The sequence below is a fragment of the Cnephaeus nilssonii genome, assembly GCF_951640355.1.
Source record: "Cnephaeus nilssonii genome assembly, chromosome: 8".
Classification (NCBI taxonomy): Eukaryota; Metazoa; Chordata; class Mammalia; order Chiroptera; family Vespertilionidae; genus Cnephaeus; species Cnephaeus nilssonii.
In genome coordinates, this window is record NC_137079.1 from 26,554,357 (window position 1) to 26,811,519 (window position 257,163).

The 257,163-nt window shown below is 41.6% G+C and overlaps 6 protein-coding genes across 22 annotated transcripts; 2 read left to right on the forward strand and 4 right to left on the reverse strand.

Moving 5' to 3' along the window:
* Positions 1–1,386: 1,386 nt before the first annotated feature.
* DKK4 (dickkopf WNT signaling pathway inhibitor 4) lies at positions 1,387–3,499 on the reverse strand (the record flags this gene model as incomplete). The annotated part of the gene is given in 7 exon segments (XM_079779385.1): positions 1,387–1,520; positions 1,926–2,069; positions 2,561–2,578; positions 2,581–2,609; positions 2,611–2,654; positions 2,658–2,699; positions 3,482–3,499. Coding segments are annotated over 7 exon segments (429 nt in total).
* A 1,652-nt stretch (positions 3,500–5,151) lies between these two features.
* LOC307104399 (protein-lysine methyltransferase METTL21C-like) lies at positions 5,152–13,822 on the reverse strand (the record flags this gene model as incomplete). Its single annotated transcript, XM_079779337.1, has 4 exons — positions 5,152–5,546; positions 6,654–6,771; positions 9,650–9,801; positions 13,696–13,822. 4 exons carry the CDS (start codon positions 13,820–13,822, stop codon positions 5,152–5,154), a joined length of 792 nt encoding a protein of 263 aa, XP_079635463.1.
* A 17,349-nt stretch (positions 13,823–31,171) lies between these two features.
* On the reverse strand, positions 31,172–42,364 carry CCDC168 (coiled-coil domain containing 168; the record flags this gene model as incomplete). Its single annotated transcript, XM_079779386.1, is given in 4 exon segments — positions 31,172–31,206; positions 31,209–32,955; positions 32,957–35,317; positions 35,429–42,364. Coding segments are annotated over 4 exon segments (11,079 nt in total).
* Positions 42,365–57,063: 14,699 nt separating this feature from the next.
* Positions 57,064–72,881, forward strand: VDAC3 (voltage dependent anion channel 3). 2 transcript variants are annotated; one of them, XM_079779054.1, is made up of 9 exons: positions 57,064–57,329; positions 59,973–60,041; positions 61,061–61,110; positions 63,899–64,051; positions 66,016–66,068; positions 67,463–67,690; positions 68,932–69,082; positions 69,910–69,971; positions 70,422–72,881. In XM_079779054.1, exons 2-9 carry the CDS (start codon positions 59,975–59,977, stop codon positions 70,498–70,500), a joined length of 843 nt encoding a protein of 280 aa, XP_079635180.1. In that variant the 5' UTR covers positions 57,064–57,329; positions 59,973–59,974; the 3' UTR covers positions 70,501–72,881. The 2 variants fall into 2 exon arrangements, with proteins under 2 accessions (XP_079635180.1, XP_079635179.1); XM_079779053.1 differs by having other exon boundaries at positions 57,080–57,329; positions 69,910–69,967; positions 70,422–72,876.
* Positions 72,882–82,010: 9,129 nt separating this feature from the next.
* On the reverse strand, positions 82,011–178,825 carry SLC20A2 (solute carrier family 20 member 2). Of its 16 annotated transcripts, none has more exons than XM_079778579.1 (13): positions 177,806–178,825; positions 171,345–171,446; positions 146,962–147,027; positions 122,855–123,407; positions 117,434–117,574; positions 116,044–116,129; positions 113,290–113,386; positions 102,926–103,042; positions 100,562–100,765; positions 98,934–99,525; positions 93,906–94,091; positions 92,740–92,824; positions 82,011–85,158 (listed from the first exon to the last, which is right to left on the reverse strand). In XM_079778579.1, the coding sequence occupies exons 4-13, from the start codon at positions 123,141–123,143 to the stop codon at positions 84,994–84,996; spliced, it is 1,962 nt and encodes a 653-aa protein (XP_079634705.1). In that variant the 5' UTR covers positions 123,144–123,407; positions 146,962–147,027; positions 171,345–171,446; positions 177,806–178,825; the 3' UTR covers positions 82,011–84,993. The 16 variants fall into 16 exon arrangements, with proteins under 16 accessions (XP_079634705.1, XP_079634718.1, XP_079634711.1 ...); XM_079778592.1 differs by having other exon boundaries at positions 177,802–178,825; XM_079778585.1 differs by lacking the exons at positions 146,962–147,027; positions 177,806–178,825 and adding exons at positions 172,771–172,913; positions 177,459–177,579.
* SMIM19 (small integral membrane protein 19) lies at positions 177,495–189,721 on the forward strand. The gene is made up of 4 exons (XM_079778597.1): positions 177,495–177,625; positions 182,433–182,570; positions 184,623–184,747; positions 188,070–189,721. The coding sequence occupies exons 1-4, from the start codon at positions 177,501–177,503 to the stop codon at positions 188,132–188,134; spliced, it is 453 nt and encodes a 150-aa protein (XP_079634723.1). The 5' UTR covers positions 177,495–177,500; the 3' UTR covers positions 188,135–189,721.
* Positions 189,722–257,163: the final 67,442 nt, after the last annotated feature.

Genomic DNA, 257,163 nt, shown 5'->3' on the forward strand with positions numbered 1-257,163 from the left:
CCTCTTGAGGATGGTTCAGTAGTTTTCCAAAACTAGTGCCTTCATAAATTTAATTTTTTTCTTTGGCCCATATTCGATTTTGTAATATATACTTAAAACTTAAATAGAAGAACAGTTGTGTGGTTTATCTCTTTTTTTTTTTTAATTTTACAGAGAGGAAGGGAGAGAGATAGAGAGTTAGAAATATCGATGAGAGAGAATCATCTATCAGCTGCCTCCTGCACGCCCCCTACTGGGGATGTGCCCGCAACCAACGCATGTGCCCTTGACCGGAATCGAACCTGGGACCCTTCAGTCTGCAGGCCGACGCTCTATCCACTGAGCCAAACCGGCTTCGGCTGGTTTATCTCTTAAATAAAATCTGTAGCAACTGGCTGTAATCCATCAGAAAGCGCTTCCCTAAGCAAAACCACTTCCAATTGTACCCATATGTACTCTCAAACTTCAAACAAAAATTTCACTTTTTGCCCTAGTTTTCCTTCAAGGTAATATTTAAGTTTAAATGGTAAAATTATATAACTAAAAACACTTATTGAAAGCCCTAGTTTTACAATATAAAAATTATGTAAATATAAAATGTAAAAAGTTATCAAATGATAAGCTACTGAAAACAAAGTATGTAGAAATGCTTTGTAACTTGCAAAGAACTATACAAACATAAGATGATACTACTTTTTAAATCTTATTTCTACATTAACTACAAATTATTTTGTAGTGAAATGGTATTTCCCTTCCAAGAAATCAAAGAAAATAAAAAATAGGGTTTTTAATGAAAAATAATATTTGCTGTAGTAATTTTCACTGGTAAGATATAAAAGTTCACTGAACCACAGATACCACCACTTCTCCCCCTGCCCAAGTTACTGTCAGTTACCAGAACTTCACCAAAAATCATTTAAGATTTATTTCAACTAATTGAATCACTAGATCCAAATTAATTTTTTGTTGTTAATCCTCACCAGAGGATATTTTCCCATTGCTTTTTAAAGAGTGTGGAAGGGAGGGGGAGAAACAGAGAGAGAGAAACATGGATGTGAGAGAGACACATTGATTGATTACCTCCCACATGTAACCGAGCCTGCAACTGAGATACGTGCCCTTGACCAGAATCAAACCTGGGAGCCTTCAGTCTGTGGGCCAATGCTCTATCCACTGAGCCAAACCTGCTAGGGCAAAATTAATTATTTTGTTATAGAACCATCACTTTTCTGCAGAAATAGACAAAAGCCAAAGCTAGCTTCCATTCATCACAGTTCTCTAGCCCAGTCTATTTCAATTGCTACAAGATTTGATTTTAAGATGCATTTGTATGGGAAGATTTAAAAATTGATGTCTGTGATTTCTGCTTGAATACAATGATTCATCTTTATTTCAAAATACAGCTTTTTAAAATTTTTGGCATACTCTTAACGGTGCATGTTCTTGATTGCCACTCACTTCATGTCGACATAACAGTTCAGGGCCATAATCACAATGCTGGAAGATTTCTGGAGCTAACAGGACATGCTCCCTATGTGTTTCTGGGGTAGAGAGGAGTAAGTTAGTTTTAACCTATCCTTACGATGTTTTTCTTGCCCGCTGACATGGCTCAGTGGTTGAGCATCGACCTATGAACCAGGAGGTCACAGTTTGATTCCCGTTCAGGGTGGGCTCGATTATGGGAGGCAACTGATCAATGATTCTTACCATTGATGTTTCTATAGATGCTTTAAAAAAGGTATTTTTAAAAATTGATTTCAGAGAGGAAGGCAGAGGGAGAGAGATAGAAACATCAATGATGAGAGGAAATCATTGATTGGCCATCTCCTGCATGTCCCACACTGGGGATTGAGCCCTCAGCCCGGGCATATGCCCTGACCAGGAATGGAACTGTGACCTCGTTAATGGGTCGATGTTCAACCACAGAGCCACAGTGACTGAGCTGCCTTGTGATTTCTTAATAGTTGGCTTCCTTTTGGGTTTGTTTTCCTGAATCAGTTGCTCAGTTGTTCCTTTTGTATCTATGTCGTCATGGTCATCAATCTGCCTTTCCAATACTGGGGTTGCATCTTCCATTGTAGCACAAACATCCAAGAGACAACCATGTGTAGGAGGAGTTATTAACTTCAAAATTAGAACCACAGACATGCTAGTCATCATACTATTACATAGTTTGGCAGTACCTCTGCCTTCAGTTTATATGTAACTTTCTAGATTTCTGGGACCTGTGCACTAAATATTTATATGCTTACATATGACAAAGAAGGTAGTTAAGTATTAATTCCTTAGTTAAGTATTAAATCCAAGTGGAAACAGAAGAATTTCAGATTCCAACTTGTACCTTCCTTTAAAATCATCTCCAAGTTGCTAGCAATAGTTCTTACAGGAAATAAACTATTTTACTGCATCAAGAAAAGGTAGCTGCGTGAATTTACGGCAAGCATGAATCCAGGAAGCCTTTAGAGACTGCCTCTCTTCGAATATTCTAGTCTATGAGATTGAGATGCTGTCTTCAGTTTAAAAGTCACTGGAGCAGAGCTCACTGGAGCAAAGCTGTCCTGCAGGGTTCATGATAGCTTACTATTCATGCAGAGCGTTCTGGGCAGCATGTGGCACGACGTTGGCACCTCTAACAACCCACGACGTGTGGCGCCCCATGGCTTCTCTTCTAGGGGCTAGCGGCAGAGTTTTCTGGTATTGCAGTCATCGCCAGACAAGCACTGTGAAGAGAGCCCTGTAAAGAGGAACTGTTGTCCCAGGTCGAGGGACTCCAACAAGATGTAAGATGACGTTTTATTCAAGGTAGGGGGTGGAGGAAGCCAAATCACGGTGGCACTTTGTTGTTATTTTGTTTTTAAAATATTTTTTATTGATTTCAGAGAGGAAGGGAGTGGAAGAGAGCGATAGAAACATCAATGATGAGAGAGAAGCACCAATCAGCTGCCTCCTGCACGCCCCAAACTGGGAACTGAGCCCACAACCCAGGCATATGCCCTGACCGGGAATCAAACCATGACCTCTTGGTTCATAGGTCGACGCTTAACCACTTAGCCATGCTGGCCAGGCCATAGTGGCACTTTGAATGCTGCGACAGACCTTAGGCAGCATCTTAACTTTTTAGTACTCGCATATTGTTTTTCTCCCACAAAGGGGACCAGTACATTTTTCTTGTTTGCTATCAAGCTCTAACCAGATTTCTTATATTTTAAATCTTACTCTTAAGTTCTCCCTGGAGCCTTATTTCCCCTTCACTTTTGTCACTAATCACAAATATACATAGGAATCTCCCGAGGAGTCGTTTCTGAATACATTATTTCAAGTGGAGGATGGAAGTGAAACCAGCTATTGCCCTGCTACCCAGTACTATGAATCATTCAGTATTTGCCTTCAGTCCTATTGTAGTTTTCCCCACATATGTTCAATTTTGTATCTAGCATTTCCCCACACTTGTCCTGGCCTCATGACTACTTCCCAACACTAAAACCCAACTCAGCTATACTACCTGGAATGGCTGTATCATATTCCACCAATGGTGGGTGGTGCCAGAAGTTACTTAACCACGCAGTTGAACAATATTTTGCAATTATAAATACTTTGGGAATAGAGCTAAGCTTTTATAGTTTGAGAATGTACCCTGAATCATGCTAATTCAGACTTCCTTATTTATAGCCACTGCTTTAGTTCTGTTTTTTTATATAAACCATATTTTGCAAATATTTTCACACAATAATAATATAGTTCTTGAAATGTGGGATGATATTTTATGTTCAAAGGAATTCTCTCAGGAGAATTCTCTCTTTCAAGTGAAGTCATTAATGACGCAGTGTGGAAGCATAATGCAGCTTATGTTTCAAATGTTGGAAACAATGGCCCATGCCTTTCAACAGTTGGTTGTCCAGGTGGCACTACATCAAGCGTAATAGGTTAGTTTCCTGTTTTAGGAATGGACTTGATTATGCCCAGCTGACATAGCTCAGTGGTTGAGCATTGACCTATGAACCAGGAGGTCATAGTTCAATTCCTGGTCAGGGCACATGCCCGGGTTGCAGGCTCGATCCCCAGTATGAGGCCTGCAGGAGGCAGCCAATCAATTATTCTCTCTCATCATTGATGTTTCTATCTCTCTCTCATTTCCTCTCTGAAATCAATAAAAATACTTTTAAAAAAATGAACGTAAAAATCAGCAAACAAATGTTAATTGGATCTCTACTGTATGCAGGACACCATAAGCCCTAAATACACTCTCAGTAAACTGATATCTAGTCAGGGCCTGCTGACTCTGAAGTAGACTGGAGTACGTAGAATGGAAGCACAGTTACAGTGCTGTGAGATACACAAGTGCAGCCACCTTTGATTTGAGAATTGAGGTCAGGCTTTCTGGAAGACTGTGGGAATGAGGATTAAGTTGATAGAAAAGATCAAGGACAGGGCTTTCCAGACTAAGTGAACAACATAAATAAAGACACTTGCTTTACTTTTTATTTGTAGTGTACAACTACTTACTCATAGTATGGTATCCTCCTTTCATTTATCTTGGGACCTGCAGAGAGAACCAGATGTAGAGGAAGGGAGCTCTATTAGTGAGAAACGCAGTCAAAGCATATTTGTTCCGTGAATGTGTCTTCTTCCACTAGTTCTTTAGATGTGCTGCAGTGCTGTCAGTTTCGCTGTAACCCAATGGAAAAAAATGCCCATCAACAAGAGCTACAGGAAATCAAAATTAGTTGCAGTCATAGTAGGAGAATAATAAAGTTGGCTTACATTATAGTACAGTAGCTGCCAACTTCTGTAGAAAAAGCCGGAAAATATAAAACCCACCTCTTGGTTTATATGAGGAGAATGAATTGAGACAAACAAGTATGTAGTAAATTATACTAAAACTTGCTTATTAATTTATTCATGTAAAATTTCCTGAACATTTAGTTGAGACTTCTGGAAGCCAGCAAAGCTATTTTTATATTTTCACATTATTCTTTACAGATGTTTAGATTAACCAGATAATCTTAAATAGGTGATTTTAGATAGCTGCTGTAATATTAAGTTCTGCTTGTTTTGTGTGTACAAGATTTTTTTATACACTACCTTCTCAATCTTATAAGTGTTTTATTGACAATACAATTTCTAACACTGCTCAAAACACACACTAAGTTTTTGAATGGCAATTTGTTTCATTTAGTCCCATTTTAGTGTTCCTTTAAAAATTTTAACTGACGACTCTGGAAATTCAGCCAAGAACGTTGTATCAAAAACTTGCTTGAATTTATCTAGAAATTCATAGTCAGTGCTGAACCTGAACTTGTTTGCCCAAAGCAGCACAGTCCCTGGCTGGCAGAGGTGCGCCATGGTGGAGAGCAGCTTGTCCAGGCAGTAGTGGTGGTAGACCACGTCGGAGGCCAGAACGTAGTCATAATAGAAAGTCGACTTGGGGAAGTTCTGTTCCAGGCCTTCTCCCCACACCAGTTCTTTCACTTCAGGCAGATGTGCTGTGTGTGCTAGTGTATTCTTTAAAAGGTTGTGTTGAAGGTTTCCTAGGACATCAGGCAAATCCGTGGCCGTGACTTGAGCTCCTAAGAGAGAAAGAGGAAAAATGTAATAATTACCTGGAATCATTTGGGCATCAGAGTGGACATATACTCTCAGGGAGAAAGAAGAGAACTAGAACTGGGCTTCTCAACCTTGGCCCTATTGACATATGGGCGGGACATATTTGACATAATTCCACTGGATAATTCTTTTGGGGGCAGGGCTGGGGGGGGGGGCTGCCCTGTGCTTTGTAAGATGTTTGGGAGTGTCTCTGTTACCGATCCAACAGATGACAGTAGCACCTCCCCACCCATCTCCAGGTTGTGACAATCAACAATGTCTTCCGACACAGCCAAATGTCCTTCGTGGGACAAAAATCACCTTTGGTTGAGAACCATCTTTTAAGAAACTTTAAGTTAAGCAATGGTGCAATGTTAAGAGATTTCAGGACAATTAGCTAAACATATTATGGTTTTCAGCAGCTGCTTATAGTAATTCATAATTTTCCCTCTAAAAATACATCTATCTGATGATTTTCTTTTTCTCTTACATGAAGTATTCAGCACCCAATTTTCTTTCCACAAAAGATAATCTATTTTATCTGATTCTCGCCCTTATCTAAATTAATTCTTAGGCATTTTAAAGCTAGTGACGATGGTTCACAAAATAGATCACTATATTTCCAGATTAGTTTTTAAGAAAGAACTATAATAATGCAGGCAGAAGTAGCCAGATTAGTACCACCTCTTGCCCAGTGCCCAGGAACTCAGAACCTGCATTTTGGGTATAAATCTGTCTTCACCTTGGATTAACTCACTTTTTAATTTCCTTCAAAATGTTAGTGATAATATTTGCAACAAAGAGCAGGAAACAACATAGTTGTTCACAACAGAGGATTTGAAAGTCATACCTCCAAATTTTCATCTTCATCACATGGTAATCGGTGGACTGGGAAAATTACTGAACTTCTCTTCTCTAAAACACAATAATCTTATCTCTGGGGATAACAGTAGTAATTCTAGCTTGTGACATTTGGGGGAGATTCAATGAGTGAAATCATGGCCGAGCACCTAAACCACAGATACTCCTTATCATTGTTGTCACAATAAAGGTCTTTTGAAACAAGGTCAGGAATAAGTAAATAAACAAACCTAAAAAACTGGCCACGATGGAAACAAGGCCTGGTCCAGCACCAATCTCAAGTATTTTAGCATCTTGAAAATTCAATTCCTCTGTATGTTCCTCCAAATATTGACACAAAGCCATAGCCTAAAAAAGATTTACAGTTGTCACTTGGGCATTGCAACATTGGAAACCAGTAGCCACCTCAATCCCCACCCCAAATTAAATACTATAAGACATGTCATTAATCGTTTATTGAAAGGTTCATCAGAATCAAAATATACATTTAATGATGTATTTAGACCTCTGGAATATGAAAATTATAACCTACATCAGAGGAACTAGAGGAACAGGTTTGTGAATCGCCTATATCAGAAGACTCTTGCTCGACCTCCAGGAACTGGAAGATCAGCTCATCTCCTGCAAACCCGGGCGGTGAGGCCTGCAGAGCAGCAACTTCCTCCCCTGGTTTAGTCATGCCAGGCCTCCACCTGCTTTAAGAATGTTGGATAAACTTCCTCAAGACCTCTCTCCCAGCCTCTATCAAAATTCAGGTGGGCCAGGGCTTCGTCTTCTATGCTGGACAACTGGGCAGTTTTGTTTTGTTTTAAATGGTTTCTCGAAGAATCAGACTGTCAGAACAATACTTCCCACACTTTAGTGTGCACGCAGATCACCTGGGGCCTGGTTAAGATGCACGTCTGTGTGCAGTGAGCTCTGGTTGGGGTGCTCAGGACTACGCTTCCCACAAGCTACCAGGTGATGCCAGGGCTTCTGGTCTGTGGACCACACTCTGAGTAGCAAGGAGACGTTAAAACACATATGCAAATAAATTGAGATAGCTTTCATACAGACAATCAAACATCCCTTGACAAAAGAGGATAATTATTTGTGATGTAGGGGTTTCAATATTAGGAAGACAGTATCATCTATGGAGAGGACACATGCTTTGAGGTGTTTTCTGAAGAGATAGCCCTGCCCTGTGAGAGGCTGGCCCCTCTGGGGTGCTATCTGGAAACAATGCTTTTCTCAGGAACAGCTACATCTTTTGACATTACAAACACTCCCCCACCCTTCTTAGCCCTGTTAGCGAAATCTGGAAAATGATCTCTTTCACGGAGAGCTGCACTGGACTGACTACACACAAGACAAGCGTGTTACATGAATCCTTCTGTTGCAATTTTCAGGAGTTTGAGGTCCCAAGAGAGGCCAGGGTTTGTGCATGAAAGGCTGAGGCCTTGATGAGCATAAAACAGCCCAGTGGACAAATCTAATCTCTGATACCCCTGCTATTGTTGTCTATTTGCCAAATATCTATATATATAAAAGCCTAAATGACTGGTCGACTAGATGACCGGATGACCGACTGGTAGCTATGATGCACACTGACCACCAGGGAGCAGACGCTCAATGCAGGAGCTGCCTCCTGGTGGTCAGGGTGCTCCCACAGCAGGCGCAGCAGGGCTGGGATGAGTGGGAGCGGCACCCGAGCCACCTGCCGCTTCGCACACTACTACATCCCTCACCTGTGGGGATCGGGCTGAAACCAGCAACCCGACATCCCCCGAGGGGTCCCGGATTGCGAGAGAGCACAGGCCAGGCCGAGGGGGACCTCTAGTAAAAATATATTTAAAAAAAAAAGAAAGCAAAAACTCACAGACAGAGACAACAGTATGGTGATTGCTAGAGGGAAATGGGAGTAGCCGGTATAGGGGGATAAATGGTGGTGGAAGGAGACTTGACTTGGGGTGCTGAACATACAATACAATATACAGATGACGTATTGTAGAACTGTACACCTGAAACCTATATAATTTTATTAACCATTGTCACCCCAATAAATTCAATTAAAAAAAGAGAAGAAAAACCTTTGTTTGAAGGAAATCATACTCATGTATAAGAGATAAAAATGGACTGTCCCTGGGCGGGGAGGGGGGAGGAGAGGGGGGAGCTCTAAGAGCGTGGGGACCCCTGGCTGTCCATTCCTCCTCCTGCCCCTTCTCACTTGCCACCAGCACCCCAGATCGCCCTGAGGGCTCTCCATGGAACCTCTAATCATGACTACTCATTGCATGTGCAGTGCCTGGACCAGCAGGTCTGTATCACCTGGGAGCCTGGGAGAAATGCAGAGCACAGTGCCCCCCCTCCCCAAATTAGGATCTGCATTTTAAGGAGACCCCCATATGATTCCCATCCATGCTAGGGGTTGAGCTGTTGCTCTGGAGCCTCTCTAAGCCCTGGCTGAAAACCTCTGCGGGGGAAAGAACGGCAGTGCTGCCCTGAGGCCGCGGTCCCAGCCTGGCTGTGCACGGCGCCCCCCTGCAATGGCTTTACCCAGTCAGGAGCTTTTTCTCATCAGTTTAGTAACTCATTAATATTAATCCTACTGCATCAACAATGACGGTCTAACATGAGCTTAGGTGTATCACTTCACTGAACCCTCACAACCATCTCGGAACTGGACATGAACACTGCCCCACGCTTTAAAGATGGAAATGAAGGCAAACAGGCGAAGTGACCATCCCTGACCACACAGCCAGGAAACAGCAGGTTTGCTGGCTCTCGAGTCAGAGCGTTTCCCCCATTCCGGCGCCACCCTCCCGGGGCCGTTGCCGGGAGAACATGAGATGCAGCCATGGTTCTCGAACATTCCTGCTGGAGTATCCACAATGCAAACATAACGTAAACCCGAGGGTGTGTGGGAGTGGCCCAAAGGTACATGATGCAAAGCCAAAACTCTGAGATGTGACTTTTTCCCTTAACAATTCATGTGAATTTTTTCATCCTACTTCCTGATGTATTCAAGCTTATATTAATGTAATGGAACATCGCCTAGAGGAAAATCAAAGCTTATGGGAGAGATGCGATGTATCTGTGGAGCCCAAGCACACTCCCCACACCCCTGGTTGTGGGTTTCAGTTGGAGAAACCCAAAATGTTAAAGTCCTTGGCAAATTGTCCAAGGCCACGCAAATGTACAAAAGTGTTATTATCGTCCTGCCATCCCAGTGTAACAGTTCTCTCACCCCTGGCCACACCACTGCTCCGTAACTCTCTATTGATTCTTGAACGACAATCTTCTTGCCTGCAAACAGATAATTCTCCTGAGTGTAGCTGGCATAATTTGTAGGAACGAATTTCTGGAGGCTGTGAAGAGATGGTTCTATGTTGTTAAAATCTGTGGGGCAGAAAATAAAATAGGTTTCATGATTTGTTGGTTCAGTGCAAATATACACTTAGTACAATTGGTAGGATGGGAACAGAGGGGTGAGGCTACCAATGACAAAGGCTGCAAACTAGCACAAAGCAGTGATATGGAGTGACAGGGACATAACATTCAGATGTGACATCTTTATCATATGACGAAATGCCAAAGGATATTCCCTCTATTTAGAAGAGGACGGAAGAAGTGTGGCTCCATTCCCACACTCTTGACGACAGGAGAAAGCTAAATGGCACCAGGAACATGGCACAAGTGAGCTGTCTGTGTAAGGAAGACCCGGGCAAACATGGACCTGACTATTTTTAGGTCTTGAAGTAACATTCCCAATGTTGGCTGGAGTGTGTTCCTTAAATCCTTCTTACATCAGCTCCTCAAAAGGTATAGGTCACCCAAAGATGAGCCAGCCCCACAGTCCAGGGGGAGGTTGTCAGATGAGCTCTGACTATCAAGTTGCTGCTGTGTTAAATGCTTCTTTGCTCTCATGACCACTCCAGCCGCTCTCAAATATCATATAAGATGAGAGGAAAAGAGCACATGCTCAGAGGAGGGGGTTCTTTGAAGAAACCTACTCAGGAGTCCACCCCTGGGAGGCAGGTAGGACAGGCTATTTCTGGTATCACTGCTTTCCAGGGGCACTACAACAGCTCTAGGCCACTGGTCTGCGACCCATTTGTACCAGGTGTCCAGAAAGAACAGTACAGAAACTTGGAGTAAGCCTTTCGAATTTCCACAACGGGATCATGTCTGTTGCATCTAATTACATGCTTATATTTTGCATGTCTGTGTGTATGTATTTCCATTTTGTCTTCCTAGCAATTCGTTTTTGTTGTGTTTTACCAAAAAAAAAAAAAAAAGAGTGTCAGTATGCAGCAGATTGGGAAATGGCCTTTGACCACAGTGTGAGCGAAGGGACTGGTTTGTAAACCAGCATAACGATGTCCGCGGCTCCTCGGAGGGCTGCTCTTGGCCGCAGGTTCTGACTTAGCGTGTTCCGCCCCTGGAAGGAGAATTCTCCGCCCTGAACAAAAAGGCGAGCTTCCGGAGACCAGGGGCTGCATCGAACTTGCCAGAACCTGCTGGTAAAGAGTGGCCAAGTCAGTCCTGAGGGGTCCTTTCCTGTCACGTGCCCCGGTCAGGGTTGTGGGGAGGCAGTAGGGGAGGGAAGGAGACTTAGGGTCCTCGCCTACCTCTTATGGGAAGCTACTGACATACAACACCAACCCAATATTTATGAATGACTAAGGTAAGGTGACCAGATTTTAACATTGGTAAAGCGGGACACCATTGACCCGGGGTGGGGGGGGGGGGGTTCCTTGATTAAAAATTTGGTCTATATGGAGCAACAAAAATTTTCATAGAACGCAAAAATATATTGTAATATATTTTTTTAAATTTCAACATAAGTACAATTTACAAATATAATAAATAAAAAATTATGTATAGTATTATTTTATTCTTTGGCATATTTCTCATTTGAGTGAATTTTTTTAGTAGATTGCTGTCGTTGTTTAAAAGGTCATGAATTTGCCGTAACGTAAGTCGTAAGTGTCACTTTCAAGGCTGGCGCTAGACTTTTTGCCGCCACTATAAAATATAAATAATACGAGTACTGTCTGCTAAATTCAAGAAAATTTATGCATTTATGAAATAAATAAATAAATTACTTACCTAAATTATCTGAATAGCTGATTTGTAATGACATCACTTGTTCAACTAGCTTACTAGCACGCAGTACGATGTGTATCGTCTGAGAGACAGTTACAAAATGTTTTCGTCGTTGCCAATCCCAAAAAATGCCATTGTTCATTAAGTCCAAACAATGGTGGTCGAATTCTAACAACTGATCAACAATGCGAACTTTGATAAGCAGTTCTCGATAATCAGTTCTCAACAATTATTTGTTATCATTAAAGTTTAACATTATAAAATTAACAAAAATAACATAAAACTCATATCCTGGCTAAATAGTTCCCGTTCTCCCGCCGTTCCCTAGCTTGTCGTGCATTCTTTCCAGAAATTGGGACTTTTTTAAAACGCCGCGGGACGCGGGACGAATTGTTAAAAATCGGGACTGTCCCGCCAAAAGCGGGACGTCTGGTCACCTTAGACTAAGGAGGCCCTAGGTTCTACCACTGATTTGTAGGGTTTGACAGTGACCGTGTTGTAAACAACCCGGTGATAAAATGTCCCTGGGGAAAGATGTGCAGCATACACCATAATGGAGTACTTCTACCGTCCAGATACAATGGACATCAGTAGCCTCAAGAACATAGCTAGCCCTAACCGGTTTGGCTCAGTGGATAGAGTGTCGGCTTGCGGACTCAGGGGTCCCAGGTTCGATTCCGGTCAGGGGCATGTACCTTGGTTGCGGGCACATCCCCAGTGGGGGGTGTGCAGGAGGCAGCTGATCGATGTTTCTCTCTCATCGATGTTTCTAACTCTCTATCCCTCTCCCTTTCTCTCTGTAAAAAAATCAATAAAATATATATATATATATAAAAACATAGCTAATCATCAAATGCACTAAAATAATTCATGTCTGGTCCAGAGTATTTATTATCTAGGTGTTTTTTTTTCATATAACCTTGCCTTTTATATAATCCATTTCATTGTAATTTATGTAACTCAAGTTTCAATAACGGCCATGTTTAATAACCAGCTCACCAAATTCCTGAAATTCAGGAGCTGGCACAGGCCAGCTGGTACAAGGAGTCGGTACAGGGCTGTGCTCTTTTCCTCAAAGGCTTTCATCAGTGGAGTGTCTACCAGGAGCAGCCTGACCATCGGGTACTCCTGCCAGCTCCTGCCGGCTTCCTTCCCCCAGCCACCCCCGTGATGCCCCAGACCATTCATTCTTTCCTTCCTCCCACAAATCGCCAACCAGGGACTCTCAAGACTGGGGGGGAGGGGGGAAATCAATGGGCTGATTTTGAATGGTTCATTATTTTACAGGTTAATAAGCTAATGTTTATGCTTCCCCAATCAGCAGGGTAAAGAAGCGTGGGCATATAAATATACTCCCATTAGAACCTTATATAGTCTACATAAATATAGAAATTTATGTTTACTGCACACTAAATATTTTCATTTATTGTACCCATGCTAGACTGGTAGTTTTAGAGGAACCAGATTTGAGAGACAGGTAGAGTTGCATTTTTATGTAAACAGTTTAGTAAAAATAAATAATATCCTGGTTTAGTAGAGTTGGAACATCATTGTACCACATTAAATGATTGCAAATGTTATAAATGCTGTATCTTGGCTCTCATGACATTATTTGTTATGTCCATCATTTATTAACTACTAAGTCCCTGTCCAGAAATGCAACCCTCATGGTTGCATTGTCCTGGTGGGAAAATGCACTTTGCTCTACACGGATCCGTGTATGACAGAGCTGCCAGGAATACATTTTGATGAAAAGCAGAAACTAACCTAGATTGCATTTCTTTTTAAATGTTCTTGTTACAAAAATATACAGTCTTAGATTTATACACAAGATAAAATACATTTGTGGATTTTGATAAGTATGTAATGAAAAATAAGTATTACTTGTAACGCTATGCTTATGCTTGCATAAAGGCATTTTTCTACTTAGCTTCGTTATACGAGCAATCTAGAAGGATGTTAACTAGACTTATTGTAGTGATCATTTCGCAAAATACCCAAATATCAAATCATTTGTCATACCCCTGAAACTAATGTAACGTTACATGTCAATTATATCTCAATAACAATCATTTAAAAATCTAGAGTTGAAAGGAAATGGAAATTCTTGTCACAGAAGTTAACTGGAAAATGCCATCAGCAGGAAAACAACTGGGAAGGTGTTGAGGTCGTGAAGGGGGATACCTCCTGTGGGTCCACTGGTGCCACCTTTCTGGACAGTCTCTTCCTCTGCCTCTAGCCAGCCACCTGGGGAGCCTGGTCCTTCCCCCAGGCGCCCAGGCTGCTGCTCGGAGCTCAGACACCCGTCCATAGCCGGAGCCGGAGCTGGAGAGGAGGAAATTGGACAAGATCCGAGTTGCTCAGCCCAGGGTGTCTGAGTCTCTCAGGAGGCTCTAAAAAGTGCAGCTTATCGCCTTTGCATCTGCTGAGTGGAAAAGAACACCAGCTTTTCAGCTTAGTTCCCTGGGTGAGCAAGGCAGCCACTCAAGGAGTTGCCAAAGTGGAGGGAGACCATTAAATTACACCGAACCTATTTGTACACGAAGAAAGGCAAAAACAGAGCGAGTGGAGCCGGGCCACAGTCTGAAGTTGCCAGGGTCCAAAATGTATTTCTGATAACTTTGGGAACCGAATCTTAAAGAAAATCTGGTCTAGCAATATGACCAGTGGGAGTACCTTGTAGATTGATATGATATCATGCATGAGAAGCCAGGGTTTGGAGCAAACCCTGGGCTGCTCCCTTTTCATCTGAGGCTTTCTTGCAAGATAGTAGAAAGTGCTGGGGGCTGAGAGCCAGGAGCCTGCTTTGGCTCCCCATTCTAACACTTCGCAACTCATTTAATCCGCTCCTCACTGTTGTCTCATCGGCAAGAAGGGGATAATAATATCTGCCTGCCTGTGAGGGCTGTGATGAGAAAGAGAGAGCAAAGTGATTAGTACAGCACAGGTAAGCAAAGGAGAATTATTTTCAAATGCCAGGTGGTGCTTTTCCTTGAGAAATGAAATGATTCCCTCCCCCATCGTTATAGGTGACTTGAGAAATAAATTCTTTCCCAAAGATAGCTGTGCATTGAAAAACAATCTCGAACGCAACTACAGTGATCTGTCTAGGGTTCATTATTAGTTTGGCACATACGATGATACATAACATATATTAGTATTTCATAAAGAATTGGGAAATTTTTTTAATGACCCCCTTGTTAGTACCCTCAAAAGAATTTTGAACTGTTAGTTTAAATATATCTTTACCTTATGTAGCAGAAGAGATTTGAGATTTCTGTGTGCCCTTTAATCCCCAATGTTTTATATAGATCTGCACCTAAAAGGATTAGCATTTTATGAACAAAAGCCAGCCAGTGGAAGTCCAAGTTATTTAGGGTAGCATTACCCACCAGTGCGCCGACACATTTCTTTGCTAGAATTTCCTCTCTCTTTCTCAACCTCTCTTTCTTGCGCTCATTCTCACTCTGTCTCTCTTGCTCTCTCTCTTTCAATATATCTCCTTCTCTCTTGAATTTTCTCCCATACACACACACACACACACACACACACACACACACACACACTCCTTGCAACATGAAATATAATCACTCTTGAAAGATCCAGAGGCTGCCCTTCATGGTATCCAGTTGCTGTGATGGAGTTTGAATGTGGACTTATATTTCCCTTTAAAAAAAAGGGGAGGGGGGAGTTGGGTTGCTGGGGGTTTTATGGGCATGTCAGCTTTGTGTGCATCAGCAAACTCCTGTGGCTGAAGAAAGGGGCCTGCCTGCTGTGGACTCTGTCCTGAACCCTGATTCCTGCACCCAGAAACAACACAAGACTCTACCAAGAGGAAGGGAAAATATTTGCGAGGAAGGCGTGAGAACGGTCTCTACATAAGAAGGGACATGAGTCAAAGGCTTAAAGTCACATAAGGAGTATTTAGTTGGGGCAGCAGTGAGTAGGAAATCAGAAAACTGCTTCAAAATAAAAAGCAATCTGTTGTAATTTATTTAATAGAAATAAGGGCAGTTAAGATGGAAAGAGGAAGAGCATTTGCTCATTTTGGAAGCTTAGAAACCCTTAAAATAGAATATAGGGTATGTAATTTAAAGCCTCGGGCAAATAGGGATTAAATAATCATTTACTTTATGAGGGACTATATTTAACCATTGAGCCAAATGAATGGTTATTTAGCTTGAGTAGATATAAGAGCCTATTTTTTAAATTTTTTTTTAAATTTTTTTGCCTATTTTTATTTTTATCCAACATTGCTACTTTCTTCTCTCTGTCACACTTTTTTTTTTCAATGTCCGTTTCTTTTAACTCTGGATCTTTGTGTGGATACACTGTGCTCCCATGACTGTTAGGTCTTCTTTCTCACTCCCTTAAATGATGGCAGGTGGTCTGGAGTCTTTTTCAAATCCATCATTGCAATGCTTTTATTTTTCCCCAAATTGTTCAGATCTATGATTGTGCCCTGCACTTCTGTAACTTACTTCCAGCAATGTCATCATCCCTACATGAAACAGCAGAAGATGGTCATCATTACAACTTTTATAATAACTTTTAAAAATAGATTGCAATGCCTGAGAATATGTGGATGTACATTCACACACACATTCATCCTACGAGCTTTGAAAATGAAGACAAGGACAAAGAAGAAATTTTTAAATATCTCCTTTAAGCCCACTCTCTGGAGAAGTAAGCCTGACTAACATTTTCTGGTGTCAACCTTTGGGACTTTTTTTGGTATAAACTTCATATAAAGCTATTTTACTCAAAATGAAAACTAGATAGGAACATGCCTCTTTGACCTAGTATGAAATATCCTATTATTTTAAGAGTTCCTTTGCAATGCATCTTCAGATACCATCTTTTAGGTACCTGCTTTAAGAAACAAATCAGAACACTGTTGCCTGGGCTGGAATAAATTAGGTCTGAGGTTCCTAAATATTGGACTGTGATGGGCCACATTAGAATTACCTGGAAGCTTTAACATGCATAGACTCCAGCCCCTGGAAATTCCTGTTCAAAGGTCTAAAAAGAGCTTAGAAGTTTGAACTCGCGGTCCGCCAGCTGTTCCCTGTGTGTCTGCAGCCCTTGGCATGCAGTCCACGTCCATCTGTAGGGCAGAGACACGGGAGTGGTGTTCAGATAGCTGAAGTGCCATCCATGAAGAGGGATTAGGCCTCTGCATGGCCCTGGAGGGCACACTGATGAAGTAAGTGCCCAGGACGCAGAATTGGAAAGAACTTTCCTCAACAGGAAAGAACTTTATCACAAGCAGAGCGACGGAACAGTTGATCTCAGGGAGGCTAGCCTAATGGAAAGTGGGCCAGGTTTGAAGTCAGAAGATAAAAGGTTGGATCAAGGCTTTATACAAGGTCAATAAATAAGCTACGTGTGTGTCTCTTTCTCTGCCTTTCTCCATGGGTCTGGACCTCTGACCTATCAATCACTGACTCTCTTGGCCAATGGTCCTCAACATGGAGGAATTGTCCCCTCCTCCCAGAGCCATTTGGTAATTTGGAGACGTTTTTGCTGGTCACAACTGGGGTTGTGTGCTACTGGCATCTAGTGCATAGCGCCCAGGGATGCTGCTGAACATTATACAGAGGACTGTCTGACCCTAAGTGTCAATAGTGCCGATGATGAGAAACCCTAGTCTGGGCAGTAAATCCAAGTTGTCATGCAGAGTAAATTCTACTTGCCATGCTGCATATTCCACCTACTAGCCAGGCGGTCCTTGCCTCCTCTGTCTCGACGTCCTCATCTATAGAAAGGGGTGAGTTAGTAGTTCCAGAGTGTATAATGCAGGCCAGATTCTGAGCCACATCTTTCCATAGATCCAGCATGGCAACCGGGCTTCGTCTGCTTCCTCCCAGGAGAAGACCCAGAAACAAGGATTTGAGAGAAATGGTTTATTTGGGGGAGTGAGAAAGGGGAAATAATCAAGGGTAAGTGTGCAAGTCAGCAAAGAGTGTCCTCTGAGGCCAGGGGGAGATAAAAGCTTAAAACTAGGAGGAAAGGCTGGAAAATGAGGCAAAACACACACCTCAGAATTATTACACTCCAGAGGGTTTCTGGGCTATTTCTGCACCACCATCTCAGCACAGGTGCTGAGACTAGCACTGGAGCACTCAGATGTGTCTGAGAGATGTAAGTGAGGTTGTGACAGCATCTGCTATGGTCCATAAAATGTTGCTACTCCTTACACAACGGTAGGAGGCAAATGAAATGTTATTTATCAGAAAGAATTAGTCTGGTGCCGAGAAGGTCATCGTCCTTGGTAAATAAGTGTCTTGTATTAAATTGCATGTCATTCAAGTAGAAGGCTGAACAAGCAGTGTTCTTTGAAGAGATTCTGGGTCACTCACTGAATCAAAGGGAAACGCTGAGTATTGGGGCTTGGTAAAGAAAGGACTCAGGGCTGTGCTGGTCCCAGAGATCTCAGCGGCTGGAGTTCGTGGGCTTTCTCGTTCAACAGTGCTGTTGGAAGCCTCAGTTGCAGTCACCTTCCAGCCCCGTGTAACTGAGGCCAGGATTTAAAATGTGGGGGGAAATATTCGGATTGGTCTAACTTGGTCATAAGCTCAGCCTGATGGTCAGGGTTGGGTGGTGGGAAAAGCATCCTGCCAAATCATGAGGAGTCGGGCTGGCAACTTAAAGGAGGGATGTTGTGCCCATGAAAAGCAAGAGTTAGGTATGGCCCTCCTCCTCTTCCTGGCCACCCTGTGCACACACATTTTCTTATTTCCATAAATACAGTTCCAAAACGCAGAGCCACCCTCTCTAGAATGGATGGTCACCTAAAATCTCATTGGCTGAAGCACCTAGACAGAATGGAGTTGTTCTTCTCCAATTCCACACCTCCAGATGGTGTCCTTTCTTCACTAGTTCCAATCGCTTCTCCCTCCATAGGCATGTGATCCAGGTCACCATGGACGATAGCTCGATTAGCTGTTCCATCACTGCAAACCATGGACTCCTATTCCCATCCCAGAACGTGAGTGAGAGGCTCATTGCTTTTCACATGATCTTCCCCAAAAGTTCCACAAGGAAGAGTTGCCGATCAGATAAATACTATCAGAGATGTCCACCATTCTTATTTACAGGGGAGACTGTGGTGGGAATTCACTTCCAGAGAGGTGGGGCTTCATTGAACTGAATGTTCTTAGTAACCCCAGGAATCACTAACATTAAAAAATGTGAGATTTTCAATATGTTATACAGAAACTATTTGGTAGTGAAATCCAGTTCCGTAATTTCTGGTCTGCTGGAGGCTAATTCCAGCATGTCATAATAAATGCAAGAAGTCCTCAAAAGGTTGATGGGCTTCTATATTCAGCAGGGCTGAATACATGTTATTGCCTGCTGGAATGGCCGAAAGCATTTCCCCAAACCTGAAGATCTGCATATATTATTGCCTGTTACCAGACAGCTGAGGGCATTTTAATATACCTGTTTTTGCCTCCTGCTGGCCAAATAGTTGAACAGCCTAAGGCATTTCCTCCAACCTGACAATGCCTACTATATACCAAACTTACCTTTGATATGTATTATCTGCTTTGCTTTAGGGAAATTTGTGTTAATAAAGAGCACTGGGTCCGGAGATAGAGAGAATTTAGCTACTATAACTAAGCTTCCTCTGGCTCCCCCATGGATTACAAATTTATATTATATTTCTAGTCTCTTTATTAATTTACTCCAGATTCCTGAACGTTCTAGATGCTGGATATCACCCTGGCACTGGTCCCTTTATTATCTGGTAACACAGTGGCTCAGAGTTCATAATCCTCTCTGTGCAATGATGTAGGGCTGCTATAATATCCCTCACTAACCAGACTTTGGGGAAGCCCCTGAGAGTGCCAGAGGAAAGGGCTCACTGAAGCTGCTATAGGAAGGGGGTATAAAGATTTAGATCACTTAGCATTGTAGAAGCATCAGACACCAGCAGAATCATAAAATGGGACTCTTCTCATCTTGGCTTGGGCTGGTGCATGAAGACAATGGATTCCTTATTATGCTAATGAGAGACCATCTTCAGAAATTTTAAAGTAGGTGTTCAGAAAAACCATTCAAGCAACACATAAACTTTTTTAAAAAATGTATTTTATTGATTTTCCACAGAGAGGAAGGGAGAGGGATAGAGAGTCAGAAACATCGATCAGCTGCCTCCTGCACACCCCCCATTGAGGATGTGCCTGCAACCAAGGTACATGCCCCCGACCGGAATCGAACCTGGGACCCTTCAGTCTGCAAGCCGACGCTCTATCCACTGAGCCAAACCGGTTAGGGCGCAACACATAAACTTTGTCAGACTGTGGTCATAGAAGAATTTACTTCTGTTTCATTTGAAGCATCCTTTATACAATGACATATGGTACCAGTGAAGAAGGAAGGAAGAATATGAGCGAAATAATCCAATACATTTGGAAAGAAAAAGTGAAGTTATAGTCATTTCATTTTAAAAATAGCACATACCTGTTTCTAAGCATTTGAGTGTGCCCTTAACCACATGGAAAGGCATGGCTTGCTATAGTTTTCTACCTTATAAAGTGGCTCTGACAAGAAACCAATGAGTAGCCTCTATGGACTATATGCATTTGGGAGAAGAGGTGTACTTAGTTGTTTGTTTCTACTTATATTTCCCCCAACCCCGTCTAGTTCTTAAAATAAATTACCACTCAAAGAAATTTTATTGTTATTTTAGAAAAATATTTAACTGCAGTTGTTGAAGATTCATAATTGTCAGGGTTCATGTAATCAAAATAGCCAAGAATGATTTGGAGCTGAGCTATAAGCCTGCATTATTAACTACATGAAACAAAGTCATGCTTGGGAAACAGGTTTAGGTAAAACAAACAAACAAACAAAAACACAAAAAACCTTCTGGTCAAATTCTGATCAGAAGAGTTAGTTTGCTAATAACCTTCTTCCTAAGTTAAAATTTAATAAATGATAGCTTTCAGAAATTCACCTTAATCTTAAAATAGATGGAACCAAATGGGTCTCTAAGAATGGAAAAAAAAAATCCCTTCCCAGTAATTCAATGTTGCGGAATGATCCCTGGGTTCCAGTTCTATGGTCAGACCTGAAGCAGAAATAACTATGACAACCCTCACAACTCTCGGCCAGAAACAGATTCTTGCAATGTCATCTGTTCTTTCCATATTGTCATCGGCTGCCTGGAAATGGCACTTTTTAGAGGGGCTTAGTGGTAACTAGTCATGCTCCCGTTTTAGCAGCAGCAGTTGACCTGTTTTCAGAAAGATAATTTTTTCCCAAAAGATTTCTATTAGGAAAGAAAGTTCATCTGATGGGGTTATTCTGGGTTGTACCACAAGGGAGAATTCCTCTCATTATTTCTTCTCATTCTGGGACAGACTCAACTTGAAAAACATATGTTCTTTATTTGAGGCTCTCCTGTCATGGATTTGGAGAAATATACTAGTACTGTGTTATTTCAGTATAAATCCAGGTGGAAAGGAGTGAGAGAGGCCCTGGCCAATGTTCTAAGTGGTTAGAGCATCTGCCCATGCACCAAAGGGTTGAAGGTTCGAGTCCCGATCAAGGGCACATATCTAGATTGCAGGTTTGGTCTCTGCCCTGGTGGGGGTGTGTGCGGGAGCAACCAATCTATGTGTCTCTCTCACATCAACGTCTCTTCTCTCTCTCTCTTCTGCCCTCTCTCTCTCCCTCCCTCCTACTCTCTCTAAAAAATCAATGGAAAAAATATCCTCAGGTGAGGATTAAAAAAAGGGGGGGGGCATGCAGGAGGCAGCTGATCAATGTTTCTATCTCTCTCTCCCTCTTCCTTTCTCTTTCTGAAATATATACACTGAGTGGCCAGATTATTATGATCTCTGAACGCATAATAATCTGGCCACTCAATGTGTGTGTGTGTGTGTGTGTGTGTGTGTGTGTGTGTGTGTGTGTGTGTATTAGAGGCCTGGTGCATGAATTCGTGCATGGGTGGGGTCCGGCCTGCCTGCTGGTTGAACTCCTGGTCGAGGGGACAATTTGCATATTAGCCTTTTATTATATAGAATATACACTGAGTGGCCATATTATTATGCATTCAGAGATCATAATAATCTGGCCACTCAGTATATATATATATTTTTTATTATATTGCAAATGGCATATATATATGCCATTTGCAATATAATAAAAATTGTAAGGTTCCAAGGAAAAAATCTACTGAAAGGTAATATGAGAAATTGTCTTTTTCAAGATTTTTTCTCTCTAGTTGGTGAAAAGGCATCTCTAAATAATTACTCCAATTACAGGGACAGAGGTAATATGAGCAATCATAAGCCACCTCGTTATGACATTTGCCAATAATGACACCTTCCTTTCTATAATTGGTGGCTAGATCTTAGGCAATAAAACTCAGAAACTTTTGGAGCTTCATATATTACCTTTTCCCTCTTCCTCCTCCTCCCCCTCCCCCTGCTTCACCACTTCCTCCTCCTTCTCTTCCTCTTCCTCCTGCTCCTCCTTCTTCTTCTCTCTTTGTTTCCTTTTTGTAGTCTTCAATTATTGAGTTAAAGTTCACTATAGTTTTATTTAGTTATATCAAAACTGGAGGCCATCGGGGGTGGGCCAGCTGGAGCAAGGGGCAGCAGGTGTCCCAGTTGTTCTGCTGTTTGGTCGATTTGCATATTACCCTTTTATTATCTATACTAATGCAAATTGGTCACAATGCCCTCACAGTAACAACTGAGCAGCAGGCTGCGTGGGGTGACCAGGCCGGCAGGGGAGTTAGCAAGGGACGACCAAATGACCAGTCTGGCAGGGGGGGGGGGGGCAGTGAGGGGTGACCAGGCCAGCAGGGGGGGGCAGTTGGGGGCGACCAGGCCAGCAGTGGGGGCAGTGATGGGCAACCAGGCTAGCAGAGGGGGCAGTTGGGGGCAACCAGACCAGCGGGGGGGGGGGGGGGGGGCACTAAGAGGCCAACAGGCTGGCAAGGCGGGGGCAGTTAGGGGCAACTAGGACAGCAGAGGGGGGAAGTTGGGGGCAACCAAGCCAGCAGGGGGGGCACTAAGGGGCAACCAGGCCAGCGGGGGGGGGCAGTTAGGGGTGATCAGGCTGGCAGGCAGATGAGGTTAGGGGTGATCAGGCTGGCAGGGGGGGCAATTAGGGGCTATGAGGCAGGCAGGCAGGTGAGCAGTTAGGAGCCAGCAGTCCCGGATTGTGAGAGGGATGTCCGACTGCCGGTTTCGGCCTGATCCCAGGGAGTCGGACATCCCCCGAGGGGTCCCGGATTGGAGATGGTCCAGGCTGGGCTGAGGGGACCCCCCAACCCCCACACAAATTTCATGCACCGGGCCTGTAGTATAGAATAAATGGAAAGAAAAACTTAAAGCAAGATATGAATGTAAACATAGGAAATCTTGCAAAATCACAATAATTCTTGGTGCTTCCAGAGATAGAAAGCACGGAATTGGTCACGCGCTCGCCCTAAAATAGTGAAAAGGCTATCTACTATAGAATTCCAACTGTATGGCATTCTGGAAAAAGCAACACTATGGAGACATAAAAAGATCAGGTTGCCAGGGGTGAGAGGGAAGGGAGGGATGAAGAGGGGGAGCACAGAGGATTTTTAGGGGAGTGAAACTACCCTGTGTGACACTATAATGGTGGATACATGTCATTGTACATTTGTCAAAACCCATAGATGTACACCAAGAATGAACCTTCGTGGAAACCATGGGCTTGGGCTGACAATGATGTGTCAGGGTAGGTTCACCGATTATAACAAAGGTATCACTGTGGTGGGGATGCGATGGTGGAGGAGCTGTGCATCTGAGAGACAGGGGGCACGTGGGAACTCTCTGTACTTGCCGGTTAAATGTGCTGTGAACCTAAAACTTCTTTAAAAATAAAATTATTAAATAAAAGTAAGCGATCCGTTTCAGTTTTCTGAGAGAAATTTTTTTTTTTTTTAAGAAGTCGGCTGTTTGCTGATCCCTTCTGACACTGTTAGTAGAAAACCCCAAGTGGAAATCAGAATGCGATTGCGTAGTCAGTGCAAGGTGAAACCCTGGATCGCAGGATAGCTTAAATGCTTTACACATGTGTCAAAGGTCAGCTGACTTAGTTACAGTGTTGGTTCTCTGCCCAGCACAGCAATAGGGTGGCATTTTCAGTGGCACCAATATGGGGTTATCTTTTCATTCCAGACACATGAATCACTCTAGGTATTGGAATAACACGGGGACCTCTTCCTGAGGGAAGGATTGCAGCATGCCTCCACACGTAGACAATGAGATCGGAAATACTCAATTATACGCGAGTGGAAAGCAGCGATCTTATCTTACAGTAGCTCTTCCAGAAGCCTGGGATAAGCAGGAGACAACATGCAAATGTCACACTACTTTCACTTGGGAGAAGATAAATGTGATAAAATGGACATTTCATAAGACAATCTGTGCCCCCTGTCCCAAAATGTGTTGATTCTAGTCTGAAATGCATGCTGTTATCCCAACCCTTTAAAACCTCCCTCTCCCCTCCCCTCCCCTCCCCTCCCCTCCCCTCCCCTCCCCTCCTTTTCCCTCCCCTCCCCTCCCCGCCTCTCCTTTCTCCTCCTCTCCCTCTCTCCTGGCAAAATGAGAACTATAGAATCATAGGTCATTTATAGATGCTTTAACTTCATCAAACATTAATCATTTTATTTAGACTATAGCTCCTTCTTATAGACATCTCTTAGATATAACTTTTCCCCATTCTCTTGGTTTAATTGTTTTAAAGGTGAAAATTGAGCTAGACTTTAAATTTTTTCAGACAACTGTTGTCTGTGTAAAATTCTTCCTGCCTCACTTACTCAGAAAACTATTATTTCCTTCAGCACCGCTCCGCCAGCATTGCACCGGGTGGGTTTCTAGGACCCCTCTGAGTACATACGCCCCCTTTCATTCTTCTCAGTCATGGCTCAACTTAACTACCCGAGAGTTTGTCTCTTGCCAGCTGGACTGTGAGGAACTTGAAGGTTGAGACCTAATATCGTTACTGGCATGAGTGAATGAATGTATGGATGAATAATGGGAACAACTTTCTTATTGAACAGAATTCAGACCATGCAAGTTTAAAAAGTTGGTATAGATCAGTTTCTTTATATGTAGAAAGCTTGAACTACCTGTTCAAGGTTTCTCAGGCTTCTGTAATATATCAATCACTATTTCTCACCAAGATTTTTTCTTTGCTAAGTTAAAGTATATGGACAGTTACAAAACTAATATAGCAAACACCCAAAGTCCCACCAACAATAAATTAGCATAACCTTTCATCACGTTCTCTTTAAGATATAGATACAAGTAAATGCTCTTTTCATTAGATAGGGACATTTCATGGGCCAATCATGAGCTTCCTGCCTCTCAGCTCCATTTGTCACCCTTTTCCCCCAGCTCTGTGAAAATGGATGTGGGTCCTTTAAATATTTCCCCCTTGCCAGCTGGAACAGTACTAAACCTTGTCAGGAGAGGGTGCCAGAGGCAGGGTTCTGCCTCCCAGACCAGGTGTGCTCCTGCAGCCCAGTGGATGCCCCCAGGGCCCAGCACCCTCAGAGCTGGCAGCTTTTCCAGGGCTCTGCACGGAAAGCAGGGCAGCAGCAGCACCCATGCCAGCAGCCTTCCCTGCACCCCCAGAACATGTGGGGAATTTTGTAGCTCAGCCCTTCCCCATGAACAGCTTTCCCTGGCACCCTCTAGGGCAGATTTCCAACAGATGTGACCAGAGCAACGCCACATCAACCTCCCTCTCTCCCATCCAGCAAACCCCAGCCTTGCCCTCTCAACAAGATCTGGGCCTCAAACCTGTTAGTGGTGGTGGGGTGGGGATAGGGGTCGGGGAGGGAACGGGGTGGGGCACAGAGTTCCATCTCAGCTAAGAGCAGTGGCTGCTCCCTATAATTTGCTTTTTCTACATTCTTTTAAAAATATTTTTCTTTTTTAATAAATCTTTATTGTTCAGATTATTACAATTGTTCCTCTTTTTTTCCCCCCATAGCTCCCCTCCACCCGGTTCCCACCCCACTCTCTGCCCTTACCCCCTGACACTGTCCTCATCCATAGGTGTACGATTTTTATCCAGTCTCTTCCCGCACCCCCCACACACCTTCCCCCCCCCCCAGAATTGTCAGTCCACTCCCTTTCTATGCCCCTGATTCTATTATATTCACCAGTTTATTCTGTTCATCAGATTTTTTATTCACTTGATTTTTAGATTCACTTGTTGATAGATACGTATTTGTTGTTCATAATTTTTATCTTTACCTTTTTCTTCTTTTTCCTCTTCTTAAAGAATACCTTTCAGCATTTCATATAATACTGGTTTGGCAGTGATGAACTCCTTTAGCTTTTTCTTACTGTGAAGCTCTTTATCTGACCTTCAATTCTGAATGATAGCTTTGCTGGGTAGAGTAATCTTGGTTGTAGGTTCTTGCTATTCATCCCTTTGAATATTTCTTGCCACTCCCGTCTGGCCTGCATAGTTTCTGTTGAGAAATAAGCTGACAATCGTATGGGTGCTCCCTTGTAGGTAACTGTTTTTCTCTCGCTGCTTTTAATATTCTCTCTTTGTCTTTTGCTTTTGGCATTTTAATTATGATGTGTCTTGGTGTGGTCCTCTTTGGATTCCTTTTGTTTGGGGTTCTCTGCGCTTCCTGGACTTGTAAGTCTATTTCTTTCACCAGGTGGGGGAAGTTTTCAGTCATTATTTCTTCAAATAGGTTTTCAGTATCTTGCTCTCTCCTTCTGGCACCCCCATAATTCAGATGTTGGTACGCTTGAAGTTGTCCCAGAGGCTCCTTACACTATCTTCATATTTTTGTATTCTTTTTTCTTTTTGCTTTTCCGGTTGGGTGTTTTTTGCTTCTTGGTATTTCAAATCTTTGACTTGATTCTTGTGATCCTTTAGTCTGCTGTTAGGTCTCTGAATAATATTTTTTATTTCAGTCAGTGTATGCTTAATTTCTAGTTGGTCCTTTTTCATATCCTTGAGGGTCTCGCTAAATTTATCGGCCTTTTCTAGAAAATTCTTGAAAAACCTTATAACTGTGGTTTTGAACTCTATATCCAGTCGTTTGCTTTCTTCCATTTCTTTCATTTGTGACCTGTTTCTTTGTCTCCGCATTTTGGCTGATTTCCTGAGTTGATAGAGTGGCTTTGTGTGGTGTCCTATGGAGCCCAGTGGCTCAGCCTCCCCAGTTACCTGAGGTGGACACTCTTGGTGCACCCCTTTGTGGGCTGTGTGCACAGTCTTGTTGTAGTTAAGCCTTTGTTGTTGTTGGTATCACTGGGAGGAATTGACCTCCAGGACAATTGGCTGTGACAATCAGCTGTGTCTACGATGGGAGAACTTCTGTGCTGGAGATACTCTTATGAGGCAAGACTTGCTTCAGTGGGGCTTTGGAGCTCACTGAGTCTGCCCCCTGAGTGTGTCCCTTATGGATCTGAGGAGTTGTAATCTGGATGGTCCCACTCTGACCCCTGGGTACACTGGCTCTTGGATCTCCAAGGAGGTGCTAATTTAGCCTCTGCCTGAGGCCACCCAGCAGGAGCTACAGAGAGATCTGCAGATTCCTCTTCTTTGTTTTGGTTTTGGAGGTGCCCATATGAGGCCCAGCTGTGAAGTAATGCAAGCTGCTGTGGGGCCTTGGGCCTTCTTTTGGATGTTCTGGGTCTCACTGGCTCAGCTGCAGTTTGTTAGGTAAGTTTAGAATTCAAAGGACCCGGCCATTCATATGCAAAAGCCTCTGTGCTCAGCTTGGATGGGGCAGAGTCTCAGGATGGAGCAACCAGCAATGGCTTCCTGTCAGCCCTGCCCTATGAGGCCCCTGGGTCTCAGTGTCCCGCGGTAATCACTGCAAGCACCTCTGAGAGAAAGCTGCCCTCGAGTTTCACCCGCTGCCAGACAGTCCAGTTTCTCCCCATATGAGTCTGGGTCCCCAGAGTCTCACCTGGAACTGGAGTTCAGAGAGGTTGGGAGCTTTTGTCTTCCTCCCGATTGAGAAAGCCAACTGCGTACTCAGTTGCCAGCCCTCTCCGTGCGTGCACGCACACCTCCGTACCTCTGCCTTCCGCAGCTCCTGTGAGTCTCAGTGTGCTTTTCTCTTTCCTTCTAGTTGTAAAATTTCCACTTAGCTAGCCTTCTTGTGGTTCTGGATGATGTCCGTTTTGTCTTTTAGTTGTAGTTTTGAAATTGTGAGAGGCAGCAGTTTAGGTATTTACCTATGCCGCCATCTTGGTTTCTCTCTGCTTTTTCTACATTCTTTAGGGTTCTCTTCTTAATAGCCAATGCCTCATGATTTTAATCTCACTTTATAATTATTAATTTTTTATATTCAACTTTCCCCATTAAATTACTAAGTGGTTTCTTTCTCCTGATTGGACTCAAGCATAAGCAGAGGCCAGCACATCATGGTGTGGTGCATGCCTGTGCTTCCAGTGCTGTGAGTACCAGAGGGGCTGATTCTGATGGGGAAGAGCAGCCTGCAGAGAAGCGCTGTGCCCTTTGGGACTCACCCTTCCGACTCCTCTGAGCTATAAGTCGCTGTGACTAATGATTTGCCAACTGGGGGGAGGGGGTAAACTCAGACTTAATAGCTAACAAGGTGAAAAGGGCTCAGTAAGTCTGGCTTGACAAATGGAGTTCAGCCAGCTTGGCCCCAGTAGCATCTCTGCGTTCCATAAAAAAGAGGCCACTAGATCTCTGAGGGAAATGTTAGCTCCCATTCACCACTGAAGCCAGGCTGCTGGCTCTGTGGGACCTTGAGCTCCCAAAGAAGCTCAGTGGGGCTATTAAGAAAAAAAAAAATCCATTCCCTCATATTCAATTGACTATGAGGGAAAAGAGAGAGAGAGAGAGAGACCCAGCTCATTAGACATTATTGGAAATACCAGAGGCCCAATTTGTTACTCTGAAACTAGCGATTAAGAGAATGAAATACTTATCTTGTCTTCAAGATAATCAAATATATCTAACTGAAGAGTAATTTCCAATTTACAGAGGAATGCCAGCCAGTGAATGTGTAAGGAACGTTAGCATCAGAAAATTATCACCTCGCCACCTCTGCTGAAGTAATTGAGTCACACAACAGTCATCAAGGGATAGCATCACTTGACAATGGTGAGCAGCTACAGTGCAGGGACCAGCTGTCACCGCCCTCACCCTTTGATCAGTCTTAGCCCACTAAAAATAGAAGCCAGACAGTAGGTGCCTCCTGATGTAACGCAATAGGAAAAACACAGCACCAACTGTGACATAGTCTTGCCAAAAGGAACAAGAAAGAAAGAAAAGGTTAAACCTGAATCTAATCAAGTCTCTACCTCAAACTAGAGGAAATAAAGGAATTAAAGAAGGAAGTTAAATAGAACCACAACTAGATGAAAAGGAAACAAATCAGAATGTGGGACATTCCATGGGACAATGGATCTCTGGCTTATGGAACAAGCCAGTGGCAGAGAAAAGTGGGAGAGGGAGGACACAGTTTGATGAAAGGAGATTTAAAAAGCAAAACAATGTAACGAGTGGACCTTGATTTCATCTTAATTTGAATAAACAATCTGTTCAAGTATTTTTGAGACAATCAGGAGAATTTGATTATGGCCTGATTATAAAATAATTCTGAAGAATTACTGTTAATTTTATTAGGTGTGATAATAACATTGTGTGTAAGGAAGAAAATGTGTTTTTTATTTTAGGGACTAAACTATGCTGGAGGAAAATGACACGTCGTCTAGGATTTTCTTGGAAATACTTTAACAAAGAAAAAGAAAAGAAATGAATAGATGAAACAAATGTGGAAAATCTTCCTAATGGGTGAATCTGGGAGACTGATATCTAGGAATTCACTGTACTATTCCCTGCAATTTTGTGCATGTCTGGTAACCAAATAATTCAAAGCCTTTTAGACAATAGATTTAATAATATAAGAAATTGAAACCATTATGAGCAACACAGAAACTAAATATCAAAATGTTTAGGGATATGGAAAAATATTCACAGGAACACTTATAGCCTTAAATGTATTAATTATGAAAAATAAGCACTTAAATTAAAAACTTAAGAAAAGGCACACTTTGGCATCTAAGGTGGAGTGGATTTACCTCTTGCCTGAAACAACAAAAAATAGACAGCATGTGGGAAATAGTAGTTCCCAGTATACTAAATATCAGGCAATTTAAAAAAAAAAAAGTGATCCCAGAGAGACAGGTAACAAAAGAGGTGAGCCCCATGGTTCACTCAACTTCCTTCCTGCATTCAGCAGAAAGAGGAGGGAGGGAGAACCCAGGAGGAGCTCAGCAGGCTACAGGAGTTGGGGAGATGGTATGCCCAGGAGGCAGAAAGACACCAACTTTGAAAGACAGAGTGACAGTGGAGAGATAGCTGCAGAGAGACCTCTGGGTCTGTGCCCTGACTGGGACTTGAACCACCACCTTTTGGTGCACGGGATGACACTCCAACCAACTGAGCCCTGCCCGCCAGGGCTATAATTTATTGTATTAAGCGTGTAAGTAGTCCAAGCATAGCAAACACATGTTTGTAAAAGATCAAGTAGCATTTATAATAGAGGAAATGTAAGGTGGTATGAACAACTTTCATCCGTCTTGTCATTGTAATAATAAAACAACTAACATTATAGAATTTTTATGAGCCAAAATATTTTTTCCCAAAGAAGACAAATACTTTATTAACACGCTAAGAATCAGTCAGTATAAAATACATTTTTAAAAAAATTCACTTGGTGCTAAGAATCCCTCTGCCTGCACCCTCATCCCCAACCCCACACTTCGATGATGTTCTCCTGACAGCGGGCAGCAGAGGGTCATCAGCCCTGAGGGCAAAGGTGAGGTGCTCTGCCGTAGGGTTCCAGACCACACTCCAGGTTCACAATCACCTGCCAACAGGTGAGCCTGCTCCATGCTGAGCCATGAGCCTCCAAGCCCAGGGCGGTGAAGTACACGTGCAGGTAGGTGGTAACAGGGCAGGTAGCGAAGGAACATTAGGAAGAGTCTCTTGGCAACCCTGCAGGATGGCTTCCTGCCCGTCTTGGAAGCTGTGCTGAGCAGTGGCAGGTGCTCTGGAGTGAGGTCCCAAAGCCACCTGATGTCCTGGTGATTGCATGTGGCAATCGGGTACAGGTCATCCAGCTCTTGTGGGTTCCCATTCAGGTCAGGGACGAGGACAAAGCCATCTGAGGGATCTGGGTTCTCAAGACCAGTATTTACCCCGGCACTTTGTGGCATTTGACATTGTTGAACCTTCCATGCTATTTAAAACTCTCCCTCTAGTCTCTACCCTCTCCTAACTTTCTGGTCATTCTCTCTCAATCTCATTTATAGGGTACATTCCCTCATATTCACCTTTCAGTCATTGATGTGGGCTGGGAAGAGGGTTTCCATGTCTGGGTCTTCTCCCCTGGGGATTATGAGGAGGCAGGAGAAACTAAAGGGAGATCTCGTGCTTGGTAGGACCAAACCCAAAGTCATCTGCTTTCCCATCCTAGCCTCCTGGGACAACTGTGCAAATCTACTGCAGAAATAAAATAGATCAGTTTAGACAATAATGTATGAAGAAACCATTTGATTTTTATATGATTTTATTTTTCACAGAATAGCACAATTACAGCCAGATTTCTACTTCAGATGAATCGAGATATGGCAATATCAATTTAAACTGGGTCGAAGGACTCTAAGAGTGACGCCCCAACTTTTTGGAGAAACTCCACATATGGAAAGAACTTGAAATCTTTGCCACTAGGGGAACTCTGAAGTTTCTCTTCCTTAACGTTTCTTGGGGGATCGTCCAGCGAATGGTTTGGGGTATAATCTCCAGTGAGTCTGCTGGTACACAGGCATAAAAAAATGGCTGTTTTTGTTTTCCTTCATAATGGAAATGGAAATCTTCTGGATGAGGTTTTGATGCTGACTTACGTTTGCTCAGAAAATAACCTGCTCTTTCTGGTTCACAATCACGCACTTTCTTCTCCCTTTTGCGTTTTGCTTTACTCTGTGGATAATTGGGATAGCAGTCCCAATGAACATTGTTTCTATATGAATCAAAGTTTGACTTCTTTCTTTCTAGATGTCTGTGAGGTTTGTCTTGGCTTTTTGCAAGATGTAATTTAAGATTTGATTCTGTTAAGGGAGATAAAGAGTTTTCTGTAATCCACAAGAGCTTCTCTTCACTCAATTTAGTAGGCGATGCAAATGGAACCTCCACAGTATTTAGTGAACTGTGATACAACCAGTCAGGAGACTGCACTTTGGGGGAAGACCTATATTTTCTGGTGCTGTGGGATTCGTAGGAAGGCATTGTCACAACTGAGGAAGGTTTTCTACAGCCTTTAACATGATGAGACACTGAATTATCACTGTAAAGTGGTTTCAAATCAGTTTGGATTTGTTTCATCTTGTAAAGATTTTCCAAAGGAATGCTTTTCTGTAATTCATATAGCATATTTTCTGATTCCTGACTCAAATAAGGGTTGGCTTCTAAAAACATACTTTCTTCATTCTCATGTTTTTCAAGAGCTGAGCATTCTTCCAAGTTAGCTGAATTCACAGTATCTGTTTGACAACCAGTAAAATCTGGAAAAGTCTGAATTGAGTGGTAATCAGCTAAGCTAGCTGTTTCTTGAAACCATACGTGATGTTTATCTTTTTCTGGGATCTGAGGAGGTTTTAACACTGAAAGAATCATAGTGTCTTCCTGTGCTGTTCCATGTTGTTCCGGGCCAGAAGCACACACCTGGGTGGGCTCCAGGAATCTCCTGATCAGTGATGAGTTTTTATGGGGACTTTGCTTTTTGAAAGAGATATGTTGTTCTAACAGTTCTGTATCAATGGGAAGACTACCACTTTCTCCACTATTGTCTACTTTTTTACAGGTTGCAGCTGTGTTTAACTTAAGGATATGTTTGGGAAGTGTGTTCGGCTTAGGGATCATAGTTTCTACTGGAAGCCCCAGGAGAAAACTAAGGTATTTACTTTGTAAATCTAGTTCTATTTGATGAAGAGATTTTTCCTCAAAACCTAATGAAATTGTATTTTTTTGTTTTGGTACTTGGACACCAGGATGAATACATTTAGATAAAGGTTTCTTTCTATCCCGAGTATCGGCCATTGAGTAAGATTCTGTTACAATTTTGGGAAAGGCTTTCATTTGAGACTCCAATGTTTTCATAGAAAAGTGTATGAGAAGTTTGTCTTTTTCTTCCTCTGAGTAGTTTTGGAGAATTGGAGACATGGGCATTTTATTAGCAGAAGTCACTGAAGATGTTCCACTTTCTAGCTTACTAATACTCTTCACCTTTGTAATGATCTCCTTGCTCCCACTTGAAACAACAGTCAGTGTTTTTATACAGCTGATCTGAGGGGAGTCTTTTTGGGATTTGTGTTTTAAGTTAAGTTTGATAGTATCAATCCCTTCTAGAGATAAAAAGCTCATTTTTTTTGTGTCTTGGATAGAGCCTCCGACTGTGATCTTCTGAAATAGTCTGTTTTGAATAAAAGTCAAACTTTTGGAAGGATTGTTTTGCCGTCTTGGGTATCAGATTCAGTTTTATCTCGCGTGCTTTTGACTCTAAGATGGGTTTTGGCTGAAATGTAGGATGTGCTGTTCTGGATGTTATATCTGGACCCCGTGAAAAAGGTGTTGACTTCCAGTCATCAGGATAACGAGCTTTTACTTCTTCCAGTTTATCAGTACAAACTTTGTCTTGGATCATATTTTTCATCTGGGCTTCAAAGACATTTTTAATTGCATCATAAAGAGGGAGTAAACTTTCTTTACTTGTACTATCTGCCACTATTTTTATTTCATTACTTTCAACTTGGGGTGGTGTAGGTACAGTTCCTGAAAAAGTGTTTTGTTGCTGGACCTTTTGTGTGGGTGTGTCCTGTAGGGGCTCACTCTGATCCCTACGCTCATGTCCTTCTACTCTTGGAGGGGAAATGTGCATACTTAGGGTACTTTTCATGTGGGTTTTCACATTTTCCTTTGGATCTTCAGACATGCTTGGACACTCTCTTGGTGTCAGAATGGATTTTGATGCCTTTCCTTCATGCTTGATAGTAAGCAAGTCGGGTTCTTTTTTGATCCTTGAGCTATCATGCCCTGAAACAACCCCTCCTTCTGTTTGTGGAGTGACATTTATTTTACTTACTTCACTGCTGAGGTTTTCTTCTGGTTTAACACTAGGAAGTTTTTGCATTTGCTGTTGGTCCATGGAGGGCTGAGAATCTTCTGGAACTGTGCTTGTAAAATTCTGGCCTCCTCTTTTTACAGTGCTGGAGTTGTCCCTCTCAACCATTTCACTAGCCGTTGATGATTTCTCCTGGAATTTAGAAAAACAGATTCTCTTTTTTCGTTCTAGCTTTGCCTCAGATTCGACCATTTCTTCAGTCTGAGATAGATTCATCCCAGAAATAGAAAGACTTCTGATAAGTACTCCCGAGTCATCTTCATCCCATAAAGCTATTTCTTTTGGTTTGTTAAAGCCACACTCTTTACTTTCCTGTGTTTTCTTTTCTTCATGTATGGGGAACATGGGGTTTATCGTCTCCACACCAGCCTCTTCCTTATTCTGTGGCACACATTGCTTCCCCTCTTGTGGACTGATTAAAATATCAGGGATAATTGGCTCTACATATACAACTTCCTCAGAATCTGATGATTCCTGGAAGTGTACGGGGGAAGCGGAGGATCCTGTTAATGGCGAAATGCTCTTTTCCCCGATTCTGATATTCATGTTAAGGTGTACTGGGGGAGAGCTGGAAGTGCAAGTCTTAGTCAGCATCACACCAGTTGGCTCAACTTTCTGAACCTTGACCTTTTGCTCTTTCGTTTTCCTCTGAAGGTCACTTAGATTGTATATAAGTAAAATAGGTGATTTCGTTGTATTCAAATACATACCAATGGGATCCACTATACTATTCATATCCATGGTTTTCTCTCTATCCTTTACTTCCTTCTGTAGCACGAGTTCTTTCAATTCTTTTACATCAGTGGAAAGGTCTCCAACAAGTGCTTCTGCACGTGCTAATACTGCTGCATCTGATGATTCCTTGGACTGTAGTTGTGGGAGAGGCTCTTTTGCAATTGTTATCATGTACCCCTCTCTTTCTGTTGCCTCAAATTTAAGATATGGTAGAGTAACCAAAGAAGTACAGATGTTTTTGATATTCGTAACTAGTTTATTTTTATCTTCCTGTACTTTTCTCTTTTGCTCTTTAATTTCACACCGCAATTCCTTGGTATTAAGCATATGTAGAGGTGGTAATTTCTTTGCCTTCAGATCCATGTAGATTGGGCACACTTTGTCCTCAATATCTCTTTTGAGTCGATCCTTCTTCTTTAACTTATGACCTTCAAATGACTTAGTATGTGCTTTTTTGCCTGAATAAGATGAATGTTTAATATCTAATGGTGGAAAGCAGGGTTGTATTGTTTCTAGTGTGTCTTCCTGTTCACTCATTCTAGTGTCCCATTTCAGGTGAAAAGGAGAAGGTAAGGACGCAGAGGCTTTCCTCAGAACCATTTCTGGCTTACCTATGTCTTTCTGTGCATCTTTCACTTTCTGTTTAATAGTCAAAGGTAGTCTTTTCTTACTGAGTAGATGTGTAAATGGGGATGTCTGTATTCTCAAAGTCATTATTTGGGGGAGTATTCTACCTTTCCCTTCTTCTATTTTTACTCTGTCCATTCTGTCTGTATATGACATATGTTGATTAGCTTCTATTATTGTATTACATGAGCTAATTTCTTCATTGGAATTTGCATATTTGTTGTTCCCTGCATCTGAGGACTCAGAGAGCTGTAATTGTGAAAAAGAAAACCCTGTAATTTCAAGCAAGTCTTGGTCAACTTTGGTTCTGTTTTGTTCTCTGTCCTTTTCTTTCCGTGATAGGTGTTTTTTTTTTCTTACATCACCACCGATCGACTCTGTATCTTCTGTTTTCTCTGCATCTGATAATACTGAAACCATTTGTGGAAATCGAGTGAGTCTTTTAATTCCAAGCTCTTCTTCCTCTACTTGAGTACCTTTATCTAATTTGAGGTCAGTTGGAGGTTTGGATACATGAACTTTACTTACCACTGTACAAGGTGATTTACCTTGACCTTCATGTATCTTCTGTCCTTGACTTCCAAGGTTCATGTACAATTCTGTTCTATGGAGTGTATATGAAGGAGGTGATTTCTTTGACTTCATATTTCTGTCTGCAGCATGTGTCAGACCTCTCATAGCGACTGCTTTTTCTCTGTTCGTCTCTTCTTTCTGAGACCTATGTTGTTTCTTGTTTTGAACATTTTCCATGATATCTCCACCAATTGGCTCAATATATACTATCTCCCCTGCATATGATATTCTCTGCATTTCTTTGTCCAATTTGAGGAGAGAGAGAGATGGTAATGAATTAGAAGTTTGGGTCATAAGCACCCCTGGTTCATCTTTACTTGCTTGCGTTTTCTTTTCTTGATGTTTGGAGAACATGGAGTTTATCGTCTCGACTCCAACCTCTTCCTTGTTCTGTTGCACATTCATTTCCATTGTGTAGCCTGATCTGTTGTTTTGTGTATCAGTGGGATTGGCCTTCTGTGCTTCCCAGTAACATGTTGATTTCTCTAGCTTTAGATAGACAGAGTTCTTGAATCTTACTCTTTGTTGATCCGACTCTGCCTTTAGTGTTCTATACATTTCCATATCTATTTTGCTATCGGTTGAAAAAGGTGTGGGAGATGAAAATGCGTTATCTAGGCTTTTATTTTGTTGCATGTCTTTTATTGTAGATTTTGAGTCGCATTCCTGTTCCTTTCTACAGTACAGGGTGCCATGCTCAGTGACAGTGAGTGTCTGGGAACAAGGAGGCTTCTGTGCCTTCATGGTTACAGTTATGGGACCTGTAACATTTTTTCCTTCTGGAAATTTGAATACTTCTTTCTGCCTTTTAGACTCAGATAAAACAGACGTCGTAGACCTTGTTAGTAAATCTCTTTGCAGATCTTCATATTTCTTGGCAATATGACCACCCACTTTCCTTCTAGAGCTTTCATCACATGGGTCTCCAAGCACTGAGTTCCCTGACTTGGTAGGTGGGATATTTTGATCAACTGTGTGTTTTACTACTTTTTGAGCTTTGATGTCTTTCTTTTCTCTTTTAGAGTGTAGGGAACCTGTCCTGTGAACATCCACCTTCCTTGTAGGGCTCCCACTAGATGACGTACTATACCCTATTCCATCAGCTAAAAGATAATCAAACCTTACTTTGCCGGATTTTGGACATGAAATAATTTCACCTATTCTTTGTAGTATGTATTTTAATGGTGGCATAGTCTTCTGTAGCTTTTCATTTTGGAATGGAATCATCAGGGGAGAAGAAACTGACTTTGATACGCTTTCTGAGACCAGTAGTTGTTGCTGGGCTTCTCGCTTTGCAATAAGCACATTTTGATCTTTTCTACATCCCATACTATTCAGGAATGGGAGACCTGCTTTGGATAAAATGTCATTATCCTGCTTAATCCTTTTATTTTGCCATTTTGATTCTAATATGCTTTTGGAGGTAGTCCATTTATTACAGGAATATGTACACAGTTGTAATTTCTTTGCCTTCCGATCCATGTACATTGGGAGCACTTTGTCCTCAATATCGCTTCTGAGTCTATCCTCCTTTAACATATAACCTTCAAGTGACTTAGTATGTGCTTTTTTGCCTGAATAAGATGAATGCTGAATCTTTAATGGTGGAAAACAGGGTTGTGTTGTTTTTAGTGTGTCTTCCTGTTCACTCATTCTAGTGTCCCATTTCAGGTGAAATGGAGAAGGTAAGGACGCACAGGCTTTCCTCAGAACCATATCTGGTTTACCTTTATCTTTCTGTGCATCTTTCACTTTCTGTTTAATAGTCAAAGGTAGTCTTTTCTTACTGAGTAGATGTGTAAGTGGGGATGTCTGTATTCTCAAAGTTATTATTTGGGGGAGTATTCTACCTTTCCCTTCTTCTATTTTTACTCTGTCCATTCTGTCTGTATATGACTTATGTTGATTAGCTTCTAATATTGTATTATATGAGCTAATTTCTTCATTGGAATTTGCATATTTGTTGTTCCCTGCATCTGAGGACTCAGAGAGCTGTAATTGTGAAAAAGAAAACCCTGTAATTTCAAGCAAGTCTTGGTCAACTTTGGTTCTGTTTTGTTCTCTGTCCTTTTCTTTCCGTGATAGGTGTTTTCTTTTTCTTACATCACCACCGATCGACTCTGTATCTTCTGTTTTCTCTGCATCTGATAATACTGAAACCATTTGTGGAAATAGAGTGGTTCTTTTAATTCCAAGCTCTTCTTCCTCTACTTGAGTACCTTTATCTAATTTGAGGTCAGTTGGAGGTTTGGATACATGAACTTTTCTTAGCACTGTACAAGGTGATTCACCTTGACCTTCATGTATCATCTGTCCTTGACTTCCAAGGTTCATGTACAATTCTGTCCTATGGAGTGTGTATGAAGGAGGTGATTTCTTTGACTTCATATTTCTGTCTGCAGCATGTGTCAGACCTCTCATAGCGACTGCTTTTTCTCTGTTCGTCTCTTCTTTCTGAGACATACGTTGTTTCTTGTTTTGAACATTTTCCATGATGTCCCCACCAATTGGCTCAATATGCACTAACTCCCCTGCATATGATATTCTCTGCATTTCTTTGTCCAATTTGAGGAGAGAGAGAGATGGTAATGAATTAGAAGTTTGGGTCATAAGCACCCCTGGTTCATCTTTACTTGCTTGCGTTTTCTTTTCTTGATGTTTGGAGAACATGGAGTTTATCGTCTCCACTCCAACCTCTTCCTTGTTCTGTTGCACATTCATTTCCATTGTGTAGCCTGATCTGTTGTTTTGTGTATCCGTGGGATTGGCCTTCTGTGCTTCCCAGTAACATGTTGATTTCTCTAGCTTTAGATAGACAGAGTTCTTGAATCTTACTCTTTGTTGATCTGACTCTGCCTTTAGTGTTCTATACATTTCCGTATCTATTTTGCTATCGGTTGAAAAAGGTGTGAGAGATGAAAATGTGTTATCTAGGCTTTTATTTTGTTGCATGTCTTTTATTGTAGATTTTGAGTCGCATTCCTGTTCCTTTCTACAGTACAGGGTGCCATGCTCAGTGACAGTGAGTGTCTGGGAACAAGGAGGCTTCTGTGCCTTCATGGTTACAGTTATGGGACCTGTAACATTTTTCCCTTCTGGAAATTTGAATACTTCTTTCTGCCTTTTAGACTCAGATAAAACAGAGGTCGTAGACCTTGTTAGTAAATCTCTTTGCAGATCTTCATATTTCTTGGCAATATGACCACCCACTTTCCTTCTAGAGCTTTCATCACATGGATCTCCAAGCATTGAGTTCCCTGACTTGGTAGGTGGGATATTTTGATCAACTCTGTGTTTTATTACTTTTTGAGCTTCAATGTCTTTCTTTTCTCCTTTAGAGTGTAGGAAACCTGACCTATGAACATCCAGCTTCTTTGTAGGGCTCCCACCTGATGTTATACTATACTCTGTTCCATCAGCTAAAAGATAATCAAACCTTGCTTTCTCTGATTTTGGACCTAAAATCTTTTCACCTATTCTATGTCGTGTGTCTTTTTGTGGTGGCATAGTCTTCTGTAGCTTTTCAGTTTGGAATGGAATCATCTGTGGGGAACATACTGTCTCTGATGTATTTTCCGAACGCAGTGTTTGTTGTTGTGCTTCTTGCTCTGCAATAAAGATATTTTGATCTTTTCTGTGTTCCACACTACTCAGAAGTGGTAGGCCTGCCTTGGATAAAATTTCATTATCCTGTTTCTTCTTTTCATTTTGCCATATTGATTCTAATATGTTTTTGAAGGTACTCCATTTATTGCAGGAATTTGTAGATAGTCTTTCTCCTTTATCTTGTTTCCCTTCACCTTGTTCCCAACCCCTTGTAATGTTGCTTTTTTTCCTTAATGGGCCTTTCTTTGATTTTTCTTTTTTATGGTTTTTGATGGCAGGTGATACAGGTGTAGATGAAAGAAAGGTATTTAGAAACATACATGACCTACCTAGAGATATCTGTTGGGCCATGTTTTCCAAGATGGGATCCTGTTGCTTTCTGTGGCTAAGGGCATCAGACCTGGTGATATTCATTGTCTTTGAAACCATCTGTGCTTTCCCAGTTCTAGACTTCGGGATTTGTGCAGCATTTCTTTGCCTTTTAAAATCAGATGAAGCTGACGCAGAGAAATAAGAAAACTCTAGGTTTCTGGCTGGTAAATCCTTTTGTAACCGTATCTCTCTCTCTGGAATAGAACTAGCAAGTTCCTTCCTAGGGCTTTTTCCAAATGGGATGCCACTCTGTGCTGTATCCATTAAAGATTCACCAATTGATTTCCCTGGCATTGGAGATAAAACAGTTGGACTCCTTGTATCTTTTAATCCTGTTTGTGTTTGTGTTCTTTTTGGTAGCTTCTCAAATGGAAGTACATTCAAAATAGAGTGAGGAATAGGACGTAAAACACGTTGTGTGAAAAGTGTTTGTTGCTGCAGCTCCTGAGCAGTGGCAAAGGATCCTGGGACTTTTTCCCTTGCTGAGTTCATCCGTTCTCCATCTGGGTACACAAAGAGAGGCTCTGTCATCTTAGGAGCATTAAAGCTGAAGTGTGGAGTGTTCCAACGGGCAGCTTCTCCACCTGGGATTTTTGCTTTCTTCATGCTGTTTGAGGCACTGCCCCTTTTATTGCTGGAACTGGCACAGCAGGCTTGCTCTCCATCTGGTGATTGCTCTTGCTGTGGCAGTTCATGACTGAATCCCATTTTCCACGGCTCGTCTATCTCTACTTTTATTCTATTATTCACATTCATGTCAAATGAAATAGGCATGGCAGAGGAAAAGGCATTTAGGATTATATCCGCCACAGGTATACATTTTCCCATCATGACTTTGAAGTTGCATTCGAATTGCCTCCTATGGCTTGGTGTACCACGTTTTGTGATATTAAATGTCTGGGAAATCAGTGCATTCTTTGCCTTCAAAGTTACACATTTGGAACTCATTTTATTTCTCTTGCCTGAACATTTTAAATATTTTCTCTTTGATGTAGGTACAGCAAGTGCAGATAAACCCAAAGGCTCTGGCATCGTTGCTGGCAATTCTTGTGCTAATCCTTCCTGTCTCTCTGCAGTAAGATCTTCCAGTACCTCAGAATATTTGATATCAACCAAAAAGTCAAAAATCCTTGATTTCAGTGTCTTTGAAGGTACATTTTTTTGACAGCCATTCCCTGGGATATTAAATATCTGTGAAATGGGTGTCTTCCTTGTCTTCATAGTTACACATTTGGAGTTCATTTTACATTTTAAGGTTGTACCCATGAATGTCTTTCTCTGCCTTTTAGATTCAGGTGGGGCAGGCGTGGAGACAGCCAACGACTGCGGAACTGTTGCTTGCTGATTTTTATTAAACTCTGGCCTTTCCTCTTTACCGTGACTATACAGTTCCCCTGGATGGCTCCCATTACTTGGCATACCACCTTCCATTGTATCAATGAAAACTTGACCTCTTCGTGATTCCTCTGAATTTGTAAGAGGAAGCTTTGACTTTGCTGTGCATATTGTGCCATTTTGTGTCTGGTGGCTTTTCTTTGGCTCCTCTACCTGCACTGGATCTGTAGGCTGCATTTGTTGTGGTACAGCTTGTTCTGTAACGAACGGAATCCTCCCACTGCCTTCCTTTTCTGATTTGTGATGGTCAAACTCCTCCTTCTGGCCTGAGCAGACTAGGAAGTATTTGCCCTGCTCTAGAACTCCTTTTAGTAACGTCTCCTGTTCACTTTCTTCTTCCTCTTGAAGACTGGTTTCTTTGGTGTCATCTGAAGTGACGTTCTCTTCGTGTAGTGACAGCGCTTGCTTTACTTGTTTAGAACGGCGTCTTTTTGCTCCTAGCACGTCTTTCTCTCTTTCTGTCTTGCTGCACATATTCACGTCAGGTGTAATAGTCATGAATGAGGACATTTTATCTGCCATTTCTTTACCTTGATCCACCTCTTCCATTTTGGTTGTCCAGTTACATCCCAATTCTTTTCTATGTTTTGGGCCAGCGCCACCCTTGATATTGAGTATGTATGAAATTGATGGTTTCTTTGCTTTTAAAATTCCACACTTAGGTCTCACTAACGTTTTCATGTCTGAATATTGTTTGGAGTTTCTCTTCCTTTTGGATATAGAAAAGGCAGACATGCAGGAACCAAAAGTCACTGTCTTTTTCCTTTCAATACCAGCAGTCAGTTCTCTTTGATGGTTTGCATCAGATGGGACACCACATTCCTTTGCAGAAAATATTGCATCAGTCGTTGCCTCCCCTGGTTTTGGAGGGGAAAACTTAGCATACCTCTCTGGCTTTCCAAATTGAAATTGATCAAATATGGGGCATGAAGCAGAATCCAAAATAGTTTGTGGAAGATGGATTTGTAGTTTTACCTGGATATTAATATTTCCTGGTTGTTCCAGTTCCTCATCTCTTTTAACAAGTTCATGATTCTCCTTCTGATATGCATTGAATATGAAGCCTTGACTATTCTTTGAGGCTAGTAAAGATTCGCATTCCCCTCCCCCCTCTTTCCCATCTTTCCCACTGCTAGATAAGCCACCCACATTAATAGAACAACACACTTTTTGTTCATTTGGTAACTTCTCTTGCATTAGCTGTGAATGACCAAGTCTTGTTTTCCTTTGCATATCTGTCTCCACATTTAATATGCTATTCATTTTGGTGTTGGGCAAAATAGGCAGTTTGGAGTGAATGACATCCCAAAATGCATCTGCTACGTTTTTCTTTTGCTGTGGGTTTTTCATCTTTGTTTTCAAAATGCATCGCAGTTCCTTGCTCTGCCTGTCATTAAGCAGATGTGAAATTGATGCCTTTTTCCCCCTCATAGTTCTATATCTGCAACTCACTGTTGCTTCCTTGCTATTTTTATATGTTTTTCTTTTTTTTTAGATTTAGAAGCAAAGAACTTGACAGAATCAGAAGACTTCAGGGATGTCAGTTGCAAATATTTTTGTAACTTCGAAATTTTTCCTCCATAAAATAATCTAGTTGCTTGAGGAAGAGAGAGAGAGAGAGAGAGAGAGAGAGAGAGAGAGAGAGGAGTTACATATATATATATAGAACACACACACACATGCACACACACAAACACCACACTCTATTGGCTCAGTTTCTCTGGAGCACCCAGACTAATATACCTCCACATTACCTTTAATATTATGTTACCTTTGATTACAAGGTCTGTCCTTACTGCTAAAGCAAAATTTTGAGTTAGAGTAATGATCACAAATGTGGACTCTTCAACATCCATTGTACCTCAAATGATTAGGCTAGGTATAACACAGTAATCTCATTTCCAGTGGATCAGTTTAGGAATTGTCATGAACTAATCCTATATAATAAAAGCCTAATATGCAAATAGACCAAACGGCGGAACAACCAGTTGCTATGACACGCACTAACCACGAGGGGGCAAATGCTCAACGCAGGAGCTGCCCCCTGTGGTCAGTGCATTCCCTCAGAGGGCAGGTCCACAACCGCTCAGCTGAGCGGGATGAGTGGCTGCTCCCACAGCGGGCCGATCCCCACCAGTGCATGAATCCTGTGCACCAGGCCTCTAGTCCTAGGATAAGACTAGTATAAGATAGATTTTTAAGGACTTCTGGAGAAAGTTTCTAAGTTTCTAAGGAAGACACACAAACAAATCACCTCTTATTTCTTCTGGACATTGATGTTCTGATATTGGAACTCTTGTGGATAAAACCAATACCAAGAAAGGCAGATGGAGAGATACAGGACCTTAATGAAGTTGCTGAACCACTGTATCAATGAATTAAGCAGCCTACCTCTTCACATTCATCTCCCACTATTCCCTGTGACTTAACCTTAGCATTCTCATCACTCAGAGACAAACATAATTCATTGGCCATAACTTACTGTTTCCTATCTCCTTGCTTCTGCTCACATCCTGAAATGCCTTTCTTATCCTTCTAACCTGCCATCTTTTTCTGGCCAATTTTCTGTCTTTTAAAATTCAGCTCCATCATAACCTTCCTCACGAAGCCATTCCCAGCACCCCTATACTGGCTTAGTTATTTCCTAAATGTTCTCATCATATTTCTATCCTTGTGTTACCAGACTGCAGGGCAATCATCCTTTATGTACATGTCTTCTTCACAGGCATATAAGCTTCTTGAGAACAGAGACTATTTTATTGTTTGTATCCCATTATCAAACAATGTCCATTGTATATCGAATGATTGTTGGATGGATTTTAATGAAAATTAAAGTATTGATAGCAGCAAGAGTAGTGGTCAGTATTTAATTCCTAGCACTGACATATCTCAATGATGCTGATGAATTCTGATTGTATAAACTCTTTTCAGCACCTAGCTCAGGGTTTGCCTGATTCATAGCAGTCTAAATGAATATTTTCTCAATTGAATTATCAAAACTGGTTATTGTGAAAACTACTTTGTGCATATTGGAGAGGTTGGGGTAGGGAAACAAGTCACTTAACCTCCTTAAGCATATTTTCCTCATTTGTAAAAACAGTAATAATATTACCTATCTGGAAGGATAATTTCAATAGTATATGAAAAGCCATTAACACAGCTTGGAATTGAGCAACCATTTACAATCAACATTAGATTGAATTATGATGATCAGCTGTAGTCCTCTATACATATGAAAAAACCCTTTTCTAAAATTCAGATGTAAATTCTATTTTCAATAGAACAAAACCAACCTGTTTCATTTAATTTCAAAATATAACACTTACCTTTTTTCTGAAGATGAATGAATTGACCAATAATCTAGATATAGATAAATTTTAAAAGTCAGAGCACCAATGGGAGAGCTTGACTGAATAAGTTTTACATATATTAAAATATGAAATTGTATAATATTTTCCAAATTTCATGCTTTTCAGGCAACTGTCTTCATTCTATTTCAAGGGAGACAATAAAATGTTAGAGGAGTAAGCCCAATATCAAAGATCCATAACTTTATGTTACTCTTATGTGTAGTTTTGAAAAATAGGAGAGGAGGACATCAACCATTTTTTCTTACCTTCTGGGCCTCTGAACTCTTCTTTTCTGGAAGTGCAAGCTTTTTCTGAAACCATGTACAAATCTGCATACGCACGATCTCAAAAATAACTCCTAGGAAAATTAAAATAAAGAAGTTTGGCATCCATGCATTTTGAGAAGTCCAGGACTCTATGTGGTCCCATAAAGTAAAAAATGTATTATCTTCCAACCCACCCATTACAGCTTTTTAAAATAAATAAAACCACTTTGACATTTTTATATGATATGTGAAATAGATTGATGTCTCACCCTGAAGTCCTCCTCATCTCATAACCACATGCGATGCTCTGTGTCAGAAAAAAGTTTCCAGGGCTGTCAGTGTCTTAGCAAGGGCAGCGATGATTAAATAAGGTGAGGTGCATGTCATAGTGGGCATTTAACTGCGCTCGTAGCAACTTACTTCAGCAATAATGAAAGTTCATCTGTGAGACATGTGGTGCTATAAGTGGGTTTTTTTAACTTAAAAATTTTAAAATAATCCTTTATTAATTTGGCAAATAGAAACACAGTTCTATAAAGAACCCCTTAGCATAGTTGGGTTGTCAATGCCCTGTAATTCAAATATAGGACAAATTTGAATTGGACATAACCATTTTCTATTACCACCAGGAATAGTCTAGCTTATGTTTCTATGTGATCAAGAAAACATAAATGTAGGGGAGCCAGGTTTAGAAAAAACACACAAACTAAAACAAAACTAGATGCCCCGTTTAATTTAAGTTTCAGAGAAATGCCAAATAATGTTTCAATATAAGTATGCCACATTGTTACCGTGAGACATAATAACTTGTCTCTTCTAAGCTGTGGACTTTTCCCCTTAACCTTAAAATATACACCTAGTATTTAATATTTCCTTTTGCTAGATGAGTCTCTTGGCAAGGTTCATCTTCAGCAATAGCAATCAAGCTATTGGCATGAGTTTCTTTTTGTGGCACTTGATTTAATGCTTTTAGTGAGCAAATCTGTATTAGCAGTTTAAAAATCACTGGCCCTGAGGCATATCTCCTTCAAGCCATTCTTTTCTGTTAATGTACACGTTTTCACTGATGGAGACACTTCCTTCATCCCTTTTGGTAGATTCGCGTGCTGACAATAGTATCCATGGCATGTTTCGCTACCATTTTTCCATCGAGAATTTGTCTTTTGATTGTTGTCTCTTTGCCAAGCCGTTTTTTGGACATGGACCAATGAGCCACCGTCTGATGTTATGATGCGCTTCACTTTCTGGTTGACTGCTGTGGCTTCATTAAACTCCTTCCTCAGCTTGAAGGGGAGCTCAATAGAGACAAGGTAGCTAGGTTGAAGCGAGCCAGGATAATACGGAATATGATACAGAATTCAGTCTCTAAGATGGAATCCTAGCTGCGTGACCTTGAACACTTTACAGCTCTCAAAGCTTGTTTCCTCGTCTGTTAATTGAGATAATAAGACCGCCTTCCTAGAGGATTTTGTAAAACTTAATTTTGGTGTTTCTAGACACAGTATGCACTCAATAAATGGAAGTTACTACTGCTGCTACTAATAATACTAACATTGGTACTTTACACCACGTTGCCTATCCTGTACATTTCCAATTTCTTTCTTAGTGAACTGTACACTGCAGATGTTTCCTAGAATTGGGTAGTCCAACTTGAAAACTATGTGCATGGAAATAGGAATGTGTTCTTAATAGAGATATAGAGATATGTAGGCATATGCGTGTTTTAATGAAAATTAAATTATTGAAGCAGCAAGAGTAGTGGTCAGTATTTAATTCAGTAAACCAGGAACTTTCCTTAAACCTTTTTTTTTTTTTTTTTTTTTTTTGCTTTTGATAGAATTCTCTTTCACTTTATTTTTAAAACTTGAAATCAAGTACAGTTTTGTAGTTTGAGTCCCTGTTCATATACAGAGAATCATTTCCCAAGATACAGAACAAGATCTGAGGACTTGATTACGTTTCTCAGCTTGTTTACATGTTGATGGCCTCTTTTTACAGGAGGGCTGTCCTCCCAGGGATGTGGGTGCTAACTCATCCCTGACTCATCTCTGATATGGGTATACATTGTTAATTGAATGAAAATTTTTTCATTGAATGAGAAACCCCCGCTCCCTTTGGGACTGAAAGTGTTAATAAAATATTTGCATTTTTCAATTAGATGATATTTATGCAGTTTTTGAATGTATACGGGTATGTTGTTTGTGTGTACATGTACATGTGCACACGTTTTGAACAATTTTTTCTTTTCTTTTTCTTTTTTAAAATATATTTTATTGATTTTTTACAGAGAGAAAGGGAGAGGGTTAGAGAGTTAGAAATATTGATGAGAGAGAAACATTGATCAGCTGCCTCCTGCACATACTGGGGATGTGCCTGCAACCAAGGCACATGCCCTTGATCGGAATCGAACCTGGGACCCTTCAGTCCGCAGGCCGACGCTCTATCCACTGAGCCAAACCGGTCAGGGCACAATTTTTTTCTTAAAGTTATGCAGAAAGCATTGATCTCAGTTATTGTAATATAAAAAATGTTCAAGCATATGTTTTAGCAAATTTTGGTACATCCACCACATGGTGTAACATGAGAAAGTCATTCCTAGTGATAAGGCTTGGGTGAGTTTTAGTGTGGGAGATGGGGAGGTCCAGAGGACAACAGAGGAGTCGTTATAAATTCAGAGGGCATTGGGGGCTGTGTGAAAGAAAAGAAGGCTTCAGAGATGACTTCCAGGATGGATACTAGCCATCTGTTTTGGAACCAAAAGTGCTACCTTGTCTTGCAAATATGGAGGAGTTGATGGAATACATTGTACCTTTGACCTCAGTCCTACCTCCCTTTGGGAGGTTACTTGTTTTCTCTTTGCTTAATTTTCCTTATAAATGTTCAGTCTTCTATATCTTGCTATATTGTATGTCTTTTTTTTTTTAGTGTTGTAAATTTTTTTAGCTGCACATTGATATATATATATATATATATATATATATATATATATATATATATACAAACCGACAATTTTTAGAGATGCTCTTTCCAAAATCTTGGTTTGTTCATGGAATATATGCCGTAGTGTTTATAATAAATGGCCTCTATACAATTAACAAGCTAAAGTGGGGAAAGAGCAGATAGGAGGACAGCCACAAAACTATATAGAAAATGCCTTTTTTGTACAAAATAAATGTTTGCCTAAGGTTGTTATAACTGCGGGGTGGAGGCTCGATAATAGCTCTCGCTTCAAGGAGCTTGCATACATAGTTGGGTTCATAGGCCAGTTCTAGAAGAAACAGGAAGACGTAAGGATTAAGCTATGTGTCAAAATCATCCTAAACTATTCTAAAGCTCTAGGCTAAATAAGCTTTGGTCTAATTTCTTAAGTGGCTGTCAGGGTTTCTGCTTGGAGTTTTGTGAAGCTATCTTACCTAATCTTTGCTGATGACTATGAAACAGAGAAATCTCAACCAGGCAAGTTGCTGTGTTTGCTGTGGTAGAAACAGGATAGTAAGCAGATACCCAAGAAACAATATAATGTGATTTTTAGGAAGGTAAGAAAATAGATTTTGTTACCTATTGTATATTCTGAATTTACTGAGCCTGCGTTGATTCAAATGAAGACGGGACTTGAGTAAATCTACTCTATTGAGGAACTACAATGAAGCCCAAGAATATAGCTCTTTTGGCACAGCTGAGAGGTTGAATTACTCCGCTAATATATATGATGATGGAAACCTGCTCTGTATTGTGACCAGTGGAGGTATTCTGTTTCAGATTTGCCAGTTAGAGTTAAATTTATAAAGTGCAAGATGATAAATTCCTATAGCCAAAAGCAGCCTCAGAGAGAATTTAATCTAGAGATTCCAACTGAAGAACTAGGTCTGGAATAATAAATGATGTGATTTGATTTCCTGGCTGGAGTGTGAAAGCTGACACCTGTACCCTCCCCAAGGACAGCTGTCATAGTTCAAGTCAAAGGCGGAGGGTCAGAACCCATGGTTTATACTCAGGAATGGAAATTGTTATTTGTTATGGTTCCTATGTCAAAACCAGTTTGATATCCATACGTTTTACTTTTTTTTTTCTTTTTGGAAATATATTTTTACCAGTATTGATTTCAGAGAGGAAGGGAGAGTGTGATAGAGAAACATCAATGATGAGAGAGAATCATTGATCTGCTGCCTCCTGCACACCCCCTACTGGGGATGGAGCCCGCAACCTGGGCCTGTGCCCTTGACTAGAATCAAACCCGGGACCCTTCAGTCTGCAGGCCAATGCTCTATCCACTGAGCAAAACTGGCTAGGGCTACTTTTCTTAAAAGAAAATAAAAGTAATTAAAACAAGCAAGTCTTTGGCAGTATCTCACAGGAAATGTTCAGTAAAATAAAAGATGAGAAGGGCATATTGATAAGAGCAGTTAATCACAGAATTGATGTGAATGTTAACAAGTAGTTACCTGAGATCAGAAGGTAAAGCAAACCACTTGCAACAGTTAAGGAGTGGAGTTTGTCAGGTGTCTTGCTGTGAAATGTGGGGCCAGCATCTGGAGACAGCATGGGGGGAGCCAGAGAAACTGGGTTCCAGCCTCTTTCGCTGACTGTGTGGCCTTGGAGAGATTATGTCACCTCTCAGCCTCAGTTCCTCATGATCTTGAGGGCCACTTAAAGGCCAGTTTTCTGGGAGGTTACAATGGGGTTGCCCTGGCCATCATGTTGCCCAGTTCCAGGAGGCACCCCTCAGATGGTAGTCTATGTGAATGGCCCCCACTTTGGAGTTGTGTGACATGGTGGTGCTCAGACCTCCCTTTTCTGGCAGAAATAGCCTCAGAGTTCTCCTGACACGACACCAGGCATCTAGCTAGGAATAACACCAGGAATCCCCCAAACTTCCTTCAAGGATATGCTCTGCCTTTTTTTTTTTTTTTGCTTAAAAAAAAATTAGATGATGTTGTATGTGATTTCACAAATCTCGAATGCCTTGTCCATCCTACCCTATTTGGGGCACTCTTCATATTTGCCTTGGTCTGTTTGGGCTGCTATAACAAAAATACCACAGACTGGGTGGCTTATAAACAACAGAATGTATTTCTCACAGTCCCAGATGCTAGAAGTCTGAGATCAGGGTACCCACATGGTCAGGTTCTGGGTCTGGTGAAGACCTGCTTCCTGGTTTATAAACAGCTGTCTTCTTGCTGTCTCCTCACCCGGTGGAAGGGGCAATGGAGGGCTCTGGAGTCCCTTTCATAAGGGCACTAATCCCATTCATGGGGGCTCCACCCTTATGACCTAAGCACGTCCGAAAGGTCCCACCTCCTAAAACCATCACACTGGGAGCTAGGTTTCAACGTATGAATTCAGGAGGACACAAACATTCAGACCATAGCAATTGCTGACATATTCATGTTATATAAAACACAGGGGGTGAGGGTGGGAGTGTGACAACAGATGATGCTATGAAAAGGCAAGAAAGGATTTAAAAAGCAGCAGCCATGTCTCAATACATAATAGCTGGAAAACAGCACTGTCTTCGTTGGTCAGTGAAAGAGCCGGTGAAAAGAGGACATGCGTGTACTTGAGTGGACTTGTGTCAGCACAGTTTTTCGACTGTGATCTCCTTCCACTGATTCCACTGTGTATACAGCTGTATTTCACGGGTCATATATGTAAAATGTTGGTGTTTCTTTTTAAAAATGGAATTATACTTATGTTTCTAGAGTAGTTTACAAATGACTCTTTGAGAGCCTTTGAGCTTTTTGGTTCTATGAAATTCTCTCATATGAAGCAACAACTTGGAAAGTAAGGTATTTTCAGAGTTCACTTTGTTTTATTCTCTTCACTAAGTGTAATTTAATAGTAAATCCAGTGCAGGGAGGTTAAGGGCATTGGAAGGAGGACAGAAACCCATAAAATTGAGTGGAACCTGATCTCCATTCTTCTTTTCCATTAAGTCCATTGTCTTCCTTTTACACCTTTAGTTCCCATATTCTTTTTCATCATGTCTTTCTCTTTCACCTCATTTCTCTTCATTATCTTATTTCCTCCTCTCTTTGCAGACCCTCAGTTAACCCCACCTTTTCTTTCTCATTTTCCTTAATCCAAATGTCCTGTCCAATTTCATGGTGTTCTGGTGGCATTCAGAACCTGAATGGCATGGTGAGCTGATGGTCAGGTTTGTCTCAGTCACCCAGGGGTAAGGTGGGCAGTGACCTCTACCATTGTAGGTTTGTGATCTGAAATGTCTCCAAGAACCAGTCCTGGGCCTTTCTGTATGACTTTGGGGGGGCAGCGAGTGGGCATGAATGGGTGATTCACGTACTCCAGGAAGCCTGTTTCAGGAAAGGAGCGAGCCAAGGGGAATCCTGCTGGCCTACAGCCTCTTCACCAGCACAAAACAAGCTCCACCCTCTTTTGGTCTGAACCCTAAGATACAGACCAAACTGGCCCTGACTCTTTTCCCTCAAGAGTAGAGGGTAAATCCCATGGCATTAGAAGACACCAATGCTGCCTAGAGTCCCAGGTATGAAGAAGCAAAATTTAAAAAATGAATGACCCTGGTGACTATAATTAGCAACACTGTACTGTGTACTTGGGAGTTGCTATGAGAGTGGAGCTTTAATGTTCTCACCATAACAACAAAATGGTAATTATGTGAGGTAAAGGATGTGATAACTAACCTTATTGTGGTAAACATCTTATGATACATAGGCATGTCAAATCTCACAGTGTACACCTTAAATTTGCATAATGTTAGATGTCAATTATCTCTATATATAAAAAGCTAATATGCGAAGTGTCCCCTCTGGAGTTCAACCAGGAGACTGGGAGTTCTATTGCTTGCTATGATGTGCGCTGACCACCGGGGGGCGGTGCAGAATGAAGGAAGGCCCTGGCCAGCAGCTGGAAGGCCCCGATTGGCCCTGATCACTGACCAGGCCTAGGGACCCTACCCGTGCATGAATTTCATGCACCAGGCCTCTAGTATGTCAATAATGCTGGGGGGTGGGAGGGGGGAGAATGAGCTCTGCACACACGAGCTCTGGAATCCCCTACTGAGGGGAGACACTGTTTGCCTTGAATTTCCTTGGAGTATTCCATCAGACTCACTGGGTATGATTGGCCTTTTCTGACCCAGGCTACTGCTCTGGGTATACACTCGTAATGTTCCAAGTTTCCTCAGAACTTTGGCCAAAGTTATGTGTGTATCTTCATTTTTAAAATGAAGACACTGAGGCCAAGAGTTCAAGTAACTTGCCTAAGTCACAAGGCTAGTTGCAGACCTAGAATTTGAACATAACTTTTCTGGTTCCGACGTTTATTTTGTTCCTCTATAGCACACTATTCAGCTCACTAACCAAAGTCCATTACTCAACATATCAAGTTGCTTGAAACATAGCTATATATTCACTGAGAAATAAAATCACAGGGAATACTGCTTGTTGCTATTTTCAAATTTACACACAACTGTAGGAATATCTCACCTTCTTTTTTCTTAAATTATCTTTTATGTAAAAGTGATTATAGAGTTCCACTAGCAAGTGATGAAGATGAAATAATTTGCAGGTTTTGTCAGCCAGGATGTACCCTAGTTTACATGTGGCACACTGACAAAATTGGTTTCCCCATTAAAACAACTTGTAAATATTTCCTACCCTTTTGGCATTCGACATAAAGTCTTTGGTAGGGATTCTCCACCCAGTCTTATAGGATTCAAAACTCTGTTGCAACCTTACAAAAAACTTGGATAAGACTCTAGTGAACAAGGGGAGGCCAGGGGTCAGGGCTGTGACTGGGAATCCCAAGCCCAGTGTCCACCATCAGGGTTAGCCTTTCTTATATCTTGTTTCCTTGCGCCCTCTTGTGGTCAGGAATGAAGTGAGCATTATGAAGGCCCATTGTAAACTCCAGGTACTAGATTCCAGAAGTATTTCCCAAGTTTTGGTGGAAATTCCCCATGGAACAAAAGTCTCCTTTTCATAAATCTTTGTACTTCCCCATCTTATAAAAGTGAGCTTGCCCAGCCAGCGTGGCTCAGTGGTTGAGCGTTGACCTATAAACCAGGATGTCACGGTTCAATTCCCGGTCAGGACACATGACTGGGTTGTGGGCTAGATCCCCAGTAAGGGGTGTGCAGGAGGCAGCCGATCAATGACTCTCTCTCATCATTGATGTTTCTCTCTCTTTCTCCCTCTCCCTTCCTCTCTGAAATCAATAAAAAGTATATTTTAAAAAGTGAGCTTAACTTTCCTAATTATAAGAGAAATACGTATTTCAAAACTTTAGAAACTGAAAAATACAGAAAAGTATGAAGAAAATAAAAATAACAAATACTCTGACCTGGCAGAAGTAATAACTGTCAAATTTTGTTGCATATTCACAATTATTTATATGCAAGTACACACACACACACACACACACACACAGCATTTATTTGTTTAATATACAATATAACTAATCTATCACTAGCTCCTGAACAAGCCATTACTAATGCCTACATCTCTCATGTGCACCTCTGCCCAATCCTTCTGTCTGAGGTAAACACTGGTGTTTATAGTTATAATTCCCTTGCTTCTTCTTAAAAGTAAAATTCATACACACACAGGCGGGATGACACTGTACTTAGAGTTTCCTCCTCCCCCCCCCCCCCCCCCCCCACTGAGCCTTACCCCCAGATCATCAAATATATCAGGATACATGGCTGTAACCAAAACTAAGAATATGGGTGTATTATAGTTTATTTAACAACCCTCTGAATGTTGGCCATGGAAGTTGTTTTAAAATTTTTGCTACTCTAAATCAGTCAAGCTACTCAAGATAAATCTTTGCACAAACCTACGATTATTTCTCTGAGATGCATCCTTAGACGTAGAATTTTGGGCTATGACGTATGAAGTCTTGGATCACTCTGTTCCTCTGCACTGGAAGCCATTGCCCTCCTGTCCACCTGGGTCATTCTGACATCACTTTTCAGAGGAGCCTTCAGTCTCCTCCCTGTGCACAATTCGGTGTCTTCACTGCAGGGTCCCTGTGCTCTGCTGCCTTTTTATAGGAGCACGGGGACATGGCTTATACTTCCTCTTCTTCAAAGATGCCTTTAGCCACTCAGTAACCAGGGGATCCTCACCCCTAGGAATTTTGGAATCCTCAAAAACAAGCAAGTGGGCCCTCTCTCTCTAAAGAAATAGGGAACTAACACCACTGGCTTCAGAATCTTAATTTTTCTTACACCTAGGGTAATTGAGCTACCAGCTCTTTACAGTGGGGCTTCTGTTCTTGTGTTTTCGTTTCTGAAGGTAAAAGTATACTAACCTCCTGAGATTTTCTCTCCAAGAGGCAACATAGCAGATCAGCAGGTTTTCCTGACGAGAGCAGGTGACCTGTATTGGGAGCTTGCTCACTAGGTGACACCATCTTCCTGGGCGTCTGGACCCACACGGCACTGACCTACCGGGGTGTTTCCTCGTACATCAGCGCTGAGCAAGGTGCCTGCACATAATAAGCACTTAGCAAATGTCTCACAAATGAAGGAGTCTAAAGTCCCTTCCCTGCTCTAAAATTCGGATCCTAGAGATTTTATAGGAGAAGAATGCCATGTTATTAGGATTTGGACTGAGAATGTACTGTCTACACTTCCTAAGAGTTTAGATCCCAGTGTAGGTAGGGAAATGAGAACTGGCTGTAGTTTTGAAGTGGCCAAGGCCAGAGATTTGATATGGACATTGAGGGTTAACCTGGGTCTTGTTGACAGGGCCAGGGGGGCAGGAAGCAAAGGAAGGATTCCCTCTGCAGTAGCTCTGTTCCTCAACAGTTTCTTCCATCACCTTCCTGCAGCAGGTGTAGGGGGAGAGAGGAAGTCTCTTTGCACGACCTGGGATGGGTGGTGCCAAGTCCTTTCAGAAGAAAGATCTTTAGACAGCAGAAGCCAAAGGAAGGAATGTTGCCGGATTCCCATGCAAAGTGATCCTTACAGCCTTTAGTGGTTTGCTGTACCTGACAAAAGCCAGGCCTATGCCAAAGTACAGGCTGAAGTCATGGCTCTAATATTCATATATATGAACTAGAGGCCCGGTGCAGGAAATTTGTGCATGGGGGGGGGGTGTTGGGGGCGTTTCCCTCGGCCCAGCCTGCACCCTCTCCAATCTGGGACATCCCTCTCACAATTCAGGACTGCTGGCTCCCAACCGCTTGCCTGCCTGCCTGCCTGATTGCCCCTAACCACTTCTGCCTGCCAGCCTGATCACACCCTAACCACTCCCCTGCCAGCCTGATTGCCCCTAACTGCCCTCCCCTGCTGGCCTGGTCACCCCTAACTGCCCTCCCCTGCAGGCCTGGTCACCCCCAACTGCTTTCCCCTACAGGCCCTGTCACCCCTAACTGCCCTGCCCTGCTGGCCTGATCACCCACAACAGCCCTCCCCTGCAGGCCATCTTGTGGCAGCCATCTTCTGTCCACATGGGGGTGGCCATCTTTGACCACATGGGGGTGGCCATCTTGTGTGTTGGAGTGATGGTCAATTTGCATATTACCTCTTTATTACATAGGATAAATAGGGTTTTGGTTGTATACCTTTTAAACTCTTATTGCATATTAATTTTCATCTGTATTAGTAATTCGTGAACATTTCCATATGCCAGGTAGATTATGTGCTATGAATACATTATTTCATTTAATACCCACCACAATACTCTGAAGTAGATCTTAGTCTATTTCACAGATGTAGAAACTGAGGCATAGAGAGGTTAAGTTGCTTGTCTAATACCACAGAGTTGGCAGATAGGAGATACAAGCCCAGGCTCTTTTGACTCCAAAGCTCATTTTATTTAGCCTACCGAGTCCTACTGCTTTGCTGAGGACATTCATCATATTCTGCCTCATTTTGCAGGCATTTGTCCAAGTTCTGCATTATGAGTCCTTTGGGAGCACTTACCTTACTTCTCTCCTATTAGCCTGAAATAGTGATATTTGCCATTGATTCAAGCAGCGATCTAGTCTGTGAACTGAACATCACAGACTGTGTGTGGGGGTTCTCTTCAACTTATTTTGAAAATTTCAAACTTACAGGGAAGTTTCAAGAATAATGTAATGAACATTCATATATCTTCTACCTAGATTCACCAATGTTAACATTTTGTACATTTGCTTTTTTCTTGACCATTTGAGTTAGTTGCAGATACATGCTATTCCACTCCTAAATACTGTAGCATGTATCTCCTAAAAACAATGCCCTGTCTACATAACCAAGATGCAATTATTTCCTTCAGGAAGTTTTACACGATTGCATTTCTAATATAGTCTACATTCAAATTTTCCCAATTGTCCTAATAATGTTTCTCAATAGCTGCTCTCCACCCCAAGGTCCAATTTGGGATCACATTGCTTTTAGTAAATTTTTTCATCTCCTTTTATTTTTATTGATTTCTAGAGAGGAAGGGAGAGGGATAGAGAGATAGAAACATCCATGGCTGCCTCTTGCTCCCCCTACTGGGCGGGGGGGGGGGGGGGGGATCCAGAGGCAACCCAGGCTTGTACCTCCGCCATCCCCCACCCCCTCCAGGAATCCATCAGGTGTCCTCTTGGTTCACGGGTCAGGCTCAACCACTGAGCCACACCGGCCGGGCTCATCTCCTTTAATCTAGAACAGTTCACTAGCCTTTTGCTTAATCTTTCATGAAATTTACATTTTTAAACGAGACTGGGCAGTTGTTTTGCAGAATGTCCCTCCATTCGAGTTTTGTCTGTTTCCTCACGAATAGAGACAAATCACACACTTTTGGGCAAGAATAATTGTCGTCGGGTCGGTCCTCTGGGCACGATATCAGGGAGCACATGCTGCCAGTCTGACTTCTTTGATGTGAAGGTACCCTTTTCTCTCCAGTAAGCAATCTGTGGGTGACACTTTGAAACATGAATGTCTTCAACCATCCTGCATCCATTGATAACTTGTGCCTGCATCAATTATTGGTGGTTCCCACGTGGTGATTTTCTATTCCTATCATTTCTTCTTCATTTATTAGTTGGCATTCTTCTCTAAAGAGGCTTCCCTCCTCCACCTCTCTTCTTTTGAATCGTCTACCTACCGCTGCCTGTGTCATCTTGAACACTTACACCCCTCGGGGGCCCACGTTTTCTCATCCTTCAGGTGAGATGACCTAAGGGTCACATGCTTGAAATTTCGTCAGTCGGAGATTTTTCCCATAAAGATGGGCAAGGCGTCCGCCAGAGAATGAAATGGCCCGGTTCTGGTGGCGAGCCACCGCAGCCACCAGCCCAGGAGGACCGAGTTTCCTCCGCACGCCGCCCGCGCGGCCCCGCCCATGGCAACAGTAACTGGCAACCACCGGGCGTTCTCGCGAGAGCCAGCCCTCCAGCGACAAAGGTGCGATTCCCCCCAGGCCTTCCCTCCCCCCGCCCGCCCCCCCCCCCCTCGCGTGGACCTCCGCCCTGGCCACCTGCGCGCAGGGCCTGTCGCGCACGCGCACGCGCACACACGGAGCCGGACAGTTGGTGGTGTTGGTTCGCCCCAGCTGTTCCCCTCGGCACGCAGCTCCGCGGCGCGCGACCCCGGAGTGACACCACGGCGCATACGCGGTGCGGGGGGAGGCGGGGGGGCGCGCAGGCGCCGCGGGGGAAGTGAGGCCGCGCAGGCGCGGACGGCGTTGGTTGAAGAAGACCTTCAGCGTTGCCCTGGCTGAGCAGAGACCTGCTCTCTAGGTGGAGGTGAGGGGGGCCGGGGCCGCGGGGCGTGCCGGGGGTGAGGGAGGTGGGTCGCCATGGAGCCGGGGACCCGACGGGAGGCGAGCCTAACGGAGGGCGCGGGAGGGAGAGCGCAGCCGAACGGGGCGCGGGCCCGGCTGGGCCGCGGAGGGCAAGAGGGGACCTTGCTGCCCTGGCCGCCTTGGGTGATGGAGCCGCTGCGCCGGCGGGGGCCGAGCCGCGACCTTCCCGACGCCTGGGGTGCTCGCGGCACTTTGTTTCCAGGCGTCAAGCCAGAAAGGAGGTTGGTTTCTAGGGAAGTTGGGTCCTCGAACCCCGAACCCACCCCCCGCTCCCCAGCTTCCTCTCTGGAATGGTTATCCAGCATCACGGGAGCCCTTCCACTCCCTACCGCCAAAGGGAGGATGCTGTATGTGCAACTTGAAAAGGAGAAACGAGGGACAAAACAGGCTCGTCGCTGACTGTGTAGGTAGTTACGGTGTAAAGCAGCATCACCCCGTTAACGCCCTCTCCTCCCCCGTCTGCATCGATGCTGCCCCGGCACCTTGTGCATGTCTACAGGTAGCAAGTGCATTTTGTAGCGCTGATAGAAATAGGTGATGACAGCTTTCGTTGCTCTCGGGTAACGTGAAGTCTCTTGGCTTCTCGATTTTTTTGCTTGATCATACCAGTCGCACATTTCCCATCAGAAATCGTGGGCCTGAAAAAGTAAGCTTGGCAGAATTGAATCAGTAAACTAAATCAGCTGCACGACTTTTGCAAAGTGTCTGTGCCTGGCAGTGGTTTTGAAAAAGAAGGCAGAATGCTAAAAGGTCGTGATGAGTCCCTAGGTGGATGTTTGTAAACATTCAAGTGCACCTTTTCTTTTGTCAGGAGATGAAAAACCAGACTCCAAAGCCTTAACATTTCTATTTGAATGTATAGTGCCTGTTTTTTCCTGTACTTATCTTTCCAAATTATAGTCTTCTGGCAAAATTTCAACAGATACCAGCATCAGTGGTGATCATAACAAGTAATACCAGGTTGCAATGGCAAGGTGTAAAATGTATAGAATCTATCATTTGAATACAAGGAACTGAATTGTAAAATAATTGCTCTGGAAGTGAACTCTGAAACCCTATGGCTTAGGAAAAAAAAAACTTTTATTATGAATGAGTCAGTACATTTATTATCCTGACCCTTTCATTTTTACTATACTCTTTCCTTGAAACTGTGGCTTAGACCAAAGTTTTATTATGGTCTGAGACAGTACATTTATCCTGACCCTTTCATCTTTACTCTTTCCTCCTAACTTTATGTGTATGTGTGTATTACACTGTTCCCTTAACATATAGTGTCTGTCGTATTTGACAGATTTAGGTTAAGGAACAAATTTTTAATGAATTCACAATTAAGAAGAGTGCATTATAAGTGTATGTCACGTTCAGGTATGATGGCGTAGGCATAAACTTAACAGAAGGCCAGATTAAGACCTGGGCTGAATAAATATTAGTTTGAATGTGTAGGCATAGGAATTGCAAGGGCTAGCTGGTGCTCTGGAATTTTCTGGTTTAGTATTTGGGGCTAACTGGCTTGCTTCGGGTGGCTCTACAGTTGGTTATACACTGTTTTTGAGACTGCTGTAGGAAAAGATTTCCCCATACACAAAGGGCGAAGGAATGGTATGTTCAGCAGTGTTGACAGAACTGAGCATTTCGATGTGAGTCATTGGCAGTAGAAAAGCTGAGTGAATACTAAGTAAGCAAGATAAAAAGTCAAGGCACTTTGGGATTTAACTTTAGAGTACACCAATTTTTGATAAGGAGATTACTGCAGGTAGAATTATTCCTATTTCTGGCTCATGGGTAATATTTTAGCACTTTATATTAAGAAGAGCTTTGAGCCCTAACCAGTTTGGCTCAGTGGATGAGTGTCAGCCTGGGGACTGAAGGGTCTGAGTTTGATTTTGGTCAAGGGCATGTGCCTGGGTTGCGGGCTCCATCCCCAGTAAGGGGGGTGCAGGAGGCAGCCAATCAATGATTCTGTTTTCATTGCTGTTTCTGTCTCTCTCTCCCTCCCTCTCCTTTCCTCTCTGAAATCAATAAAAATATATTAAAAAGAAGAGCTTTGAGAGGGCATATTCTGGATGATTACATTTCAATTAATATGGTAATTCTTATTTTAAGAGCTTAATTTCAGAGTGGCAAAAATGTTAACCCAGAAGATTTTTTAGTGCATCTGTTTAAGCTTACAGTTCCTTAACAAATTTACCTGTCGCCTTATACAGCTTTTTGGCTTTATAAGAACCTAAGAAATATTTTTCTAATGTAAATTTTCCTTTTTTTAAAGTAAAAAGTTAAATTAACACATTTCTCCTTTGGCCTGTGAGAAATTTCTTTTCTTTGAAATGCAATCAGAAGACGACCTCTGACTCTCCTGAAAAAACAAAAAAACAAAAAAAACCTTTATTTTTCAGTGTTCAGGAAAGCTCTTTTTAAAGGATCTGAATGCCTTTTCAGCTTTGCTGGCATTAGGGTGTAAGCATTAATGATGCAAAGGAAGAGAAAATGTGAACCTCTTCTCACAGCACTATATAGTAGACGGACTAAGGGTGAATAAATACTAAATGGTCATTTTTATTCCATTGTCCCCATTTTTCTTTATAAGAGATGTGTAACACACCAACTTACTGTGACCTAGGAAAGGCTGCCAAGGATGTCTTCAACAAAGGATATGGTAAGTATGCAATTGTAAATTTCCAATTTGGGGTAAATGCTAGTATTGAATGCTTATACCATGCTAGTAAAATGAGGTTAATCAACATTAATGTGTCTCACAAGATTTAAGGGGACAACTATTAACACGTTATTAGACTTCATTCTTTAGAGGAGTCACACAAGTTTTAAAAACAATTGTTTAAAAATAAGACCAGACCTAGCCAGTTTGGTTCAGTGGATAGAGCATTGGCCTGTGGACTGAAGGGTCCCAGGTTCGATTCCGGTCCAGGGCATGTACCTCAATTGCAGGCTTCTCCCGGCCCGGGTCCTGGTCGGGGCACATGCAGGAGGCAACCAATCGATGTGTTTCTCTCACAATCGATATTTCTCTGTCTCCCTATCTCTTCCATTCTCCCTAAAAATCAATGGGAAAATATCCTCTGGTGATGATTAACAAAACAAACAAAATAAGACCAAGTAATATAAATCTGTAATATGTATGCTTTCTCTGGCTACAATTAAAGTAGGGGTTACATTTTTCCTTCTCTAAATAATGGCAGTGTTTTTGTAAGAGTGAAGACCCAACTTTTAACGTCTTCGGAGTAACATATATTCTTTGATCCAGTAGACATTTATTTTTAGTTTTTAAAGTTTATTCTTTAAACTTTTAATTTTTTGTGTTGTACACATTTGATTTTTTTTAATTAACTAGTAATGTTAATTATATATATATTAAGCTTGTATATAATATCTGCATAGTATTTTCTAATAATTTTAGTTCTCAGAATAGTACATATTCCATTCATTCATTTGTTCTTTAACTTATAGTTTTAAAATATGTCTTTATTATTTTGAGGGGTTTAAAAATTATGCTTAAGTTAGTTCATTATAATTGTTTCTTGTGGAAGTCTCACCTAACGAGAATACTGTGTATTTTCCAAATGGAAGGGACTATGGACTATTTTCATAATTTCTAAGTTACAAAAACTGGAGTGAATGTCACATTTTGTACATTACTGTGTTTTTGTGTGTGTCTAGGGTTTGGCATGGTCAAAATAGATCTGAGAACCAAGTCATGTAGTGGAGTGGTAAGTACCTAATGTATTTTCAATAAATGTATCCTCATGAACTGAAAGGAACCAGTTTAAAAATTAGTGTTTAGTCTGGTTATGTGAAGCAGCATACTTTTGGCTCTATGCTCTCTTCCTGACAATTTTATTCCACTCTCAGATTTCAGTGAGAATCCTCACTCAGCCACTTAAGCCCAGAAACAATCATGTTGAATTTTGTTTTTTTGTCATAATTAGACTATTCTTAAGTCTTACTCTCAGAAGGTATAGTGTGTGTGTGTATATATTTGACCCATGTCACATTATTTTTTTTTCAATTTTTTTTATTAAGGTATTATATGTGTACATATCTTACCATTGCCCCCCCCCACACACATGTCACATTATTATGAATTTTCATGAGTATGGGCACTGAAAACTTTCCTTTCGTTGTATTGGGTTCATACAAGTTTTGTCATCCTTTTACAAGAATAAATTAATTTTAGCCTCTGCCCCTTCATGATTAATTGAAGCAAATGTAGAAATAAAATGCTTGTAGAAATTAGTTTATAGTTTTTATTGATGTTCATAAAGTCTTTTTTACTGGATGTTAAGAATATACTAAAAGATATATGTGCATATTTTCAAAGCATCATTAACCAGAGCTTTTATTAAGTCTCAGCAACTAGATTACCTTTACATTCACCTCATTCTCTGATATCTCCTAATTGGCCTCATCTTTTTTGGTATTACCTATTCAGACAGATGCAAAGTTTATTTCTAGGTATAGTGATTTAATTAGAAGGGAAGAGGTATGTGGAATTCTTATGATACTTTGTCTCAGACTGTGTATAAACCTGATTTGTCACTGTCTTTCTTTCCCTGGATTTTCTACTGGTGAATAAATACATATGCAACTACACTATTAGGATGGGCACATTGTATATGGTTCTGTTAAAATAGAAATATAATACTCATTCAGAATTTGCTCAAGTTAGGTTTATGTTGCAAAAACCATCAACTAAAAATGTTATCTCCCTTTCATGCTGCTGTGGTGTGGGAATATTCGTTCAGATGGTAAGAAAAACAGCATATGTGTGCTTATTTTTATGGTTGCTTTTGGTCTCTGGTACTGATTCATGATAAATTATATCCATTGCTCCAAATTTCCTAGATTGCATCTTGATATTTTTATCATATGCCCTTTATTTAACAGTAACATTTTAAGATTATTTTGTTGCTTTCTAGCATTTAATGTAGAGCTATGTGCATGTTATAAATGTGTTTTGCACTGTTTGAGCTAATTATGAAATTAGAGAAAAACAAGCAATTATGAGCTTGGAACTAAACTTAGAAAAACACTAGCCTTCTCTTTGAAATTCGTAACTGGTATTTTAGACTTTTGACAAAACTTTAAACTAAGAAATGATAAGAAAGAAAGGTAGACTACTACTCTTTCTTTGAGTATATTTACTATACTTTCAAGTTTATGAAAGGTAAATGTAAAAAATAAAACACTGGGTAGTTGGATCTACTAAAAGACAGTGCTGGCCACATTAAATAATTGTGTGAACTGTTAAACATGACTAGCTTTTTATCATTTTTTACTAAGGCCTTGCCCTAAATATGCAGCATGATATTCTCTGAAAACTTTCTGTGTGGTGTTGATAAACAGATCAGAGTTTCCCAGTTGTTTCATCAGCCTAGAAACAGAGTTAGGGAGCAGGGTATTTGTTGAAAGGAGGATTCATGTTGCAGGCAGTGAAATATAACTGGTCAGGGTTGGCAGTATTTCAGAAATGTTCTTTAAAAACAGGGCCAATCAGAATGGTTTTTTCTTGACAGTTCATAGATTGTCAGTGACAGGTGTTGACTGTTTGCTTCCCCTAGAAGGATATCTATTTCTAATTGCTTATTGTCATATGACTGAAATGATACCTAACTAGGGAGGAGGATCTATTTTAAGGTACTCATAATAGCTATTTGATAGAAAGCACTTTAAAGGTAGACAAGGGGAGAAGGGAGGAAGAGGAATAAATTATAACATTGCATTTTGTTATAACAAATGGGATAGACAGACGCTTTCAAATATTAAAATTGTTTATGTGGAAAGTTTTATAGATAGTTTTGTGGAAAAAAGTAATAAAGTTTTCATAACAGTGTGAATGTACTAAATGCCACTGAACTCTACATTAAAATGTGGTTAAAATTGTAAATATTATATTAAGTTTATTTTATAACAATAAAAATAATTTTTTAAAAATGCGATAGAATTCTGACCTTATTAAAAGGAGGAAGAGAGGCTAGTGCTTCCACTGACTTGTGAATTTTAAGGTCTTTAAACTTAACTAATAGTTTAAATGATGATAGAAAACTGATCATCTTTTTCAGGCCATTAAAGTAAAATGTTTAAGATTCTATAGTTTAGTCATTTTTAGTAAAGGCATTTATTTTCAGTTAAGATACTTTTTTTTTAACCTTTTGCACTCGGATGTCGAGTGTGACTCGACACGGTTAGCATTAGAATAAAGGAATCGATAAAAAAGCAAGCAAGTGCAAAGGATTAAAGGAGAGAATATACGATTTCCATTTAGTAAGAGAATATATGAAATAAGAAATATCAATAAGAGAGATGGAGTAATGGAAAGGTCTAAAACTGGTTAAAATATTTTGAGATTAGAAAGAAGGAAAGCAGGCAGTGAGTTGCTGTAGAGTGGGGCTGTGGTAAATGTTAATTGTACTGGTGTCTACTGCATTGAACACTGCTTTCTGAAATGGTATTTTGCTATTTGATGAGCTCCCTTTAAAGTTATTTTTTATTGCTTAGGAATTTTCTACTTCTGGTCATGCTTATACTGACACAGGGAAAGCATCAGGCAACCTAGAGACAAAATATAAGATCTGTAACTATGGACTTACATTCACCCAAAAATGGAACACAGATAATACTCTTGGAACAGAAATCTCTTGGGAGAATAAGGTAAGAGAAAGCATTAGCAGATATTTGTGTATAAAATTTATCTTGCAGATAAGATGATGAACAAACCCCAAATGTAATCTGAATGAAATCTTACAACCTATCCAGGAGCCATGTTTTTTTCTCTGTTCGTGGCCTTCTTTAGTATGTCTTATGTTTATAGGAAGTAGGGCTTGTTTGCGAGTACATAATTATCACTCTACATCTTTATTCTGAACTGTTCTACTTATTCTGTTACACATCTAAGCCTCTCCTGAGTAGGTCAAACTATTTGCAGTGATTTAGTTTTAATTTTGTTTTGTAATCATTGCAAAATTTGCTCCACAGAAAAATGTTTCTAAAATTCTATAATGTTTTCAAAGATAAATATATCAGATATTTGTCAAGGGCCTGCTATGTACAGGGCACTTTTTTTGAAGTCTATATGTACATTACCCTATAAAAGTAATCTATGTATATATAAAAGCCTGTTACTTGTCACTATGACACGCACTGACCACCAGGGGCCAGACACTCAACGCAGGAGCTGCCCCCTGGTGGTCAGTGCGCTCCCACACAGCAGGAGTGCTGCTCAGCTAACGGATGGGCACCAGACGCCGGATGGGCACCAGACGCCGGGCTCATGGCTGGCGAGTGCAGCTGTGGTGGCGCCTACAGCAGAGCGGCAGCGAGCCTACCGAGCTGTGGTGGCGGCAGGCGCAGCGGGGCCGGGTTGAGCGGGAGTGGCACGGCACCTGGCTGCCTGCCGCTTTGTGCACTACTACATCCCTCGGGGGATATTGGACTGCTGGTTTCGGCCATTCCCTGCAGGTCATGCCGAGGGACCCCATTTGTGCACCGGGCCTCTAGTATACATACATATATATATAAATAAAATAATAAAAACATAATATTCAAATCGACCGAAAAGCTGAACAGCAGAACGACCATTTGGACGAACACACTATGACACACACTGGCGCCAGGCACCAAGGCAGGAGCGATGTGATTGGTGGGGGGGCCCCGCCATCGCCCCACAATTGCCCCGCAGAGGGAGGCCCAGGCCACCGGCCAGCAGGACAATCAATCGGGGGTGGCGGCAGACATGGGCAGCACCAGGCTAAGGTGGGTGTGGGCGGGGGGTGGGGCCAGCTGCCAGCAGCCAGAGGGAAGTCCAGGTGCCGGCAGCCGGCGAAGGAAGGCCTACCCTTGCAGTATATATATACTAGAGGCCCGGTGCACGAAATTCGTACACTCGGAGTGGGGAGTCCCTCAGCCCGGATTGCGAGAGGGTGCAGGCCAGGCCGAGGTACCCCACTGGTGCATGATGGGGGCTGGGGAGGGACGTGGGAGGTTGGCTAGCTAGGGAGGGACCGCAGGAGGGCTCCAGGGCATTTCTGGCCTGTCTCGCTCAGTTCTGATCAGCCAGACCCCAGCAGCAAGCTAACCTACCTGTCAGAGCATCTGCATCTTGGTGGTCATGCACGTCATAGCGAGCGGTTGAGTGGCTTTAGCATATCATTAGTATATTATGCTTTGATTGGTTGAATGGCCAACTGGAGGACCGGACACTTAGCATATTAGGCTTTTTTTATGTAGGATATATACAATGAAGTACTTAAGTTGGCTTGTTAAATATCAGGCTGTCTTATTACTGTAATTTTAAGAGAGTATTTTGTTGTATTGGGACTTTGTTGTTTTTGTACTATGATCTACATTACTGGCTGGAAGAGAATTTGACCTTTATATTTGAACCTGTTGTTTTGATGAGAGAATCATGATGAAGCCTGGGGTAAGGGGAAAGAGGTAAAGGGACAAAGAAGGATGAAGAGGTAATTTATTAAATAATTTAATATTTGTCTTTCTTTAACAACTTCCTTTTTTGTCGTTGTTAGAGAGGAAGTTAAAGAAAACTTTAGAATTGGTTTCTTGAGTCAAAATAAGAATTGAAAGTTACTAATTATTAATTTTAAATCTTTATTTTTCAGTTGGCTGAAGGGTTGAAACTGACTCTTGATACCACATTTGTACCGAACACAGGGTAATTATCCAAACCCCATTTTCTGAAATGTTTTTTAGCCTGGAGCGTTTTAAGTAGGAAATTGCAATAAAAAGTTTTGATGCTTCGGAGGTTGCTGTTAGGAATATTAGAGACCTTGTGTATGCAGTAAAAAGAAAGAAAGACTCCCTTGAGGCAGGGCAAAATTGTTATTTGAAAATTGAACAGATGAACAAAAATATACATCTGGTCCAAAGAGGCACATCATAGTAGAAAAAGTTTAGGAACTAGAAGGGCCTGACATTAGATATTTCCTAAGCGATTCCAAAGATTCATGGATATGGTATTTTGCTGAGGATTTCTTAAGAAAACAATGTAATCTGGCTGTAGAACACTGTAATGACTAGTTCTGCTATTGACTTGCTTTCTTAGCCTTAATAAATCCTCCCAACTTCTCGGCTTCAATTTCTTTATCTAAAATGGGTTTGTGTTGTTCCCTATCTGCCTATCAAAAGAACAAAGGTGCAGAGTGGCATTTCTTAGCTGTATCGACAGGTGCATCCATCTTTCCTGCCACACACTTTAATCATCTTCAGGACACATAGTCTCATAAGAGGCCTGATTGGAATAGAAAAGGATTATTAAGAACTAATTTCAATATTATCCTTAAAAAATGCACACTTCTCTTCCATCTATCTAACATTGTCTATAGAGAAAACACTGACCCTAAGGAAAATAATTGTGTTTACAAAAGGGCTGTACCCTTTAAGAAAGAAAAAAAAAATACACTTCTCTCCATGATAAGTTAGGTTATTAATTTAGAAGCTAAGTGTGTCAGGTGTTCTTACCTTTTGTAGCATTTGGGCATTTGGAAATATTTAAAGAAATTAGGCTTCTTCTACATATACATATAATTCAGATTATTAATTTGGTTCTGAAATACCTTACTCCTTTCTATACTTTTTAAAGAAAATATATTTTTTATTGGTTTCAGAGAGGAAGGGAGAGGGAGAGATAAAAACATCAATGATGAGAGAGAATCACTGATCAGCTGCCTCCTGCACAACCCTTACTGGGGATTGAGCCTGCAACTCAGGCATGTGCCCTTGACTGGAATTGAATATGGGACCCCTCAGTTCCTGGGCTGACGCTCTATCCACTGAGCCAAACTGGTTAGGGCCTTTTTATACATTTGTTCATGCCTTCAAGAAATCATGAAATAACCTATTATTTGAACTTATATTGAGGAATAGGTAAAAATAGTACATATATGTCTAATACTAACAAAATTAAATTTTTAAAGCTAAGTAATTTGAAACATTTTTGCTGTATGTGTGCCATCTACTGCTGGGGTAGAGAGGATCTTATTGTAAAGATTCCTGAACAGTATTAGAAAGTCTTATTGTTTACATGTGTTGTGTTTGTTTTTTTCACAGAAAGAAGAGTGGGAAATTGAAGGCCTCCTATAAACGGGATTGTTTCAGTCTTGGCAGTAATGTGGATATAGATTTTTCTGGTCCAACCATCTATGGCTGGGCAGTATTAGGCTTTGAAGGTTGGCTTGCTGGCTATCAGATGAGTTTTGACACAGCCAAATCCAAACTGTCACAGAATAATTTTGCCCTGGGTTACAAGGCTGCAGACTTCCAGCTGCACACTCACGTGTGAGTGTTTATAATTTATTCCTCCCTTAGTGCCAGTACAGTCACCCAAAAAGTTGGTGGCCATTAGCATGTTGAGAAGTGATGGTACTTGCATTTAATATGCCTTGGTTGACATTCAGCCTTGCTGCACTGTTTTCATGGTCAGCAAAACATTGCCAAAGGATATGCACTTGGTGCATTGTGCTGTGTTGCTGGCAGTTTCTGGCCTCTCAGCCTGCACCCATACTTTATGAAACTCTAGAATCTGTAGAAGAAGCATTGTGATGGAGAGAGCATAGGACATGGGTCACCTCCTGATACAAGGGATCCTTAGGAGATGGTCCTTCCTCTGCTGCCTACTCAGCCTTGCAGTCTTCTGACACAGGTCTGTTTGGGTCATGAAGAACTGGAGCATTCCAGTAATTTTCTGGAGGTTTTCCGATACCCTTGGTCAGGAGCAGCAGATCCTCAAAGCAATTCTGGATTCAGTTCTGTAGACTGCACCTTACTGGTGAAATGATTTGAACTTTTAAATTGTATTTTATGTCTTGGGCTACTAGGCACTGCTGCTATACCAGAAAGAGAAAGCAAGGATGAACCATGTGTTTTTGAAGTGTTGCATGTTGTTCTCCACTAGATACACTAGATATTCTAATTCACTTATGATGACTAAAATAAAGTCAAGCAGTGGTATAGACAGTGGCATTAAGATTGATGAACAGTGTTTTCAGGAAAACCATGAAAACTCAGGGACTAATTTCTGGGATGCTTTGCAGCAATTTAGGTACCTCTTTGGAGCAGTGCACCTTAGGTATTGTAGGGAGGGTGCTTTCTAACTGTAGGACGCTTTTAAATGAAATCCAGGATTGGCGTTATTCCCATACTTGTACCACTGTATGTATTTTATGTGGAATCTTTGTTGAACTCAACTTTGAAGTTTATAAATTCTATGAACGGCAGAGAAATCTTTAGATCATATTCACCTGAGATGTCTGCCTTCGTATATAACGTGTGACTAAAAAGTTTATATCGTGGAGGAGCCAAGTAAATGAATCAAGTGCTAACTACATTTTAATTAGGTGGTTAAATTACATAACTGGGTTTAGTTCCTTGTTTTGATTGGTAGTCATTTATGCTAGAAGCTTGCTGAAATCTATAGTTGCAAAATGACATCTTTGTTTAGATAGTCTTAGAATTTGTTTCTATATCACAACAATGGTACAAACTAAATACTTTGACGTTTTCTTATACCATGAAAACAGGAATGATGGCACTGAATTTGGAGGGTCTATCTACCAGAAGGTCAATGAGAAGATTGAAACGTCAATAAACCTTGCTTGGACAGCTGGCAGTAACAACACCCGTTTTGGCATCGCTGCTAAATACAAGTTGGATTGTAGAACTTCTCTAGCTGTAAGAATGTGCTACCAGATTGTGTCTGCTCTTATGGTTTCATCTAAGTTATTAATGAAAGTTGTGATATGGTTGTAGTTTGCATGTTCTGTATTAACTTTTCTGAGCTAGTCATTGTGTATTGAAAAGAGGATTACACCTGAAGTCAGGATATTGGGTTCTAGTCCTAGTTCCTCCTATATTTGGCTGTTGTCTGACCTTCTCAAGTCATTTTCTCTCTTTGGCCTCAAAATTTTCTTATCTATAAATTCATGGGGTTTGATTATTCCTATTGGTATTAGTAATTTTTATTAATAATAGCACTAATTGAGCTCTTAAATTTCAGGTACTGTGCTAAGGGCTTTACGTGTATTATCTCATTTAATCCTCACAACTATAGGTGGTGAATAGTATCCTCATGCCGTTTTACAGATGAGGGAACTGAGGCTTAGAGAGGTCAGGTAACTTGCCCAAGGTCACACAATAAGTGGCAGTGCCAAGATTTGAACCAAATCTGTCTCTTACCAGAGTTCATGCTCTAACCAGAGGCTGTAAACTTGCATCTCAAACAATTCAGTACACAGGGATATTTGACTGCATGGTGTTTTAAAAAGATTTGCTTGAGGCCTTTATGCATGCATTTTCAAAGTCCCTGCTGTTGCTTCCAGTTCTCTTAACTTAGAAGGTTTATCTTTTTATTAATTAAATTTTCAGTTTCAGTCATTCTAGATTGACCCTAAGGTGCTTTAGCTTTGGAAATCTGATGCATGAAGTGGTGGTCGTACTGGACTTATATATTATGAAATTGATTGTTTTCTTACTGTTTCTATTTCATCTCCTAATCTTAGGCTAAAGTAAATAACGCCAGCCTGATTGGACTGGGTTATACTCAGACTCTTCGACCAGGTGAGTAAAGAAATTAGTAACAATGGGGTTCAGGTAGAAGGTGATAGAGGAATAATGAAAATAACCTACAAAACAACCTACAATCACTATAGACGAATTCAGACCATTTTGTAACATTTGGTTGTTCATAAAAAGTAAAACAGATCAAGTACTCTTGCTTAAAAAATTTGTGTCTATTTCTAGCTATAACTTGGTCACTCTGGCTTGTGAATTTGGTTGATCACTCATTCTTCTTAACCCTGAACTCCAATTAGAGTTTGCCATGATTATGCTTTTCTCATTCCAGATCAGTTGATTATGGATAACCCTGTGTTGAGTTTAGTAATAGCTGCATGCTTAATGTCTTTTACACCCAGCCGTAACCCATGCCATTGACTCCATCCGTTGTTTCTAGAAAATGCAGATCTGATTGTAATACTTGTCACAAATGATTGTCATGTTTTCTTCTTCCTAGGAGTCAAACTGACCCTATCAGCTTTAATCGACGGAAAGAACTTCAATGCAGGAGGTCACAAGGTTGGGTTGGGATTTGAACTAGAAGCTTAATGCGGTTTTGAATAAAGCATCAGATTTCTCCCTGGAGGTGAAGAGAAATGAACCCACTATGTTTTGGCCTTAAAATTCTTCTCTGAAATTTCAAAAGTGTGAACTTTTTATTCTTCCAAAGAATGGTAATTCTCCCTACACTGAAGTCTAGAAATCGCAAGTCCATCCTAAGGGAGGTGCTTGAAGGCATGCCTGGAAGTTGTCATGTGTGTGCCACATTTCAGTTCAGTTCCGCAGTATTCTTTTAAATGTGTTCCTCAGCGACAATGTAGTGTCATGTTACAAAGGAGATAACCTGACCTCCAGTTTGTACATCACGTCCTGCATGTCCCACACCACTTTTTCATGACCTTTTGATATATTGGTCTCTGTGCTGTAGTGGAATCTTTGGTTTTGCATCAGAGTAAAATAAAATAAACCCATCACATTTAACATAATCATTCATCTGATTTGCTAGTGGTGGTTTTCTTATATTTGGTGTGATTTGCTTTGGAAAATACTATCATAGGTGGGATTTATGCCTAAAGTGGTATGTCTGAAATATCTATGCTGTTGCCTGTCCCTTCCACTTTAGTGTACCTCACTCTACTACTACTCTGCACTCAGGCCAAGGAGTGGAACAGTGAGTTTTGTTCTGCTGGGCAGAAGCAGTTCTGCTGAGACACTGACTTCCTTTAGCAGTGTTACAGAGTAGAGTAGAATCAGACTGGTAGTTTTAAGAAAGAGTGAGGGTGTGAGTGGTCAAAAGACCATCAAAGGAAAGAGGACAGTTGAGGAGGAAGTACTGTAGGGAAGAAAGTGTGGTAGGAGGAGGCCAAAGCTGGAGGCGGAAACATCTGTGCCTCTTCCCAGGCCTCAGGAAAATGTTCTTGATTACTATGTCTAGAAAAATATTAAGCAAAGAATGGAATTTCCGGTTTAGGAAAAAAAATGAGTAGAGTATGATTACAACTTATGGGTAAGTCATCTTTCTTTCTAAAAGTAGAACTCCTTTTGAAAAATATTTTTAAAACATAGGATATATGCTGTTGTAACAAATTCAGTCAGTTTCAACATAAATAAAAGTGAAAATTGCCATCCCTCTCTTCAAACCCTATTTCTTCTACTACTACTAACAGTTTGATATATATCCTTGTAGATATTTTTCAGTGGCTTTAGAGTTACTATATATGTATGATGTGAAAATGCATATTTTGTTTCATAATAACTTTTTAATATAGAGCCCTTTTTTGTTTGTTTATATAGATCTGTCTCATGTTTTTTTATTTTATACTTTAGTATAAATGTGACATTATTATTTATTATTTAACTATTAGAGGCCCGTGGCACGAAGAGATTCGTGCAATAGGCCTTCCTTCCCTTGGCTTCCAGCACTGGTTTTCCTCCGGCACCCAGGACCCAGGCCTTCACTTTGGCCAGAGTCTGCCTTCTTCGTCTTTGCTGCAGACTCAGGCCGGAGTCTGCCATCTTCAGCTTCGCTGCTTCTCTGCAAACTGCCGTCTTTGTCTTTGCTGCAGACTCCAGCTGGAGTCTGCCATCTTCGTCTTCGCTGCAGACTCGGAGTCTGCAGTCTTGTCTTCGCTGCGGCACTCTGCTCCTGTAGATCTCTTTGCCCCCAGCCCTCCCTCTCATAGCAGGCGTCCTGCCCCGCCTGGCCACTCCACACCTGAAGCAGCTGGGTGGCCGCCATCTTTGGCCTTCTAATTTGCATACTCACTCTGATTGGCTGTGGGCGTAGCGGAGGTACGGTCAATTTACATGTTTGTCTATTATTAGGTAAGATTCCTTGTTTGTTGTATTCAGGTTTTTTGCCTTACAAACAGTGCTGCATTGACGATCTCTGTCCATTTATTTTTGCCCGCTTCTCTGAACATTTCCACAGCAGCATCACTGCCCAGTAGAATTTTCTGTGAGGATGAAAATGATCCATGTCTGTGCTGCCCCAGGTGGTGGTCACTAGGCACACATGGCTGTTGAGCACTTGAAATGTAACTAAGCCAGTGGAAGAACTCCATTTAATTCTGTTTCATAATTCTCGGATTTTCCTGTTCGGATTCCTTGCTCAGTTTCCCAGTGAGTCATCTGAAAAACAACTACACCTGGTTGCTTTTTGAAACATTTCAGTGCTACAAGGATTTCCCCCTACCACAAAAGATTACTAGAACCCAAATTCCAGCCACCACTGCCTATGATACCAACCAGATGATACAATTTTTTATTTCCTCACTGTTTTTGTGGGTTGAACCACCATTACAGGAGATAAAATATAACAAGAAAGGAAAAGGGAAAGAGATAAGCAACATTCATTGTCTTGTTGACACCTGCATCTAGTTAACTCTGTCTTACTGGATGAGCTTTATATACAGCGTGAGAGTGGATGGGATGCTGAGATGGGCTGACCGGTGTTCCCCGTGGGATTTCTTTATGGTCTGGAGCAGAGAAATGAGCCACGCGAGTCAGCAGCTAGCTGCTGTGTGTTAGAGGAGTGATGCTATGGGCCATTTCTCTTCGGTCTGGTGTTAAGGATAGGGGCTACAAATGATGAGGTCAGGAGTAGAAAGGAAATAGAAGGAAACACTGATGAGATATACCTCTAATTAATGTTATTTACCTGTTGAAGATAGTATCCCTTTTACATTATTTGTTACTGCAGAGCTACAGAGCCAGATTTTTTTTGCATTGATACAGTAATCCATATATGAACATAGGTAGTTTAAATTCAGTGTTTATTCAGTAGTTTTGTTTAATTATATGGCTGACTAGTCTGTGTCCTGAGTACCCTCATTATTGTGCAAGTCATTAGGTTGTAACAAAAACCCACACATTTCTGGAGCTTGTGTGCCAGGCACTGTGCTGGTCATCCTTTATTTATTTTATTTATTTTATTTTTTTCAGAGGGGAAGGGAGAGTGAGAGAGATAGAAACTTCAGTGATGAGAGTATCATTTATTGGCTGCCTCCTGCATGCCCCCTACTGGGGATTGAGCCCGCAAGCCGAGCATGTGCCCTTGACTGGAATCGAGCCTGGGACCTTCCAGTCCGCAGTCCAATGCTCTATCCACTGAGCCAAACCAGCTAGGGGCTGGTCATCCTTTATAATTCATCTAATCCTCACAACAATGACTGCAGACACCAGGAAAGAGCCATGAGAGGCAGCCTAAGGTGGATCAGTTGCTTATGGTTTCTCATGGAAATTCTCAATAGCTCCCGTCTCTTCCTCCCTAAAATATAGGCAATCACTTCTCCCCTTCTACTACCCAGCTTTCTCCTCCTTATTGTCCCTATTCCCCCTTCCATTTCTCCCCAATTTAGCCTTATAACTCCTGTAGCCACCCATATTTGATTTTAATTTTTAAAATTGATTCATTCAGGATACTGCTAGGATCTTCAGTCTTGCCTTTAGAACCTTACTCAAGCTAATTTAAATGGCCTTCACCACAGCTTTATGAGCTTTGTACCTGGGAGTAGAGGACTAACATTGTAGTACAAGTGTATTTAATGCCAGTGGAGGCTTTGATTCGGCAAGTCCACCCCTAGGAATTTGCCTTAGAGAAATAATCAGAGCTGCACAAAGATGTGTAAGTTTTCTCATAATAGAGAAAAAGTGGTAGCCATTCAAATGTGCAAAAAATATGGGAATGGTTAAATAATGGTATGTGTATTCATTAAGTGGAATATTATTCAACCATTAAAAATCATGTTTTTGAAGAGTAATAATCATTGAGGATTGTTCACAATATGTAAAATAGAAAAAGCAAAGTAAAACACTAATCTCTTTTTTAAAATATATGCAAATACTCCAAATCATTTTTAAAAGAAATTGTTCTGTGTGTGTGTATATATATATATATATATATATATATATATATATATATATATATACATATATATATATATAATATATATCCACTGAGCCAAATCAGCTAGGCAATACTGTAAATTATTAATACTCGTTATCTTAGGGAGGTAGAATCATAAGTAATTTTTATTTTATACTTTACTATTTTCTTCTGGTTTTCTAAAGTGAATTTCTTATCTCTGTCATTAGGGAAAACTCTTCTAATATTATTGTTTGGAAAAGGCCTCGGGCCCCTTTCGTCAGCACAGCAGGCAGTATGCTAATTGGTGGCGAGTGCACTTGCAGCTCTGTATGAGGTTTTTCTTCATTTTGTAATAATAGAGTTCACACATCATATTTTAAATATTAATTACAGCCAGAGACCAGAAAGACGGCACAGTGTATTGCTAATCCATCATCATACTCTGAGCACCGCTGCTCGAGGAATAGAGGGCGATAAATGTCCCAGTTTCATTAAGTTACTAAATGTCTGTCCTTGAAAGCTTGCTGCCAACGTGGCCAAACCTCAGGTTCTAGAAGCTTGGGCAGGAGGAGCGGAAGCCATTTCTGGGCCACTCTACAGAGTTATCTACAGGCACGAGCAAGAAGCCCATCCTTCCCTCTGAGACTGTAGCTCTGCCTGCGCATGCTCCATGTCCTCTTAGTCCCCTCATCCCCTTTTTCATTTGCCCTTACGTGTTGGCATTCAGGTTCTATCCTCTACTCTTTAACTCTACACCTTGGTGTGATATGTTTGTGTAAGGAGCCTTTTCAAATTACCGCTGCTTTTCCTTAGATTCTGAAATGCCTCAGGGGCCTTCTCAAAATTAGGGTAGTCTGATAAGAGTATTCTTACTCTGATTTTACACTGTCAATTAGGACAACTTGTCAGTGGCTAGAGTTTAAAAGCTCCATCTTTACTGCTGAAGGCTTGTTGCTACTCTTGCTCCGGGTGACAGCAGTGTTGGCCAGGGCAGGCCTCCTCTCCTGCCCAGCTTTGGTGGCATGGAGGAGGGGAATTCTTGTGCTCTGAGGTCAGTCTCCCTCCCAAGAGGAAGAGGGGAGGAACTGACTGCAACATGCTCAGTTTATTCTTCCCAAATGTACCAATCAGAGGCATCCTTTTCTCTTGTGGAGGGACTGGAAGAGTAGAGAGCAGCCAAAGTGTGATGCTAAAGGTGGCCCAGTCACATGCAAGGAGATATTTAAGAATGGGGCACAATTTTGACAGTGTGTGACTTAAGCCATAGCCAATTCCTCCCCCCTCCAAGAGATTTGGCTTGTTCACTTAGGAAATATATCCAAACCTTAAAGTTGGGGTGAGTGGATTATGTTCTTAGACACGTCTTCCTGGTGATGCTCATATACCCATTCTGTTCAGCCTTTGAACACCACTACTGTCTTCCTGGACAGCCACCTCCTAAAGCTAGCTATTCCCAAAGCTTACTTCCATCTAAGAAGGCTCTCCTGACCTCCAAACCTTTACTGCCTTCCTGGCGGACACCTCTTTCCATATTCTGCAGGTAACTATGGCTCACCATTAACCAATCTAAATCAGTGCTTTTACTGTGCACTTTGCAGCCAAATTTCTGCCTCTTCTGTGAAAGCTTCCTGACCTTCCTAAGCCACTAAGCGGCCCTCCCCAGCGTTCCTCGCACTCTGTGGAAACATCCTCACTGTGACAGCAATCATACTGTATTGAAATTTTGTTTACTGTCTCACCTCCTGCCTATGAACTCCTAGAGGGGGACTATCTGTCTTCCTACCTCCAGTGGCCAGGCCAGCACTTGACACATGATAGGTAGCCAATGGAAGTTTGCTGCCATCAGGCAGATGGGCCTGTTTGGCTACCAAGTCATACAGATTTCTGCATATGGATTAAGGTTCTCCTTCGGCAAGTAATCATAGTTCCGTGGGGCCATCAAAGAAGCACAGATAATTCCTGGTAACCTTGAATTATGGTATAATTGACATTTCGTGAGGTGACTTCATTACTGTGATTTCAAAAGGTTCTGCAAAGATGGTCATAAGTGCAATTACCCTTGGCCCCACTGGGTGCCGCTATTGTTGCTGCCAATGGAAGATGAGGGCCCTGCTGTGGGGTCCATGCCTTCTGCCCATGAGCTAAGTCTGTCTCCCCTTTGGACTTCTGACTCCCTTCCTCAACACCTGCCTGCTCATAGTTTGGAATCTCTGCATTAGAGTTTGGTTTAACCTCTAAATGTCAAGCCTTGGGGAAAGGCAAGGAGCTTGTTATCCTACTCTGGCCCAAATCCCTTTTGCTCTGTTTTATTCTAGCCAGTGGAGATGGACAACAGTTGACCACCTTTGTTGAGTCTGAAATTCTTCACTTAAAATCAGATTTAATTTCCTTGTAAAAACAATAAACCTCACCCTTTATTCCTAGGCTTCCTTTCCAAGTTCTTAATTACCTCTCAGAGTTCCTGCTCTGAATCCTCCCTCCCAGGCCTACAGCACCATCCTCCTCTTTCTTGAGACCACAGTGTGGACAGTCTGACAGCTGCTGCACAGGGAGACTGAGATAAGGTCAGGAGGCCCAGGGCCTCCTCTGGCCCTGTTACCATTTGGCTGCCTAACCTTCATCTCTTTCTGTGCCTTGGTTTCCCAGTGCCTGGCCAGTTCCAAGGCTTTCAAAAAGGATGGTAGTGGGACAGTGGGGTAGAGGTGACTTCCTTTTTTCAGAATATGCTGTAGGGTTGTTTCATTGTCTTTTCAGTAATAAAGGATGGTGTGCTCTGAAAATATTGAGGAGGGTGACAATCCAAGAACAGGCTACCATTCCCCTCATGAGACTTTACCATATCCTATAGGTCTCTTCACAACCTCCCCCCGCCCCAACATGCAAAGAACCCATTCTCAAGTTTCTTTTAGTCTCTAGCTGTTTTATCTCATTCATCTAATTGGTTTATTTTCTGTTCCTTTTCTTCGTCATTAATTTAATGCTCTCCTTCAAGCAGTTCTCCTGAGGGGAATCATCCATGAAGAGTGAGGTCACGAATAACCAGCCATTCATCCCCATGGGAAGGAAACACACACTTGTTCATGGAGCCCTTTTCTGGGCCAGGCCTGGAGTGGTCCCTTTCACTACCTGTCCCCCAAAATTCCTTAGAACCCCTGGGTGGTCTCACTTATTCCCATTTGAGGAAACTGGAGCCAGTAGGGTTAAGGTTGCTGAAATCTGAGCCCAATTCCTCCAGAATCCTGGAATCACTGCCTCAGGAGCACTTCAAGGCAATGAGCAAATCCGGTCTCCCTCAGGTGGGCAGGTACGACCTCATTTGAGGACTCAACAAAACACCCTGCTTCATGTTGAAGCACCTGTTTTTCTACCTCACTTTGTAATTGAATAAGCTCATTGATGCCATAGATTTCCACGTCACCAATAGCTGAACCATGAAATGTTTTTAAAATTTTATTTTTCAATTACAGTTGACATTCAATATTTTATACTAGAAGCCCGATGCACGAAGATTCGTGCTAGAATGGGCTTTTCTTTCCCTGGTTGCCGGCATCGCCTTTCCACTCTGGCCCAGCCCCTTTCTGCTCAGGCCCCGCCTTCCCACGCTGCCCAGAGGCCCTGAAAGACCGGGGGTGGGGTAGAATGCGTCGTTGCCATGGTGACGATGCAAGCATCCCACCCCCATCACTGGGCGCCTGTGTATGCAAATTAACTGCCGTCTTTGTTGGGTTAATTTGCATATCACTCCTGATTGGCTGGTGGCATAGTAGAGGCATGGTCAGTTTACATGTTTGTCTATTATTAGGTAAGATTAGTTTCAGGTGTGTAGCATAGTGGTTAGAAAATTATACAGGGTGGGGCAAAAGTAGGTTTACAGTTCATATGGAAAATAATATAATAAATAATACAAGAATAAACTGTTTTACGTACTCACAACTGTAAACCTACTTTTGCCCCACCATGTATAATTTATGAAGTGATGCCCTCAGATAATTCAAGTACCTATCTGGCACCATACATCTATATATATAAAACCCTAATATGCAAATAGACTGAATGATGGAACAACCAAGCAACCGGTTGCTATGACATGTGCTGGCCACCAGGGGCTGTGCGTGGAACATGGCGGGTCTCGGCAGCAGGCGGCAGAGCATGGAACATGGCAGGCATCGTCTGAGGCAGGATGGTGGAGCAGGCGAGTGGGGGCGCCAGACCAAGGTGGGGCGCTGGTTGCTGTCATTGGGGGAGCCTCTGGTGGTTACTGAAAATTCTTTGCTCCCACACACCACAGTCCCGCCGGGCACTCGACCTGCTGCCAGCGCAGGCCCTGCTCGCACCCACTACTGGCACCGGAGCTGCTGCTCACACCCGCTGCCGGTGCCTGGCACTGGCCCCAATCACCCCTGAGGGCTTCACCTCACCCTGCTCCCAAGGGGCAATCGGGGCAGCAGCCGCTGCTCACAACTACTGATGGCGCCCAATCGCTCCACGCCGTCAGTGGATGCAAGCGGGGCCACGCCATCAGCACGTGGGAACTTGGCGGTAGCGGGGCTGCTGGCAGACGGGGAATCGGGGGGGGGGGGGGCTGCGGCGGGAGGGGCCAGGCGAGGGTGCAGAGGATGGGCCGAGACCCACCCCTGTGCCTACTGCAGCCTCGTGGCCCACAATTCCTTTCAAGGTGCACGAATTCATGCACTGGGACCCTAGTAGTTCTTATTGACTATATTCTCTATTCTGTACTTTACATCCATGACTATTTTGTAACTACCAATTTAGTACTTCGTAATCCCTTCACCTTTTTCACCCAGCCCCCAAACCCATTCCATTAGTTTGTTCTCTGCATCTATGAGTCTATTCCTGTTTTGTTTGTTCATTTATTTTATATTTTATATTGCACATATAAGTGAAATCATACAGTATTTTTGTCTTTCTCAGTCTGACTTCTTTCACTTAATGTAATAATATCCTCTAGGTCAATCCATGTTGTCACAAATGGAAAGATTTCATACTTTTTTATGGTCAAGTAATTTTCCATTGTATATGTACCACCACTTTTTTATTTGCTCATCTATTGATAGGCACTTGGGTTGCTTCAATATCTTGGCTATTGTAAATAATGCTGCAGTGAATAGGGGTGCATATATCTTTTCAAAGCAGTGCTTTGGGTCCTTTGGATATATACCCAGAAGTGGAATTGCTGGATCATAAGGTAGTTCTATTTTTAATTTTTTTGAGGATCCTCCATACTCTTTTCCATAGTGGCTGCAATCTGTATTCCCACCAGCAATGCATGAGGGTTCTCTTTTCATCACATCTTCACCAACACTTGTTAATTTATTGATGATAGCCATTCTGACAGGTGTGAGGTGATATCTCATTGTGATTTTAATTTGCATTTCTCTGATGATTAGTGACATTGAGCATCTTTTCATATGTCTATTGACCAGCTTTATGTCCCTCTTTGGAGAAGTGCCTATTAAGGTCCTCTGCTCATATTTCAAATTGGATTGTTTGTTGTTGTTTTTTGGTGTTGAGTTGTATGAGTTCTTTACAAATTTTGGATATTAACTACTTATCAGATGCATCATTGGCAAATATCTTCTTAGTAGGTTGTCTTTTTCATTTTGATAGTTTCCTTTTACTGTGCAAAAACTTCTTAGTTTGATGTAGTTCCATTTATTTATTTTTGTTTGCTTTCTTTCCCTTGCCCAGGAAGATATATCAGGGAAAAAATATTGCTAAGAGAAATGTCAGAAAGTTTACTGCCTATGTTTTCTTCTAGGAGTTTTATGGTTTTGAGTCTTACATTTAAGTGTTTTATCCATATTGACTAGTCTAGTTTCATCTTTTTTGTATATATCTGTCCAATTTTCCTAACACCATTTATTGAATAGACTGCCTTTACCCCATTGTATGTTCTTTCCATCGTATATTGATTGACCATACCAGGAGTAGGTTTATTTCTGGGCTCTCTATTTTGTTCCATTGATCTATTTTTGATCTATTTTCTGTTTTTTATGCCAGCAACATGCTGTTTTGATTACTAAAGTCTTGTAGTGCAGTTTGATAACAGGTAGCGTGATACCTTTGTCCTTCTTTCTCAAGATTGTTGTGGCTATTTGGAGTATTTTATGGTTCCATATAAATTTTTGGATTATTCTAGTTGTGTGAAAAAGGCCATTGGTATTTTGATAGGGATTGCATGGTATCTACAGATTGGGTAGTGTGGACATTTTAACGCTGTTAATTCTTCTTATCCGTGAGTACAGTATATGCTTCCATTTATTTATGTCTTTAATTCCTTTAATACCTTATAGCTTTCCAAGTACAGGTCTTTTAGCTCCTTGTTAAAGTTATTCCTAGGGCCCGGCCAGCATGGCTCAATGATTGAGTGTTGACCTATGAACTAGGAGGTCATGGTTCAATTCCCGGTCAGGGCACATGCCCAGGTTGTGTGCTGGTTAGAGACATGCAGGAGGCAGCTGATCAGTGATTCTATCTTATCATTGATATTTCTAGCTCTCCTTCCCTCTCTGAAATCAATAAAAAATATATATCTAAAAATTTATTCCTATGTGTTTCAAATTTTTTTTGGATGCAGTTGTAAATGTGTTTTTTTTAAAATATATATTTTTATTGATTTCAGAGGAAGGGAGAGGGAGAGATAGAAACATCAATGATGAGAGAGAATCATTGATCGGCTGCCTCCTGCATGCCCCCACACTGGGGATCGAGTCCACAGCCCAGGCATGTGCCCTTGACCGGAATCGAACCTGGGACCCTTCAGTCTGCAGGCCGACGCTCTATCCACTGAGCCAAACCAGCCAGGAAAATGGGTTTTCTTAATGTCTCTTTCATAGTTCACTATCTATAATAATAAAAGTGTAATATGCTAGTTAGACCAGACATCCTTCCAGATGACCTTCCGGACAAAGCTGGGGCTGCGAGGGAAGCCCAGGTCCAAGTATCTGCTGGCGGCCGCAGGGAAGCCCGGGTCCTGGGTGCCAGAGGGAAGCCTGTGCTGGCAGCTGGGGGAAGGAAGGCCTACTCTTGCACGAATTCCGTGCATCAGGCCTCTCTATATATAAAAGTCTAAGTGACCATTACGACCAAATGACTGGTTGCTAGGAAAGTGCACTGACCACCAGGGGGCAGATGCTCAACACAGGAGCTGCCCCCTGGTGGTCAGTGGGCTCCCACAGCCAACCTCCTGCGACCAGCCAACCCGCGGTTCCTCCCCGCAGCCAGCTGGTCCCAATCAGCCCCGATTGCTAGCCAGGCCGAGGAACCCCACCTGTGCACTAATTTGTGCACCGGGCCTCTGGTTGGTGTATAAAAATCAACCAATTTCTGAATATTTGTTATCCTGTTACTTTACTCAATTCATTTATCAATTGCAGTTTTTTGATGGAATCTTTAGGGTTCTCTACATATAGTATCATATCATCTGCAAATAATGAGTTTTACTTCTTCCTTTCCAATATGTATGTATGTATGTATGTATGTATGTATGTATGTATCTTATTGCTGTGGCTAGGACTTCCAATATAAGTGGACTTCCTGTCTTGTTCCTGATCTTAAAGAAAATACTTTTAGAGAGGATTATGCTAAGTGAAATAAACCAGTCAGAGAAAGACAAGTATCATATGATCTCATTTATATATGGGGTCTAATGAACAAAATAAACTGATGAACAAAAAAGATCCAGAAACATTGAAGCATGGAATAGACTGACATATTTCAGAGGAAAAGGGTGGGGTTAAGGGGTGTGAAGAGATTAACCAGTGAATTTATATGCATATATGCATAGCCCACAGACAGATAAGTTTGGGGAAGGGTTGGGGAAGGGGAGGGGACTTGGGGGGAGGGGTTAATGGGGCAGGGGAAGGAAACATCTGTAATTCTTTAAATAAGATAAATTGGGGGAAAACACTTTTAGCTTTTCCCCATTGCAAATGATGTTAGCTTTTAGTTTGTTATATATGGCCTTTATTATGTTGAGGTATGTTCCCTCTATTCCCACTTTGCTGAGAGTTTTTATCATAAATGGATGCTGGATTTTGTCAGATGCTTTTTCTGCATCTATTGATATCATGATTTTTATCCTTCATTTTGTTTCATGGAGTGGTTTTAGTTTTTATTCTCTAGCTTATTCTGAGACAGGGAGAACTTATTTTAAAAATTATTGTTGAAAATGAATAAATACGTCTACATACTTGCTCAAAGGACTTGGTCAGTCCTTTTTGAAAAGGTAGAAGATTAAGTAGAAGAACATGGTCTTTGGAGCTCAGGCTCCATCTGACAGTCTGTGCTCCAGGCAAACTTTGCTGCTAGGAGAGGAGCCTCCACAGAGATGCAGGAGTAACTCTTGTCCAGGAATGTTTGCATTTTTAGAGGAAGAGGTTAGAGAAAAGACTCTCAGGTGGCCCAGGCAGGGGCACCCACTACCAGCACCCCCGTCCCTCCAAGGGGACCCATCCTCTGCCTGAGCTCACCTCCCTGCCCTCACAGGGAGGCCCTCTCTCTCAGGTAACAGAGAGGCTGCCAAGGGGCAGTGGGCAAGCCTTCTCTCTGGACATTGCTGGTGACATGTTAGGTGCTTAGTCATTTGAAGACTCGGTGTGGGCGTGACCTTTATCCTACTTTGCATGCTGGGCCTCTGCCTCGGCCACTCTGCTGCTGGGGCTGTGCCAGGCTGAAATGGTAGCCCTCCTCCCAGGACACCGCTTGCAAAAACTGCCACTGGGTCACTGCTGTGCTGTGTGTTTTTTTAATAAATAAATTTAGAAGGGAATTAAACTTATGGATTCTATGCTTTTATCATAAGTGAAGAAATGAAAGGCCTAAAATGCCATTTTAGACATTGGAAAGGGAACATTTCTTTGTGGAGATGAAGAACTTCTAACTTCCGGCCAGTTTGCCCCACCTCTGTTACCTTCCTGGCTCAGGAAGGAGTTTCCTTTTGATGCTCCAAGTGGGTGTGTTTTTGTTTTGTTTTTTGGCTGCTTACGCCAAGAAGAAAGGATGTGCGTGTTCCTGCTAGGACCACAGCCCTGAAATCTGGCCAACGTAGAGTGGCGAACCCTTTCATCAGATGGTACATGACTGAAGGATCATGTTTGTGTTTGTTATCAGTGGGCTTTCTGGATGCCGAGCTGTGTGGGTCATTCTTTCCTTTTCCTAATCATGTATTTTATGCACAAACATGTAATAGTACTAAAATAAGGGGGAAAGGTATTTGAAAAATAGAAGTAACCAAATTTATAGCTTTTATTTTTGTGGAAACTCTGGACGAAAAAACATTACATAGATATTTAGAAAGAAACTTCAGAGGCAAACTTGAGGGGCATTTTTTATTATAAATTTAATATGGTTGATTAATGAAAAATCACAATGAAGTACCGAGAAAATGTCTGTCAATATAAAAATTTTAGCAGCATTTTCAGTTTCAGGCTCTAACATTAGTCATACTTCCTCCCGCTATCAAAAAATAATCCAATGGGATACAGTGAGCATCAAGATGTTCAGCTTAGTGAAGGCCTCAAGGAAATCCTCAAATCCAGTGTATTATCTGATATTTCAACCGCCCCTCTCCCAAATTTCTAGAATGTCAAAGTACTTGCCTCAGTGTTTGAGACAAGATTTCCTTGCGGCTGCAGGGGAGAAAGGAGTGAAAATAAAACTGGACTTGATATGTAGTGCTTGAGTGCATGTCCTCTGTACATTCTCTACACTGACAATGAACGGCCATGGCAGGGCTGACCAATACCTGCATGTGGCAGCAGTGGTGGGGGAGGGTGGGATAGGGAACCGGAAGTGGGATGTGTACACGATGGGGGATGGTGCCTCACCCCACAACTGCTCGGGGCAGGCCAGAGCCTGGCAGTATTGCTACATCCCAAGTTAACGGTAGGATTCATGAGGAGGGGAGACAAACAATATGAAAATATAATACTGGCAAACTATTCCCCTGCTTCTTTGGTACTCTCCAAAAATTCTCTGATCAAAAAAGCTAGGAAGCGCACATCATTAAAAAATTACAGTTTTAAGTATTTACAGAAGCAATTATGATATATTACATAATCAATACACAGTATATGAACAAACTTCAGTGAAAGCACTTGGGAACTCCTGTTCCAGTATTATTCAATATCACTTCAACATACACACACCTCCCAAATTTGTATCATACATCCTGTATCTGTTATCTTACAGTATGTTAAATGGGAACAATAGCATTTTCCAATCTACACTTTCCTTTTAAAAGGTTTTCAAAATTTGCCACTGAAATCACTATGTACAAAAATTTGTTGAATATTGAATTCTAGGCAATTCTCTCCACTCCCATTTTGGATATATTTGCAATAATGCTACCTATTCTATGTATACAATATATATTTAATATATAAGTAACTGCACCATGTTATGTCACCACGATACCAGTTTAATGCACATGATTATGTACAGTAGTTAAGTTAGCTCTGGAGGATGACTACCACCTAGGTGAACTGTGGTCTGGAACCACCTGAAGGGCGTGGAGAAGCTGGCTGGGAGACAGCCCGTGTGTGGGCAGGACGCGTGTGCGTGTGAGAAATGTGGGCACACGCTTCCCACACATCCCCATGCCAGACTCTCCCTCGCTGGCTGGCTGGAAGAAGACAAATCACACATATGGGAGGATCCCGTACACAAGGAGAGCCATGACAGCAGCACTGAACAGCCCGGCCACGGGGACAGTCACAAACCAGGCCACAAAGATGTTGCGGAAGAGGTGCCAGTCCACGGCCTTCCGGGAGCGGATCCAGCCCACAGCCACCACGGAGCCCACCTGAGAGCAGAAACATTTTACAGTTAAAGGAGGCCCACAAACTCAACCAATGTAAACTGGCTCATCTCAAATAAATTACTTTATAAAATTTCCCGTTCTTTTCCCTAACTTTGCTAAAAGCTTCTAAACAGGTTTAGATTTTAGGTATAATTGTCTATGCTTCTGTACCTTATAAACTATGAATGCCCCAGTTTAAATACTCCCCACATAGGCTATTGCTTACTACAGTATGTAAACCGACTTTAATTACATAATGAGATGGCAATGATGTATCTTTCTCTTAGAAAAAGAGCATCATAAAATGTTGGAGCTGGAGAAGACCTTTGAGAGTATGAGATCACACAGAGCCCCGGAGGGCTCAGGGGTGCCAGGAGATACCACAGGTCACGGCAGACTAAGGACTAGAAGTCAGGCCTCTGACGTTAAACTGGTTTCCTCCATTATCTCAAACTGCCTTCAGTCCTTGCACTTCAGCTAATTTTAAAAAATAAATAGAGCATAAATATTGGATCTAATGTCAATCACGCATCACAGAGGCATGACAGAGATCCGTGGAAATTAGAGTATCAATACTGATTCAAATATTTTTCTAAATACTTGCAGTTCATTTTATGGTTTGCTGAAAGTCTAAAAAAGAAAAAGAAAAAAAAAAAGACACTTCAAGTATCCTAAAAATCCTAAGAAAGTACATTCCTTTTACCACCTCACGCCTCCCTCAGGCTCTGGGAAAGCTCAGAGTGTAACTTGTTAGGTGGCTCTTGAAGATATCCATAAAACAGGCTTGTCTGCTGACCCTCCAATACTTCAGAATCAGCAGTGGCCAGTGAGATTCAAGTAGCGAAAAATAAAATCTAACACTTTAAATTGTTTATGGAGGCCAAGCAGAACGCCAAAAACAGTGGCATATTTAAAGGCAGTTATTTAATGTGACATTTTGTCGACTCAAGACATCAAATCCACAAACACTATCTCCTGAGATTAAATTCTTGTTACTCATTGTCTCCCCAGAGTGTGTGCACCTCAGCTGTCCTGGATTACCTTCATAATAAGGACACAGTCACGTTTCTATTTTATCTATGCCCTCTTCCTTTCTTAGAACACATTTTTTTAAACATAAAGGTAATAAAATAATTTTAGAGCAAGTTTATGTAATGAGGGATGGACAATTACTGAGAACCCAACTACTGTCATATTTATATATTCTTTTCTAGTATTTTTATAAATATACCTTTATTAGTAAATAATAGGGTAGGCTACCAATTTTCTTTAAAAAATTAACATTATATTCTAAGCATTTTCCCTTTGTACTCACAGCTTTTATGATTATCATGTAAAATGGTACATACTTTAGGTGGATGTACCTTAATTTATTTAACAATTTCCATTTTGCTTCCAATTTTTCCCTATTAAAAACAGTTCCATGATAAACATATTAACTCATATAGCTTAGGTTTAGACTTTAAAAAATAATATTGCCTGAAATGGATTCTTTATTAAAGGGGATATTTATAAAACACCTTGAAATAATCTGAAACTTAGAGAAAAGCTGCAAGAACTCCCACACACCCTTTACCAAAATCCACCAATTTTTAACATTTTGTCATATTTACAAAGAAACATTTTCATACCATTAAAATATCCTGCTCCTCATCAACCTCCCTCTTCCCTTCTGCTAAAGATTTAGCAATCTGATCTAAATATCAGATAGTTGGTTGCAAAACGGTGATTTACCAAGGCCTTCCCATGCACCCAATGGAATGCTGCTTTGAGGAAGACCTCTTTGTCTCCTACTACATGCTAGGACCTCAGTAACTACTGCCAAAGTATTATAAGCAGATGTGAATATACAAGGTCATCCATAACCTGTGAACTTCACCACACCACAACAATCCTGTAAATTGTTCATTTTTGCTAATCAATCAACAAAAACATGTACTACTGTTGCTATAATTTGTATATCTTTGATTATGATTAAGGCTAAACTTTATCCAATTTTACTCCCTCTAGTCTTTACATATAAAAATTGTCTCTTCATGTATTTTGCCCTTTTACATAATGGAATCTAGATGTAAATTATCCCTTATTTATTTATATGTGAAAATATTAATGCAAATATTTTCCCAACCCAAGTTTTCCCTTCCAAGTTTCTAATTTTATGCAATAACAAGACAAGCAATAACAAGTGTTGAGAGTTGTGAAGAAAAGGGAACCCTCATTCACTGCTGGTGGGAATGTAGACTGGGTAAGCAGACTGGCAATTCCTCAAAAAATTAAGAATAGAGCTACCATACGACCCAGCAATCCCTCTTCTGGGTATCTACCCCAAAACTGGAAAACATGTATTCACAAAGATATATGCACCCCTATGTTCACTGCAGCATTACTCACGGTGGCCAAGACATGGAAACAACCAAAGTGCCCTGCGATAGAGGGCTGGATAAAGAAGATGTGGTCCATATACACAATGGAATACTGCTCAGCCATAAAAGAAAGGATGAAGTAGCGCCATTTGCAATAACATGGATGGACCTTGAGAATAGTATGCTAAGTGAAATAAGTCAGAAAAATCTAAGAACCAAATGATTTCACTCATATGTGGGACGTAAAACTGAAACTCATGAACACAAACAGCAGTGTGGTGGCTGCCAGAGGGAAGAGGAGGGGGAACACAAATACATGGTGATGGGAGAAGATATGACTTTGGGTGGTGGGCACACAGTGCGATATACAGATCTTATATCATAGAAACCCACACCTGAAACCTATGTGATCATATTAACCAATGTCACCCCAATAAATTTAATAAGAAAAGGGGGAAAAAAGAAAAATGCTAAATTCTTCAACTATGAAAAAAAATTATCTCATGCAATAAAATATGCTGCCCTTTTCTCCATAATTTATCCTTAGCTTGAATATTTGATACATATTTAATTCTTTTATTCTAAATTCTCTAAAACAAAGTCATATTTTATTCTACATTTTTAAATATTTAAAAATATTATTTAAGCCATCAGATATATGTTCATATATTTTGAGAGTTGTGGTCTAATATGTTCATATATTTTGAAAGTTGTGGGTCTAATTTTTTTTTTCTAGATTGATAGCCAGCTGTCTAACATCCCTTATTGGTTAAATTTTCTCTTCCTCAAACTATATGCTCATATATAACAGGCTCTCCCTCTTGCCTATCAACTGTTTTTAGATAAGTAAGTATTTTTATTATTGTGGTAAAATATAGTACATAACATAAAATTTATCATTTTAACCATTTAAAAAATATATATGTTTTTATTGGTTTCTGAGAGGAAGGGAGAGGGAGAGAGAGATAGAAACATCAATGATGAGAGATAATCATTGATCTGCTGCCTCCTGCACACCCCCTACTGGGGATTGAGCTAGAAACCCGGGCATGTGCCCTGACTGGGAATCGAACCATGACCTCCTGGTTAATAGGTCTATGCTCAGCCACTAAGCCACACCAGTTGGACCATTTTTAAGTGTACAATTTAGTGGCATAAAGTATATTCACATTGTTTTGCAACCATTATCAACATTCATCTCCAGAACTTTTTCATCATCCCAAACTCTGTCCCCATTAACACAATTCCCTACCCCCTCACTTCCATCTACTTTTAACTCTTATTTCCTTATAATAAACTTTCTACCTGGCAAGGTCAGTCCCTCCTTATCACTTTTCTTTTTAGATAATTTTATATTCTTGCTAATTTAACCTACCAAATGAACTTTAGATTCACTTTGTAAAGTTGTAAGAAAAATTCGGTTGGGGTTTTATTTGAGAACTGACATCTTTACAAAATCTGGTTTTCCCATCCAATAGCAAAGCATATCTCCTACACAGGTGTTCTTTCCTGTGTCCTAGCTTCCCTCTGAGGAAGCTGAGTGCGTTTCCAGCTTACGGTCATCATCAGGCACTCACAGCAATAGAATTATTGAGAAGTGGGGGAACCAGGGAGCAAGAATTGGAAAATTAGATTAGAATTTAAAATCAGTAGTGTTTCCTATAAGCAGTTCCAAATCCAATGGCTAGTTGAGTAATCATCAATAGAGATGAACAATGTGGGTAATTCACACAAAAAAGATAATCCCAAACCACCCCAATATGGAATTAAAACATTCGGGTAACACCACTCTGAATTCCTTTAAAAGCGCCCACAAAGGACTATCTTCATTAAATACTGGGACACTTAGAAGAAACATGAATAAATAAAATCTACCCAGGTAAATTAAAAAAGCTAATTTTACACAATCGTTTCCATATTTTTTCCTGCGAAGTTCCCCACTTTTGCCCACTTTTTAATGGAGGTGGCTGTAAGCAAGAAACCTAACAAGCAGATGGGAGAGGAAGCAGAGAGCTGGACAAATCAAACACAAGGTCTGATCATTCCGGGAAATCTGATGGGATTTTTACGGTTTTATGTGGATGTCAACACCCTTTGAATATTTCCAGATTCACAGCTTCACTCACATAGGGCCTCATTCTTAATGCCATCCCACGTCTCTCATATTTCATCCCACATTTGCCATTTGGGGACTTGCAAGCAGAAAAGAAAATGTGGTGAAACGGAGTAAGTGTTATGGGGCTGGCAACTGTGAACTCTCCTTAGCACGTACGATGTGGACTGCGAGGAGCATCTCTGTCCACACCAGTGAGGTTCCCGAGAGCCAGGACTCTGCCTTCAGCTACTGCAGTACTGTGATCTGGGCTTTGTCCACAGTCCATGATCAGTGACACTGGACAAACGGACTAGAATCCAGTTGAGCTCTGTCTGCCTAGCTGATAGAGGGCCTCACTGTGGTCCCATGTTAAGGAGACGTGTTTTAAGTGCCAACAAGCTATTCTAACACTAACCAACAGCTCTAAGAAAACAACACCTCGCATGTGATTAGTACAGCTTTTCATTCACATACACATTTATTCTCTAAGGTCCTGTACAAACTGGATATAAATCCCTTAGTAGCACTTCCTTATTGTAGTCTAGATATAAATATTGAGGAAATGACATTTAAGAATATAGTTTTTATAGGCATTGTATACTTTTCATATAATTCACACATGTATTAAAGAATTTAGTGTTAAATTAGCAAAATTAGTAGCTTCACTATATATACATCAGCATAGGTTAGCTCAGTGGTCGGCAAACTCATTAGTCAACAGAGCCAAATATCAACAGTACAACGATTGAAATTTCTTTTGAGAGCCAAATTTTTTAAACTTAAACTTCTCCTAACGCCACTTCTTCAAAATAGACTCGCCCAGGCCGTGGTATTTTGTGGAAGAGCCACACTCAAGGGGCCAAAGAGCCGCATGTGGCTCGCGAGCCGCAGTTTGCCGACCACTGGGTTAGCTTACAGATAGAGTTCGGTAAGTAACAATAACAACCTAGAAAAGCCAAACTTGTGTTGTTTTCCAGAGATCTTTCAACTGGTGTGAAAAAAGTTTGCCTTCACTAGGCTTGCTCAAGTGCAGGGTTAATCATTAAAAAGACAGCGTAATGTTTATTTCCAAGCAGCCCAAAAGACTATTTATGCCTACAGAAAAGTTCAAACCTGACTTCCTTGGGAAGGAATATATTTAGTAACATCATTTCCTCTAGGCTCCCACACAGCAGTGAGCTGAAGTTGAGGTGGAGTAAGGGGAAGATGATCCCTTTTCATTCCGTATAGTATTGTTTGCCATATTTCAGTGAACATGTGCTCTTTTCTAATTTTTAAATAACTGAAATGAGAAGAATAATGCTAGGAGAACGGTGGGTGGTCACCCACCACCTTCCTTTTCCTGCCTTCCTCCTCTGGACTTGAGCGGCGAGGGCAGCGTATGGAGGGCAGGCTCTGGGCCACACTGCCCAGGCTGGACCTCAAGGGCCACTCGCTAGTTGTGTCACCCTACTGGACAGTGCGTTAACTTTTCTATGCGTCAGTGTCCTCACTGGTAAAACGGGGTAACACTGGCACTGCCCTCGAAGGTTTGCGGGAAGATGAAACAAGTTAATTATTCACTGTGCACTAAAACAGTGCCCAGCAGAGAGCACTTGCCCCACACACCTTAGTCATGGTTGGTTACCAGGATTCTGATTATCATGATTACGCTTAGGAGGTCCGGAGCATGAGGTGAAGTTCTGAATGGTTCTATCACATGTTAAATATATGATCTTAGGAAAGTGACTTAACTCTGGAAACCTCAGTGTTCTTATATGTAAACTAGAGGCCCGGTACACGAAATTTGTGCACGGGTGGGGTGGGGGTGGGGGAGCCGTGGGCGGTTGGACAGCCGGCCCCACCCCCTGGTCGAGGGGACAATTTGCATTTGAGCCTTTTATTAATAGGATTGGGAACACCAGTGCCAATTTCAAATGATTGCTGTGGGGATTAAATGACGTATTTTGCACATAGTATAGAGCACTAAACACAGTCCCTGGCACTCGATATATGCTCAGTAAGTGGAAATAACTTTTACAATGAAAATGTGTGGAAACTGAAGTTATTTTGTAGCAAAAGGAGGAGGAACAAGAAAACAAACAACCCTCTCCCATAAGGCTGCCCTTCCATGAGGTAGCCCACTCAGAAGACTCCCATAAAAGCTGCCTGGCCTTACCAGTCAAATCACTAAGTCATTTGCATTTGTTTATAAACACAGTGGCTTGTGTATAAATGTAGAAGGCCGGGGTCATTTGCTGGTGCCTAGAACAGTACCTCACACACAGTAGGTATGAATGAGTTTTTCTTGAATGATGCAAGCAAATGAACCTAGAATAAATCTGGAGGTGACTTTGCTTTGTTGAAGTTAGAGAATACTTTGGTCAACAGGAGGCCCATTGAAGATGTTCTGGGAATTTTCCAGACCTGGGTTATCAGACCTGGGTTCTAGTCCTGGCTGCACCCGGCGTGACCTTGGATAACTCCCTGAAACTCACGGAGCCCGTCTCCTCTCCATTAGTCTTTAAGGTTCCTTACAGCTCCAACATTCCAGTCCTAAAGCAAGGAATCCCCTCTTGCACAGCCCTGAGTTTTACAGCATTGGCTGTGAGCAATAGTAAGCATCGCCCTTCCTCTGGAATTTACTCTAAGGCAATACAGTCACTTTGACCATTAGATAAGGAAAAAGAACTGAAACAACTGTGTCTTACAGTTCCATTGAGATGATTTCTGCTTATCTCTAGTTCCACTGTCCACTCCCAGTCCCCTGCAATGGGTTGGCACTGAGTGGCATGCCCCCATTTGAGCCTAGGAATATGGTTAGCGCACACATGACTTCAATGCACAATCACTGTGGAAACAATGAGAGAGACAGGACACATGGAAAGTGTGAAGCACACGTTGAGGAGGGGAGGCTCTCGCCAGGCATGCATTGAAAAGCCAAGTGCACACTGCGAAGCGGGAAAGGTCGAGAGGGAGTCTGAGAAGAGCAATCGCCCCACATCCAACAGTGCACACCCAGCAAACCTGCAGGTGACTTTTCACAAACAACAACATACAAAGCGTCACCAGCTTTTCTCCGATTCACTGGGTGACTATGGACCGATCCCAGCAGCCGGAAGAAAGGGGGCGCTGGCGGGGGCCTACCTTGCAGTGAGTGGTGCTGACAGGAAGCCCCACGTTGGAGGCGATCACCACCGTGAACGCTGAGGCCAGTTCAATGGTGAAGCCGCTGCGGGAGGGAGACAGGAGACACATCACAGGCGCCCTTTGTATGGGCCTCACGGACACCCCAGGGCTGCCAGTCTCACCAGGACATTCTTTGAATTGACTGCCGACTCCTGACTGGGCCAGATGGCATCAATAGAACTAGAAACTGCTGTATAATGGCAATGATTCACACTAAGGCTCTGCTTACACTGTTTACAGCCCCGAATAGCCTTGTTTTTCTGCTAGGTTTTCAAAACTCACACACTGTAGTAACTGGGTCAGAAATTCCTGCTGTGTAAAAAATAGTCACTTGCTCATTTCTAAAGTGGCATACGGAAAACTGTGCTCTCATTTTAAAAAATGTGCACTTATTACCAAAAAAAGTGTATTTTTTCTCTGACTAATTTTTCATGAAGTCAACCTTATAGAAGAATCACTGAAATGAATTTCAAGAAGGAAAAGATTTTTTACAATAGGTAATTCCAAGTTTTAGTTGTATCCTTCTAAAGTTCCCTAATCTAGCTAAAGATGAGTGAAAAGGACAACAGGAAGGACTACAGAGAAAACCATGAATCTCGGACCCCACTTCTGAGGGCAGAGGCTGCGAGGGGAAGGAAGCACAAAGTAACCTCAGGAGGGTGGCAGGTGAGAGCTGCTTCGTCCACTAGGTGGAGCTGGTGTGGCAGAGACTCTTGGGGGAAAGGCAGGCCCTGGGCCATGGGTGTGGTCTGCATCCCAGGCCTCCCCACTCGCTCTTCAGAGCTCATGCTGGGTGAGACCACCAGTGGGAGAAAATGGGGGCTCCTGGGTGGGTTCTGTTTCTCTTCCCTCCTGGTCTGCTTCATCCTCTCCTTCCTTCTGTCTTCCCACCCTCTCGTTTTCTCTCCCTCTTCTCAGTGCCACACGGATGGGGGCCCAAGAGTGTATGAGGGCCCTAGCTGGTTTGGCTCAGTGGATAGAGCGTCGGCCTGTGGACTCAAGGGTCCCGGGTTCGATTTCAGTCAAGGGCATGTACTTTGGTTGCAGGCACGTGCCCAGTGGTGAGTGTGCAGGAGGCAGCCTCAAAGAACCAGCCCTGCGGCTCCAGCCTGCACCTGGCTTACCTGGATGGCGTGATTGGAGTGAGGTCTTTCCCCATGGTCTGGATCACTCTTCTTCCCCAAACCCAGAGCCCCGTACAAATTCCAACTCCTCCATAAAACAGCAGCCAGATGGGAGTAGGAGCTTCCTGCAGGACTCCACCTTGTTCATAAATCAGCCACAAAGCTACCAGAGGACCAATGGCATTACTGGGAGAGAGAAAAACCAATGAATTATACAAACATTGTATGGACAAATGACACCATACACAACATGCAGTGACTTCTCAGTCTTGGGGACAGCCCTGCTTACTGTATTTATGGCTTGCCTATATATAAGCTAGTGGTGATCAAAGTGATTTATCCAATTTTTTTGTTGTGGTAAAAAATTAACAGAAAATTAACAGAAAATAGTACGGCTTTATCTTTTTAATATCCATAGGATCTGTAATGATGTCTCTTCTTTCATTTCTGATATTAGTAACTTGTGTTCTCTCTCTTTTTTTCTCATTTAGCCTGGCTAAAGCTTATCAACTTTATTGATCTTTTCAAAAAAATAGGATTTCATTTCACTGATTTTCTGATTTCAATTTCATTGACTTCTGTTCTAATTCTTACTATTTTTCTCCTTACTTTGGATTTGATTTGCTTTTTTTTTCAAGTTTACTAGGATGAATATTTAGATTATTGATTTTTTTTGTTCTTTCCTAATATATTTATTCAATGCTATACATTTCCCTCTAAGCAGTTTCGCCGTATCCCACAATTATTGATGTGTTTTTCTTTTCGTTTAAAGTATTTAAAAATTTCTCTTGATGTTTTTTCTTTGAGCCATGTGTTATTTAATCGTGTTTTATATAATCTTTACATATTTGGGGATTTTTCAGTTATCTTTCTGTTACTGATTTCTAGCTTAATTTCATTGTGGTCTGAGAGCAGACATTTATTAGTTCTATTCTTTTAAATGTATCAAGGTTTTTAATGGTCCAGAATGTGGCCTATTTACTGAATGCTTCATGTGAGCTTGAGAAGAATGTGAATTCACCTGTCAAAGTCTACAGATATAAATGATATAGAGTTGACTAATGTTATTGTTGAGTTTAACTATGCCCTTACTGATTTTCTGCCTCCTGAATCTGTTCATGTCCGCTCTGTCTGAAATAAATATAAGTTAGCTACTTATGCTTTCTTAGTGCTAGCATGGTATATTTTCCTCCTTCCATTTACTTTTATCCTGTATATGTCTTTATATTTAAAGTGGGTTTCTTATAAACAAAAGATAGTTGGGTCTTGTTTTTTGACCCAGTCTGACAATCTGTGTCTTTTAACTTGGTGCATGTAGACGACTGACGTTCAAAGTGATTTTGACATAGTTGGATTAATATCTATCATATCTGTTACTCTTTTCTATTTGTTACCCTTGTTTTTTGTTCCATTTTGTCTTAAGTGAGCATTTTATATGATTCTATTTTCTCTCCTTTGCTCATGTACTGGTTATACTTTTTTTAACTGTTTCTACCACTAGGTTGGTCCCCCTGGAGTCTTTAACTCTCAGCCTTGTCTCCACTGAGCCTCTAGGGTTCATCATTACAGTTCAGCTTTTCCCACTGGGCACTGGTTCCCACAGCAGCTTCCACTCGTGACGCTGTGTATTTGACTATAGCTGCAATCTTGGGGGCAGTGGTTTGCCCTGTGTCCTCTTCTCTCTTCCAGATCCAAAGAGAGTTGTAGATTTTGTAGTACGTTCAGTTTTTCACTTGTTTTTAGGATAGTATGACAACTTCCAAGTTCCTTACATGTGGAACTACACACAGGCTTTTAACGGCTTCTGTAGCTACAGTCTCCTCCTCCCATCCCAATCTAGACTCTGTAGACAGAGTGTGAGCTGCAAGTCACAAAGAGCCAGCTCTCAAGTCTGCTTCTCGCTAGCTGTGTTATCCTGGGCAAGAAATGTCACGTTTCTGAGATTCTGATTCCCCATCTTTGACTAACATCACCAATGACCTCAAAGGGCTGTTTTGAGGAGGATTAGAACCAATTACAAATGGTTCAGCACAGAGGCGTGGTATGAATTTAATAACCTTTTGGTGAATAAATAGAAGCCCCCTCTTTACTGTCACATTACTATTTCTAGGACACTGCTTTTATCAGACCACTAGAGGCCCGGTGCACGAAATTCGTGCACGGGGTGTGTGTGTGGGGTGTCCCTCAGCCCAGCCTGCACTCGCTCCAATCCAGGACGGCTGGCTCCCAACTGCTCGCCTGCCTGCCTTCCTGATTTCCCCTAACCGCTTCTGCCTGCCAGCCTGATCACCCCCTAACCACTCCCCTGCCAGCCTGATTGATGTCTAACTGCTCCCCTGCCAGCCTGTTTGCCCCCAACTTCCCTCCTTTGCCGGCCTGGTCACCCCTAACTGCCCTCCCCTGCAGGCTTGATCGCCCCCAACTGCCCTCCCTTGCAGGGCTGGTCCCTCCCAACTGCCCGCCCCTGCTGGCCTGATCGCCCACAACTGCCGTCCCTTGCAGGCCTGGTCCCTCCCAACTGCCCTCCCCTGCTGGCCATCTTGTGGTGGCCATCTTGTGTCCACATGGGGGCAGGATCTTTGACCACATGGGGGCAGCCATCTTGTGTGTTGGAGTGATGGTCAATCGCATATTACTCTTTTATTAGATAGGATAGAGGCCTGGTGCATGGGTGGGGGCCAGCTGGTTTGCCCTGAGGGGTGTCCCGGATCAGGGTGGGGGTTCCCTTGGGGTGTGGGGTGGCCTGGGCGAGGGGCCTGTGGTGGTTTGCAGGCCAGCCACGCCCCCCGGCGACCCAAGCAGAGGCCCTGGTATCTGGGATTTATTTATCTTCTACAATTGAAACTTTGTAGCCTGGAGCGGAGCCAAGCCTCCTGCTCACTCCATGGCAGCAGCCATTTCTGTTGGGATTTATTTATCTTCTATAATTGAAACTTTGTAGCCTTAACCAAAGGCCAAGGCAGGCCAGGCATCGCCGGGGGCAACCATAGCCTCCTACTCTCTCCAGCTCCGTGGCTGTCGCCATTTTTGTTGGGATTTATTTATCTTCTATAATTGAAACTTTGTAGCCTTAAGCGGAGGCCTGGGTCGGCCAGGGTGTGTGGAAAGCTTGGCTTCCTCCATTGCCGGGGAAACCCAAGCCTCCCTCCTGCTCTCTCAGTGGCCGCAGCCATCTTGGTTGGGTTAATTTGCATACTCACTCCTGATTGGCTGGTGGGTGTGGCTTGTGGGTGTAGCTGAGTGATAGTTAATTTGCATATTACTCTTTAATTAGATAGGATATCCTTACTCAAAAGCTTCAAAACCAGCCCCAAACTGTAATCAAGTGCTCTAACCTCTGGTTAGCTGTAGCAGTTACTGTTTCAACTCTTCCTTTGGCCCTGAAATACTGTTTTGGGGTGGTTTTTTACTTTCCCATTTGTATGTATTTCTTAGCTCCAGTTTAAACTCCTGAAGGACAGGGACCCAATTCATAACACTTTACCAGTACCAGGTCTTCAATAACAATTCTTGATAAGGAGAAGGAAGTAGGATAGGTTCAGGGAGGGGCAGTCAAAAAATTAAGACAGGACAGAACATGGTGCCTTGATTAAAATAACATGGCAGCACCTATATAATACTGCAAAACACAAGATGTCCAGGCCTCCTGTCTGGTGGAGACTTCTTTAAAAAAGAACCAAAATGCAGTTGTACATGGATAGGCAGTGCATAGAAACCCATGGCTGTAAAGCGGAGAGTCATGTAACTGGGCAATAAAAAAATGCAATAGCCCTAGCAGGTTTAGCTCAATGGATAGAACAACAGCCTATGAACTGAAGGGCCCTGGTTTTGATTCCAGTCAAGGTCATGTACCTCAGTTGCAGGCTCAATCCCTGTCCCCGGTTGGGCACACGTAGGAGGCAATCAATCAATGTGTCTCCCTCACAACACTGATGTTTCTCTCTCTCTCTGTCTCTCCCTTCCATTCTCTCTAAAAAAATAAAAAAAGAGTCAATGGAAAAATATCCTTGGGTGAGGATTAACAACAACAAAAAGCAACACTAGGCCCTGGCCAGGTGACTCGGTTGGTTGGAGCATCGTCCTGTGCACTGAAAAGTTGTGGATTTGATTCCTGGTCAGGGCACATACCCAGGTTGTGGGTTCAATCCCCCCCGTCTGATCATGTATGGTTGGCAACCAATTGATGTTTCTCTCTCACATCAATGTTTTTCTCTCCTCCCTTCTTTCCTCTCTAAAATCAATAAACATATCCTCAGGTGAGGATTACATTTTAAAAAAGGAGCAACAATAGCATGTTTTCCTGATTTGGATAGAAACATTAGCCATGCATAATAGTTAATAATAACAGTAATAGTGACAATGCATAGATACTGGTTACAGGAGGAGCACTGTCCTAAGCACATTATAGAAAGCATCTCATGAAAACCCTATGACAGTTGGTACTAGTTTTACAGCCATTTTACAGGTTGAGATACTGAGGCTTTGGGAAAATCAAGTGACTTGTCACTAGCTACCTAGCTAGTAAAAAGAGAAATAGAGTCTCTCTACATCTTCTTACATATTTCCTACATATTCTGGGACTCCATGATCTGATAACCTTACAGCCTACAATCTCCCTCTTTGCTCCTCCTTACTCTTCCTAGAATACACCGGGCATATTCCTAGCTCAGGCCTTTGCACCTGCTGTTCCCTCTTCCTGAAATGCTCTTCCTGTAGATGCTCACATGGCTGGGTCCCTTCACCCTTTCAGATCTCACTTAGTGAGCCCTTACCTGAGCAGTCTATCCAGCACTGCAATTCCCAGCAGCTCCAATCTCCTTTCCAGTTTACTTTTCCCTTTAACAACACTGTCTAGCCTATTACATTACAAGTGCTACTTCATTTATCTGTTTACTATCTGTGCCCCACCCTCACCAGGACTGGCAGGGATTTTTGTTCCCTGTTCGCTGCTGTATCCTGGCACCCAGAACAGTGCCTGGCACACGCAGCCCCTCAATACATACTTGTTGAATGAATGAGTATCCTTACCTCACATCATTGCCACCATGTGCAAAGGATCCAAAGCAGGCAGTAAGGACTTGCAGAAAGTGGAACAGGAGGTGGACCTCGGATGTGTCTTTCTCATCTTTTTCTTCTTCCACAGGGTCCTCTCGAGGCCGAGCAGGATCTGCCAGCTCAGACGCCAGCTTCATTTCCACACCTCCCTCCTCCGCCTCTATCTCAGCCTCGGCTACCGCATTGCAGTAGCTGGAGTAGCTGTCGTAGCGAAGTCTCTTTTTAGAATAGGACACGGTGTCACCCACCAGCTTTTCACTGTCCTCGGGGGCAGGCGACGGGTCAATAGCTTTGAAGGTCGAGTGGACCGGCATCCCACAGATGGCCGCCGTATAGCACGTGTAGCTGTTGTTCCGCCGCAGGAACCTGTAGTTGTTCTCTGGGGCGGGCTTCTCGTCGGGGCCCCTGTCTGTGTGGATTCTGTGCAGCAAGTCTTTGTAGAGCCCCGAGTCTTTGTGGACCGTGTGGTACACGTGGCCGTCGCTCCTCGTGTGGCCGTCGAAGCCGAACGTGCCATTGGAGATGGGCGATTTTGTGGAGCCGTGAGTCATGGAGAGTGCCCTTCCTGGAAAGGGTTAGACAGAAGTCTCATTTTCTAGCCTTAAGAACAGAAATCACGTCTGGAAGGAAAGACTCCCCACTGTTTCATGATGCTAATCTCTGGAAGGTTGGATTATGGGTGATTTAAATTTTTTCCCACACGCCTTATTTTCTAAATGGACTATAAAGGACATGTAATATGGTTAAAATAAAAAAGGAAACTTGTAAACATACGACAAAAAGATAAAGCTAATAAGGTATTTTTAAAATGACATTACTTTCCTCTTAAAAAGTGTCTTCCAGAAATTACTACAGCATTCTTTACTGTTTCTAGTAACTAATAAAGGGAGGATCCGGTAAGGAACGTACTTTAGAAAACTTCATATATAAGGGGCAAAGCCCAGCTTCCTGGGAGGCGGATATTCTAGGTGCACGTGAAAAGGCCAACGTGACTGTCGAAGGCAGTATCTGTCAGATCTGTGGGCAAAATTAATTTGCTTCCCCTGGGCCAAGTCTGAGGCCGCACCTGGGAGAGCGGGTGCCAGGCCCCCCCTTGAGGGAGGCGGGAAGCTGCCCTGACAGGCCGGGCGGAGGCTGGTGCTCGCCCACCATCTACAAACTTTACGGACAAAGGACACGCCAGGGCAGGCTTGATGTTTTCGGAGGTTTCTGTGATTCTACGGCGGGAGATGGCGCTGGCTCCAATTTTAGCTTTCTCCCTGCGCCTTTACGAGGGAGGCATCCTTACGAAGTTGGATAAGCCAGCTCCTGGCAGTTCGGTAGCTGCACCACCAAACAAGCACGCGCCGCTGAGCGCCCGCGGCACCACTGTGGCGCCTGATGGACTGTAAGTAGTTCCTGGAAGGAAAGCACCGGACAGAGGAATTCTGCTGTGCTGACGGAAGGCCGGTCTCCTGAGGCCTCTTGAGTCTCTGGGTTTTCTCAAAACATAAAATGGGGGGACACTTCTGTGCCCTGAATCCTAGTCACCCACATGCAGGCCCCGCTGCTTACCCTGAGGAATGGCTCGCCGCCACCATAAGGGCTCCTCGTGGTCTTACCATAAGCCACCCGGGGGTGGTTGACCGCGGATGTGCCTTCTGGGGCCACAGCCGTCTCCCCAGCCGACCCCGTGAGAGGGATGGTGCTGTCGTCACTGGCCTTGGCACCAGGGAGCTCTTTAAATACGGGGGATTCCGCTTCCGGAATTTTATTGAGGCTTTCATCAGAGACTCGCGATAAAGCACCTTCTTTTTGTAATTTTCCTAAAGAAAGTACAGTCATAGCTGAAAATTTTAGAATTCTTATTAAAAAATAAATATAAAAAATGTTTATCTTTATACCTTAGTACTTACTTTGGAAATGAAACAAAAAAGTAACAGCTAGACAGAGAAAATGAAGCGGAGAGTTCAATCCATTGGAAAACTTAGGCCAGAAAATTCAGCTACTGAGGAAAAGATGGGGGTGTAGGGCCTGAATTATCTCATCAAAAACCAGCAAAACAGAGAGGGTCAGATCTGATCCCCAGGGTCCCTGTACAGGGTAGCATTCTGTAATTCTATAACCATCTAGGGCTCGCCTTCTATTTTCTTAAACTAACCTCAGAATCAATGAAATGTTTATCCTTTTTGTCTTCATTGATATTGTTATAGTCTGTTTGGTTTTCTTCTGTTCAATAAATTATTGGTCTCAGAATTATTCAGGTCATTAAATCTTAAGAAACAAGTAAATCATTTTTCTCAAAAAACAAAAACAAAAAAACCACCACCAACAACTGAAAGATCCTACTTTGAAAAATCATTTACTTTCTAAACAATAGATTTTTTTAAAAAGCTGTTTTACAGCTCGCTAGCACTCTTCTGAGTCAAATCTGTTCTGTGGCGCTATTGATGTAATGATTTTGCAAAATTCCCTGAGCAAATGTTTAAGCTCTCCCCTACAGCAATGAAATGGAAATGCTCTTCTGGGATTTTCTGCTGAAGACACTCACACATAGTCTCTCTCCCTATCATCTCTCTATCTCTGTATCTACCTAGTCAGACAGATAGATTTTTTTAAACTAAATTCTTCTTACGTACTACAGGGAACAAGAAATGTACATATAGACCTATTGGCCTCAAATTGCTTATAATCTAAATGAGAGAATATTTGCATATCTACATATATAAAAGCCTAAGCAACCGTTATGACCGGTTGACTGAACGATTGGTCGCTATGACGATGCACTGATCACCAGGGGGCAGATGCTCAACACAGGAGCTGCCCCCTGGTGGTCAGTGCACTCCCACAGACAACTTCCAGCAGTCCTCCCCTTCTCCACCGCCCCCCTCCCGCCCCGATTGCTGGCCAGGCCGAAGGACCCTACCCACGCATGATTTCGTGCACCAGGCCTCTAGTTTATAATAATTAAAACAAAAATTGTTAACATAGGAAAATATCTCTGGCAGCTTTCTAAGCCATATTCTTCTTTCTTTAAAAACTGTTTTCACTGAGGTAGAACTTATATACTGTAGAATTCATACATTTTGAATGTCCAGATAGATGTCCTGTGACAACATAGGAGTATACCCTATAACCACTCCTGCATTAAGACAGTACATTTCCCTGTCCCTGCAAAGTTCCCTCCTGCCCCTTTGCAGTCCATCTCCTGCGGCCCCACACTGGCCTCAGCAACCAGTGATGTCTATAGATCAACTTTCCCTGGAATCATACGGTATGGACACTTCTGTGTCTGGCTTCTTTCGCTCAGGGAAAGGTCTGTGAAGTGTGTTCTGTTGTGCCCACGGTGGTAGGCAGTTCATTCCTGTATTACTCAGCAGTCTTCTAATGTACAAATAGACCACAATTTGGTTATCTATTAACCTGTTAATGAGCATTTGGGTTGTTTCCAGTTTGGGGCAATTATAACCAAATGATTTGTATACAAGTGTTTTCATGAACACACATTTTCGTTGCTCTTGGACAAACACCTAGAAGTGGGATAACTGGGTCATAAGCTAAGTGTATACTTTACTTCATAGGAAACTGCTAAACTAATTTCCAAAGTGGCTGCACCACTTTACATTTCACCATAAATAAAGTTACTCCACTTCTTCACCAACACTTGATATTGCTCGTCTTTCTACTTGCGGGTGTGAAGTGGTACCTTAGTGTGGTGTTAACTTGCACTTCCCAGATGACTAAATGTTCTTCATCAGGCTGGCAAAGCTCCGTGGCATAGGCAACTTCCAGTTATCCACGGCAGCGAGGGCCTTGCTGTGTGAGCCAGGACCAGGAGACAAGGCCTGGGCATGTGTCGCAGTGTGTGTTCTAGAGTTACCCATGCTTCCCCTTCCCTCTGTTAGTACGGGTAACTGTGCATCACATTTGAGGTCTTGGAACTCGGGAGCACTTTTGTACCATCGGAAAAATAAAAGAGCGCTTACCTGCTATTTTCCTCCGCATCCACGGACACACAAAGAGCCACACGAAAATGGCGAAGAGCAGCGCTACGCCAAAGGAGATGAGCGCTATCGCCCAGATGGGGAGGACCAGGCCGAGCACTGAGAACAGAAACGACAGCAGTGGTCTCAGTGGCTACTTTCCGAAAGGTCAAGCCTCACAGCAACATACTTTCCATTGCCCTAAGCTAAACCCATCACCTGAATTTTGTGTTTAATAAAACCCACAGCCAAAAACAGGTGCCATGCTTTTCAGGACAGAAAGCTGTGTGTTTAAGACACATTTCACCTTGTGAATATGTGGTTAAATTGGTCAGTAATCTAATTATTAAAATTTTACCAAATTGGCACAAGCAGCATATTAAGTTGGCAATAGAATCATTTAATCTTATCTCAATATCTAAACTCCCAAGTGGACACAAGTGGCTAAGAAAGGAGTCCGCCACCTCGTGTCCTATCACCAGCCCCTCTGGACGCTGCACAGAGCCGCTGACTGCCTGCCTCTGTGGCCTCTCACGGGTCAGCCACCCTGCTTTAAATGGACATGTCACTCTGACCACATACATGAATCTCTTTAAAGATCAGCTTAGGAATAAAGGAGTTTTAAAAGGAGCTTGACCTTCAAACTTAACTCGTCTTTGCAGTATCAACTCATAGAATTACAACAGAAAAACTTTTCATTAGAAATGTGGTAATGCACTACCGTGCAATTACATCAGCCAACAAGAGGGTAGGGTGTACATGGTTTAGGAACATCCTGTCTTCCTGGCACTGTAACATCTCCAGAGCTCGTCACTCTGAATCCTTGTCTTCTGTCACTGGTGGCAACAGGAATCATTCCGCACACACTCACAGGTGTACAACTTAAACATGTGTGCTTACACAGGGTCACACGATAGGCATACAAGAATACCCATGATAGCAATATTTGTAATAGCAAGAATTTGTGAGACAACTAATATATGCATCCTTAGGGAAATGTGAAATAGTAATAGTCTTAAATCATAAAAATGAGGTGGATCTATATGTACTGATAAGAAAAGAGACCCAGGATCTAGTTAAGTAAGAAAGGCTGGGTGGGTAGCAGTATGCACAGCATGACCCAATTTGTGTTTTAAAAAGATAACGACCCCACATTTACTCCTATCGTATGTGTAAATGTATAGCAAAAGTTCTGGAAAACACAATGGTTACTCCTAGGGAGAGATGTGAAATTGGAGGGGGCTTTCAATTCTTACTACATATACATTCGTACTATTAAATTTGAAAATATATAATAAACATATACTTTTGTAAATTGTTAAGAGTTTTTAAAAAGTGTTAGAGGAGTGAACTATTTAAAATATTGCCCTCTGCCCAGCCAGCATGGCTCAGTTGTTGAGCATCAACCTATGAACCAGGAGGTCATGGTTCAATTCCCAGTCAAGGCACATGCCCGGGATGGGGGCTCGATCCCCAGTGAAGGGTGTGCAGGAGGCAGCGGATCATGATTCTCTCTCATCATTGATGTTTCTATCTCTCTTTCCCTCTCCCTTCCACTCTAAAATCAATAGAAATATATTTAAAAAATAAATAAAATGTTGTCATTTGATTAAATGAATCTATAATGATGCAAGCTTGTTACATATTTAACCTTTTGCACTCGGATGTCGAGTGTGACTTGACACGGTTAGCATTAGAATAAAGGAATTGAGAAAAAAGCGAGTGCAAAGGGTTAATGATTTTATACATAGAAACCAACTCAAAGTTATTCAATTAAGGTATTATTTAATACAAGAGGCCTGGTGCATGAAATTAGTGCACTGTGTGTGTGGGGGGCGGGTCCCTCAGCCCGCCCTGTGCCCTCTCGCAGTCTGGGAGCCCTCGGGGGATGTCCAACTGACACATTAGGCCCACTCCCAAGGCTCCCATCACGGCCACTGCACTCACCAGATGTAAGCCTGGCTCAGGGCTTCTGGCTGAGCGGTGCTCCCCTTGTGGGAGCGTACTGACCACCAGGGGGCAGCACCTGCATTGAGTGTCTGCCCCCTGGTGGTCAGTGTGCATCATAGCAACCAGTTGTTCCGCTGTTCAGTTGATTTGCATATTAGCCTTTTATTATAGAGGATATTTACTGGTAATTGTAAGAGGTAGAATAGGTAGTTAATACAATACTAGGAATGAATTAGCATATATAAATGTGAAAAACAAAACACCAGAATCACCTACTTCATCTATAGCTAAGGGCACACTGGTGGGAATATAGACACTTAGGGGCTAGGCTGTTTCTCTTCCAAACTCCTGGGTACCCCAGAAAGTGGGGGACTGGTGTGGGGCCATGCCCCTTCAGCTGGCAGCCAGCTCCAGCCCCGGCTCTGCCCAGAATCTGAAGCTTGGAGCTGCTTATAAAACCAATGGGGCTGACCTCACCAGGCCATGCTGTGGGCCATGGCATCCCGGCTTCTGCTTTCTGTCTCCATGTCAGTGTCTAATACATGTGATAGAGGATCACTCCAAAGCTGTTTCCTGCCAAACTGAATGGTAACTGTTAATTACCCACATCAAACTGACCACCCAACATCAACCCGCATCACTCTTACAGCTTAAAAGTACTTGGTTTTTGAAGAGGTTTCCCCTGTTTCCTTTGGCTCCTGGTTTAGTTGGTGGTAAAATTGTTAACTGTGCTACTTTTGACTTCATTGTGTTAACCTGACCTAAGAGAGGCAAGCCATGGATACTGTGGGGAGAGAGAAACAATTTGAGAGATATTTGTTCCAACCATGCCAAGCAGAGCCCACAACAAAAGCCGAGAAGGGCTGCTTTATGGGCCTTTTCCAAGCCCATCTCCACACTCCCTGCTGGGTTCAAGCGGATTCCAAGGGTGTCAGGGCCAACATGCCCAGGGGTTTCCTGAGGTCAGTTATAAGCTTCTGATCCTTTTCTTAGACAACAAGCCACAATGTCACCTGCTCCTTGAACCTTTACTGTCAGAACTGCCTTTGCCATTGGTCTGGCCTGGGTCATGGCCAGAGGCTCTGAAGTTGCCCTCCCAGTCACAAGGCACTGGATGGGAGGGCAGGGGATATACACGTACCAGAGGGAGGGGGACAGGATTGAGTAAAACATCAAGGAGAGACAGCGTGAAGGAAAATAGGAGAAAGTCATTGATAGTGAGCAAGGTCAGGGGAACAGAAGGGACAGAATTTATTTTTATTTTTGTTAATCCTCACCTGAGGATTTATTTTTTCCATTGCTTTCTAGAGAGTGGAAGGGAGGGGGAGAGACAGAAAAAGAAACATCAATGTGAGAGAAACACATCCATTGGTTGCCTTCCACACCAGCACTAGAGATTGAGCTTGTAACCAAGGTATGTGCCCTTGACTGGAATTGAACCCATGACCCTTCAGTCCACGGGCTGGATACTCTATCCACTAAGCCAAACATTGTAGCCAGAAGGGGCAGAATTTAGATCTTACCAAATCAGTAACATAACTGAGCATCCAAAGAACATGAGGATTTGTTTTAAAGCCTCCAATATGAGAAATGCAAACTGACAGTTATCTATACATATAAAAGCCTAATATGCAAATTGTCCCCTCGGGAGTTCGATTGGGAGTTTGATTGCTCACTATGATGTGCACTGACCACTAGGGGGTGGTGCAGAATGAAGGAAGGCCCCGGCTGGCATCGGAAGGAAGACCCGGGCCAGCAGCCAGAAGGCCCCAATCAGCCCTGATCGCTGGCCAGGTCTAGGGACCCTACCCATGCACGAATTTTGTGCACAAGGCCTCTAGTTTGTAAATAACTCTATATTGTACTAAATACATCAAATCCAATTTCATGGGTAAAACATAATTAAATACAACAAGTCGGCAGAGAAAAGCACTGGAATCAATGTGCATCCGAGGGAGAACTTTTTCTCCTGAAAAAGTTAAGGCTGAGTTATACATAACAAGATTTTTGACAGGAATACTTGGTATTGAATTGTCTTCCCCTGAGGATCTCAAAATGTTTTGCAATAATTACACCTTAGGAGGGCAATAAAGCCCGGCCTGCCCTTCACTCTGCGGACAGGCAAAGTAGGACACGGCTTGAATTGCTCCAGCTGCCGCAGCCCAAAGCGCTGCCAGGAACCAAGGCCGGGAGCTCTGAGCCCGTCCTCCGCTCCAGCCATTCAGGGGCCTTTCATCTCCAGCCCTTTCCCTTCTCTGAACAGCAAAGCTATGATGAATAGTGATTTAGCTCCAACCTCAAGCATCATTACAATCCTGTTCCAAATGCCCCAAAGATCAGAAGATTCAAGTGACTCAAGCAGTAAAGAGAGCGTTTCAGAAACGAGCAGTCTTCCAGAGTCGTTGCTTTGTTACACCTCTTGCTTTTCATCTTTGACAGTCATTATTAGAAACTACAAAATAACTAAAACTGCTATACAACCAATAAGGCTTCAGTCCATATTAACTCCCTTACAGCCCTATGCATCAGCCTCTCCCTACAACTTTCCTTCTTTTCTCTCCCTCCTTTTAGTATAATTTTATAATATATGCTTACTATAAAAATGTCAGCAGTAAAAATTGTACGATGTACAAATATAAAATTCCTCACCACACTCCCCTCTTGAACCCACTCCCCAGAGAAACACTGTTAACTACCTGGTGTGTAGTTTTCCAAGCATCATCTAGATACAAACCACACAGTGTGGAGTGTTAGCCAGAAGTTTGTCCCCCTCTTTTCTTTAACTTAATAGATGTAGAATCTGCCGAAACCGGTTTGGCTCAGTGGATAGAGCGTCGGCCTGCAGACTGAAAGGTCCCGGGTTCGATTCCGGTCAAGGGCATGTACCTTGGTTGCGGGCACATCCCCAGTGGGAGGTGTGCAGGAGGCAGCTGATCGATGTTTCTCTCTCATTGATGTTTCTAACTCTCTATCTCTCTCCCTTCCTCTCTGTGAAAAATCAATAAAATATATTTTAAAAAAAATAGATGTAGAATCTTACTGTATATACTGTTCTGTACTTTTGTTTCTCACATAACAACACACTGTGGACATCTTTCCACAGTAACACACATACACACATTTACCTCACTTGCAGAATCACATTTTACCAGTCCTCTCTTATCGGATAAACTAAGTTAATGGTTTTTGTTTAGTTTGTTTTACACCAACTGTTCAAAGCATTGGAGAGAATAACAGGCATAAAAGATCCTGGAGCAATTTTCTTTAAGAAAATGAAGCATTCTTTTGAAATAAAAAATGCTATTTCCTCTTATAATTGGGATTTCCTCCCTTTTTCAAACCAGGATTCATAATTCTGAAAAGAAAGTGAATTCAAATCACTGCATTGAATCCAGCCTTTGGTGAAAACTGGAGGCTCTGCTCACCCAGGGCTTCCTGACCCGGGGTCAAGAGTCACTGTCGTGGAAACATCTGGTTTCTCTACAGCTCAAAACGTTACAATGGTAGCATGGACTATGGAGACCCTCTGGGAACAAGCTCCTTCTTACAAAGCCAACAGGGGCCTGCAGGGGTACTGATGCTCTCATTTCCCAGGACGGGATCAGAAGAGCTACAACTGGATGAGATGAAGGAGGAGGGGGAGGAGGAGTAAGAAGAGAAAGGAGAGAGGAGGAAGATGGAGGGAGGAGAAGTTGGAGGTGTTGAGAGGAAGGGAAGAAGGAGGAAACAAAGAAGAGGAGAAGGAGAAAGAGGGAGGAGGAGAAGGATGGAGGGGAGGAGAAGCTGGAGGTGTTAGAGGAAGAGGAGGAGGAAGAGGAAGAGGAGGAAGCAGAGCGGAGGGAGAGTGTCAGCTCTGTTTTAGGTACAGGCTGCTCTCAAGAAGCCAGAAACCAAGCCTGGATAAGTTTGAGAACTCATTTGCTGGCAAACAGAGTGAGCAAACGTTGCCAGTGAGAACTTTTGAGTAGTACCTTTTACATCAGAACTGTGATAAGGGAGCAGTGTTTGTGGTAGAATGACTAGAGCAGTGGTTCTCTATGTGTATCATGTACAGGATCACCCAGATTCTGGTACAACACAGACTGTCAGGCTGTAGTGGGTCTGGGGCAGGGCCTGAGAACCTGCATTCTGACAGGTTACCGTGAGAAGCTGGTGCTGTTGGTCTGACTTAGAAGTTTTGCATACCGTATAACTGCTGGAGGCTTAGTTAGGAGAGCTGCCTGCACTACTCAGAGAGGCATGCAATGAATTTCACCATTCATTCTTTGGACACCGAACAAAAACCAGGCCCCATACAACTGAAGACTTTCTCATTAAAAATAGACTTCAGGCTTGTATCCAACCCAAGTGAGCACTTTGTTTCCTAAAGTTATTTTTGCTTCTTGCAAATTATTTTTTAAAGGACAGAAAATGCAAAGGCAATTTTTTAAAGTGCTCCCTTGGTCTTTGAAGTATAAGACTGACGTTTATTTGAGAAAAGTCATGTCAAATGCAAAGTAAAACAAATCAAACTAAGTCAAAGACATAAACAACTTCAACATAACTTACGAATGGAGGAACAGAGGAAATCAAAATAAAACACGGTAACCCAACATCCAGCCGATCCCACGGAATCCATCTCCATGCACAAAAATGCTATTCATCAAAACCCCTTCCAGCTCACACTGGGTAGGATTAATGCCGTCACTCGCTTTTGTTGGAGAGCCTCGTTCTTTCCTTTCATCTCTGAGGCCCCTCTGAAGAGTTCTAGGGAAGAAAGGGGCCCCCGAGGAATAACCCCCAGCGTGGCAGAAAGGCAGACATTACTCTGCAAGGAGCAGACCGACCGAGTCAGTGCTGAAGTGACTCTTGTCTCAGCCTCGTCACCACATATCACACCCTGGCTATTTATGACACAGCTGGCCAGGCAGAGAGGCCCCACGTGCAGAAACAGTACGTAATTCAAGTCTAGTCTGAAGGGCAAAAGTCAACTTTCAATGTTTAAATAAAAATAAGATTTAAACTCACCTACAGGAGATTTTAGAAACACTCCCCACAAACCAAAATATTTGTAAAGCCCTTTTCTGACTTTAGTGGAGGAACAAAATGGTGGGTCCTTCAGTCATGACCCCCTTCTTCCTCCTCCTCTAGGCGAGCCCCCCAAAACGTTAAGAAAGAAGTATGTTACACCAATAAGTGTGGGAAATTAGAAAGACAGGATGACTCAGGATATGTTGGTAACTTAAGGCTGAAAAGATAAGGCTACTTAAGATTGATGTAATAAACTAAGCCCTAACACGTATTAAGAGTTATTATGTGCCAGGCACTGCACTAAGTGTCCTGTTCGCATTATCTCATGAAACACAGCGTCCCTTTCATGGAGTCCTACAAATGTCCTTACTTTATGACGACGGTCAGGGAGGGGAGGAAATAGGATGTTCTTTTTGTTTTTTTGTTAATCCTCACCTAAGGATATTTTTTCCATTGCATTTCAGAGAGAATGGAAGGGAGGGAGAGAAGAAGGGAGAGAGAGAGAAGGTAAGAGAGAAGAGAGATTGATGTGAGAGAGACACATCAATTGACTGGTTGCCTCCCGCACTTGTCCCGACCGGGGAGGGAACCCGCAGGTATATGCCCTTGACTGGGAATTGACCTCATGACCCTTCGGTGCACAGGCCAACGCTCTAATCATTGCCCCATACTGGCCAGGGCGGAAATATGTTCTTAACAGCATCTAACCAGAGAACTTAACATTAACTCTCCCACTCAGAATATTGTTTGTGCTTTCAATTGGATAATGATCTTCAAGATACTTGTACATATTTTTAAAATATTCTTAATTAAAGAGGAAACCACCTTCTTCATACCTCCTCTTTATTAAATATACAAGTTTCAAAATATACTGGAAGCCATTTTTTTTTCTTCAGAGAGGAAGGGAGAGAGAGAGAAACATCAATGATGAGAGAGAATCATTGATCAGCTGCCTCCTGCATACACCCCAGCTGGGGATCAACCCTGTAATTTCCTTGACTAGAATTGAACCCGGGACTCTTCAGTCAGCAGGCCGATGCTCTATCCACTAAGCCAAACCAGCCAGGGCCGGCAGCTATTTTTAAAGAGAGTGATGGGAAGGAAAAGAATGTATTAAGGCTGATGTATTTTGACCGTCCTTCATGGTGACAGTAGGTACCAGGTACTATGCACTAGGTATCTTCCCCAGGCCAGTTACCAATGTCAGAAGTCGAGTGTTTGATTTCTTAAATTTAAATTTGACTTTTCTATACTTAGTCTAGGAATGTCATAATCAAGAGCCCATGGCTCGGGACCAGACTGTCTGCTTCAGATTTTGGTTCTGCACCTCACTAGTTACATGACCTTGAGTACCCAGTATTGCTGTGCCTCAGTTTCCCATCTGTAAAGTGAAGCCAGCAAAGCAATATTACCAATTTTCTAAAGGAGTTTGGACGACTAAAAAGATGAATTCATGTAAAAGTAAGCTCAATATAAGTTAGCATTTATAGTATTTATTTCTCACAACCTCTCTTTGAAGTATTTATATAATCCTTAGTGTCTTATCCATTATGTAGTTTAATTTTCTATAGAATAACTTAGTCTCCCAGTAAGATGATTCTTTTAGCAAAGTTGCAGTAAAGGTGTAGCAGAAGATGAGGAAAAGAAAAAGAAGAGATGGGAAAAATATACAAAGTATAAAAAAGTCAAATTTTAATTTAAAAAATATCATAGAGTTGACTTCTTCTGACATTTGGAAGAACTGGGGAGCAAGAAGAAGAGAGGGTGGGAAAGTAAAACAGGAAAAAAATTTGTCCTTATTTGAACCTATTCCCATTTCCAGGACTGGGCACTACAAAGGCATCCCAGCCTTCACGTGACTCAGTCTTCAGTCACTAGGCCACAGGTGTCTGGCTGTTGACAGTTGCCTAGCTTTTGGTTCAGCTACTTGAGCTCTAAGAGCCTAAACAAAGTTAAGAACGAGGACTCAGGAGCAAGAAGATGGACAATTATCCCTCTGCCACGCTTCACTCCCAACCCGGGCTCCAGGCCTGCCCGGCACTGTTTTTTCTCTGCCTTGGATTCCCTTTTATAGATCAGGAAAACTGCCTGCCAAACACACTCCATAGTCCATGAGTTACAAAACCCGAAGGGCCATCAGGCCGCTGTTATCTGAGGCTAGGGTTTCATCTCTCCAACCGCCATGACCTTCAGCTTTGGGCTTCTCGGTAACTTAAAGCAGCTGCGGGGCCTCCGGCCAGGCTGCCACCCAGAGCCTGAAGTCCTGATCACAAGTGTTCAGACCGTAATGATCAATGTTCCCAATGCTGCGGAGATGCCAAAGCAGCCATCTAACGCTAAGGGATCATTCAGAAAGTGTTTTATTACTGGCACTGATGTGCACAGCATATAATTACAGATGGCTATTTAAATCTGAGTAAAACTACTGTAAGAAAGCCCAAGTTGAGAAATTCATAAGGGTTTCCCCCCATTTTGGAAGAGGGTATTTTTCTACTGTAATCTGACGTGCTGTTTCGAGAAACTGTGTCTTTTGATCAGAGAGGAAGACTTTTGTCAGATATGGCCCATACTCCATCAAGGACATTAACAAGAACAACAACACAAACGAACATATCTACTAACTCCCGATCTCCCCACACAAGGGGCGTATTCAGGACCTGGCTACAGGAGGGCATCTCCCAGAGAAACAGGAGGCATCCTCTCTACCAGAACACGTACGGAAATACTGACTTAGAATGTTACCAGCCCACCCACATTGAAATGTGGGCAAACGTGAATAATGTACATAACTTTTTTTTTTTACCCCTTGAAAATGGAAAAGAACAGGACTTTTAACCCTGCTCTCCCGAACTCCAAACCCTTGTAAAGAAGAACAAAAGCCGTCAGAATCAGAAGAAAAGGAGTAATTTTGAAAAGAAGATCACCATTGGTTTTAGTATCTAAGAAACAACAGTGTAGCCCCTAGTTGCTGGACTCATTGGTCTGACAGTTTCCAGCAAGTTTGATATTTGTGCTCTCGACCACACTGGCGCGTCCCCTGGAGTGTCACCAATGTGTGGACACGCTCACATGTGCTCCCCACCCCTCCCCAGCTCAGGGAGGCGTGAGGAGTTAGATCCCGTTCTGAGACTCAGAAGGTGAAGGAAGCCACTAAGGCAACAGAGCTGGGTAAACGGCAGAATGGGAATTGCAATTTTCTTTTTTTAAACTTGAAAGTCTGTTGCCTTTGCATTTCACTTATCTCTTGAGTATTTAAGACTAGCAAATGCATTTGCTGCTCTTTTTACGGTTCCATAATGACCATGAGTGCTGCTTTCCACTGTCACCCACAATCGTGCCAGCACCCAGCACACCAACCATCAATGGTAACGCCCTGCCTGCTGGATGTAAGCCCAAGGAATTCTTACCTGGTGCTCCTGTGTACATGATGGAAAACACATTTATTGCTATCGTAGCAGCATAGAACACCGGTAGGGCCCGGAGGCCATTGGGAACAGGGTCCTCCTGCGTGATAATGAGACAAAGTGAAAGGTCAGGACTCAAGAAGCATCTGGAGCCAACACAGGCAACTTCAAAACCTGTGACACTCAACACTCTAAGTTCAGGTTTGGTGCTAAAAAAACCTACTTTCAACTAATACTCTGAGGCTCGGCTCCTTGAGGATGTCTGATAAGAGCCAAGTGACTTGAATGCCAAGGCATTGCTATAGATTTTATGTCACTCTATTACACAATGCATTTCAGCTCTATCAAAATGTGGAAAGCAAACACATTGCCATGTGCTGTGATTTTTTAAAACTTCTTATAAGGTACAGTATTTATGCTTCAATTATTAAAAGTTAAAAAATTGGCCCTCGCCGGTTTGGCTCAGTGGATAGACCGTTGGCCTGCAGACTAAAAGGTCCCGGGTTCGATTCTGGTCAAGGGCACATGCCCGGGTTATGGGCTCAATTTCCAGTGGGAGGCGTGCAAGAGGTAGCCAATCAGTGATTCTCTCTGATCATTGATGTTTCCATCTCTCTCTCCCTCTCCCTTCCTCTCCGAAATCAATAATATATTAAAACAAACAAACAGTACACCAAAAACTGTGGGTTCTTTATCTAATAAAACATGCATTTACAATGTTAGGGTTCTGGTACAACACTCCCTAAATCTATTACTTCACAAGAAAGGTACAGCACATGTTTTCGGCTAAATAATATCTCAGAGAATATTAGAAATATAGAGTTTTAAGCAGATCTACAGAGGATTTTGGAACAAAAATGCGGACTGAGAACTCCTCAACACAGCACTGGCACATAGATGTTGCCTGAATAATTTAAAAAATGACTGATTTCTAATAACCATGTAAGATATTCATACATTTATATGAATGTGCTACCTCCCCACAATAAAAGGAGATTAGATCTAAACATTGATGTGAGCTACAGGATGAGAAGTAGAGACCATCTCTAAGATTTCCACTGTCAAATGCAAACGCGTATGGGAATCAGATAGGTTTGTAGAACAGTACACCTCGTCAAGAACCTATTCTGGAATATCCCAAGCAGCCACCAGCATTTGTCGAGAGGCTTGAGTTGACAGTACTGAGGTGTAAGGAACAGTAAGAGCAGGGGTAGGAGGTGATTCAACTGCATGAGAGTCACAGGCAGATCAGGCAGAGCAGGTAAAGAACAGCAAACATGAAGAACCAATGGGCAGGAGCTGGGACGAGAGGCACAGCAGTCTTCTCATCTTAAAGAACCCTGGCTGAACGGAAAACAAACATTGGGATGCTCAAATGCCTACTGCCTCTGTTTTCCAAAATGCTGTTTTCCTGGGGTCAAGGGCTGCTAAAGAAAGATGCCCAACCAATAACTTCTGAAGGTGTGTAAGTCCTGAGTTCATGTTTTTAATTAAATCATGTTGTGTTTTCTCAAATAATCTATTCTTATAACTCAAATGACAACTGTCTCATTGCAACCTGTCTCCTTTCTTCCTCCCTCCCTCTCTCCTTTCTTCCTTCCTTCTTCCCATCCATTCATCCATCCATCTGCTGCCACCCACCCAAACTAAGTGAACGAGACAGTTATGATTCTACTCTCACAGAAATTATAGTAAAATAGCAAACAGACCACTAAGCAAGAAATAAAACACCGTACACCACGAGAGTGCAATGATAGCAGGTGCACAGTGCCGTGGATATAAAAGAGAGGAACCAAGCGGAACTCGGGGTGGGAGAGGGAAGGCTTCCTGGGAAGTGACACCTGGAGGTTGAGTAGGAGCAGGAGTTTGCCAGGAAGGGATGGGTTCCAGGCAAAGGACATACAAAGGGTGAAGGCTAGCAGGCAGGAGGGGTGGCACCTTCCAAGATGTAAACCAATATTAGTGTGGCAGGCACCCAGGAGAAGGAATGGTAAGTTTGTACTTATCCAAGAGAATGAGCACTTCAGCGGACTACCAGACAATGCCAAGGCAACCCAGTGCATCTTTAGGCAAGAGCACAGCTGAAGGAAGGAATGTCCCGATGTGCGCAGCCTGCGTGACCCTATGATCCAGGCCTGCCTTACGGCTGATAAAACACCGCACCAACCTCTTGACAGTCAGATAAAAAATGCAATTCATTTTTTTCTAGAATGCTAATCTCAGTAAGTTTTAATTTTAATCTCATTTTATTTTCGATAAACTACCCTCCCAATAGGTGTATTTCCTTCTTTGTATCCTTTTGAGGAGAGGAAAAAGTCAGTGTCTCAAGCTTGCTTTCTTCATTAAAACAAAGAGAAAGAAAGAAAACACCTTACACTTGGGAAAAGGAATTCTCCAGCTGTTTTAGTAATAGTAAATTTCAAAATCCAACACTATGCCACTCTATTCTGCTTCACATTCAGGAAATAATTACCTTTCCTTTCTGAGGTCCAAACACAATGGCTGGGACTGTCAACTCATGAACACAATCACAGGGCGAGAAACAGTATTTGCAATGCTGGGTTCTGGGGTCCTCCGGGTACTCTACCTTGAATCTTTCCTCCTATTTTATAGTAAAGTCTGATTCTAACTCCCGGGTGCAGTGCCTTAAAAATGTTAAAATACAAGTATTCCTCTGCCCCCTCTCACGATTAATTTCTATTGAGTAGAGCCAAAATTAGTTCTCAAACTTAATTTTTAAAAACCAACCTCACTTACCTTTTTTAAGATGAAAATTCTGATCAGTACAAACAGCACGCCAGACATGAAACCAGACAATAGTGGAGATATAAACCAAGAAGCAACTGAATAATTGAAAAAAAAAATATCATGAATGCTAAAATTCTACGTAATTCAAGTCTTATTTATATAATACAGTTATAACAAATACACAGTACATACATTCATCAATATCCCTGGAATCACTCATCTTAATCCAACCCTAACAAGCCCTGCCCTGGCGGAGCTCACATGCACCCATGCACAGCTCTGCGCAGACACAGGCACGGTCCCACAGAACCCAGCACACAATCCAGCAGGCGACCCTGTGTGCTGGTGCAGAGGATGAACTTGATTCCTAACGAGCCCCTTCTGCCTGCTGTTCTCATCAATCCACATGGAGACCTGGTCCTCGTTCCAACATAAAGTGCTCTGAAAGGTGGGCCACCTTCCATTTCCCTTTCCACCTCCAGCCTGAGACTGGCATCCTGACACGGCCTCTGGCCTAGTAGCTCCCAACTCTGGCTGCACATAAGAAACATCTGGGGAGTTTTCAAAACTAGTTACACTCTGGCTCCACCCCCAGAATTCTGATTTAAAACATCTGGAATGGGACCTGGGCACTGATATTTTAAATCTGCTCCCCCAGATAATTCTAATGTGTAGACAGAGTTGAGAACCATGGTTCTAAAGTGATTTTCCTGGCCATCTGAGTCCCTGCTTGGGGCTCAACCTAGAGCTCCTGAAGTCACTGTGATTCTTAAAAGGACAGCAACCCAGAGGATGGAGATGGGGAGAGAGCATTTCTTACAACAGGCGGGCTGGTGCTTATGGGGCTGAATGGATTTCCCTCTTACAAAGAGCCAGGGCCAGGAAGCAAGCTGCCAGACCTCTTAAAACAGACCTGCTGAGCAGCCTACAGCCCGGAAGGAACCCTCGAGCGCCTCCTCTGTACAGGCAGACTGGGCGATTTCTTGACTCTAGTGAGGTCAGTAACACGGGCTCATTTCAAGGCTTCCCCATGACCATGAACTCTGACTCCTAGACACTAAGGGTACTTTCCTCATTAGGACCTAATTTTTCTCTGACTAGAGACTGATTTCAATGAGATAAATTTCTTTTCTGCTTGGGAACAGCAGATAAATATTGATTTTTCAAAGCTGGATGACAATGTAACATTTCAAGGAGTGTTTGGAGGCAAAAAAAAAAAAAATTCTCTAACACATAACAGTTCACAATACAGAAATTTTAAGGAAAACTATATTACCCACATAGATCTTCTAAACCTTAACATTTGAAGGAAAAATATATTATAATTGCAACTTTTAATAAAACTTACTCTAGAGAATGTAAACTTTCCTTCTTATAGGTAAAAGAAAATGGCAATTACCAATCTTGACCAGCTCCATCCACTGTACACCTTTGGTGCCAATCGCAACAAGTGAGAATCCTATAGTTGCACCAACAATGCAATGAGTTCCTGAGATGGGAAGTCTCAGGAAGGATGCAATCAGTTGCCAAACAGCTGAACCTAGAAGTGGGAAGATTAGAAAAAAGAAAAAAGTCAGGTATAAGGTACAGCAAGCATGTCAAACTCACAGCCCTCGGGCCGCATGCAGCCCACAACAAATATTTTTGCGGCCCAGCCAATATAATGGTATGCAAGAAAACATTAATTTTATCATTGCTCTTGTTCTATTTTATACTATACTTTTTGAAATAAACCTATGTTTCAATGAAAATTGAAGCTTTTGTTTTTTTGAGGCCCACGTAAACTTAAACCTTGTTTATTTGGCCCGTGTTAGCCTTCGAGTTTGACATGCTTGAGTCACAGCACCTCCAACAGCCACAAAGGAAGAAATACAAATTACTGTTCTCCACAGCAACACCCATGGGTTCATTTTCTGTGGGTGGTTCCTTTACAAAGTGCTAATATCCCGATAAAATTACTCAGTTAACTTGAGTCAAAGAAAAAGTCTTCAACCCCGAAGGGAAAAGGATCATTTACTTAAAGAAAAGTCTCTTGATGCCGGTTACTAACTGCCCTTGTCACATTTAGGTAAGGGAGCTGATAATGAACTTGCTCTGATGTGAAGTGTGGCCAAGACCAAGCAAGAGATTGAGGACTTGAATAAACAGAGAAACCAGAAAGGCTGCACATGGGAAAAGATTTCACCACAGTTAGGCCTTGTAGTCACATAATGAGGAGGGTTAAATATCGGCTGTCGTATTAGTCTGTACACGAGAGCGTGTACCACCACGTTGCTTTTTTATTCTTGCCTCTCATGTGAGAAGGAACTATGATATTTAACCCAAAGTTGGGCCTCTCCTCTCAGCCCCTGCCCGGAATGATGGGGCTTTGCCTTACACGTTCTCACGTCTTCTATTTCTTGGGAGTTAAGAGGATCCCTTCGTTGTGGCTTTATGTCCTTTTACCTCAATTTCACCACTCGTTTCCAGGCTTAATGCTTTTCTAGGCTATAGTTCAGATATTTTCATAAGCAGATCAGATTTTGCAGTGAGTATTAAAAGCATCAGCTGGGAGGGATCACTCTCAGACACAATTGTTGAAAAGTTCATATAGAGCTGAAGGGGACAAGGGTTTGGCGGATAAGCAGGCCCGTTATTAATCCCAAATGTTAATTCTGGAAATCTGGTTGCTTGGCAGCAGCAGCACTTTCAAACAGATCCTTGGCATTTTCTTCAAAAATATCTGAGTTAACGGGGATGGCTAAAGGCTGTGCAGTCCGTTTGTGAAGCAAGGCTGACAGCTGCTCCACGAGCGCTGGGCATGCTGACCTTTGAGCTGCCCTGGGCTGTGGCCCCGGGCCTGTCCCTGAAGCGTGTGCTGGAAGGAGCAGGGGCCAGCCCTGTGCTGCCTGCCCGGTAACAAGGGCTCCCTGGCTGCACCCAAGCTTCCCGGTGAATAATTCCTTAAGCCCTCGCAGCTAAGCCCTGAGTTCTGCAGGGACTACATAGTTGTTTTAAAAATAAAGCCAGAGTTTGGAGCATGTTTCACGGCATAGAACCATAACTTAAAAAACAAACTTTATGATTTCTTCACCAAAATTAAAATAATTTAGTGATGTTAAGAGCATGGTATAAAGTCACCCATATGATCGAGACCATGAGATGTTTTTCCTTCCTGAAAGCTGCTATCCTCTCTCTGGCTAACTTTATAATGTATATCCTGGAGCAGGACGGTTTGTAAGGAAAGGTAGGGAGAATGAGCTGCCTGAGAGGGAAGAAGGAAAGACTCAGGAGGCCAGTGGGAAGAGTGAAGGAGCAGCTGAGAGGAGGGAAAAAGGAGGCAGGTGTTTGCAGGGACCTTGCAAAGTGAGAGAGCGTGAGAGGCCTCCCTAACCCCAGGAATTTCTGAAGGCATGTAGGATTACATTCGTGTTAAGAAAAACAGTGAGAAAGAGAAACATATTTTAACCTAGAAAAATATGTGTTAGCCTACAAAAATGAAAGGGGTTAAGTACAGGATGCAGGCATAAGACAAAGCCTAGCAAATGTTGGCGGGGCGGGGGGGGGGGGGGGGGGCGGGGTGCAAACGGGCATCGCTGAGGCAATAGGTTCCTGGGAAGATGAAAGAAGGGCAGAGCCAAGGTTCAGGGTTACCATCGAGGCAAACAGGCAGGCAGGCATGAGTGAGTGCGGGCAGGGGGAAGGCTCAGTGGTTATGGGCAGGGAGGGAGCCTTATGGGAGTGTGCACTTGTTAGTGTGCTTCAAGGAGATGGCTTCTTCAGGCAGGTGTGGGCATTTCTATGGCAAGGTGGTGGGTTTTGGATTCTCAGATTTTTGGAACCATTGATGGTTTCATATTAAGTGGATTGACTACTGCTTTAGTACTAAGCTAGAGTCCCAAAAGATAACTTGTTCAAGAAGTTTAGCTAGCACTAACAATTTCTTCCCCCCAACCAACTACCACCACCACAACTCTGTCAGAGAGCACAGAGACCCGTGGGCTTGGGGAGAACTTTCTAAAAGAAGAAAACAAATAGAACAGAATAAAAGGACAGGGGAAGCGAGAGAGAGAAGAGATGGATGTAGAATTTAAAAGAGGAAGATTGAGAGAATCAGGCATCTGAAGAGAATCAGCTTTGATTTTGGTCAATAATAATTATACCATCATCTTAAATTTACATAGCTCCCATTTGCAAGGAAACCAATTTTGAAAATCTAGGTAACCATAAAAATTCCCAACAAAATGGGCTTTGAGATTCATGTAACCATACAAAGGAGAAGGAAGAGGGGGAGGGGGAGGGAGAGGGAGGAGAAGGACTAGGACAGTGGTTGACAAACCGCAGCTCGAGAGCCACATGCGGCTCTTTGGCCCCTTGAGTTTTTAGCAAAGGCTAGCTTAGGAGTTCCCTAATTAAGTTAATAACAATGTACCTACCTATATAGTTTAAATTTTAAAAATTTGGCTCTCAAAAGAAATTTCAATCGTTGTACTGTTGATATTTGGCTCTGTTGACTAATCAGTTTGCCGACCACTGGACTAGGAGAAAGAGGTGAAGGAGAAGGAGGGGGAGGAGGAGGAGGAGAAAAGGAAGGAAGGAAGAAAGGGAGGGAGAGAAGGAGGGAAGGAGAGAGGAAGGAAGGAAGGAAGGAAGGAAGGAAGGAAGGAAGGAAGGAAGGAAGGAAGGAAGGGAGGGAGGGAGGGAGGGAGGGAGGGAGGGAGGAAGGAGAGAAGAGGAGAGAGAGAGAGAGAGAGAGAGAGAGAGAGAGAGAGAGAGAAGGAAAGAAAGAAGAAAGAAAGCAAACAAAACCCAAGTTATTCAAGCAAAACCCCAAATTGCTCTGGTTAACCTAAATTCTAGTTGGGGTAAGTATTCTTCATTCTTTCAGTAAAGAGCCAAGGCCAGGGGTGGGAAAACTACTGCCCACAGAAAAGCAAGCAAGCAATGGCATGAGCTCCGCTCCCGAGACTTTCTGTCGCTCTGAGGCCTCAGTGTGGCCTCACTAACAAGTCTCTAATAAGCACACAATTCCTCAAGTTTCATCCAGTGAAAGGAGAAATTTCTGTAAATATTTAATTTTATCAGTGTTTTCCTTTATTTCTCCCCTGCTTTCAACATATCTTTCCCACATCATCCCGACTGAAAAAAATCTTAATTTCAGGTCAATATGATTATGTCTTAGACATCTATCACAGCTACAGAAGGTGAATTTTACAAGTAACTGTTATTTTTCTATGAGAAATTTCAATTATATCTGACTTTAATAAAAATATATGCTCACTGAAGTAAGATTCAGTCATTACAAGAGCTGTTGAAATTAAAGCAATCGTGAATCTTACATCTTTAAAACACAAAATGTTCAGTTGAGACATAGGCACTCCTTAGCATAAGTTACCAGCCCACTACGCTTAGTCGTATTTAATTCCTTAGTACATTGGCCTGCTTCAGATCAAATGCCTCAACAACTTCTCAGACTAACTTGCTGTAATAAAAAGATGATGTGTTATCTTAAATTTGGCAAATCACTTCCACATCCTGGGTGCTTAAACAATGCCAGTGACAATAAATAAGGAGGAAGGACCTGTGAAATGTAGCTGCGTTCTTGGTACACCAGCATCTTACCTCCTACTGCAGGACTCTTCCTACAAAAGGATATGCTTGGATGTGGGAGGACTACCACCTGGCCCCCAATATCGCCAAATTAATACATTTTCTAGTCTCTTTTCATTTGTGTGCGGCCTTCTCCAGAACCCGAACCCTGACCAGGAACCCCGAAACACGCGGGATGTGAAAGGGGCTCCCACAGGACAGGTCCAGTTGGAAGCAGAAGGTGGTAGAATTCCTCTCTGCTCCTCCCCTCCCTAACCAAATTACCCGAATCCATCAGCTGTCTGCTGGGCCTTCATCTCTACCTCCAGGCAAGCAAAGAGAATCTTGTTGCCTGCACTTCAGGCACCTCCGCCTGAGTCTCCTTTTCAGCTGTAGCCAGGGCAGTGAGGGAAGCGCCCCGACAGTGCTTGGGTCTACGGTCACCTTGGGCAATGGAGAAATCCCACTCACTGTCAGCCCAATCTCTCATTAACATACTTCACTGCCTTCAGCACTCCTCTCTCAACTAGACAACCTGACACCACCCACAGGTGGCATACAAATGACCCACAGGTGGCATACAAATGACCCACAGGTGGCATACAAATGACCATTTGACTAGAAAACACAACAAACATACCAAATGGAGCACCCAGAGCGGGAATCAGAAAATCAAAACAAAAGCCAACAAGAGGATTACAAATGCTACACTAGTAGAAGACCAGAATTTCTTGAAACACAAACACGATTTACTTGGTAACTGCTCTAAAACGTAAACTGAGAATACAAGTTAAATTAATAAGTATTGTTTTATTGGCGTCCAAGTTTTCAAAAACAACTGCGTCTAATTTATATATATAAAAAACAATCCATGAAAAACAGAAATAAACTTTAAAGGAAATCTCTTAAGTAAATCTTTCAAAGACATTTTCTTAGATATGCTCGCTATTTCTCTAATAAGAGCTGTCCTACAAATATCTTTTTCTGTACTTTATAAAAAGTACTCAGCTGAAATCTATTTTAACAACCAGGTTTGCTAAACATTTCAGAAAATGTGTTTGCTTAATATCTGAACACTAAAAAAACAATCAAATTAAAGTGCAGAAAGCAAAAATAAGACAACAGCAATTATAAAACATCAAACCAGTTTTTGCAAAGTTAAAGAAAAAAACACACTTATGGATATGACAAAAGCACTATAGGAAGGTCAGTGGACACACTTCCCACAGGTATAAAGAATCATGTTACTTACCAACCATTGCACTAACTTCCCCAGCCATTAGTGTTTCTACCGTCTCGTTGTAGAGGTTCACATCAATGATACCTTTTCGAATGGTCTCTCCTACTTTGGCTCCCAATAACACCGAGCCCGTGGTTTCAAATATTGAAGCCAAAATGCACGCCTGCTTCAAGGTCACTACGCCGGAGCCCACAGCAGTACCGAATGAATTGGCAACATCATTTGCACCAACAGAAAATGCCAATATAAAAGCTATGATAAAACCTAAAATGACCATCCACAAATACTCATCCATGGCCATTTTGGAAAGTGGGCTCTGGGTACTTCTCTTTTGCAGAAATATTTTAAATAAACGAAGCTTGAGGTTATAAACGTCGTAAGGCCGAGAGTTCTTGTAAACAGTGAGTTTGCTCTGGAAAGTGCTGGACAATGTTAGAGCCTGAACAAACTGCTAACTGCTGGTTTTCAAACTACTGTCAGTACAGTTCATTTGGTTGTGTTCAGTCAGCGGTAAAACACATTCCATATTTTTCCTCCCAATCTGGGAAAGCTGTGATGTCTCCTCCTGTAACAGAAAGAAAACAAAAGAAATCAATTACCCCAAGCAACCTGTAACAGTTTGTTCTTTCATAAATAAATGTTTTAAGCCTACTAATGGGATCTAACTTTAGCATGTGACAGATCTAACCATAGAGCAACACAAGGAAGATTATAATTAGGTTAACTAACTCTCCCCTCCAAAAAAAAGCTGATTTCTAGAATGTCAGGGGTTGAAGCATGCTTTATAATTACAAAACGGATAGTAAGCCTTAATGGGATAAGTTTTTATACAGTCTGAAAAATATATTTGGTCATTCTTTTCAGAAAAGAAAATTGTCTCAAATGAACAAAAGATAAAGAAATGAGAAATTTATCAGTCCTGGCTGGATAGCTCAGTTGGTTAGAGCATCGTCCTGATATGCCAAGGTTGTGAGTTTGATCCTTGGTCAGGGCATATACAAGAAGCAACCAATGAATGCATAGATGGGTGGAATAGCAAATCAATGTTTCTCTCTCTCTTTTTCTCCCTTCCTCTCTCTAAAATCAGTCAATAATTTTTGAGAAATTCAATTATAAATTTTTTTCAAGTGCGTGAAATATGTAAAATTTTTTGGAAGAGTGATTACCAAATCTGAATCTGTGACACCACAGGGTGTGACCGACTACCTGCCTACACATTTATGCATAAGGAGTGCGGACTTTGCATTGTGGCTGCATCATGCGTGTCTGAAAGGAAGTTTACAGGTTCTGGTACCAAGTGAGTCATCCGGAAGGTGGCACAGAAGGAACAGAGAAAGTTGGTGAACGAAGGCATATTATGAAAGCTCAAGCCAGGGCATGTCACTATTCCACTATTTCCCATTCACTTGGAGAAAAAGCCAGAGGCCTTACCAAGGCCTGGAAGACTCTCTAAAACTCCTCAGGGCTCCACCCCCAGCTCACTGACCTCAGCTCCTGTTCACCCTCTTCCCTCACTGGCTCCTTGCTTTTCCATGCAAACATCCAGCACTCACCTCAGGGCCTTTGTACCTGCTGATCATCTGCCAGGAAAAATCTGACAGCAGCATAGCTCACCCTGCACGCTATTTCGGTCTCTGCTCAAATGTCACCATTCGAGAGCCTTCCTGACCTTGTGAAAGAGCAGCCCCTCCCCCACACCATTAGCCATCTCTCTCACCTAACTTTTTTTCTCTTCTACTCATCTAGTCATTCATGCATGCATTCACTCATTGTCTGTCTTCTCTCACCAGGATGCAGACACTTTGTTGGATTCACTACTGTATCTCCAGTACAGAGAGTAGCGCCTGGCACACAGTAAGCCCTAATAAATTCGTTGAATAAATGAAGAAGTTATTAAACAAATGGAGAAAAGTCTTGCATAGTCTTCATTCTGAAATGAAGAGGTGTCACAAAATCAATATATCTGTGAAGTAAAAATGTCACTAAAAGCTTCAGAATTACAATATTCTATTATTATAGAGTATAATATCTGTGTATTTTCTTTGATGGCAGTAGGCAAATAGGAAGATGACTGGCAAAGTGTAATCCTTCATAAATGCTTGTTGAATAAATTAGGCTCGTAACAATATAATGATCAATGAACATCAAGGTTACGTAGGGGAATAAAAGCAGGACACAAAATGTTATGTACATTGTGATTATGGCAATGTTAAAAATGTATATAAAAAGACCAACAGGTAATATTAAAACAATAGTTGAGTTTGAATGGTAGTGTTATAGATGATTTTTTTCCCTTTTCTCCAAATATAGTTATGTGCTTTTCAAATTAAAATAATATATAATAAACAAAATAAACATAAATTGAGCATCACCTCTGTATGCAATGCTACAGGCAGACAGTGAAATGAAACGTGTGCACTATAGATCTGATTGCTTTCAAAGATCTGTAGCCTCTGCAATTCTGAAGAGTCAGATCTCAAGTCGGACAAACACAGACCACTCTGAAGGCAGAAGACAATATTCCACTGAAAGAGCATTTTATTAATATTATGGGCACAATAAATCTATAAATGAAAATACAAAATGAAAACTATTTTGGACCAACAGTATCTCCCCTAAAACATAAAGAATTCCTGAGGAAATCTCGTTCGCCAAGTTAGGCTGTCAACAAGGCAAATAAGAACCACATTCAACAAAAATTTACTGAGAATCTGTGACAGTCAGTAGGAATATAATGATGAGCAAGAATGGATGTGGTCCTGGCACATATGGGGCTTACAGTCCAGTGAGGGAAACAGACACTAATCATATAAACTCAATGCATGACTAGAAACTGTGCTAAGTACTACAAAGGAAGGAGGCACGTGTCACACAGCATCAGGAGAGCATGCTGGGGGCAGGAAAGGTTCACCTGCAATCTAAGGATTGGGGGGGGGGGCGTTAACGCTGGGACTGCATGGGGCATTCCAGCCACTTCCCAGGTGGGAAGAAGCAGAAAGAGGAAAGGAGTCTGAAGGCAGACCAGCGTGAGGAAAACACGGCGAAAGTTGGGGTGGGCCCTATTGAAGCCTGTGGCCACCATGAGAACAATGGGATGATGCTGAAGGGTTTTTAATCAGAGGGATGATGCCCTAATCAGCCTTTCATTTTTAAAAGATTATTCTGGCTGTGACGTGGAAAATGAATTGGCTAGAAGGTGAGAGTAAATGTGGAGAGACTAATTACGAGGCTACAGCATGGTTCAGGCACAAGGGAGGCCTTCTGGACCCAGGGTGGTGGTGGTGATGAGTGAAGAGGTACTTCAGCAGCTAAAGTCAACAGGACTTGGTGATGGTTTACATATGGCTGTTGCGAGGGGATAGATGGTTATTGACGTGTGGAACTGGCCTGAAAAATAACTGAGTGGGTGTTTTTCCCTTTTGCACTGTTTTTAGGTGTTAGGATGGGGTTGACCACAGGTTCACTTCAGACATGTTACACATAGAGGTAAATCGCAGGCGCACAGAAGAGAAGTGCGGTCACAGTTGAGGCCTACAGCAGGTGTGTCCTCGGTCCAGTTTTGCTTGGGGAAGGTTTTAATCATCTTTATGATTTTTGTGGCACCATTTCAGACCAGGGATCCCCTCTCCTACATAGATAATCTTAAATAACTTATTTCCATATCTATATTCTTCAATTTGGCTTTTCTCCTTCACAGTCATACCCTCAGTAACCAGCTCAAGTCCAAAAAGCACCTGGCTGAAGAAAAAGGCTTGTCACTTTTTTGAGACTTAAGTGATTTCTACCTTGCATTGTATTCAGAAGGCCTGCTTTGTGTTGCAAGTACCAACACCTTGATTTTCTCCCCTTTCCATTATTATCAAACACAAGCAAAAGTAAAACAAAGCGCTTAAATAACTACAAATCTGCTGCATAAAAAAAGACGGCAAGGCTGCCGACACTGAGCTGGCCAGCGGACCACCATTCAGGAGGCCAGGATGGTAATTTGCCAGGACTGTGGACAGCCCACATTCACAGTGGCTGAGGTCTGAGGTCTGACCAGGTGTGGCATCTGACAATGCTGGTTGTTTGAAAGTAGGATTTTGAAGGTGGGTGATCAAATCAGTGGGGAAAGATTAGACTTACTCAAGACATGATGCTGGGATAACTTGCTAACTGCTATCTGAAAGGAATGGGAAAAAGCTAGATCCCTACCTCACACCAAAGCAAATGAAAGATTTAGATGTAAAGACTGAAACCTGAAGAGATTGAAAAAATTGAAAGCTTCCAAACTCTCTCTCCTTCCCCTGATGTGAAAGCCCTACAAGGGTGGGATTCACAGGACTGAAGGTTACAAGTTACTTTTCAATCTTCAAATGCCACCAACCTCTTGCATTTTAGGAAGAGGGACCTTAGAGTGTTTTGAATTATTACAGGAGGCACTGAGGGGTTTCTTAAGTTCTGTCTCCCAAACTTGTAATGTTCATAAGAGCTTCACTTTCTTTTCTCAGGACCCTGATGCCCTCTGAACAAGCTTCTCAACTTTTGGTTCCACCCACCATCGCTTCTGTTCCCTGATCTCTGAACCAACTCTACTTCTCTCACCAGCCTAAGGAGTGCCCTGTCAGGACTCTCAGGTGTTTATGGATTCTTCTCCTATAACTTTCTCTGTGAGCATATGCTTCAACTCTAGCCTCTTATCAACATTAGGAATCTGAATGTTCAGGTGAAAACAAACATTCTCAGAATATTTCTAGACAGATATGTATATGGCTTAAAATGGAATGCTGCTGAGTTATAACACTTAATGGAAATTTATGCCAGAAGAAGTTTGGGTAGGAGAATCTCTTCTCTCGAATGCTGCCAAAGGTAACATCCAAGGTGACCTCTCCAAACAAATGTGCTAAGGAGTTGTCTGTTCAGTTCTCCCATCAGCAGTCCCTCCTCTCTCAGCCTCAGACTCTAATCATCTCCTCAATTGGCGCAACCAGTCCCAGACAACCAGGTCTGTAGTGAATTGTGGCTTAGGTCCCTGGGGGACTTGACATTTTAAAAAACTGGCCCAGCCCTGACCAGGTAGCTCAGTTGGTTATAGCATCATCCCGATATGCAAGGTTGTGGGCTCGATCCCCAGTCAGGGCACATACAAGAATCAACCAATGAATGCATAAATAAGTGTGATAACAAATCGATGTTTTTCTCTCTCCCTTCCCCTCCCCCAAGATCAATTTTTTAACCCTTTGCACTCGCTTGCTTTTTTCTCGATTCCTTTATTCTAATGCTAACCTTGTCGAGTCCCACTCGACATCCGAGTGCAAAAGGTTAAAAAACTTTAAAAAAATAAATAAATAAAGGATTGACCCATGGCCTATGGGGATCTGTTCCCTGAGATTTCATGGACTGCCCCCAGATCAAGCCCCCCTCCAATTCAGGAAGGGAAGGAGCCAGGACCCCTACAGCAGACCTGGTGCTCGGAAATAATTTTCCAATTCCTCTCCCAAAACCCTCTAGCATTATTAAAGGGTGCCTACGCCCACCCTCTAACAATGTAAAATCCACTTTCATGGAAGCTAGGGTTGAACCGAGCATTCTGACACTTAGGCAGAAATATGAAGACACAGATTATCTCTTCAATGGTACAATGTAAAATCTAGTAACTCTGCTACATGTGAGTCAGCCTGATGGCTCAGACATTAAAATTACTAGCTTTTCCTGACAATATTTAAATAAAGTGGAAGATTCAGTTTTGGAATTTTATTATTTATAAAACAGTACAGCAGAAACAACATTTTCTTTCAACATTCAGGTTGTAGATCTTGTTATAAGTAGTATAAATTAACATCATTCTTGAATAGCTCACGAAAACATGTACCTCACACACTTAAATTTTAAGAAAATAACTGGAAAGTCATTGTATGTTTATATAGAGAATACTGAGCTTCATATTTTCACACTAATGGTAAAAAATCAAAACACTACTAAACAGCTCTGAGACTACTTTTAAATGGCAAATTTGTAAATATGCAAAGCAGTCTATGGGAACACAGGAGCCTGGAGGAAGGCCGATGACATTTTGGCTGAGAGAAAAGCAAGAAAGGAAGGGAGGGGCAGAGAGGATGACAAGGGGATAGAAAGAGAGGGTAAGAAGGGGGAAGAAAATGATGTCCAAAGGCAAGACAAGACAATCAAGCCACCTGTGAGCCCGGCTTACAGCATGGCTCACAGAGGCAAAAACCCCCGCAGACAACAGAAGCAGGAAAAAGCAGGTTTACTCACACTGAGGACAACCAGCACGAACATAAAGCCTGATAGTAAAGATATCAAACATCCAAAGTGAATAAGCCGCAGATTTAACTGTAAATTGGAAAAGTGGCAAGGGCAGTTTGCTAATTCACTGTGGCTCCTGCCCAGCACCGAATGTCCTTTCGTCTCTGCTGTTAAAAAAAAGGGAACATTTGTTTCTCCTGAATGGAGAGGGGGAAAAGTAAAGGACCTGCAGTCAGAAGCCCTGGGTCCTTTCCAGTCCAGCCAGCTATTGGCTACACAACCCTGGGCAAGTCACTGAAATGACTCATCTAAGAATGACAATAATGTACGCAGCGTGGCGGTTGTGTAAAGGTGCTAGCACAGTGCCAGAATCACTACGTGATGACTATCATCAGGATTAACAGATAGACCCCTGGGGCTCAATCTCGGCTCTGCTACTAACTAGCAGTGTGACACAGGGTAAGTCATGTACACTCTGAATCCTGTTTCACCATCTGTAAAGTAAGGACAGTAATAACACATGTACTTTACAGGTTTATTGTCAGAATCAAATCTCACATAAGCAAAGCGTTTTCTAAGTTGTGCTTAGCATCAAGCAACCGGAAGCTATTGGTATCGCTGTAGTCACAGGAAGAACTTACTAAGTTTCCAAAATCCTTCTAGTAGTTTGTAGATATATCCAGCCCACCTCCCTCTATGTACAAACTCTAGCCTTGTCTTTGGTTAAAGATTGACATATATTTTAAGGCACAGGAACTTTTTTGAGGGAGACGAAGAGGCAGAGAAAAGAAACTCTATTTTGACCCAGTGATCCCACTTCTAGGAATATATCCCAAGAAACTAGAAACACCAATCAGAAAGGATATATACACCCCTTTGTTTATAGTGGCACAATGTACCATAGCTAAGATTTGGAAATAGCCTAAGTGCCCATCAGCAGATGAGTGGATTAGAAAACTGTGGTACACCTACACAATGGAATACTACGTTGCAGTAAAAAAGAAGGAATTCTTACTATTTGCAACAGCATGGATGGAACTGGAGAGCATTATGCTAAGCGAAATAAGCCAGTCAGAGAAAGATAAATATCACATGATCTCACTCATTTATGGAATATAATAATGAACAATATAAACTGATGAACAAAAACAGATCTAGAGACAGAGAAGCACTGATCAGACCGTCAAACCTCAGAGGGAAGGTAGGGGAGGGTGGGAGTAAGGGGGAGAGATCAACCAAAGGACTTGTATGCATGCATATAAGCCTAACCAATGGACACAGACACCAGGCGGGGTGAAGGCATGAGTGGGAGGTGGGGGTCAATGGGGGGATAAGGACACATATGTAATACCTTAATCAATAAAGAAAAAAAAAAATTAAAAACCTCTAAAAAGTGCTTAAAAATCACACTAAATGGTAAAGCCACTTGGAAAATAGTCTGATAGTGTCCTATAAAGCACATGCTTACACAAGCCAGCAGTCCTATTCCAAGGCATATTTACCCAAAAGAAATGAAAACGTGTCTACCCAGGAAACTTTTTGTTCTGTATCTTGAATATGGTGATGGTTACACTACTTTTCATGTGTGTCAAAACTCATGAACTATACCTGAAATTGCAAGCTTTACTGTACATAAATTATACCTCAGTAAAGTGATTAGAAAGTAACACCTGTATATAAATATGTGAGGGGATGAGTAAGTTAATAGATGGGAGGAAGCCTTTTGCAATATATATGTATATCAAATCATCATGATATTATACACTTTAAATAACTTACAATTTTATCAATTATACATCAATAAAACTGAGGGAAAAAGAAAACAATATTGGTCATAAAAGGTAATATTCACTTTTGATATTTTTCCTTTCCTATACTGCCAGCATTGTCTTCCCCCGGCCTCCAAGTCCCCAGGATAAATTATATTAAAGAGTTAAAAAAAAAAAAAGAAAGAAAGAGCAGTTCCCTTATTCAATGAAAGAATACTGTAACATTCAGATACAGAAAAATCAGCCAGTTCAACCAATAGAGCAAGGGCTTGGGGAAAAGTTGTCACACCATGTTTAAAACAATTGCTCAAGAAGCAAAGAGCAAAAACAGATCAATTAGAGGAGGTGGCTGACTTAGCACTGCAAATAGAAAATTCCTCAGACACACTCTTCCAAGGTCAGAGATGAGAGAGAAAGCCTGCTGCTGGGACAGACTACTGATCTCTCTTCGAACCAGGCACTTAGCACTTCTATAGAGAAAAGGAAAGCTGGGCCTTCCTGGGGAGACAGGTCTTCAACGTTGCCTCTACAGGACCCAAATGGTGGAAACCACTTATTAAGCATCACGTTTAGGGCAAATATGAACACTTCAGCTGGAAATCCACTATGGGGGACCACAGATTAAACCTACTTTACATCTGGACTTGTGGACACTTCATATACTAAAAGCTTCAAGGAGGTTAATTAAAGTAAATGAGAGTATGAGCAAGCGATAATGACACTGTGATCTGAAACTCTGTTGACCAACTCTAAAATCAGTTCTGTAATGTTACCTCCCATAAGTACAGTTAGAAATAATTGAAACAGTTTTAAGTAACAGCATTTATTTTCATATGGGAAAATAAAAACATTATCATCCTATATAATAAAAGGGTAATATGCAAATCGACTGAATGGCGGAACAACCAGTCGCTATGACACGCACTGACCACCAGGGGGCAGACACTCAATGCAGGAGCTGCCCCCTGGTGGTCCGTGCGCTCCCACTGGGGGAGCGCTGCTCAGCCAGAAGCCGGACTCATAGCTGGCGAGCACAGAGGCGGTGGCGGGAGCCTCTCCCACCTCCACGGCAGTGCTAAGGACCCCTTGGGGGATGTTGCCTGCCAGCTTAGGCCCATTCCCTGTGGGGACTAAGCCAGCAGATGGACATCCCCCGAGGGGTCCCAGACTGTGAGAGGGCGCAGGTTGGGCTGAGGGAGCACAAATATCATGCGCTGGGCCTCCAGTATATTATAATCATGAAAAAGAGGAAACTATTTAACTGTCCCCAGACAGGAGATGAACTATTATGTAGTCACTAAAATGGATTAACTCAAGAGTTTTCCTGACATTGAAACATAGTAATACTAAATAAAAATTCAGTACACAAAATGGTATGTGCCATATAATTTCAATTGTGTTTACAAATGTACTGGCAATAAGACTCTACAGAAATATGCCCAAGGTTAAGAGTGGCTCTCTCTAGGTACTCTTTACATTTTTAAATATTATCCAAAATTTCCTACCATGAGCAATTACCACTTTTATCATTAGGAAAAAACCTTCAAAACACTACAAAGAAAAGTATACTTTTTAAAAATTTAGGAATGTACCACCAAAATACGCTTAGTTTTTGCTAATAAACACATGAATCTGTTTGTTTTCAGCCTAAGCCTCTCAGACAATTCTTCAAGCTTACTATCTACAATTTAAGACTGAAAATACATTTTCTATTCTCTTTGTTTTACCTTATTTTTTTACTTTCAAGAATTTCCCTTTGTTCTGGTGTCTGAATACTTGGTCTCGGCATGGTTGTAGAGCCTTCTATCATACCAGAGACCCGGTGCATGAAAATTCATGCGCTGAAGAGGGGGTCCCTCAGCCCGGCTTGCCCCCTCTCACAGTCCGGGAGCCCTCAGGGGCAGGAGGCAACCCGGCGATCAAGGGAAGGCAACGCCCCATCACACCTCTGCTGCTGCCACTGCCAGCAGCGCAAGCCTCAGCCGGCCCTGGTTACCTGAACCTCGGGCGGCCCTGGGTGGCTGGGGGGCTGAGGGGACTAGGGGACTCGGGAAGCGGGAGGGCCGGCCTTGCCCCGCGCCTGCCGCCCTGGCGGGGCTGAGGGGACTGGGCGCCGCCATCTTGTGGCTGTGGGCACCACCATCTTTGAGGGTGGGGCAGTCAATTAGCATATTCCCTTCTTATTGGCTATGGGCACCGCCATCTTTGCGACAGTGTGAGGGTCAATTAGCATATTCCCTCTTTATTAGATAGGCTTTCCATTTGCAGGATTCTATAGGTCCATCCTCAGTCACACTTGGTCTTTCTCTAGGATTCTCCCCTAATCTTTCTTATGCTTCACTTGAGAGGGTTGGCCAACAGGATTGAACTTAACCCAAATAATAAGAAAATGTCCTTATGGAGCCAAGTACTTTGCAGGCCTTTTTTACTAAAACAGTATTTGAGGTTAATGCTTATAAGAAACAACCTATAACTTTCATTTACTCCTACTTTGGTTCACAGAATAAGAGGATCATAGAACATTAGAATTTGAATGGACTTAGAAATCCTCTAGTACAATTTTGGTAATTTTGAAGATGTGACTGTCATAACTGAAAGTATAAGTTAGATAATGATTCCCTAAATGCATTATCTATTTACTACGCAGGAGGTACTTCCACACTAGGAAGTGATGCTCCTGGTAGACATTCATCAGGCCTTCTTAACTAACTCCTATTCTGGGAGTTGAGATTTTTTGGGTGCTGGCCTAAGGTGGGGATGGGGAGGCAGAGACAACAAAGAAAGAGAAAAGGGAGATAAAGAGAATGGATTACTAAGAATGCTGCAGAGCCTTCATCCTCGGAAGTTTTCAAGATTAGATGTTATCTTTAATTCCTTTCCAACTCTATTACTCTACACCAACCAGAGACCACAGGATTAGGAAGAGGCAGTTTAGCCTGGAACAATGAACCACAGGATTGCTCTGTGGGGAGAGGGGGTGGAAATTACTGACCCTTTCTTGAGCAAGTGCAATCAACGGCCTTCATGAATTTATGGAACATGAACAAACTTATTTTGGTCCTCTATCTAAAGTTTCCACTGCAGATCCTGTCGACTCAGCCCTTCAAAACCATTTTTCGTCTCCAGGCCTCATTCCTGTTATAATCACTCGCTCTCCTACATTTTTGACATTCTGGCATTTAAATACTTGTTGGCTCTAAAGCATTTGTGTTATTTAGATGTTTTCCATACAGCCTTTTGCTCTTCTGGAAGGTATTATATGAATCTATTAAGTAAATATATTTTTAAAAGGATGAAAGAAATAAAAAGCAAAAATAACTAAAATGAAACAAAGTTAAGAGAGAATGATTTGGCCTGAAAAAAAGAGAAAATTTAGAATGTCCTACATGAACAATATCTTTTAACAACTGAAAGACTGCCTCAGGAGGCATAGGTGCTATTTCCATGGAGATGTCCAAATAGAATCTTAATGACTGTACGATGAGTTATAGTAAGAAAGTTTTATTTTTTCCCCCATTTTAAATATGCAATTCAATAATTCCACACAAAAAGTTCCTATAAGGAAATACCTATTAGCCATTCTACCTAATTTAAAGATATAGCAAACAGTCTTTCATTATAATGAGAAAGGCCACACTCGGGTAAGAAAAACAGTTGTAACTGAATGGGTTGCTGCACACTGAAATGATCTCCCACTGGCAATGTGGAATTACCTGCAGTAGAGATTTTTGAAATAGATATTATCACCTTGTTCGAGTGTTTTAGGTAAAACATTGCTTGGAAGCAAGGAATAAAACTAGTTGAACTTTATACATTTATTCCCACTCTAAGATAGAAATAGCTGCTACACATTTTCCCTTTCTGTATGCACTATAGATAGATACCCCCTTCCCGAGATAGTCTAGGTAATTTTTTCCTTCTCTCATAACCAAAAATAGATTAGTTTTCATGAGCAAATCACTTAACATCACTTCTATCAAATGGCAAAACTAGGATGACTTGTTCCAATTCTGTGCCCTTAAGTGTTGGACTGTTTGGCTACATTCCAAGAGCTATATTAGGAAAATACTTTCCCTTAAGTCACAGTTTAAAATGGAACTATGTATCTAAACAGATATCTTGGTTCTTACATACATATTTGCCAATTGTTCCAATTACACTAAAAGCTCAATGAAATTATGAATGATACTTATAAAAACATTGATTCTTGATAGTCTATTAATAGAACATTAATCTAAACAGAAGAGTTGATAGATGATTATTATCTTAACTATTTTCCATGCTTAATTTATAATCCCATATTTCTTGTTCTCATTGCAGAGGTTGTTAAGCAATAGTTCTTAGGCAGCAAAAAAAGCACCAGAGGGCAAATAATTATTAAATTGATTTAGTCAGATTTTTCCTTTTTTGCAATGTAGGGAAGTCTGTTCAAGTCTTTGAAGAGCTTCATCTGCAAACCTGATTCAATTCCACCAATAACTTGCCAAATTAAGAGTGTGAACAGTCTAAATAAGCCAATAAGACCACAAAATTTTTCATCGGATGGGTTAAGTCAGGTGAAAATTTAGTTCTTTATATCTCCCACTGAGACTACTGAAATGGAAATCTTTTTACTAAATTAAGAAATCATAAGTATTTGCTTGTTATCACCTTGAAGGAACCATGGAAATAAGTTTTAAAATACTATAAGAAATATAAGCCAGTTTATAAGATTTCTTTGAAAATGATTTCCTACCCCAGCTGGCATGGCTCAGTGGTTGCGCGTCAACCTATGAACCAGGAGGTCACGGTTCGACTCCAGGTGAGGGCACATTGCCGGGTTGTGTGCTGGATCCCCAGTTGGAGACATGCAGGAAGTAGCCCATCAATAGTTCTCTCTCTCTCTCTCCCTGTCCCTTCCTCTCTGAAATCAATAAAAAAATATTTTTTAAAAAAGAAAATTATTTCCTAATTCTGAGGATATTCCTAGCCTTAATTCTAATGTATGTTTAAGATAAACTTTCTTGGGCAAGACAGTAGCTCCCTTTGCCTGTTTTTCCTTTAGAAAACTTAAGAGCTAGGGAGGATGCTTTGATGTGAACTAAAGAACTTTCTTATAATAAGTAGAAAGCAGCCAGACACAAGATGCTCTTTAGTAATGTTTGAAATCAATTAAGAGAAAGAAAAAGAAATATGCAATAATATTGTCTTTTGTCATTACCTACTTAATTACCTTTACTGGCGTTCTTGTGTGTGTATATTTAAATTACCGTCTAGTGTCATTTACTTTCAGCCCAATGAACCTCTTTTTTAGTACTTCTTGTGAGACAGATCTGCTATAGCAATGGATTCTCTGTTTTTATTTACTTTATAATATTTTTATGTCACCTTCACTTGTAAAATACAGCTTTGCAGGATATGGAATTCTTTCAGCCCTTTGGTTTGTCTTCTCACTGGTTCTGGCCTCTACTCTTTTTGATGAGAAGTCAGCTGATAATTTTACTAGGATTACTTCACATGTGTTAAGTCACTTCTCTCTTGCTGCTATCCAGATTTCTGTCATACATAGTCTTTCAATTTTTGACAATGATATGCCTGGGTGTGGATCTCTTTGTGTTTATCCTACTTGGAGTTTAAGTGTTTGGGATACGTACATGAGTGGTTTTCATCAAATTTGGGAAGTTGTCAGCTACTACTTCTTTGAATATTTTTCTGCCCCTTTCTTCTACTTCTGGTATTCTTATTGGCATACTTAATGGAAGCCTATATTTTTCTGAGGTTCTGTTCATTTTTCTTCATTCTTTATTCTTTTTGTTCTTCAGACTGCATAATCTCTAGCACTCTATCTTCAAGTTTGCTGATTCTTTTTTCTGACAACTCAAATCTACTATTGAGCTTCTCTAGTGAGTTTTTCATTTTAGTTATTGTACTTTCCAACTCCAAAATTTCCTTTAAAAAAAAAAAAAGTGTAATTGTGCCCTAGTTGGTTTGGCTCAGTGGATAGAGCGTTGGCCTGCAGACTAAAGGGTCCCAGGTTCAATTCCGGCCAAGGGCACATGCCTGGGTTGCGGGCTCGATCCCCAGTGGGGGGGGGGGGGGGCATGCAGGAGGTAGCCAATCGATGATTCTCTTTCATCATTGATGTTTTATCTCTCTCTCCCTCTCCCTTCCTCTCTGAAACCAATAAAAGAAATATATATATTTTTAAGAAGTGTAATTGTGGTAACGTATACATAAAATGTACCATCTAACAATTTTTAACTGTACTGTTAAGTGGCATTAAGTACATTCACATTGTGCAAACATCATCACCACATCTAGACTCTCATCTTATAAAACAGAAACTCTATACCCATTAAGCAGTAATTTCTCATTCCCCCTCACCTCATCCCCTTACAACCCATTCTACTTTCTATCACCGTGAATATGACCACCCTAAGAATGATGTACTTAAAATCATACAGTATTTGTCTTTTTGTGACTGCCTTATTTCACTTAGCATAATACCTACAAAATTCATCCATGTTATAGCATGAGTTAGAATTTTCTTCCTTTTTTAGGTTGAATAATATTCCACTCTGTGTGTGTGTGTAAATATATATATCACATTTTGTTTATCCATTCATTAGTCGATGGATATTTGGGTTGCTTCTACTTTTTGGCTATTGTGAATATGCTATTAAAACGGGTGTACAAATATCTCTTCAAGTCTCTGCTTTTGATTATTTTGGGTATATACCTATAAGTGGAATTTCTGGGACATATAGTAATTGTTTTTTTATTTTTTTAGGAACTGCCATACTGTTTTGCACAGTGATTGCCCAATTTTACACTCCCACCAACAGTGCACAAAGGTTCCAATTTTTCCACATCCTCCCCAGCATGTTATTTTCTGTTTTATTTTGTAATAGTAGCCATCCTAATGGGTATGAGGTAATATCTCATTGTGGTTTCAATTTGCATTTCTCTAATAAAGTGTTGATGGTGAACATATTTTCATGTGTTTATTGGCCATCTGTATATCTTTTTTGGAGAAATGCCTATTCGTCTTTGCTTATTTTTTAATCAGGTTGTTTGTTTCCTTGCTATCAAATTGTAGTTCTTTATATGTATATTCTGGATACTAACCCCTTAACAGATATATGATTTGCAAATATTTCTTCCCATTATATAGACATATTTTCATTTCATTTATTTTGTCCTTTGATGTACAGCTTTTAATTTTGATGTTCAATTTATCCATTTGCTTGTGCTTTTGATGTCCCATCTGCATTTGGTCCTTTTTAAAAAAAAATCATTTCTATTCCTTTAAAGATAGACTCTATTTGATGAGTCACTGATACTACAGCTTCCTTTAGCTCTTTAAGAATAATTTCTTCCAAGTCTTTGAACATATTTGTAATAGTTGCTTTGAAGTCTTTGTCCTCTATGTTCAATATCTGGGTCCCCTCAAAAGCAGTGTCTATTGTCTGTTTTATTACTGCTGTGTATGCATCACACTTTCCAGTTTATGTCTCAAAAATTTGTGTTAAAAACTGTACATTTTAGAAAATATATTGTAGCAACTCTGTACTGATATTCCCACCCCACCCCACCCCACCCCCCGAGATTTGTTGTTCTTATTTGGTCGTTTATTTGGCTGAACCCAATTTTGTGAAGTCTTTCCCTACAGGGTGCAGCTGTTGATGTCCCTTTTCCCATTTTTTTTCCTTTGTATTTATATTTTAGTCTGGCTTGCTAGGGATCACCCCTGGGACAACAAAAGCCACTTAATGGTCAAAGACTGTACTTAAGCCCCCTTAGCTAGTTCGATTTTCAGCCTTTACCATATGGAGGGCTTAGAGACTACTTTCACAGTTCAGGAATTAAGGGTTGGAGGGAAGGTCTAAGTATAAAGGAGCTAGCTATACAAGGGTACTCTTTGTAGAGTTGGGATTATTATGTATCCTGTCTGTTTGGTAGTAATAAAACCCTGAACATATGTAAAAACTCATAGAGCTGTATACCAGAAAGAGTAGACTTTACTGTAACTTTTTTTTTAAGTGGTCAGGATTTGCCTTTAAAAAAAAAAGATACCTTTATATCCATATTGCTTTTATATAGCTGAATCCAATTTGATCACTGAGTTTTTTGGAAGTTCACTACTTAGTATTTAATGGGGAGATAGAAAACAAAATCTTTCTTATTATAGTCTTACCTACTGGGGTCATTTCCTTTCAAAACACAATAAAGATTAAACTTTTTAAAAGAGGTATCATTCTAATACTTAAAAGCATCTTGATGATAGGCTGAAAGCTTGAACTCCTGTGCCAAACAGCCAAATTGTGAATGGAAAAAACAATTCTTGAAGGCAATTAAAAGTGCTATTTTTAAGGATAAGAACATAAAACAGCCTTTTGACTGACATAGAGGAAGTCTTAGTACTTTGGCGGGATAGATCAAATCAGCCACAACATTTCCTTAAGTCCAAGCCTAATCCAGAGCAAGGCCCTAACTCTTCAATTCTATGAAGGCTTGGAGAAGGTGAGGGAGCTGCAGAAGAGTTTAAAACTAGCAGAGGTTGGTCTTGAGGTTTAAGAAAACAAGATGTTTCCATAACATGAAAGTGTAAGGTGAAGCAGCAAGTACTAATATAAAAATTGCAGCAAGTTATCCAGAAGATCTAGCTAAGATAATTACTGAAGGTGGATACACTAAACAACAGATTTTCAATGTAGATGAAACAGCCTTCTATTGGAAGAAGCCATGTTGGACTTTCATAGCTAAAGTGGAGAAGTCAATGCCTGGCTTCAAAGTTTCAAAGGACTGGCTGACTCTCTTGTTAGGTTCTAGTGTAGCTGGTAACTTTAAGTTGAAGCCAATACTCATTTACCATTCAAAAAATCCAAAGGCGCTTAAAAATTATGCTAAATTTACTGTCTATGCTCTGTAAATGGAACAACAAAGCCTGGACGACAACACATCTCTTTGCAACACGGTTTACTGAACATTTTAAGCCCTCTGTTGAGACCTACGTATTGTTCAGAAAGAAAGATTCCTTTCAAAATATTATTGCTCACTGACATGGACCAAAGACTTCGGATAGAGATGTACAACAAGATTAATGTTGTTTTCCTGCCTGCTCATACAACATCCATTCTTCAGCCCATGGATGAAGGAATAATTTCAACTTTCAGGTCTTATTAAAGAAATACATTTGGTAAGGTTATAGCTGTCATAGATAGTGATTCCTCTGATGGATCTGCTGAAAATCTCTGGAAAGGATTCCATTCTAAATGCTGTTAAGAACACCTGTGATTCATTAGAAGAGGTCAAAATATCAATATTAATAGGAGGTTGAGAGAAGTTGGTTCCGACTTTCGTGGATGACTGAGGAGTTCAAGACTTTGGTGAAGGAATTAATTACAGATGTGGTGGGAATAGCAAGAGAACTAGAATTAGAAATGGAGCCTGAAGAGGTAACTGAATTGCTGCAATCTTATGATAAAATTTTTAATGAATGAGGAGTTTCCTCTTATGGTTGAGCAAAGAAAGTGGTTTCTTGAGATGGAATCTACTCCTGGTGCAAATGCTGTGAGAACTGTTGAAATGATTACAAAGGATTTAGAATATTGTGTAAACTTAGTTGATAAAGCAGTAGCGGGGTTTGAGAGAATTGACTCCAATTTTGAAAGAAGTATGGATAAAATGCTATCAAATAATTGCATGCTACAGAGAAAGAGTTTATGAAAAGAAAAGTCAATCGATGCAGCAGACTTCACTGTCTCGTTTTTAAAAATTGCCACAGCCACCATAAACTTCAGCAACTACCACCTGATCAGTGAGCAGCCATCAATACGGAGGCAAGACTCCCTACCAGCAAAAACATCATGACTCACTAAAGGCTCAGAAAATGGTTAGCATTTTTTAGCAATAAAGTATTTTTAATTAAGGCATGTACATTGTTTTTGTAGACATAATGCTATTGCACACTTAACAGACTGCAGTATAGTAATTATAGTGTAAGCATAACTTTTATATGCACTGAGAAACAAAAAAATTCATGTGACTTGCTTTGTTAGGATATTTGCTTTATTAGTGTGGTCTAGAACTGAATCCACAGTATCTCCGAGGTATTCCTGTACCTGATCAAAAGAAGTTTCTTCTGGATCAGTCTTCAAGTCATTTTTGTTCAAGTAAGCATCTGGATTTATTTAATTGTTACTGACAAGTCCCATGGAGCCTGAAGACACTATGACTCAAAGATCGGGGGGGGGGGGGGGGGGGGGGGAGAATCAAACAAAACTAGAGATGGCAAAAATCAGGCCTGACAGAAAGAGGTGTGTGGCTGGATGCTCTACCCTCCAAATCCCTAAGGATACTTAACTATGCACAGTAGGCTGAAGCAGAAAGTGACAGAACATCACTACAATCCTCTCTTCCTGCTCAAGCCACCACTTCAATTTCAAGTCAAGTCTACAGTAATCATTCTTTAAAAAAACACACACACCCAAAAACCTTTTTTAATAATAGATGGTCCCATCTGTAAATTCCCAATCACCTCACTATATTGAGTACATTCATATTCTCTTACTTTTGCTTTTCGTTGTCAAGTAAAGGCAAAAACAAACAAATTACCAAAAAGCAAGAAAATAAACTCAGTCCAAATCCTAAGCTGAGATGGATTTTCCTCTGGCTCTTACAAAAGTCACCCTTTACCCTGACAAACACCATCCAGTCTTCTTACTTTTTCTAACTTAGTCTATAGTCTCAGGAAATATTATCATCTGCTCTATCCCTTTTAAAAAGATGTTCCTTTTTCCTTTGAGCCACTCAACTTGCTTAACAAACATCTTTAATCAAACGTAACCACCCAGTTATTTCATCTTGAGGCGGCATGTGGCATTTCCTACATCTGTGCTCATCCTGTGCAGTAGAGCTTTGTGACTCACCTAAGTTGAAATCACTTGGCAGCGATGACATGCTGATGTGGCTACCATAATTCTCACTGGGAACAGTATTTGATCCATTGAATATCTGACTATTTGGGTTAAATAGCTCACCCACATCTCTCCCCCACCTCCACCCAGAGAAAATGAAGATAAATCCATGTCGTATGTGTCCTTACTTCTACAAGGAGCCAATAGTGGAGAGAGGAATTAAACAATTATTCCTAAGATATGATTGCAGGAGAAAGAGGCAGGATAATAAAGAAAGGAGAGGATGAAAAGATGAGCACTCTTTGTAAGGAAATTTGAAAAACCAGTTTTCTTAGTTCCAAATATTCCAGACAACACTCTTATATGAGTAACAAAGACTCTGAACCAAGGGTTAGGCCAAAGTATGGTAGGTAGTACATGATAGTAGATTCTATTTGGCTTCCTAAAGCTCTTTGGCTTTAAATAAAGTTTAAGGTATCAGTCCTGCTGAATGTGGATTCAATTCAATCTCAATCTAAACCTCTATGGACAGGTAAACCTGGTGACAGGTTGCACTCATTTAGGCCTAGGCTTAGGCACGCAGTTCAAAGAGAGACCCTTTAAATAACCATCAAAAGTACTTATTCTCACATGTCACCATACTAAATGGGCTGAAAGGGGGGCCTACTGTTTATGCTCAAGATTTTCTTAAATCAATTGCCCCTAATACTAAAACAGTTACTCAAAATAACCTTCAGATTAAGGCCACAAGGTCATCGTAGCAGCACTGGGCAGAAATAATTGAGGGAACCAGCACTCTGTTAAAGTGGTATCACTTTTCGTAAACAATGATGAGATACACTTTGATACTACAAAAATAAGTGCTTTGGAAACACTAGCTAGGAGACTTTTTCTTTCCATCATCCCTCATCACCATCACTCAAAATATTATCTAAGGTCTATGGCATATGGTTCCACCTGTCTTTATATGTAAGATCTAGAATGATAGTCCCTTAAAAAGTTTAAATGGATAAACTTAACCCCAGAAGTATTATTGTAATGGCTTAAAAATATGCTGCATTCCCCAGCTCCCTTCCTTTGCTCTCCAAACAATACAAAACCTGAGATCCTGGACAATTTGAGATCATATTAGAGTTCACTGAACATCCAGAACAGTAAATAGTGAAAGCAGACCCTTGCTGAATACCTTTCACACTGTAGAATTAACAGGATTAATCATTATCAATTAATGGCTACATGTCAGTTTGTATGGGCCTCTTCCCCGGAGCCTAGATCTCAAGTTTCTCTCTTAAAAATAAGTCAGATTTTTTTCATTACAAAAATAATACGCATACATATAAAAATTTGTTAACTACAGAAAAGTAGAAAATAAAGCAAGGAGAAATGCTCCTGGCCTACCATTGCAATATAACCATTGTTTATGTGCACATTTTTGTGAACTAGTTTTATCCATTGGGGTAGGCATTATTCACATAAACCACTGAGAGGCCACTACCAAAATAAATAAAACACAAAAGTTAAAACAAAAATGAATTACATAGTTCTTTTGTGAAAAGAACGTTTTTCATTATTACATTAAGTATTATATGCTCATTGAAGAAAAATATATAAAATAGGTAACTAAAAAGAAAGGGTAGAACATCACACGTCAGCTCATCTACTAGCGATAACTATTGCTTACATTTGGTTCATAGCATTCCTTTTTCATGTGCATAAGTGACACCATTTAAAAAAAGAATGAAAGCCATTAAAAATGCCTCCCATTAAAAAATGGTTCACACATATTTATTTTGTAACCTGCTAGTTTTACTCAAAATAGATCTAGCATCATCATTTTAAGTGGCTGTGTGGTGTTGCATTATATGGCAACACCATATATTATTTAACTAGTTTCCTACTAGGTTGTTTCTGGGGATATTTATTGAATTATTAGGTCAGTAATTCTTGTGTAGTCAAATTTTCCTTCTTTCTCTTCAAGTTTAATTTTCTTGACTGAACAACTATAATGAGGCAAAATTTATCCTAAACCACTAAAACTACTCTTTTTAAAAAATATATACTTTTATTGATTTCAGAGAGGGAGGGGCAGGGAGAGGGAGAGGGAGAGGGAGAGAGAAACATGAAAAATGAGAATCACTGATCAGCTGCTTCCTGCATGCCCCCTACTGGGGATCGAGCCTGCAACCTGGGCATGTACCCTGATCACAATAGAATCATGACCTCCTGGTTCATAGGTCAACGCTCAACCAGTGAGCCACGCTGGCTGGGTACCATTTAACCACTCTTATTTTTAATGACACATGTGGACTAGATATAAGATCGATTTTATTTACTTATACTTTTTAAATATATTTTTTTATTGATTTCAGAGAGGAAGGGAAAGGAAGAGAGATATAGAAACATCAATGATGAGAGAAAATCATTGATCAGCTGCCTCCTGCACGCCCCCTGCTGGGGATCGAGCCTGCAACCCGGCATGAGCCTCCGACTGGAATTGAACCTGGGACCCTTCAGTCCTCAGGCCGACACTCTATCCACTAAGCCAACCAGGCAGGGCAAGATTGATTTTAGAAACAAAATTATTTTTGCCAGAGCTAAATCCTAAAATAAATGACTTGGTAATTTTTCCTTATATAGAAATAATAATCACCATTGCCTGCCATCATTAAGAACCAAATCAACCAACCACTTGGAATTTTCCTACTGGATATAAAGTGATTGAGAGATTACAGGTTTTCAAGAAAATATTTTACATTCGGAGACTAATTTAGGGTATTAAAAATCAGCAACCTCTGCCCTCTGGATTAGTGAGATATATCTTATCAGTGTGCAACCACCACATTCACAGGGCCCCGTATCCTCTGTAAATAGACACAGATGTAGGAAAAAACAGTGCAGGCAGCTTAATGTCTGAGAGGTCAGTTTCTTCAAACATAACAAGGTCCCAAGATTGTATAACAGCGTCGATATACACACTTGCCACCTTTATTCCTCTGTCTCCCATTACAAGGCAAACTAGTTTGAGCCAGAATGTCTTCATTTGTCTTTTCTCACTTCAAGGAATTTTTAATACTCTGCAAATGTGTAATTACAGTTATAAAAGCCAAGGATTCTTCCTATCCTCATTTTTTTAGTGTTAAAACATTAGGGCCACAGGCCCTGGCCGAGGGAGAGCACGTCTACGCTGGAGACAGCAGTGCGTCAGTTGTGGGATACTTTTTGAGCAGCACTGGCAAAACATGTCCTCAGAGAACCCTTTCTTCATTATGATCACAGAGAGCTTTTATTGTACTAAATGCTATACAAAGTGTAACAACTAGGCACACTTTCAGCACTTTGTGTTTTCAACCCAAGACAATTCTGTCAAGCAAAAGCATAAAGGAAAAAATACACAAAGGGCAAAGACATAACTAAATTAAGATACATTTATATCAGGTGCAAATAAAAAGTGGCAGGGGGTGCAAGGTTGGGATAACTAGAGGGACTCTTAGGAATAACTATTTTGTCTGGCAAAGGTAAGAACTGCCAACTGCCTGGCTCTAGATAATTAATTACATGGGAGAGGACATTCAACTGAATAACCACTTATTTGTATGAAGTCCCTAATAATGTGTACCATTGGCTGTTTCCCGCAGATACAAAATGTTAAGATGAAATAGTTCCCTATCCTCCACCTCTAACGTGTCATCCTGTATTTGCATCCTCTTGGGATCCCCCCACTTCGCCCCTCCTTCCTGGGTGCCCAATGAAATTCACCACCGCAGGGGTGAGGAATGCCATTCCTGCAGCTGGTTAAAACTGCTCACCCACCAACTTCCCCTCCTATGGAAATGACAGAATTGGGAAAATGGGGCGAAGTCAAACTTTCCCTACAGCTTACCTTTCTTCTGAAATGGGATTCATGAGGAAACGGACTGATCTAGCCATCGGTCTGCGGGCTAACATCAAGGGGCTCCTTGTGTTGACCTCTGCCCTAGTTTCCCTTCTGATGACTGTGAAAAAGTCACATGGGGAAGAAGGGGTCTATTAAACAACATTGTGATAAGTAGGATACCTGTGGTAACACAACGTTCCTACTATCACATTATCTCATTTGATTCTCATTTGAAATGGGCACTGCCTTAACTACTAAGTTCAGCAAAGTAATTGCAAAATTCTCCTGGTTGATTATTAATCTTCTGCAAGTGCCAGAGGAAATCCAGAGCAAAGTCAGAGCTGGAAGGGACTTTGAGAGGTCACCTATCTCCTGACTTCAGAGAGAATACTGAAAACATTGCCAAGAAATAAAAGCCCATTTTTGGATGATTTCAGGATCCAAACTCTCTATTTTATAATACTCTTTTTCAGATCTCGTCTAGTGATCCTCAGACTTTAATGTGCATCAGAATCATTGGGGGGCAGGGGGGACTTGTTAAAACACAGATTGCTGGGCCCCACTCCCACAGTTCCTGAATCAGTAGCTGGTGGATGGGCCTGAGAGTGTGCATTTTCACAAGTTTCCAGATGGTACTGGCACTGAGGGTACTGGGACCGCATATTAGGACCCCAGTTCTAACCTAACCCTTACTGGACTGAACTCTTATATTTGCAATGGAAATAGATACCAGTTGGTCATTATTCCTTGGCATTGAGGCATTCATATACTTGAATAACAATTCAAGAGTCCCTAGCCATTTTTTTCTGCCAGGCTAAATAAAAGAAGTTCCCTAACATCTTATTATAGGTATCATTTTTCAACCCTTTAATCATTTTTAAAGGTTCTTTGTTGAGCGCTCTCTCCAAGTCTCTTCTAGTTGTAGAGACATGAACTAGACCCAGATCCTTAGTCAGAGGCTGGCTGAGGCTGAGGATAAAGGGGAAAATGACTCACAGATTCATACAGTATACTCCTGTTTCTTAATCTCCAATACCCAAGCTTGCCTTATTAGCTCCCTTCTGATTCATGCTCTTCTGACTCCTTTATGAGCTGCAGTAATGTTTCGTTGACCTTCATAATGCCTTTCTTCTGAGATGCTCAAAGCACTTCTCTAATTTAACAGTTGACTCAACATCCTAAACCAGTACAGAGACAAGTAAATTGTTCTACTGCATAGCAATTCAGGAGGAGAGAAAATCTGGAACCCAAATTCAGAATTCTATCCAAAGATAATTACATGAAGACCCTTCTTACATTTATTGGACTTTGTAAGATACCAAGTTTACCTACTTCACATGACAGTACCAGTTCCAGGTGTAGGTCAAACTACGGAAACTCCTTCCCTTAGTGGGGACACTGTAATAGAGAACAGAAGTTGTGGATAAGGCTTCTGGGGTCAGTCTTCTCACTCGTTTTCATCACTTGCCCAGCTGTTGGAAGAGAGAGTACCGGCACCCCAAGTGGCACTGCAGTCTGTCCTAATCCAATTGGGCAAAAGTCCACATGAACTGAAAGCTAACCCACAAGCTATCCTTCACCCTTCCCACACCATCTTGTTTTCCTTTTCTTCATCTCCATATTCTTTCTGCCAGTGTACTCAGTGTGCATGTCAAGGGCCCAGCCTCTGTGTCCTGCCTAATTTTAGCATGTGAGTTCTTTGAGAGTAGGAACTATGCTTTCTTTGTGTATTGTATGTGCTCTGGGGGTGCTTAATACATGCTAAATAATAACAACAGACCCAGTATTTCCAGGAGAAATCAGCATTCCTGCCCACAGGCAGATCCTACCACTTACTTATATACAAGACAGGCAAAGCGGAAGGCATCCCTCTGCTCACAGTTCTTTCATTTTAGTTAGAACAGTTGAAACTCAATATAGCAAAGCCTGTTCCTACAAAATCTTTTGAAAGAGAACGTTCTAGAGATGTGATCACTGAGCATTTGCATTAGGCTCCAAAACAAAGGGAACCTGTTAGATAACGTAAGTTCCCATATAGCTATGCAGCCAAGTTACCTATTAAACACCTCATGTGGATGAAGGAGACACAGAGAAAAGATTGCTGTTTGCTTCCCTAAAAAGTCCCTCAAAGCTTCAGAAGAGAAGGCTAGTCATTAGGTATAAAGTAACAGCAAATAAATCTACTGCAGTCAGGAACTACTCTGTCAGAGCCTCTTGGTTTGTGACTATTTTGAGAGGTAAAGGAGTAGGAGGAGAGGGCAGGCCACCACTGAAAGTAACTTAAACAGGACTAGAGGACAGATATGCACTAAGTTAATGACCATGACAGCGATGGCGATGGAGGTGCAGGAGTGCATAGCACATGGTTGAGACCACGGGCTCCTGGACATTTGTATAGGCCACAAAGCCGCCTGTGTTTCTCAGCATCTGGATCCGCATTTGTGACTGAGTTGAGCTCATTGTGAACTGTCATGGCCAAGGTCATAACTAGTCAACAGAGCCTCTACTCATGAAGGAACCATAACCAGTATCACTTCATCAGGCACACAGGCTAAGAAGAAGCAGAGTCACAGCACCAGCAAACATGAGAGACACTGACACATAATAAAAATTATCTCCTTTTTCATTCACCTGTATCACTCTCTCACAGCCCATAAATCATTAAAACAAACACTCTGAAAGTGTTTATGAGCCTTTTTAGCGACTCTTAAAAGAACACATGCTTCCGAGTAGTAAAAACAGTGTACCTTTAGAAACACTCCACTGAGATTCTGATGGCGCCTTACTGACAACTAAAAGTAAGAATAAGAACGGTTACTCTCTTTGAATAAAGTATGTATTATGAAGAATATGCTGAACCAAAGTCTTTTTTACTGCTGAAGATATTACAGATGTTTTTGTTATAATTACAATTAATCTGGACTGCAAATCTCTCTTTCCTTCAATAAAATCTTTAAGTTTTAAAAAAAGTTTATTTCCAAAAATAGCCAAGAGCTCAGTTCTTTTTTCCCTTCTTACATTCTTTTCCTACTAAATGTAGCAGTGAAACACTTCCTTTCATTGTTGACACCTCAGGTCATTTGGATTTAAAATCAGACAACACATAATAACAAAGAAGTCATTAAATAAAGCTTTCAAAATGGGAAAATGGCATTTGAGGGCATGCCTCCCTCCTTGTTCATAGCGAAGAGAGAGACTGGGACGCCTGGTAAGCAGCTACTACACAGCCTATTAGAATTGTTCCATTAAAATCAATATTCCTAGAGGGGATATAATTTACACATTAACTGATAAAGAAATTGCTTTACCAAAGGCTCTCTGTTATAAGCAAGTTGTTTTGGCATGGAGTCCGTGTTCTCTGAATTAAAACACTTCAAATTAAACAAGGTGATTCAGGTTTAATTAAAAATATTCATTATTAAAATCTTCAGTTTTCTTCAGTCCAAACTGACGCTGGCAATGACTTGCTAAATTCAGAGCAGTTAAAATTAGAGAACTTCATGGCCCTTGATTAATTTAGATAACTAACTCAAACTTCCAGAGGATGCTTTCAATTACTTTCTAAAGCCTTCATTCTAAAAGTATTTTATTTAAGTGCTTCTCCTTAGGAATATATGGATTTATTATTGAGTAGAAAATCCTCCCTAAAAAGATAAAAACTGTCCATTTACACATTTTACAAAATTACATTTGACTCTCTCATTATTTCTGGACCATAGCTTGTAGCTCAGGATAAGTATAATATAAAAGGAATCCTTTTAACATAATACACACAGAAATTAGGTTACCATAGAAAATAAAGCTCAGTGATACAACCATTTCCATTAATCGAATACTTTAACAGATAAAATAAGTAATAATCTACAGATTGCCTTACAAAGATAAAAATAGTAAGAATCAAATACTTTCTCTTGGGAAAACTGGAATAAAGCAGGTTTCTTGCAGAAAAACCTCTTGCCAGCATTCTTAGAATCCTCTAAAGCACTCACCCCAAAGTTTCTGGTTTTCCTAAGAAATTAAAAATGACTATTATAGTAACATTAAGAAGATTTAAGGAGAAAAGAACAAAGAGAACTCTTAAAAATTCTCCAGTACTTACAAGTACTTTCAAAGGAAATCTGAGCCGCGATTCTTCAGAAGACTGCTCTCCCGCTCGCTCGTGAACACAATCTGAAGTCTAAAATAGATATCCTATCACGCTGGCCGGAGAAGTCACATTTCAGCTTACTAACTTCTACTTGAGTAAACAGTTTTACAACTCATAGAACAAACCCTGGCTAAAATTAACTGCACCCCAGCGGCAGGAACTAGCTGATTCGCATCGTGTGTGCCTGGATTTATTCACTAGGACAACGCTGGTGTCCTCTTAATGGGAAATTTGGCCAAGGGGCGTGCTCTGGTGAACAATACACAGCATCATGATTATGCTAATTACTGAATTCAGTCCAATGATACTAACTTCTTTTAAGTTGTTTTTGCAAGTACTGACAAAGAAAGAGTAAGCTCTCTTTCTCTACAGGCACTCACTTGATTTTTAAAGCACATTCAAATCAGACAAAACTTTGGCAACAAGGTGGCAGTGCTGTATGCACTTCACAAGGAAAAGCCTGGTAAGAGGACATTCTGTCAGATTACTCAGTGTGGCCAGAGTGGTACTATGTGAAGTTAAATAGGCAACAAGCACACATACCACTGAGTCTCTCGATAAGTCGCCTTGAAAGAAAGCCTTTTCCCTTCCTACATAATGAACGTGTTTCATTTGCTTGCTTTTTAGCTTTGTCTTCTGCACCTCACAAGGAATTGCTATGAGGACACAGGTTCACTAATAAATTACAACTGAGAACAAACATCTCAAATATTTGCAAAAGACATTGTCCTTGGCAAGAAGCATTTTGAAGTGTATTTAACTGCCTGGCTGGCTGTACTAGTTAATAGTCCTCCGTAAGTGACAGATCTTCTCTATCTATAAAGCATATTGAAGCTCAGGTTAACAGCTAAAGAACACAAGTATATAGCTAATATTCAAAAGAAAGTTAGAAGTAACATGGAACTTTCTTTAAAAAATATAAACTCCCTTACTAAGTATAACTTATACCAAAGACACAGAACAGAACTGCTTAATATCTATTCAAGATGGTTCAGGCTAGTTTATTTTAGACATTTAAGTTCTGATGACACATTTGGCTCTTACTGAACACTTTTATGAAAAATATCAAACCACGTTACAAATATCAATCAACTTTCCGAACAGCTGTGGGAGATGTCATTTTCCCATTTTTAAAAAACAGATGGTAAACAGTGAAATTCAATCAATGATTGTCCAAGGCTTCTTTCTGAATCAACATTGGATTATCACAACCCCCTCCTAGCCTCTCTCTGACACGTCTTCCTTATTCCATTTAGCTATAATCCGGTAGATCTTTTCAGAGCTGGTTGTTTTCCTCATTTTAAAATGTCATGTCAGTTTAGACTTCAAGAGATTTCTTCAACTCAACTCTCAAATTCCAGGTCTGAGCTTCAGGGGCTCACTTAACTCACAACTGCAGGCAAGTGTCCTGTAACATGGACTTGACCATGTCCTTATAAAGCACTGTCCACCTGTGGCATGCATACCCCAAGTGGCAAACACGGTGCTTGTCATTGGCATGAGCTGGTAACCACCAGCACAATCCCCCTCCTGTCGGTACAAAACTGTAGCTGCTAGTCTGGGATTCCACCCCTTCTGACCCATCTCAGGCAGCTGTAGCCAGCACCCATTCCACCCTCATGAGACGGTGGCTGGTGACACCACCACCCCAACCCAAAGGCACTGGAAGTGGGCATTTCCCACTCTGTGCCAAAGGCGAAAAAAGATGGCTGACCTCCGATTAATATAATTACTCCTCAGTGATCCACAGCAAACTTACTTTGGAATTCTAAAAGCCAAAAGAGGATGTTGGGAGGCTATTTTAAACACAATTACCCTTATCCTATTACATCATCGTTCAGTAGAAAACATTATTTTCTACTGAACTATGAAAGAAAAAGCAAATACACCAAGTTTATTTCTGCATCGAATTTTTCATCAGAGAACAATATGACGGTTCCTATATCGATTATACTGAAGCCAGTTCCTTATGATCATGCTGAGTATGACTCTGCTGTTTCTTTCAACAGTGGCCACACCTGTTCCAAAATGCAAGAACTAATACATTCCAAAGAAAATAGTGTATCCTCCAATTTACATTAGTCACCCTGCTGCTTCCTCTTAGTTAGTGAAAATAATTTAAGAGTCAACTGTACTTTTGTTCCAGGCATACTTATACCAGTAGAGAAAAATCTCTGTGCATCATTAAAAGCAAGATAAATTCTTCCCATTCCTTCTCGTGAACTTTTGGTAGTGGGGAGGAGGGACAGGCAGCACTATGCCAGTGGAGGGTGGTGATCTAAGGGACATTTAGTCCAATAGATCCATGGAATTAAAACAAAAACAAAAGAAAAACAACTATTTTTATGAACTTGCATGAATGAATTAACCTAGATATAGATTCTCTAGAGCAGCTACATATGATTTTAAATTTTCTAACAGTCGCATTAAAAAAGTAAAAATAAAAAGGTGAAACTAATTTTAATAATACATTTTATTTAACTCTATATCCAAGACACTACCATGTCAACATGTAATGAGTATAAAATATGCTAATGAGCCCTGGCTGGTGTGGCTCAATGGATGGAGTATTGCTTCCCCGCCCCCCGCCCGCCCCCCTCAGAAGGGTCGAAAGTTCTGTCCCCAGCTCCATTAGGGGCTTGTGCAAAGGCAACCGATTGATGTGTCTCTCTCACATCGATGTTTCTCTCCGGGCCCCCCGCCCCTCCACCCGCTTCCATTCTCTCAAAAATCAATGGAAAAATATCCTTGGGTGAGGATTATCAACAAAACAAATAAAAAATGACTATTGAGATAGTAGGGAAAATGGAAAGCTAAAGAACTGAGACAGACAGAAAGAGAAAGGAAAATGGTTTTTAGAAAGGAGGAAGAACTAAATGGAGGACAAACAGACCAAAGGAAGAAGAGAAGAAGAAAAGAATTTCTTCCTAGGCATAGAATTCCCCTATAAGGATGTAACAAATATGGGAATATTCCCATTCCAGGACTAGGTGCTGGGGATACAGACAGGAAAGACTAGGGCTCTGTGTTCAAGGAGCTCACTGCCAGTGCCCACCCAGGCAAATACAACGTTCTGGTAAGTAGGAACAGTTACTGGTAACAAGCTACAGGAGCACATGTGAGGATGGGGGCGGGGAGCACAGTTTATTTTTTAAATAAAGGTTATTTTCTAATAAAATTTTAAATAGATGTTCCAGGATATCTCGGGATTCTGAATTTTATTTTGGAACTTTAGAAAAGTCATGAAGAGATTGGTTATTCCAAAATATTTAAAAGTGACATCTGGAACTAGCAGTAAAGTTACATTCTGAGCTATTCATCAGTTTCAGATTAAACCTGGTTATCTGGTCCAACTATGAAGGTGGTAGGGTAGGGAAAGAGTAGAAAGGGGGAAACAGTTCATGTTTTACCATGGTTTCGTTTTTCAGAGAAGACATAAAATACTCAAAGGCTTCATGTTGCATTAAAAAAAAACAAGAAAAAAAAAAACCCAATCCATTAGGAAAGAAACTCTTTGATTGTAGCTGTGAGGTCAGAAAGACTTGAGTTCAAAATGTAGTCCGCCAGCCTCTAGCTATATAACCTCAGGCCACTTAGCCAGCCTCTGTGAGTCTGCTTTCTCACCTGTAAAACGGTGTTAATGCTGACATCAAGGGGAGAGTTAGAACTCTCAGAGAGCCCATGAAAAGGGCACAGAGCCCAGGCACATAAGAGCTTTCCATGAACAGCCATAGCCATATGATCACACACCTTCTACATGAATATAGTCCTTGCTGAAGATCAATTTGGGATATTTATTGAGTGAGGATTAAAGCTGCCCTATTTTTATAGCTCAAAGCTTAAAAAAAAAAAAGTAGAAAGGGGGGTCAAATGATTAAGTATTTCAGAGAAACCAAGGGTCTATAAACTCTCTCTTTGAAAACTCTGTAGCTTTGACAGCCTGATCAACTTTTCTCTATTCTATCACCTCTTGTTGCTAGTCTAAGGCTGAGACAGAATGTAGGGACACTGACTAAATAGCATATATGTACAAATTCCACCCCTTGATAGATTGTGCAGTGATAACCCCTATTTGTTCCCACTTCCCTACATTCATACCCTTGGGTAGTCCCTCCCCACACTGACTCTGGGTTGGCCAGCAAGACAACAGCAAACAGAACCCAGAGACTTGAAAAGTGCAGGCCCACTGGGGCTCGCTCTCTTGCTGCACTTCGGAACCCTGAGACCACCGCATGAAGCAACCCTACTAACCTACTGAGGATGAGACGACCACATGGAGCAAAGATGCGCCAGCCAGCAAGACGACTGCCTCACATGAGTGAGGCCACCCCAGACCATGTGGCCCCAGCCAAGCGGCCAGCTAGCCACAGAGATCGGCCAGGCTAGCTCAAACCAGAAGAACCACTTGGGTGACCTATAAAGTAGTGAGACATAATGTTTGTTTTTCTAAGTATTAGGTGGTCCGTTATGCAGCAAATTTTCAAAAAGTCTAAAATACTCCATTCCTTTGCTTCCAAATGAAACCTTTTAAGACTTACCTATCTTACTCTTAAAATTTACAATTTTATAAAAAATTTCAATCTTGATTACTATATTTACTTTTGTCATATCAACTATTATGTTAAACTAAAATGAAGTAGTGATATGCTGATTACAAAATTGCTGAAACAGTAAGTGTTCTATTTATTTCATCCCATCATTTGAAACAAATATTATGTGTCCTTCAATACTACAACTATATATACCCTAAAGCAATGACTTCTCCATGCTAGCCTTAAGAGTGATTACACTGGCATACTTCATAGCTAGTTAGCCTGTCAATTCTTCAGAAATGGATTAAGAGTACCAATTTATATGCATATGAACAGGGAAATCTAAGATTTGTTCAAAAGGTAGACAGATATCCAAGTGTGAGGTAGAACACAGCACTTGGTACCAATTTACCAAGATATTGAAATCAATATTTTATTCTCTAATTTTTAGTAGTTTTGCTGTAAATGAATATGGTTTACTCCCAACCAGATAAATTGAAAAGTAGTCACTTTTAGGGTAAGCCGTTCAAAATCAATCCCAAACTAAAAGAGATGAAATATTCCTAAGGGATTCTAACTTCCCTTGGCTACAAGAACCCAGTTGGTGGCTAGTTTCTTCAGGGTTGTATAACCTATTCTCTTGATGTACATGGTTGTATCTCTTAAGCACCAACAATTCATTTTAAAAAGTGCTTCAATGAGTGATCATTTTAAAGTAGCAGCAATAAACAAACAAACAAAAAACCAGGATTAACAACTCAGCTCTAAGAACTATAATAGCCCAGTAAATGTGATAATCCACGAGGCCATTCTCAGAAACAGCAGAGACCAGTCTCGTTACAGAGGCCCTGGTTCACAAAAAGAGAGGACAAACAGTACCGGGGTGTCTGTGGTTGACTGTAGACAGTGAAATAGGAGACAACTATCCATTTCAGACCTACTGCTCCCATTGGAAGAGTTGTTTTCCTCAATGTTGACATTATATTCCTGTTTCTGTTCTTTAAAATGACAAAAAATTATTCTTTTTAAGTTTTGAAATGGAGATCCTTTCTTGTAAGCCATATTTAAAGGAGGAGCTCTTGATAGATCTGATTTCTTTAAGGCTTACAAAACTCTTTTTAAATAAGATGAATGGAAGCATAAAAGGTTAGCATATTAATAAATTCCAACTATGATTCTGATTTTGATTAAGAAAAATATTGTCCTTATTATTCAAGCTTAAAAGATTTAAGATTATAAAATATTAAGCAGCCAGTTAAACAAAGGATATTCTATTTGTTCATACAAAGCAAACCACAACAAGGTACACCCAAACCACGACATCAGACTAGTTAGTACTCACTGTGTTTTGTGTAAGTATTAAACAAGCTATCTCTTCTCCTACATGTAGGGGTGGGTCAGTGTCCAGGAAAAATAATTAATATAACCCAAAACATCCCCCAAAGCATGAGACCAGTTACTAAATTAATCTCTTTCAAATCATCTTTAACTTAATTCTGGACACTGAAGAAACAGAAAGAATAAGTCACATTTGAGTTACGATTCTTTAGAATGTGTTGGACAATTCTGAGACAGACGGAGAAAAAAAAAAGTATTAAAAATAGCCAAGAGAAGGACTAGGCAGTAGCTAAAACACAAAGGCCAGGGGTGAGATCAAAATTAGAAACATATAATGTCTGGTGAACTGTCCATATAAGGGTATCTTTAAATCAGTAACTAAGTAAGGATAATCCACTGGGCAAAATAAACAGCTGCCATCATCAGAAAGGCTGGCTCTCCATTTCTCATTCAGAAATCCCTCTGAGCCCCAGGGGACAAACACGACTTTATGCTACATGTTCAATAATGCTCAGCAACGTTTGGAGGTATTTTCAAAACTGGTCTCAACTTTCCTGGCCCCAGACGGGAAACTTCATGTACTGTGATCTTTTCTTTTTATAAAAGTAGGAAAAAGCAATAGAGGATAAAACTTCTGCTGAGCATTCCTCTAGTATGCCATATTTACATACATTCCCCTACCCCATGGATTTCTGATTTGCCCGAGTAGGCGGCTGTTTGTTCATTCTCATTTACTTACCATTAGTCTCTCTGGGAGCTTCTTAACCTGGTGCCAAGGACTAGAAAAATGAAATAAATAAGGATCCTACCTTCTAAGAGTTCAGAGTAGTGTGGAAGACAGATACACAAATAATTATAGTACAATGTAGGGCCTATAATGGGAGTTTGTACTAAAGAGCTGCAATTCTCTTTGGGGCTTGGGAAAGGTTTTTCTATGGAAACTAGAGGCCCGATGCACGAAATTCGTGCATGGGTAGGGTCCCTAGACCTGGCCGATCTGTGGGGCAACTGGAGGGGTGATGGGGGGGTCCCTCTGGCAACCTCCTTGGTTGGCCAGGCACTGCCCACTCGCTGGCCCCACCACCAGTCACCTCCCTCTGCAGGGTGACCGGCAGGGCAATCGGGGAGGCGAGGGGGAGGGCGCCGGCTTACTCGCAGGCTGGCCCCGCCTCCCTGCCACTGGTCGCCTCCTTCTGTGGGGCGACTGGCAGGACAATTGAGGGGTCTCCGTGGCACCCGCCTTGGCTGGTCTGGGACCTGTGGGCTGGGGACAGCTCCTGCTTTAAGCGTCTGCCCTCTGGTGGTCAGTGCACATCATAGCTACTGGTCGTTCCACCGGTCGTTCCGCTGTTTGGTTAATTTGCATATTAGGCTTTTATTATATAGGATGACCAGGCAAAGAAAGGGTAAAAGGCATTTTAGGCAGATCAGTACAGGCAAGAGCTCAGAGGCAGGAAACAACACAGCATGTTCTAAAATTAGCAAAATAAAAGTACGTGTCTAGAGTGTAAGTAATGGGATATGAATGGGAGAAGAGGTAGGAGATTAGGCTGAAAAAGTAGACTGGTGCTAGGCTGTTGAGGTCCTTACGTGCCATGCTAACACATTAGTTCATTATCCCATATCCCTGAAGCTCTCATCTCTGGCTACACAATAAAATCTCTTGGGAAGCTTTATAAAATATTGATGCCTGATATTAGTTAGTATCAATTAGTTCGTCTAGGACAGGGCATCAGTAAGCTTCCCATGTAATTCTAGTATGTGGTCAGGAGTGAGAACCACCACTGTAGGCAACAGGAAGTCAACACATCTGTATAAGTAGGGTGATGATGTAACACGTTAAAAAAAAGTTAAGTGGGCAATAATATATAGAGCAGATTAGAGGCACAGAGACTAGGGGGAAATGTCCATTTATTGGCTACTGAGTATAAGCATGAGGTAAAAGTCTGCCAGTAGTTATGAACATTTTATGGGTCACTGACCTGTATGAAAGTCAAGGATAAAGGCTAAAAGCCCTTCCCTTGGGAAAAATGCACATGTCAAAAATGTACATATATTTTCTGGGAATTATGAACCTCTATGAGTAATGGATTCAAGTTAAGAAACCCTGACCTAAAGGCAATGATGAGAAAGGAGGAGAGACTTTTGAGGTAGAATCCATAGCGTTGACGACTTTCAGGTGAGAGGAAAACAATTAAGGATGACACTACCATTCATTTCTAGCTTCAGAGTTATCAGTAACAGGTATTGAGCACTTAAGTGTCAGGAATCATAGTGTGAGCACTTAACAAGCATTTATCTCACTGAATTTCCCCAATTCTGTAGGCCAGGTTGCCATCAGACCTATTTCACAATTGAAGAAACTGAGACTTGGATACATTAAGTAGCTTGTCCAAGGTTACATGTGATAAGTGGTGGAGGAAGAATTTAATCCCAGAGAGTATGACTCCAGAATTTGCAATATTAGTATCTTTTCATACTACCTCTGGCAGGTAGTCGCCATTAATTAAAAAGAGGAGACAGGAGAATTAAGCAGGAGTCGGGTTAGGAGGAGATGAGTTTGGGAATAAGGATAGAAAAAAAAATAGTTTTAGATATGATGTGTTCAAGACAGTACAAGACATAAAAAATGACAATATATGTTAAGTCAGAAAAAAACAGATGGGAGCACAAAAGGTGAGAGCAGAAAATACGGTAGGTTTTCTGAGTCCTCTCCATGTGCCCGGCACTGTGCCAAGTGCTTTCTCACAGTGCTGTAAGCTCTAGCATCATCTTTCCTTTGCAAGTGAGGACACTTACATGCCATTGGTATAAGCTCTATCATCTCTCCCGTTACAAGTAAGGACACAGATATGGGAGATCAGAGTCACGTGGGCAGTAAGTGGGGGAGCCTATCTTCTTTACCCCTAACCTAGACTCTCTGGCACCACAACAAGGAGTAGAAACCATGGTGTCATAAGTGGCAGCAGCTCCCAACCTGTTCTAAAACACAGAATTTTTTTTCTTTTAAAGATATATATATATATACACACACACACATATATATATATACCCACACATATATATATATGTATATATATATAAAATGTTATGTTATTTCAATTATTTAAGAAGAAATAAGGGCTATTTCTGTCTCAACCAACTTAAAACAAATATCAGAGATACATTTTCCCAGGAAATATGCAAACTTGAGTGCAAACCTAGGTAAATGACAAAGCATGAGACAAATTCCACACAGTGTTTTATCAGAGTCAGAATTCAGAACAATCAGTCTAGGGGAGATAGTGTCTTGTGTTTCCTGAGGCCACAACGAAGCCAGGAAGTGGTGAAATTTCCTTCTTTATAGTCTTTTTGTAGCTTGAAAAGAATGTGGTTTCGAAAAGTAACAAATAAAACTTGAACCACACTCCACAAGTCCAGACTAGTTACTTCAGGTTTAACAGTGGAATAACTTATGCACTGTAGTTTCAAATAAAAGCCTGTTATACTTCAACGCTTAAGTATTTTTGAAATAACTAAAAATCATACAGCCTGAGTCAAAAGCATTCCTCCTATAAAGTACTTTTAAAAAGCCTACAATATTATCCTAGAATTTTCTCCTGTTTTAGAATTAACACACGTGAGAGAATATAAAATTCCAATTAAGAGTTTTGAAGTCCTGTTGTTGCACAATCTTTCACTTAGAGCAAGAATCCCTTCTATAGCCCCTATCCCAGTCACCTGCCACTATGCTTAAAGGGCTCCACTGATGGGAGTTCATTACTTTCTAGGGCAGCCCACTTTACTACTGGAGTATTCTCTCCAGAGTTTAGAGGAAGTCAAAATTCTTTGCCTTGTAATTTTCATTCATTCATTCATTCATTTACTGAGCACTCCTTTGCCCCACAATATACAAATTATACATACTACCCCTGGTCTTCCTATTCCCTCATCTAGGGGTTGCTTCTATGGTTCTTTTATACCCTCTCCTTCAGATCCAACAACCAAACGCCTTCAGCAGTGGTTCCTCAAGTGACATAACTTCTCAATCCAAAAGTAATTTTGTTAAAATTACTTTTATGAATATAGAAAAATGTGTGGAAGAATTCATATCAGGCTGTGAACATGGGTGGAGGATTCTCTTTTTATTCATCCGTGCATACTTTCACTTTTTACAAGTAAATATGGCTCTTACTAAGTAAAATATTAAAAAAATTTTAAATAAGGCTGACAATAGGACCTACCAATAAAGACTCAGATCTCTTACCCAAACTCTCCATATGGTTTTCTAAATAATTTCCCAAAAAGTTTCCCACCCATAGTATGTACTGGATAAAACCTAACTTCCTTTTTAACTTTCTCAATCCATCACTATGCATGTCTCCCTCCCTTGCCAATGTCTCACCTAAAATGTGGGTTCACAGACATAAATACAATTTATCAAGTGTGGTCTAACGAACTCAGATTTTTAACAGCCACATTATAGAGACGCTCATATAAGCCTGTGGTCAAATAAACTCCTGGCTCTTTTTCATCTCAGGTGAATCGGAGATTGTCCTCCACCCCCAAGCATTCCTCAACTCCTGCAAAAGGTTTATCCTTGGTATATTTCATCTTGCTAATTTTAGAATAGTATTACAACCTATTCAGATTCTGCATCTAGAGTCTGCTATCTATGGTTTTAATTGTTTTTTCTAGGTTTGTCATCTTGAAATTAAGTAAACTTATGGAAACCCATATCTTTACAGAAAGAAGACATTATTATTAAAAATCTGCTATCAATGGGAACTCAAAGTGCTTTATAGATTCTCTGGACTAAGTACACACACACACACACACACACACACACACACACACACACAATTTTCAACCTTCTTAAGGGTAAGAACCCTCTGAAAATCTGATGAAAGCAATAAAATGTTCATTTGTATAAAATTTTACAATGAATATCAGATGAATCATGGGCCCCCATGAAGCCCATCCATTAGCTTTCTACTAAGGTGCCTTACCTTAGGGATTCTAGTACCTATGAAAAACTGATCACTAGGATTCATTAATAACCATTTAAAAAATAATTGATTTTTCTATCTAATGTCCAACTTAATACCCAAAAGAAGTCAATTAACTTGAAACTGACTGACATTAACTCACTCATTCTGACGATCTAGAGAAGGTATCCAGAAACTAAGAAATCTGACCAAAATCAAAGCAAAAATTTTAAGACTACTTTAGAAACAAAGCAGAGGTACCTACAGTTATATATACAAAGATGTGCACTGCACCACTGTTTATAGTGGGGGGTGGGGAACAAGAGGAAACATCCTGAATGTTCATAAATTATGGTATATGGAAGACTTTATTCATTTTTTTTAAACAAGAGTTAGACCTATTATCTATTTTCATGGAGAAATATCCATGATCTATTTAGTAGGAAAAGCAAGCTTCAGAATAATGCAGAGTATGATCCTATTTAAAAAAGAAAGAAAAAATTCACAGACCTTATGTTGTTAAAATTACTTTTATGAATATAGAAAAATGTGTGGAAGAATTCATATCAGGCTGTGAACATGGGTGGAGGATTCTCTTTTTATTCATCCGTGCATACTTTCACTTTTTACAAGTAAATATGGCTCTTACTAAGTAAAACATTAAAAAATTTTTAAATAAGGCTGACAATAGGACCTACCAGTAAAGACTCAGATCTCTTACCCAAACTCTCCATATAGGTTTTCTAAATAATTTCCCAAAAAGTTTCCCACCCATAGTATGTACTGGATGAAACCTAACTTCCTTTTTAACTTTCAATGATTCTGAGGTTCTCACTGTTTTGGGTGCTTGATTCTACTTCACTCACTCTTCTGTTAGACATATTAAGGTTGTGTCAAATAGTTAAATGTGCCAACAATTCACAAGTGTGGTTTCCCCTCCCCCTTAGGAAAATATACATGTCAGCAGAGTCATAAATAAAAGGTATGTGGAACCCACATTAGTCCAATGCATAGAACACAAATGTATGCAGCCCAAATACTATCACATTCTAAAATGAAGAAATATTAGCACCGAAGCCATTCCTGTTGGTTCAGTGGCTCCCAACCTTGGCTGAACATTGGAATTACCTGGAAGCATTGTTAAAAATACCACTGCCTGGGTGCCACTTCCAGAGGGTCTAATTTAACTGGCCTGGGCAAGTAAAACTGGAGAAATCTGAATAAGCTTGTGGATCGTACCTATATGGATTTTTTGGTTTGATCTTATACTAGAGTTACCTTTGGGGAAGACTTGGTGAAGGATACAAGGAACCTCTCTATATTTTTTGCAATTTCCTGTGAATCTGTAATCATTTCAAAACCAAATGTTGTTTTTTTTAAATTTGAGGAAAACATGAAGGTGGTCTTTTATTTAAGACACATAAATCATTCTTTTTTAAAAACTGAATTTATTGGGGTGACATTGGTTCACAAAACCATACAGGTTTCAAGTGTATAACTTAACAAAACATAATCGTCACCCAAAGCAGTCTCTTTCTGTCCCCATTTATCCCCCCTTTGCCCACCTTCACCTAACCCTACCACCTTTTCCCTCTGATTATCAACACACTTTTGTCTGTGTGTATGTGTGTTTATATATACTAGAGGCCCAGTGCACTACATTTGTGCATTAGGGGGCAGGAGGGGGTCCCTCAGCCCGGCCTGCACCCCCTCACAGTCTGGGACATCCCCCTCACAGTCCGGGGCTCTCACAGTCTGGGACCCCTCGCTCCTTACCGCCCGCCTGTAGCAGAGGCAGAAGAGGCTCCCACCACCACTGCTGCGCTCTCCAGCCATGAGCCAGCTGAGCGGCTCTCCCTCTGTGGGAGCCCACTGACCACCAGGGGGCAGCTCCTGCGTTGAGCGTCTGCCCCCTGGTGGTCAGTGCGCATCAGAGGCCCGGTGCATGACACTTGTGCGGGGGTGGGGGAGGGGGAGGGGGTGCGGTCCCCCAGCCCAGCCTGCACCCTTTTGCAGTCCCCGAGCACTTGGGGCTTAGGGCTGCCAGGAGAGGCTCCTGTCACTGCCGCTGCGCTCACCAGCCATCAGCCCAGCTTCTAGCTGAGCGGCGCTCCCCCTGTGGGAACGCATTGACCACTGGGGGCAGCTCCTGCATTGAGCGTCTGCCCCCTGGTGGTCAGTGAGTGTCACAGCGACTGGTCATTCCATCGTTCGTTCGATTTGCATATTACCCTTTTATTATGTAGGACTAGAGGCCCAATGCATGAAATTTGTGCATGGGGGGTGTGTGTCCCTAAGCCCAGCCTGCACCCTCTCCAATCTGGGACCCCTTGAGGAATGTCCGACTACCCGTTTAGGCCCAATCCCATCAGGATTGGGCCTAAACGGGTAGTCGGACATCCCTCTCACAATCCAGGACTAATGGCTCCCAACCGCTCACTTGCCTGCCTGCCTGCCTGATTGCCCCTAACCGCTTCTGCCTGCCAGCCTGATCACCCCCTAACCACTCCCCTGCCAGCCTGATAGACGCCTAACTGCTCCGCTGCCGGCCCGATTGCCCCTAACTGCCCTCCCTTGCCAGCCTGGTCACCCCCAACTTCCCTCCCTTGCAGGCCTGTTCGCCCCCAACTGCCCTCCCCTGCAGGCCTGGTCCCCCCCAATTTTCCTCCCCTGCAGGCCTGGTCCCCCCAACTGCCCTCCCCTACAGGCCATCTTGTAGTGGCCATCTTGTGTCCACATGGGGATGGCCATCTTTCACCACATGGGGGCAGCCATCTTGTGTGTTGGAGTAATGACCAATTTGCATATTACTCCTTTATTAGATAGGATGGTTTTTTAAATCCCTTTACCCCCAATACCTCTCCCCTCATTTTTCTTAATCTAAGTGAAAGTGCAAACAAGTAAAGGGGAACAATATAATAGATGGCTGGAAGGAAAAAAGATGACTGGAATAATATTATGGAACATTTATGTGCCAGGCAACATAGCTTATCTCATTTAACTCAACAAACAAATGAGGTGGCTGCTAATTAATAGCCTCACTTTTCAGATGAGGAAACTGAAAGATAAGAAATTCAATTAAGGTCACACAATTGGCAAGTAGCAATGAAATCAAAGTTAAGATTAAGACTATTTCAAAGCAAAGAGGATTTTAAGAAAAAAGTATCATTAGTGTATCAGCCAAGTGTTTAAAATTTTAAAGTAGCTTAAAATAGGTAAAATGAGTGAAATGCTACAGAAGTAAATCACAACACACTATACTGAATACTATATTTTCCAAGAACTTAAATCCATAATACACAATAGCCTAGGATAATTGAATGCACTTGACAAGATATCTATTTGAAACTGGAATTATTTTTATTCATCTTTCAACTTTTGCTTAGAAATTAGAAGAAACATAGCATTGATTTCCCCTCTTTAAAAGGTGTTCGATGAATAAAAATAAGTAGATTAAAGTGAGCCAATATTAAAAAATAATATGAATAGGGCACTAAAAATGGAAGGAAAATAAAGCTGATTGCCTATAACAAAGTCTATTCACGAATGAAAAAAGAAAGTCTACAACACTGTTCAAATGCAAGGCAGAAAAGTATAAACTGGGTTAGAATAAAACATGAATTTGCATATAATAAACAATAGGGCTAACAAGATGAATATTTATTTGTAATAAAATAGTTTTAAATGAAATAGTTAAGATTGGTTTGCCTGACTTAGAAAAAGGCATATTTAACAGCAAACAAACAGGCAATTCTAGGATAAACTCAATGCAAGTAAATAGGTATTTAAAATGAAATTTGTTATTTTGGTTGTAAAGCCTCTGAGATATGGGATTATTTTTCTAGAGAGAAATAGAATCTCAATTTTAATTATGTAGTGAAACCTCAGGAAAATATTTAAAACATTGGGAGTATTCATCACCCTTGGAGTTATATACAATCAAGTAACCCACTTAATGTGACATTTTGCATGGTGGAAAGATATACATTAGAATCTCTCTATAGTCTCTGGAGAATTATACCAAAAAAGTACATTTTCAGTAATGCCAAATTAAATTTCTTGGTGAATACAAACTTTGGAAATTTTTAGAACTATCCTTGAATGGAAATATTTCTAAGGTTTGATAATGACAATTGTGATTGTGCTTTGAAAAAAAGATTTTTAAAAATATATATTAAAATATTTACAGATGAAATGATTTAATATCTGAGTATGCTTTAAATTAACATGGTGTGGGGGAGTGGGTGGGAGTTTTAAACAAGATTGACCACAAATTGATATAGCTGGGTAATCAGGACATAGAGATTAATTATACTATTTTGTTTTCTTTGGCATATGTTTAAAATTTTCCAACAAAAAAGTTTTGTATTTCCTTACACAGGATATAAAACATACCCATGTAACAAGAAATTGAGATTTATGCAGAAATCCAGACTCTTGAATGCTTCTGCTACTGCTTATTCCCATCTCATCTAACAATACCAGTTTCCTTTTTCTAAATGCAGGATGGTACATGATTTCTAAGGTTGCTTCCAGCTTTTACTCACTGAGAATGTGAAAAATTGTTTTGTTTTACCGGGTTGAGTTGAAATTCAGCCTGTTCACTGTTTATTGTCACTGAAAAAAAAAGGAGGCAACTACAGTGATAAACATACCACTGTTTCCCATTGATAAGTGAAAATGCTCACTCCTCAGGAATATACTTAAGAATCTTTAAGAAAACGTCACATATTACAAAACATAAAGTGAGCAGTCCCTTTAATAAAGCATTTTTTCTGAGTAAACTATCAATATTGCATAAATATATTTTTGAAGACTACTCATCACATACTGTTTATAACATTAAAAAATGTGCTAACCAGATTACCCTCTTAATAAGGGATTAGTTAAATATATTATGGCATACTCTTATAATGGAATGCTATGCAGCTATGTAGAAAATGAAGATATTAATCCACAATGATAGGGGTATGGCAAAGGGACACAGGAGCCAAATCAAGTATTAGCTCCTAATGGCTAACAGCAACAGATACAGCAATAAAGTTGCATTTGGATTATAATCCAAAGTGTAAATATCCATTAGCCTATAATGATATAATTAAATGAGGGAGGATAGCTAAACCTCCCCAGCAGAATTCCAAATAATACATGCAGATACTCTGCCTCTGCCCTCAAGGAGGTGGAATGTAACCCCCCAGTTCTTAGGTGTGAGTTGACTTCCTTCCCAAGAGCACAAGATAGAAAAGAAGAAAGAGTAACTTGACAGTAGAGAAACCTGACAAAGGCTACCTCAGCAGGATATCAAGGTCAACATCAACAGTAAAAAGTCATGCACCCTTAAAGTCTTAATGTCTTAGTGGTAGAATCACTAGTGATTTTCACTGTCCCTCTTTATATTTTCCTGTATTATCTGGTTTTGTTTTTTCACTAAGCACTGATTACTTGTAATGATTACTTGTAATATTGAGCCCCATTACTTCTATAATACGTAACAAAGTAATTTTATCTTGGGGGGAAAATTAGGTGTATAGCATAGAATAACAATATGCATTTATAAAATCACTAGATTTTACTTTTTCAGGGGGAAATATTTTAAAAGGCAGTATAGAAAAGTGATTTCATCACACCTGGAGTAAAATCCTGGTTTCACCATTTACTATTGGTATGACCTTGAGCAGTTCAATAATCCCCTTCAATGTCCTCATCTTATAGTGGGGAATAAGTAATGTTCCAACAAATCCACTGATCTGCAGAACTGCCCTAACATTTACTTACTTATTTATCAATATAAACACATACTACTTACTATATATGAATATATATCATATGAAATATATTTCATAACATCAAATTTTATTAGAAAATTAAACATGTAGTAGCAGAGAGTTCAGTGTATGTCAAGAGCCCGACCCTACTGAGGCTTCATAATGGTAACTGTTACTGAGATCAATAATAATTTAAAAGTCCAAGAAAAATAAAACATTATCAGAAAAAAATTAGTTTCTCAAAGAATATAACAAAAAGCAGTGAAAGACAAAGCTCATTCTACATCATCTGCAGCAATTTTCTATCCATGAATGTAAAGGCAATACAAATTAACTCCAGCCATAAAATATAAACTAAACTTACTTAAATCTCTTGATTGTAACTAATGGACTTTAATAAAGAGGTTTTACACAAGACATATATTTTGAACTTTATAAAAATTCTGGCTGGACCTGGCCAGGGTGGCTGAGTGGTTGAGTGTCGACCTATGAACCAGGAGGTCACGGTTCAATTCCCAGTCAGGGCACATGCCTAGGGTGTGGGGTTGGGGGCTCAATCCCCAGGAGGGAGCATGCAGGAGGCAGCCAACCAATATTTCTCTCATCATTGATGTTTCTATCTCTCCCTTCCTCTCTGAAATCAATAAAAATATTTTTAAAAATTACTTGAAATTCTGGGCTGGGAGTCTATCTCAATACTAATGTTTTAAAATTACCCCAAATACAACCCTTATAATACATAAAATCACAATATAATAGACAAGTCTAATCACACTATGAATCAGTGAACTTTTATAACAAAGCCAAACAACCCAGATCAGAAGAATCTATTTGATTCAAGTGAAAAGTTTACTCAACCTAATTTATCATATAGTCTAGGACCGTGGTCAGCAAACTGCGGCTCGCGAGCCACATGCGGCTCTTTGGCCCTTGAGTGTGGCTCTTCCACAAAATACCACGGCCTGGGCGAGTCTATTTTGAAGAAGTAGCGTTAGAAGAAGTTTAAGTTTAAAAAATTTGGCTCGCAAAAGAAATTTCAATCGTTGTACTGTTGATATTTGGCTCTGTTGACTAATGAGTTTGCTGACCACTGGTCTAGGACATAGACCCATATTTTAAAGACCTGATAATTTAGGAAGAAATTAATCAACCATTAATAGTAAATCACTGTGCCAATTTTTCTTACTACATTAGTATTAGAATATGCACACTGTTCAGTTTGGTTTTGTCAAAGGAAATTAATTTAAACACCTTTTATAATAATAAAAACACAGGTGTAATCCAAGAACTATATTCAGGTTAATATATACAACCCAGTGTTGGGATTACAACTATACAAAGGCTGATTTTATAACATACCCCACAGCTTCTGTATCTAATTAAGTCTTACTCCAACTTTCCTGAAAGCAGTCATTACAGAGACCTATTCCAATGATGTCATTTTTGCTGAACACTTTAGAAGCTTGGGGCATATTTTTGTCAAATATGCTTAATTGTAACAAATTTTAAATTCTCTGAGAACAGCTATGATTTATGAGAAGAGACAACTGTTATTGAGAACTACTTCTGGCAAAACAGACCAAGCTAAATAAGCTTCTGGTTTATTTATTTATTTATTTTTTTGAAGGAGGGAATTGATTATTAAGATGTTTAATAAGTTTAGTTTTCTTAAAAACCATACAGGCAAATTTAAAATGGGATTTCCAAGCTTTTGAACAACAACAGTATCTAGGTAATAAGAGTATATTCCTATACAATGTTCTCTACTATGTTAGTTCTCTGTAATCCCAGAACAGTCCTGTACTTAGCACATCTACACAAATTTCTTCTTAGTAGCTTAACTGTAGTTTTGATGTTTTTTACTAGCTGTTCATGAGTTTTTAATGTTACAGTACTATTATTATCAAACCATTAGCCATTCCTTTAGCTTCAAGATACCCAGTGACTACTATCACAATTAAGGAAGGCTCAGAAGAATATTCAAAATGATCAACTTCTATTTGTAAGGTTATTCTTAAAACTTACTTAGACACTACTACATTATGTGATGTATGCGATCTTCCTTTTTTAAGTTTAATAAAGCTATATATCTACTCTCACATTAGTCTACCTCCAGTTCAGAAACACTATAGAAAACTAAATTACAGGAAAAACACCACATTATACCATATACAAGGATAAAAGAAGAATATAAGACAATGTAAATCATCAATTGCATAAAATAAAATTTTGCCAAGAAGCTACTTTTTCATTACACAACTACAGAGTCCTGAGGGGCAAGACCATACAATTTATACACTTTCCCTCACAAGAAACTAACACAGGCACTTTGAGAATGTTACAGTATAATTACAAAATGACACAGGTTAATATTTAAGGAGAAATCAAGCCTCTCAAAATAAAATAAATATTTATAAGATTCAGTTTCTGTTTTGTTAAACATTAAAGAAAGGTCTTGGAACTTAAAAGGAAATGTAAAACCAAAGATGACCTAGTTAAAAGAATTCCTGATACGTTTTATTCTTTCAGGGGACCTTTCACCTAATAAATGATAAAGAATGTGGTTTGTGGTTTTAGTTTTCTTCCCAGTTCCAGAAATTGACTGATTCCTTTTGTAGTATTTACTTTTCTCTTCCCATCTGACCCCCAAGCCTGCTTTGGATGTCTTTTGTAAAATTTTTCAAGGCAGGGAGTGAATTCAAAGTTCATGAGCTGTTGAATAAAGAGTTAAAATGACAGTATCATACAACTATCCTGACTCTCTTTAAAGTAATATTAGTCTTCTAGAATACCAATCTAATTCTTAGAAGCAGAAAACACAGGAAGCTCAGTGTTCCAAGAAAAACTAATAGTAACTGATTCATCCTGGCTACCCAGGAAATACACAGCAAGGATCTTGTTCTATGTAAATACTGACAACAAATCTGTCTAGTAATACCTACCACCCAAGGACAGGAAAATAGAAAAAGAGCTCATGGAACAAATGCACAATGACTAAAAAGTACAGAAAGAAAACATAAATTTGGAGATGAGAAGAAATCAGAGCTAGATGAAACACATGACAGATCAGTGAACTACAGAGATAGAAGTAGACTGAGGTGGTAGGAGAGAAGAGATCACCACTGACAGGAGATGAGAGTGGAATGTAGGTAGACAGGAAGCAAAGTGGACAGAGGTAGCTAGAAATGACAGGAGCTGAATTACAAGAGACAAAAACAAAAGCAGGGAGGTAGCAGACTAGGAAGGAGGCAAGTCCAGGGAAACAGAGTAGTAAAGAGAATAGAAAGTATTTTCAGTGGGAGGCTGAATCATGGAAAAGGCAAGAAGTAGGCAAAATGCAAAGACACCAAACAAGAAATTATGAACAGACAAGAAAAAAGTGTAAGCAGATAAGAGCAGAAAGGGAATTATAGGGATGAAGTAAAAAACAGGCATACTGAGGGAAAAAATATTTTTTGAAAATTGTTTCTGGAATTTCACTTTATTAAATTAAATTTTAAAATCTGTTCTTTTGCTTCTACTTCTTTGTTGGGTAAACTTCATACATGAGAATAAAGGTTTCCTCAACTTACAGAGGAGAAAATTTTTGATGTAGTCAACTGACTTAATTGCAAAAAGTAAAAAGAGCTGAAAAATATAAAAATTATCTTAGCTCTAACCAACAAATTAATTTTCATACCAATACATTAATGACCTTAATGATCGAAATGCTACATTTGTTAATTACAAAAGCTTTCTCTGTCTCTCTGTCTCTGTGCGTATTAGTCAGCATTTGGCGAGATCCCCATTATAAAGAAAGTTTGATGGAAGTGTAAAACAAGGTTAAAACTCTAACGGTTAAGATATGCTATAAATTTTCTATAAACTTTCACTACCCATTTCTCCTAGGTAACTGAAAACAGAACACAGATGAACTGGAAACAGTTCATCCTTCATTTCCACTTAGAAACAGTAAATGAAAACAAAACATTAAACAAGAACATAAAAATAGTAAAGAACAACAACTCTGAAAAAGAATGGCAATTGCTCTATTCTTGACCCTAGGAAATAACCTAGGGCAGTGGTCGGCAAACTCATTAGTCAACAGAGCCAAATATCAACAGTACAACGATTGAAATTTCTTTTGAGAGCCAAATTTTTTAAACTTAAACTTCTTCTAATGCCACTTCTTCAAAATAGACTCGCCCAGGCCGTGGTATTTTGTGGAAGAGCCACACTCAAGGGGCCAAAGAGCCGCATGTGGCTCGCGAGCCGCAGTTTGCCGACCACGGACCTAGCGGAAAGAGCAACCATACCAAAGGTTTATTTGTGAAGATATAATTCTTATTTTCACTCTGAAAAAACAAGGTCATCAGATCTTAAGTCCAAAAAATTGTGCAAAATAAAAGGAGGCACACAGAGGCTGAGAATAGATAAAGATGAATCTAAAGTCGCAAAGACTGAGACAGAAGCACATCATATGAAGAAGCAATTCATCAACATCCTGCACTTTTAGTAATTATTCAGTGAAAGTCAACTTCTAGAGGCCAACATCCCAATAAATTGTTCCTATTTCTCCTATTATATCTACTAGTTCTCTATCCACACAGAATAAAACTCTGATCTTAAGTAGACTCCTAACTATAGCAGTAGAGGAAAATAACTCAAATATTATATGCAAAAGCAGATGAGTTAACAAAAATAATATAAGAAACATGTAAAGAAATATGCTAGCGTCTTGTCACTTATATTTTCAGAACTATCTTCTTTTGGCTGCTCAAAAATCCTAAATGACATGGGGGGGGGGGGGGGCGGGGGTCACTTCTTGAAATTTGCCATGTCTTCAGGTTTTTACCATTCTTCCATGAATATCTGAATGAGTCTCTTGGCCATATAGTCCATTCACAGGCATCTAATATTATTATTTACTTTTAGAAATAGTTGCTGCTCCACAGGATTTAGCAGACATCTTGAAGAAGAAACAAACCTGGTTCTTTGGTCTCTATTGGGGACATGCTGAAACTAGGATTCTCTCTCATACTCAAAGAGAACATGGGAGCCGAATTGTGCTATTTCCAACGTAAGATGCCTTAAAAAAAAAAAAAAAAAAAGGTTAAAAATCAACCACATTTTAAAACACAAAACTAAAAAAAGCAGTGCAAATTCTCACACATTTCTGGCTTACATTTTAGCTAAGATGGAAAAATAAGTAATTCAAATAAAAATTGAATATCTCACTTCAACTTTAAATATACTGTATTTTCCCCAAAATTTAACAGGGCATCACAGGGTATACAATAAAATTACGTCAAATAATTGAAAGTTCCTAAAATTAATTTAAAAAATCAGTTGAGATTGTAAAGAAATTCTGGTGATTGACTTTTTGAATTTTACCATGGCCAGGATAGAAGATGGGCTTTGAGAAAACACTATTTCTCTACATTCATATCTTACTTAGAAATGTTATGAACAAGCCTGGTTTATACAGAGCTGTAAAACGGGCTACTAAACTGATGACCTAGAAAATTTCTCCCAGCCATCAAATTACATATTACCTGGTGATAACATTTGGTACTACCGAACCAGCTATAGGCAAGTCATCTGACTTTGCCCTGATTTTCTTATCTATAAAATACAGGGTTGGTTCTTCTTATAAGGGCAGGTGGTTTAAAATACAGATGTGCAAGCCATGCTCCTGGGGTTAGGCTAAAACATGATACTTTTACAATAAAGCCTGGGTCATTCTGACGTCTACTCCTACTTAGAGAACCACCACACTAGATCATGTTCAGGATCATGAAACCCTAAAATCCATAAAATGGGGGTACACATTTCATTAAATTATCCAGCTTGATAGGTTTAAAATATGAATCAGTGTATCCCCTTTCTTTCCCTAAAACCCCCCATTTAGAGAAGAGCCTGCAAATAAGGCTCATATGCCAATTGGATAAAAATTTAAATACAGCCCTCGCCGGCTTGGCTCAGTGGATAGAGCGTCGGCCTGCGGACTGAGGGGTCCCGGGTTCGATTCCGGTCAAGGGCACATGCCTGGGTTGCAGGCTCGATCCCCAGTAGGGGGTGTGCAGGAGGCAGCCGATCGGTGATTCTCTCTCGTCACTGATGTTTCTATTTCTCTCTCTCTCTCTCCCTTTCCCTTCCTCTCTGAAATCAATAAAAATATATTTTTAAAAAAATTTAAATACAGATTTTAAACCAAATTTTCCAAATTATTTTCTCAGGGATTTAAATAGAACAGGACTGTGGGACAATATTCATAGATATAAGTTGTTTCTATGACAGGCCATCCCAAAACATGTGATGTTAAAATGACAGCAGCATACATAATTTCTTCACTGACTCAACGTCATGACCTCCTATCCAGCAGAAGTGATCCGTAACACAGAATACTATACCTGCAGAGCGTGTGTCCTCCCTGGCTGCTAACCAGGGTTGTGGCCCATGCTTCATTCAAGGGCACTTCCTCCTCTGATTCCTCGGCTGTTGGTCGGTGATGTGTGTATTCCCCTATCTGTGCCGTCACTTAGAGCCAATCACTCTGTTGATGCCCAACACCCCAAAATAATATTGTCAGCTCCCAACAAAGGGATACAAAACTGGGCTCTCAGAGAATACCATTTTTCTTCATCTTGCTGGATTTTGTTTGTGGGCCCTCATCTAATTCCACATAGCTTCAAAATGACTTCACTCCAGGTTTGTTACCAAATCAACAGCATAATTTTATGGTGGCTTTAAATATAACTTGGTTTGAAGAGGCCTCTTGGCCCCAATAATGTACTCTATTGCCCAAAACAAGCTGAAAAAATGGATCAAGATTTCACACAACAAAGCAAATGGACAAAAGTGCACAGGAAACCGTCAATAACACTCACATTCTGGTAAATTACTACTGCTAGCGTTTAAATCTAGTAAGTGTTTTAAAGAGAAAAACAGTAAGATAGCTAGTGTCTTTAATATTACTTTATTTTACATTAGTTTTCTGACACTAAATAAAACAGTCACTGTTCTATGTCCTGATGAATTACTGTTTTAGAATTCCATACCTAAAGAGTTACATTTAATCCTTACGCAGTTCTGAGATTCAAAATTCAGTTTCTAATTTCAAAATGCAGTGTCCTCTTAAACCACTTCATTATCAACTTCTGCTCTCTGGAAAATGCAGCATTATTTCTGCAGCTCAGAGTCACTGCAATCTTTTATGCTACCTTGAACTTTTACAGCTGAGAACGTAGTGTCAACTTTTAGATGTCTCTTCTGTCTTTGGTAAAGTAAAACTCCCCAGAGAAACCACCAACTCAGAGCTAGACTGCCTGGTTTCATATCCCCTGTCTCCCTACTTACTACTTGCATTGTGATATTTGGCAAGTAACCTAATTACCTTGCTGTGCTTCCATTTCCTCATTTGAAAAATGGGATTATTATGAACGTATTTCAAAGAATTGTTGTGAGAGTTAAATAAATTAACATGTAAAGGTGCTAGGGCAGCATCTGGCACATTCAAAACCCTACATAAATGTTAGCTATTATTACTTTGTTTTATTTAGCTCCAAATTATCGTGCTGTTTCACGTTGTACACAATGTTTGCCTAACTGAAATACTACCAACTAAAATAAACAGCTAATATTCAAAGGCTCATCGTGGTCTGTGGACTCTGTGGAGAGGGTAAGACTGGAGTGTTCCTGCCCCTAATGGTAAGCGGGACCTTCATTAGCGGAAAGAAAAGATTCCAATATATTTTTGTTCATTTCACAAATATTTACTCAGCACCTTCCATATGCTAGGTTCTGTTCTAGGCTCTGGGCATATGGCAATGAGTGACACAGAGAAGGTCCTCGCACTCTGGAAATTTAAAGGGCACTCCACGTGAGAGCCAAGTTTTGAAAAAAGGAACCAGAAGGACTTGTCTTCCAATCTGATGAAACACAACATTGCTTCAATGCCTCATAAGCAGGAGCCAATGCTGGCATTATGGGTCACTCCAGCTTTCTAACAATGACAAAACATACAGAAATGGCTGCAAAGAAAAATTCAGTAACTTCCCATGTAATCTACTCTAAGTATCTTCCATTGGTTATGAAGCACATTAAAGGGATAGTCTCCATGGTTCTGGCATATAAATAACATAAGAGATTTACAAACACATACACTCAATCATATTTGAAAGGTTTTCATAATAGAAGCTGTGAAGGCCCAGCTCCTAAATTTTGTCCAAATATAACCTATTTGCTGTATACCCTTGTGCTTTGTTCCCCCCACCTTTCCCATTCTCTACTTTATCTCCAAGTGGCTGCATACAAATATCAAACATCTACGAGGAAAGTGCCTGAAGATGGTGGCAAGAGTCAGTTAGACACAATGGAGCATTAACTCCAAAACAAAGCATATGTGTCTTTTTCTTCTTACATCCTCCATTGGTGACAACTCTCCACTCATCCCTTCCCCAAACAGAATGCCTTTAGTTAAAGGAACTCTCTTATAAACACTAACTGGCAAAGCATTCTCAATCTTTTCCTTGCCAATGATGGCCCACTAGAATCAGAAGATAGGTAAAGTCCAATATGCTCTAATCACAAATAAGACACATTTTCAAATACTTTTCTTATCCTTTCCAGTCTTTTCAACTACTACTACTCCCACAAGATGCAAACTATTAGGTCCCACCATCATTCTCATCACTGTTTATCTATCTATCTATCTATATTACACACACACACACACACACACACACACACACACACATAAAAGCCTACGCAACCATTATGACTGGTCCATCACTCGACCAGTTGACCAGTCGCTATGATGCACATTGACCACCAGGGGGCAGATGCCCAACGCAGGAGCTGCCCCCTGCTGGTCAGTGCTCTCCCACAACCAACCCCTCTCGGTCCCTCCCCCAAGCCAGACGGCCCCAATCAGCCCCAATCAGTCCCGAATGGGACTGGGTGAGATGGCCCCGATTGCCAGCCAGGTAGAGCGTCCCCACCCGTGCATGAATTTGTGCACCGGGCCTCTAGTGTCTATATAAATCATTAGATTGTATCTGTGGAAACACAATCAAAATAAACTTCTTGCTTAAGGAAGTCAAACTGCTTAATTAAATCCAACCAAAAACTTAACTTCTTAATGCACAATGTACTAGATTCAACACTGAATATGTTTCAGTTATTTAATGGCAATCTGAAATATTAGGGAGAACCCCTGCAATGTAGATAATATAACATTCTTAACACTCATATAACCATGAATGTTAGACTTATTAACAAAGCAATAGCCAGCCCACTGTTTTTCATTTCCTTGGTTTGGTATTGGAAAATTACTCTTCCTGTTTCATCGTCATTTGTTAATCCTTAATTAGGAAAGTCACTTAGAAACTAAATATGGAAAGAAGCCTTTCAGAAAGGGCCATTAAGGCTTTCCCAATGTTTACCTTTTTCCAATGTCCAAGAATTGGGTGACAATGATACACAATGGTAATTTGGATAAATAAGAGATACAGGGCTTTGGAAACTACTGAATACTCAAATAAATGGACTAATTGCAGTTCTGCGCAATTTTAAAGCCATCTTCCACCTTGAAAAACACATTAATTTACTCTATGAGTCATTGTATATTGCCAACACCTTCATTTTACAAAAGCGAAAACAGTAGTAATTAATATATATATATATATATATATATATATATATATATATATATTCCACATTTGGGCACTTTCAAATCAAACTCATGTACTCAAATACTTTTGAGCAACCTATGCTTACGCAAAAGTTATCCTGGCAGACTGAATGTGATAAAACATGTAGACCATTTGGCACAGGACTGGCAAACAATCATTACTCAACATTGCTCATTAATATTGTTTCTAATTTTCCAACTTTTTAGTAAACCTAAATGGTTGTAAAATTATATGATTATGCATACATATAACATGCATAAGCTAACATGCACTAATACTATAAGTAAAGCCAGTACGTTAGTGTAAAGTAACGCTATTCTCTAGAGACAAAGGTAAGTTTAACAGTAACAAAATGATCCACAAAGCAGCAGAGAACACGTCCTAAGGGGTAGTGTTAAATACTGGCTCTTATCTCTGTTTACCAATTAAGAACACAACCCCTACAAGGTCTAGCACGAATTATAATGAGCAGTTAGGTGATCCTAGAGAACTAGCTCAAAATGAATAGTTAAGACCTCAGCACGTGGGCAAGTGACCATTTATTTGCAAGGCTGCGGCACCAACCCCTGAAATCTGGTAACTTCCAACACTGGAATCCTACAGAAACTCATTACCTGCCTCAGGCTAGAAAATGTATTTTTCAAGTCCCTACGCAAATTTTTAAAAATATCTACAGTGTCACTATTACAGCGTCCAGTTTTTTATAGCACTTCAAAGAGTCTCGGTCACATATTTATCCCCGTCGGGAAAACGGAAAGATAGTTTGGAGAGCATATGCTTTCTTAAATACATATGAAGGTAAATATTAAAAGTAAATCCCACGCCCTCATTAGGGAAAAGAAAATCTTTGTGTGCTTCCCAGCCTAATCTCGATCCGTGGGACAAAGCACATTCCCCCTCCCACGCCGGGAGTCACACCCGGGGCGCGCCGAAGAGGGGCGGGAAGAGGCAGGGAACTCCGGGGTAACGACCTGGCACCGCTCCTTCCCGCCGGGGGTAGCTGACAGCCGCTAGGTCCACGTGGACTGCCCGGCGGGGGCGCCGAGACCCACGCCCACTAGCAGCCCGGCCGCCCCCGGCCCGCCCTCCCGCGGGGGCGAGATCGCGCGGCGGCGGGGACCCGCAGTGGGCGGCGCGCGCGGCCGGGGACCCGCAGAGGGCGGCGCGCGGCGGCGGGGACCCGCAGTGGGCGGCGCGCGGCGGCGGGGACCCGCAGAGGGCGGCGCGCGGCCGAGGGTCGGGGCCGGGGGCGGGGCCGGCGGTGACGCACCACGGGGGAGGGGAAGGGAGCCCGGCTCCACTCACGCGCGGGGGCGGCACCGGGCCGTCGCTGCGTCTCTCCCGTTCAAACACTGTTAGCGGGGGCGGAGGGGGGCGGAGGGAGGGGGGGGCGGGGAGGGAAAGACCTGGTTCCTCGTCTCTTCCGGAAACCGACGGGCCGGCAGGAAATGACGAAGCAGAGGTCGCCCAGGTCCGTGCGGGAAACCGGTTCCCGCGAGCCCGGCCCCGACTCCCGGGGAAAAGGGCCCCGCGCCGAGCAGCCTGGCCGCCTGCCGCCTCCGGAGCGAGCAGTGTGAGTGGACCCGCGTCCCTGCGCGTCCCGGGCCCGATCTCGCGTCACCCGACCCCGCCCCCCGCCCGCGCGCCGCCCCGCCCCGCCCCGGCCCCGCAGGGGAGGGAGGGTGGAGGGGGGGATGGAGGTCGCGCGCGCCCCACGCCCCCCGCCGGCTGCGGGGAGGCCCCGAGTACCTGCCTCTCCTGTGCTCGGAGCCCCTCGGGGTCGCCGGGAACAGTGAGGCCCCGAGTTCCAGAAGCGCAGGCGGAGGAGTGGAAGTGGCCGCTCTGCAGCGCGGACGGGGCGGGCGCGCCGGCCCCGCCGGGGTTCAGCGGGAGTGAGTGAAGCTTGAATCATGCTCAGCCAGTGAGCGGCGGAAACGCGGCGACCTGGCAGCTCTGGAGGCCCCTGCCTGCGGCCACTTCCTGAGAAGGATTATATTCTGGACCCGCTCAACTGGATTTTTTTTTTTTTTTCTCCTGGAGGAGCAGGTCTCACAAGATTGAGGTCAGGGCCGGAAGAGTTAAGGTTTGGGAGTCAAATGCATGTGACAACCCCGCCCTAGACTGTGTGACATTTGGGCAAGTGATACTGTGTAACCACCACCACCACCACCACCATCCCAGGTGCTGCTGTAAAATGGAGCTTGGGTGCCTCCCCGCAGGGTGGTTGTGAAGAGGAAAGGAACATGTGGGCTGCCCAGCACGTGAACCCTCAAATGTTGCTTGCCTGCCTTCCCTGGGCTTCCTCCTGAAGGCCTATGTTAGCTTGTGTACCCCTCTGACTCGGGAACCCAATCCTTCGGTGTTTCAGAGGACTGAGAAAGAGAACATCACAGTTATGCAATGGATCGTGTTATGAGGAACTCTTGGAACTGTATAAGTGATTCTAATCTGAATTTGTATCAAAATAACAAAGCACTCTTTGAGAGACAAAAATGGTAACGTTCAAGACACGATGACAAGTGATAATCTGCTTCAGAACCACCTAGACACGGTATCAGCAAGCTAATTTTAAAATTTATGATATAATCACTGATCCCTAGAAAACTCCTAGTTCTCAACGTAAAAGTCTGTCAAACTAACACCAAACCCTAGCTGTCATATTTTTATCAACTTTATCTCTGGATACTAATATTTACCTGGGATTTAAGTCAGCTCACACTAGCATCTCCTTACTGAAATCGTTCAAGCATTACTGTACAGGAAAAACGTTGGGGAAAAGGTTTAGTTTTCTCAGATGAGGAATTTGAGAAATCCATGAATCATGATCCAAGCACATGGCCAGTTACATTTTAATGCCCCTGGGCATTTTGCTTTACACTCAAGAGGAAGGCTGTGGTGGCATTCGGGAACCGCTCAGGTGTCTGTGTGTGTGCTTGGTTCGACTGGCATGCTGGAAGGGGATGGTCATAGTTCAGGCCACATGTGAGCCATCAGTCCGTACTGTGACTTTGGACAAAACCATTCTTTATTCCTGGCAGCCTTACAAAGCCATGCCATTGGTCATGATGGAGAAGTGGACAGGAAAGTTCTACCCTCAGTACAGATCTTTCACAACGACACTACTAAACATACCTCTAGTGCAGTGGTTGGCAAACTCATCAGTCAACAGAGCCAAATATCAACAGTACAACGATTGAAATTTCTTTTGAGAGCCAAATTTTTTAAACTTAAACTTCTTCTAACACCACTTCTTCAAAATAGACTCGCCCAGGCCGTGGTATTTTGTGGAAGAGCCACACTCAAGGGGCCAAAGAGCCGCATGTGGCTCGCGAGCCGCAGTTTGCCGACCACGGCTCTAGTGCATTTCCCTGGAACTGTGGAGCAGTAGTGTCATTGCATACCAAATGATGCTGTCTAATATATCTATAATAATAAAAGCATAATATGCTAATTAGACCGGACGTCCTTCAGGAACGAAGCCAGGGCTGCCCAGGACCCTGCGGCAGCCAGAGGGAAGCCAGTGCCAGCAGCTGGGGGAAGGAAGGCCTACTCTTGCACGAATTTCGTGCATCGGGCCTCTACTGTTATATAATTCACATTAAGTTTTTACCGTCTGGGTCAGCAATAATTTGAAATCCTCTGTAATTACTGGCATATTTGTAGTAGGAGGAAGATAAGTTCTGTAGGACTACACCATTTATTGAGTGGTACATAAGCAATTTTGTGAAAAATTGAAGCCAGAAATTAACCTGGTTCAGATCCATTCCGGTGTTAGGAAACAGATAGGAAACACTTTCATAATTTGTCAGATAAATGGCACCTGCCAAATGTTCTAGTGGCCACTACTATATGTTTCCTGCTTTTTCCCTGACTTGTTAATAACTCCCAATCCTGAAAGCTACCACCCTTGCTGCATAATTGTTCCAGGCCTTTTTCAGCATCTTAATCAGACATCTAAAGTCATCTCTTTTTGCCAAACACAGTCATTGTTATTTTACATTTTGAAACCAACAAAATCATAAATCATAAGCAATTATTAATCTCTGGTCTTTAAAAATTTTTCATTTCTAAAGTAGATTGATTACTTACTATCGATCATAATTATTATATTCAGAGAAACTCTGGAGTTCAGTTTTAAGGAATAAGAATTGAAACTGACTGTGCCGATCCAGAGACAGAGAAACATCGATCAGAATGTCAAACCTCAGGGAAGGTAGGGGACGGTGGGGGTAAGGGGGAGAGATCAACCAAAGGTCTTATATGCATGCATATAAGCCTAATCAATGGACACAGACAACAGAGGGGTAAAGGCATACATTGGGGGGGTTGGGGGTAATTGGGGAATAAGGACACATATGTAATACCTTAATAAAGAAATTTTTTAAAAAAGAAAAGAAAGTCTGACTGTGCCAAATCCCCCTGTGCCTCTTAGTCTCTTAAAGGAAAATTCACAGCCAGACTTTAATATATAGGATATGGATATGGTCTGATGTTTAATATTTAGATCTTGCATCTATAGATTACTATAATTTAAAGTAAGTTCTGTTTTATTATTCCCTGGCTAATTTTTACAAGATATCTTTATATTCATCAGACACCATAGATGTTTTAGAGAAATTATTCTTGCCCTCAGTGTTAACAGTTTAAGTTCAATGCCATTCATGATACTCACTTTATTGTAAATGAGTACTATGTCCCCAAATGTCTGACAAAGACTTCAGATGTCAGCAAGGGACAAACATGCCACCTGGCTTAGCAGCAGACCTCTGAGGAAATTTCATTAATTTTCTGCAGAGCCACACTGTAAGAAAGAAAGCAGACTCTGCCCTTAATACACACTTAGCAACTTACTGAGCCAAATCTACATTAGAGATTATTTTGGAGGCTTACAGGTTGAAAATATTTTAGTGGATGAAGTTCTGCAATGTCTTCATTGTTATAGAATATCTATGGGGAAATTGCAAAACAATTTCTTGGACATTTCAGATACTCTTTTTCTTGGTATTAGAAAATGGCTGTCTTATTCTTAAAAACTACAGTACAGTTATCACCTATCATTTTGTTCAGCTTCCTTTTTAAGAATGTCTAAAATAACACTTCTGGATTTCTTTCACATATTAGGTCATTTTACTTAGACTTACCTTTTATGTCCAACACAAAGGAGGAACTCCCTATTAAAGGAAAAATTCAGTTACCTTCCCAAACACAAATAAGAAACCATTGCTCTTTTACTGGCTAGTTGATACAGTTGCTATTACCACTCTTATTTTCTGTGGGAATGTCCAAAGAATGCATTTCCTTGAATAGAAGTCACAGCTGTGTAAATAGCAAAAAAGTAACTTTTTATCCCATAGCTGCTTTCAACCACATTTGGCCAGTGAACCAAAACTAGATAAAGCTCCAGACGTTTTCCAGTTGCTTCGGAGGCTTGTGGAAGAGCATCGTCATGGCTGTCACATCTTTTCTAGGCTGCTGTCACGAGTGCAACACTTTTCTGAACATCACAGCCAGTTGTTTGGGCCTGGGTTTCAAAGTATTCAATTGCTTTAATCTGGGTGCTAGTCACTGTTTGGAGACTGTGCAGTGATATTTCAGCCTGTATCCCTTTACTAATATGATTTTTTAATCCCAAGTTTTAACCTTTATGTAGAAGCTGTAATGTTTCAGAGTAAAAATAAGGGGAGGACACCTGGCTGGTGTAGCTCAGTGGATTGAATGTTGTCTCATGGACGAAGGGGTCCTGGGTTTGATTTCTAGTCAGGGCACATGCCCAGGTTCTGGGCTCAATCCCCTGGGAGAGGTGGGCAGGAGGCAGCCAATTAATGATTCTCTCTCATCATTGATGTTTCTCTCCCTCTTCCTTCCTCTCTGAAATCAATAAAAATATTTTTTTTAAAAAATAAGGGAAGGTGATCAACCAAAGAACTTGTATGCATATATGCATAACCCATGGACACAGACAATAGGGTGGTGAAGGCCTGGGGTAGAGGGTGGGGGCAGGCTGGAGAGGGTCAATGGGAAAAAAAGGGGGACATATGTGATACTTTCAACAATAAAGATTTAAAAATAAAATATAAGGGGGAATATGTTACATGCCTTAGTTATCTAGACCAGGGATTTGCCAACTTTTTCTTAAAGGACCAGATTTTAAATATTTTAGGCTTTGAGAGCTGTGAGGCAAAAATCAAGGACATTATGTAGGTTATTATAACCATTTAAAATGTGTCCGTTTAGAAATGTAAAACCATTCTTGGCTCCTGGGCCATACAGAAACCGGCGGCAGGGCTGGGGTTGGCCCGCAGGCCGTATGCTTGCCAGCCCTTCTCCAGTCATACCAGCCCTCACTAACAGAAACCCTGTTCTTTTTCTCTCTCTTTCAGCCACATGCCTGGGGATTACGGAGTGATGGGTGACGATGGTTCTATCGATTACAGCGTTCATGAGGCCTGGAACGAAGCCACCAACGTTTACTTGGTAGTGATCCTCGTTAGCTTTGGTCTCTTCATGTATGCCAAGAGGTAAATCTTTGAGTACTTCAGGGGAGATCAGAAACTGGGCATTTAAAAGCTCTACAGGTTTGTTTGTTTGATCTAAATTAAATGCACAAAAATAATGTCATCAACATTTTTGTTCCTGCTCTGAGAGCACTGTCTGCTTATGCCCTTGAGCACTGGGCACTGAGGTTTGGCTTGGAAAACCCTGTTGCTTTAAGAGATGGAGATTTAAGTGTAGCCCTTGGCACCCAGCCCCGCTGCACTATACTCCCATTCTATCATATCTAACACAGCTCAATTTTATCACCCAGCCTGTGTTCACTGGCACCCTTGGGTGAGCACACATGTTGGCCCATGTCCCTAAAATGCAGAGACACTAACTCCTGTGTGTTTAGCAATTCTCTCTTTGCACATTTTAAGTGTTCCCTTCTGTTTCCTGTGCAAGACTATTTTATAGCACTTATCCTATATAATAAAAGGGTAATATGCAAATCGACCAAACGGCGGAACGACCGGCTGCTATGACGCACACTGACCACCAGGGGGCAGATGCTCAACACAGGAGCTGCCCCCTAGTTGGCAGTGTGTTCCCAGCACTGCTCAGCCGGAAGCTGGGCTCATGGCTGGCGAGCGCAGCAGCAGTGGCAAGAGCCTTTCCCGCCTCCAGGGCAGCGCTAAGGATGTCCGACTACCAGCTTAGGCCCGCTCCCCACAGGAGAATACAGGCCGGGCTGAGGGACACCCCTTCACCCCCGAGTGCACAAATTTTGTGCACTGGGCCTCTAGTTGAACAATATTGGTATTATCTGATTACTTGTCTGCCTATTCCACAAAAATTTCAGTCCCTTGAGAACAAGGCCTGGTGTGTCACATAGTGTAAATAAATATTTCCTACTTTAATTCTAGATTCCATAGCATAATGTAACTGTTCTCTCTCATACTCTCTCTGACTCCTTTCCCTTTTTTTTTGGGGGGGGGGGAGGGGGCAGGAAGCTGTTTTGGAAAGGAAAAGCACTATTAGTTGTACTGAGTTGCTTCTGCTTATAGGCACGTGCTTCATGGTATCCTCTGCCAAAGTCAAAAAGACAGTAGATAGCTCAAAATAATTAGTAATCCAGAAATTATAGATGTTTGATCTGGGGAGTAGTTCAGAGCCTATATTTGCTCTCAGACACACAGGCTCATCCTTCCTAGCTGCCTGACCCCTGAAGCAGCTAACCCATTGGCTGTCTAGACTGTAGGGGATGGGTGAGGGAAGGCTCTACATATCAGCACTGGCCCACTTGCAAGAAACAGTGTTCCACTAAAAATAGCCACTGCCTCCTCCCACCCCACAGTTTTAAAAGCAGGGGCACTGTTATCAATTTTAAAGAGATGGCCATACAGAAACTCCACTGCAGTCGTGCTATTGTATATGAGAAATATGCTTATTTGTTATTTTCCAAAGTTAAGGTCTGCTCACATTTTGTTTATTATCAAACCCAGAAAGTTAGCTTTATTTGGAGGACAGGAGAGGGAAGGGGGAAAAAATCAGTTATTTTCTTGTTTATGCATTTTTCCATACAGTATTTGGCTTTTGGAAGGGTAGGGAGTGAAAGCACAATAGAGGCACATCACTGTTGTATTAAGCGGATGTGTTCAGCTACTTTCTTTTCTTCTGTATATCCCTGTGGCTATACGTATACCGCTTCATACTTTTTAAGAAATACGTTTTTATTGATTTTTAGAAAAAGAAAAAGGGAGAGGGAGAGAGAGAGAGAAACATCGATTGGCTGCCTCCCAACTGGGGATCGAACCTGGGCCATGTGCCCTGACTGGGAATCAAATTGGCAACCTTTCGGTGCATGGAGTGACGCTCAAGCAACTGAGCCACAGCGGCCAGGGCATACAGCTTCATACTTTTTAGTGAAAGGAAGAATACTTGAGTCAAGGAAGCATCCACAGAGACAAAATAAAAGATGGATTCCTTGCCATTTAAGTCCTTAAATGTAGTTTCCGATTACAACGATCCTGAGAATATTGTAGTCCTACGTGTATTAATACAAATCTCTCTTCTGCATTGGTTTTGTGTTTTAGGAATAAGAGGAAAATTATGAGGATATTCAGTGTGCCACCTACAGCAGAAACTTTGTCAGAACCCAACTTTTATGACACAATGAGCAAAATTCGTTTAAGACAGCAACTGGAAATGTATTCCATTTGTAAGTATATTCTGTGCTTTACTGTATACAGAAGCATGTTTAAAGTAGGATTTTTGGAATTGAACCCAGTTAGTAAAAGGTTGTCAGAAATAGTTGATAATGAAAACTGCGTGCCCTTTTCAGATGCTCATTACAGGGTCAGCAAAGGAGGTTTGCATGAAGTTAATGCTTCAGGACCCTGTGCTTGTACGGCCCTTCCCAGACTCTGAGAAGAACCCTAGGAATGAATACATGGGATCGTACTTTTGTAAATTTTGCAAAAAAAATAGCTATTTTAATAATCAGTTAAGATTGCTATCTCTTCCTATTCTAATTTGCCCTCCTTTGTATCCCCCCACCCTCTCTGTGGAAGGGCATTGAAGTGGTCAGGAGCATTTGGGGGAATCTAAGGGAAAGCTGAGTTGGAGCTACTTTTAGCTGGGTTTTGAAGTTTTATTTATGGAGTTTGCAGTCAGTCCCTTCTATTATAAGTAAATTACTACAAGCCAAAGCAGAAGATGAATGGCTTCCAGGAATATGGCATGTGCTATTAATGTGCAAGGTCAGGGGTCATATCTCAATAGCAATATGTTCTATAGTACTGAACACGGTGACTATATAGGTGGTGGGGAAGAAACAAAGTTTAAAATGTACGGAGTCAGAATGAATTGTAGGCCACAGCCATTTATGCCACCATTTAAAAGAATAAGGGTATTATTTCTGTGGTGTATCATTAAGCTGAGAAAAGCAAAATATAATAGTATATTATACGATGCCACTCTTAAAGTCAAATGACCACACTATCCCTTATATTATCAACATATAATATAAATGTTCTATGTAATTATGCAAGCATAGAGAAAGGTTTGAAGAGATACACATCAGATTATTAACATTATTACCTTGATGGGGAGAGTGTGGGATTTAAAGAAAAAAGACTGGATATTTTTTAAAAGAAACATATCTATGTAAAAATGTGTGTGTGTGTGTGTGTGTGTGTGTGTGTGCGCGCGCGCACGCATAGAAAAACCAAGAGTGAAATTTTAGGTGAAAAGTAGAAAAAATATATATGTATATATATATTTTACACAATTAAAATCTATAAAAATTATTTAGCATAAATTTTGTCCTAAGAACTAATAACAGCAGTTCCTTTGGGGAAAGCAACTGGGTAGGCAGCTACAGGACTGATCAGCTAAGAGGAATACACTTTCACTGTTTTTTTCTTTTGTTCCTTCTGCACTTTGTACCATATGGATGGCTTACCAGCTCAAGCTAAGCAGTAAAACTAACATAGCAGCTTTATTCACAATAGCCAGAAGGTGGAAACAATCCAATCCAAGTGTCCTTGATGGATGAATGGATACACAAACAATGGTACATAAATACCAGTACAGTAGAATGTTATTAAGCCTTTAAAAGGAAGACAATTCTAACATATACTACAACATGATGAACCTTAAAGACATTATGCTTCATAATTATTCTTATAATTAAATAAAATAAGCGAGCCACAAAAGAACAAATATTGTATGATTTCACTTATATGAGGCAAATTCATAGACAGAAAGTGAATGGTGGTTGCCAGTGACTGGGGGAGGAGAAAATGGGGAGTTATTACTTAATGGGTAGAGTTCAGTTTGAATGATCAAAAGAGTTCTGTGTCTGGATGGTGGTGATAGTTGCACAACAATGTGAATGTAGTTCATGCCACTAAACTAAACACTTAAAACTGACTAAAATGGCAAATTTTATGTATATTTTATCACAACAGAAAAAAATCCTTTAAGCATTTTTTTAAAATATAGTGTCAGAAGCTTTGTAAGGAAAATTATAAGGGAAGAATTAAGTTTTCATTGATGCCTAATCAAAACAGAAGTTACCTCCTACCAGTAGTATATTCAGTAGTATAAAATATACAATTATAAACCCAGTGTACAGGCTTTTTTTCTTCTTTGATGGGAACAGCATAAAATAAGATCAGAATTCCTGTCTTTGTAAGGCGTATCAGTTTTCTGTTGCTGCTATAACAAATCATCACAAATTTTGTGGTTTAAAACAACACAAATGCATTGTCTTATAATTTTGTAGGTTAAAAATCCTACAACAGTCTGGCTGAAATAAAAATCTAGGTGTGAGCAGGGTTTTCTTTCTGCTCCAGATGCAGAGCCAGCAGCATGGCATCTTTCTGCTCATTTTTCCATTATATCTTCCCCTCTGTCTGAACTCAGCCAGGAAAGGTTCTCAATTTTAAAGAGTCCATATGATTAGGTGGGACTAGGTAATCCAGAGTAATCTCCCCCTCTCTTACCTTACCTTAATCACATCTTCAAAGTCCCCTTTGCCCTGTAAGGTAACATATTCACAGATTGGGAGGATTAGGATGTAGACTATTTTGGAAGCCATTATTCTATAAACAATGAATGTGTGTGGATCTGCACATTTAGTGAATCCCTGATCATTGGAGCATTCTTAGTGTTTGTGACATATCTAGCCCTAACAAAGTCTGGCAGTTCAAGAGGAAATAGCAAACAAAATTCTTTTTCTTAAAAAGGACTCCCAAAGCTTTAAGCCACAAAAATCTGAATTTACCCCCGAGTACTGTAAACAAGAAGTATCTCTTTCTTGGCTAAGAAACAATGAAGAGACTGAAAGTTTTAAAGCTAAATAGTCAATGACATTCCTAAAGATTTTAGCCCTGTACTTTCTCTAGTTTTAGGTTGGGACCATTCATTTTATTTTATTTATTTATTTTATTTTATTGTTGACAGTTTTATAGATGTCCCCCAATTTTCCATCCCTTCTCCCAGCCCAGGCAAGACCATTCTTCAAATCAACATTTCTCAGAAGTACGAAGAGAATACAGAATTGCTTTTTTTTTTTCCCATCAAGTTTACAGTAATCACAAAGTTCAGTAATACATCTCTTAGGCTTACAAGTTAAAATATAGTCAAATTCCTTATTATGTGGACAAAAGCATTATTCTTAATTTATCTTAAAGTGGAAAAAGGGGGCAAGAAAGAAGTAAATTGCAAAATATTAATTTAACAGCTTAATTAATGCTTACCCCATATTTTAAAGCTTTGAATAATCCTGATATGCAAATAATAGTAATAACAATAGCATATAAAATGGATATCAGCAATGTTAAGATATTAGAGGATCATAAAGTATAATAAAAATTTCCTCCAACAGAAAAAAGTTTAATTCTAAGCTAATTCTTTACTGAAATTCATGACTTGTCGTTTAATGATATTAACTAGTAATTATTTGGCTATTTTATTAAGTTTGTCTCTTTTTTCTTGTTTTTTGTTTTGTTTTGTTTTGTCTGTTTTTTTAATAGCAAGGAAGTATGACCATCAACAGCCACAAAACCAAGCTGACAGTGTGCAGCTCTCACTGGAATGAAATCTCAGAAAATGAACAACATAAATAATTGCTAAAAAGTATTGTAGCAAGCTCCTAATTCCACCAAGTCATGAACAGCATCTTTAAAAAATCTTCTGTCTCCATAAGATAATTTTTCTTGTGACCTTTATCCAAAATTTTTGGTGTGTTTTCTTTTACTTTTTTAAATTGCATCTCTGAGTCTTTTGTTACACAAATAAAAAATGGCTCAGAAGACCTGAAAATGGGAAGAAAGACTATAACCAGAGATGGTGATTTTTACTTTGTGAACACCTTTGATTTCTTCAGGATGCAATCAGGAGTGAAAACCCATCTTTGGAAGGGAGAATATGAAACTTATGCCACTTGGAGCTGAAATTTTTGCAAAATAAAACCTAGAAATCCAGTCATTGGTATAATTTCCTCTCGGATTGTATTCTGTGATAAATGTAATATGGATAACTGACTGATTTGTGTTCTCATTGCTGTTGGTTACTACTCTTTAATTGAATTACTACTTGCTTCTTCAGAACTTGCATAGTGGACTGTCTTTCTATATCGTGAAGCATACCCATCTGCTGATTATGGAAGCCTTCTGGAATTTTCCCCTCATGTGTTCTTAGGAGTTTGTTTGCTTTTTTCTTTACTCCTAGAGTTTCATTTCCACCACAAGAGTCTTCTTTCGACCATACTGGGGCCATGTTGCCAAATAAATGGGCACCTCTATAACTGGTGTTAGCAACTTGCTTTTCATCGTATGACTATCGATGTTTAACGCAACTGTCTGGTTTCTTATGCTTTCTTAGCATAATAAGCTTCCCTGAAGACTCATATCTTGTACCATTTTCTACTGTACATTGAAATGTTTTTACCTACTTTGTCATAATTAAGTAAAAGCTGATTCAAGGTACTGGCAGGGAAGTTTTAACTGTCCAAGTAACTGGCCAAGAATTAGTTTTGTAAGCCAAAATATTTTTAATTCTAGGAGTTAGGGTTAATATGTCAGCATTATTTTATTTTCCCTTTATAATTGTAAAGTAAAAGAATATAAATTTTAAATGGAAAGGTTTAGACTAAATAAAATCATTCAGGGAAATTGCATTTTCTTTTAAATTTTAATTATATCATTCAAAAATGTATATATTGTCTGAGGTAAATTGTTGACCAAATGGAGTAATTCTTTAAGTCACAAGTGAGTGAATGCACTGCCTATACAAAGAATGAAAAACCATGTATAACTACAACCACGTATAATTAAACAGTTATAATTACAGGCTGGGGTTAGCAGAGTGGCAAGGAGACTGTCTTCTTAAACTTTGCTTTCCTCAAGGAGACACCGTATATTTCCATCAGCAGAGAATGTAACCGAGCAGGAACAGTTTACTTGCTGTCACTGATGTGTGACACAATCTGGACAAATTACAAACCTGCCCATCTCAGATGATTTGTATAGTGTATATAAATAAATATAAGTCACAATGAGATTGTGATTGTTTTTATCTGTGTCCACTAGATAGAGACAGTCATAACTAAAAACTGGTAGATCGTTTGGTGAGCATCAAACCCTGGCAAGTAAGAGCGGATGAATTCCTGATTTTTTTCTCTAAAGCTAACATGGGAATCACTCACCCCCACTGGCAGGAACAACAGAAAGTCCGCCTTTGAAGTTTCTTCTCTGCTTCAACAGCTGAGCTGGGAAGGGTGGAAGCCTGCAGCCACACTTCAAAGCGACACCAGGTGATTGTCCTGCTTCTGCCCCTGAATCCACCAAAGATTCAGTGGAACTGTTTTCTTTGGAAGAAAAGAGGAATGACTAATAAGCTGGTAAATAACATTTGTGTTCTTTTGTTTCTTCTTTTTAAATGCAGAAGATACTGAGCAGTAAGCACCAGCCAGCCTCTCCTGGTGCACAGCTTGAGCATGTTAAATAGTTGTTTGGCTGATGCCAGCCAGCTGCACTCAGGGAAGCTGTTGGCCCCTAAAGGACACAGATGTTTGCTATTGACCTCACACTACTTCAGGTGGAGTTACTTATATGATTCATCAGAGAATGAAATGCGGAGTTTATGGTAAAATTGGCGTAATGTCAGAAATATTTTCAATAGTGAGTAGAAATAACATAAAATAGTGGTAATAAAAATAATTTCAGATATTAAATACATTGGAGGAAAAGGACAAAAGTGTATGGAATGAAGTAATTCATTCAACAAATAGTTGTGAAATACATAACTGCTAGTCATGTGTCATCTATAGACTATTAGATTCTAATAACAATTAGAGTAGGAACAGGTACAGGAAAACTAAAAGGAGATATGGTTACTTATTTCCATACCTTTAACATCTATGCAGAATAGTGAGAATAGGGACTGGAGCTTATTCTTAACCTGTTTTCCACTTGACTCCCTCATAAAGCCAGAGCCAAACTTGCACAAAACTATAAAGCAAAACAAGTTTCCCACCTACCTTCTGACCCTCGTCAGTCTCCTATAAGTCTGTATGGGCAAGACAGGTCTTAAATGAGGATTTAAAAGGAAGGATGAGGAACTAAGCTGAGAACTCAGGTGGTAAACCCTCCTTAGTCCTGTAGCACGCCTGAAACACATATGGGGACTTTCAGCAGCAGGTCATCTCTCTACTGTCATTGACTTCTCACCCAAAATAAACGTGGCATTTAGCATTGGATTCTATGCTGATGTATTTTCCACCCTTTGCTTAGAGTAAAAAACTAAAGCTATTTATGTAGATTAGTAACATTCCATATCCTAGGTAGGCAGTTGGGATAAGTCAAAGGAGAGGCCACTTATTGTCCAGGCCCATTGATAGTAGTAGTGGAGCCCCAAATTTGATACTGAAAGAGGGCTGTGTTGTGTTCACTTCTTTTATTTTTGTTGTTTACTAGTTCCAGAGGTTCTTAAAAGAACAGCTCCATCCCAGGGATTTTATTTAACAACTGCAGGCCTGGTGCATGGATTCGTGCACCAGTGGGGTCCCTCAGCCTAGCCTGCGCCTTCTCGCAATCCAGGACCCCTTGGGGACATCGGACTGCCGGTTTTGTGCCCGAGGGATATAGTAGTGCTCGAATTGGCAGGCGGCTGGGGAAGAGCCCAAGCCCTGGCCAGGAGCCGCACTGCTCCCGCTCATCCCACCCAACTGCACCTGTCGCACAGCCGCTTGGTAGCGCTGCCGCAGAGGCAGGAGAAGCTAGCACCACCGCAGCTGCGCTTGCCAGCCGTGAGCCCGGCTATTGGTCAGCTGAGTGGCGCTCCCGCTGTGGGAGCACACTGACCACCAGGGGGCAGCTCCTGTGTTGAGCGCCTGCCTCCTGGTGGTCAGTGTGCATCATAGCGACCAGTCAAACCGGTCGCTTAGAGTTTTATATATATAGATATTTTGACAAATTTCAAACTAGGTGAAGAGCGTGGAGATTTTTCAATACAACCAACTGTGTTGTCAACTGCAAATGTTTTTGGCTTCAGAAATCTGAATTTTTTTTTAAATGTACCATGAAATGTAAAATATGACAGAATAAGTAAATGTATGTTTACTGTATTCATTTTTTTAAGGGATTGCAAGTGTCTGAAGTTTAAAAATCCAACTCCATTCAAGTTTACTACAATCTAATATAAATCCTTTGTAAATGCTTTCCGTCACCTAGTATTAGCATAGTAACTAGACAAAGTAACTGCTTGGTGAATACTTACTGAATTAATTTACTCCTAATAATTTATAGAACCAATGTTTTACTTTTATGTTTTTGAAAAGTGTTTGTAGGTTATGCTTCTGGTAATAGAAGAGTAATCTTATCAGACGCACAGATAATGATTATGAATTCAGAACAAAACATAAAAAAAAACCTATTTGACAGTGACCATAAGCAGACAACAGAAGGAGGTTGATCCTTGAAAGAGGGGACTGCACTACCTGAGATTTGTGATTATATGTTTTGTTTTGGTTTTGTCTGAAGGTATTTCCAAGTCCACCAGTTGAGAGTAGCTAGAACTCAGGTAGAAAGTTATAGTGAAATTGGTTTGAGAATAGGATAGAGTTCAGGGCTTCTAGATGGACTGGAACATGAGGAGGAACATCACAGAAAGAAGTGAACCACAGAAGGGGGAACCCCAAAACCTGCATATAAATTCTGACAAGTCCTTGGCTGACCCTATACTATGAGTCTACAGAGACTCTTAGGAACCTGGCAGAAACAAATAACTAAAAAGCTAAAAGAACTAAGCAGAGTTTTCAGTGATGGCCTACCATAGGTGAGACAGTTTGAGTCCTGCCAAAAAACAATTTCAGAGAAAGATAGAATCTAGACTCTCTACACCATACCATCCACAGTGTCCAATGTACAATGAGAAGTTACGGAAATGAGAAAAACAGTAAAATGATTCACAGTTAAGAGAAGAAATGAGACAATGTGGTCCATAGTCCAGAGAAAAAATAGTTAATATAAACTGACTCCAAAATGACCCAGATATTGAATTAGCAGACAAGGACTTTAAAGTAGCTATTACAAATATATTTAGATAAATGAAATACTTTCAGAGACATTATAATTGAAAGGCTTTATCAGCAGCAGATCTTTCAGTACAAGAAATACTAAAAGAAGTTCTTTGGGCAAAAGGGACATGATAATAGAAGGAAAATCAAATTTAAGCAAACTCTAGGCATAATGAATGACCGGATAGGGAGAAACAAGCAAAATCTAACATGTCACTATTGTTTTGTATATCAGCAAATATCCTATATAATAAAGAGGTAATATGCAAATTGACTGTCACACCCTCGCACAAGATGGCCGCCCCCATGTGGTCACAAGATGGCTGGCAGGGGAGGGCAGTTATGGGCAATCAGGCTGGCAGGGGAGTGTTTAGGGGGTGATCAGACTGGCAGGCAGAAGCAGTTAGAGGCGATCAGGCAGGCAGGCAGGCGAGCGGTTGGGAGCCAGCAGTCCCAGATTGTGAGAGGGATGTCCGACTGCCGGTTTAGGCCCGATCCCTCAGTCGGACATCCCCTGAGGGGTCCCAGATTGGAGAGGGTGCAGGCTGGGCTGAGGGACACCCTCCCCCCCCCCCCCCCCCAGTGCACGAATTTTGTACACCGGGCCTCTAGTCAATCAATAAAATGTTGATTGGAAACAAACTTAGACTGAGGAAATATGTCAACTGTCCAGAACATGAGAGGGGATGCTGGCCTGGCTAATTGCAGACAAACTATATATGCACCCTTAGGGGGTTGTGGAGGCTTTTATCAGCAAATCTTTTTGGGAGTTACTTCTTTTCTTCCTTAAGACTTTGCTCATCAGAGTTCGCTTTCTCTTTTCATCTTAAGACCTGTGATGTTTTCTGAAGAGGAGTGGAGGTTGAGTTTCAGAAACACCAGTCCAAGGACAGATTTTCACTTATCTACAATTTATAAATGAATACAGGTGTTTGGAAACTTCATTACTCAACATTTGCTTATTTAGTTGCAGTCTATTTTACTTAAGGTGCTGGATGCTTTTGGCTACTTCTTAGGTGCCTTACTTAATGGCTTCTGGCCCATTGCTATGGTGAAATAGAATTTATAATAATTCTTACGTATGCTAACTTAATACTTGTAAAATATACCCTTTCTTTGTTTATTAAAAAAAAAAAAGGACCCTGGCAAATCTAGTATGCTTCAAAAGGATTATAAAATTTTTAGAAACGCTAGTCCTTAAAGCTGTGGAGAAATTTGAACTGAATGTATTAACCAACATATGACAAATGTAGACACTTAAATTGTTCTGCTAGCTGACAGTTTTGACTGAAGCTTGACATTTCCTTTTTCAATTTAGTTTAAACAATTCTGAATGGAGGGAAGTCATTTCATGATCCAAGTAATCTTTTACTTGTCATTGTTGGCCAATCAAAAGGATATAGTTCATCTTTCTCCTAAGAAGTTAAAATAAAATTTGAGGTAACAATTTAGTTGATAGAACACAGAATTTGACACCTAAGTCCCAGCCTGTTTTGATTTGTGATGTATCTGTTTGAATCTGAGCTTATCATTAACCTTACTAGGTCTCAGTTTGTTCATCTGTTAAACAGGAATAAGACTGCCTTTACCCCAGGGGTGGTCAGATTCTAAATGACAAACCACCTGAACACCCTGGAAGGCAATGTCAAGACCCTTGGTGTTTGGTGGTGGTGTTCAATATTCTTTCACTGTGTAACCCATTTACATTTTTAAGAGTTCTAAAGAGCAAGGTCAGACATAAGTGGAGTCCCTAATCCCTCCAGGCCACTAGAGTATGTATTTTTTAGCTTTCTTTGCAGTCCCAGGAAAAGCATCTAGCTAATGAGAACTTAAGAAGTACATGAATCAAGTCACCTGCACATAATTACCGCTCACTTCAACTACATTTTAAAAACCTTCCCTGATACTATCTCCATTTTTCAGATGGAAATATGGGCACAGAGAAATTAGGGGAGAGGCTCAATATTGAAAACCAGAGTTACGTTCTCTCTTGAGATCCTTTCCATTCTATCTCTCTATGATTCTCACACACAGAATGGTTAGGAGGTTTAAGCATTGTTTCCAGTAGAGAATAATGTCGACATTGTTGCTGGGAAATAATATAGCATGCCTTATTCAAGTCCCTTTGAGATAAAAGTCAAGCAAATGGCAGCAAGTAAGTTTTCCTTACAATATTTTGAAAGTATAATTGCCAAACACTCAAATATAGAGGATTCTTTTTGTTCCTTTTGTATTCATTTGATTACCCATAATTTATAAAGCACATGTTTGGTTTGTACACTTTGTACCAGGCAAGTCTGGGCATGCAAAGACTGTAGCGAGTTCACAAAAGCCACTTAACATATTTGGTTGTCATTTAAATTATGACTTTGAAAACGAAGAGGACAAGCCCTTTTACAGTGATAGGTTTACAGAAATCGCCGAGCAAACTAAATTTAAAATCAGTTCATATAGAAAATGTTATTTTTTCATTGCCATTCTGCCATAATACTCTGCGATGTTTTTTAAAATATCCACAGTAATTAATAAGCATGACGTGAAGGTTTCAGTCCCTCTTCTCCTGTCCATCCATTTTGTAAGTTACAGAAACTACAGCCACCAGGGCTTTCTATTGACGATTGGATGAAATCTAGTGTTTCTTCCAAAACACTTACCCTGGCATATTATAAATCAGGGAAGGAAAGCCAAGAGACATAGCCTTAGGAGCACATACAGGTCTTGGGGTGTGTTCATTCGCTTCATCTAGTACCTCTTTTTGCCACAATTTCAGTTCAGTGACTCAAGAATATACAAGTTAAAAAAAAGAAAAAGAAAAAAGGATCCTGCAGTTCAGAGGCCATCGGTGGTCAGTGAATGGGAAGTGAGTAGGTGTGTTCCGAGGGCCTGGGTGTGTTTGTGTGGGGGGGAGGGGGTAGCAGCGTGGGCTGTGGCCAGAGAAAGATCTGTTTACATTCCAGCTCCTTTCCTTACCAGCAGGCTTTGTGCCCTCTTCTGAAAAGTGGAGATAACTCCCTCCTTAAAGAACTATTTTCAGGGTTAAATGAAACTCACCACATTAACGGCTTAAGCTGGTGCCTGATAGAATATGTATGCCATAGAGTTGTTATTGTTGTGTACTCTCTTTGAGCCAGTCTATCTAATTTATGCTAAAATCAAGAGAAGTATTACTAAGATGAATCAAGAAAAAAGGCTATTCTTGGGAGTGAAACATTTGTATAATTTAAAAAATATGAAGTTTCTTACTTCTAATAACATACAGTAACATGCATGAAGTATGGCAAACCTGTTTTAATGAACAAATAAGAACCACTTAGAATTATCATAGCAGGATATAATGGAAAGAGGTGTTAGGCAAATCAACTTGATTTCAATTCTAGCTCTGTCCCTTGAGCAAATTTATCTTTGGCTTCCTCGTTTGTTAAATTAACACTTGGGAGGAGTGTAGTGAGGGTGACATATTAAAAGTATATACACTGAGTGGCCAGATTATTATGATCTCTGAACGCATAATCATCTGGCCACTCAGTGTATAGCCTATATAATAAAAGACTAATATGCAAATTGCCCCCTTGACCAGGAGTTCAACCAGCAGGCAGGCTGGCCAACCACCCATGTCCCCTCCCCATGGCCAGGCTGGCCAGACCCCATCCATGCACTAATTCATGCACCAGGCCTCTAATATATATATATTGGGCCTGGGAGGGCTCTGGGGCATGTCTGGCCCATCTCGTGCACCGGTGGGGTCCCTCAGCCTGGCCTGCACCCTTTCACAATCCAGGTCCCCTTGGGGGAATGTCAGAGAGCTGGTTTCAGCTGGATCCCACAGGCCCCTCCCCTTGGGAGGGCGCCAGACACAGGGGTCATGGCTGGCAAGTGCTGCTGCAGCAGAGTGAGCCTCTCCCAATTGGACTCGAGCCCACAGCAGGCACAGTGGAGCTGGGATGAGTGGGAGCTGCAGGTAGGAGCTGCGGGTGGCATTGGACTGTGGGTTTCAGCCTGATCCCTGCAGGCCACCCAGAGGGACCCCACCCGTGCACAAATTCATGCACTGGGCCTCTAGTTGCTAATAAAAGAAAAAGCAGAATGTTTATTGACTTTATTAGTAAACATGTTTCAAGTGTTCTTACAAGATGGATCAAACAAGTATTCTTCTAATGAAAATTTTAAAAATAGTCTGATATAAGTAAACATTCTCTTTGAAATTATTTGCACTATTGTTACCTAATCCTTTTGTCACCTATATAGTCAAAGATTAACCTCAAGTGGGTTGTGATTGTGATTGTGAGTGGCTTCTGGAGTGTGTGGCAAAGTTCTATTTCTTGACCTGGGTAGTAATTACAAGGGTGTGTCTGCCTTTTAATTTCTTATTAAACTATATATTTGTTTTGTGTAGGTTTTATTGTCTGTGTTTTATTACCCAATAAAACATTTTAAAGTAAAAACATTTACTCAACCCAGTTACTGTATGAACTACTACAAAGTGAAATCATAGAGCACTGATTTAGAGAAGTTTCATTATGTTTTTAATAAAATAGGAGTAATATACAAATATTTTGGGGTGAAGGGGGTCCTTCCGCAAGGCACCAAATTACTCAATGAGTTTTCCATTCTCATCTGAAAAATTTTAGATGCCAACAACTGTAAATATAAAGTAGAATTCATGTCATCTTAGACAGTAACAGTTTGCATGGCAATATACATGAACAATGCTGTTAATTTAAAAAGATGAATCAAATTGTAATGAGTCACATTACATGAATTCAGTCACAATAAGCATGGAAGTGCCCACTTAAAGAATAAAAAGAGCCTGGCTGGTGTGGCTCAGCAGTTGAGCATCAACCTATGAACCAGGAGGTCAGGGTTAAATTCCTGGTCAGGGAACATGCCCAGATTATGGGCTTGATCCTCAGTAGGGGGCATGCAGGAGGCAGCCAGTCAATGATTCTCTCTCATCATTAATGTTTCTATCTCTCTCTCCTTTTCCCTTCCTCTCTGAAATAAAAATATATTGGGGGGGAAAGGAAAAATAAAAAGAGATCAGTAGATGACAAGTTAAATCTGAGTCCACTTTTGTGTGGCTATTAAAAGAATAAAAAGATTCCTGAGCTACAATAAATATTTATTGAACAAGTTACTATTATCACTAGTGAAAATTGTAAATATTCTGTTCATATGGAAAAAACATATGAATAGGTATCTTTGGGCAACTTTGCTTATAAAGAAGAGAAACCTACTCAAGCTTTCTCTAGATAAAGGAACATAGAGGTACCTTATGACATCCATGAGGGATCAAAGCAGAAAACCTGTCAGGAACTAAGGAAACACCAGTCTCTCTCCCCTAGCCCCCATAGATTCTTGTTCTCTTTTCGCTGCAGTCCATTCCCTCTCCTTGATGATCAATATATGTGACCCTCAATGGCTGCCCTATGCTTCTGAAACTCTTGGGGCCATCATCGGATGCTAAAGGATTCATTCTGTCTGAGACCCAACTCCAAATAACTATGAGCAGAAGAGACCTCAGGAGCAGAAGGTTCTTTGCTAAGGCATTATAGGGGTAAGAGGAAATGACTTACTGGAATTCAACATAGACAAGGACATGGCCACTAAAATGGTGGAATACTGTATTCATTCCACCACCACCGAACTACCATGAGTCAGACTGTGCTGGAAATTCAAGGATAAATAATGACCAGAGATCAGACTTCAGAAACCATGACAGAACATCTAAAGGAATTCTTTAAAGAGGATAAAATAACAGAAGTATAATAAAGTCTTTCAGGATCCTAGAAGAGGTGATGACGAATTTCACAGAGGAGATTATACTAGAGCAACCTTGAAGCATGAGTATGAAAACTCACAAAGCACAGTCAAGCAAAAGATGTGTTAATACACATACAGCAAAGTTGGGAATTTCTCTTCAATAAAGGACACTGTGGATATAGTCTTGACAGGTCCAAGAGAAGATTTTTGCAATATCTAATACTGAGAAGGAGCTAATGCAAACCAGTAAGGAACAATGATGGGTGTTCCAATAGAAGACGGGCAAACATTGTGAACAAGCAATTAGCAGAGGAGAAAACAAAAAACATCACACCTCATTCATTCATTCATTCATCATTTTACACCAATTAGACCGGCAAAATGAGCAAGCTGGATAGCACTAAGTGTGGGCGGGGGCTGAGGGCATTCGGCTCTGGGATGGGAGCAGTATTAACCAGTGCATGCATCCTGCAGAACACTCCAGCAGTGCCTATCAAAGTCTGCATGAACACTGCATCTAGTGCAGGAGGAGGGGACAAAGTGGAGAGGCCAGCTTAGAAGGGTTTTCTATGTCACAAGTTTTGATTCTAAAGACAATGGAGAACCAAGAGAACATTCTAAGCAGACCAGTGGCATAGCCAGAACAAAGCTGATGGCAGCGTGGAGTTAAAAACCGAGTGAAGAGAAAATGGAAGCTTAGAAAATGAGTTCAGGGTTTCAGGGCATGTATATATGAAATGGCATACAAAATAGTATGCAGACACAAGCTACTACTAGGTGAGGAAGGCAGAGTATCTAATCTAATAATAGACAAATATGCAAATTGACCACACCTTCGCTATGCCCAAGCCACGCCCACCAGCCAAGCCACACCCACCAACCAATCAGGACGAATATGCAAATTATCCAAACAAAGATGGCGGCTAATTTGCATATCGCGACAGCGTAGAAAGAAGCCAAGAGCTGCAGAAGGGAGCAAAGCTGCAGAGAAGCAAGCAAGCCGGGGGGGGGGGGGGGGGGGGAGGAGAAGGGAGGAGCGGAGGCGGGGCCGGGGGAGAAGGAAGTTGAGCAGGCGGGGCGGGGGAGAAGGGGCAGGGCCGGGGGAGAAGGGAGGAGCGGAGGCGGGGCCAGGGGAGAAAGAAGGAGAGCGGGCTGGCCCGGGGAGAAGGGAAGAGCGGAGGCAGGGCCGGGGGAGAAGGGAACAGCAGGCGGGCTGGCAGAGAAGGCGGGGCGGGGGACAAGGGAGGAGAGCAGGCAGGGTGGGGTAGAGTGCAGCAGGAAACCCTATTGCAGGATTTTTCCTGCAACGGGAATGCTAGTATTTAATAAAGATAGAAGTGAATCCGGAATGAAGCATGTCATATTTAATAGTCACAGTTTTTTTTTCTCCCTTGCAGCAGTTTGTTCATGATTTTTTTATTGTACAAAATATTGTTTAGAATCCTAGAGTCTAAATATTGAAAGTGTTTCTTTAAAAAAGATACATAGACTATGTAGTCTGGTTAATTCTGAATAAAGGATTAACTGATGATAAAAAAAGATACATAGAGATTTAAGAATAAAGTTATTATGCTTTGATCCTGTCTGGAAGATGGAGTTTTGGCAGCTTTTGGTGATTCCAGACAGTTCCTTTTTACATGGCTATTATAAAAATTTAGAGCCTAGTTATACATAAACTGTTCTTTAAAGAAAGTTAGTGAGTTTATGGGACTATGGATGATTTTTCAAAATATGTTTTATATTTTCTATGGTTTCTATAATGATATTGTACCCCCACGATCTACCATTTTTCCAACTAAATTCTAATTTTCATTTGGATGAATTTAGGATTTGTTTTAGGCAGGGTGCAATCAAATTATAAACCTTTAAGCTGAACCTAGTTTCTCTTGTGAAATTAATTGGTTGGTCCAGCTAGTAGATGGCATCACTGGTCCCTCAGCCAGAGGGCAACACAGCTGCTCCTCAGCCCCGAGGAGTGTGGGGATGTCGGGCCTGGCTATCATCGATTCCAGGCAGGGACATAACTTACAGAGATCCTGTGGTCTTAGAAGCATGAAACCCACCAGTCCAACAAAGTACAGTCAATAAGTGCGTGTTAGCTTCTCTCCCGTATATGCAGAGAGTTAATTTCCTCTACTTTTAGAAACTGTTCCTTTTGGCTTCTGTAACCTGAATGTTAATTAGCACCCTTTTCTCTTTCCTGTACATCTACCCATCTCAGGATGGCGCCAGTGCTGAGAATACACAAAGTCCTTTTTCTTACTTACTTCTAGTTTTCTAGCTTTGCTTTCTCCCTCTGTCTCTTTTTTTCTCAGTCCCAGTCTGTTGTGTTTCCTTTGGTATCCCATGTCCTAGGCTCAATGGCTTGTTTTCTCATTCATCTCTGAGAAGGCTGCATTGAGACCTAGACACAATCTAGACTAATGAACTCTCTGGGTACAACGTCTGTGTGGTCTTTTCTAATAGAGCTTCACAGAAATTTAATTGGGAGGACTTATGCTCATTAGGCAGTGATGTATTCTAAAGCTGAAGAACCAATGTAAACATTATGTTCCTTGCTAGAATGCTAAAAAAAAAAAATACTTAAGATGCAGGATAGCTCTTTACTGTACTGAAAATATCATCCAACTATTAAAAATGGTATGCAGCTGTGCCAGGGATCATATGTGCCACGTTGTGTCAGGCCTAATTTCCTTGCTGGTCTTAAACACCTTTAAAGAATTGCTTCCCACGTTTTGGCCATAATGATATGACTTACTATATTAAGGTAATAAATGGTAATACATAATTAACATAACTGCACTATACTTAATGCAATAGGTGACCTCTTGAAACTAGCATGTAAATTAAATTATGAATAGAAAAAAATTTAAATTACTAAGCTCTGTGAATAACTTTTATTGTTAATGGCTTAAAATTTTAAGGACTGCTTTTGTAATAAGGAGGCAGCATTATAAAGTGGAAAAATATTAAAATTTGAAGGAATAGGCACTAGATTTCATTTCTGATTCTGCCAGGGTGAGATGTGTTTCATCAAACCGCTCTTGCCAAGGTTTTCATCTGCCGAATAGGAATTATTTCACAATGTTATTGTACTTTGCAAATTATAAAGGGCTCTACAGGTGTGAGCTGTTGCTATGATTACCTGCAGAGCCTTTTATATACATGGTCTCGTGGGAGTCTCCTGAAACCTGTGGTTGAGACACAGCTGATCTTATTGTACTTTTCTCTGTAGATGGAGAAACTAAGCATTAGAAGAGCCTTCTGATTGATCTGAGGTAACATTACCAAAGCTGGCAGAGGCAAAACTAAACTCCAAATTATCTGACTCCTAAATTGGTAGATTTTCTACTATATTACGGTATCCCAGACTCTGGGAGTGGGGAGGGGAAAGGGAAGGAAAGAGGAGATGAATACTTATCCTATATAATAATCCTATATAATAAAAGGTTAATTGCAAATTGTCCCCTCGGGAGTTTGACCGACAGGGAGTTCGACCACTTGCTATGAGGTATGCTGACCACCAGGGGATGGTACAGAATGAAGGAAGGCCCTGGCCAGCAGCTGGCAGCTGGGGAAGGAAGGCCCTGATCGGCCCTGATTGCCAGCCAGGCCTAGGGACCCTACCTGTGCACGAATTTTGTGCACTGGGCCTCTAGTACATTAATATGCTTTTCTCCACTACAGTGGAAAGTGGGAAGGAATGGGAAAGTCTTGGGTGAAATTCTAGATTTACTTCTAATAAGCTGTGTGAACTTGGATGTAATACTTAACCTCACTGAATCTCCATTTCTAAAATAAAGATGATAATACCTAATTTGGGGGTGGCTAGGATTAAATAAGATGATGTGTGTGCTATCCAGTGTACATAAAAAGCATTCATTAAAGAAAATATTAGTATCAAATGCAGGACTGCATGTGGAAGAAAAGAAACCAAATACACCTAACGTGGCTTGGGGGAAGTCAATAGTTCACCTGCCCTGATCCCTTAAGGCAGTGGTCGGCAAACTCATTAGTCAACAGAGCCAAATATCAACAGTACAACGATTGAAATTTCTTTTGAGAGCCAAATTTTTTAAACTTAAACTTCTTCTAATGCCACTTCTTCAAAATAGACTCGCCCAGGCCGTGGTATTTTGTGGAAGAGCCACACTCAAGGGGCCAAAGAGCCGCATGTGGCTCGCGAGCCGCAGTTTGCCGACTACTGCCTTAAGGGGCCATTTTGGGGACCAGGAGGATTGAAATATTCTCATCTTCTATGAATTCCCTCCACTCCAGTCGTTCTAGCCATCAAAGTTGCCTGCAGTTCAGAACATCCTTTCCATTTCTTCCTGAGATTTTCAGTCTCAGATGGCAGACTGAGTACATACACTTATAAACTCTGCATGAAAATGCTAATAAAAATTTTTAAAACTCAACCATAAAGAGAATAGGAGGGGATGTCATCAATAAACCAGGGAGTTCAACAAATCTCTGTAAAACAAAAACCGTATGGGAGGGGGCTGACTGATGAAGCAGACCCTAGGAAGCCTAGATTACTGAGTGGGACTGGACTCCAGTCATTGATGGAGGTGAGGCTGAACACGGGGATTTAGTAAAGATCTATACATTAAAAGCAATCCTGCCGAAACCGGTTTGGCTCAGTGGATAGAGCGTCGGCCTGCAGACTGAAAGGTCCCAGGTTCGATTCCGGTCAAGGGCATATACCTTGGTTGCGGGCACATCCCCAGTAGGGGTTGTGCAAGAGGCAGCTGATCGATGTTTCTCTATCATCGATGTTTCTAACTCTCTATCCCTCTCTCTTCCTCTCTGTAAAAAAATCAATAAAATATATTTAAAAAAGAAAAAAAAAGCAATCCTCCCTCCATAATTCTCTCCCACTTCCTATGCAGGGTGTCCTGTAGCCAGGAGTTTAACCCCCTCAAGCAAAGAAAAACCATCTTTTCTAAAGAAATCAAAAGAACTCTTTAGGGAGAACGACAGTCACTAGCGTGGGATTGGTGACTCAAGTGAAACTTCCTCTTTCAGGATGGCCTCTGCCCACCCTGTCTGCCCAGTCCAAAGCAAAGCGTGTCCTGGTGACAACTCCCACCTCTGTACCCACCCTTCCCAGTTGGTCATTCGGTTTCCTCATTTTCCCCAAATATAAACAAGCACCCAAAAATCATCAGGCATTTGAGTCAAATCTTTAAAACGGAAGAGAAAGAACAAGGGAACAACGAGAAGAAATGCTCTTAAAAGAGATTCATGAAACACTTTAATTAATGAAACAGAAGGTAACACGTTAAATAATAGAATTAGTGCCACCACAGAGATATGAATAGATCCATGAAACAAGGATGAGTATCTGTGGAAAAGAAATTGAAAATTAGAAAGAGCTCTTAGAAATAAAAAAGAAAGAAAGAAAAATATTGTTTAGATGACAAATTCCACAGAAAGATAAGATAAAATCAAAGAAATTTCTCAGAAAGTAAGTAAAAATGAGCAACTTACAGAAAACTGAATGAGAGAGAGAGAGAGAGAGAGAGAGAGAGAGAGAGAGAAAGGAGCTTTATCTCAGAGATCCAACATATAACTAATAAGAATTCCAAAATCAGAACAAAGAAAATGGAAGAGATTCGTTTATAAAAATAATAATAACATACTTTCCAGAAGTTGTAGAGAAAGAGACTACAGGATGTCCAGAAAGATAGTGCAAAAAAGAGCCACACCTAGAAATTTCACTGTGAAATTTGAGAATCCCAGAGATTAAAATATTCTAAATGCCTCTAGAGAGCAAAACAGGAAGGAAGACGTCTATGAGACACTCCTCCAGCCAGAATGATGGTAGCATAAAGGCATTTTCAGACAGGCAAGCCCAAAGAAAGTTTACTCCTCCCCAGCCCTTGACTGGGAACACGTGGGGAGATTCTCTGGTAAAATGAGGAGTAGGATGTAGGGTGCTGTGGATGTGAGCCAGGGGAGTGAGGAAGGACGACAGTGCATGGGGACAGCTGTGTAGCAGCCCCAGGAAACAACCAGGTCCAGATCAGAGCATGGCGCTCTGGGAAAGAGGTCCCTGGAAGAAGATGGTATGACCACTTATTTAGACCAAATTGAATGACTATGCACTCAGGAAAAACAAATGAATTTGTAATAAAGGCATTGGTTCCAAGAAGGTAACCAGAAACTCCAGGAAAAACAAAAAGATGTATCAGAAAACCACAGTCTAAATATTTAAAAACCTTGAGTTTCAGAAAGAAAAATGGAACAGTTTTCAAGCAATGGAGAACATGAATAATAAGAACAGGAAAGGCAGTAGGAATATGGTAAAAAAGACATATTATGCTAACACTATGTTCCTTCTTACAACAACGAAAGAGTAATGAGAAACTCCAGGGAGAAAAAAAATAGTATATGAGAGACACTTTGCTAATACAAGGCAAACTGAAATGGGGGGGGGGGGGGGCTGAACTTCACATTAGAACCATTCATGTTTAAGTGGCAAGGTGCTTAGGAGAAAGCATCACACTTATAGACACTATTTGACTATTCAGTGAACACTTTTTACAGTCATAATAATATAAATGCTATCAATTATTCTTCTTATTTAGAATCAACCTATAGACAACTAGCAGAAAAATTGATTTTGGTTGCCAAGCAGGCTATGAATGTAAGCAACTTGGATATTTTAAAACTAGAGGCCCGATGCACAAAATTCGTGCAAGGAGCTCGGCCCACGCAGCCATGGGCGTTGCCTCAGCCCTCGCAGCCCCAGCTTCGTCCAGAAGGTCTTCCAGACGGTCTTTCTGCTGTTTGGCCATCTGGTCTAATTAGCATATTACGCTTTTATTATTATAGATAAAGCTTTGGCCGATAAAGGTTGAGAAGGAGAGAAAGAGCTGAGCTGCTAACATAATATAAAATGAGGACTGGGACATGTTTAAAATGAGAAACAGAAAGCCCACAAATTTGAGTATTTTGTATACCATCTATACTAATAAAAGCGTAATGTGCTAATTAGACCAGATGTCCTTCCGGACGACCTTCCGGATGAAGCCGTGGTGGGCGGGGGCCGAGGCAGAGGCCCCCCAGCAGCCACCGTGGTGGGGGCCCAGCCTTGTACACGAATTTCATGCATCAGGCCTCTAGTTTAGAAATATGAGAAATAGAAAGATGTGAAGAAATAACTAGGAAAGTTGAACGTGGTTTCCTAGGAAGATTAGGAAGTAGTGCCCTTACAAAAAGAGGAAGAGACACACAGGAGAGGAAGAGATGAGTGGACATAACCAGGAAGAGAGCCCTCACCAATTACTCAACCATGCTGCCGCTGGTACCCTGATCTCAGACTTCCAGCCTCCAGAACCCTGAGAAATAAATGCTTGTTGTTGAAACCACCCAATCTACAGCAATTTGCTATAGCAGTTCAGGCTGCTATAGCAAATTACTATAAAAAAGACCTTTCTTCTTTTCTAATATAAGCATTTAGTGCTATGAATTTCCCTTAAGCTGCTTTAGGTACATTCTACACATTTTGGTATGTTGACTTTTAATTTTTACTCAGTTCAAAATATTTTCTAATTACCTTTTAGACTCCTTATTTGACCCATAGGTTATAGAGGTGATTAATGTTTTGAGATTTTTCGGTATCATTCTATTAGTGACTTTTATTTTCTTTGGTAAGGTCAAGGAACATATTTAATATTATTTCAAGTTTTTAAATTTTGTTACAATTTGTTTCATATGGCATATATTAATGAGCTGATAACTTTTCTTGTTATTTAAAAAGAGTAGGTTATTACTTGAAGGCAAAAGCATTCCAGCTGATATACCATTTTACTGTTAACTGACTGAAAGCAAGAAGCAAGAAAATGGAAGTAGCTCTACACAAATTATAGCACATCTGGTTAATTGCTTCTCTCTGCTTCGAAGTATTCCATCGTGTACATCTACCACATTTTTCTTATCCATTCCCTCTGTAATGAGCACCTAGGTTATTTCCAAGTCCACACTATATCAACCAATACTGCATGAACATCCTCATATATGTCCCATTATGGAACAGTGTGAGAATTGCTTTCTCAGCGGGGAACAGCTGGATACAGGCTGAGAGAATAGTACCTGATATTGACTAAATATTACCAGATGGCTCTTTGGATTCCACACAATTGCACCCCATTTTCACAGCCACATCTCCACTGGCTCTCAGCATCACCAGCTTTCTACACTTTAAAGGGAGATTCTTGTTTTGTCTAATTTCTATCACTACCACTGAGATGGTGCTAATTGTTAACGAGCCTTTTGGGCTTCCTCTTCTTGAATTGCCTGTTTTGTTGTTGTTGCTGTTATTTGGGTTTGCACTCACCCTTTTTTTTCATTGAAGTTTCTGTCTTTTTTTTTTTTTTCTTTCCCTGTATAAGTTCCAGGTATTAGACCACGTTTGGTTTAAGATACCATGAATATCCTTTCCCCATCTGATTTCACTGTTATTTCTTTCCCATGGTCTCTCATTTCCCATGCGGTTAAAAATTTCAAATTGCCTACACCCAGAGCCAGTGCCAGGTAACTGCCCAATATTCTCATGAGTAGAAACTCTGTCTGGCACAGACACTGTCTGGCAGACCACTGTCTGGGAGAGATGCCTGATGCTCTGCCCCATCTGGCTTCACTATGATAACTACTATGCAGATTCCCTCACTCCTGCTCCCCCTCCACAACTACAAAACCAAAGATAATCTGGACACCCAGGGAGGTAATGAGGGAGGAGAACTCTCACAAGAGTGTGTGGGAGTGGGGTGGCAAAGGGGCCGAGAGCCCACAGGAGAATTCTGAAGTGGTACAGTGGGCACAAACACTCCAGTAGGCTTTCCAATACAAAAGGCTTTGGGGAAGGTAGAAATTGGTACAAAGAGTAGGTTTATAAGTCAAAGATGCTTAAGAAAATATGGAGTTGGGGCTCCTGAGGATTCCCCTACCCCAGGAAGGAAGGCAGTCATCTACTATCAGTAAGCAAGGAAGCCCTTGGGGCTCAGACTATACGTAGGCCCCTGAAGTTAAGGTTTAAACCAGACTCAAAGCCTTGAGTAAAATGTACCAGCAAAGTGACAGACTCCAGACCAAGGTGGCTTGGCTGGAAACAACAACAACAGCAACAAAGCCAAATATTTGAAAATGCGAGATCCAGTCTAATAATTATGTCAAATTGCAATAACTAAATTCTATACTTTGCTCCCACCTCTGCTGCTAAGGGTTAAGCCCTAAGAGCTGGAGTCTGGGGATGGCAATGGGCAATGTATGGTAGGAACCTGAACTGTTAGGAAACCCAAACTTCTAGTCTTGCTGGGGCATTGCCCACCATGCACTGCTGCCAGACAAAGGTGGAGATGCCTCCCTCCCCAGGCCTCTTTGGATGAAAGGATTAACATGCAGCGTAAGTGGGTGGCTATGTAAAGGAGACATCCCTTCTGCACCCTCCCCAGTCTTTTTTCCCTAGACATAGCCCAAGACTAAAAAGTTTCAGTGAGAAGCAGAGCTTAGCCTACTATTTCTATTAAAAAAAAAAAACAACACAAAACACTGGACAGGAAGGTGTGGTCCAACTCCAATTGTTCAGCTAACTGGTCAAGTTATTCACAGAGGGGCCTGGCCCAGCATGACAAGATGGGTTTTGACAAATGAAGTGACTGATAATAACACTGACAGGCAGCCTACTAAAGCTCCATGGAGTTATGTCACCGGGACAAAAAGAGTCTGTTAGTGGGGCTTGTGGTTAACTTAACATCTAGCCTCTGTTAATAGCGTACACACTGCACAGAAAGAAGCAGAGCCAAGGGACAGAGAGGCAACTTGTTTAAGACATCCTATGAATCGCTGAATTTAGCCAGGTTACAAGTAACTTCTGTCTATTCTACTACTTTCATGTCTTACTTAAGGTAGTTTAAGTAGGATTTCTATTGTGGGCAACCAATACGTTCTGACTAATATAAGTGGTGTAAGAAAGATGGAAAGGACAGTAACATTTTCACTAGTTACATTATCTAGCTGTAAAACTTAAAAAAAAAATCAACTGAAAACTTATTCAAACATATAAGAAAAAAGATAAATTCTTTTTTCAGTAAGTGGTGTTGGGACCTTAGATCCCTACCTCACACCAAAATAAATTTCAGGAAAAGATTTAATTAAATCATAAAAGAAATAGAAGAGAATATAGACACATTTTTATCTGCATTGGAAATAGAAAAAGCCTTTCTTAACATTGAGGCAAAAGCAGAAAATAAGCAACAAAAAGGATAGACATGTTTTAGCAATCTCATGTTTAGGTAGATAACAATAAAGCACAGAATGAAAAATTCATTGAGATAGGAAACTTCGGTGGAAGACCAGGTTTGGGGCTTCCATGGGCTATCGCTGGAAGTGGAGAAGCTGACTAATTTGATTTTGGACATATTGGTATTTGTGAAAATGGCTCTCTCTGTCCAAATGAACTAGAAACAGAGATACACACGTGTAAGCAGGTTACCGATGGATGTTTGGGACAATTCAGCATATAGATGATAGTTAATTCTACTCAAGTGGATGGGATTACCCAGGAATGAGAAAAGAAGAACCTCATAGAACACTGATATTTAAGGAGCAGGGAAGAAGAAAACCTAGGAAGACTTAGTTTTCTTCAAGGTAGAGATATCCCACGTCAGATTTATCTTGTGGCCTAGATAATACCTAGCATTGTGCAGGATATGTATTGGATATTCAATATATGGTAAACCCAATTAATTGTTTCCAATTGTTTCTTAAGTTTAATTAATTTAAAAATATGATTTAAATTAATATGATTCAAATTTCAATAGGTGTAAAAGGATATTTTCTTGGTACCCCTGTCCCTCTGTTTTTCCTTCCTGGGATCAATGAATATCAACACTTTCTTATGTATCCTTTCACAGATATTTTATGAACATGCAAGCAAATAAGAATATGTTTTCTTCCCTTTTTAAAACCTTCTGGTTTCAACTCCCTGCTTTAATTGACACACTATATTAGAGACTGTGTCATGTCAATATATAGTGTTTTCATTCTTTTTATGATGATAACATTTCAATTTCTAGATTATCATAATTTGTTTAACCAGGTCCTTTGTAATAGCTATATAGGTTTTTTTTTTATAACATTTTGCTTTAACTAACAATGCTGGGATAGAAAGATTTGATTGCAAGTCATTTGATGGTGGTAGTTTTAAAATGTGTCAACTACCCTTTACCTCTTTGCACACAATATGCCACAATTGCCTAATCCTCACAGCTTCCAACTACATGGTACCATGGACTTCACAATTCTTTTCCTTGTATGTTCCCTGAGAGGGTGGGACACAGGAGACATTTTTGTCACGTGAGATTGGATTGACGTGAAGGCACAGGCATACTGTTTGCCTTGGAAGGGCAGGGTGGGATCACCAGGTGCTTTTGCAGCTCATGAGAGTTGTTGCTTGGCTGCGGGATCTCCTCCTAAGAGTAGAGCAGTAGGCTCTACCCACTCTACCTTTAGAAAAAAATTCTGCTAAGGTTTCTCATCAGCTTTTACAGCTTACTTTTCTATATTTAAGTATGTAGTCCCTCTGAAATCAATTTTTAAAAATATAGTCCCTTTGGAATTTGTCCATCTGTTTACCCAGAAGTTCCAAGGCCATTTATTGAATACTCTGTTTCCCCCCATAGATTTTAATGTCATTTTCATCATATTTTACATTCCTGTAATTATTTGGGTCTACTTCAAAACTTTTTCATCCTTTCTACTGGTTTTGTGTAATGGTATTTTTAATTTATTGAAATGTATAATATTTAAAAATATCTGGTTCATCCATTCCCCTTTAATTACTCTTCATTTTTAGAATTTTACTGGCAAATCTTGTTTCTTTTTTATATATATATAAGTTTAGAATCAACTTATCTAATTTAAAAATCCACCTAACATTTTTATTGAAATTACATGAAATTCATAGACCAACCTAAGGAGAGTTGATATTTTTATGTACTGAGTCTTTCTAGCTAAGAACATAGTATACTTTCTACTTAATAAGTTTTTCTATCCAAAAGTAAATTTAAAAAATTTCTTTTTGTAGTGACTGCATGTGTATTAGTAAGTTTATGTCTAGCTATCTTGTCTTTTTGTGAGACAACTGAAATATGTTTTTTCTTCAATTATATTTTCAAACTGGCTATAACGTATACATTTTTTCCCCCATGGTGCTCTTAAGTGGGACACACCTGAATGGTTGCAGGCTGGTTATTGTTGTTCTCTTTCATTTCTCGGTAAGTTTCCTGGGCAGTCTTAAAAACAGTAAATTAAATACTGCAGCTCTCTTGCAAATTTCTCTCTTAGCCACTCGGTTCCAAAATTCCTTAGCAGGGTCACAGATGGTGTCCCTCTCTGCTGGTATTTTAGTCAAATCAAGGTTTTTGTTTATTCCTTTCTTTCTGTGGGCCAAATAGTGGAAATGTTTTTGGTTAAAACTGGAGTTTGATCTCATCAAGTCTGCAAACTGAGCAGTCAGGATGCTGCCAGCAGTGCTGTTATCTGTTCTGAGGACCCCACTGGGTGTGGATAATTGTGCAAGTCTGTAGAAATTGCCAAGGCCTTATTTTCATACCCTCTTGTGAACTGACATAACTTTGCAGTGCTGAGAGTATAAAAGTCACTGTGATTTCATCACATTAATTAAATAAAAATGGTTAGAACGGCAAGGGATTTGAGATCACACATCTAGTCTAAAGCTTTCATTTTATAGATGAAGGCAGCCATGGTAAAGAAACTAATTAAAAAGTGATACCTCAAAATATTAAATATAGAATTACCATATAACACTGCAAGTCCTCTTCTGGGCATTTATCTGAAGAAACCACAAACACTAATTTGAAAAGACATATGCATCATATGATCATTGCAGCATTATTTACAATAGCCAAGATATGGAAGCAACCTAAATGCCCACTGATAGACAAATATATAAAGAATATGTGGTACTTCTATACAATGAAATATTACTTGGCCATAATAAAGAATGACATTTTACCATTTGAAGCCACATAGATGGACCTAGATTATGCTAAGTGAAATAATTCAGACAGAGAAAGACAAATGCCATGATTTCATTTATTTGTGAGCTAAAAAACAAAAAAATTAACAAACGAAACAGAAACAAACTCATATGATACAAAATATATCTTGCTGGTTGCCAGATTGGAGGGGGGTTGCGGGGATGGGTGAAAAAGGGGAAAAATTAAGATGTAAAAATTGCCAGTTAAAAAAACAGTCCCAGGGATGTAAAGCCAGCATAGGGAGTATAATCAATAATATTGTGATAACTGTGCATGATGCCAGGTAGGTATTGAGGTGATCACTTCGTGAGTTATATAAATACCTAATTCCTATATGTATACATGAAACTGATATAATATTTTTAGTCAATTTTAATTGAAAAATTAAAACAATAATAAAATAGTGATTAATTAAAACTGAAGACTTCAGATGCCAGTGTTGGTACTATCTCTTCTAACTTAAACTGACATCTCTGCTTTAACTTGAACTGTCTCAACATCTAAAAGGTGCCCCTACGCCAGTAATTGTTTTCCATTGTAACCCCTAGAGTGAAAAACACAAAATGCACTCATTGGTAAGTCAGGCCAAGTGGCTGTGCTTGACTCCACCCCTAGACCTCAAAATGTGACCTGGGGACCCCCCTGTAAGATGGCAAGGCCCTTTCAGGAAGTTTGAAAGCCCAAAACTTTTTTTATAATAATATTAAAACACTAGAGGCCTGATGCACGGAATTCGTGCAAGAGTAGGCCTTCCTTCCTCGGGCCGCCAGCACCAGCTTCCCTCTGGCACCTGGGACCCGGGCTTCCCTTGCAGCCCCGGCTTCATCCGGAAGGTCGTCCGGAAGGACATACGGTCTAATTTGCATATTACACTTTTATTATTATACAAGATTCTTGGACTTTTGTACTTTCATTTGCTCAGAAATGTCTTCTAGAATTTTCCAAGAAAGTAGGTTTGGGATACAACGATATGTGTGTATTTTCAGAGCTTAGCTATTTTCTCAGTACTCTTATTGAGATCTTATGGCCTTCAGTTATACTTGCTATAGTCTCTTTAACCTCATTATTGTCCATAAATTGTTATTTTGAAATCCTGAAGTTTGCCTCTAGCTTATGAGGAAACCCAAGAAGTAAACCCACATTGTTTTGATTTACAATCATTATTTTAAAGTTTTTAAAAAATTTTCCTAAAATTGCTCTAAAAATAACAATTATTAATTAAAAACTAAAAGTATTCTGGTGCCCATTCAGTTGTGGTGTCACTTGGAGACCATTCACTCAGTATTTACAGAAAACTAAAAAGAATTAAATATTTTAAATGTAGGTGTGATGAACTCTTTAAAAGTTAAATATTATTTGTTACAGCTTTTCATATTAGAAATGGGGAAAAAACTCCAAAACACCTTAAGGAGTAAGTTATCTTATTACTAGAGGCCCAGTGCATGAAATTTGTGCACAGGGGCAGGGGTTACTCAGCCCGGCCTGCACCCTCAGGAGATGTCCGACTGCCGGCAGTCGGACATCACTCTCGCAATCCCGGACGCTGCATACACCAGTGACCATATTTTTCATACAGGTGAAAGGCATCTTGCTGTTGTATGGGCAGCTATATTTTTTGCTCTGATTATAAAAAGTAGTACATAACATGATTCCTCTGAGTCAATAGTACCATTTTCCCCATCTTATGGGTGGAAAAACTGAAGCAGAGAGAAGTTAAGTAATTGGCTTTGTCACACAGTTATAAGTGTTAGAATCAGGGCTGACCACAAAATGTGCAAGCCAGAGTCCATGCAAGTCATCGCTGCATCATTCTGTTTTTTCAGTGTTAGAGTAGCCTTGGCAGGTTTTAATTTTTAAATGTAAGAGACTGTTCCCAATATATAGGGTAGGGTGTCTAGGCCTGGCCGGCCATCAGGGCCGATCTGTGGGGTGACTGGTAGGTGGGGCGATCAGGGGGCCCCTGCTGGCACCCACCTTGGCTGGTGGCCTGGTGCTGCCCACTGGCCAGCCCCGCTCCCCCATTGCCGCCGCCGGTTTCCTCTGCCCCCTGGTGATCAGTGCGCATCATAGCAACCAGTCGTCCTACCATTTGGCCGATTTGCATATTAGGGTTTTATTATATAGGATGTTGGCTGGAAGAGTGCCCAAGTTTGTATTGCTGAGCATTGAAGGTCATTGATGGGAACACTTGGCAACAAACACAAAATGTTGAATAACTTTTTGAATCTCCTAGTTTATCCTGGAACAAGTCTGTTGACATTTTGCACAGATGATATAATAGCCAAGGTAAGCAAAACTGCTAGCACCTTAGCATGAATCAAGGCAGTGGAATTGAATTGTACCAGCAGCCTTTGTATTCTTCACTACACAGTTACAACCACCACCCAGCTTCACTTAGGAATGTGCTTGATTTCATTGTCTCAGCTCTTTGAGTACACACCTTTTTAAAATTCCACAGGACAAGATGGGAAGCGCTTATGCTGACCTATGATGGTTGTCTCCAAGAAAAAGCACCTGTGCAGTTTTTACAGTTGTGAGCTAAACAAGCAACTTTTGTCATGGAACATCGTTTTAAAAATGATTATAAAAAGTAGTACATAACATGATTCCTTGAAAGAACCCCAGACAGACAAATTCTGATTAGTCAGAGTGGGATGTTTGTCAAACATTGTGTTGAAAATGAATCTAGTGAACCTTTTGTTTCAAGGAAAATAATTGACACTTTTCCTTCCAATGATAAAATTGAACTTTCAGGGGAAATTTAGAATACTGTAAAAACTTGAATTCAGCTTCCAATACTTTCCTTATAAAATATATGGTGATATTAATGAATTCTTTTGTGTTGTATGAAGCAGGTCTGTATACCTCAGTAAATCAATATTTTCCAAACAAAAAAAATGTGTGATGTTATTGAAATATTCATGAGTAAAGTATCTATTCAAAGTATCAAGTAGACGAATGGATTTTAATGTAACAAAGTATAAAAAGTTCATTATTATGGTTTCTGATTCCACATTGCAACTAACTATTAAATACTATCACTTGCCAAGTTTCATGTAGTATCAAAGAATATCCACAATTCTCTGAAAAGCTATTCAAATACTCCACCCTTCCCCAACTATCTATCTATGTGAGGCTAGATCTTAAAATAGGGCATAAGACAGGGTGGATTCCCTCTTTCTGCACGGATGTTGTTGCCATATGAAGCCTGGAACTACTGCAGCCATTCGGAGCCCATGAGGAGAGGCAGTCTAGTGAATCAGTCAGTGTGGAGAGGACGGCAGAACAAAAAGGCAACTTGGCCTTTGATGACATGGTTATTCTATAAAACTAGCCCTGCCACCCCCCAGGCTCTAGATTTCTTATTGGATAGCCAATACATTTCCTATGGCTTAAGCCAGTGGTCGGCAAACTCATTAGTCAACAGAGCCAAATATCAACAGTACAACAATTGAAATTTCTTTTGAGAGCCAAATTTTTTAAACTTAAACTTCTTCTAACGCCACTTCAAAATAGACTCGCCCAGGCCGTGGTATTTTGTGGAAGAGCCACACTCAAGGGGCCAAAGAGCCGCATGTGGTTCTTGAGTCGCAGTTTGCCGACCACGGGCTTAAGCCACTTTAGTGAGGGTTTACCACTTTTAGCTGAAAATATCCCAATCCCTCTGGATATTTCACACATATTATTTTTTTCTTGCCCTCACCTACTCCATCTGGCTCTCCACTCTTTGGTTCACCATGTAGCAGAGTGAAAAGCACAGACTTTTGACCCAGATTGCCCAGGCCCAAAGCCGGGCTTAGTCACATGTTCGCTGGTGAGACAATGGCAAATTACTGAATATGCTAGACCTTGGTTTCCTCATTTGTGAAAGGTGGCTAATCAGAAGCTAAATTTCATGAAGTTACGGTGAAGAATAAAGGAACTGGTGCATTTAAAGCATTTGGAATCATTTTCACCTTCTTCACAATCCATACAAGGAGAATCCAGACAAGTTGATAGTTCACTGATTGGTGTCTTTGGTCACAAACTTTGTTTAGACCAAAATATTAGGTTGGACTATCTGAAGTTACCAATAACGCAACATTTCTGACTTACAAAAACAGCAATTGCACTTGGTTCAATCTACTACCCCTGGAAGGTAGGCTTTAGAGCTGTGAAAGAAAGCTTTCTTTTTTAAAAATTTTATTTTTCAATTACAGTTTACATTCAATATTATTTTGTTTTAGTTTCAGATATACTAGTACAGTATAATGGTTAGGCAATCATATACTTTACAAAGTGTTCCCCCAATATTTAAAGTACCCACCTGGCACCACACATAGCTATTACAATAGTATCTTATATAATAAAACCCTTATATGTAAATAGACTGAACGGCCAAACGACCGGTGGAACGACCAGTTGCTATGATGCACACTGACCACCGGGGGGGGGGGGGGCGGGCAGCTCCTGCATTGAGCGTCTGCCCCCCGAGAGGGAGGCAACTGGTGGGTGGGGGGGGGGGGACGGGGCCGGCCAGCAGGTGACGCCAGGCTACCAGCCAAGGCAGGTGCCAGCGGGGGCCCCCAGATCACTCTGCCTGCTGGTCACTCTGCAGATCAGCCCTAATCACTGACCAGGCCTAGGGACCCTATTCTATATATTGGGAACAGTCTCTTGGTTTTAAAAATTAAAACTTGGCAAGGCTACTCTAACACTGAAAAAACAGGATGATGCAGCGATGACATGCATGGACTCTGGCTTGCACATTTTGTGGTCAGTTCTGATTCTGATACTTATAACTGTGTGACAAAGCCAATTACTTAACTTCTCTCTGCTTCAGTTTTTCCACCCATAAGATGGGGGAAATGGTGCTAATGCCTCAGAAAGATCATGTTATGTACTACTTTTTAGTTGTGCACTGGGCCTCTAGTTGACTATATTCTCTGTGCTGGACTTTACGTCCCCATGACTACTTTGTAACTACCAATTTGTACTTCTTAATCCCTTCACCTTTTCCAAGATTGTTTGTCATATAAGCAACCTGTGGTGCCTCATCCATGAAAAAAATACATTTCAATAGTATATGATTGATATTTCAGTTTTTCAATTGAAAAGACCAAAATGTAAAGGAATTTATGGTAACAATATAGATGAATTTTATTCATCTCATGATCCTGGGTGGGTCACATGGATTGGAATATGATTTCTTAAGCTTTTTTCAAAAATGTGTATTTTTATTGATTTCAGAGCGGAAGGGAGAGGAAGCACGAGATAGAAATATCAATGATGAGAGAGAATCATTGACCGGCTGACTCCTGCATGCCCCCTTCTGTGGACCAAGCCCGCAACCTGGGCATGTGCCCTGACCAGGAATTGAACCGTGACCTCCTGGATCATAGGTTAGTGCTCAACCACTGAGCTGCGCCGGCTAGGCTCTTAAGCTTTTAAGAGTCTGAGAACTCAGGTATCTTTTTCACTAAATTGGTTTAAATTTAAATTAGAGAAGAATTCCACAGTAAAAAGCGTGGCCTTTTAACACCTTCCACATGGGATAATAACCTACCAACCACCAGCTAAAATGAACTTGATTTTTTCAAAACACCAAGAATTTGGCAGATGCTGTGCTGAACCACTCACCACCCTGCTCACTGATGTCAAGTGCTGGGGCCCCCTGTCACCGCTCTGCCCGGGGTTATAAGCAGAAGTGTCACCAACTGCGAAGCTAGGCAAGGTGACCCAGAAAAAGAATGCGATGGCCTCACATGCCCTCACAGTCCATTTCCCCTTAGGACGGGACAGGGCAACCAGGTTTCCAGAGACAACACCCCTCCCCTTTGATGCCCACAAGGGAGAGAGCCAGCAGGCGCCCAGGTGTGGCCTCTCCTCCAAGGAGCAAACCTGCAGGTGACGAGAGGGTTAAGGGGTGGGGATGGGTGTGTGGGTGCGGGAAGAGATGTGAACACTCAGAGGTTCACTCTGTGCAGAGGGGTCACTTTCTGTTTGGAATCCAAGTCTGTGCTCTAGAATGCTGATGTGGGCCTATTCATGCCCATGGAAACCACCCCGTGGAGTCCTGGCCTGAGGCCACGTGGTGAACTACACTTGTACCAGGAGCGGAGCCAACTCAGGAGCTCCCTGGTGGTCTGAGTCTCAACCCAAATCTCCCTTTTGTTTCCCAAATGGCTTCTCTCCCAAGCTCTGGGAAACTAAGACAAGCAATGTTAAATGGGAAATGGTCCTGAGGTCTACAGGGACCCCACGCTTGGCCTCAGGGCCTGGCCCGCAGGACTGGCTCCCTGAGCCACCTAGGGTCAGGTACTGGGGCTCTTTTTGGAGCAGGCGTGGGCTGAGCAGCCTACGGCCAGACCTCCCAAAGCTTGGCTGTTCAGGACTTCTATGCTTGCTTCTTCTGCCTCCCTCTCCTTCCACCCCCACCCCCCGCCCCTGCCCCGCTCCCCCCACACACACTCCATGATAGGAGTTACCTGTGGATAGGGGAGGGAGCAGGATTGAGGAAAGAAGAAAGACAATTTCAATTTTATTTGCAATACTCCATTTCTTTCATAAAGTTAAAGGTCTCTATATTTTCTTTAAACTTAATACAGTACTTCAAATGTTAACAGTAGTGAAATTAGTAGTGATACCTTTTTTCTCCTTTTAATGTATTTCTCTCATTTCTTCTAATGAGCATATGTTTTTCTTCTAAAGTGTGAGTTGAACAATTGTTTACACGAGGCACTGTGAGTAGGTGCTATGTGGAGAGCCACTTGGACATGGACTCTAATATCACACATTAGAACTCAGAGCGTCGATTCACTCTCAGCACATACTTCTGTTACTTTAAGATGTCTCAAGTTAAAGAAGCTGTCCAGGTATTGTTGAAGGCTTTGACTTCCCCTGTCAAAATTCAGCTTCTAAGAATGAATAAAACTAGGTCATTAGTCCTGCCTTCCCTGAGCAAGGAGGGATGCTGCCAGCAGATGGCCTTCAGACTTGGACTACATCAGCCTGGGGTTTCAGGCTGCTGGACTATCCTGCAAATTTTTGACTTGTACCTCCACAATTTGTGTGAGACAATTCCTCAGAATAAGTTATATATATCAATAATATAAATTATCTAGAGAGCCCTGTCTAATACACATGTACACCCATAAAACCTCATGTAACACACACAAAAGACAGTGAAATATCAAGAAGAATGAGGGTTGGAGAAGGTTCACAACTACTAATACTTAGCACTGTCAGTGAAAATACATGAGTTTTAGTTGCTAAGGTTGAAAGAATTCTTAGAAATAATCTAGATCTGTGGTATTCAAACTCCTGTTTCCCAAAATCTTACCCAGAATTCCAATATGCCAAAATGGGGTAAAGGAACCAACTTATTTCAATTGCCTTACTTTTCCTACTCCTCTGCCTCAGGCACTCCTTGGACACACATCTCCTTGAATGTTTCATCCTGTTGCTTATATATTGGATTAATGTATATGCTCCCCAGTAATATAGTCTTGCATGCCCCAATTTTATTTTTATTGTAGTGCTAATCAAGTCTGTACCAATATTATATAGATATAAGTTCCTTATCCTCATGGCTCTTGAACAACTATAATAAAGCAGTTGCAAATTCAATAAAAACATTACTACCAAACCAATAAACTTCAACTTGATAACATTAATTTAATTTGCCAAATGATGTTGGTTTGCTCAAACTAAATTGCTACTGGTAATATGAATATGATAACGATTTCCATGGAGAAGGCTTTTGTGTGGTTAACATGCTTACTCCTTTCGTTGTTAAAATTACTGGGCAAACTTCATTTCTATGAGGCCCCATGATATCATTTAGCCTTCACTCGATGTGAATATGCTGAGGCCTGCCTCTTCAGTGCTTTTCTGGGTATATCATGGAAATTAAAGCATGACGTCCAATGCCAAAGGGAAGGTAAACATGAACAGACACCAGGCTCTGGTGGAGGGGCAGCAGCCCTTGGTGAAAGTGGACAGCTGAAAGAGTCGGATCAAAGCTTACACTGAGTGGCCAGATTATTATGATCTCTGAACGCATAATAATCTGGCCATTCAGTGTATATCCTATATAATAAAAGGCTAATTTGCAAATTGTCCCCTCGACCAGGAGTTCGACCAGCAGGCAGGCCGGCCAACCGCCCATGTCCCCTCCCCCTAGCCAGGCTGGCCAGACCCCACCCATGCACGAATTCATGCACGAATTCATGCACCAGGATATATATATATACTGAATGGCCAGATTATTATGCGTTCAGAGATCATAATAATCTGGCCACTCAGTGTATATGAGTTTTCATCAACATGTAAAACTAATAGAAGAGAAAAGGCTAATAATTAGTGAATCTAAGTGAAGAATGTGTGGATGTTCTCATCTTATTCTTGTGACTTTTTTTTTTTTTTGTAGGCTTGGAATGTCTAAAATTAAAATGTTAGGGGGAAAAGAAATCCTCATAGAGAGCTCACAGCTCCCAAGAATATATCTAGACCTCCCTGTCCCCAGTGTGAGAAACATTGATCTACTTCAACCCTTTCTTTTATAGATTGGAAAGCTGAGGCCCAGAGAGCAGACATTACTTATGGGGATATTACCAGGCTGATTAGTGGAGATTCAAGATTAGAATCTCAATCTCTTTGCCCAGACTCTTCACCACATTGACTATGAATTAATTATAAGGCTTAGAATCCTACAATTCTCACAGGGTTATATTTTACTGTAAGAAATCAGTGAGAATTTTACAACCTGTGTTTTGAGAGCATTACTAAGCCAACCTTTGAGAAGATACCAGCTTGAATATCCCAAATACATCGGAGGCATAATAAAGAGACCAGCCTACAGGGAGAAGGAGCCAAGACTTCATTTAAACCAATATATATATCATGGTTTATATATATTTGTTGTTTTACTCTAGTGACCATTAAATCCTCTAGTCAATAACACCTTAGGCAGAGCAGGACCAGGGGACATGACTGGGGCCTTGTCCATCCACCTGAAGGCACCTTATAGACACTAAGTCCTGCCTCTAGCCCTGTCCTTTAACTTTTCATCAGTGGGGGAAAAAAGATAATATAAAGCTTAGGGAAAGATGCAAAATTAATACATAATAGCACCTTGAAAATAGGAGAATGAAATAAAATACAAAATGTTTTAGGAACTGCTCACCAGTTAAACTATCATTTTCCTCCAAAGGACAGGACTCTGATTCCAGGGTTAAATAGTGGAATGACTGAAAAATGTAATTATTGCCAAAAGGACTAAAATGTCTTAAGAGTTAAGAAGAATTTGTAAAATGTTTGAGCAAGTAGTATTGTCTCTAGTATACTGAGAGGGTCAAGTTCCTGGGGAAAAGCCAGGGGGAAAAGTCATATCCTGTTTAATGTGAAATACAGACACTATAGGTATTCATCAGAGGAAATCACATGCAGAGAGAGCTATCCAAAGGAAACCTTATTCCCCCTACTGCAAACATACAGAACTGCAAATATATGGCCCAAGTGAACCATCTCTTGGTTTTCAATAAACAGTCAACAACTTCTGTACGCTATAATTTAGTTCTTAAGAGTCTACACTTACGATTAAGTTGTGGATGGATCCTTTTGACCACAGTCTTAGAAGTTGCACAATGTTTTCCACAAATGTTAGGTTCACAGTCCATTCGAATGATCCTGGATCTTGGGCCAGGGTGCCAGCTAGCAGTGCGGTGCCTTTGGGAGAGTCTGGTGGTTGGAAATGAAAGTCTGTAAACTGGGCAGTTGGGAAACAAAAGTTTATAAGCTGTCTGGGCAATTCCATTCGTCTCATTTCACCTCCCTTTGGAGCACAGCAGAAACCAGCTTGGGCAGATGCAGCCAGGGGCTGAAAGTCTTGGAATGACTTTCCGTGGAATGGCTGGACTGGCCAAGAAGGTGGTTTCAGGAGAGAGGGGCTTAGATATTTGCTATTCTCCAAAAGTGTTGCCCCACTGTACTCATTCCTTATAACCATACTACCACTGAGTATGTCACCCAACTCCTTGGGTGCATCCAGGGTCCATCTGCTCCTAATACACCTTTTCTAACCTGGATCTCCAACCCAGATCTGTCTTATACACACTCATGTTGAATAGCTCCGCTTGGAGTCCTGCAGGCCACTCAGGCTTATGTTTCTATCCTCATGCCTTTTCCTCCTTCTGTGTTTGCTGTCTCCTTGGAAGGCACTGCCAGGCACCTGAGGGTAGTTCGTGACCCTGCCTGACATTCCATAAGTATTTGTTGACTCTCTCCCCTGTCCATGACTAGTTGTTTTATCCCTTCTTCCCACACTGCTTGGTGTTCCTATCTTGAATTTATTCTCCTTGACTCAATCCTTCAGTGGAGCCTCATTGCTCACAGGAATAAATTCAAGTCCTCAGGACAGCAGTATAGGCCTTTCAGTCTGATTTCTTCCTTTCCTCAGCTCAACTCTGACATTCCACCCATGCCAGAATCTTGACATTCTTCATACAACATCAAAGCCACATGCCTCTTTCATGCTTCTCCTTGTACCTGAAATGTTTTTGTCCAGCCTCACTTCCTTACTTTGTCTGACTAACTTCCAACTCATCCTCTCAGACGTAGTTCAGCGGTCTGCTCTTCCTGAAAGTGATCCTTGCCTTCCGTTATGGGGTTGGGTGTGGCACCTCCACACAACTTAGTATCCATGATATACCTTTGTCATTTCATGTATTATAATGATCTCATGGTCTCACACACTCATCTGTGAGCTCCATAATGAGCAGGGACTTTGTATCCTCAGTATTCATAAAAAGCACTTCAAAAACATTTGCTGGATAAATGAATAAATGATCTAAGTTTACTTTGCTGGTCCTCCAGGAACTACTTCCAAAACAAATATGCACAATATGATATACCTATCCCCAAAAGGGGCCTGTTGGGCATCCCTGGAGGGAAGGTGAGCCCCAAGTTCTACTACTTGAAGCATGGTAAACAACAGCCTTGGGAGGGCTAGAAGGCTGATGCTATAGGCCAAAGATCTGGATGTCAGTGCAATGAAGGTCTTGAAGAACTCAAGAAATGGGGTTGTAATCGTGGTTTACTAGTTCTACAGATTGAGCTCCCTTCTGGGCCTTAACCTCTAAAGGGGACCCTTGACTTTGATCAACTCTAAATTTCCTTTAGATTTCAAGAAATGCCACCAGTTAGAGCAAATTGGCTTTGCCCAGGTATAAAAAGCGATGAACTATGAGAAGAGGATAGACACATGTGCTGTGGACACCCTACTGTGGCGCCCTAATGTGGTATCCCATTCTCTAGAACAGTGGTAGATATTTGGCAATGCTAGAGACACTTTGTTTGTTCTGATGGGGGGGATAGGGAGAGGGGGATGCTACTAGTACATAGTGGGCAAAAACCAGGGATACCATTGAACCTCCTACAATGCACAGGACAGCCTCCCATAGCGAAGAATTATCTGGCCCCAAATGTCATTGCCAAGATGGGGAAAACCTGCCTGGATCTTTAAGCCCTTTGCCTTTGTCTCAAAATTTACCAACAGGCCCATGGCTCAGGCACCGTGATTTCATGCAAAACAGACAAGCAAACACACCTGTGCCTTCTTCAGACACTGGAAAAGGTCACCATCACTGGGCCACCAAAGAGAGTTTCAAGTTGTGTGTGTGTTGGCGGGGGGGGGGGGGGGGGGGAGGAGATGGGGAGTGGCAAAAAGTTCAGACTTCACTTCAGCAAATTGTCCTGACTAGCTCATTCCAATGGCAATGGAGATAGGCAAGATTGATTCTGGACAAAATTGTGCTGTAGTCAAATTTATAATATTCCAGCTTCTCCCAGTGAACTGACCACTGTCATATTGGTCCCTGCCCTCTAGTCTAGTGGAGGATGTGACACTTTAGTGGCCACTTTCCCTCTTCATCTTGGAAACATTTCCATGATACCTTCTAATATACTGGGAAACCCTCTTTGATTCATGTGTCTTTAATGCCACAGTTCTTATGGCTTCTATTGCACACCCCAGTGCTTAGTATGGTTCAGTGTTATCTACTGAAGGTACCTGTAACCATCATCACATCCTTAACTGGACTGCAAGCCCTTTAGAGAGTTTTGTGCCCACCCACCACCCCCACCCCAGTGCCCACCATACCACTGAGACTGTAGTAGAAATTCATTGAAAACTTGTTTGATTGATTTCTACCTTCTTTTGTGTGTTTTTTTTTTATTTCTACCGTCTAAGGAGAAAATTAGCTAATTACAATAAACTCAATCCTGCTAATGAGGAGATGGCCCTAACAAGTATACTCTTAATAGCTCCTTTTCTCTGTACATCCCCTCTCCCTAGCACCCCTACCACATTTCGGTAGGAGTTCAGATTGGGAGATAGTATTGTGAAGAGGGGAAGATGTGTGGGCTCCTTTCCTTCACACCCGGCCAAGGTGGGAAGTTGGCAGAAGAATACTTTCCTAAGACTCCTCTTACAGTCCCCTGGGAAGTGGTTGGGGCCTTGCTCTTGTGGCCTCTTTTCAAACTTCTAGTTGAAACAGAAGCAAAGGTGTGTGGGGCATGGAGAAATGGTGACAGGACCTACGGATAGGAAAAGGGTTTGTGGTATCTCCCCCTCCTTTCTGGATCTCTTCATCCCATTCTTATCTTTCCAAGCTTATGTTCTACTTATTTAAGTCTGCTTAGGTTAAGACTTGGGACTGTAACAACTTGGGATTTTCACGGGTATAATATACTCGTGGCCCAGTGCACGAATTTGTGCACATTGAAAAGAAATTAATTAGAAGAAATATTTTAATATCGCTATTTGCCCCTTCTCTATAATAGAAGTGTCAACCAAATTCATGATTGATAATGACAGATGGAAACACACGTGTGCGATTGGCACCAGTGAGAGCTTTATATGTATTGCGCATGCACGAGTCAACTTAGCCTTTTATATATATATAGAATAAACTTGCTTAATTAGACCTGCTTTCTGATTTAGCTAAACTTTTTCCAGTCCAGTGAAGCACCCCAACTTCTCTTTCAGGTAATTGTCAGCAGCACAGCAGTAAATACCAACACAAAGCAGATTATTATTGTAGATCACGCAGGGAGAACAAAGGGTAAAATATTTAACTGCAGCCGTGTTTGACTATATTCTGAGCAGTGAGAAAACCTGAAGTCATTTTCAAGGCCCACCATTTCTTCTTTTCAGTCGGGTCAAGTTTCTAAGCTTTCTAAATCTCCATTTATCGGCTAATGAAAAGAAAATAGGATTCCACTGAGTCTCCTATCCACCTACTACAAGACTTCTGTGAGGATCAAATGAGATGAGGCACAGGAAAATGTTTCATAGACATTTGGTTAAAGCATAAAATGTTTCCACCTGGCTATAAAGCAAGTCATGTTCCTGGGCTGAAAAAACTCCAAGGAGGCTAGTTGCTAGGGAGAGGAAGCTGGGTGTTGCTATGTGACGTCATTAACCAGCACCCACAGCTACTATTTCCGGGCTGGGCTGGGCTTTGGGCTGCATTTTGCGCTATGGGTCTCAGCAGATTAGCTGCGATTTGGTGGGCTATTGCTCTAGAGTGGTGGCAAGGCCTGTGTCCCATTTGGGGGAAGCCAAGTGTTGCTTTGTGGGCACCAGGTCTGCGGTGCTGTTTCTCTGTAAATGGCCAGTGCACATCACAGCAGCTCCTGCGTTGAGCATCTGCTCCCTGGTGGTTAGTGCATGTCATAGCAACTGGTCAGACACTTAGCATATTAGCCTTTTATATCCTACATAATAAAAAGGTAATATGCAAATTGCATCACTCCGCTACGCCCACGATTGGCCAGCTGGAGGCGCGGGGGGGGGGGGTGCGGGACTCAGGGTGGCCGATTGGCTGGCGGTAGGAGCGGGGGGCGGAGACTCGCGAGTCCCAGACCCCCGCTCCTCCCGCCGGCTGCCGGCGCTGCTTAGGCCGGCGCTGCAGAAGGACCCATGGGGCTGGCGGAAGACGCTGGTGGCGGAACTGGGGGTGGCCGATTGCGTGGCTGCTGGCACCAGTTTTCCACCAGCAGCAGTTTTCCTCTGGCCACCTGCCGATCGGAGCGCCTCCCAATCGGAGTTCCTCTCGGGGTGGCCGATCGTGCTGGCGGGAGGCGCTCTGATCGGCGGGTGGCCAGAGGAAAACTGCTGCTGGCGGATAACTGGTGCCGGCAGCCAGGTGAAGGAAAAGTCTATTGCACGAAACTTCGTGCAACGGGCTCCTAGTATATAGATAATGCTCCTACTTCTGTGATGATACTGGCCAGTTACTGTCACATATTCTTGCACTAGAAGCCCGGTGCACGAAATTCGTGCACGGCGGGGGGTTGTCCCTCAGCCCAGCCTGTACCCTCTCCAATCTGGGACTCCTGGAGGGATGTCCGACTGCCCGTTTAGGCCCGATCCTGGTGGGATCGGGCCTAAACGGGCAGTCGGACATCCCTCTCACAATCCAGGACTGCTGGCTCCCAACTGCTTGCCTGCCTGCCTTCCTGATTGCCCCTAACCGCTTCTGCCTGCCAGCCTGATCACCCCCTAACCACTCCGCTGCCAGCCTGGTTGATGCTTAACTGCTCCCCTGCCAGCCTGTTTGCCCCCAACTTCCCTCCTCTGCCAGCCTGGTCACCCCTAACTTCCCTCTCCTGCAGGGTTGATCACCTCCAACTGCCCTCCCTTGCAAGCCTGGTCCCTCTCAACTGCCCTCCCTTGCAGGCCTGGTCCCTCACAACTGCCCTCCCTTGCAGGCCGGGTGCCTCCCAACTGCCCTCTCCTGCTGGCCATCTTGTAGTGGCCATCTTGTGTCCACATGGGGGCAGGATCTTTGACCACATGGGGTCAGCTATATTGTGTGTTGCAGTGATGATCAATCTGTATATTACTCTTTTATTAGATAGGATAGAGGCCTGGTGCACAGGTGGGGGCCAGCTGGTTTGCCCTGAAGGGTGTCACAGATAAGGGTGGGGGTTCCCTTGGGGTGTGGGGCGGCCTGAGTGAGGGGCCTGTGGTGGTTTGCAGGCCGGCCACGCCCCCTGGCAACCCAAGCGGAGGCCCTGGTATCTGGAATTTATTTTCCTTCTACAATTGAAACTTTGTAGCCTGGGGCGGCAGCCATTTCTGTGGCAGTTAATTCACCTTCTACAATTGAAACTTTGTAGCCTTAAGCGGGTGAGCCCGGCCAGGGTGTGCGGAAAGCTTTGCTTCCCCTGTTGCCACCGGCAACCCTGGCCTGCTCTCTCAAGCTGCATTCTGCCGCCATTTGTTTGAATTTGTTTACCTTCTATAATTGAAACTTTGTAGCTTGAGTGGAGGCTTAGGCCTGCAATGGCTATGGAAAGCTTGGCTTGCTGTTACCTGGGAAACCTTGATCTCTGTGGCTGTAGCCATCTTGGATTGGGGTTAATTTGCATACTCGCCCTGATTGGCTGGTGGGTGTGGCTTGGTTGGTGGGTGTGGCTTATGTAGCGGAGTGATGGTTAATTTGCATATTACCATTTTATTAGAGAGGATTAGCAGAATATATCAAATTTTCATGAGCACTACCCACTTTCCAAGTCTATGAACACAGAATGGGAAATACTTTCAGAAACCACCTGGTTAGATCTTTAGAACTAAACTAGTCAAGATATGGACATTACAATGACTATTTTCTATGATTGCTTGTATTAGGTAGTCACTTTTGAGTACTGGCTAATCAAAGCATAATTGAGAAGGTAGCAATTAATGTTAGATCCCTGCCTTCAAACCTTCATTAAATCATGTGTTAATTAAGATGCTTATGCATAATACTAAGTATTATTGGAATGAATCCTTGAGTAAGAGTCAGGAGACTTGGCACCGGATCTCTGCTTTGCCATTGACCTTCAGTAAGGCACTTTACCTCTCCAGTTTCTTTTCTAAAATATGGATACTCGTACCTGCTTTGCCTGCCTCCCAGGTTTGCTGTGAAGATGAGCTGAGTACATGGTGGTGCTCCCTCCCTCACCAGACCCCTGTTGAAAAAAAGACCTCTGAGAACCATGTGACTTTTGTTAGCGTAAGAAACCTTCAAACCGGTAAAGAATTGTTGTGAGTTTATTTGAGCCAAACTGTTGACAATTGCCTGGAAGCAGAATTTCAATGCTCCAACGCATTGAGATAACACTCTGGAGAATGGCAGTTTTTTCACCTATTTTTATAAAATTACCATCAAAGGAGGAGATATAAGTGGGTTACATGAAATCCATTGGAGATAGATTAGGGAGGTAGGAGAAAGCAAAGTGGGGACACCTCTGGGATTGGGTAAACCAGTTAAAATGATAGACACATGCTTCTTTTACTTAAGTGGGTACAGGATAGTTAACAGTGAACAATTAACATGATAACAGTAATAATGAGGGAATTTGTGGTCTCCCGCCCTGATGGCCTGATGCCATGGTTGTGCCCTGAGGGGTCCAGAAAAAGGGAAGTTACAAGTTACCCTGACACTCCAAAGGTATGTTATCATAGATGCAGAGACCACAGACTCAGTTAAGATCAAAGTTGATCTTTGTCAGGGAAGATACAGGCCTAGGACATGACTACCCACCCTAGACTTCTTTTTAATTTAAAAAGTTTTAATTTCAGACCATCCTTTGTGCTTACTTTAGGTCTCTGAGTTCGCAAGGCCACCATGCAGGCCTTCCCTAAGTTAGTCAGGTTAGCATGTGGTCCCTTTTATTATTTAAAAATATATATATATATATATATATATATATATATATATATATATTATTATTATTATTATTATTATTATTATTATTGCTTTCAGGGAAGAAGGGAGAGGGAGAGAGTTATAAACATCAATGATAAGAGATTGGCTGCCTCCTGCACGCCCCCTACTGGGGATTGAGTCCGCAACCTAGGCATGTGCCCTTGACCGGATTCGAACCGAGGACCCCTCAACCAATGATCTATCCACTGAGCCGAACCAGCTAGGGCGCACGTGGTCCCTTTTGTCCACACGCTTTTCATCTTGTGAATGGAGGCCCTCACCTTAGTGTGTTCTGCATAGTTATCACAGGAACACACATGGAGGAAAGTACCAAGGCGGGCTCCGTAGGAAGAGAAGGAAGGCCCACCGCCAGGCTGCACCCCTTCGCTCCCTTCTGGCCTGATCGCCTTCCATTTGCAGGCTTCCACTCTAGTCCTGGGTCCCCCTCTCCCCTGGGAAGCTGGAGGCCTCGTTAGCACCTCACAGATGCTGTTAGCAGCCTATGTCCTGCTTTCGTTCGTTCTCATCGTGGCAGAGCGAGGGGGAGTCAAGCCCAGCCTGAGTTCCTCCATTTCACGCTGGGCAGCCAGGCAGGCCAACTGGCTTCCAGGCTCCCGCCGAGGTGGAGTCTTCTTCCCAAGGCCGGGCTCTCCCACGGCATCGCCCGCCAGTCTGGCTGGGATCCTGCATTGTGCTGGGGAGCGAGGAACTAAGTGTTGGTGGGAAATGTTGTGCAATTCCAAGGGATTATGGTAATGTGTATTCACCCTCAATTTAATCGTAAGTAGAGACAGTTAAACACTAGATTACAGACATCAGAAGTTGTTGATTGTTTACTAAAACCCGAGAGGGCAGTCCAGTGTGATCCGACAGTACATATTCATTAAGGGGAAAAGAGGAAGTGCTTTTAAACGTCCCCACTGCATGTAATTTACTCTGATGAATACCCACAGAGTATGTGTTTCATGTCCAATACAAGGTAATTTTCCCTCTGGCTCTTTCCCATGAGTTTGCCAGTGGGTCGTAACTACTTAATCTCACTAGCCCTGGAGTTTCAGAAAATCCTTACTAAATTATAGCACTGGAATAATTCCCTCTCACCCTGTATCTATCCCTGACCTCACTCTGTCAGAGTCTGTTAGCCCCTCCACCTTTTACTATGTCTTTCCTGGGGTCCCTCACGCAGGACATCCTCGGAGTCAGTTCTCTGTGCTATATCGCCTCAACAATCTTCTTCCATGAGTCCTTTCCCTGACCTCCAGAGAGCCCATTCTTATTTCTACATCATAGAAGAGCGAGAAAACATACCGAGCAGTGAGCCCAGATATATTTGCTTAAACACTTCAACGCACAATTTTTGGGATTACCACCAAACCCTACTCTCCGACCTTTTCCTCTTGGATGGGATCTCTCTGATTTACATCTCAAACAATCACCGCCTTTAAAGCGGGGATTTCAAGTCTCATCAACAGATCCTTGATGTCTACTGTGCAAGAGTATGAAACTACTTGCTACTTCTAGAAACAGAAATTAAAACTCAGGTGTTTAACTGAATTATTAAAATATAATGATGTTGTGGCTGGAAAAACATATGTAATTGGGTGGGTCCCTGCCCTCTCAAAGGCCACCCCCCTCACTACCCCCACCACTCCCACCCCGCCATGCTCCGATCCTTCTGGCCCTCAAAACCTTCATCTCCCAGCTTCCTTTTCTCTTGGCAACATCATTTTCTCTCTCTCTCTATTGGATCATGCGCATAAACAAACAACCATGCTCATTTCACCTTTAAAAAAGCAAAACTATCCATGGACTGCAGGTCCCTGGCTAGCTGTTCCCCTTATTTCTTCTTGGTGGTTTGTCTTTTAGTCCCTGGCTCAGATTCCTCGCTTCCCATTCTCTCCTTGACCTGCTCCAGCTGGGGGATGGATAATGGAGGCCAGCTGGGTGGCCATGTGCCCAGGTAAAGTGTCAGGTGGGGAATTCTGTTACTAGAAAGAAGGGGAGGACACAGTTAATAGTCTGCCACATTCCGCTTCTCCAGAATACTACAAGGACTTCAGATTGCTTTAACTTGAGTAAGGGTAAATTTGCCTTTTTGATTTTTTTAGCTAAAAATGTCTTTTTCATCCTTGTTCTTGAATGAAAGGCTGCCTACGTTATCTAGGTTGACAGTTATTTTTCCATACTTGAAAAATATTATTCATTTGTTTTACATTGCAAATGAGAAGTTGGCTAACAGTATAATTGCTGTTCTTTTACACACAAATGGTCTTTTCTCCTTGGCTGCTTTTAAGACCTTCTCTTTATCTTTGGTGACCTGCAGTTTTGCAACACTGTGGCTTGGAGTTGATTTCTCATTGTTTAGCTTAGGATTCATTCAATTCCTAAATCTGAAGGTTTGTATTTTTTAATCAACTGTGGAAAATTTCTTGCTTTTGAATGATAATTATTTTTCATTTTATGGAATTCTAACTAATTTCACTTTGATTTAAACCTTCTCTATCCCTCATCATGTTTCTTTCTTTCTCTTCCATATTTTTCATTTCCTTGTCTCTCTGTGCTACATTCTGGGTAAGATCTTTGGGTATTTTTCTATTCATAAGTCTTACTGTCTCTTATGTTACAACAAAATTAAGTATTCTATTAAAAACAGGAAAGTCTTACTTAACATTTTACACACACACTCATAACCTTGAGGAGTTTTCAGCATTAAACAGTTGCACACATCAAGATCCAAATGTTTATTGATGAATAAGGAGAATCCCAAAAGGAACACCAACATTATTTTTGAACAGTTAGGGGGGAAATATCTTCTTCTATCTCAGTAGAAAATTGTGTGAATGACTTCTAAAAACCTACGTACTCAGTAGCTTTACAAAGAAACGTTTCATTTAGAAGTCCAACCCTTCCTTCCTCATTTTGCTGCAATCAATAGGCATCGAGTGGGATTTAGATTAACCAGTGGAAAGTCAGAGGTTAGGACTTCTTCTTCCTGTCCTACTTGACATAGAGGTTGATTGGTATAGTTCTGCTCCAGCTCCATGAGGAGACAGATCGAGTTGGATGCGTACCTGTGACTCCTGAACATACACAAAGACAGAAAACTGAATTTTCTAGGCCCAGGAAATGACTGTCTCTTCCAATTCTTTCAGTGATGTCTACTCTTCCTTTTAACTTTATATTGAGTTTTCACTTCCATTATTATTATTTTATTTTGTTTTGTTTTATTTTTAGAAGTATTTTTAGAGATTTTTCAAATCTCTCCGGTCTTTTTTATAGTATCTTATTTCTTGCTTCTGTTTTTTATTTCCTTTTTAATTCTTTAAACCTTGTAAAAATGCTCATTTTAGAATCTATAGGGGATAATTCCAATATCGGATATCTTTGCGAGATCTAACTCTGCTGTCGCTGTTTCTCCTGACTCTTGCTCGTGGTCGCTTGTTTTGTAATTGGGGTTGTGAGCTCATGTCCTGCATATTGAGTTGTATTTGTGGAATCTTGGGAAACTTTGATTAAAAGTACAAACCTCCAAAAAGGCTTTACCTTTAATTCTGCCAATTGCCCTCAACCCAAGACCTCTGTAAGTTAAAGTTCTCAGCTCTGGGTTTCTGGATGGCCCAGGTGATTTAAGTTCATTCCCCAAATCCATGTGAGGAAAGACCATGGTTATACATTTTCAGGGGATTTCCCCCTCACATTTAGAGTCAAGGTCAAAGCAGACAAGTTTCTTTGTCATGTCTTAGCTAGAGCAGTTTTCAGGTTAACCTTTATGCTGAGGGTGGCATAGATATGTGGGTTCTTGTCTCCTTCCTCCATGAGGCCATTAAAGCCCACGGCTCTTGGAAACTGAGATTGGTAAACTCCTTGCTGGTGCTATGTATAGGAGAACCTGCTCATCCCTGTGGTTTCTGGATCTCTCTACATTTTGGACTATGGAGAATTTCCCCTGCTTTCTTGAAATGCGGTCACTTGCAGCATTATTTACAACTAGTAGCCCATTTGCACGAAGATTCGTGCAATAGACCTTCATTCACCTGGCTGCCTGCACCAGTTTTCTGCCGGCACCGGGGACCCAGGCCTTGGCTGAGGCCACCGCCTTCTGCCTTCTTTCAGGGTCGGGGCTTGGCCCCGGGCGGTGGCCTTGGGCTCAGCCACACCCAACATCCCTGCTAAGGATCGCAGGAGCCGACCCCCAGTGGTTTCCTTCGATCCTTGCAGGCTCCCCGCTGGTGCCCAAGGCCGGGAAAGCCTCCGCCCGAGGCTTTCCCGGCCTTGAGCTCGGCCACACCCAGTGTCCCTGCTACGGATCGTAGGAGCCGACCCCCTGGTCGTTGCCTGCAATCCGTGCAGGCTCCCTGCTGGTGCCCGAGGCTTTCCTGGCCTTGGGCTCACCGCACCCAGCGTCCCTGCTACTGATCGCAGGAGCCGACCCCCAGTGGTTTCCTTCGATCCGTGCAGGCTCCCCGCTGGTGCCCGAGGCTTTCCCGGCCTTGAGCTCGGCCGCACCCAGTGTCCCTGCAACGGTTTCCTGGTGGGCGTGGCTTGGTTGGTGGGCGTGGCTTGGGCGTAGCGAAGGTGCGGTCAATTTGCATATTTGTCTATTATAAGGTAAGATAGCCAAGACCTGGGGAAAACCCAAGTGCTTATTGACAGATAGATGGATAAAATGTGGTATATATACAATGGAATACTATTTAATCATAAAAAAGAAGGAAATCCTGCCATTTGTTACAATTTGGATGGAACTTGAAGGCATTAGGCTAAATGAAATAAGTCACACAGAGAAAGACAAATACTGTAGAGTCTCACGTGTATGTGGAGTCTTAAAAAACTTCATATAAAAAAAAGATCAGATTTGTGGTTACCAGAGGCAGGGGGTGGGGACAGGGTAATTGGATGAAGGTGGTTAAAAAGTACAAACTTCCAGTTATAAGATAAATAAGTACTTGAGTGTACTGTTCAATACGATGACTATAGTTAACACAGCTGTATGATACATTTAAAAGTTGCTAAGAGAGTAAATCCTGTAGATTCTCATCACCAGGAAAAAAAGGGTAGGGTTTTTTTTGGTACCTTTATATGAGGAAATGGATGTTAACTAAAGTTATCATAGTAATCCAATTCAATACATATATTTTGAGTATGTTAAAATACATATATACATATCGAGTCATTATGCTGTACACTTTAAACTTATACAGCACTGTATGTCAATTATATCTCCAAAAAAACTGAAAAAGAATTTGCAAAAATTAAAAAAAAAGAAAATGCAATCACACATATTGTTTAAAAGCTTTAAAAATTATTGTATCCAACATGTTTAGTTGTTTTATTGAGCATTATTTTTGTAGGAACTTTCTTTCCATATTCAAGATTACTTTTCTCTCAGGAAAAATATCTTTGATAGAAAAAACACACAATATTACCATACATTCCTTCCCCTCCCCCCAAAAAAGCCTAGAAGTCAAAGTACCTAGATATATAAATATTGCTTACATCTCAGATTGGGCTACAAACCCAGAAGCAGTGCCATGAGAATGCTTAAATTAGGCTGCACTCTATTTAGGCCATTTTAACTTACATAATTTCATTTTTAAAAATTATATACCCTTGCATTCCTAACATGAGTTCCTTCCTAGCATTAGTGTAATTATATGAGCCAAAGGAAGAGTGGTTGAGAAATGTGCAACATCACAGAAGAAAAATTATATTGCTCAGTAAGCGAGTGAGTTATGCTGGGTGGCTCAGAAATCCCTGCTAAGTTTAATGCCACTCTATGCGAGGACTGGGCACCTGGATGCTAGATGCTGACCAGGTCAGTCACACTCTCAGCCTAATTTAATTGTTGCCTGGAAGAATGATTTGAGTGGCAAATTTGCCAGCTTTGGTGCCTGATTGTCTCACCACAACTAAGACCCTGGGGTTGCCTTGGTGAACACATCTTTCAGTTTCCATAGTATACATTTACTTCAACAGAGTTCCCAAACCTGGCCCATTGACCTTGCAAAACAGAAACTGCTTCAAGTGTAGGAGCAACAATGAGGTTCTTTTTAAAAATATATTTTTATTGATTTCAGAGAGGAAGGAGAGGGAGAGAGAGATAGAAACACCAATGATGAGAGAAAATCATTGATAGGCTGTCTCCTGCATGTCCCACACTCAGGATCGAGCCCACAACCAGGTCATTCCCGGGAATTGAACCTTGACCTCCTGGTTCATAGGTTGACGCTCAACCACTGAGCCACGCTGGCTGGGCAGCAATGAGGTTTTTTATGCAGCTCTGTTATTTGATGAAAAACTTCTTTATTTTGGCCCTGACCGGTTTGGATCAGTGGATAGAGCAACGGCCTGCGGACTGAAGGGTCCCAGGTTTGATTCTGGTCAAGGGCATGTACCTTGGTTTCGGGCACATTCCCAGTAGGGGGTGTGCAGGAGGCAGCTGATCGATGTTTCTCTCTCATCGATGTTTCTAACTCTCTATCCCTCTCCCTTCCTCTCTGTAAAAAAATCAATAAAATTAAAAAAATTTTTAAAAAAAACTTTTTTATTTTGGCTGGTGAGAGCATAGGCTTAGATGCTGTGGCAGGGTCTTGGGAGGATGTTTTCAACACTCACAGTTCACTGGGTCTGCTCCCTTGAATCCTAAATGGTTCAATGTGTGTGTGTGTGTGTGTGTGTGTGTGTGTGTGTGTGTTTGCCATTTTCACACCACCTTTCCTCTGTTGTCATTGGCAATAGTCTTGGGAGGCAGTAGAAATGCTTTGGCAATAGTCTTGGGAGGCTGTAGAAAAGCTGGGCTTCGATGTCACACAGTCCTAGTAAAAAATCCCAGGGGAGACACTTGCCGCCTATGAGAATTTAGAAAATTACTTAACTCCTCTGAGCTCAGCTCCCTCAAACAGAAAACATGGATAATAATAGTGCATATCTCATATGAGGACTGAATAAGACACAGCCTTCTTGGCACATGTTCAGTACTCGAGAAATGTAAGCTCCTCATTGTATGGGTGGTGGTGGTGTGAGTAAGGGTAGAACAACTATGGAAAGACTGAGCAAGACAAATGCCCCAGGCTCTGGTTTCACTTGACCTAGCCCTCTGTGATTCTTTTGTTTCCTCCCAATTAATTCCTCGTTCGTAGCACAGGATGTGGAGCGGTCCTGTATCCTTCTCACATCCTGGTCTTGTCATTTACTAGCTAAGGGACCTTAGAGAAGCATGGTGCACCTTTTTTGGCTTGACACCTCAAAGTTTGTTTTTCACTCATGCGACGTTGGCTACGGGTCTAAGGAAGCAGTCTTCTCTACAGTGACGAGGCAGTGCAGGCTGCTCATAGCTCACAGCTCCCTACACGAAGTCTCCACAATGGCCCTGCTGGGGGAGGAAGGTGTAGAGAGCCCACCCCCCTCTTCTGTGTGTCCAGATGGTGCTGCTTCTAGCGACCCAAGGGCCAGAACTAGTCCCATAGCCTTTTTTTTTTTATTGCCAAGGCCCTGGGATGGAGAGGAAGGGACGTTATAATCATGCACGTTACTGTTTCTGCCACAGCAAGTCTCGGCCTCTGTGCCTCAGTCTTTCTTCCCCACAAAATGGAAGTAATACCTCCCAGGGCTGTCGGGAGGATTAATATATTTATAGAGGATGGATAGTACCTTTGTCAACATCCTGGCAGGAAACAGATGGCACACTGACAAGAATGTATTGTTCCTAGGAGATGATGGGTGAGGGGACTGGGTACAGAGATATGAGCAGACTTAAGGGAACCATTATGGGATAGTGGCTGAGGTCTGATTCCTTAGAAGCAGTTCAAGCCCGACTCTAAGTTAGAGGGCAAGGGTGATACAGCCTCCTGACCTCAGAGCAGGGCAGATCTGAGAGGGAGGTGGGGTGGCTAATAGAGAATAACCACTACAGTACATAAAAACTGCCGGAAGCCAATTCCAGCATGTCAGCAGGGCTGAATCATCTGGAAATGGCTGAGGGCATTTCCCCAAGCCTGAAAAGGATGCATAGGACGATTGCTTGCTGCTGGACAGCCGAGGGCATCTCAATCTATATGTTATTGCCTCCTACTGGCCAAACACCTGAACAGCTGTAGGCAATTCACCAATCTGACAAAGGATTCTGTGTCCTAAACCCTGGCCTTTGATGTATATCTACCTTGCCTTAGGACAATTTGTGTTAATAAAAAGCAAGGGGTCCTGAGACAAGGGAGAACTTAGTTCCTTTAGCTAAGTCTTCTCTGGCTCCCCATAATGCCTTCCAAAATTATGTTTCGTCTCTGGACTCTTTAATCATTTACACACAGTACCTTCTCCAGACTCCTGAACCCTTCTAGATGCTGGATCAAGACCACCAGCATTAAAAAAACATTCATTAAATCTAAAATGCTCAACATACATCACCATTCTGTTGGGTTTGTAGAATGTTGGTGACTTACCCCACGCACCCCACATTGATCTGGCTTCATTCTCTGGTCTCTCTCTCTCCCTTCATGAAGCATCTAGTAGAAAGAATGTGACTGCAGACCCCAGATTGTAGCCCAAATCCAGAGGACACTCAAAGACCAAGAGTGGATCTGTGATAACTGTCACAGTCATCACACACGTGTGTCCCTTGGATGGTGCTTGTATCCAGTGTTCTTCTTGGTGTGGAACCCTAGGAATTCAATCCCTGTGGTTCAAGGCCTTTGTAACAGGGCCCTGGTAATAGCTCCTAGCTGCTTACCACACCCCCCCCACCCCCCGCTCTGTGCTGACTCCATTCTAACAGTATCGCTCACATTGTAAAAAACCTTCAAAGTTTCCTCTTTCACAGGAAACTAAGTCCAAACACCTCAGCCTGCGATCCAAAGTTCCTACTCTTTCTCACCTCCCACCACACCCTCCACCTAAGGACAACACCAGCCACACCTAAATATTCACAGCTACTGACATTTCCCATCCTTGGATCTTGGCTCCAGATAGAATGTCCCTCCCACACCCACGGTCACTTGATAAAGTCCTACCCTTCCTCTAAGGGCCAAGTCAATACCAACCTATACGAAACTCCCCCTTTTGATTCTCCTGGCAGGAAAAGGTCCCTTTTTATTCTTCATCTTCCTATATGACTGTCTGATGCTTGTCACGTCTGCATGGGTTTGCCTCCTTCGCTAGATCACAAGCATTGCTGAAGTCATCTTCATCCCTCTGCCCTTCTCATGACGCTTGGTGTGGCATTGCACCGGCAGTAGATACTCAATAAGTGCTGGTGGAACTGGATTAAATACGTTTAAATATGTTTCAAAAGTACCTCCCATATGAGCTAAGGAAAGAGAAGGCTCCATCCATGAGCAGCCCTTAATATAGGAACATCTCTCTTTAAAAAAAAAATTTCCAAACCTCAAACTTCTACCAACAGAAGAATAGGGAGCCATAGGAGACAGCTTGGGCATGGGGGTAGGTCTTTCCCCTGCTCCCAGGAGGACTGTTGAAAGAATATGAAGGGGTTTGTCCTGCTTTAGTTTGCACTGGAGTCTGGGTTCTGGGGTCAAAGGTGGCCCCCTCCTTTGACCTTTCACTTTGCATAGCAAAGGCCACACTGGTTCTGAGCCTGTGACCTTCCTTGTCAAAGTCACATGGGCATGGAGATGGAAGGTCTGCCTCTCCCTGAGGTTCCTGTCAAGACGGACTCATGGGTGCTCTTCAGGAAATGTACCTACACGGGACTCCCAGCAGGAGAGCGTGCCCTGCCAGGATCCCTGCTTACCCCCTGCAAGCCCTCTAGCCAAGGATATGTTTGCACAAATGTCTTCATCTTTATAAGTGAATTAATTGCCAAGGAGGCTTTGCTTTCCTCTAACAGTCTGGAAAATGTGGGCAGCCTCCTTTACTGAGATGATTCTAAGCCTCAGCCCCCCACTGCTTTGCTCTCTCAAGCGCTCTGGGAAGTTGCTGGCCATTTCCTGTTCCCCTGCCCTGCCCCCTGCTGCTGGCCCAGAACATTAGAAGACCGCTCCTCCCTGACTCGCCCTCCTTTAAGCAGCAGCCTAGAAGTAATATCCTGTGTTTGTGTAGCATGTTCCAGCCAAGACGTCCAAAGCCCTTTGCAAACATCAGCTCATCATTACCGCACCTCTCCCTTTTCTCACCATGTCAAGGCAGGGGACCTGTTGAAAGGGCACAATGTATTATGGGGTGGGGAAGATACATTTGGAATAGAAAATAGGAGGTTAAAAGATGGGAGAGGTCAGAAAGCCTAAACTCCTGAGTAAAATTCACTGTGGTTCTAAAGCAAAAATTTCCCTTCTTTTACATCCCAGCCACCTGGCTGTTTTCTTGGTGACATGCCAGTATGATGCCACTGTTTTATAACACTGTTTGGGGGGAGGGGAACGGCAGTCTCACCGTGTTTTGCTAACCTGATATCATGGAAAACAGACTCCATGCGTTTATGATGCAATTCTAACTCAGCTGGTAGGAACTAAGTACCTGGTACTTTAATATACTTGAACCCTTTAATCTTCCTAATGCATTCTCTATTTTACAGATGACAAACTGAGGTCTCAGAGATGAGCCAGGTCCCTGGGTCCACAGCTCGTTCCACTGGACCATGGGCCTAGGTTCTGCTGAATTTGATGGGACCTGTGAACGGCTTTGTAGACCACATAGGTTCCCATCTGCCTCTCTGCCTCAACTGCTTGTTTGGGGGCCTGGGAACAGTTAAGTGGACTTCTCCAGCGTCCAGCTGCTTTGCCTTCTTCCTTGGCCTTGGTCTTTGAGTGTCTCTACAGATCAAGCCCAGACCTCCATTCTCTCCCCTCAGCCTTACTCCCCCTGGGTTCATCCTGTCTTAGAACTTCAAAGTTCACTTGGCTCTCACCTCACTCCATCTGTCCTGCCCGGCACAGCCAGGTAAATCCTATTAAGGGTAAGCTCAGATCACCACCCAAACCTGCTCAAAGCAGGGGCCTGGCGGCCTCCCACAGTGCACCAACATAAGGAAACTTCACCTTCAGCACTTCATAATATAACCTTGACCTACCCAAAGCTTAATTCCCACTGCTCCTTTATACATAGCCTGTGCTCACATTCCAGTCGTGCTTCGTGCTAGCAGGAGAGACGCTCCAATCCTTGCCAGCCCATGCATTAGTATCCACTTGCACTATTTCCTCTCCCTGGAATGCCCTTCCCAACCCCCAGCCAAAGCCTAGTCTTTCTCGAGAGCCTGTTTTGAACGCCACTCCTTCAGAAAGCCTCCCCTGGTGCTCCAAATCCTACATGCCTCCTATGAAACCCCAAACCCTGGATTCTCTTACACAATCCATCTTATGCTACCCTGTAGCATAACTCTTGTCTAATCCAAATGCTACATGAAATGTGAATTCCTGAAAACAAGTCTGTGTCTCCTTTATTTTTTTTCTTCCACAATACATAGTGCAGTACTTGACACATAATAGATGCTAAATAAATGTTTGTTGATGACATGAATGAATGTTTATACTACTAGATACTCATAACTATCTATTGAAATTGATTTGTCAATAATCCTCAACGCTATTTCTCCATCATGCCGCACTTTTATACGCCAGATGCCTTCAAAAATGTATACGGTCACATCTGACCTTTACCTGGAACATAGCAGGTGAAACACTAAACTAACTGTCCCCACACCCCAGGCCCAGTCCCAGCTCCATTACTTTGGTCTTTTTGCCTACAAATCCTCCCAGCTTGTACTTTTGTAAGTCACGTCACATGGGCTGGATGAGCACCAGAAAGTTGATTGGGTTGCCAAGTTCCCAGCACCTAACATCCATGGATTAATGCGTATCATAAAATTATAGGATGCCAGAGCTGGAAGCGACCTCAGTCCAACCCCTTCATTATAGATGAAGAAACCAAACCCCCAAGGGGATTTGCAAGAACTGGAGGCAGAACTATCACAAGACTCCAGTCTTCTCCCTCTTGGCCCAGGTCTCTGTCCTCATTAGGTAGGACATGACCTTCCTAAGCTCTTTTGTTTCTCCAGGTGCTTCAGGTGGTTATTTTTCAAGTGCCTGCCTGTTTCAGCATCGCTTTCTCTCTGACTCCCACAGTGACATTTGACAATGCAGGCCTTTGGGATCTGCGGCCCAGCGCTGTCAGAGCTGCTGCCTTTCCCAGAGCAGGCTGCTGTTCTGCAAAGCTCATTAACCCGCCCCAGGGTCTGAGAAGCCCATTTCTCTAGAAACTTCCTAGCCGTGAGCTGGTAGGAACTTTGCATTACTTACCCAGCAGTAAATTCAAATTCTCTCCATTTTATCTAACATCCCCATACAAACCTAAAGGGAACCCAGGTTACTGTAGGGCTTTGAATAATTAATCATTTCAGAAAGAGTTCCAGGCATGATTAAGAAATGACCAGAAGACCATGGAATACAATTTGAACCAGATAATATGCACTTGGGCTAAATCGTTTAAACTCACAGACAGCCTCACAGTGACCCTGATTAGAAATCACTCCGGTACATCTGGTCTGCAGAGCCGGAGGGCTCTTCCAGCTGGCCCTCCTCTCCCCCAGGCAGGGAGATGCGAGCGAAATACCACTTTTGAGCACTAGTTTACACTTTACACGTGTGAGCTCATTGAATTTGATTCTCTCAATAACCATGTGTAGTAGTATCCTGATTTTTCAAATAATAGAAGGGACACATTAAAAGGTGTAGTCGCCCAACTGGTGGCTCAGTGGTTGAGCGTAGATCTATGAACCAGAAGGTTACAATTCGATTCCCAGTCAGGGCACATGCCTGGGTTGCAGGCTCAATCCGGGTTGCAGGAGGCAGCCAATCAGTGATTCTCTCTCATCATTGATGTTTCTATCTCTCTCCCCCTCTTCCTTCCTCTCTGAAATCAATAAAAATATAAATATATTTTGTAAAGTGTAGTCAATTTTCAGACTGACTTAACTAGAAAGAGCAAACCTTCAAGCCTGGCTCTGTCTCTGGCTCCGAAGACTGAGCTTTTTCTATTTCACCAGTGGTTCTTTTTCCTCCTCCTTCCCTTCCTTCCTTCCTTCCTTCCTTCCTTCCTTCCTTCCTTCCTTCCTTCCTTCCTTCTTTCCTTTCAAAACCAAATACTTTTTTCAACTGAAATGATAGACTGATGGACTGCAGTAGGGAACACAAACAAAGCTAGCCTGATGCTGGATTAGACTGTGCAGACATGGAATGGAATCTCTGAGCAAAGGCTTTAACCCTAGCTCTGCTGAGAGCAAAATGGGACTTCTTCCTTGGTAGGATGGAGGTAAATGGAGCCTTGGAAACTCAGGGGTGTAATTCCACAGAAATAAAGCTTTCTACAATATCTCATCCTCCCATGTGAGTCTCAGAAAATTCCTTTTCTTGTGACATCGCAGGAAGCCCACTTCCACTCACAACGGGGGGACTGAAGAGAGTTCCCTACTGACAACAGGAAGTAGAATTTTGTGGGGGGCAATCATTACTATTTATACTTCTGTATTTTTTTGCACCTTATAAAATTATGTTTAGTGACTATCTAATGTTGTCTAGTTTGTATTTAAAAACTGTTCTGACTGTAAGTACTAAGCACATGTAGAAGTTTTATTATAATCTCTCTGTAAGAGGGAACCTGTCCGGCAGCCACAATTCACATTTAGTAGCATGCATGATATTATTGGCTAATGTAGGCACGAAAATGTTCCTTCTGCCCTTCTAGGTTCTTTGGCTGCTCTATTAATCTATTGACATAAGACAGATTAACAGGAAAAAAGCCAATTTAATTTCATAGGTAAAGAGTGTGATCCAAGGATAGAATCAGCAGGGGAGTCTGAGGCAGGTGGCTGGGTTTCAGGCCACAGTCTCTATTTTGCTGCTCCCCAGCATTTGAGTCGTGGTTAAAGGCAGAACAAACAGGGCCAGGACGGGGGAGGCAAGTGAGCCACTTACCTTGGGCTCAACTGGGTGCCAAAATATTCAGTAATTTGTACAAATAATTATTTTCAAAAGTTTTAATTTTAAAATAATTACAGACTCACAGGAGGCTGCAATGAGGGTATTCCCCCAGTGTTGACATCTTATATAGCTATAGTACAATATCCAAACCAGGAAACTGACATCAAAACATTACCTGTATTCATTCATGTGTGTGCTCAGCTGTATAGCTGAATGCCATGTAAGATGAATATTTTAATGCAATCATTCTAAAACTCAAAATCAAGACCAAAAATCCATGATGAGCAAAATATCAAAATTTTAAATAAAGGCAGGATCACTAAGCTCTGTGAACTGTACCAGAGCTGGAGGCAAAGCAAAAATTAGTAACATTTTGTTCATCATAGATTTTTTTCCCATTAATTTTTTTTTTTAAATATTGCATTACAAGATGACTTATCTTGACTGCTCAGGTCGCTTTAGATTGTGTGCCCCAGGCAAATGCCTCACTCTCCCCACCCAGCCCCAGGCTTTGCAGAAAGGGCTCCCAGACAGCTGGTGCTGGGTGCAGGACCTGCTGGAGACGGAGAGGAGGAAAGGAGGCTCTCCCTGCTGCTCTTCTCTGCCGCCATCTGCTCTGTGTTGGGGGCCAACCCGGGGGGCGCTGGCACGGTGATTCAGCCCTAATTACATGCAGGAAGACACAGGGCTTCCTTCCTGAGGCCAGCCGGATCACCGCTGTCAGTGGCTGTCCCCTTCCTCTAGCCTTGGCCTCCTCAGCAGTGGGGCACAGCTCTGCACTCAGCTAAGCCATCACCGGGCAAGTAGGGCAGCCCAGTAGCCTTGCCTCTCCTCCACCCCCCCTTCTCTTCTCTGATGGTAAGTGTGCATATCTACTTTAGCATGGAGGTGGGAGTGAAAGACGAAATCCTTTGCGTGAAGGCTAAAGCATCTGATTAATATGCTAGGCTGGGCATTCTCATTTCTGAGAACCTATAGTGACCACAGAGCTAACTTTTATCTAAGAGTGAGCCCAGAAGTCAGGGTCCTGCCCAATTTTCCATCCAAGGCCAAGGACACTTGCCTTCAATGAATACATTTAAGAGGAAAAAGGGAGAAAAACAAGTTTGTTTTGAACATATCCCATGTGTCAGCAGTTAACAAAAGGTTCTAATGTAATGGTATTAAGAGCTAAATACCCAAAACTAATTACAATGGAAGTAGCTCTTGTTCAACTTAAGGCGTTTACTGAGTGTTTGCTATGGGCAAAGCACTGTGCTGGGATGTTTTTATCAAGTAGGAGCTGGCAACCTAAAGAAGCAAGGCCATGTGGGAGAAAACATTTTCCTTTATTCCCTTCTAGATTCTTTGGCTAGTCTAATAATTAAATTGACATCAGACAGATGAACAGGAGAAAAACAAACTTAATTTTATAGGTACAGTTAACAAGAGATTCTAATGTAATAGTATTACATACTGAAAAACCGAGACAGCCCAGCCAGGGTGGCTCAGTGGTTGAGTGTTGACCAATGAACCAGGAGGTTGAGGTTCAATTCCTAGTCAGAGCACATGCCGGGGTTGTGGGCTCGATTTCCAGTGGGAGGTATGCAGGAGGCAGCTGATCAATTGTTCTCTCTCATCATTGATGTTTCTGTCTCTCTCTCCCTTCCTCTCTGAAATCAATAATATGTATTTTAAAAATAAAAACATAAGACACAAAAGGCCTTCAGGTAATTGAAACTTGTATACCATCCAGAGCTAAGGAAAGGATTAAGGGCCTAGGGGTCTAGAGGGGAGGAAGGCCCTTCACAGGGAGGCAGAGGAGATGTTTAAGGTTGCCCTGTTATACAGATAAGTTCCTTAGGTAAAAAGGAACTCTCTTCCTGGTACAGGCCCTCTTTTCAAGGTAAATTTAGGCAGTTGAGGGAGGAAGTAAAGAGCTTTCCTGAATCTGCTGGGCTTTGATTGCCTTTAGCTCAAAATAATCCTTATGCCAAAGAGACATATTTTGGGGTAGCAAGATCTGTACCACTTCAACCAACACAAACATGAATAACTGACTGCAGGTTGACCAGAAAGACGCTGTCAATCAAGGTGCACACCTCCTGCTAGGGAAAGCTTTGGCAGCAAGTGGGTGCTCTGACAAGGGGTGGAATGCAGCCAGGGAAGGAGATAGCTCAAGCTTCTTTCAGCTTGTTTACTGTCTGTCCTGATATTTGCAACTGGGCTCTACTTGCGCTTATCACTTGGTGGTGTGTTACGAATAGAAGGTCAAGTTCTTATTCTTACAAACAGGCCATTGCAAGCTCATGCACAAGAAGAAATTTAAAACTTCTGGAGACTCAAAGTAATTCTGACAAGATCATTGTTATTTGCCCCAACATTTTGGGGACACAATTTATTTTTAAATCAAATGACAACAGAATGTGGTGAGAGGAATCAGACAGAAAAGAATAGATATGATGGGGTTGAGGTAGGATAGTAAGAAGGTAGGACAATTCCTTGGCAAGTGGAATGGGGAAACTGAGACAGATAGCTGATTCAAACTGGCCACATGCAGCACCCTGACTCGCCTGCCTCCTTCTCCCTGCATGACCACTCCCTAAAGCATTAAGCCCTCAGGACAATGAGGTTCTGATCAGCATTAAATACTCTTAGGAACAAAGCCTTGTGTCTGTTGACCATAGAGACAGAGTTTTGATCAAATTAGAGAGAACATCTAGGTCTCAGTTGTCTTTCAGCTCCAGGCTCAGGAAAGCAGCAACACTAAACAAAGCGACACCATGGCTGGCATCAGAACCAGATGCAATGACCCCTGACCCTAGTCCTGTCAGTCAGTGGAGACCAGGCCCATGGCCCTATACACTCATTTGGATGAATCAGCATATTAAAGGACACACCTGGAAATCTGATGAATATTCTGTTGAGATCCTCCTCCCCTGAGACCTCCCCTAAAATTCCTGTCTTTAGGAAACAGATAAAAGCCCTTAAGACAAAGGGCCCAGTGCACGCTCTTTCTCTAGAGCATGCCTGAGCCTTCCTTCTTCAGGCATGTATCTTTGTTTTGTTTTTCTCCTAAGCTCTAAGGGCCCTTCATTTGCCTCTGTAACTTGTTTCCTGAGTCCAAGCAGCCCAGCTGGCTCACTTTCTCTCTAAAAGGCCAAGGCAGCTCTGGAGCAGCCCACTTGAATCTTTTCTTTGAGTGTACTTTCACTTTTCATGCTAAATAAACCTCCTCTTGCTCTAGAGTTCTTGGCTCGGAATTCTATCTTTGCTGAACTCAAAAACCAAAAGCTGACATCACCACTAACAGAGTTCCTGACTTCATACGAGTTTAGCTAGGACTCTTGACCAACATTCATCTAGTAGAGGCAAGGAAGAGGGATGACAACCTTCTTATTCTCCAGTCATCTTGTCCTGTCCTGACCACTGCCCAGCCACTCTCTCTCTCTCTAGGACCCCTCCTCTTCTAAAGGGCATCCATCATATGCTTATACCACGTGGAACCAGTACAAGAGGATGTAGACAGGACACTCCCAGAATTCTGAGTAACAAAGAAGAAGTTAAGTGCAACCAGTAGCCATGGGCATGTAAAGTACAGCATAGGGAATACAGTCAGTAATCTGGTAGCGAATATGTATGGTGACAGATGGTTACTAGACTGATAGGGATGATCACGTTGTCAGTTATATAAATGTCTAATCACTATGTTGTGCACCTGAAACTAATATAATACTATGTGTCAATTGTAATTGAAAAAATATATATAATAAAAATAAATAAGTGTAAGCAGTAAAAGTTCCCATCTGAGAAACTCCAGAGACAGTCTTTTCTGGGAAAGGGTAACTGGAGATTTAATGAAAGCACATTGATTGTATTGAATAAAGAAAGAAAGAGTTTTCAGGAGGATGAGTCAGGCTGGAGTCCACAAAAGGGATAGTGGGGTCCTAGTTCTGTTCAGGGATAAGGTGCCAAAATCAGCCAGGAGCAATATGGTGGCTTTAATGGGTAGAACCCACATAACGAAACAAACTAGTTGGGCTTCCAGGACAGGATCCACAAGCCTCACAATGTGCAAACTCGCCTTGCCCCGTATATGAGTTTCCTGTGGCTGCTGTAACAAATTATTGTGAACGGGGGGCTTAACAACAGAAACACACTCGCTCACAGTCTGGAGGGTAGAAGTCAGAAATCAAGGTGTCAGTAGGGCTGTGCTTTATCTGAAGGCTCTAGGAGAGAACCCTTCCTGTCTCTTCTAGTTTCTAGTGGCTTCAGGGTTCCGTGGCTTATAGCTGCATCATGGCCATCTCTGCCTTCATCCTTACATGGTCTTCTTCTTTGAGTCTGTTTCTCTTCTATCTCTCTGTATGATCTCTCCTCCTCTTATAAAGACGCAAATATTGGATTTAGGCGTACTCTAATCCAGTATGACCTCATTTTAACTTAACTAATTACATCTGCAAAGACTCCACAGTATATCCAAATAAGGCCACATTCTAAGGTTTGGGGCAGACATGAGTTGGAGGGGTAGGGGGGGAAATACTATTTACTCTGATTCTACATTTACTGAGCAATGTTCTGATTTTATTTCTAGAGCTGACCTCATCGATCTGTTACGTGGTAGTTGTGATTCTTGATACAACTTGAAGTTATCAGTCTAGCTTTATACCATAGATGTGTTTTACTAAACTCTCCAGTCATTCATTTCCAGAACAGACTCTCTGCAGCTCCTCAATGGGAACGTGCACCCCTTGTATTTGTTATTCCCTTGGCAGCATTAATATGAGCTTCGTGAAGACAAGCATGCCATATTGGTTTTATTTGCAGATGTGTATCTTCACACCTAGCACAGTGCCTGGTATACAGTAGCTGCTCAATTGTTTTTGGTCTCATAAACATCAACACAGGTCTGTTGGAACCATTATGCTATATTTCTCCACCAAGTCATGGTTTGATAGGGGAGAGACACTATGTAAATTGAGAGTTCATCTCATTGCAAGTAAGAGAGTTTTCAACTTAACAGTGTCTTCAACATAAGAACATTGATTGTTTGCTAACAGAGGTAGGCTGTTCAGGTAGGCTGGTTGAGCAGTGCAGCAGCAACATCAAGGACCCACGCACTTTCAAACACCCCCAGTATGTTACCTTTTTGTCCTCATGCTCATTGGCTACTAGCCACAAGATGGCTGCAGTTGCGCCAAGTATCACAGCTTCACACTGCATTCAAAAGCAGGAATCAGCAAGGAGGGATGCGGGCAGAAAAGGATTCTCTTTCAGCAGGGGGAAAAACATCTTCACAGAAGTCTCCCGATAGTGTCATTAGCCAGAACAGAGATATGGCCACTGTCTCAGCTTCATGCTTTTCTCCGGCTTCCTTAACATGAGCATTTCTTTTATTTCTTTAGGCAAACTTAAATTTATATAATTATAAACCTTATAATCAACTTTACTTCCGTAATAAGATCAAGACCCCTGGCCACCCAGCTCATTCCAACATCCCATATCAAGGTGTCAGAATGGCTGTGCTTTCTCTGAAGGCTCTAGGAGAGAATCTCTCCTGGTCTCTCTTAGTTTCTGATGCCTCTTGGAGAAAATGCAGCTGGGGGTGGGGGATGGAAACTGAGCATTTGCTCAAGAGATCAAATCATCCTAAAAAGACCAAGATGCCACTCTTTATAAAAAAATCTTTTTTAAAAGTTGATTTTGGAGATAGAGGAAGGGAAAGAGAGAAACATCAATTTATTGTTCCACTTACTTACGCATTCATCGGTTGATTCTTGCATGTGCCCTGACAGGGGATGGAACCCACAACCTTGGTGTATGGGGATGATGTTCTAACCAGTGGTCGGCAAACTCACTAGTCAACAGAGCCAAATATCAACAGTACAACGACTGAAATTTCTTTTGAGAGCCAAATTTTTTAAACTTAAACTTCTTCTAATGCCACTTCTTCAAAATAGACTCGCCCAGTCCGTGGTATTTTGTGGAAGAGCCACACTCAAGGGGCCAAAGAGCCGCATGTGGCTCGCGAGCCGCAGTTTGCCGACCACTGCTCTAACCAAATGAGCTACCCAGCTGAGATGCAAGTTTAAAGTTCAAGTGTACTTTCCCTGTCACCAGTGGGTGAATTCTCACTTGAAAATTCAGATTGGTTATGGAGAAATAAAGAGAATATATTTTATTTACATACCAGCACAGGAATGTGAGTAAATTTGTGATGCTGCTTTTCTTACTCTTGGTTTTCTTATTTCTCTTAATAGCATAACTACTCTCCTTCTCACCCAGATAGGAAACCTCAGGGTTATCTTTGCACCTTGCCCTCTCCTTCACACTTGTCAGCCAATCAGCTCTCAAGGCTTGTGGGTTTTACCTTCACAATGTCATCATGTTTCCAGGGTAACAGATCAGCAGGACCTCAAGGCTCTAACCATGTGGTCCCATGGGCTCCTTACCCCCGGGCTCCCAGATGTAATTTTCAAAGGAAGCACATTCTTTCTAAAGGCAACTCCATGAATATGCACACACATATACTCTTCTAACCAATTAATTTGAACCAATTAACTTTAGGAAGCAAAGTGCGTCAAACTCCCATCATGGTCTCATCTGTTTATTATGCAAGTGCTGATGTTGTTCATTGTATGATTTTTGGACAAAACAGTGTGCCTTCTCCAGACTGGGACCAGTCGCACTAAAAATCCAGTTTCTATGGCCTGCAGATAGATCTCTCTTTAAACTACTGTGTTTTATGTAGGAACATTTTTAGAATCTAACCATACTATCAGATTCTACTTCTAGATGTATTGCAAGAGGAATCTGCCCACTAAAAGACATGTGCAAGAATGTTCATAACAGCTTTAGTCATAACTCCAAACTACAAACCACTCAAATGTCTATGAGTGAGAGAATGGATAAGTAAATTGGAGTGTGTTCCTTCAAAAAAATGCTACACAGCAATAAAGAGATCAGACTTTTGCTAAATGCATCAATATAGTTGACTTACAGACATAAACATGGGCCAAAGCAGCAGACACACACAAAAAAGGGTAAGTACTGCTTAGTCCCATTTTTATGAAGTTCGAGACAGTTCAAGACACCACTTATGATGATAAGATCAGAATAATAGTTATGGGAGAGGGTATAGACTGGGAAGCAGTACTCAGGAACCTTCTGGGATGTTCTATATCTCCATCTGGGTGGCTGGTTATCTGAGTGCATAGCTATGCAGAAATTCATTGAGTTATATATTTAAGATCTGTATGCTTTCCTTAATAAAAAAATCTCAGAGAACCTCCACTCCCAAATTCCCAAAGACAGTCAACTTCTCTAAAAGCCCCTGGTCTCCAAATATCTGGCACAGGAAAAGCACGAATGCCAGGAGTCGCAGATCTAAGTGTATTCTATGTGATGGTGCCCCCTGGAGCACAAAATTGATCTACATTTTACATTCCAGTTTGAAATGGAATTTCTCAGCCTTTTATGCCCTGTCTACCCCAGTCGCCATGTGAATGGGGGAAATCTGGCTCAATTGTTGGATCAGGATCATGATAGAATGAGAGTGGAACTCCCATACAGGAAGACAGATGCTCTCATGGGCAAGCACACAGCTGGTTTCACAGTGTGAAAAGCACACAGAGTGTCATCCTATGCATTATTTATCCTTCCAGCCCAAACACTGCCTTTTGGGATGTGCTATATCCCCATCTGAGCAGAGCAGAAAATCAGTTTAGCCCTGGCCGCTGTGGCTCAGTTGGTTGGAGCATTGTCTTGTATACCAGAAGGTAGAAGGTTTGATTCCCCAGGCAGGGCACATACCCAGGTAGTGGGTTCAGTCCCGGTTGGGGCATTGTCTGGGAGGCAACCGATTGATGTTTCTCTCTCACATCAATGTTTTTCTCTCTCCCTCTTCCTCTCTCTCTAAAAAAAATCAATTAAAAAACATGTCCTTGGTGAGGATTCAAAAGAAAATCAGTATAAGTGGACAAATGGATGGATGGAGCCTCCTTTCCTCAGTAACAGTCATGTTTCCTTTGTGGGAAGTCCTCCTGGGGGCTTCATGATGAGAACAAACCTCTCTCATCTCCTCCCCTCCAATTCTATTGTGCCTTTGATGAAGTATAATTATGTCTAAGTGGTATTCTTAGTGTTCTTCCTTGTTGAAATGCATCCTGTTCTCATGATCTGTGTCCCATGGTGAGAGTTTGCAGTGATAAGAGCTGACTTGTAATCTCACATTTTCTTTTCATGGGAATTGGCAACATTAACAAGTAGAGTCAAGTGAGTTTAAAGTACACAGAATATATGGATATTGGGGTTTCTCAGCAAAGGCTTCATGTAAAAATGAAACTGTCGAGCATTTTCCCCTGGAGAAAAATGAATTCCTCTTTGAGAGCCAGTCCTGCCAGCCTGGGACCAGGGCGAGTCCAGGCCCTTCCACCCGGGGAAGGGGTGTGGGGTACCTGGCGTGTCTTTCCAGATGGATGGAGGCTCAACCTGGGGCTCTAGAAGAGAATCGTTTGGTCCAAGGCTGCTGCTGTGTCCCTGAAGTTTGTTAGAACGCGAGTGTTTTTGAAGACACCTTTCTATTCCTACTTAAATGCTGTTGATCACCTTAAGCCCAGGAAAGAAGATCCATGGGTGCCTCCTCTTTGCCACTTCCTAGAACATCTAGAACATTCTTTCCACTTTACCCTACTCCCATCCTTATCCCTCCAGAGAACTGGACTCCTACTATATGTTGGATTAGAGGCAGGACTGAACCTCAGCACATTGATGGACATTGTGGGCAGGATAACCCCTGCTGTGGGGTCTCCTGTGCACTCTACAGTGTTTAGTAGCACCCCCAGCCTCTACCCATTGGATGCCAGTAGCACCCCTCTTCCTGGTGGGACAACCACAATGTCTCCAGACATCGCCAAATGTCCTGTTGGGGGTCATAATGGCTCCCAGTTGAGAAACACTGGATTAAACTGATCAGATATGAAGGCCAACACTAAAACCCAGGACCCCAGCTCCCACTTGTCTCTGCTCCATACATCTTCCAACATCCCTTCTGCTGTTAAAGGACTAGGGAGGAAAACATCCACTCTATGACTCCATGACAGCCACTGGGTCGGGTAGGAATAGAAGCCATCTGATTTTTATTTTTTTTTAAAGTACCAAGATGCAATATCTTTGTGACCAGGACATGTTCTGCCTGGAGAATTCACATAGGATTGCCGAGTTGGTGAGATCAAGGAGTACGTTTAACAAAACTTTGCGAATTTAATCTAAGAGCTTTAGTGTCTGCTTTGTGGTCACTGTGATGCAGAAAGAAGGGAACCTGGGAACCCCTTAATTAAATGTTCTCCGGATCGGTTCTTGGATTTATAAGACTACCCAGTGTTTCTGCAAGGCCAGAGCAGCCGAAGAGCCACGGGGGGGGTGTGGTGGTAGTGAGCAGACGCACACAGGCTAGGGGGTGGGCCTTCACCCTGGGTCAAGGGCATGCTTCCTTGCCCAGGAGAGCACGCTCTCACCGCTGCGTCACATCCCTGAGTCTTATCTTGCCACAGTGACTTGTTTTTGTCTGACACTGCACCAGGATGATAGAAGTAGGGGCAATTAGAAGGGACAGGTTTTGAGATTCTGGATATGTTTCAAAGACAGAGAAAATGGGACTTGGTGGTAGATTGGATGTAGGGAGGAGAACGAGAAGAATCAGTGGGTGGAGGTTGAATAGATACTTGCGAATGAATGAACATCCTTTAAAACTGTTCTGTTCTTAGGTTTTCTTCATTTTTTACTAGAGTCAGAAAGAGAAAAAAACAAAATCCAACACGCTTTCTCAAAGCATCAGGCTGAAGAACAGGAAACCGCTAGAATGGGTGATAGATAATCTTTAGAAATCCGTGCAGGGTAGGTTTTACCCAAGTGTGTACTTAACTATAACGTGGCAGTTATGTAGCAGGTGAAGTTACACACAAAACCCACACACAGGAGCACACACCCAGGGCATCCTGAGCATGTCTCTCTTCTCTCTTTTTGTACTGATGTCAGAAGGGGGAGGGATGTGGAATGTGGCCCAACCATGAGGGGTTTTCCGGGTCAGGGGACTTCCAGTTGTAAGTCTGGGCAGCCCTGGGTCAACTGGGGTGGTTGGTCACCCAAGTTACAACAGAGACTCACAGAATTTTCAAACCCAATGGAAATGTACAATCCATCTAGTCTGTGGTTTACATTCTGCCTACAGATTAGAACTAGCTGGAGAGCTTAAAAATATATATGATTCCTAGACCTCACAGTAGACCAGTTAAAATCAGTAATACCCAGGCATTATTAGTATTTTTAAATATTTAGCTCTCCGGGAAACATTGAGAACTGATCTAATCCAACTCTACCCAACAGATAAGGAATCTAATGCCACAAAGTTATTTGCCCAAGGTCACACAATTAATTAGGGTTACTGACTTGCAGGCCAGTGTTCTTCCCACACACCACCATCCTTTTACAGATAACAATGGGCAATTAGTTACCTGCAATCCACCTCCTGCCCAGGGCTGGCTATTACTTAAGGACACTCACCCACACTCCCACCTGTCTGGTCCTCCATAAAGCAGACGCTTGAGCTGTAGCCCCAAGCTGTCTCACCCACAGTTGAAATCCAGGGCTCCCCTTTCTTGCTCCCCTTCATCTTCTCCCTGTGCCACCTGCTCTGCTCCTAAGTTCCTCCAGCTCCTAAGAAATTCAAGATTCAGCCCCTATTCCTTGCCCAGGCATTCCCTTTGTTCCTGTTTACTGATTGGACCTCAACCCCTTTGACCCCAGCGCTCTCTCACTTCAGCTTCCGGTGGTCCCTTAGTGCATCTGCCGTGGACACCGGAGGTCACTCCCCTGGGGTCACTCCCCTGGGCCCAGGAGCCCATCGCGGCAGCAGCCTGCATGGCCAGCACCCCTGCCAAGAGGGACTAACACGAAGCTCCTTTAATTACAGAGATTGTTCTACAAAATCATTGTTCTACAAATCCACAGCACCCTGTAACGTAAGCCCCTTCTTGTTTTCTCTGCCAGGGTAAGTACGCCTGGCTGTCCGACCACTTACGGTATGGCGCTAAACAAGCACGCCAGCTGAAGACGTGGAGTCCAGAATAAAATAAAATGCCTCTGAAAGGTTAGGGTTGGAAACTAAAGCCTCAGGCCTGACAAATCTGACCAGGAGTGGCTCAACCATTACCCTGGCCAGAAAAAAAAGGACTGAAAACGTGGTGGCGATGACGACAATAGTGAAGGGAGTTTGTGCCATTCACATGGGATGAAGTAAAAGAAAAAGAAGAGCAGGTGAAGAATGAAATTAGAAGCATTGAAATACATTTCCAGGCCCAACCCTCCTGCCTGGGGTGCCGTGTCTGCAAACCAAAAGCTTAGATGACATTTGTGTCCCTAGAAAGGCTCTGCTTGACCAGAAACCTAGGCTATTCAGTCAGCCGACCCCTATATGCCACGCCAGCTCTGGGTCTTCTCGTGCCAAAGGTCGCTGTATGGCCCCAGCCAATCAGATATGTTCTATGGGTCTCTTTCTTGTCCTTGATTCTTTATCCTATAAAAGCCCCCTGCGTCCACCCCATTTTCAGTCCTCAGAAAGGAGACTGCCCACTTCATGAAGTGTTAAATCAAGTTTATTTGGGTCACCTAAATGGTCTTCTTTAATCGTATTTTTAAACAGAGGAACAATGAGCAACCTTTCCCCAACCAGGAGTCTGTGTGCAGGGGTTCATGACCCCTCCCTCCCAGGCCCACAGATGTCTTCCTAAGGACAGTGTGGTTTTAGGGCCTTCTGGGGCTTGGGGCCCTGTGGTCCTTGGCACCCTGGCGGCCTCTCCTCTTTGTTTGCAGTGGTTTAATGTGGTTTGCTCCACTGTCATTAGTGTTTTCTCCCAGTCCTTGTGGCTTGACTTGGAAGAGGATACCCGCCAGTGGTCTGCGGTCCGTAAACTTGACCTCCCTTCAAAGCCACACAGGCCCCGTTCCAGACCCACAGAACCCGAATTCCTGGGGAAACCATCCAGGAATTTGTGTTTCTCAAAAGCTCCCCTAGATGATTGGGAAGCACAGGTAGTTTGGGAAATGCTGCTCTGGTGAGTTTAGCGATGACTTCTCTCTGTCCAAGCTCTCCTTCCTGCAGTAAACGCCAGGGTCCCATGGTGGGCGCTCCCCGCTCCGTGGCTTGCCTGATTCCGGTGCGGTCGGTGCAGTCGTGGGCATCACTCATTCACCCAGTAAGGTCTCCAGGCTGAGTCTGGAGCTACTGTCGGCTTGCACTTCCTTCCGTGACCCCCGTGCATGGCTGGGTGGGGCTTTTAGATCAACAACCCCATTGTCTTCTAGTGCTTAGTTTTGAATTTAGGCAGGCTGCTTTTATTTTACTTTGTTTTTTTAATTTAAAATTTAAGGAATGAGTAATATCAAACGCATACATGCCTTTTTAAAAAATGTATCTTTATTGTTGGAAAGTATTACAGATGTTCCTTCCCCCCCCCCCCCATTGACCCCTCTACGCCTCACCACCCCGGACCCCTGACCTTCACCACACTATTGTCTGTGTCCATGGTTATGCATAAATGCATATAAGTTCTTTGGTTAATCTCCTCCCCTCTCCCCCGCCACCTTCGGAGATTCCATGCTTTAGTCTGTTCCATGCTTCTACCTCTGGATCTATTTTGTTCATCAGTTTATTTTGTTCATTAGATTCCACATATGAGTGAGATCATGTGACACTTGTCTTTCTCTGACTGGCTTATTTTGCCTAGCATAATACTCTCCAGGTCCCTTCATGCTGTCTCAAAGGGTAAGAGATCCTTATTTTTTACAGCTGCATAGTATTCCCTGGTGTAAATGTACCACAGCATATATATATATATATATATATATATATATATATATATATATATATATATATATATATATATAATTGATTTCAGAGAGGGAGAGAGATAGAAACATCAATGATGAAAGAGAATCATTGATCAGTTGCCTCCTGCATGCCACTTACTGGGGACCAAGCCCGAAATCCTGGCATGTGCCCTTGACCGGAATCAAACCTAGGACCTTTTAGTCCGCAGGCTGACACTCTATCCACCGAGCCAAACCAGCTAGGGCAACCACAGCTTTTTTATCCACTCATCTACTGACTGGCACTTGGGCTGTTTCCAGGTCTTGCTATTGTAAATTGAACTGCTATGAACATAGGGGTGCATACATTCTTTCTGATTGGTGTTTTGGGATTCTTGGGTTATACCAGGTAGTACTACAAGTGAGATCACTGGGTCAAATGGGAGTTCCAGTTTTAATTTTTTGAGGAAACTCCATACTGTTGTCCACAGTGGCTGCACCAATCTGCATTCCCATCAGCAGTGCACGAGGGCTCCCTTTTCTCCACATCCTCACCAGCACTTGTTGTTTTTGATTTGTTGATGGTAGCCACTCTGACAGGTGTGAGGTGATACCTCATTGTCATTTTAACTTGCATCTCTCTGATGATTAGTGACTTTGAGAATTTTTTCATATGTCTCTTGGCCATCTGTATACACTTTGGAAAAGTGTCTATTTAGGTCCTTTGCCCATTTTTAAATTGGATTGTTTTTCTTCCTTTTGTTATGTTGTATGAGTTCTTTATATATTTTGGAAATTAACACCTTACCAGATATATCATTGGCAAATATTTTCTCCCATTTAGTGGGCTCCCTTTTCACTTTGTTGATGGTTTCTTTTGCTGTGCAGAAAACATTTTAAAAAATGAAACTAGACCAACTTACACCATACACAAGAATAAACTCAAAATGGATAAAGGACTTAAATGTAAATCGTGAAACCATTAAAAATCCTAGAAGAAACCCTAGGCAGCAAAATCTCAGACACTCTTTCCTAGCAATGTGTTTGCCAATACATCTCCCAGGGCAAGGAAAACAAAGGAGAAAATAAACAAATGGGACTACATACAAATAAAGCATATATCCTTTGCAAAGGAGCCCATCAGCATTAAGTCTGCAGTATGATCACCAATCCACCAGGGGGCTCCCAAGTCCAGAACCGCACCTTCAGCATCACTGGTCTTGTCTCTGTGCCAAACCTGGGGAAACTGCAAAGCACTCCAGGAGTCCTTGGCTCTCCGGGTTGGGTCTCAGGAAAGACTTTGACACTTACTAGTATTTAAAAGCCATGATTGCCACCTCTCTACGGATGATGAGAAACGTTACTCTTGGGAGGATGTCATCCGTGTGAACAGTGCAGAGGAAGGAAAAGGATTGAGAGACTTTGGATTAAAGTGCTCCCTCTCCCAGGGTCTTTGGATTTAATAAGTTTTAAATCAAATGAAAGAATGAATTCATTAAAATTAATTTAAATTAACTGATTAAAATAAGTTTTAAACCAAATTAAGCATCATCTTCAGTGTGAAATGTTAGCCATCAAAGGGTAGGAGATGATTTTGGAGGGCAGCAAGACTTTCAAATTCGGGCACTGAAATGCCAGACCTTCCGACTCCTATGAACATTGATACCTCCCACAAAACTGGGATAAGAGGAAGATATGAGCATCTGAAACTCTAATGATGCCGGCTGGACATGGAGGCAGACAAGCTGCAGCAAGAATGACTGAGGTCAGACATAAGGAAGGACCCAGAGAAGGGAGTTCATAAATCCCTGGAGGATGACTGAGGAGAGATGGAGTTGATGAGTCTTCAGAAGGCAGGCTGTGTGTTCTCTCCACTATCATTTTTCTATGAATAAATGCACTCTGGTTAGTAGGGTAGCGTATTAAGAGCATGGCACATGACTCAGGCCCTGATTCTACCAGCTAGCTGTGTGACATCGGACAATGACTCCACCTCCCTGTGTTCAGTTTCCTCGCTTGTAAAATGGTGTTGGAAGTATCACATGATCTCACGCATATGTGCAACCTAATGAACAAAATAAACTGAGGAACAAAATAGCTCCAGAGACATGGATGCATATAGCAGACGGCAGAACCTCAGAGGGAAGGCGGGGGAGGGTGGGTGGGTGGGAAGTGATCAACCAAAGAACTTATCTATATGCATAACCCATGGACAC

Excerpts from the sequence above, each read along its gene's own strand:
- VDAC3 (XM_079779053.1), top strand. The coding sequence starts at position 59,975 with ATGTGTAACACACCAACTTACTGTGACCTAGGAAAGGCTGCCAAGGAT. Across the intron at positions 66,069-67,462 it reads ACATTTGTACCGAACACAGG|AAAGAAGAGTGGGAAATTGA; the intron begins GTAATTATCCAA and ends TTTTTTTCACAG. Across the intron at positions 69,968-70,421 it reads TACTCAGACTCTTCGACCAG|GAGTCAAACTGACCCTATCA; the intron begins GTGAGTAAAGAA and ends TCTTCTTCCTAG.
- SLC20A2 (XM_079778584.1), bottom strand. The coding sequence starts at position 123,143 with ATGGCCATGGATGAGTATTTGTGGATGGTCATTTTAGGTTTTATCATA. Across the intron at positions 103,043-113,289 it reads CATGTACACAGGAGCACCAG|TGCTCGGCCTGGTCCTCCCC; the intron begins GTAAGAATTCCT and ends TTCTGTTCTCAG. Across the intron at positions 100,766-102,925 it reads GATGCGGAGGAAAATAGCAG|GAAAATTACAAAAAGAAGGT; the intron begins GTAAGCGCTCTT and ends TACTTTCTTTAG.
- SMIM19 (XM_079778597.1), top strand. The coding sequence starts at position 177,501 with ATGACGAAGCAGAGGTCGCCCAGGTCCGTGCGGGAAACCGGTTCCCGC. Across the intron at positions 182,571-184,622 it reads CTCTTCATGTATGCCAAGAG|GAATAAGAGGAAAATTATGA; the intron begins GTAAATCTTTGA and ends TTTGTGTTTTAG. Across the intron at positions 184,748-188,069 it reads ACTGGAAATGTATTCCATTT|CAAGGAAGTATGACCATCAA; the intron begins GTAAGTATATTC and ends TTTTTTTAATAG.